The sequence below is a fragment of the Phaethon aethereus genome (assembly GCF_964289735.1).
Source record: "Phaethon aethereus genome assembly, chromosome: 1".
In the NCBI taxonomy this organism is placed as follows: Eukaryota; Metazoa; Chordata; class Aves; order Phaethontiformes; family Phaethontidae; genus Phaethon; species Phaethon aethereus.
The window spans coordinates 21,497,033-21,785,390 of NC_138575.1; the positions used below are offsets into that span (position 1 = coordinate 21,497,033).

General features: G+C 40.7%; 1 protein-coding gene across 1 annotated transcript; it reads right to left on the reverse strand.

Moving 5' to 3' along the window:
• Window positions 1-274,710: 274,710 nt before the first annotated feature.
• PIM3 (Pim-3 proto-oncogene, serine/threonine kinase) lies at window positions 274,711-278,548 on the reverse strand. The gene is made up of 6 exons (XM_082014300.1): window positions 278,331-278,548; window positions 277,894-278,003; window positions 277,691-277,741; window positions 277,026-277,389; window positions 275,581-275,757; window positions 274,711-275,434 (listed from the first exon to the last, which is right to left on the reverse strand). The coding sequence occupies exons 1-6, from the start codon at window positions 278,413-278,415 to the stop codon at window positions 275,250-275,252; spliced, it is 972 nt and encodes a 323-aa protein (XP_081870426.1). The 5' UTR covers window positions 278,416-278,548; the 3' UTR covers window positions 274,711-275,249.
• Between the last annotated feature and the right edge of the window lie 9,810 nt (window positions 278,549-288,358).

Here is a 288,358-nt window from a genome sequence, read left to right on the forward strand (position 1 = left end):
TGGGGAGACTTCCAAAGCCACTGATAGGCTGAGTGACTGCTACTCAGCACTAACCACCAGGGTATCCTGAGGATGGGAGCATGTCTAAATCTAGATCCTTGTTCTCCTTTTCTAGAAATTCACACAAAACTGCTCTGGAGATGCACACTTTTCTTTCTACACATGCCTAGAAGAGGAGGCACAGCAACGATTTTTGCAGCACTCCATTGCTTACAGCAGAAGTCCAGGGAGTTGAAGACTTTAGTTGTAAAGCAGCAGTAGTTTGTGACGGTTTGAACTTCCAGTTCTCTAGTGGACGGCTTTTCTGTAGCTTACTGTCTGCTCTATCAGGAAACGCTTTGCATTGAACCCAGTGATAGGTCTGGTCTGAGAAAGCTTGATGTTAGAGGAGGTGGGTGGGATTCCCTTTGGGGAATACCCTTTGGGAGTGGGTATTACTGACATCAAGACAATTAAATTCCACCTACACCTATCTTAAGTGACATGGTAGGTACTCAGAATACCCTCTGAGTCTTAGAGCGTAGTAGACCTTCCCGAGCTCACAGACTCTGAGACAACTGGGTCTTGCTGATATCATAGAAGTGCCATAATTTAGCAATACCCAGAAAACAACAGCAAAAAATCCAATCACAGGCCACACGGCAAGAGTAGTTTTATATCAGTGATAGGGTCCATACTACCCTTACTTCAGCATACTTTAGCAGGCCTTGTGGGTCGATGTCTCAGCAGTTCTTTCATAGGAAGCATCTGTAGTCTTTATATAACTATTTGGTTAATGCCTCTTGTTTTTCACACTCATTGGTAAAGTTTAATAATAGTATGCTGCAGCAGAGTGCATAGAAAATCCGATGACTGAAGTTTCCTACCCAAGCAAATTTTAGCTTTTAAAAAATAATTGTCTTTTCAGGGCTCTGACACATAAATATTTCTTTCCTTTTCAAAGTGAGGGTCATATTATTACCTAGGAAAATTAGAAAGGGAGACAAAAAGTTATGCAACTGAAAAATGAGATTGAATAGCATCTCTAGGAAAACACAATCCTTTCCTGTTTTTCTGTGTTGTGATTAGACAAGAAGGCTGGCAGGCAGGTATATTTTCAGCAGGGAGGTATATTTGCAGCATAGTCTCTGTGATTCTCATATTAACAATCACAGAGTCATTAAAGAGAGTACTGTTCTTAAAGCATCTGTGAACAAGGGTAAGAAGCCTGAGTACAGGTAAGAGCAAACAGCTGAATAAGGGAGAAAAAAAGGAAAATGAAAGAACACAGAAATAAAGATGTAGAAAGTTTATTTGGTGTAAATTTAGTGTGTCAGTGCAAATCACTGGGAGTATAAGGACATTGACAAACCTTCTAAATGATGAAGAAGGGTAATTAAGACACTTTTTCTAATTCTTTCCATCAGTACTAAAGAGATACTAAAGTGATATTGCTCTGAAATGGAAGTTGCCTTGACTGCTAAATTTGGATACTTTTAAAAGGAATATTATTTTACTGGAAACTTGTTAAAAGTATTTCTGCTATTTAGTTGTGTATTGTTAATCACAACTGAAACAGTCAACCTTTTAAAAAACATGAGCCAAAATTTATTCTAAATTATGCAAAAACTAATTTTGTCATTTGAGTTAATGTACCAAAAATTGATTTTGAATTTTTGACAGAAGCTCAGAAAGAATTAATTGAGATTTACACACACATTTTCAAGAGTCTTATCTGACATTCATAAACATCAGTGTAAATTTAACTCTTTTGTAGGAAATTGTGTTATATTGTATTCATGTAATATTTTAAAATATGCCAAAGGCATATCTGAGTGGATTTTAAGACTTTTAAGCAATTCTGTCAATCTTACTAAAATAAAATAAAATAAAATAAAATAAAATAAAATAAAATAAAATAAAATAAAATATGGAACCATATTGGAGGCTGTTTTCAATTAAAAAGATTGTTGTCAGCTTGGTTCAGAAGATCATATGGAAAAACATGAGCAATGTTTTTCAAGTGGTTACTGAGTTTGCAGTTTCAGTACCTACTGAGGGTTCTGACTCAGATGCAAACTTCATGGTGCAGAATCAGCTTTGCCATAAATTCAAATACACCAAGGTCCAAGAAGGTTTAGTGCTAAATCCAAATATCAGAATGAAGATCCATCTTTAAGTCTGAGAAATCTCCTGGGGTCTGGTTGACATCTCACAGTGCTGGCAATGGAGAGTAGGTTCATAAAACGCATGAATATAAAAGGTAAACTGAATGAGCTAATGTAAAATCAGTGTAATGGCAAAAGAATTGGGTGGGTCTTTACATGAAGGTTTAAATAATTCATTTTCTTTTTCTTTTTTTGACATCTCAGCCCAGCTTAAGCAAAATTGTGGGCTGAGAAGACAGCTACACTAAGTAGGCAGCCAACTGAAACAAACTTTCATAAAAGAGCAGAATGATTTTTCAGGACAGGCATCATTATTTTGTGAGCACCAATATAACTTCCTAAATGTCTCACAGATGCAGTCTGAAAGAAATTGCATCCCCCTCCCAGTAAAAATATCTTAGCCACCTCAAAGAAGAGACCATCTGGAGACTTACTCACTTTGGAGGATGCTGAGTTATTTGAGTGAAAGTCCAAATAACTCTTTAGGAAAAACATGCTGAGGAATAGCAGTAGATTCTAAAGTGATTTAAAGTAAGGTATCTCCAAATTAATTTGCTTCAGTGTTGCTATTACTTAATCACTTATATTATCACCATACTTGGGAAGGCTAGTCATAGATCAGAGCTCATTTTGAAGGACTACAAAAAGGAATTTGCTGAGTACAGTTATATATATTTACACAAAAAGACAGTCAAAATCCAATAATATTTCAATAATAAACTCAATACAATTAGTTACAATTTGCCCTGGCAACTCAGTTTTCAGACTAGTTTAAGGTAGCTTTCAGGTAGTTTAAGAAAAGTTTAAGCTTGTTCTCAGGTAGTTTAAGAAAAAAATATTCGCAAAGCCTCTGAAATGATCTCTGAATTAAGGCATATGAATCCCATTAAAATCAGCCAAAAGTTTCCAACCAAATTTCTATATGCTTCTTTGAAAACCTGAAGAGTCAGAGTATTACAGATTTTTATCCATGTGATTTTCATTAAATTTAATAGAAGTCATACAGGTCAACAAAATGTTTCTAAGAGGGGCCAGAAGATGAAACGTACATCAGGCCAACTACCGGTCAATCCTGGCGTCAGTATCTTTTAGTCCCTTCATTAAGGATCTAGATGAAAGGACAGGATGTACCCTCAGCAAGTTTGCAGATGTTACAAAACTGGGAGAAGTGGTTAATAGACCAGGTGGGTGTTCTGCCATCCAGAGGGACCTCACCAGGCTAGAGAAACAGGCCAACAGGTACTTAATGAACTTCAAAGAGAGGGAAATGCCAAGTCCTGAACCTGGAAGGAAGAACCCCAAGTACCAGCACAGACTCGGGGCTGACTGACTGGAAAGCAGCTTGGCAGAAAAAAGACTTGGATGTCCTTATAGATACCAAGCTGATCACGAGCCATCTATGTGCCCTTGGAGCAAAGCAGGGCCTGGGCTGCATCAGGCAGAGTGGTGCCAGCAGGTCAAGGGATGATCGCCAGCTTTTCAAGTGAAGAGGCAGCAGGAAAAGGAACGTGCTCACTCTTGTTCAAAGAAGTGACTCCATCTGACTAGAGGAGAGTCTGAGCTGTGATTGAAAGGAGGCAGAAGGCATCCACCCAAGATACTTGGGAATAATATGGGATTACCAACTCTCTGATTCCTAACTTTCCTGGCTGATTTTTCTCCTGGGTTTGGTGATTGCTCTTGGGAACTTCTCTGCCTTTTCAGACCTGTCTACATATTCAGAGCTGCCATTTGTCTGATAAATTTTGAGAGTTTTTGTACTTCAAAGTGGCGATACTGTGTTGAGGGGGTACTGAAATCTTTCAGTTGAGAAATGTCCAGTATCGTTTAGACAATTTACAGGTCACTCCTCAGGCTGCTGTCTCCCGCCTGGAGTCACATCAATGCTGAGCAATTGATGTGTGTGTTTGCAATCTCTGTGCCAAGAACCGACAGTATAGGAGATAGAGGACTGTCTTCAGAAGCCAGTTTTCTGAGTGACTGCTAGTGCAGGATCTATAGCTTAAAATTTCTTCTGCTTGGGTCCTTCTATTGCCACCTTGTCTTTTTCTGTAGTATGAAAGGAGTATGTTTTGCCATGTCACTTACGTATTGCTCTTTTCTTGCCTGAGACTTCTCCTTGCTCTTTGATTCTTTCTTTGCACAGCAATTCTTCTTTCATTGGTTTTACCCTGGATAAGTTGAATTGATCCTGTGCTAATGACTGGAGATTTTTACGTCTCAGACCTTATCCTTATCCTTTAAGCCCTCCCTTCTCCCATTGTTATGGGGGAATTACTTATCTACATCTATTTACTCTTTGACTCTAGTGGAACTGGGATTATTAAAAATTGGGCAGATTGAACCCTTCACAATTCATATGAAATTCATACCAAAATAAATGGTATTTAGGAACCTAAATATATTTGAGGCTCTATGTCTTATTTCTTCTGGGTGATATCCATAACTGGCTTACAAAAACAGTCTTAAAACTATATTATGGTGTCTAATTGTATTAAAAAAAATCAGTTTCATCCTGCAGATTGTAATAACCTAGCAGTTAGCATAAGAATAGGAATTAAGAGAGAAAAGTTCAGTTCTCTTTGCTGTCTGAGAATGCTGAAACTGAGAACAGGCATCAGCTCCTTAATGGTTGCTCTGAGTGGAACTCTGCTCTTTCTCACATTAAAGTTGCTGCAAAGAAAATCAAGAATATTTTTCCCAGTGAGAGAAGACTGACTCTGTAAAATGGATTGAGCAGTCAGAGCTTCCAAATGGAGGAAGAGAGTGCAGAGTGGCCCTAGTAGCGGAAATCCCTTTGTTACTGCATTATTTTCTACAGCAGTCTGAATGCAAAGCAAATTCTGCTCTAGTCTTTCAGATTTTGCAGCCTTCCAGTCTTTCCAGGACTGAAAAAGTTGCTTCTTAACTCGTTTGGCCCATTCAAAAGGGAAAACTGCTCAATTCCAGACACATACGGCTCATTTTGCTTCTCCCTTCCCCATTCCTCAGATAGCTGATTTGTCTTTTTTGTCACCTGAATACTTTCAAGCAAGAACTGTGATGTCTCCTCTGTCTTCTACTCTGCCTAGTATGTTGTCAGTATGGTGAGAAACAAGCAGAATTAACTATACAAGTCAGAGAAAATCAGAGCACAACCCATCTGAGGTCCACAAGTGCAGCCTCCTCTCCCCCAGCCTGGCTTCTTCCATGAACTGGAAAGCGCTGCTGTGTCCACGTGCTCTGCTGAATGGATGCAGTCCTAGTCCATTGTCCAGACTGAAGGACCATTTGGAGCATCTGGGTGCACATGTGGGAGGTTACACCGCAAGGTCTTACCCTGACCTGAAGACCAGAAACAAGGAAGCACTATCCTTCCACCTAAACTCAAAATTTTATTTTAGTGATAGCCCAGTGAAGCCAAAGACCTGTGATGCTTTTCAAGATGTCTGTTCAGGGGCTTTGAATGGCTGCAATTTAAAGGACATATATTTTTCTTTGCATTCACACAAACTATGTAAAACCCATCGCATTAGCCAATAATTTATAGAATGGGGAGGAAAGAAGAAGAAAGGAGGCCATCAAAAAAAACAAGCAAAACCAAATGGTAGAGCAGGAAGAGCTAGAAATGGTAAGAGATGTAGTGACTTAGAAGCAGCAGGTTGGAGTTAAGGAATGAGAGCAATGAGAGTGAAAAGACATGAGAGAAGAAAAATGATATACAGAAGAGCAGGTGGGAATGGAGGAAGGAGGAAATGGGAAGGAGATTCTTGCAAAGAAGTAGAAAGGAAAGACCAGGAGAAGTAGGACATGGAAAGAGACAGAGAGGAACAGTAAGGGAGCTGGGACATCAAAGAAGAGGAGGAAAATGGAGGTGGTCAAAAGGAAAGAAAGGAGAAATGTATGCTGGAGCCAGAACAGAGGAATGAGAGAATCTTGAAGCAAGAGAATTTATGAAGAAAAGTAGGTGTGTAAAATGAGAAAATGAACAATGGAAGCATGAAGAGAGTAAGAAGAATAAGGGTATCTTGAAGCAGGGCCTATATATCAAATGCTGGACTTCCAGATGTCAGAATTAAGGTAGATAAACCTCACTTTACTATGTGAAAAGAACTTTTTTTTTTAAAGTTTAGAGGCTATAGCAGAAATATAAGTATTTTGTAGAAAATACAAAATATCATGATTTTTACAAATGTTGGGCAGTGCTACACATTGCTTTTTAAAAAAATGCCAAAGTAGAACAAAATACATCGAGCTGTTTTGTAGAACTTAGAAGAAGAAAACAGAAACCTGATATTTTATGACACAGGCAGGAAAGAACAGTCTTACGTATGCTATGACTTACAAATCTGTGGAAGCTATTGTGACCTGTGTCCAGCCCTCACTTTATACATTACTCAGTGTAAAGGATTATGTCACAGAAGGATTAGGTCTAATCCTGGATGAGAAAGCCTTGTGATGACTCAACAAGGAGCAGAAAAGAGGGAGCTAAATCAGCTTAAAGTCAAGCTTTGTGGGTTTGTATGGAATCAGCATTCTGGATGTGTGGTCATGCTTTGCACATAACAACACACTCGGTTCCTGATGATACTCTATCACTTACCTATTCCTGCCTCCCATTTCAGCATGCTGCTGGCCCATTCTCTGGTTGCCACTAACACAAAATACGAGACCATGCTCCAGGATCAATACAAGGAAAATATTAATTAACAGCAGAGCTCTTTGCACCACATAAGGTTCACAGTGCAATGATCAGTGCAAAATAGCCAATCACAGAATCACAGAATCATAGAACCATAGAATCATAGAATCATAGAACAGTTTGGGTCAGAAGGGACCCTTAAAGGTCATCTAGTTCAACTCCCCTTCCATGAGCAGGGACATTTTCAACTAGATCAGGTTGCTCAGAGCCCCATCCAACTTGACCTTTGAAGGTTTCCGGGGATGGGGCATCTACCAACTTGTGCCAGTGTTTCATCAACCTCATTGTAAAGTTTCTTCCTTAGATCTAGGAGAAATCTGCCCTCTTTTAGTATAAAACCATTACCCCTTGTCCTATTGCTACAGGCCTTGCTAAAAAATCTGTCCCCATCTTTCTTATAAGCCCCCTTGAAGTGCTGGAAGGTTGCAATGAGGTCTCCCCAGAGTCTTCTCTTCTCCAGGCTGAACAGCCCCAACTCTCTCAGCCTGTCCTCAGAGGAGAGGTGTTCCATCCCTCAGATCATTTTGGTGGCCCTCCTCTGGACCCACTCCAACAGGTCCACATCTTTCCTGTGCTGAGGGCTCCAGAGCTGGATGCAGGACTCCAGGTGGGGTCTCACCAGAGCGGAGCAGAGGGGCAGAATCACCTCCCTTGACCTGCTGTCCATGTTTTTTTGGATGCAGCCGAGGAGACAGCTGGCCTTCTGGGCTATGAGCACACATTGCCGGCTCATGTCCAGCTTTTCATCCACCAGTACCCCCAAGTCCTTCTCGGCAGGGCTGCTCTCAATCCCTTCATCCCCCAGCCTCTATTGGTCCTGAGGGTTGCCCTGACCCAGGTGCAGGACCTTGAACTTGGCCTTGTTGAACCTCATGAGGTTCACATAGACCCATGCCTCGAGCTTGTCTGGGTCCCTCTGGATGACATCCTGTCCCTCAGGCATGTCAGCTGCACCACTCTGCTTGGTTTTATCTGCAAACTTGGTGAGAGTGCCCTTGATCCCACTGTCTATGTCATTGATGAAGATATTAAAGAGTACTGGTCCTAAGACGGACCCCTGAAGGACACCACTCGTCACCGATCTCCATCTGGATATTGAGCTGTTGACCACTACCCTCTGGATGTGACCATCCAACCAATTCCTCATTCACCCAACAGCCTACCCATCAAATCCATATCTCTTCAATTTAGAGAGAAGGATGTTGTGGGGGACTGTGTCAAAGGCCTTACAGAAGTCCAGATAGATGATCAGGGCAGGCCTTCATTTGTCATGTAGTAAAAAATGTGTCTGCTAGATAAACCGACTTTAATTCTCAAGTTGTAAGTGACCAAATTTGCTCACCTGCTGAATGATTGGCATGGATTACCCACCGGTTCTTTCAACCCCAGAGCTCTGCTCAGCCCAGCTGAACGGTGGCAAGAAGTCTTTCTGGAGATGATAGGTCTGCAATTTGTGTAGAAGCTATTGATGAGCCATGGAACATCTTTGCAACAAGCCCTTTACTCAGACCATCACTTATGTGGGAATCAGCTAGACAGTAAGGTGCTCAGGGCACCACTGTGTCAACATTACCTGAATCAGAGGCAAAAGTTGATTTGAGCATTATCTCAAGTGATCACTGCAAAGTGGGCCTATTCTCATGGCTGGTACTGAAGAAATCTTTCTTGTATTGAAATGCAAGCAAAGTATTTGCAGAGATTTATAGAACATTTAATTTAACTTTTATTGGAAAAGCACTGGAATCCTGATTGGGGAGGTAACAAATGGAAAATTACTTTACAGCTCATCATGGCTCTGATAGATTGTCCTGGTTTCAGCCAGGATAGAGCTGGTTTTCCTCACAGAAGCTAGTGTGAGACTGTGTTTTGGATTTGGGATGAGGAACTGTTGATAATGTGCTGATGTTTTGGGTTGTTGCTGAGCCGTCAAGGACAGTCCAGCTTCTTGTGCTGGCCTGCCAGCGAGCAGGCTGGGGGTGCACGGGGAGCTGGGAGGGGACACAGCCGGGACAGCTGACCCAGACTGGCCAAAGAGATATTCCCTACCATACGACGTCATGCCCAGTACATAAACTGGAGTTGGCCGGGGGGGCGGAAATCGCTGCTCGGGGACGGGCTGTCGATCACGGGGTGGTGAGCAATTGCTGTATTGGGCATCACTTGTTCTTATACATTCCTTTGTTGGTATTATCATTATTGTTCCCTTCTTTCTTTCTGTCCTATTAAACCGTGTTTATCTCAACCCACGAGGTTTTTCCTAATTCTCTCCCCCGTCCCGCTGTGGGAGGGAGAGTGAGCGAGCGGCTGCGTGGTGCTTAGTTGCCGGCTGGGGCTAAACCACGACAGTCCTTTTTGGCGCCCAACGTGGGGCACGCGGCTTGAGATAATAACGGTTGCAGGTCACAATATCAGTTTGATTTGCATCATGCTCTCGTCTTTGCTGTACATGTTAAGGATCGGTGTTGGTTTCTGCGGGCTGCTGTACTCTGCAATGATTAGTAATGTCTCGCCTGTGAATTTTGTTTTTAGAGCACTGACCTTGAGCTTAATGTGGTATCATCTGAGCTCTGTACTAAAGCCGTTACTGTATTTTGGCTACAGTCTTGTGGAGACGATTAGCAATTATACTTCTGCCTCTGAAAGGTTTTTTATGGAGGAAATGCAGAATGGTACCTTTGATACCCTCTATCATAACATTTCCTCCTTCATCACAATAATTTTTCAGTATTTTGAACACCCTTGGCTGGTTAAAATACCTCTATTGCTACTTCTGGGGAACATGGTTTCAGTTTTGTCTAAGGTTGGCAAGCAATTTAAGAATATCACCCGGAGATCTGCCCCAAGGCTGGATAGTTATGAATGGCAGGGCGTGTGGAACAGCATGGGCAAATGCCTGGGGCGGTGGGCACCTCCGGTGTTTTGGAGCTTCACTCCCGAACAAGTGCAGAATCCTGATAAACTAGCAGAATATCTGGAAGAAGTATGCTGTCAGCCTGGCAGCTCCAAGGAGACACAAATCATTGCCATGTGCTGGGGCCTGGCCCATGCCTACCGAACCCTATTTAACACTATGCAAAGGGGAGAGGGGCTCTCTGGGTCTGATGGCAATGTGGCAGGCACTGTGACTACTCCAACGTCTGTAGCAGGCACTGTCACTACTCCAACCCCCACAGCGGCCATACCACCCTGAGAACGCCCGTCTCGTCTGATCTCGGAAGCTAAGCAGGGTCGGGCCCGGTTAGTACTTGGATGGGAGACCGCCTGGGAATACCGGGTGCTGTAGGCTTAAGGACTGTCGTGGTTTAGCCCCAGCCGGCAACTAAGCACCACGCAGCTGCTCGCTCACTCTCCCTCCCACAGCGGGACGGGGGAGAGAATTAGGAAAAACCTCGTGGGTTGAGATAAACACGGTTTAATAGGACAGAAAGAAAGAAGGAAACAACAATGATAATACCAACAAAGGAATGTATAAGAACAAGGGATGCCCAATACAGCAATTGCTCACCACCCCGTGATCGACAGCCCGTCCCCGAGCAGCGATTTCCGCCCCCCCGGCCAACTCCAGTTTATGTACTGGGCATGACGTCGTATGGTAGGGAATATCTCTTTGGCCAGTCTGGGTCAGCTGTCCCGGCTGTGTCCCCTCCCAGCTCCCCGTGCACCCCCAGCCTGCTCGCTGGCAGGCCAGCACAAGAAGCTGGACTGTCCTTGACGGCTCAGCAACAACCCAAAACATCAGCACATTATCAACAGTTCCTCATCCCAAATCCAAAACACAGTCTCACACTAGCTTCTGTGAGGAAAACCAGCTCTATCCTGGCTGAAACCAGGACATAGATATTTCCTTATTTATTTATTTTGGAAAGTATTACACGAGCGTAATTGTGACAATTTTTGCACAGATGATTTAGTTTCTGTTTCAGGGAGGTACCATTTAAAAGTTTTCTATAGATTTTAAGCAAATTAAGAAATGGGGACTCTGGTGATATATCCCAGTGTAATGTTTCTTTACTCACACTGTTTTTAGTCTCAAAAACAATTACCGCATTGAAAGGTGCCGTTTAGGCAAAACAGAGTTTTAAAAGACTTGCGTCTTTATTTCAGTTTGTTAGACAGTGTGGGGGCTGCTATAAAAGCTCTGTTTTGCAACTGCCAATTCAAAACTTTAAATAGGAGGGCCAAATCTACCCCAGATGTAAGTCCCCTAACGTGGATGTAACAGTTGGAATGAATTTGGTCCATTATTTTTAGTGCTAGTTACTCAACTTTTAAATGTCTATTGCAAGACTTGGAGGTGTAAGAAAAGAGTACAGGAAGGAGATTCATGCACATGAAATAAAAATAAGAAAAATAATTTTTCCCAGTTAGGAAGTGTGCAATTACATGATATTTCACAGTTAAAACATTGTGTAAACTGGAAGAAATATAGATAGAGAAATCAATGACAATGGTTATCTGACAGCTCTCTGTCACCCTTTGCTTAACAGCTTTGACATCCCAATCACTTCCCAGTGGACAGTTGTCAATCCAACAGTCAAACCCACATCCCAACTGGAATAGTTTTACATAGATGTCTTGGCCTGAGGACATGAGGGGATCCCAGCACCCTGGGCACATGGAGAGGAAGTAACACTGTCCTCACATGTTCCTTAGGTGGAGGATAATAGATGGTGTCAGTCCAGTGACTGGTGTTCCTTTCCTTGCTATGGAAAAGTATTCTGGCAGGGGGGTCTCCCTTGTCTCTATCCAGTTGCAGAGTTTTTTCTTGCTTCATCATGAGTTTCTGACTTGTGGGAGGAGACAGCATGAATATTCCTTAGGGCTGATACATTGCTGTGACAGCATCTCAGTCCCTCCTATAAAGCCTTTTTAGGTTATTGAACCACTCTCTCATGTCCAAGTATGAAGGACAAAAGGGGAAAAATAGTTCAGCATCATGAGTTTCTGAGAATGATCTGGAAGAGATTTTGGAGCACTGATAGTAAAAAAAAATAATTAAAAATATCAAAACAAGGGCAGATCCACAATAAGACTTGGGGTTGATCCAATAAAGAGTTGAGGAAGTTCTGGAGAAACTTGGGTGCAGCTGAGTATAATATGATCCCCAAACCCCCTGCTCAGCTGCAGCTAACCCAATATAGATACCTAAACTCACCAGGGGCCTCTTTGTTTGATGTTAAACATTACGATTATGAGAATTCAGTTCTGTGCAGCCCATCTCAGATTGCCCCAGTATGAGAATCTCAGCAGCTGGTTCAACACTTGATCAGGTTTCAGAAAAAGGAATTTTTCCCTTAAGTCGCTCTTCAACCTCTAAAATAGTCTCAGAACATTCCTAGCAAACATGGAGAATGGTGTGCTGCTTGAAAAACATGCTTATGCATGTTTTTTAAAGGAACCAGACAGAAATTTTTTAATTTCTTCATCATATGGCAAGACAGCATTTCTAATACTTGCAAAAATTGTGAAATTTAGTCTCTAAGGCCTTCCTTGGATAGAATGAGAAAGTTCAAATCTTTCAGAGCATCAGAACTTTTCGGATGAAGGTTGTTCTGTGGTTCTTATTGCAGCTTCTTGAGTTCAAACTGGAATATGTCACAGGAAAAAAAAAAGACTAACAAAATGAAAAAGAGGGCACAATAGGGGGCTCAATCATGAAAATTAGGGGCTATAAAATAACCATCACAGGGAGGAGCAAGATTTCTTGGTTCTGGCTACCATTTCCAGGAATGTTTGTTCACTTTATCCAGAGACTGCTTAACATCAAAACAGGAGGAGAAATGGGTTTAAATTCCCACTGGCTGAAGAGGAAAATGAAACTTGATGCTCATATGTCTTGGATAAATACCTTTGTGCTGGGTTTGCGTGGCAACATTTTGCCAGCAGGGTGGCTACAGGGGCGGCGTCTGTGAGAAGTTGCTAGAAGCTTCGCCCATGTCCGACAGAGCCAAAGCCAGCTGGCTGCAAGATGGGCCCGCCAATGGCCAAGGCCGAGCCCATCAGCAATGGTGGCAGCACCTCTGGGAGAGCAGAGTTAAGGGGAAAAAAGGATCGTCTGGGGAAGACCAGCCAGAGGAGAGGACTGAGACTATGTGAAACAGCCCTGCAGCCCCCAGGTCAGAGCAGCAGGAGGGGCAGGAGGGGCTCAAGGCACCAGAGCAGAGCTTCCCCAGCAGCCCCTGGGGAAGCCCACGGGGAGGCCGGCTGTGCCCCTGCAGCCATGGAGCTCCACGGGGGAGCAGATCTCCACCTGCACCCGGGGAGGGCCCCACGCCGCAGCAGGGGGATGCCCGAAGGAGGCCGTGACCCCGTGGGAGGCCCACGTTGGAGCCAGCTCCTGGCAGGGCCTGTGGCCCCGTGGGGAGAGAGAGGAGCCCCGGCTGGAGCAGGGTTGCTGGCAGGACTTGTGACCCCACAGGGGGGACCCAGGCTGGAGCAGCCTGTTCCTGAAGGACGGCACCTGTGGGGGGACCCAGGCCGGAGCTGTTCATGAAGAACTGCAGCCTGTGGGAAGGACTCACGTTGGAGAAGTTCATGGAGGATGGTGTCCCATGGGAGGGACCCCAGGCTGGAGCAGGGGAGGAGTGTGAGGAGTCCTGCCCCTGAGGAGGAAGGAGTGGCAGAGACCAGGTGTGATGAACTGACCACAACCCCCATTCCCCGTCCCCCTGCGCCGCTCAGCGGGGAGGAGGGAGAGAATTCATGAGTGAAGTTGAGCCCTGGAAAAGGGATAGGTGGGGGGAAGGTGTTTTAAGATTTGGTTTTATTTCTCATTATCCTACTCTGATTTGATTGGTCATAAATTAAATCCATTTTCCCCATGTTGAGTCTGTTTTGCCCATGATGGTAATTTGTGACTGATCTCTCCCTGTCCTTATTTCAACCCATGAGCTTCTCATTTTTTTTTCTCCCCACTGTCCTGCAGAAGAAAGGGAAAGATAGAGTGATTTTGGTGGGCACCTGGCATCCAGCCACGGTCAGCTCACCACAACCTTAAAATCCAGGCTTGGACATTCCAATATTTTTTTCCTGAAAGGCCATTCAGTAGGTTGTGGAAAGGGGGATACAACACAATCCGTTAGCAATAAAGTGCCTTCATAGCCATTAGCACATTATAATGTGCTCTATCTTACATAACCAAAATCAGACGTAGGAGAATTCATGTTTTAGAGTGACTTTACTACTTATCACATGAGACAATCTGGATACAAAAGCTTTTGCCCTTGGATTGACTGAGTCAAAGCAATTAAAATGTATATCTCTATTTTTTATTCCATTAGCCTCTCCTTGCTCATGGCATGAGATTGGGATCCCGGTTCAACTGGTGCCAGATTAAGCTGTTCCAGAAACACATCACAGGAAAGACCAAAGGGTCAGGTTTAATTTCTAATGATTCTGTTCCAGGAGGTCTCCTTCCACTCCCAAAAGCTCTCTGATCACCTGCCATTTCATACAGTCTGCCTCTTACTTCACTTTTGCCTTAACATTCATTGCTAGATCTCTCAAGTAAAATGCTTAGATGCTCTGAGATTTTCTTTCTGATATCCTGCATCGCAGTTATCCTCATGGTGCCCCCAGCTTCTTGCTCTCCTTGTTGTAGTGGGCACCCTCGGGGTCCTGGACAGAGGGAACTGCCTACCTCTGCCATTCCCAGCTCACCGGAGGGTTAGGGCTGTAAAATAGGTCATAAAAGGAGAAGCCTGCCCCTTTTGGCAACTCTAGAGAAGATTCTTCAAGTGGTTTCATGCTTCAATGCAAAGCAGTAAGTGTAACATTGTATGTATGCATTTTACATTGTGTGCTCACGCCCACTGGATTGGGCTTCTCAACCGAGAGCGATAGAGAATATGCCCTTTAGGAAACCTGACCATGCTTATAAATTAGATTGACTTTGAATTGCTCGGTTCATGTCAGCTCTAGGGATGCACAAAACTACAGTTTCAGTTGTCCATGGAAACTGGGATGAAAAAAAGGAAGCTATGTCAGGCATTAATGTACACTTCATTCTTGGACTGAAGCATACATGCCTATGAACATCTGTTTCTGAGCTAGTTCCAGTTCCCAGCCAGAAGTCATTGGTTATACAGTTATATGTGACTGAAAACTTCTTAGGTTCAGTTTTGTTTAACATTGGTAAGACAGGAGTTTTGAAATTGCCATGCATTTCTTTCCAATTTTATTTTTCTTTCCTTGGTCAGTAGAATTTAATAAAGAGGTATCCAAAAGCAGAATTTTAGCTGCTCTGTAATTATTCTGACATAATAGTGAGAAACTTTATTTTATTATATGATTTCATTTATAATTACAATATAATTACTCTCACGTACATCAGAAATAAGTACATTTTAATTATAAGTTTTTTTGTGAACTTAAAATGAATCTGTTGGTGCTGAGTGAGGTCTGTACTTAAACACTGGTTCTGAATATTTCAGAACTAAATAGGAATAGATATGTAATTAAACAGTATATGGAAAATGTAAAGGTTTTTTTAGACTCAAGTAACTACATAATAGCAAAAATGCATAGTATTTACTAATTATATTCCGCTTTTCTTAAGGAATAATTAGTGACATTTTGTACTTTGTAAAGCATTTAATTTAATCCTTTTGTTTTCCCTGTCCTTGTATATATTCTTGATGACAGTTTTGTATTGGGGTTTTTTTTTATGTAAAGAAAGTGAATTGAATGAGCTTTCAGGTTATTATTAAAAAAGAATAGCAATGAAAAAACTACAAAAATTAAGTTTCTATATACAATACTTTCATCTAGACTACACATATATTTCTCCACTCTTAGAGTCCTGCCTAGGTTGATTTCTGATGAGTGAAGTCTGCATCCAGGATCTCCAGATAGTTTCTCTGAGGATGCCCTAAGGAAGGGAAAGGCTCAGCTGCAGGCAGAAGTTGATGGGAAGGTAGTACTGACTCATGTTGGTAATAAATGAACAGCACCATTTGGGAGATGGGTACCAGGGTGGGAATACTGAGCTGAGGGTGTGGAGTTCAGAGCCTGCAGGAGAGGAAAGGGGAATTGGGAATGGAGGGGGAACTTAGGGTCTTGGGGAAATACTTGATAAAAGCTTTGGAGAAGAATGGTTGCAGGTGGGAAAGAAGGGTTGGGGTTCAGAAAGCATCAGGAAGGTCTTATTTCTCTACTTTGGAACTTCAGGGATTTTGAGGGCTGGCTCTGGAGGAACAGTGAGATTGTGTTAAAGGCATAGGAAAATAATTGTCAATGATGAAGTAAACCTAAGCAAGGAGAGCTGGGGAGGAAGATGAGTGATTTTGGTATGGGAGGAAGGTGCTTTGGAATGGCAGAGACCTTGGGAAACAACAACGTGGGAGGGAACCCTTGACACAGAAGGTGTTTGGAGGAGTTTTTAGGCAGGAAGGACTGGGGGATTTGAGACCTGGGACAGAAGGGACTGAGGACAGTGGGGTGTGAGGGGTAGGTTAGGGTTACCAGTCTGGGAAATATTTTTTTCTGGGCCCTGATGTTACAGCAGAGGCACACACGCAGAACTGCCTCCCTGTCCCCCTGCAAAGAACAGTCGTTCCTTTTTTCTCTGTTTGTAGCAATTACAATAGCCCTGTTTGGTCTAAACGACCCACAGAATACTCCTAAGTCATGAATGACATGAATTCTGAGTGATCTGGGGAATTATTGTGCCATATGAAAATTCTCTACATGACTGTCTATTTGAGAGACCGAAACTTAGTGTTGCTGAACTTGTTTCACACAGCAAGTGTGCCTAATAAACCCAAGTTTAAAACCAGACTCTCTTCCACACAATGACATACATCACTTTCATCATAGCTGTTTCCTTAAATATTGCTGCTTTGTAGGAAATTGGTCCTAAATCCTTCTGTCAGATCCCAGAACCTTCAGTAGATGGCCAGATAATCCTACTCCCCATATGCTATGAGCACTGAATTTTCCTAAGTTCATGTCAGCACATTGGTGCTCTACTTTAGCTTTAGTCTGCTTTTCTTTTTGGATAGGTCAACACTGAGCTCACTTGAAATCCTGTCCATAATGCATGGCTATTTACAAACCACTTGATACAGAAGTCGCAGCACATATTTGTGTTGGCTGATAATCCCTTGTCAATGATGGATGAAGATCAGGTGTCGTTTCTGATTCTTTTGGATGTGTCAGCTGCCTCCAGTACTGTTGACCATGAACTGACCTGCACTCTGGCAGTCTGGAAGCAAGGACAAACGGGCTGAATTGTGGAGCTCAGAGTTATGTGCAGTTTTTAGCCCTGAAGCAAGTTGGCACTGGGTTTAGTCAGGGGTCTCTTCTATGTTAAAAAAAACCCAGCTGATTCTTCATTTTACAGCATTTTTGTTAATAAGTTTACCAATTAACATTTTGATAATGCAGCTTTAGCACTTATCTAGGTCTCCGCTTGCTTGTCTCATAAATTTTAAAAAATGCTGTAAGCTTATACAAAATGTTTTCTACAAATATTTTCCCACATACTCTTTTGCCTTTAGCTCATACTTTCTCCAAGAGCCTCAAAAAATAAATGAAAAAAAGCTGTACTCCATATAGCATGCTCAGAAACGCCTTCCACCTCCCCCACCAACAAGCAGCCAAACAAGCTAGTCTCTTTTGGAACTGGGGGTGTGGGGCAGGTTTTATAATCAAAGGCAGAGGCAATTCTACTAGATAGCTCCTCTTGTTCTTGTTGGTTCCATTGCCAGTATCTCTGCTGTTCTCAGCTGTGAGATGTTGCAGTATACTAATTTCCCCCATTCAGTCAGAATTTGGGTTATACACAGCTCCAGGCATCTCTTTCATACTATATTCCAGTTGCAATGATGGGGGAGGAGAAAAGGGAAGCCTATACTCTTCTGTCTCCACTTCTCTATTCTGTGTGGGGCAGCAGACACAACCTCAAGTTGCCTCTAAGTTACAGACCCAAAATCAACAGTCTGAAGTCCACTTGGAAACATTTGCCAGCCACTCAGATGTGGGTTCAAGCACTGCCTGTGTGTACAGCTCTTCTCAGGAAGCCTGTGTGAGCCATCAGATGGAGCCCCTAGGTGACACCTAGAGAACTTTGTAACCCAAGGTAAGAAAGGCATGGGTGGCACCGATGGCACAGTCTGAACTTCTTGATCCAGTTCCTATGTTAAAGCAAGCTATGCCATGCCAGTTCAACCGTGGGAAGAGTCCATGTTTAAACTACTAGTCAGGTGCAAATATGAGATAAATAGATAAGCTTCTCCACCTTGTATTTACTGGCCTCCAAGATAGAATTAGTCAGAGAAGTAGGTAATTAGGTGGAGAGACAATTCAATGATTAATAACAAATGCCCGTCAATGCAAAACAGGCATCTTGGGTAAGCGCTATGAGGACAGGAAATTTTGCCTTTTACAAAGGGGTGCACTAGAGGGATTTTCTTTTTCTTGTAAAGATTCAGTTATATGTCAGCATAGCTGTATGATTAGACATGGCCTATGAAATCCTACTTTAGTAAGTCACAGTTAAATCCATGTCTTTTACAAAGAGAAATAAGCCATTCCCTCATGACTTGCATACATTCTGTTAATTTCTCCAGTTCTTTGCTGAAGAGGGAAAAAAGAACAAATAATAAGGTGGTTGATTACACAATCCTGACATTTGTCCACTTGCTGTTGCTTTTTTTGGCCCCTCTTTAGCCAAGAAAGACTTGAGCATTCGGAAGCAGACAGATTTCCCTGAGAGGCTTGAACTAGTGCAGTGCCATAGCCAACAGCTTCAGCCACTTGGACAAAGTGCTATGTTGTGTCTTCCAAAAACTGTTCCCAAGGCTTCATAATATTTGTTGATTAGTCCAGGGTTGTTTACTGTAGGGTGGCAGCTACACTCAGTACAAACTCGTTGCTTTATTATGCGCTGGCTCAATCTGTTTGTGCAACACTTTACATGTGGTGATAAAGTCAGTAAAACATTGGCCAAGGTGTAGTGCTATTTACTAAACTATGAATGTCTCTGTTCTGCTCTTTCCAGAGTACTGAGGATAGATGGATTTCAACTGCCTTGTAGTTTTAAAGAAAGAAAATCATTATGTGTAATTGATTACTGTGAGATTGGTCCTGTAATCCTATAATACTCCACCCTAGCCTTTGTTCCTTGCCACCTGGCCGCCTTCTCCATCAGCTGTCAGTCAGCACCTCTACATTTTTTCTCTAAGACATCTACCCAAGGTGCCAGAGGCAGGTGCTGGAGACAGGCACAGCTGCTCATGATTGTTTTAACATCAATGCCATGTTTTGTGTTTTCCAGTTGTAAAGTATTTCCAAAGTTTGTTTTCCTTAGTGAAATGAAAACAACAAAAAGAGCAAATCTGTTTGTGTTCCCATAAATCAGTACCCAAGTTTTTTAAACCTAACGTTTACTTATGGTTTTCATTGTAAGGCTTCAGTTGACTGGGTTCCTTTAGTTTAGTTTTGTTTTTCATTATTGTATAATCCTCTGTGGCTTGAGACAACAGGGATTGAGTTTCGTTTACGTAGACAAGTTATACAAGGAACATTACCACAGCAACTAAGAACCTGATTTATAAGACAAAATGTAGCTGCCCCCTCTACTCAGACAGGATTTACAGGTATTTTGCTAATCATACATCCACAGTTCCTTTGATTTCCAAGTGAAGTGCTGCCTATATTATTAATAAATAGTGCTGTCACATTCTCTGGTGCAGATTCACCCAACTGTTTTATGTCAGTTGAATGGTTGGCTTTTCAGTTTCAAAGTAAGTTGCCCATTCTCATCCTCCTTTGCCCTGAGCCAAAGCACTATCCTAGAAATGATTACATTAAATTTACTATTTGCAGAAAAGTCCTTAAAATGGCAGAGTCAGTATAACTGTCCCTTTGATTTCTCCTCTGGGTAACAGCTGGGTAGTACTCTTTCCCTGAGAAAGGATTTCATCAATAAGGGTATAAGGATGTTCTGGGATGAGTTTTTATCCTCAGTTTGCCTGGGGGTTTTTTTATTGTCTTGAAGTATGGTATTCCATGGTGCTACCCAGCCAGGCAAGAAAAAATCCCCTCCATGACACAAACATAAGCCTAGGAAGACAGGTTGAATCCCTGCTTAGCTTCAGATTTTGTCGTGCAGGCCAGTCCACACAGTCTCTACCTTAGCTCCTGAACTGCAAAACAGTGATAATACTCCCTACCTTTGTAGACCATTTTCAGGCTATGAAATGTTCAAATAACCTTCCCTAGTCTAACTGTGGTAAGGGTAGGAGTGATATCAGTTCTTGTGCTGGGAGCTTGCATGGATATCCCTATCACAGCAGGAAAATTAGCCCACACTGTGTCTTGATTAAGCTGTGTGCAAATCCAGGAGGTGTTGGACAGTTTGGGTGGTGGTTCTTGTTTAAGCAGTTGTTGCCATATCCTCCAGTGAATAGGTGGTGAGCAGGCTGGTGTAGCATTAGCAATAATATGTCTTGAAGCTTGAAACTCCCCAAGGAACTTAAAAAATCTTCTTGCCTCATAAATGCCAAACAAGTTCTCAAATAAAGACTACATTCTGGCCTTACTTACATACACAAAACCTATTTCTAGTCCTCAAAGTCTTTGCCTTTGCCTTTTTGATGAATGAAATGATGCCTTTTTGGAATGAAAAAATCTAAGAGCTCACTGGAATGAACCTCTCAACTCCAAAGCTTTCTCCTGGTTTGAGGCATTTCCCATTAAAAAAGTAGCAAAAAAGAGTACAAAAGGAAACTCCTCTGTGAAGGTTGGGAAAAAAAAAACCAACATTTGCAAATGAGTTGGATATATTGCATTTGCAAATAAGCAGAACTCAGGTCATAGCAAAAACATGCTATGAAACTGTACCAGCTGAGAGCATGCAGGAGTGCTAGGAGCAGGCAAGAAGGGCTTGGGGGTGAAGGGTCCTTTCTCTTCAACTCACAAAGAACTGCGTTTTCTACATCTATGGGAAAAAGAGATATTGTGTCTTCCATGATCTCTCTTATCATCATAAAAGCACAGTGTCCAGCCTGATTAATGATAGGTTCTATGTTATGAGTATCCTATGTAAAGTGTAGGTGTGAACCACATCAAGTCCAGACTTATCTAATGTGCAGGATGGTGATCATAGGCTTAGCAAATGTGAAGCAAGAGCCAAGCATCTACAGACCTGCAGTGTACACAGGTCAGGGTGCCGTGTCAGCTTGGCCTTGGTCGTACTGGCCATCTGCCTTTGTGCTGGTGCCATGTAATGATTGAGAGCCGATTCCCAGAACAGGAGTCCTGGATCTCCTGTCATGTGGACAATGAGCTTTTCTGGTCCTTGTGTGGCAGTGCCTATCTGCGGTCTGAGCCACAGGTATTTTACAGACACACAGACTGGAGAGTGCACTGGTTTGCTGATGGCCAAGGTAGTCAAAGTGGCTTTCTGGTATGAGAATTGTAACAGATTGATAAAACCTGGGTGAACATTTTCTATGGACCAGTTACAATACCTTTGAAAATAGAGACTGGACCTGTCTTCAAAATACATGAACATGGAGAACACCTTGTTGAGAGTAAAGCTGTTTTTAAACAGCTAGGAGAGGGGTTTTTTTCATGTTTTGGTGCTGTTTGAACTTTTAAAATCCCTGTTGGGTCTTTCTATGCAACAGAAATCTTATAACTGAAACAACATAGCAACAGCAATACAGAGCCTAATAAATTCAATAGAAGGTATGCTTTGGTTTCATTAACTACAGAGAAAGACTGTAAGAAAAGAAAGCACTGAGGTTACCATCAAGGCTAGGAGTATAATTATATAATACAAAAAGTTTTTATTTGCTTGTTCATTTGTTGTTATCTAACACATCTGTAATCCTTTGCTTGGTGATAATTTAGACTACAGTCATGTGAATTCACTTTAAAAACACTGCACTTCAGTTAAAGAACCTCCTAACGTCCAACAACATGGTATTTCCAAGAAGAGATCAGATGAGTGTCTGTGTTAATTTGCTATCTCAGACCACCTGGAATAGGCCGGTCTCTGATTAAACACACACTGAGGACTAATCAATAAAGAGCCATAACTTTGATCTAGTTGGTGCTGCTTCTGATTACATAAAGTAATGCTCTTAATGAAACATGGTTCTGTTGCCTTTCCAGTGTAAAATCCTGTGTTTCAAATGGTTGCTTATTAAAAACATTACGAAATAACAACAAGAAGCTGCTTTTGTTTACTCACTTCAAACACTGCAATAGCAGCTTGCTCATGCTCTTCTTAACTGGTTTAAGGTTTTGCTTAGAGATTTTTACACGTGACCCAGAAGTCACGCTTTGATCTTTCTGTCAATAGCAAATGGCACAATTTCCTGAAGATACAGTTTACATCTATTTTGTAATGTTAAATAGGGAAAGTTGGTGTCCCAGTGTCACAAGATATGATTGCTGAATTCTCTAGGGATGAGTCCTGGCTTTAGCTGATGTAAGAGGCAGCAAAGCAGGACCAGCACTGGGCATCTGTGTGCTGTCAGTCTGCTTTGACCCTACCTCATAGATGTGTATTTTATTTTCTTGCATTGCAATCAATCATACCTGTTCACTAGCTCTGAACATGCTCTGATTTCAGCTGTTTAAATGGCTTTTAAAAATTGCAGGTGACTGCCCCCACCACTGCACCATAGCTGTAAGTGCTCCCTCATTGACAAATATTTTAGTTACCTCTTCACAGTCCTTTGTAAACACCAATTGAAACGAATCCTTCACTGGCTTTAAGCTATCGTCTGCTGTAAAGGATGCTAAGAGTCTCCTGGACAATCCTGCAGAGAGCTGAAATCTCACTTAATTCGAGGATGGAAGTGGACATTCAACCTTCCTTGCCAGGATTAATTTTAGTTTGTGTTGACAGACTTTATACCTTTGCTAATCCTTTCCTTCTGGTGTTCCTGCAGTTTGGGATAGGGCAAACTGTTCTCCATCAAAAATAAAAATTATAAGGTCACTGTCAATGCCTTTCTATACTTCTCACTGCTCTCCTCTCCCGCTTGGCACATGCTGTAGATGTGAACAGATGTTACAGACAGTTTCGCATATGTGTGTCAGCACACAAGGTATGGCTGTACCAAGATTTCTTGTACCCTCCAGATCTAGTCTCTGACTCACCTAGATCAGAGTCCTGGCTGGAGCATACCAAATTCCTTGTTGGCTTGTGTGTCCACCAAAGAAAAATCAACTCTCAGTAGGGACAGGAAGGAGAAAGGGAGAGGAAGAAGTTGGTTCTGGTTCCTGCTTTAACTACAGCCAACAAGTTTTTCCTGGTGACTCTCACCTGTAAAAATTATGCCAGAGGAGTTCTCAGAAAACTTAGAGAAGGTGTTTTCCCCTCTAGTCTCTCCCAGCAGATAGGTAACCTAGCTGTAGCAAGAAAGACATGGGACAGTTTAACAGAGAGTACTCTAAACTGTGCTTACTGGTACTACAGGTACACCCTGCTCTCTGTGGAGGATATGCTCCTGAAAGGTGTAATGGTTAGTCAGTCACGAAAATCACAGAAGTTAAATACAGAGGGGCAGGGTGTGCTACGGGGAGGATAGAGAGGCAGAAGTAAGATCCTTAGGATGATCAATCAGCCGGAAGAGAAGCTGACTTCTCAGCAGCTGAGTTTTTGGCAGCTGAGGATGCTGATTAAAATGCTGATTTGCATTTGAAAACACAGCTCAAGATATGATCTATATACTGGGCTGAGATTTTGATTGGTACCTCACTTTACAAGGTGAGACTGAATCTTGTGGTGTCCTGGTGCCTCTTCCAGTCCTTCTTGGAGTGGGCCACCATTCTGGAAATGTTTATCAATTCACAAAATTGAATGCTTGACACAAATCTTCTAGTGTACGTGTCCTTGGTGCCTTTTTATCAGTTGTTATATTTTCATCCTCATCATCATCAACTATTTTTCATCAAGGCCAATTAAATAATTAAAGGTGAAGGACAGAATAGTGGGCTAATGGCAACAGGTAGGAGAGCAGAGCGGTTAGTAAACACTAAATGCTTTATGGTAAAACTCCAAAATGGTGGGTAAGGAAGCAACAGATTTTTGGTACACAGGAACTGTGTTTTACAGTATAATAACAGAGTGTTACTGTTTTATTACAGAACTTGGGAAACTGTTTGGTCCCCAAACCAAAACACTTCTGGGCATCTACAGGAGCACCTTCTGGGCATAGGTCCACGGGAACTTTGTGTTCTGATTTGAATGTCATAATTGATTTTAGGTTTTTCTGGGATTGTCTGGTGCTCGTGAGTAAGCCTTACAAAACTTAATCATTGGCAATCAGTTAAAATGGAGTTGGGATCTCCAGCCTTCCGCAGCAGGGGCAAATCTTACACCTACCACTTTCTGATTAGTAAATTAACAATCTTCTTTGGTGCCCCTTAAGTTTTACTCTTATGCTTTCATTGACAGGATCTAGCTCATTTCATAATCATTAATGTTGGTTAAATCAGGCTTCCCAAACTACTAAGAACTTAAAGTTACATTTATGTTAAAAAAAAAGCTAGGAAATCCTTTTTTCTTAAATTAGTCTAAATAATAGGAAAGCACAGGGGTATTCTACCCATAAAAAAAAAAAAAGAAAATATACAATAATTGACATATTTATTTCTACAGAGCTGATCATATTATATCAAAATGCTTACAAAGTTAAATGTAATAAAAGTGGCCCATGTTGTCACTGAAAAAATAATTTTACACTGAAATCAAGCAAAAAACCTACAAAGCACTGAGAAGAGTTCAGTAAGGTGACAAGTGCACCCTTCAGTTAGAGCATTTTTGAAGATTGACAGCCAGTACCTCAGGCCCTAGGAACCTACAGTGCTGAAAAGATCAAAATTAACAGCACATTTGTAAGAGCAAATGTACTATAGCACAGTCTCTTTCCTGAGAATGTAATCAGTATTTTTGCAATTATGAAAACTCCTGGTTTCATTCTTATTTTGTGCAGTCTTTTAAAATATTTGCACACTTTTCTTTTTAATTTGTTTGTCTCACCATTTTTGCTGCTGAGAGTTCCATTTATCCCCAAATTAATCCAACAAGTGTCTGCATATGAAGATGGGAGACATTTTAATTCTGACAAGTTTAAGTAATGTCTGTATTTAAATAATTTTCCTAACAAATAGATGCTGGGAAATGAACCTCCATCAAATACAGGAGAATAATCTAGGTGCCCTTTGTGATGTGGACAATACATTTAGCTCCTTGTATCCAAAACAAGTCCCCATAGTAAACAATGATTTACTTGTTTATAAGTCACTACTTGAAGTATCTTTTTGGATATGGAAGCAAAAAGGAAAGGGGACTATGAAAGAGAAGCTGTTAATACTTTGTATTGACAGTGTTTCAAACAGTTTGACTATCTTGATGTCATACTTAATTTTTTTCTTGTTGACCTTGTAAATATCAGGCACTAATACTTATTCTGCAGGTGGATTTTGGTTATATAATACTGACTGTCACATGCTTTTATAGCCCAGCACTTCAGACAAGATAAAAAATCTATGAGCCTTTAAAAACGATATTTAATAAGTGGCAGGCAGAGCTTTCATGGCTACACTGAGATGTTTTCTTCTAGTCGGATGATATTCCTTGTACTTAATATGTCCTACTATTTGCCTATGAACAGTCATTCAACCATAAAAAGAAAGAAGTCAAAAGTAATCTCAAAATTACCCAAGTACTAAGGGAATCAGACTATAAGTGTGTGTGAGACCACTCTCCTGCTGAATGAACTGTTGTCCTGGGTACCGGTCATTTCTGGTGGGTAGAAAGTAAGCCCTTAACAGAGTGATTTTGAAAACATCTTTTCCTGTTAGGATCTGTAGCAAAGTCAATGCACTCTCACTCAAACAAAAAAAAAAATCCCACTGACCTCAGTGAAGCAAAGATTTCATTGCTAATCTTTACTCATTATTAACAAGAGTAAATTTCAGACAGTCTCATTAAAATATCCTGATATTATATTACATAGAAGGGTTCTCCTACCATACGTAATAAATAATGGGCATAGAAGGGCAACAGAAAAGGCAGAAATAATATGAAAGTGAACAGAGATAGGAGCTGACGTAAGTATTAAGAGTTTGTTTTTTTTAAAAAACAAGCGTTTAATATTGGTCCTTTATTTAGTCCTTCTGACCCTTAGTTACATTAATGATCCCCAGCTTCAGAACTCAAAGAACTAATTTTCTATCCTTGCATTCTATTCCACAATTAAGTTCAAATTTCCATGGGAAATATAAAAGAGGTTAAGATTTATCTATATAACAATTTAAAAGGCCTTCATTCAGCAGCAGTTTTCTGTTTTGCTCTCAGATATTCACACAACATCTGAATGCCTTGCAGATGTTAATGAATTTAAGCTATAACCTCCTGGAGAATTAGAGGAGAAAAATTATCTCTATTTTACAGCTGGAGAATGTAGACAGAAAGATTTTTTGATGTGCCTGAGGTCTCTCACTGGATTTTTCAAACTCTGTGTTTAAACCACAAGACTTTCTTAGCCCCTGATTATCTTTGCTTTGGGGATTCTAGCTTATTTAAATTCTGTTCTCTTGAACACTTTTCTCTAGGCCAGATCCATGCAAAAATACTCAACAAGTATCTGGAAAACTACTGGTCCAGAAGAAAGCTAAAGTTTTTATTGCATGTTCACTGACTGCTGTAGCTAGCAAGGCAACAGAAAGCAAGCAGGAAGTAGACCCTGAAGGATGTCAAAACTTCTTTGAAAATATAAGAAGTGCATAGAGATTCAGATTTAATAAATTTTCTCATCCTGATTTTGCCAGGGACAGATGCAGTAGAAGCTGTTCCAACTGAATTTAAGTGATGTTGTTTCCACTATTAAAGTTCTTAGCATTTCACCACTTTTTTTCTGGAGCTCCCTCCTGCATAATTAACCCTGAGTTTTATATGGGCTACTTCTATATATGGCTTTCATTTTATGAGGGCTGGATTTCATTGTCATGATGCCTTTCCCTTTGCACTGAATCTACACACCTCATAAATTCACTTTAATTTAAATACTTAAGAAAAATGCAGCTGGCTGGTTAGTCTATAGTCTATTTTTTAAGAAGGACAGGAACAGTTGTATTTGCTGTGCTACTGAAAGGAGTTAATATCTGGTAAGCTACGTTATGCAGTACTGCATGCTGCTGTTGTAAGACTGCTACCAGCTCCCAGCTGTCTTGCTAAGGGTTATCCATGTGTGCTATACTTACACATAACTATCATTTAGTAACTGTTTTATTTGTTTTGCAATGATTTATATAGGTTAAGTTTTTTTAAACTAGGGATGTGACTATTGCCTAACATCTACCTTGCATAAACCTAGTACAATGCAGTTATGCTAGTGTATAGGTGTTTATACAAAGGTAGTTTATTCCACATAAATAGAACAGACTTATGAGAAAACCTGGGTATCAGGACCTCTGTAATATGGAAACCTGCATCCTGACAGAACCAACACACCTTACCCCTGAATACATTTGGAGCCAACACAGTCATAAAGCGTTCTCCAGGCTTTGCAAGGAGAGGGATGGAGTAAAATGAAGCAAGAGCAATGAAGTTATTGGGAAGTTTCTTCGTTCAGGAAGGAGATCAATACACACTGATGTGGATCCCTTTCTACCACTTTTGGCTTGGAGAACAACACAGAGTGGAAACTTTAGGTGGAGCCTCAGGGAAGGAGGCTGAGAAAAAAAAACATGGAGCAGAAGTCTCCCTTCCATAAAATTGCTGCTGTAAGGATTATCTGGCTTTGATTTTCCTTTTACTTATACCCATTTCACTTTATGGAACTACTCCTGACATTGGATTTATTGCTGACTTCCTCAGGAATAAGGAAAGTTAGAATCGGTTTCATTGTATCTTGGTGTGAAGCTGTCAGCAGCAAGGCCAAAGGACAGTTTAAGGCTTCTAGAATGTATCCTAGGTTTTATCCTAGTTTATTCAATATAAAGGATCTTGGTCATCCAGAAAGTGGAAAATCCCAGACAACACCAACGTTGACTGGTGCTATGCAATATCTGACCCTGAGCAACCTGATCTGTTTTCAAAATAGGCCCTCTGAGCAGGAGACTGCTGATTTTGGCTCGGATAGAGTTAATTTTCCTCATAGAAGCTAGTATGAGGTTATATTTGGATTTGTGCTGAAAACAATGTTGATAATATAGAGAAATTTTCTTTATTGTTGAGCAGTGTTTACACAGAGTTAAGGTCTTTTCTGCTTCTCACACCACCCCACCAGTGAGCAGGCTGGGGGTGCACAAGAAGTTGGGAGGGGACACAGCTGGGACAGCTGACCCAAACTGACCAAAGGGATATTCCATACCATGTGACGTCATGCTCAGCATATAAAACTGGGCGAAGAAGAAGGATGGGGGGGTCGTTCAGAGGTATGATGTTTGTCTTCCTGAGTAACCATTATGCATCCCAGAGATGGCTTCCCTGGAGATGGCTGAACACCTGCCTGCGATGGGAAGTGGTGAATGAATTCCTTGTTTTGTTTTGCTTCTGCGTGTGGCTTTTGCTTTCCCTATTAAACTGTCACCTCAAACCACAAGTTTTCTCACCTTTACTCTACAGATTCTCTCCCCCATCCCACCGTGGGGGAGTGAGCGAGTGGCTGCGTGGTGCTTAATTGCCACTTAGGTTAAACCGCAACAAGAGATTTAGACCAAATGGCTTCCAGAGGTCCCTTCCAAACTGAATTGTTCAGTGACTCAGTGTTCCTACTCACAATAAAGCTATAACTATGGGGAGTCGTGTCCATGGCTTTCCACATGCCCATGTTTCCCAGTGCTTTGAGTTCCACAACTATGTGTAGCACCAGTTTCGAGGTGATGCTGTGTCCTTGTCATGTTCTACACCTGAGTTATGGCACCCTGAGAAACATGGTACTGACACTAACTGTCACCTTCTTTTGCTTCCACCAGCAATCAGAGCTGCTGCCATCACTCACTTTACCACTAAATCCTTGAGGTTTCATACAGAACATAAGTTAGTAAACCCAACCGCACCTGTAGTCACTCAGTCTGTAGACCATTGGTTGTCCGCACTTCGTTTTCTTATGGACTCCCACTTCTGGGAAAGGATTTCAAGGCTGCCTGTCCTTCTTGAAGCCAAATAAAGTCCTGGACAGATTATCAGTTCAGACAGGTCGTCATATCAAAAGCATAACACTAATACCAGACCCAAGACAGTTGAGGAAGCAGCACAGCTGTGTTTTCATGGTGCTGAGTCAGCCAATGCCCACTGCACAGTTAATCTGCCCAAGGATATGACTGTACATCACAAAGAAGTGGAAGTTTCATGTACATGCTGTTCAGTGACATTTGCAGGATTTGCAACTCCAGTGGCAGTCACTGGATGAAAATGAAGCAATTTGGTTTAATAATGCAGATGTCAGAATAGTAAAACATTCAGGACAATTATATTGGGAAACTCGTCATCATCAATATTATTTATTTTTCTTATTGTGGCATTGTTTGAACAGTATATTTCCCACCGTTGAGAAAGATGATAAACAGAGGAACTGAGCTAAATCACTCATAAATCCATCTTTCAGCAAGGTGATATGTCATTAATTCAGACACTGGAACAAGTAACATCATTAAATATTATAGAATCATAGAATCATTTAGGTTGGAAAAGACCTTTAGGATCCAATCATTAGCCTAGCACTGCCAAGTCCTCTGCTAAACCATGTCCTCAGCACCACATCTACATGTCTTTGAAATACCTCCAGGGGTGGTGACTCAACCACCTCCCTGGGCAGCCTGTTCCAGTGCTTGACAACCCTTTCAGTGAAGAATTTTTCATATCCAGTCTCAACCTCCCCTGGCACACCTTGGGGCTGTTTCTTCTCATCCTATCACTTGCTACTTGGGAGAAGAGGCCAACATCCTTGTCGCCACAACCCCCTTTCAGGTAGTTGTAGAGAGCGATAAGGTCTCCCCTCAGCCTCTTCTCCAGACTAAAGAATCCCAGTTCCCTCAGCCACTTCTCATAAGACTTGTGCTCCAGACCCCTCACCAGCTTCACTGCCTTCCTCTGGACACGCTCCAGCACCTCAACATCCTTCTTGTAGTGAGGGGCCCAAAACTGAACACAGGATTCGAGGTGTGGCCTCATCAGTGCGGAGTACAGGGGCACGATCACTTCCCTACTGCTGACCACACTATTTCTAATGCAAAACTTATGATACACTTCCTCCAATTCCCCCACAAAATAATTTTCTCAATACTATGTTTGTAAAGGAAATTAGTATCAATCAACCAAACATGGACATGTACCATTCTAATTATGTATTTTGCCAATATCATAAACCCAGGATGTTTGGTGCCTTAGCAAATACGTGCACAAAGTATAACAAAAATATTTTATCTTCCTTACCTGAGGATAATATGGCCTGTTTCTTTCATATATGGCTCAGAGGACCCATTGCCCTAAAAGAGATGAAGAAATCTGGGTAAAATAGGCTGAGAGGTGGAGAGTTAACCAAGGGAAGCAGATGATGTCATCCCACTGAGAGCTGGACCTGGGTGCAACCACTTCTGGAGTTTCTTACCAGGCAGTGAAGTTCCACATCACCACAGTATCACTGGAGAATTGACACTGATCTGAAATTATTTTGATCTGATGTTAATGAAGATGTGCAGAGCTACAATTCTAGATAGCATTTCATTAAACACATACACAATCCTGGCAGGTTCTTGAACTTGGTGGAGAGTAGAACTAGGGAATAAATAATAGTGTAAGAGGAGACAGAAAATTCTACAGAATTCTTTATAAAAAATTTAGGATCCTTTCCTAGAAATTGTTTTAGTGTCATATTTTTATGACAGATCAATGTTTTAGATGTTGATTACTCCTTATGATACTATTACTAAAGCTGAAGGGAAGACATATTTTTCTTTGAACTGTAGACAACCCAGGTGTTTCTAATGAGGATTGTGCTTTATTTCATTATTAATTATTTGAAAAGTGTGTGAACATATTTCTTTATCCACTTATCTACTAGTTGGCCTATTCATTGCTCTACCTAACTTCCCCCTTACTGTTTGAGAAATTGTGGGAACTATCCTAAACTAAATAAACCCTTTAACTGAGTAAACTTTCACATGCTTTTGTGAAGATTTAATTTATGGGATCTCTCCTAGGTGAAAATGAATGTTTTCTGTAACCACTGAGGGAGTTAGGCTATGACTTAGCAGTAATCCAGTTAAGGCACAGATTTGATCTGGTCTACAATTATCCATACGGTTTAACTGTTAATACTAGAAGTAAATAAGCCCCATGGCAGAGTTTTGGTTCACTTTGCACTACCTGGGATAATACCCAGGAGCCGTATGTGGGATAGCGTAGGCCAGAGAGCATTCCCCACGTGGGTGAGGCCACATAGTTTAGGAGGGGTAAGGGATCCTAGCCATATGCCATGAGCCTGCTCTATTTGCTTTCAGCCTGGCAATGCAGAGTGCATGCCTGGGCAATGCACTGGCTCACAACCATGCTGTTGAAGAAGAAGGTCCGACTGGAAGCTGCAAGGGTTAAACAGCAAGGTTTGCTCAGCCACGCCTGAGGGTGAGTCAGGCAGGAGATGTCAGCAATAAAGAAGAGCAAATGGGCTTGATCGCAGTCAACCTCATATGCTTCTGAATCAGTTGGGCACTCTCCTGTGCCAGCTCAGGGATTGCAATAAGTATGATGGGCATGGGGTGGGATTGCATGAGCAAGCAATCCTCGTTCCAGGCATACAGACAATTCTTAGTAGCTTGAAAGACAGCTAGGAAGAGTCCTTAGTTTGTGAAAGGGCTGGTAGCTCTTAATAGTCTTGCTTTTGGTAGGTTTTCCAAGACAACAGCTCTCTGGCACCTCCTTTTATTTCCCAGGCAAAGCAGCCATCTACCACTCCCCTGCCTCAGCCCAAGATCAACAGCAATCTTGTATTTTCTCTCCATCCTGCCCAAAATGGCTTTTAAGTTAAGGGGCCCTTTTTGTTACCACATGTAAATCTACAAAGGGTCCATAAGAATCAATGTAGGTTTTTCATGTAAATATGGGGTCTGCACGTAGCAAAAGAGAGAGAAGCAGAAGAAAAGAGGAAAAGAAGGAAAGCAAGCAGGACATTCATTCCACTCAGTGCAAAACTTAAGAATAATTCTCCTCACTTTACTCATATGAGAAAATTAAGTGCTCTCTCACACGCCCCACACCTTCTCTCAGTCTTTCTTTCTCTTTTCCTAAGGCTGTCAGAAACTTCTGCCTTTAGTCAGTCATCCTTGCTGTAAGTTTCTTTAAATTGTAATTGGTTAATTTTCCAGATTCTGGGGGACCCCTTTGCCAGAGGAGCTCCTGGGGACTCTTTGAAACTGAGGGCTGCTAAATTAACAATGGGCTGACCACAGATATGGTTCTCTGTTCATAGCAGAAATTCTGTTTTACCAGCAACTATTTTCAAGGAACCATATTACAAAATATGTATAGTTGTACATTCATGTTCCTCTATTTTATTTTTGTCAAAAAAGACTCCAAGTTTAAGAACATTGTGATCTCTCTGTGCGTGTTACGTTGGGAATTCGGACCTGAGCCTGCTCACCTGCTACCCTCCTTCTTAGGGATCCCAAACATATAGCTACTATTTGAACCAATTTCCCTAAATGGATTTCATTTTCCACTCTCCCTCTGTGTACGTGGCTCTTAGTCACATGCAGAAGCCCCACACGTACCAGCCTGAAAGGACGGGTCAAGGCCTGTTTTATTGACAAGTAGAGATGGCCTCAGTCACTCAGCTCCTGCTGGCAGCCTGCGTCAGCTGTGGCGTGCCAGACAGCTGGACAGCCCTCAGGAGCCCTTTAACTTACGAGCAAGTATAGAGATGAGGCAGGGTTGAGAAGATTAAGAGACGGGACCTACCAGTTTTGGGGAGGAGAGAAGCTGCCTAGAAGGACTATCATCTGTCCTTTGGATAGTAGCGGTGCTTGTATCTAAAGTGTGTTTGGTTCTGTAACCTACTCCCCAAATCAAGGCACAGCAAGGGGAGGACTCCAGGGTCTTGCTGTGAGTGACGAGAGAAGCAGTGCTACCCCAGAGTGGTCATGGCCAAATTCAACCACCCGCTTCATTGAGGTGGCCCAGGCAGGACAGTGAGATTTACACCTGTGGACAGGGCTAACTTCATCCTCTGCATGTCCCAGTTATGGATTGGAAAACTGGTTTTGAGCTTTTCTTCTCCTCTGGTGGGGTAACATGGTCACTCGGTAACATCTGATCTCTGTGGTATCGTGACCTTCTATCTTGGGGTAAGTTCTGGCCTCTGGGTTGACAAATCATGACGGTTTTTTGAACTCTGTTTTATTACAGTAAAGTTACATCAGCTCACCTACACTGGCTTCTTGCACCGTGCTAGAAAAAAGTTCAGCAAGAGCTGGAACTATCTCTCCAGCCTAGGTTTGAACCTGATTTTAAACACAAATATCTCTCCTTTCCAGCATAGTCAGGAAAGACAGGGTCATCTTTATACCTGATATCTCAAGCAAAGCAGTGGGTAAATATCAAAGATGTTAAGGCAAAGCAAACATATCCCTTTTATGTTTGTGGGCAGCACTAATGACACAGGGTGAAATTTATCCTCTTATCAAAGGTCAACACAAACCTAGGCACTACTTCAAAGGTGCATTGATCCTACAACTGGCTCCTGGCACTGAGCTGGATTTCACGAAAGTCCCAAACTTATAAGAACTCATAGATTTTATATATCTGTGTAAAAAATAATAGTGTTCAGATACAGACACACATAGCAATCTGCACCAGCTATCTTGATTTTGCTGGGACAAAATATTGTTTTTTATCTTGTCTTCCTAGCCAACGGTCCTTCCCTCCCACTTAATCAGTCAAAATATCCAGGTTCTTCGCAACTGCATAATATTTACTCAAGCTTTGTGTTTACCAGGAATAAGCTTACAGTCCAGCAACTGCGTAGCGTAGATACTGCTTGGTTCGAAGTGGAAAGCAAGAGTGAAGGCACTGTCAAAGCCAGTCTTTCAGGTCTTAGTGAGTAATAATGACAACTATCTAACGTTTCCTACTACATTTGGCCAATGTTCCAATATACCAAAAAGGTCTTGCAGATGGGGAAAATGTGAAAGGCAGAGGAGAGGGCAGCAAAGCCAATGCGAGAGCAAGTTAAAAACTGGTGTCTTTTTGTTAGTGGCCACACGCACTAGTGTGTCACTGCAGAGGCATGGGATTTTTAAAATGGAAGTGTGGTCACGCTGGGTGGGAACATATACATGGCAAATACTGTAGGAGAAGATATGGCATCTGCAGTTGGTGTTTTTGTCTTTCTTTTGTATTTTCTTTCTGTGGTTGTATTTGAGCAGGGTGTGCCAATATTTGCAGTCTGAGGAACAGCATCAGAACGTCTAGTATTCCCGTCTACTAGCAAAAATAATGAAAACACTTCCGCTAATTCACTGTACCTTCATGTGCATTAGTCACTGGTCCCTGAGCGCTCTAATTATAGACTTCCTTGATGTTACAACTGCAGGGCATGAAGCAAAGACTTTAAAAATGTTGTCTTTTTTTCTTGCTAGGCTAACGGAGAAGCTGCTTTAAATACAGACCCGTTCTTGAAGCTGTCCTGTTCTTGGAATGTGATTGTGGCATTTAAGATTATTGGGGTGGTATCAGCTGAGATGGATTAGGAGGTGCTTTGCTCAGGATAGGTAAAACTACCTGATAGTGTGTTCTTCATTTAGGCCTGAGAAAATCAGATATTTTTTTTTTATGATCCACAAGAGTAAGACATAAAGAATCTTTACATAACTGAGCTGTATTTTTTAACCCAAGTTCCTCTCAATATATAACCATGTGCTATGGCTCACTGTACAAGTTATAATTTAGTAAACTGTTATATTCACAAGATTAAGTCAGAATTCTTCTACAGTCATGTGCATGATTGCTTTGGGGGCTCCAATAGGTCAAAATCTGACAGTGTCAGGCATAATTATCTCCTGAATATATTCACACCCCCTGCAAAAGCCAATGTTTGTTTGGTTTTGCCTTATTTAAGAGTGTATTCATTAGTTTACAATGTTTTGTGAGGCTTTCTAGGCTTCAACTGAATGACTAAAATCTGTAAGAAACACAGATTCCCTGAAGATGTTATTATGACATAAAACACATTGAAGGAAAATTTTGTATTTCCATAAAAAATTCAAGACATAATGTTTATTTTTGCACACTGATGCAGCTATCTGTATGTGTTGGGGCCCATGGTAGTAAACACACAGTATTGCACATTAACTTGTTTTTCTAAGTTAGTGGTTTTATACATATATGATAAATTTATAATCCCCCATATTTCATTTGGGGCTTTTAAAATGTGACAGCTGCTGATGTTCTCCACCAGTGGACTGGAGTGGTTGGTTCAGATGTAGCGGTACTATTCAGGTGGAAGGTTTGCATAGTGCAGACGTGCAGTATCAATAGCATAACTGAAGAATTAATAGTAGAAGGAGTGAGACAGCTGGAAACACTGTGTTAATAAGCTGAAGGCCAGGGCACACAGCTGAACACAGCTGAGTTGTGGTAACCTAACAACTTGTCACCTAACCAACTGATCTTGTGTCTGCACCAGCTTTGGAGAAAAACACTAATGTAAAACTCTTTGACTGACTTCTTGTCTGCCAATTGAAGAAATACTGTTTTTCTCCCAAATTTTATTAATTCATTCCCTGCTATCACAGTAAGCATGTATTAATAGCTAAAGAAATAACGTCTTTGTGCTGAAACAGTTACTTGATCTAATAGCTTGATTCTGGAAGCTTGTCATGTTTGTTCCTTTCATTGACAGGAAATCACATCCACTCTGAGGGAAGGCATCTTTTGAGCTCATGCTCCAGTTGATACTACACAAAATGTTATTTCTGAAAAACCGCAGCAACATCACCTTACTTATTTTCAGCCAAACCTGTTGCATCAGTTCTGCTCAGTGTTCCTCTCATTGCTAATTCTTTTACAAAAAGATGATTTTAAAAATAAGATATATTACTCAAAACAAAAAGTCTGACAGCTGAAGACCAGACAAGAAACTACGTTCACATATATCTTAATAAAATAAAATTTTTAAAAAGCAAACAAAAACCTGAATATAAAAAAATTGCATAGAAATTTTCAGTAGAATAAAAATCTAGCACTATATGAAACACTGAAATGACACTGGTATATGAAGAAAAGTCAGTTACAAAAGTCATATAAATCTATTTATTTTAGAATGCTACTAAACCACAGACTCATTTCTGACTTCCACCTAACTACTGACATTCACTAAGAGAACAAAAAGTAAAAAGGGAGTAAGAACCCCTTCCCTGTCAGTAAAGGCTAGTGACATCTGTGAAACACAGAGATGTCTATGAAATATCACTAGAATTAGGGCATGGGAGGACTGGGCCAAGGCCAGGGTGGGGGCAGCGAGTAGGGAAGGATCGGGTCCTTCTGCAGGTAGAAATGAGCGGGGTGGGCTGAGCAGGGAGGATGGAGAGCAGCCCCCTGCGTGGGTTTCTGAGAGAGCTGGTGGGAGCAGGGAGGAGCTGGTCTTACCAAACCATGCAAACCTTCCTCTAGTGAATCCCCGCATAAACATATGAGGTATGTTTGGCACATGGTCAGAAATCTGAGTAGTCATAACTAGATCTGTTTGGAAAATAGAAATCCGTTTGGCTTAACAAAATAATTTGGAAAATATTTGCCTTCTGAGTTGGGGTAAAAAGGAAAATGAACAACCCTCCCTCCCTCCTCCTGCTCCCAACATTACATGTGGTTTTTGGTTTACTTCAGCAGAAAGAGATTTCTCAGGAAAAAAAAGTTATTTGCAGAGAGTTTTGGCTTGCTAGTTGTCTGCCTGCCCAGAAAGTACTGCTCAGTGTCCTCTTCCTTTCCATAAATGAAATTATTAGTCTTCAGATGGGATTACTAGCAGCTAAATGTGAAGTTTTGTTGTCCTTCTGTACCTCTTTGCTGATGTCCATTCAGGGAGTTTTGTCAGCTTTCCGGCTTTCCCCAGAGGCTGAAATACAAGGGGCTATAACATGGGTAGTTGTAGCTCTCCTCAGTAACAGAACAGAAAACTGGAAATAGCCACTGGAAAATTCAATTTTATGGAGTAGACAATTTCTGTTTTAATGAAAATAATCTTGATGAAAAATTGCTGGCTAGCTCAGCCCTCAAGTCTTCTCCAAATATGTCAGACATTCCATTTAGATAATTACTTCTGATATCATATGCCGCAGCAGGATAGAAGCTGACTCTCTGCAAAGTTTAGCTTTTACATTAAATTATGTATTTTAATGCTACAATGCCCCTTGACTCACTGGTATAGTGGTGATTCAAGAGCAGCAAATTATCATGAAGGTAATGTAGTAACGTTTTGTGACATTTGCCAGTTTATCTTTGGTTACATCAGGAAGGGACAAGATGCCTATGTTCTTCTTCTGAGTAATTATTTTTGAATTGCATCTGATGCTTCATTCATTAAGCTCTGAGCTTCCTGAGATGACAAATCAAGAAGTTTTTATGTTTTGTTTGGAATTTAAATATACTAGATATTCAGATGGTGTATAGACACCCACTCACACATGTATGTGATTGTGTGTCTGTACTTCCATATAAAAGAACAGCAAATCTTTCCACAGAGATTCCAGTCAATGAAATTCTTATCAAACATTTGACCTTCTTCCATTTTTCAAAACATTCTTTCTAGAAATGCTGGAGTTAGGATTTCAGAATAGTTTCCTTTTAAATCCTGTTTTCATATATTCATACTCACATTTTCATTCACAGTAACATGTATTATTATAATACTATTCAGAGATACACCAGATATTTTCCTGAAAAAATAGAGGAAAAGACAATAGGAGCTCATCTAAAAAAGAGTTTATGGGTTAGACTTCAGGTATGAGATGACCAGTTGATCATCAACATTGTCCATTTAATGTCAATATTGGAGAAGACCATCACAGCATGTGAAATAGCTCTTCTCACTGTTAGAGGGCTGGCCACTATCTTACCCCATCTTCTTGTCATATATAAAGCTTTTCCAAAAGACATTACTTGGATTAGCATAAGGAATTTTCCCCTAAAACTGTCAAATAATGGGTTGTGTATTTTCCTCTTCTCTCTGTATCCTCTCTCTCCCCTCTCTCTCTCTAATTCTTTACTGAGTTTAGCAATTCAATTTTAATAGGGAAAATTTTCAGTCAAACACTGTAGTCTGTTCTAGTCACTTTTTTTAGAGATAATGTTCTTAAGGACAGAAGTCAGTAACAGACGTTACAGAAGCCAGGAGAGAAAATGGGCTGAAATGGAGATGGGAAAAGAGTCAGGAAAACAATTATCAGCTAAGAAGGGCCACTGCATGAAAGGATGGTAGAGGTTCACTCCCCTTTAGGAGAAGGGAGAGCCAGAAGAGAAAAACATGAACACGAACAGGCCCATAGGAACCCATAAAGTAATTTGTGGTTAAAAGAGGCTGTGGCTCACAGCTCAAGCATCCAAAGGCTAAAATTAGTAATAGAGCAGAAGCATGACTGTGAGCGTGGTGCCAGTGATGAACTACAGTGAGAAGAGCAACTGAGCCTCAGAAGCACTGGAGAAGTGTTTTGCTTGAGTTTTTCTGTTTTGTCCTGGAGTGACAGAGCTTTCCTTGCTTTGAGCGAAAGAATCATCACAATGAATCATCAGCATATACCGAATCAACCGTGTGAGAGAGATGGGAAACCAAGAGACAGGCAACTCGATACTGAGATGATAATACTCTTATTCCAGTAAACTTTCACGGTCTTTATCCTCATAGCAGACTAGCTTCATTAGTTCTGTACTTCTGAGGATGCAGTGGTGATATTTTAGCCTTCAATTCAATGTTACTTCATGTATATATTACAAATCTGGGGAACAACAGATCAATATTGTCAATGTCTTATCTTCCCCGTTAGAAACTACTTTTGTCAGGAAGGTGATGGTGCAATTAAAGGAACATATTCATCAAATCACAAACATGTATGTTTTAGTTAAAGGGAGAGGAAGGTATTTTTTTCTTACAAAAAAAAGCACATCTGGTTACGTACTGTGACTGGGCAAATGCACGTGTCATCCTATGTTTTTGAAGATAGCAATAGAGATTTATGATCTAGTCCTTAAATCTATGTCAGACTGCTATAAATTTAGGAATCATTTGCTTTGATAACTAACTGGAAAATTAACATCATTCCTAACAAGATGGAGCATGTTTATTACAGAAACGTGCTGTGATAAAATGTCCTAAGAACTAAATATCCTGGAAAGAATTTTAATTCTTATAAAGATAAGTAATTGAAGGAATGTTAATGTTTTGTTTACTAGGAATGACTAGGAACGACTGTGCGCCACAGCTACATACCAAATGTCTTGAAGAATCTGATAATATTTTTACAGGAAATCTTATGAATCTTTTCTTTTTCAGATGTGTTAATACACTTTGGTAAGCAACGAAAATGAACATTACATTGTGAAACATGCCCCCAACATTTTGTAAAGAACTGTTATGAATAAAACATTGGAACATGCCTAGCAGTGCTGGAGTCGTTGCAGTCAAACGTTAGGCAGGCGAAGAACTCAGCAAGAAGAAAAGGATGTCAATAATTTTGTGGTCAATAAATATTTCCAGAATTACAAATAGAAACGTTTCAGTCTACAGTAATGATTTTTAAAAAGCAATAAAAATGAAGCATTACTGAAGGATATAAACCAGTTGCACACTAATGATGTAGGAAAACCATTCTCTGCATTTCAGATAATTCCAGAAGTTCATAACAAGTAACTGGGTGAATGAAAGGTAAAACAAAACAGCTGCTGAGTAACTTAACCTATCTTTTTTGTCTTGCATTAAAGAAGAGACCAAAACACAGGAGCTGTTAGTCTGATATCTGTGAAAAAAAGAAAATAGTAGCAGTTGGAAAACAGGAAAAGACTGTAGGGTTAGATGACATTTCCAGGTATACACCCCGTAGATGATAATTTTGTCAGTTGTTTTTATACACAGCAGTGGTCACTTTCATGGCATTAGACACAATATTTCTTAATTTTCAAATAATATCACTGTTTTGATAAAAACGTAGTTTGACATAAAAACAAATAGTTCAAACATGATTGTTTGAAATATTATTTCAGTACATATATTTAGTAAATATATTTCAGTAAATATATATACTGAAATATGATTTCAGTAAATTTAGAGTTTCATTTCAGGGACTATCTTGTTTTGTTTGAATGATAGATTTTCAAGTTTCAAAAGTTGATTTTATTTTCCCGTTCACTGTTCCAGTAATGTACACTATCAGACATAATTGTATGTATTTTATTTCATCAGAAGCTTTCATTTTTGGGGGAATTTCCTAGAAATATGACACTCGTTTTTTTTACAGAAATACAGGAAAAAAAACAGTATTCTATGAATCTGATACGAACTTCTGGGAATTTAAATATGACAGAATTCTTCCAAGTAATCTTGACCATTAAGGGAACATACAATCTTCATGAAAGTTTTGTATTCTGTGTCATGAAAGTTGTTTTCCGTGTTCATTTTCCTGACAAACCAGAAGAGGGACATGTACCACTTCACTCATCCAGCACAAAATTATGGTATTAGCCACATCACTCAGTTGAGAGCAATTTGGTCTGACAGTCTGTCCTGAGGAGCATTCGGGGCATTTTGAACTCACATAGTCCATGGGCTGTGACATCCCAGAAGACTGCAGCATATTCCACCTGCTAACCTGGCCACAGTGAGGTAGGACAGACCTGGGGCAGTGAAGACCCCACGTGATTTGTTAGCCCTGCCCTTCTTGCTCTTGGGGTAGTGATCAGGAACTGTGAAAGGGAAACGTGCTGAAAAGAACCCCAGTGTTTGCTTCAGTGTAAGGCTCTGAACGTGCTGTTTGTATGGTCGGGTGTAAGGGTGGAGCTACCTGACAGGGTGAGATTGCAGGAGGGAAAGTGGATATGTAAGTGATAATTTAGAATATTGCTGTCCAACTAGTCCATGACTTCCCATCCTCAGCGACCCACCAGAACCAGTGGGAGGGAACTGGAGACAACTCTTGATATACAGCCAGACTGGGGGAGAACTAGTTAGTGCAACAGAGAAAAACATTCACTTTGGCAAAATAACCCCAGCTCCAAGTCTAGTAGGTTAAGTCAAAAGGCTGTCCCTCTTGGCTGAGGGCAATCAAACACCTTATGTGCAGAGGTCCCAGCATTTTCAAGAGCAGATGGTGCCTTTCTGCATGAAACATTTAATGATGTGTGTTAACGAAGCTGGCGTTTACACTGTTTTGGGACATAGGGGCCTTTGCAGGCTCCAGGTATACTCTGTGTTCTTTTATCTGGTGGAGCTCAGTGAATGAAAAGAAATAAAAGAACTGTTACTTTGCTTGAAGGGAAATTCACTGCAGCCAGGGTGCCAAATGTCTATGTATGTGTTAATCAACTCCAAATGTATCTGCAGAAAGAAAATTGTTTAAATGAACTGCACAGTTCAACATACCGCCCCAAAACTTCCTTAAGATTTCCTTCACTTTACAGTCCTTTACTATAGGAATGCGTTATTTTATCCCCAAGTGCTCAATAATCACATCTGCCGCTGACCTCTTTTGCAGCAAGAGGTCCTTGTGAAGCCCTTTCCAGGGCAGCTTCCCACACGCCTGCTTGTAGACCTTCAGACAGTGAGTGGGACATGGGTGACAATCTTTTCCAACGCTTTATATTAAAACAACTTGTGCAGAATCATGTAAGAAAGCGAGAACAGACCAGAGCTCTTCTCTATAGCAATATATGCAGGAGCCACAAAAGTGACAACCTTCTTCCTGAAGAATCCTTCCAGTCTTCTGTAAGAAACATGTCAGGGAAATATTCAGTCACTAGCTATGGTCATCATGCCCTCAGCCATCCTCCTTTGCACTGTCCCACCTGTGCAGCAAAAGGACGGAGACTCCTGAAAAACACCGTGCTATGTCATGAAGAAATGTCTCACTTATATGTGCAGGAGGACTGAAGTAAGATGAGTTGCTTGATACTAATTTTGCCCTTTTTTAACTGATGAATTTCTGATTTTGCAATCAGAGTAATAGTTTTATTTTGATGTTGTTAGATACATGGCCTATGTTCCTCACACAATTCTCTTGCAAGTATGTGTGGCAACATTACGATCAAATGTTATCAGTTATCAAGCCCTGAGAATCTAAGGTTAGCTTGAACTCAGAGTAACTACTGCAGCTGGCAGGAGGAAGAGTTTAGGGAGGGAACGTATACTAGGGCCTCGTACTGCCTTTATGAAATTGTTGGAGAAACCTGCTTTGAACCTCTGCTTACATTGAGATGGTGGAAAAACACTTTGTTTGTGTGGTTCCTTCAGAACTGAGGATAAGCCCTTGAAGCCACGCAACACATCTGAGGGAGAAAGCCTGCAAGGGAGGGAAGGTGGCTTATCTCCCTCCCTGCTCCCTTGTCAGCAAGGTTTTCTGCCCAGAGCTCCTGCTATAGCAGGTGTTACCGGTTATTTAGTTGTGGTGTCCGAGCATTTGTGTTCAGCTGTTATTCTGGCGTGCTGCCACGGCTTTGCTGACAGATGAGAATGACACCACACCTGTACCTGGGACGTAGACAAATGGAATTTCATGGGAGACACTACAGATGATATTTATCTCCCAGAGCTTTCTTCTTACTGAATTTCAAAGGCCTGCTGTAAGCAACGAAAACATGGGAACATTAAGCTGAAGGTCAAAATAAGATTTTTTTTTGTCTGATGAGAAATACTTGGCAAAGCATATTTCCCTCACTAAAAATATATAGGCATGTATATATGTGGTTTTAGTTACAGAAGTCTTTTTTAGCTGTTCAGTAAACTAACGTTTTTATAGACTCATAGAATCTTTGGGTTGGCAGGGACCTTTAAAGGTCACCTAGTCCAACACCCCTGCAACGGGCAGGGACATCTGCAACTCGATCAGGCTGCTCGGTTTTTACAGCATCTTTTACTGTTCTCGGTGAACACCATACTGCAGAACCAGACTTTGTCCACGACATGGAGTATGATGGCACTGAAAGGCTCCTCTCCTCATGAATAAGGACAGTCACAACTTGATAGGCTGGAAATATGAAACAGATGGATGAATTTCTGGTTTAGATTTAAAATTGCTATCTCTTTCTCAAAAGTTTTCTTTGCTGCACATGGATCTGAGCGTGATTTCACATGCTAGAAAACACATGGGGAATTTTATGTTTGCATCAGCTCCCACTGGGATTTTACGTATGCACAGATAATCAAATTATTCACGTTTTTTGAACTAGGGGTAGAAATGCAACCCTCCATGGAGTTAATGCAGGGAGTTTAGAATATATCTCAGGCTTTTCTGCAGGTTTTCGCCCAGTGTTGCAATGCACTGGGGAAGCCATGGATTCACCTCAGCACACTTTTTCGGAACCCTGAAGCTGGAGAATTGTATTTAAACCAAAAAATTCTTAGGACTGTTTATTTCTGTGAGCACTTCCTTTTAAAGCAAAAAGTGTACAGACAAGCCATCCAAAGTAAATAATTTGTAAAAGACATATTAAAGTAATCTTTCAAGTGGCATAAGTAGTAGATTTCTGTTCAATCACACAAAATACAGAAGGGACCACAAGGGTAGTAGAAAAATGATTAAAGCACTTCTTAAAGGAGCTACTATGCCTGTTAAATATGGGGTTGGGGTATCAAGTTTATAATCTCCACCAGATAACTAATACCTGCTCAGGAGCCAACTAAACATGTAAATTGTTGCCCCTGGAGTCAGTGGGTCTCTTTCCACTGACTCATTGCTGCGTAGAAATGTACCTATTCCATTCCCTCAGCTGGCTTTAAAAATATTTTGAACAGCTTGTCAGATTAAAATGATACAAGTAGGCAATTTACACTGAGGTAAACCCCTTCTGTTAAATGATTTATGAGGATATTATGAGACCTTTTTCCTGGTTCTGTTTCAGGAAGAAAAAGGAAAAGAAAAAGAAGAGAAAGAAGAAAAAGAAGGAAAAGAAGAAAAAGAAGAAAAGAAGAAGAAGAAGAAGAAAGCAAGGCAAAAGAAAAAAACTTCCAAACCACAGAAAGAGACTAACGCTGACACTACATTTCAAGAATACGTCTTAAAAATGACGCCCAAAAATTTATCAAATAAAGAACACAGGCTATTTCTTTAATTTCTGGATCAGTGCTATTTTTCAATATAAATTTATGTTTTACAGTCAAAGTATTACCTTCCCCATCAAGACTTCTTCTTCAGCAAAAATTTGCGTGGGAATTTTTTAACAGCTGTATATTGAGTGATTCCTGTTACAATTTATTTAAAAAAAAAATTATGTAGTAAGACATAGTATTAATGGGAAGAAACAAAACCAAACAAAACCTATTTACTAATTGGATCACACTGGATGCCATGAGGAATAATTGTTAATTAATAAAAATAAAATATGATTTATTAGACACATAAGCGCGGTGGGAAGTGCTGACATCACTTTTTCTGTGAGTTTGTAACTAGATGATATGTAGATGTGAGAGTTTCAAGGGGATCAGCCCAGACTTGCAGAGCAGAAACCATTGTTTCTCATTTGATGGAGGGTCTCAGACCTCTCAAAGAATTTATGCTGGCTTGAAAACTCGCAGCATTGCTGGTTAGAGCAAGCCTTGGTAGATGTTGTGTTGGACAGGGGCTGACCAGCTGTGGGAAACAGGATGACAAATACGAAATGACCATTTCTTGCAGGGATAGCAAACCCCTCTGTGCTTGAGGAAAGACCAACCCACTGAAAGAGGTAAAGAGCCACCTCCTCATTACATGGGAAAGTGGGGCTGCGCTGTCTGGGATAATGGAAACATTTGCTTCCCATGGGGAAGACCCAAGAGAAGCAAAAGTGCAGCAACGGCCTGCCTAAGGCCAGTGTGGCCCACTAGCTGGATGCTCATGGTGCTCTGGGTGCACCAGGTCCCGGGGGGCTCATTTGGGAAGCACTACACCATGCTCGCCGTTGCCTCAGAAGGGCTTGCTGGGGCACCTCCTTTCATCTATCTCACTGCTACTGAGGCTCGCACACAGACTGAACACAGGCTCTGTGGCCTGGGATCATACCCTTCCACCCTTCCACCCCATGTCCATGGCACCAGTCGCTTCTTTTCAATAACTAATAGCAGTTTGCATACTCTGGGCTGGGAGCCACCCTATGGACAGGTCGGGGGAAGTCAATATTTCCTCCATCACTTTTCACTGAGAATCAAGCCTTATAAGCAAAGTTACCAACTCATATTACTAAAAAAAACCCATGAGGTGACAACTTCAACCCAAGTTTACCAAAGTGCTCAGGAGCCCTGGGCTCCCACACTGTCCTTCCTCTCATGTTTCTCCCAAGAGCGATGAAGTTCCCCTAAGCACTCTCCCAAATGGAAGGTAAAACGTGTCCACTTCAGTCTCCTCCTCTTTATGAAAAGGGGTAGTAATCAAGAGAAGAAAGATCTACATTTACTGGATCATGTTATTAATGCAGGAGCTGAGAAGTTCTACTGGTTGTGAAAAATCCTTGTCTCGGGTTTCATGTCCACCATCACATCCGTACAGCACCTAACACAACAGGATACAAGACTAGCTGGGGTCACTGGGTGATACCACAGTATACAATTTAATCACAAACCTATTGCAAATTTGATTTTGAAAAGATTTTTTCAGAAGCATCACTGACAACAGAAAAACAATATAGCAGCCTGAAACCCTCTGTGAGGAGGAAGGAGCAGATGTTTAGCTCTCTGCAAATTTCTAAAGGCTTTCTCAATTATGAGCAGGAATCAATTTAACAGAATGAAGACGGGTAGAAGCATGAGTAACTGGATGGAGTTAAGTAAGGGCAAATGTTAACTCTCTGGATAACCTCTGTGACAGCAAAATCTACAAATCTGTGGAGAATTTTCCCAAAGGAAAGAGTGAAATCCTCTCTGGTTGACACACATAGACCAGGTTAGGCAAAACAACATATAATAGACAAAAATCATGCTTTTATGCAGAGGGATAGAATATTCTAATGGTTTTCTCCAGCTGTGATTTACAGTATAGAAACAATATCCCAAAATAGAAAGATTTTTTTTTTACCTCATAATTTACTGTTCTATGATTTTCTTTTCCTTTGGACAATAACTAAAATACTGGAGTATGCAAATAAAATATATAAGCCAAATATTTCATTGAAGTTATACTGGCTGGTTATTGCACCTTCTCATGAACTCCAGAGAGAACCATAAACTATGTCCTGTCCCTCTTATGCTGCATTCTGAATAATAGTGTAGAGACTACCTTAATTGCAACTTGTTTTTTTAACCTGGTGATATAGCAAAATTAAGATCTTGATCAGTTTACAGATCAGATTCATATTCTATTCAGTCATATGAGAGTCATAATTAGGGTATTTAGCTGAGAATATTGTTGTTACCTCAAAGTTCAGGTTATTCCACATGAAAATTCTGTTTACAAGTAGGTGCTTCTTGCCAGTTAAATATTTTGCAATGTTATGCAGTGGTCCAGTATGTTTTTGTAGAAGGTGACCTCCGTAATGTGAAATTGTAGGTTTAATATTTTGCTTCTTTTTAGGCAGATGACTAAGGTCTCAGATGGGATATTTTCAGGAGCCAGTGCAAGAGAGAGGTTAATTAAAATGAAGAATATTTTGTCAGTTGTAAAAGTCTGTAATTATGTAGAACCTTTTTCTATTTTTAAGCTACTCTCAGACATACTGATTTTTGTTTATAGTCTGAAGAACAAGATGACCTGACACTTCCTGCACTTGCAGACATTCTAGAGCTCACGGGCTGGCATCATTCTTCAGTAAAAGTTGGAGAATCTGATTTAAACATACTGTCTACAATGATATTTTAGAAATGGATAACTACAGATCCCAAAAAACATCATCTTTCTGATGGGGTTGTTCACTGTAATCCAAGTCACATCTACATCTGGTTTCACCTCCAGGAAAAACAAAAACTATACGTCTCATGACGGACTTTACATTATTATAGGAGAAGGCAAAAAAGTATTATTTTTCCCCTACTCTATGCATGTTTTTAAATATGACTCTACCCCTTTAATTCCACTCTGATGCACTGATCTTTCAGCTATTCAGGCATATGCTTGGGGGAAACAGTGAGTCCAATTTCAATAATGGCAAGAGCTCTATAAAAATCACCGGGGCAATTGTATTAAGCTCAAGCTGCTGCTTTCTCATAGTAATGGTCTGGAAGTAAAATAAAACCAAACAAACCTAGACACAGCCATTTCTTATGGTACAGCCTACTGTAGCTGTCTACTTCAACACAGCAGGTCAGCCATTTATTTTATGAAGCCAGTTCTTGCACCCCTTTTTTTAAAAAAAAAAAAGAAAAAATATTCTGTATAAGGAGAGAGTAGAAAAATAACACCACATTCTTCATAATATAATTTATTAGCAAGTAAATTTCTACCTGCAACAGAAAGACCTGTCTGATATTAAGGATTATTGAAATTCTACCTTGCAACCCCCTCTTCATGCTGATACTTCCGGTGAAGTCAATAGCACTAAACAGTTGTGTGATATTCATCACCATGGAAAAGTTTTAAAGTTTTTTTCGAAGACCAGGAAATTTCCAGGCTCAGAACAACATGAACAACACACCTCAGAGGTCTAGAACCTGACATTGTAATCCACACATCTTTCAGTCTGAAACCTTCGCTGGTGAACTAGTTTGAGTTCAGCTGAATCATAATTTCAGTTTTCCTTGCACTGTATATCCCTTATAAACTGGCAGATCGCTATTCTATAGAAAACAGATAATGTCCTTGTTCACATTTGTATTGGTTAAGTAACATTGCCATATTTATATACTTTTGCTTTTAAAAAAATATTTCTTTTGACTATCTATCTGCTATTGACGGATATAATTACATTATCAGTTTTATTACTATGGTAGGCATGATGTAAATCAAAAGATATAAAAACTGTTTTTACAGGACATTTAAACAGCTTGAAACCCTAGTGAGACTGAGCTATAAATATAAAATTATGTTGGGTTTATGATTTTAAAATACTACTTGCTGAGAATCAAACATGTTCCTTTATATTAGGAAGTTAAACATCCACTGAATGTGGATGAAAAGGCATAGGAAATCCAGACTCTCTCATGAGGGCTGGGAAAAATGCTGTTTTGGGCAAACTCAGATTGTGCAGGCAGGAAAAAAGCCATATTTACTTCATTAATCTTATAAAGACATTTCATTTCTTTGAGATAAAATGATGGGTTTACAGGAGGAAAGACCTCCTCACCATAGTTTTTGTGGGTTGACAGCCTTGACACTTTTAATGAGATATTTCTGAGGTGTGGCCAACTGTGTCTGATCAGTTTTTTCCACACACCTGAGATTCATTGATACACGGCTGGCTGTGGGTGGGTGGCTCCGCCTCAGCAATTCCAGATCTCTCAACCTTTCCTCATATGGAGGCTGCTCCACCACCCTCTGGGCCAGGCTGTTCAGCCAGTTTTCAGTAGACCTCATTGTCTGCTCATCCAGCCCATATTTCATCTTCTTTTCTTTGAAGAACCTATGGAACACAGCGTTGAAAGCCTTACTGTAGTCCGAGTAGGCAACATCCACTGTTGTAGTCTAGGCAGACAGTATCCACGGCTGAGGGGAGCCGCACCTACCAAGCCAGTCAGTTCATTGTAGAAGGTTATCAGGTTGGTCAAGCATGACTTCCCCTTTGTGAATCCATTCTGACTACTCCTGGTGACCTCCTTTTCCTTCATGTGCCTGGAACTGGTTTCCAGGATTAGCTGCTGCATCACCTTCGAGTGATCAAGGGGAGGCTATCTGGCCTACAGATCTCTGGGAGGTGCAGCAGAAGAAATTATTTTCAATTAAGTCAGGTAGTCCAGAAGACACAATGAGTATCACAATAATGAAACTAAGAGTTAGTAAGCAATCAGTGAGACGACATTCAAATTCTCAGAAGGACAGAGGTGTAATACAGTAAAACAAGGCAAAAGAACTGCTACTGGAAAAATCAGTCAATGTAGGTGATGGCAAGCAGAGACAAAGTTTAGAGAACTACTGAAATCACTGTGTTCAGAAGGAAGAAGGAACCACAAAAATAGGAAGTAATTCTTCACTACAGCTACTGGACGTACACATTTAAGTGCAACAAAATGCAACCTTATATGTCCTTAAACTGTGTTCTACTGCTGCTGCTAAACCAAGTTTGTGCTTTCACTGCTGCTTGTGGTGTGCAGCAAGCATGGTCTGCAGTGGCAGGACATTCATGTGAAAAAATGGGCAAGAATAGGAACTGAAAAAAACATGATCAATTTAAATAAAACAAACCCTAGATTGTTGGTTCTGTGAACGTATGGATGTGAAATTTGTGAAAGTACCTTTTTTAAATTCTGTCGGGAAAAATACATTGTGATGTCCTCCGGAGGGGCTGGTTTCGTTGCAGTTTAGTGTGCTGGTGCTTCAATAGGTTGTCCAATCATTTGATTGACAGAAGTGATGTGCTGTCTGGATGAGCTGAAGTGTTGTAATGCTGCGGTCACTAAAAGTCACATGACAACTGATACAGGAGTGAGGTGCGACTGTACAATAAAAAGGTTATATCTGGGTTGCTTAACTCGCTTAGCCAGCTGAAGTACAGATGAATATGTGCTGTATGTTAATGGTAACTTTTTACAAGACTCAATCAGATGTTAAACTATGATACGTAATGTGATTTTTTAGTAAAAATATATTATGGTTAATTGCATAAAAACTTGAAATAAACCACTACACTTTAATTTTATTCCATAAAAATGCTGGTTTCTGATTCTATCAACCAGACACAAAAGCTGCATGCAGTCACAGTATGTAAAAACTTACTTTGTGCAACATGGTGCATAAAAGATCTCAGAGAAAGCTGACCTCAATGCACCCTTAGGCATGGTTACAAACGATAGTTAAATGAACATTTCTAGCAAAAATCACAAGCAGCAGATTTAGGACAAAAATTGCCATGTGATAACACCTAATTCTCCAAGCACAAACTGGGCAATAACGTTTGTTTTGTAGTCCTTTCCTTTGTACAAATCAGGTGAACTTCTGGCTTTATACTCAGTCTTGTTTTGAAATTAAATATGGTTTCAACAGAGCAATGTACACAAGAACCTCAGAAAAGAAGTTAACTGGAACCAGATGTTGAGCAAGATGCCACACATGGAGAAACCCGCTTTAAACAACCACCTTACTGTAGTTACTTGAGTCAGCTCAGTTTATGGCAAACAGAAAGGAGCTTTTCTTAGTTGCTATAAACTGGTGCACATACTTCATCACGTGAAATCAACACCCCCTTAAAAGACACAGTGATTGGCTGTAGGATTTAGAGTTTTATAATTTTGTATCCCTGGTGACCAACTCTGGATGATACAAAAGCAAAAGCCTGGACAATTTACCAGCTCCACATGACAAGAATTGTGGTTTTGTTTTTCTTTAATCTGAATCTGAAAGATTATACCTTAGTTGTGTACATTCCAAATCAAAGTCTCTGATACTGCTAGGGAAGAAAAATAAATGGGAGAGATACTGCCAGCTTCAAAGCCACACTTCAGCCTGAATTTTTATCTTCTACTACTACATGCAAGTATATTATCTGAAAGAGGTTTCAGGAGGAAAATATTTTTCCCGTTGCCTTTACCTTGTTTTTTTTCTCTTTTTTACCAAGTACCTGAGTTTCTGAAAAAAGGTTGAATCCAATCCTATGTCTGCCTAGCTTTTGGCTGGATGTGCTTTGGACAATCCATCAGCTGTTGCCTTCGGAGGGGGAAGCAGGAAAAACCTAAAGAAAGCCTGAAGTGCAGAACGGGCAGGTCAGGCGGTTGGAAAGGTTGAACAGAAAGAAGGGCAGAAAGACCCGTCACGGTTCGCCGGATGCCCTCTGTGCACCCAGCTGGGGAATGCCCAATGAAGGGCGCAGGAGTGTCCTCCCTCAGGCCCCAGGTTTCCAGCCGTGGGAGTTCTGGGCCAAGCTCCCAGCACCGGTATAAGCTCCGGTGGGAAACGGTCTGTGTCATCCTTGTGTTGGACTTCCCCTTGCATCTTAGACGGGAGGGCGTTTCTGCTGCTCCCATGAACCCTTTCTTTTATACCCATGCAAACCTCAACTATGGACATTGGTTCCTGACCTGAGATATGGTCATTAGTTTGTTCTGGAGAGTTCAATGAGGCCACAGACCCAGACATCTGAGAGTGAAGTTATTCCATCAGATTGACGGCCTTCATTGCACCTTCCTTCTCCAGCTTCTCCTCTGCAGCCTGCAAGTCCAGCCACTGATCATCCGTGGGGTGGCAAAACCACCGTACGCTTAGCTATTTGAGGAAACACGATTTCTCCAGAGTCTTTTAGGAACAGACGAGATACAGGCATTTTCATACCACAGGACTGCAGGAATGATGAGAACATGAAAGACAGTGCAGGAGTTTTTACATTCTCTTCAGCTCCTGGAAGAGAGGGACTCATAGTTCCCCACAATCAGACATTTCCAAGCCAGGCTGTCGTGACCATCCTGACCAAACATTTGAATTCACAGTCTTTAAGGATTTTCTGCAGAAACCAAATGAAATCCATAAAAACGGTTAACCTTAAAGCGACCACTTCAAGACATGGTGAGACCACCCCTTGCCATAATGAACTGGTTACAGGTTTAATTAAAAGCCATTTTGTTTGTGTGTGATTTTTTAGGCATATGATTCAGATTATTCTTTTACAGTGACTGGCCTCCCTAATTATTTACTACCCTGTCAAATGTTATGTTTTCTAGGTAGGCCAGAAAAGGCAATTTATGTGTGTCACTGACGGAAGTGCACAGTACCAAAAAATAATATCTGAGGGATTTTGCTAGGAAAAGTCCTACTCACCAATGACTTCACATTGACTGTGTTTTAAGATTTCCAGTTAGCCAACGTTTTTAGTCTCTCAAACATATGCCTTGCTAGGGCCATTTACTAAAGATGTTTTTTTTTAAATCAAATGTCCAGGCAATGATTCAATTAATTCAGAAAAACCCAAGGATGCAATATCAACACAGTTACATTTTCTATCTAGATTTATAATTTTTCCAGAAAATATAACAAGATTGTTGGATCAAACACACCTTCTGCATGTAAACATACTAGCTGTTCTTGCTTATAACTTTAAATTCTTTGCTGAGTCTCAAATTACCATTTCATAATTCCATGTAGAATCAATCCACAGCTAATAAATGCCCCCTATTCTTTTTCAATAATGGAAGAACACTAGTGAAGTTTTCCTGAATTTGTTTAGGTAGTTTGTAGTGCTTCTCAGCCAAGCTTCCTGTTCCACTGAGATGGTACTTTTGTCTGAATTCTTCTTATTTCATGGTGGAAACAGCCTTTCTACCTTTTTTAAAATTTATTTCATTCAGTTTCACTATGTATATTTAACAATGTACTTAAATTATTGGCTAGGGGCTTTGTTTTGTTATAATTTGTTTATAAAATACCTTCTTATTTTTACTGACTTCACAATGATAAGTAGTAGTCCTTCCTTTTTTCCGTTCTTACATATAAATTTTTGCTGATGTTTCAACATTACTCTCATGTCTCTGTAAGATGTCTTTTGTCTTATGTTGCATTTATTCCTACTAGTATAATTAAGGATTTTGGATGGCCAATTGTCTTTCCGCATTTGATAGTCTTTTTAATACAAATCAGTCTAAGTTTGTAGTTCCCTCACTAATTCCTTTAAACTTTGGAAATTGATACTGTTAAAGGCCCTGTACACAGGTATCACTGACTACTGCAATATTCAGTAGAATATTGGACTTCTGTCACTAAAAGATAGCCACCTGTGCTTGAGCAGCCACAGATTCTTAGGTTAATGACCAACTCTCCTTTATCCAATAAAATGAGATCCAATGTTGCATTATTACCTGCTACAGAACTTAGGACTCTTAGAAAATTTATTGTCTCCTGTTTTCAGAAGTAGTAAAGATGTTTTTTATCACTGGCCATGTGAACTTTCAAGAAGTATCCATCGTACTACAGTTAATCATAATAACTTTTTGTTATTATGAGTTATAGATGGGTATTTGATGAAGCATTCATACCACTTTCCTGAGATTTAGGCAGTCTGTTCAACACCACAGTGTAACAGTGATCTGTTACCCCATGGGAGCTGACACCTGAAGCTTTGCTCTGTGGTTCTTGGATTGGCTCTATACTCCTGCAACACCTTCCTCATGAAGTGTGCTAGTTTAAAGGAGGGATTTAGAGCAAGAGCCAGTATGGCAGATATTAGCTTAAAGAAAACTTGGGCCACAGAGAAAAACATGTACAAATAGTCAACAAAAATTTTGCATGGCAGTTAGGGGTGGACATCAAATAATGTGGCTGCAGCTTTTTTTATTGACCCTAGGACTCTCTTTCTTCTACAGTAGTTGCAGAAGAAAGAGAAGGAAATAATGAAAAAAGACCTGTTGGACTATAAAGTGCAATTCTTTCTAATCCCATTCATAGTAGAGCATTTGTGTGTAAGATCCACAGAAATACATGGTGATCTATACTAAATTTTGAGATTTTTAATAATTTATGCAGTGTCTGAAGAAAATTAACAAATCTATAACCCTAACATTTAAAGCTGTGTGAAGTTTCAGACAGGCAGAAACTGTTTACAGAATGTACTTCTCATTTTGAATTAATTTATTCTGTATTTTGCTTGAATAATACTTGACATTCCTGATTTTAAGGATTACTGGCAGCATTGCCCTAAGAATGACATGAAAAAGGTACCTCTGTTCTTGCAGATTTCAGTATCACATGCTTGCTCATGTGTACAATTGTCATAGTAATTTTAAATCTATAATCTACGTAATTCTGAGTGATAGATTAAGAAACTGTGTTTAACCCATCACTTTTAAAGGACGTATGAAATAGGAAGAATTGCTTACGTATCAAAGGGTGACAGTCAGAACAAAAGTAGTTTGCTTAGTAGGATGAAACTGTCTCTTATATTAGTTTCTCTGTTTTCCAAAATCAGCACTCATCACCTACCATCTGTGCTTGCTTTCTGTGCAGATCTTCTTGATTTGATTGACAGTCTTCCCAATGGCAGAACTTTCAGTGCATGTTAAGTTACACAAGAGAACCAATTCAAGCATCTCTTGTGTATAAATTAGCTAGAGAGTCTTAGAGATATACTGCTTATCTGATGGTATAATTGAGCTCAAAGCTCTATCGTTGATCTTTCACAACTTGGCTGTCAAAAAAAAAGAAAGATGAGAGAGGGAAATCTCTTCATCAGAATTGTAACTTTCTCAGCTTCTCATAGAACTGCATTTCTTTTGCAGAGAAACTAAGAGAAGTTAAAATGTAACAGTAAAGCTCGTGGTGTGTTTCTGACAGAAACGATGTGCCAGTGCAGTAAATGATAGGAAACTCTGTATTTGAAAAGGATAGTGTGTTACCCATACTTATAAAATTTCATTAGTAATTTTTTTCAATATTTTTGGTTATGTAAACTTTTGACAAAAAATTCTGACAAAACTGACTATTACTCCAAGCTGCTAACTAACGAGTTATCAGTACACTCTTAAGTCTGTTCTTAGGCAAAAGAATAATGAAATTCCTCAGTTTTGAAACAAGATTTGAAATGCAACCACAGTAACACTTGACTGTATTACAAGAATATGAGACTGGCAATGTACCTGAAACAAAATAAATTACTGATCATACTCCTTTCCCCACATCCCCTCACATAATTCAATATTTCTGAATGCCTCACTGTGTCTGTTGTAAATGGTTTGCCCTCCGTATGTTTCCATAACTTAAAACTGATACAGTTGTCAGGATCCCTGACAATACTGTAGTTTTTTATACTCTTTCCAATGAACTGAATCAGAGGATAATCCAATAACAGATCTGCCATAAAACCGGTATGACCTAAGTTGCTTCTGAACGTGAAGTGTATACATAAATATAAATAAGCTGTCCACAGCACAGAGTCTTTACCCAAAGAACAGGCTGGATAACAAGGGTATGACCCTTTTCTAGTAAGTTAAAAAAATAAGTGATGAGACACTGGTGCTGCCATTCTGCAAATGAGGCTCATCCCACATGGTAGTAATGGGGACCCTGCATTTTCTGTGGGGTTTGAAATCGTTGTGGTACCCACAGCTATGTTACCACTCGCTCTGCTTACAAGCTGATCTCAAATTAACATTAAAAAGTAGACACACACAGAGAAAAACACACACACGAGGGCACTGAAACTTTACAAATACAAGTATTTTGAAACTGTAAAATACAGCAGAAAATGAGAGGATAGAAAATTTAAGACAAAGGTGTAAGGTACATTGGCACTGTTTTCTAATACCATGTATATCAGAATGGTATTTACCAGCCAAATTCCAGCATTTGATTCCCCTCTCTACCTATCCTACCCTTTAGATCTGAGTTTTCCCAGCACTCTATAAGAAAATGGTGGGATTCCAGAAGTGGCTGACTAAGGGGTAATAAAATAAAATAAGACATAATATATAGAACATATCTTGAGGGAATAACCTTTACAAATCACTGTAGAATTTATATTTAGTGAATTATGGTGTCATTGCCCTTATGAATGTCATATTTTAAGTAAATCTAACATCCTATTTTATCTTCTTTCAGTGCATCCTCTTCATTCTATTACAGCAGAAAAAAAAAATCTAAGAGCTATATATTCTAGCTGTGGCTGGAATAGATGGACAAAGACATCTCTGAATGCTGGCTGGGTGCACCTACTGTTTTCAGCCATTGCAATATGGGAATCAATGCAGGAGGTATCACCTACACAGCAGATGAACTCTGCTGCATGGGGTAGCATGCAGTAGGATAAAAAGAAAGGGACCACATGCTCTCAGCAGCTTTATACACTTACCTCCACATTCCTTCTCAATAATTTTACCTAAATTGCCTCTTTTGGTGAATTTATGATTTACTGACGTTGTGCTTAATTCCCTGTGTAAAAGGAATGACGTGTTTTAACCTTTTTGCTGGGGTAGTTCCTCATTTTTGCAAGGTTTTTTTTACTAATTATTGTTTGTTATTTATTATGTTGCATCCAAAAACTCTGCACTGTTTATTTTGAACTAAATCCCCTAATTAATTTCAGATAGTAACAAATATTGCCAACCAGTGTTTAAATAATCCTGACACCAGAGAATGAATAACTTTTTTTATGTTCAAACTGATCACCTTGGCAGCCAGCCCCTTCAAATGTGTTTTTCAAAATATGTGATAATATCACTTTGTTTTTGCACAGGGTCCCATGTTCACCATGCATTGCAGAGCAGTGCAGAATGACTTCCATCTACAGATCTGAACAGCTCAGACTGGGTTTTCATTTAGGTCCCTTCTCACTTCTACCGCCTGTAACAAGACAGATCTGATTTCACTTTAAGAAATTAAATGGCTTAAGTTGCATGTTACTAGAAAAAGATATTTCTGGGCAGCACAACTGGGACAGCTTACACAGCATAAAGGCTGAGACTAGGCTTGCTCAGAGGAGGGAATTTCAGAAAATGATGCACTTGCAGAGGACAGCAAACAGCCTGAGTTCCAGCTACGTGCTATGCTGGCAGCCTGACCTCGAAATCTCCATTGACTCACACTGGTCTTAGGAGGTGCAGGTTTTGGAAGCCAAGAGGTGGTGATAGGAAATAAGGGTGGCTGTCCTCTCCACAGGCAGTAAGCCCTACATTTGGTATTGCCCTGACAGCAGTCTTTTTGTCTTTTCCAATCCCAGCCACAGCCTGTGGCTCTTGAAATGGCAGAGTACTAATTTCTCGAGACGCTGATAAACCTAGAGCTGGCCCTGCACCAATCCTGGGAAGAATTTATATGTAATCTGTAAATTTGTTGGCATTATTAATTATAGGCAGGTAAGGTCCCATCTCACAGAAGAATCTTTTGACAGAAGTTACTACTGTTCCCAGCTTCCCTTCAATCTCTTTGTCAGGCATTCCTTCAATGAGCTCCCGTCTCTGCATTTCTCTGGCTTTGCCAGTCTGAGGTCAACTGTTACTCCCCTTGAAGACAGCAGTAAAATCCTGTGCTCTCTATTGACATTCATAACACTAAACACGGCCAGATTTGTAGTGTGTCCTTGTACAATTTTGGAAGAAAAAGGATTGTTCAGAAACCTTCATCTTCCATCATTCTTTAAAGAGTGCTGATAGCTGCATTCACTCCCCGTCCGCTCTTGGACATATTTGGAAGTGGGGAAGAACGAAGAGGCTGTAGCAGATCCAGCCAGATATGGAGTGGGATGGGAGAATGTGCTGCACCCATATGAAGTATGTTATGTGAGTTTCCAAGAGGCCTTGGAAGAGTTCATCACTGCCCCTCCTGGAAAAACTAGCTTTTGTACATCCCTTTGCACCAGAGAGCCTGGACAGACTAACTTTCACAAACAGCCATTCCCAGCTTAGACCATTTGATGTGCATGATGCTACTAGCCAACAAATCTTTTAACATAGCTGAATCTCCAGGTAAATTGTGAGAAAGGAATTGACTATCTGGAAGGATCCCACTCATGGGAAGTCTCAGCTAAGGCTTATCTCCTCAGTGAACCTCCATACCTTGAACACCCTCCCTTAAAAACTTGATGTGCTCTTGTTTGCACAAATGTAGCTCTGTTGAAGTTACCTGTGTGACAATCTGATGAAGCAAGAATCAAGTCCATGTAATTTGGACATTGGGCCCAGGTATACCTCACCTAGAGCTAGGTACAGTATGGGACATCAAAGTTAGAAACCGAGTCACCTAGGCTCCCTCAACAGCCGGTGGGGAGAGAGGCACACAACTCCAAAGGAAAGTGTTTGCTCATTTATATCACCTGGCTCTCCACTGACTCATCTATTAAAGTAGGTAAGGTGAATCCAGGCATAAATGGGTTAATTTTCAAAGCAGGTAGTTGACAACAGATAGATATGCTGTAAGGTATCTGTCTAGGTAGTTGATCATAAATGATACAGGTCTGAACACAGAATCATGATCAACCATAAGCTTTTTGGGGCAGGGACTTTTGTATCGCGTATTCATACAGGATTTTTAATAAAAGACTCTAAACTTGCCTGTCTCAGTTTAATCCTTCTGTTTGAAAAGAAGATATTTTGGTGATGGAACGTATTTAAGAAACTAGGAAAAACGGGTAAAGTGAGCTGGATGGAGAGGTAAACCTGAAACACATATGCTCTCCTGGGCTCACAGAACAAGCTGGTTGCAGACCAGCAATTATGGTCTTTTAATTATGGTCTTTTCTACATGATGTTTTTCTACCTTCATATTTGTCTTGAAAAAAGGAAACATTTTCTTTGTATACTGTTAGCTAAGAAAACCCTCCCTGGGAACAGCTATCCTTGCTGCCTCCCAGCATCTTTAACCGTAAGTTACCATAGGGTTTCCACACTGTAATGTGACATAGACAGAGCAGTGCCTCAGGACTCTGGAGTCACGGGAATCTGCTTTTGCCACTGATGCTGCCAGATGCGTTTCCTTGGGACATCGCTTCTCCTGGCTGTGCTCCACTGCTTCCAGGTGTAACAAGGCTCAATTTCCTGAGGAGATTATTCTGAGCTGAATGGAAGTAGAAGTCCTGTGTCACAGCAGATTTGTATTTACCACTCGTTGGCAATAGAATTATGCCTATTATGCAAATTCATTGTAAAAAGAGAGACGTTTCCCTTACAGGTTTGAAAAGTAATCCATATGACTCTTTCACTAAGTGGTCCTGTGTCCTCTGTCCTTGTAAACAGAGGAAGACTAACATTATGTGTTTACCTGATAAAAAACAACATGCTCTTCCCAGCAACTAGCAAGGACCTGCTCCTACAGCAGCAGCATTATTGTGAATGACCTCATTCACTTACAGGCCTGATCCTATTCTGACAACAAATCCCATCTGCGTGTGTTTGTTTTCTAAAGAAAAGCATTAGCCCAGTATGCGGTGTTTGGATTGAAGCACCTCACCGATATCCACCGGTGTTATATTTACGGGACTGAAATTGTAGTACTTGATGACTCTATTGTTTGTTAGCTGGAGAGTGAGTTCATTACCTTCAGGATCCCAAGTGTTTACAACTAGTTGCTACTAGAAACTGTTTTGCTTCTGTATTGGAAACCACAGTCACGTAGACAACCGTTAAGTCAGCTGCCCAGGGAGACCTGGACTTTCTGCTTCTCCCTTGTAATCCCGCTATTCACTCTGCTTCAGGCTGTGAGGGACGGGACTGTTTACTACTTTAGTACTTCAAACCCTCCTTATTTTCTGCCCACATCGTGCAAAGGAGGTCAAGAAGTACTAATCATTGCCGGAACCGAGGGATTTTTTTCTCATATTGGGAGCTACTTTACAGGGGACAAGGTGGATTCCTTCAGCCTGGTTTGCTGCTCTATGGGAGCGAGGCTTTCATCCATTGTTTCTTCTGCTTCTGGACAGCCGTCATCCTGGTCACTTGTAGAGCACGTAGGAATGCATGGAATCACTTGTGTATGTTACTACCTATAATCTATTTATCTTGGAGCTACTAGAGCTGTTATAAATTGCTGTAAACCTGGTGGTCTGAAGCCGTGAAAAAGGATGAGCTTACTCTTAATACCCGACATTGAAGTAGGAGAAAAGCAGCCCAGAATGCCTGGAGAGGGAAGGAGGCTCCTGCCAAGCCGGTGAATGCTCTGCCTGCATCTGTTTTTGAAAAAAAAGAATTAACTGGATGGGCCAGGCCTCTGTTGCATGTCAGTTATTTAACAGTTTATAAATTTTCTGCTTAAAAATAAGGTGTGAAGTTTTACTGTTGAAATGAATATAATGTTGGCATTCATGTTTGAAAGCAAACAGGCAAACATGCCCAGGGTGGGGGAGTGCCCCTGCCTGCTGCAGATGGCTTCTGGGAAAAGCCAGAAGAAAATGAAAAGAAGATAAAAATGAGGAAAAAAATTACATTTTACTAAGGAAGTGTTTCTCTTTTAAGCAGAGGGCTTACTAAAGGGCCTTTAATTCTACTCTGTACAACATCTGAAACCTTGGAGGGGTGGCTGGGAGATGTGTCCAGCAGTTCAGGGTCTGAGCAATGACCTGTGGACGAAAGCAGCAACAGTCCAGAGCAGAGCGGCTGCAGTGCAGCCGTTGTACCAGCGTGTACCACTGAATTTGGTTCACTTCAGCTGAAAACACCCATGGAGCCCAGCAAAATTGTTCATACCATGGGGGATCCTGCCAAGCTGGGCAATGAACTAAGTGTGAGGGCAACGACAAGGGGAAGATAGCAGTTAGCTACCTTGTCTGTGGGGAGATGACTGGGAAATAGGGACAGAAAATGGTAATCCTGCATGCTGTCATCTAGTTCTTCTTCCCCTGAGCTGCTCTGTTATTGTGTTTTCCTTTTGTTCCCAATAAACCGTGTTCGTTTAAACCACATTGGTCTCACTGTTTAAACACCGGTAAATGTCAATTGCTGAATTACTGGTACGAGACAGTTATTCAAGTTTTTAACTAGGAGTTCACAAGAGCACTGTTTAAATGTCTGTAGAAACCCTTACAAATAGAATGCACCACCATGGCACAAAGTCTGCACCAGCATTTCCATTTAGAATGACTCAGTCCCATTCCTTTTTTTTTTATTCAGGAGAGGGTGGCACTGCAGGCCTGAAGCTCACTCACTTTGAATGGTGTTTTTCTCCCTGACAAATTTTGGGATGACAAAAATTATTTAAAAAAAAAGAAAGAGGTGAAAAAAAGGAGTTTACCTAGAAGGTAGAAGTACCACAAGCCATTAGCCACGTCTTGAATACTGATTTCCCAACGAAAGGTTCCTTTTGATGTTTCTAAGCAACATGATCACCCCAATTATCAAAGGAATTTCTATGCAATCACTTTATGAACAGCACAACCACCATACACACCCTCCCCTTGGTCATGCCAGTGAAGTCTGCCGTGTCAGCTCTGACCTCTCATCTGAACAGCAGTGCAACTTGTTCTGCAAAATAATGGTTCTACAGCCTGTTAGGGGAGGCCTGGCTGGCAGCTGCTTCTTCCACTAACTTCTCTTCTCCCCACACTGGGAGAGGTATAACAGATTTCCCTTTGTTAATAAAGATTCCTTGAAGGAGGATACGGATGCAGCCAAAAAAAAAAGTCGGTTTTCAGACAATATTCTGGAAAAAAGCCTTTTCCTAGAACTTTCTTAGAACATAAACCAACTAGAAGGAAAATTATTGTTATCTTTGCCTTGTAATTTTTCTGTTATAGGCAATTCTAATGTGAGTGAGTGCATATTCATTACTCTCCATCGATCTTGTGACCTATATCAATCGTTTAATTCCCAGGCTGAACTGTATGTTGTATCTGAACTTGCTATTGTTCCTGCTGGTGTTGAAATACAAGTCTGTTAGCTAAAGGTTTCCAAGGTTAAATATGTCCATTTGGGGCCCAAATCCAATATAAGATGTAGCTCACACAAATCCCTGTTTGAAACTTGGAAAGGCCAGAGGAATTATATTTTGCCATTGTAAGTGAAATAAATATATTTTCTCTCACATTCTGTCTTTGATCCTCAAAATATGTGTGTCCATAGGAAGAACCTGCAGGGTATACTATTAAAAAATGTAGAGCTGGATTACTCTCTCTCATGGAAAAATATGGTGGAGGAAAGAGACTTGTGTGTCAGACAGATTCCCAATATTTTCACACAGAGTGGAGTTTCCATATTTTCATGGGAAATGAGTTTGTACACTCCCTGCCCCGGAACAAACCTTGTGATCCAACCCACACGGAGCAGGTCTCCATCTGGAGGGAGCTGAGACCTGACACTCCTCACTGGGTTTCTCAGTACACTGGCTTAGTTGTAATCCCATTAATAAGGACACCAGAATTAGAGAAGGAAAGTGGGAGGCAAACTCAGTCTGCCTGTGTGAATGCTTGTTATGTTGTTTCTGGTTTTTAACAGCCAGTTTGTCTTTTTTGAAGCTGTTAATTGCTGGTCCTCCATTTCTGTCTGACAGTTTGTTGCTTTGTCCCATTTGCTTGGATTTGCCATAATTTTCCTATTCCTTTTTCGGCTCTTATGCGTCCCATCTCCTCCAAGTCTCACTTCTCAGCTGAATCCTCCTTTCCCACTGAAACACAGTATAAGCAAAGCATCCTGAACTTTAAAAAGGCTCCGTTGCCTAAATACTTGTTTACTTCTGAATCCTCCCTCTCCTTCCACGCGTGCCATTGGTTAACACCGAGGATGGCCGATGCCAATGCCACACTGAGTCATCCCAGCAGAGGACAGGAGAAGTGAAGGTCTGCTCAGGTTATGTGAGGTCAGTACTGCCATTCCTGCTCTTGATGTCCCCTGCCCCTGCTTGCTGCATGTTCCCATTCGGTTGTGCCGTTCAAAAGTCGCACCTGGCAGTGTGTAGATGTTGTCTCAGATGGGACATGGGCTCGGTTTGGATCCTCTACAGCAGTTGGTAATGGTGAGAAAAACCACAGATAGGATGGAGCCCAATGTACCTGTACCCACAAGGCTCATCCACATGGCAGCAGCTGTAGGCTGTGAACCTCTTCCATTCCTTAGAGAGGAAAGTTGCATACGCTTTCCCAAGGTGATATACAACATAGAAATGGAATACATGTGTCTGTCCTTCCTGTTCTTTAAACCTCCTGCTTCAGTTAAGCCCTTTGAGATAAGTCATTTCACTCTTGTCATTCTTGGATTGTAGCTCTTGTAGAACAAGACCTTGTTCATGTGTTTGTGTAGGGCATAATATAGTGGGATTCTCTAGCCCCAGCTAGAATACTATAGATGCTATTACAATGCTCCTCCTACTAATACCTTCAAAAGATTACCAGTTTTGGGGGGTAGGTAGGAAGCTGCTAAAGCTAGTGCTTCGAGGCATGTGGGAGACATTCATGTGGGAGAAGAAGAATGTGTATTGACTCGATAAGGTTTTCTAAGCAGGTTTTTCTGCCTCTTGATTCAGTGTCTGGAAGAATGCCCGCTCCGGAAAGTAAGGATAAAACTGAAGCTTTTCCAAATGTTTTTTGGTACTGGCACACACTTTAGATAGAGCTTTTAACTTAATTAAATCAACCATTTAACCCTCTTCCTTAATTATACGCTTTGCAGAATTTAGAAGAAAAATTACGCTAAGCAGAATGTTAAAATGAACATCAGACAAATACCGCCCCAAACAGGAAATCATGTGAATACCCTGGTGTACACCTACTCTCTCCCATTTCAGAACAAAATACTGAGGCTATGCACTGTCTGCCATGAAAACACCGAGGACATTTTGTTCAGCTGCCTGGGATTTGAGCACAATGATACTTTCTAAAGTAGAAGTATTCATCTGGGACATCTTTGCACATAAGAGCAGGCATTCATTTAGGCCACTGTAGTTACAGTTGCAAAACAGTTTCCACTATAACCTCCTGCTTTCTCGTGCTCATAGCTTTCCAAAGCAAGAGAAATTTGGACTGATTTTTGCTATGATCAATCCTTTCTGGAACAGAGTTTTTCTTAAGTAAGGCAACAAAATTAGACAACTTAGGTTCACAAAGCCAAAAAAATACATTTTTTTTCCCATGATGAAACTGTGTAAATATAGTTCTTGCTTCTCTTGTCAATACATTATTAAATTTATGCAATTAAAATCACAGGACATCAGAAAACAGTAATTTCAATCATCACGTTGGACATGCAACCTTTTCTATTCTGGTTATGAATACCTTTTAGCTATTTATCTGGAGACCTTTTTCCTTTCTCTGTATGTCTCCAGAATGCTATATTTATTATACTTAGAAGTAATTCCTTTATCATTGAAGGCCAGTCTCAAAAGAAATAATTTGAGCACACGTGTCAGTGTCTCCCCAGTCCTGATTAGGTCAGTATATTTTATTGCTTCATATTCTTGTATGAAAATACCATTGTCTGTTAATTGCAGTGGGTTGACCTTGACTGGTGGCCAGACATGCACAAAGTCACTCTCTTACTCCTGCTCTGCAGCAGGAGAAGAGGAAAAAATAAGAATAAAAGCTTGTGCATCAAGTTAATGACGAGAAGAGCAGTTGCCAATTGCTATCATGGGCAAAACAAACTCAACCTGGGGAAGATTAATTTATTCCCAGTTAAAATAGGTTTGGATAGTCAGAAACAAAGACAAAGTAAAGCAACACTTTCCTCCCACCCTCCATGTTCTTCCAGGCTTAGCTTTGCTCCTTCATTCTTGACTCCTCTTAGAAGACAAATCTATTCTTGTCTGTGGTGGGTTGACCCTGGATAGTTTCCAGGCGCCCACCAAAACCACTGTGTCACTCCCCTTCCTCTGCAGGACAGGGGAGAGAAAATATAACAAGAACCTTATGGGTCGAGACAAGGACAGGGAGAGATGACTCAGAAATTACCGTCACAGGTAAAACAGACTCAACTTGGGCAAAATTTAATATAATTTATTATGAATCAAACCAGAGTAGGATAATGAGAAATAAAATAAAATCTTAAAACACCTTCCTCCCATCCCTCCCTTCTTCCCAGGCTCAACTTTAGTCCTGATTTTCTCTCCCTCCTCCCCCCGAGTGGTGCAGGGGGACAGGGAATGGGGGTTGTGGTCATCACACCTGGTCTCTGCCGCTCCTTCCTCCTCACTCTCCTCCCCTGCTCCCGCGTGGGGTCCCTCCCACAGGAGACAGTCCTCCATGAACTTCTCCAATGTGAGTCCTTCCCACAGGCTGCAGTTCTTCATGAACTGCTCCAGCCTGGGTCCCCCCATGGGTGCCGTGCTTCAGGAACAGGCTGCTCCAGCCTGGGTCCCCCACGGGGTCACAAGTCCTGCCAGCAACCCTGCTCCAGCCAGGGCTCCTCTCTCTCCCCACGGGGCCACAGGTCCTGCCAGGAGCCAACTCCAGTGTGGGCCTCCCACGGGGTCACGGCCTCCTTCGGGCATCCCCCTGCTGCGGCGTGGGGCCCTCCCCGGCTGCGGGTGCAGATCTGCTCCCCCGTGGAGCTCCATGGCTGCAGGGGCACAGCCGGCCTCCCCGTGGGCTTCCCCAGGGGCTGCCGGGGAACCTCTGCTCTGGCGCCTGGAGCCCCTCCTGCCTCTCCTGCTGCTCTGACCTGGGGGCTGCAGAGCTCTTCCTCTCACATAGTCTTACTCCTGTCCTCCAGCTGGTCTTCCCCAGACGTTCCTTTTTTCCCCTTAACTCTGCTCTCCCAGAGGCACTGCCACCACTGCTGATGATTTCGTCCTTGGCCAGCGGTGGGTCCATCTTGGAGCCGGCTGGTATTGGCTCTATCAGACATGGGGGAAGCTTCTAGCAACTTCTCACAGAAGCCACCTTTGTTACACCTCCACTACCAAAATCTTGCCATGCAAACCCAATAAATTGTTTCATCTCTTCTTGTGTCTTGTCAGCTGTAGACAATCCAAGAGAGAGAAGGATCTTAATTTGTTATGATAGACATGATGTTCTCGAGTCTCATTTGGATTTCCATCAGAGATATCCTTTGCACAGTCTTTTCTTTTGGTGAATATGTTCCTTCTCATAAATCTAGACTTTTTTCCAAATTTAGAAACAGAGAAGTATGTCAACTTTCAGCTACAGATGACAGAAAAACTACAAACAAGGCTAACACTGAAGATAAGCATCTTCTTGGATATGACATGTGAGTGAATATTCCATATTCTAATGCTTGAGACAGTTACTAAGAACAGCCATGCTAGTATTTTCTAATTCTGAATCATTTTCAAACAAATACATTTTTAATTTTCCTTCAAAATTGTTCATAAAAATGTTGTATACATTTATCCTTAATTATTTTATTTTTATTTTAATTTTCTCATTCATTGATCTTTCTTAATCAGAAGTGTTACTTTATTCCTTTACTAGGTTTCTCAAGCTGTAAAACTTATTTCCCATTTCAGTAAAAACTTTATTATTAACTAAAGAACTAATCTTAGTTTCAGTGTCCTCAGCATCTGCTTTTTCTGACAGTATGCTTAAAAAGCTTTCAGGTATACAAATTTTTTTTAAAAAAGTATAATGTTAGATAGGTAAATAAATGGAACTGTGATTGAGAATTTTCTCAGATCTAGTTAAATACTATGACAATAAACATAGTGTAAAAAATCTAGTCATTATTCCCTTGAATAAACAGAAACACCTGTTCTTATACTCAAAGAAAATCAAGCTATTTTTAGCAGTCACATTTATTTCTTTTTTACTATTGGACTGTGCCACATCATAGAATTTGAGCCTCGCAATCATATTCTATGTATGTCTTTTTTTAAGGGTCTTCGTTCTTTCATGTTCAAGTTTCATAAAAATTCTGTCCAGGAATGCATTTTGATGCTTCAGGTGTTCTTTCCAAAGATATTATAAAGCCACAGAAGAGGAATAATTGAAAAAAGCCAACCAAAATAAACAACAAACAAACAAATGCCCAAACCCCAACAGTTATTTGGGAGAATATTTATTTCTGAGTTGTACCCACTATGGGGGGGTATCTCAAAGTTAAGGTGACATCCATGATGAAAGTGAAAGTTGTAATGTGTAACATATTTTATGTGTCCCAGTGCTCTATCTTGATAAGGAATAGATTATTAAAAATGTTGCTTTTGAAGAGAGTTTTTCTCCAGGCTTTTTCTGTTACCACTAGCCAAACTGCATAATCTCTTATTTCTAGTCTAAAGAACATTTGATACTTCAGACTTTGCATTTTGTGAAAACAACCTGACAAAACAAAGTACTAAGGAGCCCTTATCCTATGACCAACACTCCATATTCACAGTGGATCTTTTTTTGAAAGGTTTTAAGCTCCTCTTTGTCCCTGGTGCTACCTGGCAGCACCATTCTCGTCTGAGAGGAAAAGGGACATAAGTTGTGGAGCAAACCTGAGATGCACAAGGTGAAGCAACACTATCCATAAGCCCATGAAAGTATGTAATAGTCACAGAAAAATGTAAATTGACAAGAACCTCTGGAGGTTGCCTGGTCTAACCTTGAAAGACAGAAAAAGGGTTAATGTCAAAACTAGACCAGATTGCATGGGGCACTGTCCCACCGGTTCCTTCAACTTCTCCTTGTACACCATGCTCTGTCCCCATAATTGTTTTGATAAACCTCTACTGTGCTCTTTTCAGTTTGCCCACATCTCTCTTCTACTAATAAGATTCTTTTAAGAAGTTATCAAGTAAAATGTCATACACAGCATATGTAATTCCCCCTATTCCAAAAACATATACATTTCTTTTTGCTTTTCAGTTATTCTTCATGCACTGCTCTCTCAGATGTAAGCAATTCTGGCTCAAGGTAATCATGTAAAATTACCTTTCAAATTTTATATGAGACGATGTGTTTACTTTGTGCCCTGCATTTTGTGCCCTTCAGGTGTTGTATAATTTGACATTCACACAGATACAAACATTGTTAGATTTTCACAGGCAAGGTCTTGGTGGGAAGGTAGGTCAGGAAGACAGGATATATCCCCCAGTATGTGGAAGACAGTCAATTTCAACGTGATGATGCAGCAGTGGCTGCTATTCTTGTACATGGATTAGTATTCACAGTGTTTGTGTATCACAGAATCATTAAGGTTGGAAAAGACCTTTAAGTTCATCGAGTCCAACCATCAACCCAACACCACCATGCCCATTAAACCATGTCCTGAAGCGCCACGTCTACAAATGTTTTGAACACTTCCAGTGATGGTGACTCCACCACCTCCCTGGGCAGCCTGTGCCAATGCTTGACCACTCTCTCTGTAAAGAAATTTTTCCCAATATCCAGCCTAAACCACCCCTGGTGCAACTTGAGGCCATTTCCTCTCATTCTATCGCTAGTTACTTGGGAGAAGAGAACAACACCCACCTCACCTACAACCACCTTTCAGGTAGTTGTGGAGAGCAATAAGGTCTCCCCTCAACCTCCTCTTCTCCAGACTGAACAACCTCAGTTCCCTCAGCCGACTTCTCATAAGACTAGTGCTCCAGACCCCTCACAAGCTTCATTGCCCTTCTTTGGACACTCTTCAGAAACTCAATGTTCTTCCTGTAGTGAGGGGCCCAAAACTGAACACAGGATTCAAGGTGTGGCCTCACCAGTGCCAAGTACAGGGGCACGATCACTTCCCTACTCCTGCTGGCCACACTATTCCTGATACAGGCCAGGATGCTGTTGGCCTTCTTGGTTACACTGTCGGCTCATGTTCAGCCGGCTGTCAACCAGCACCCCCAGGTCCTTTTCTCCAGTCACTCCTCCCCAAGCCTGTAGCGTTGCATGGGGTTGTTGTGGCCAAAGTGCAGGACCCTGCACTTGGCCTTATTAAACCTCATACAGTTGACCTCTGCCCATCAATCCAGCCTGTCCAGATCCCTCTGCAGAGCCCTCCTACCCTCCAGCAGATCAACACTCCCACCCAACTTGGTGTCATCTGCAAACTTACTGAGGGAGCACTCGATCTCCTCATCCAGATCATTGATAAAGATCTTAAACAAGACCAGCCCCAAAACCAAGCCCTGGAGAACACCGCTTGTGACCAGCCACTAACTGTATTAACACCATTCACCACAACTCTCTGGGCGCCAGTTTTTTACCCAGTGAAGAGTAAACCTGTCTAAGCCACGAGCCGCCAGTTTCTCCAGGAGTACTGTGGATAATCTACTTGGGTGTTTTGGTCTTAAAGTTTGGGTATTCATGCTTCCATGAATCCTCAACAAATACTATCTGTTCTTATTCTGCATAGCAAATGACTTAGTTTCTTTAGCCTACACAGGAAAACACCATTTCTCATGTCTCATTCCTCTGGAGGCTGAAGGAACACTCATAGGGATTGATTTAGGTTTTTGCACTGAGCTGAATTATCTCTCTGCTACATGTCCCCAAATCAACCTTTAAACAAATCTTTTTTGTACTGCAATAGATGAGAAATATCCAGAAAGTCTTACTAAAGAACCAGCAAGATATTAAATTGAAGCCAAACCATGGCAGTAACAGTGCATTTCTGCCATGTTGTATTCAGTCTCCTACTTCATGAAGACACTTTGCCCAAGCTCCAGCTGTCTGTCGAACGGCAGTGTTTTAATCCACTGGGCTGTCAGAGGGTGGCAATGTAAGAACACAAAATAAGCATACGGCCAATTAACTAGAGCTTCTCCAGGCTGGGAGCAGGCGGCTTTCCTGACACAGCCACAGCCTTCCCTTTGTTTACTACCGTCACCCTCAGGTTTCCGTGAACACCGTGCAAAACAAGACAGGGTGGTCCTGAAGAAACACCATGCTTCATGCGGAACTGTCTCATACACGGAAAACCTTCCAGACAGAGACAAACACACTCCTCTTATTTACAGCTCAGCCATGTTATCCCAGGCTGAATTTCTTCCAGGTCTGCCAGAGGAAATAGAGCAGGCAGCCTCGTGATGTGCTGCCGGGAGCTGCTTCCCTGCCATGCCTTTCTGCACCCCGCAGACCCTTGTCTGCGTTAGTAGCCTCTTGGTGGGTCTACACAGAGTTGCAGGACTTGCAAGGCAGATGTTTATTACAGCAAAACAGACAGAAACTGTCTAAGAGCGCTGATGACTCCTCTTGATGTCACCTTGTCTTCCTCTGCTCGTATCTAAAATCCTCTCTCTCTCCTTTAATTAACTGTGCAGCCATGTATGATCGCGGTACTCCCAGCCTCCGGATGTTCCCAGGCAGTGGCTTCCTCCTGACCCTCACGGTGACAGTGGTTAGGTTCCTTCTTTTTAATAAAACGTTCCCATGGTGAGCTGTGTGACGGCTCAGGTGACAAACACTGAAATACTTTGCTTTGTACTAATTCGGCTTGAAGGATTAAAGTAAATCTGACTTTACCATGACAAGCAACACCTAGGAAAATAAGCGCTTTCTGTTGTCCATATATAACAGGTGTACAAGGTACTGACAGTGTACAGGTAGGACAGCCAAAACTGCTGTTTTTCCCAGTAAATAGTTTTTAGGTTTGCCTTTCAAGGTAAAAATTATCTTTTCTTGTCCTGATTCCTGCTGGTAAGAGTTTGTACCAGTAGATGGTGCAGAGGTACTTGGGTGGCTGAGGGGAGCATACACAGGGAGCACCTCCAGAGCTGGAATAGCTTTTCTGTCAGATCCCTGTGCCCTGGTGCAGAGTGGAGGGAGGATGCTCTTTTGCAGACTGAAGCAAGAGAAATGTTCGCTTCTGTTTTTGGAGTACCTGTAATTTTGTAAAAATATTTGCTTCACACATGGGAGCATTAGGACTGTAACGTTTCTCCCACTAGGGTTGGGATTAAGGCTGCAGTTCAGTGCCTGCTGAGATGAGTCATTATTCATTTTAATATCTCTTTTGGTGGCTAAGTATAAATTTTGTATTCAAAATGCTACAGTATCTTCTTCAGAACAAGTGCTGTCCTCTCTGCACTTACAGAAGGGGTGAGCTTGCAAGAGGAACGGGTCTAGCCCCATTTTGAGCATAGTACCTTATCTTTTAGGTTTGAGTTGTACATCTTGGACAAACAAGATATGAACATGAAGGGAATTTGTCACAAAATCTTTCAATGAATTCATATATTAAAATATATTCCTTCCCCCGTCATTTTACTGTCATCATTCCATGTGCCACATCTAATTTATACGGTGAGATCTCTTGGAACAGTGACTCATCTTTTCCTTATAAAGCACCATGCACGCAAAACTGTATTAATAAAGGAATAATAATGGGATCCACTTGTCTCTTAGAGACTGGGGCAGAGATAACTGATTCTGTTGCAGATGCTAGTAAGGATGTAGTATAGTTTGTGTCTGTCTTGGTTAAGGCTGGGGTCTGGTAATACAAGAAGTGTAAAATACAGAGGCCCATGGATGAAAACTAAAAGCAATCGGATCTTAAAATAGAAATCAAGGGTCAGGACCCCAAAGCAAATGTACCATCGATTCAAACAGTTTGTATTATTGCCAAATGAGATTCTCAATAACACTGGCAAGCAACCGTGATCCAAACCACAGTAGATCTCACGAGATAATGCAATAGTGCTATTCCACTGAAAAAGAAGAGCACAGAGAAACAGTTATTTGTCAAAGAAAATAATTTCATTTCTGAATATGGAAATAATCTTATTTATTTGCTACAGAGTAATCATTCCACATGAATAGTTAACCCTGGATAAAATGTGGGAAGTTTGCAATTCTTATTTCCTGATCCTTCTGCTGATTATCTGAGGCTAGAAGTTATAAAGTTTATTGATGAGAGTGTGGGAAAGACACAGAGTTTGGTGCTTCTCAACAATAAAACAGAAATTAAATACTGAACTGTAAGCTGCTTAAACCACAGTCTCTGCCCACTGTAGTGTATACACCACTACAGTATAGTATGGGCATAGTATGTCTGTACTTAATATTTGAAAGAATAAATACAGAGTGTTTTTAAATAATCGATATGAACAGATTCCAGACAAAGTAATTCACACATTTTAATTCTCAAACAATATAATCCTTAGCAGATGCCCATTATTAGGGATATAGATGTAAAAATACACTAAAAGAACATGCAGGGAGTTTGCTTACATTCACTCTCAGATCTACCATATTAACATAATTATATGCTTAGCTTAGGGTGAGCTGGACGAACTTCTTCATTTCTTCAGTTAATACCAGATATTTATAGCTTAAGCAAAGTAGAAAAAGACAGGAAAGTGGACAAGCTGTTTATATGAGCTAAAGAAATAATTATCAGATTATTCATGGCACTGTAAAGAGTAGGAATGATAAGCAGCCCTGCTATTGTAATGTGATTAGCTGATGTTAGCTAAGCATTGTGAAAATAGAAAGAACTCTACAAAGGTTAAGCATTATTATTATCACTGTTAATTCAGAGTGATGGAATGCAGAGTGAAACCTCTTACCATGTGCAGTGTGAAGCTTGCAGAAACTGAAATTTAGAACTGAGAGATTTACAGACGGGATAAAGAGCATTACGAGCTGGTGAGCTCTTTCTCCTTGTTCCTTGCTGAGGTCTGAGTAGCTGGTCGTTTGAAAAGGTACCTCATAGATAGCGGCAGAGATACAGAATATATCGCAGTGGGAGGGACCGATGCGGGTCAAGCTGTGCAGCAGGCTGCCTCCCTGCAGCTGCCCTGTGGGTCCTCGAGTCCTGTACAAGGAACAGCAACCCTGAGAGCTGCAGGTTGCCACTTGCAGCACTCTGTGGGCCTGGCAGGCCTTTGAACGTAATCCACACGGTCATAATCATCCTGGAAACGTTACCTTTCTTTGGCTGCAGCCTTGTATTTCTGGGCGTTTAGGTATTTATGCCATGGATTGTCGCAAAATTTCTTGTATGTACTGCATAAAACACGAGGTTCTTCCCTAGGATGGTTGTTCCACCAATGTATTGTTATGTGCAACTAGTTGAAAATATGCATTTTTAATTCTAAAGGAAATTCTGGTGTTTTAAAAACATTATTGTTCCAGTCTGGAAACAAAATGAGCCACAACCTCTTGTTATACTAAATACTAATTCTAATTCTAATTTTCATACTACTAATGAATCATTTCATAATATTGATTTTTTCAGTATGAAAAAAACTATTAAATTCAATAAATTTATTTGAAATATATGACCGTTGAGAAAATGCGTATTTTTATTAAAGTGTATTCTGTCAACTATTTCATCTAGCTCTTCCATGCTAAGTGTCTCTCTTTTGTACAGCATTGGACAAACACCCAGTCTTCCAGAAAAAAAACTAGCAAGTCAAGGCTGGTGAATGAAGACACAGTTAGGAATCAGAGCAGATCTTAAAACATGGGTTCAAATTCAGGTGTCAATGCTGCGTGACCAAGGGCCTCAGTTTCTTTTCAATGGTAAACTTTCATATTTTACAGTTTCAGGGAAGTATTTTCGAAGAACAGGATGACACCTGCTCCAGCTGGAGTGGGATGCTATCTTCACTTTTCAGACTTACTGTCGATATCTGTGCTAGACCGGGCATCAATAGTATTTTGCAGACTCATTAACCAGAGAAATTCCCCATCCCAAAGTCTTATGAATCTGCCATGCTGGGCAGGACAAGCAAAGAGGCAAAGTCACAAAGGGAGGAGGAAACAATAAAAAGAGGAGTGCTGGAAAGCTGATTTACCACGTGACGCTCGGAGCTCTTTCCAGCTGCTGGTGAGTCTTACCACTGACTTCAGACCTTTCAGTTCATTGAGAGCTGACATTCAGAATAACAGTATTATAATGGCTCTTAAAAGAGCTCTGAGAGAAAATCTGAAGCGATTCAGAGGATGATTCACTCATATTGATAGCAAAATATCAGCAATAGCTAAACATGACAGATACAGTGTGTACAGAGACAGCCAAGCCAAGTCTAAATTGGAGTTTTTGAGAATGCATTTGTGATTTAGTCATCTGGATACAGGCTATGGGCTGTGAGAAACCACAATTAACTGAAGACCACTGCATTATCTCCAGTATGAGTATTCCCAAAGGTACGAAATGTTTGTCCTCTTAAAATTGGCTGTTGTCAGTTTTGGGGTGTGATTCAGACTAATAATTTAAAATTTGATCTCTGTCATTATTTTCCAGATAATTTGTATTCTGAGAACTGAATTTAATGTAACTCAAGCTTCCTCTGCGTTACAGAATTTGGCACCCGTACTCCTGCTGATTCATCATCTGTGATGAAAAAATTGAGTTGCAACAGCACCACAGGTCAAAGCTTCTGCATGTACCAGCACTGCATGTCACTTCTGTTGGTAAAAGACTAGGTCTTTCGGCACCTTTTGATGCAATACACTATGGGATGTGGAAGTAATACATCACAGGAAAAGCCGTTCACACCAACGGCACAGTGGGTGGAGTTTTCTACTTGTAACACAAATGAGGAATTTAGAACATAAAACAAGGGGAAAATTGTGGGAAATGGACAATCTCCTTCCCACTGTGTCATTCTGACCATTCCCTTATCTCTGCCTCACCTGGGGGTCTGAGTGCCTCCAATCTCTGGTGGTACCTGTGTCAATGTGCATGCCACTAGCTTGGATTTCAAAGGGCCACCCAGTAAAACAACATCCTTCCTAGTGGTGAACCATGCCATCAATCTTCAGTCATGTCCTGGGCCTGCAGGAATGAGACGCTATGATGAAAACGATGGATGAAGAATTGCCTGGCAAGGAAAATGAAAGGGTGTTGCAACAAAGGTCTAGGACTTGAAGGCATTTGTGAAGCTATTAATTTGCCACCTGAATATTATTAAATGATTTTGCTCATTTGAGGAAGGTTGCATGTATTTGTGGGTCTAAGGTAAACAACAGAGTTTGCAAAACTTTCATGTATGAAAGGCAACTTGTCTAAGTACAGACAAGAATTTAAGAAGAACACTGCCAGTGAGCCACCAGGTGTATTCCCCTTGCGGAGCCCGTGACTTTGGACAGTAGTTGAAATGGTGGTGGTGGGAGGGAGGAAGTGTGAGACCAGCAGGTTCCTAAACAGCAGTGGTACAGTGGGAGGTGGTACAATTGCCCACCAGCTTTGGGAAGCTCAACACAGGACCAAAAACAGAGTTTACTGTGATGTTGGAGGGTGGTGGAATGCATTCCAGTAAAGTATCGAGAACATTATTCTTGAAACTGGACACAGGGGACCCTGGTATGGTGGGATGTCGAGGTTAAGTTGCTTGCATATTTGGATAGACATGACTGTTTGGGTAATTCTACTGGAAGCCATTTATTTCTTAATTGGAAATTACATGGAAGTGTGCAAGAGTACCATGAATGTTGAGACTCTGGACAAACAGAACAGTCACATGGAACGAAAGAGGGCAAAGTGGGATATTAAAGACAGTCTCCAATCTGTTAATAACATAGACTGGCCACTCACTGACAGTACATTAGCCTTTCTTTACAGCAGCATCCCTCTATCCCAGTATGCAAATAGATCTTTGGATGATCTCTTTCACTGAAAGTTTTGCAAGGCCACCCTCACAGGGGACAAGAGAGACAATCAGTGAGAGCACATATTTCTGATTTACCTTGCATTTTTTATTAATAGTATTAAATTGCTATTGAAAATGAGGCAAAGGCCAGCCTGCTTATCAGAGGAACTTGTTAGTGATATCTCCTGTACCATTGCCATGGCATGTTAAACAAGCCTGCTTCCTCCTAACAACAAAGAATGGGATTTGGGGAGGGAGTAAGAACCCACAAAAGATCTGTGGAAGGAAAGACTACAAGTCTACCAGTAAAATGATAAATTCTAGTGGTGTTCTTAGGCTCTGCAACCAACATCGCTCACAGCTGTAGCAGTAAACAGAATAGGGTGGCCCCATCCAAACTTCCTACTTGGAAAGGCCCCTCTCATGCCAGGAGACCCTCCTGTTTGGCAGACGTCCCATCCCAGGGACCATCCTGGCAACATAGCAGGATGCAGAGAAGCAATTTCCAGTGCTTGGAATATTCTCTGACACTGTTTACTATACTGGAGAGATACAACCGAAGAGTACAGAAACCTCTGCGGGTTTTTTCCTCTGCTGTTTCCTCAGTGTAGCTACAGCAGGATGACTGTAGCTATAAGTTTGGTTCCAAACACTTGGTCTGCCTATCTTTATTGTTCTGTAAGGTTAGGCCAAGTTGCCCTTCCCACATAAAGCCTTTTTCTTGAATCCTTTTCTCTTCTATGGTCTTTCTCTTTGTTGTACTGTATCCTCAACAAAAAGAACCTCTCTACTACAAAAGAAAGCTTCTCTGTTCTTTGGTTTGGGGATTTTCCTTTTTTGTGTCTGTGTACTTCCCCAGAGATAAACACGTTTTCCATTGGGTATTCTCTTTAGTTCAACCACTGTTCATCTACTCGTTAATGACATTTTTGTTTGTGCTGTAACTTTTTCCAAAAGGTGGGGACAGGTGCTGGAAAATTTGATGGCTAGCTATACATTGAAGTGTTTAACAGCACAGCAATTTCATAACAAGAGGCAGAATTATTTAAATTACCTCATAGACAAATTCCCCAAAACACCAGGTTACACTTCACGTGGCCTAATCATGGCTTAGAGAGCAGCTCTTCATTTTCTGTTCCCCAAAACAATCTTTCATTGTTTCATCTGACAATTTTAGCTATCTTGTTTTAAACAAACATGTTCAGGTGGCATTTCATCTGGGAAATATTGAGCCAGTAACATGAAGAATTCCAGCAGAATCACTTTCACCAACTAAGAGGGAGTTTCTAGGAACATCAAAGATTTGTCTTCTTTGGTATGAAATAAGAAATCTCTTGTGTAAATTGGTTTCCCACAAATGAAGATCTTAATGCTGATACATGACTCTGATGTGTAATCAGATAAATAAACATTTTCATTTAGTACAGACATGGTGTTATATCATTTGAATAATGGTCTTAATGAACAGGCATGTATAGTTTTGCAAAAAAAGAAGTGATGAAAAGTCTCAAAAGTCACATCAAGCTACCATAAATCTAAATTTTATAATGAAATCCTGGATCTTTATCTTCTGTGAATAAATATGAGTGGTTCAGATTAGAAATGCAAGTTAAAATACAGAATTTGGATTCTTGGGTGGGATTAAAATGAATGTGAACACAGATCCTATGTCTCTTTCCATGCTGCTAACACTCAAACATATATCACTAGTCTCATGAGACCTGAGGTCCCCTTGAAAAGTCCAGTTTGTATACTTAGATTTTCCTTATGGCCTTGTGACTACAATGAACCCTGAAAACATGAGGAAATCTTATTCATTTTGTTCCAAATTCAGAAAAATTCAGAAAACAAATTGAAAAGTCATGTAAAGAAATCACTATTTTTCCCCACCAATATTGAGCGAATTCCAGACTGCTCTTCAGCTCTCTTTACATTTTCTTTAGCTCAAAAGTGCTTTTGCAGCAGCAGGATACAACTCTGATCCTCCATGAGGCTGTGTGAGCTAGAGCCACTGCTGTGCAGTATTACAGGTGCAGTGAACTACCAGCATGGGGTCTACAGACTCCAAAGCAAAGGCATATATGGAACTCCGTGTATTGCTTACATATATTATATGTCAGATTAATGTTGAATTAGTTTTCTTTAAACACAGCATGTTGTTTAAAGCCCTGAGTTAGTGGTTTTTTTCCCTCCTTAGATCTTTATTTTTAAAACCACTAGTTTATATTCAGTTTAAAAAAATGCAATGGAAAGCAAAAGTCACAATCTCTTTTCCACATAGCATCTTAACAGGATTTTTCGCTCAGTGGAAGGAAAATAGTCTGACTGATCATTTCCAGGAAGAAGGTGGATAATCTTTTGTCTCTTTACTTCGAGCCGAATCTGCATTTCTTCTGTGCAAACTATGATATATGGTAAATAACAAAGGGTAGCAGGTTGAGACATGTTTTTGCCTCTCTCCAGGAGAAGGGTCAATGATTAATGCAAAGTATTTTAAAATGGTGCTGAGTGTCCTGCAACAGTAAACATCATAGTACTTCACAATTTTTTCTCATTTATCAAAAAAAAAAAGCTTACAAAACTTCAGAAGGTCAAATCCTTAGCATGCGGTTAGTGGATCTATACTCATGTAAGCTATCAAAGAATCTAGTTCAGTCATAAATCTGATTGAATTCACAAGGCACATTGTGATGTATGTTTTCAGCCTAGACAGCTGAGGGACAGGTAACATAATTATATATTACACAAGGATTTTATAGGATTGAAGATTAAATCAATAGAAGGTAAGATAACTGAAGAGCTGTATCAGTAAGGTAATGGACTATAATGCTTAACATTTATAGTTTTTCATTATTAAGAAATGTTATATGGTCTTGTGCATTTCTGCATTTCTTAATTCCAAAGTAACTCCCAAAGGATCCATATTTAAAACTTCTTACGAGCAATTATAATAAGAACGCTAAAATTAAGGTTGAGACAATACAGGAAAAATATTGCAAAGGTGACAGTTATTAAGATGCTTCACAGACTCATGTAATCTTCAGATCATTTTCTCCCGCACCTCAGAGAAGTAAACCAGAAGCCAAAAAAGAGTGACAAAGAACAAATAACAGTAAGATGGTCTTTTGGTACTTGCAGATCTGTTCTACGATAGATCATCTCCAGGTTTAAATCTATGCCATAAAATGGGAAATAAGAAAAATAAATAGCATGTAACTTTATGTGCAAAATTACAGCATCTGGGCACGGGCCTGTATGGGTTTGTAGCTCCCTTTGAGAGCCTGAGCACTCTGCCTCCTGCAACCTCCTCCCATTCAGGTTGCAGGAGCCTTCGGGAGGAAATACTCCTCTCCCTCACGCGGTCTGGCCCACAGCTGAGAGTCCCTGCAGCTGTATCAAACAGCAACCTGTGGGTAGCAGGTTGTGCCAGGTGCTCCTTCTCTGATGGATATAAATGGTTTTTGAAAAGATTACTGTTTCCTTGTGGGGATTGAAATATCCCAGAGAACAGAACTTACACTGTTTGTTATAAAGCTTTTAGGGAAAACAGAGAGAGTCTTGAAAAGCTTATCAAGGCTCTAGTGGCACAAATTCAAACAATTTTACTGGAATTCAAGTAGTAAGACCTCTGTTCTTTGCTTTGAAACTGTACTGGAAGTACAGATAAATTTCTATCTGCAATGTCTGAGAATCTATGATGTTAAACACGACTTCACTTCCTGTTTTTTTTCACATATTATTTTCCTCATTGATATGATGGCAGCTTAAGTGGGGAGCTTTCATAGTCTGTATGTCAGTTAGTGCTGAAAATACACCATAATTTACATTGAGGTGCTACGACGAACTCATACACCATGAGAAGGAGCATGGTCAGGGTAGAGTACTCTTGTACGCCCATTCCCCGTGTGAAAAGCCTGACTCCCAAGGCATTCCACTGCGAGCAGCAATCACTGTGCTCAGAAAAATGATCAAGACTTGTAAGAACTTTAAAAGCTGCTGAAAAAAAATCTAGTTTTGTAATCGGTTGTCTCTTAAACTGTGGGTGGCAGCAGTGTCCAGGCAGAGAGAATTTTTGGAAGCCTCCCCCAGGGCCCCGACCTCCACTGAACGTTTCTGGAGGAGGCAGCACTAATTGCTGCCCCGAGACTGGGAGGCCGAGCTCACAATAGGGAAACGCATTAGTTTGTAAATGAAGGATTAAGTCAGGAAACCTTGTTAATAACCTAGTTCAGTAGCTCCATAATCACCGCAGTATGATGGTGAGTAATTTGCAGTGTTTGTAAGCGTGAGTTCAGTGGCCCTCTAATTGACTCAGTTTCCTATTCTGGATAGTTGCGCTGATACTTGGAATGATTCTGTAAGATGATCTTTAAATAATGCTCCATGTGTCACGGCACATGTGGCATTCCTGACTTCCACTTCTAGCTTTCCTCATTTGGACGATTTATGGGCTTGTGTAAATCAGTCTCGAACATAAGTGGGTGCCTGTTCTTTTGCTGATTCATACTCCCTCCATTGTAAGCAATGTTATGCCCTCAGACGGTCTCCATTATTCACAGGCTTTGCCTGCCTTGAATCTGAATTTGCAGGAAAGAGCGCAGCTTTGCAGACATTTCCAGCTCTAACTGATTCGTTTATCTTTTGTCTGCCTGAAAAGTGAGCTGAATATTTTCTGAATAAACAGGTGTACAAAGCATGACTTCTGGGCCAGAATCAGGACGGTAAATAATTACGACAACTGCGGAAAGTAGAAATGAGCTGAAAGTGAAGATGTCCCTGAATTGCCCACTCCAACACAATATATGCAAAAAGACTTGAGGGTCACCTTTAAAAATTCACGTTCTGTTTAACTATGCTTTCACACGCTGGTTTCTAATAATGATTAAAACACATTGACAATGACATTTTTGCAAGGGCACTATGAAAGGACAAGGCAGTATATGAAACAAGTATTTCATAGCGAACACCAAATTCCTGCACTTGTAATGAACACAGCATGCAATGAACGACCCACAAGGTACGCTCTGCTTTTCAGATATAAAATGTAAATAGATTTTTAAAAAGTGTTTGAGATTTTCAAACCCAGTGAGGGGATTTCCCTCATTAGCTTTGGAAATCTCAATTGATGTGTTTGAATCAGGTAGTCTAATACAAACAGTCGTGCTTCGTAAAGTTTCTCCCGAGACTTACAGTGGAGCTGGCTGTGATACAGGAGGATGAGATGGTTTAGTCATGGTTTTTCATTGATTCAGCTCCTCTTCTTTGTTGGAACTTTGACCTTTTACTTCTAAGACTTGCTGAAATCACCAGACCTCACAACGTTCTCAGAAGAGCACAAGAATGAATAATAGTGTAAAATCAGCTTAATGAACTTGAGTAACAGGGCTAGTTTGCAAAAGCACTATTACTTAAAAATGAGAAACCTAAAGTCAACGGCAAACTAGATTATGAAAGTTTCTTTCCTCCCCTGCTGAAAGCAGTTAAAGTGATCAGAACAGGGAAAAGGAACAAACTAAACTGGACTTACTACTCCTGATGCATGGAGGGCTGGAATTCAGAAGTGCACTATATGACTCAGACTCTTTTCACACAGAGTTCAATGTAAAATGACCATTGACAACAGTGGGAACAGTGTGAAATTCTACCCAACAATTTATTGATATGATCTCCCTGCAAAGAACAGAACAAAGACCCAGTTCCCATGCCAGACAATTCACAGCCTCGACAGAGCAAATGGAGGCTGAGAGTTGCAAAGGAGAATCATAAAATCATAGAATCTTTGAGTTGGAAGGGACCTTTAAAAGTCATCTAGTCCAACTCCCCTTCCATGAGCGGGGACATCTTCAGCTACATCAGGTTGCTCAGAGCCCCGTCCAACCTGACCTTGAATGTTTCCAGTGATGGGGCATCTACCACCTCTCTGGGCAACCTGTGCCAGTGTTTCACCACCCTCATTGTGAAACATTTCTTTCTTAGATCTAGTCTAAATTTGCCCTCTTTTAGTTTAAAATCAATACCCCTTGTCCTATCACTACAGGCCCTGATAAAAAGTCTGTCCCCATCTTTCTTATAAGCCCCCTGTAAGTACTGGAAGGCTTCTCCAGGCTGAACAACCCCAACTCTCTCAGCCTGTCCTCATACGAGAGGTGTCCCTCTGATCATTTTTGTGTCCCTCCTCTGGACCCGCTCCAACAGGTCCATGTCTTTCCTGTGCTGAGGGCTCCAGAGCTGGACATAGGACTCCAGGTGGGGTCTCACCAGAGAGGAACAGAGGGGCAGAATCACCTCCCTTGACTTGCTGGCCACACTCCTTTGAGTGCAGCCCAGGAGACAGTTGGCCTTCTGGGCAGCAAGTGCATATTGCTGGCTCCCGTCCAGCTTTTTATCCACCAGGACCCCCAAGTCCTTCTCGGCAGGGCTGCTCTCAATCCCTTCATCTCCCAGCCTGTACTGATCCTGGGGGTTGCCCCGACCCAGGTGCAGGACCCTGCCCTTGGCCTTGTTGAACCTCATGAGGTTCACACGGGCCCATTCCTTGAGCTTGTCCAGGTCCCTCTGGATGGCGTCCAGCCCCTCAGGCATGTCAACCACACCACTCAGCTTGGTGTTGTCTGCAAACTTGCTGAGGGTGCCCTCGATCCCACTATGTCATTGATGAAGATATTAAAGAACACTGGTCCCAATACGGACCCCTGAGGGACACCACTTGTCACCAATCTCCATCTGGATATTGAGCTGTTGACCACTACCCTCTGGATGTGACCATCCAACCAATTCCTCATCCACCCAACAGTCCACCTATCAAATCCTTATGTCTCCAATGTAGAGAGAAGGATGTTGCAGGGGACTGTGTCAAAGGCCTTACAGAATTCCAGATAGACATCAGTAGCTCTTCCCTTGTCCACTGATGTGGTCACTCCATCATAGAAGGAGAATGACGAGAGGCAATGCAAAGACTTAGTAATAAAATATTTTAGTGTCTCACTTGTGACATTGTCACATCTTGTGAGGTTTTCAAGTGTTTTGATTTTAGTTTCATTTTACTTGTTTGCCCTGATCAGTGTATGGGTACAGTTGTGCATCACTATTTTGAGATGATCTATACATTTTACACAGTGAAATAATCTCAATTAATATTTGATCAATGGGAAATTCAGTGCTGGATTGACAGCAGGTCTCAAGTCCCACATCCCTCCTCTAAGCACATCCTATGGGTGAGTGAATTTCAAACATGTGTATCTACACTCCATAACTTATCCAGAAGTTCTGGCTAAAGACTTGCAAAACAAAAGTGAATCATGTAATATCTATTATCAGAGAGAAATAATGTAAAGGAAACCTAATAAAAGGTTTAAAACTGTCAAAGAACACAAAAATATTTTAGATCTCCTCCCATTTATATTGAGCACTAGAATTTTAAAGGAGGCACTGGGAAGCGTCTATCAGGAACATTGTAGGAGGGTATGAGGTAAATGTCTTGCTACTTGGGAGTCAGTCAGTGAGCATAAAACACATCTGAAAAGCAGATGCTGTAATTCAGGACATCCGATCCAATCCTAGCGTAGCCTGACCTAGCCTAGCCAGGCCAGGCCATATGCCACTTTAAGGTAGGATGTGGACTGCTCTTTGAACATGCAGAACTGTCTGTGAACATCTGTTTTAGCTCATTTACAAGTGATTTAGTTTAGATCTTCAGCTGTGCTCTGTAAGGGACAAATGTTTAATTGTGCATAGGGAGTTACCTTCATTCATTTTGATGAAGTTAAGGTGACTTGCATTAACTGAGAACTGGCCCTGACCATAGTGCTCCAAACTAACACTTAATTCCTTGGGATGGTAGGTGGTAGTAAAAGTCTTACAAGAAAATGCTTAACAGCAATGCTATTGTCCCGTCTATTAACGATAGCAGGTTTATGTTTGTCATGGAGACATAACTTAAGTCTTGACAATAGAGACCCTACAGTAAACAGACTCTGATGGTTTACAATACCACTTTGTTCCTAGCTTCCTTTGAGGACAGCTGTTTTCACCTATATCCAGAAAAATCTGATAAATAGCAAGTTAAGCTGGCTTTTTCCAACAGTTATGAAGACCCATGCATTAGTCTTAACCAACCCACCTCAAAACTTTGAAACGTATGATGGAAAAACTATGCAATTCTTTTTGCTTTCTTTAAGAGCGTTTTAACATCTATGGTGATAGAAGGTCAGAGAAGAAAAGGCTGTTTATTTGATAGTTCTGTCTATGGGATGGTTAACACACTAGCCGGTGATCCAGATGTGAGATAACTGGAAGAAAAACAATTTTGAAAAGTATTTCTGCCTTTTTGATTTGTTTCTGAAATGTCAAATAAAGAAAATAATTTCTCCCTCTATTTCTCTCTCCCTCTATCTTTTTTTCCTCATCACATTTACTCGTGTTATGGGTAATTCTTGTGGGCAGCTTAAGCAAACCTGCAGTTGTCTTATTTCATGTGCCTACATAAAGAGTGTAACATGAAAAATGCATATTTATTATGTGGTGCCTTTGGCATGTTAAGGGTTACATGTCTAGGAGTGGAATGCTTAAAGGGCTTGACAACATCTCATCATTCCCAATTAGTCAGAAAATTTGGCATAACTGTGGCTTAATTAAATTTATGAACCAAAGAAACTTCCTCATGCCTTTGACTATGTTCTTTGTGGAACCAAAGTGCCCTTTTAAGAACAGCACGTAAAAGATAGCTGTAAAAAGTGTTTTTTTATTTTCTATTTTGCATTTGTTTTTTCATCTTTAAGTTAATCTCTAAACATAAACATTGAGAAATGTGGAAGAAGCCATGCCCAGCAGACTGCACTTTTACCTAGAATCACCTGATACTTGTCATGGGGACCTGCCCACTTGATGGAGCAGATGACGGCTGACTCAGTGTGCCCAAGGAAGACAATAAAAATATTTAGATCTCTTCCATTATGTTGGGGGGAGGTGGGGAAGAATGCCTTCCAGACCACAGATTTGGCAACAAGTTCACTTTGTACATGTGAGTAAAGAATTGCTATATTTACAAGCAACTCGTTTATACCCCAAGGTACTCTTTGTATCCTGGTAATTTTCCATTCCCATTTTCCCATTTTTATTTAATTTTAGTGATTCAATCCATTTACTTCTATGGGCAGAGCATTTGAAGCCTTCACCTAGTCTCTAAGGACTTAATATCCTCAAGCACTCAGACGGTAGTAGTTGCACCACAGGTTGAACTTGGGTCACCTGAGCACAGCCATTTAAAAAGGACACCTTGTCACAAACTCAAATTATTGTCACTGGAGAAAGTCTAAGAAAGATAAATACAGATGAATCCAAAGGGAAACTCACTCCTTTCTAAGGCTGTCATCAAGGGAAAATAGATTTTAGGAGAGATGTAACAACTTGCCCCCTCGAGATACCAGTGTCTCACTTCTGGCTGTATTGCAATTACTTATTCAGACGAGATGCTTAATTTTCTGATGGCGAATGTTGGCTGGATGAGTCCCGTCCTTTTTCTTATCTCCTTAGTGCTGGTGGAGTCAGTGCACCTAATCAGAGTGACTGACGATCCAACCTGACTGAACAATGAGTTAGCATATTTACTCATTCACACTACACAGAAATTATTAAACATTCGAATGCCAGTCTATGGAAAATGGGGCCCAATATTCAGAAGGCACAGCAGCTGATTCAAAGATAAAACCGATCTCTGAATGAAGTAAATCCTGCTCCTTGGCTACACTAGTGTAAACCCAGAAAAATTCCATTAACACTAATGTGAACCAGAAAGGACTTTGGACAATGTACTTTGCTGGTATTGTTTACATTGCCAGGAGTGACCATATTTTGCTGTTCTTTTTCTGTTTGTTTGTCTTACAATAAAAATCATTTTACCTCCATCTATTTGTGTTTTCTGATTTATCTAAGGGAATGAGAGAACTATGTCTATTTGGATGGATTTTAAGAAAAAAATTATGGGAAAAAAGTCATCATTAGGAATACAAACCAAGAAACAGGGTGTATTTCCCATTAAAGTTTTAAAATATACTTTCAGTAAGAAAGTGGGAGTGTTTACTTCTATCTACTAATTTATAGTTAATTGCACATGTTAAAATGCTATCTACATTAATGAAACATAAAGTTATGATTTTTTGTCACTAAGTAAACTTCATTTCTTGTGTGTATTGTTTTTGATGGGACTCACTGTGTTCTAAGGAAATTACGTGCTAAGCTGTTTACCTTCCAGAAAAAAGATAATTAAAAGTACCATCAACGTAAGAAAATTCTTCCACCCTCATTTAAGCAGACTTAAATTGTGTTGCTGATGGTATTTACAAAATATTTGCAGCAAGTACAGTGTGTCTGTGCTAAAGTCAATGAAGCATACAATGAACAGGACATAGTCACATGAGGCTTGAATTCATTCCAGTTTGTACTCTGGAAATTTTTTTTTTTAAACTCAGATGATTGCAGTGACCAACATGTGATTCAGAGCAAGGCTCGCTCGGGTCAGCCCTGCGGAAGCTAGTGGCAGAATGCCTGAAAGCAGTTCAGACCAGGAATGTCTGTGTGTGGCAGTTCAGAGAGCGTCACGTGCAGTTAGATATAATTTTTGAGAGAGTGCCAGTGCAGCTGGGGCTGTTTCACGCTGACATGCTAACAAGGTGTTCTGTTGAATGGTAACCACTCCTGAGAGAATGCCTGAAATCTGGATACCCCTTGCCACCGAAGGGGTATCAAGATTCCAGCCGCTCTCAGTTGCTTCCAGAGGTAACTTCCCAGGTGTGGGTGCCTCTTGTGCACCTCTGAGGGCAGAGCTCAGTTTTGCAGACGTTGACCAGTCAACCTGCAGAGAATTTCCTTGTACTACTTAAATACATTATGTACACACATACATTATACTAATGTCCATAACTATTTAAATAAACAACATATTTTAAAATAACATCACAATGATGTAGCAATTATGGAAACAGGTCGTTAGGAGCCCTGCTCTTGGTCAGTGTGCATGTGCTAGATGGTAGCTGAGTCTAAGTCGAGTTCCGTGTGCCTGTGAATCGCATGCTACCCTCACCTAGGTTTTGTGCACCACCGCTAATCCGCTGCTCTCTTATTCCCTGTGTTGCAGAGATCACTGTAGCCTTAACACAGCTTTGCAGGGAAGAGTGCTGAAGCGTTTGTCAGAGGGAAGCCACCAGTCGTGTCCCCAGACACACAGCAATTGCAGAAACAGGGATACAGTGATGTGGGAACAGTTTTGGCGTTTGGATGCCCCCAGCTGAATTGGCAATAGAGATGTCTTAAACCGCTTCTGTCTTTCTGACTCATCCAAACTATTCTGGGTGCTTCCTGAAAATAGCAGTTGAAAGCCATTGAAACCCTTTCTCTAGCAACAGTGGCTTTTTTCTTTTCAGAGGCAAACTCTGATGTCCCATCAAATGTCAAGGGTGAAAAATCCTCACCCAAATATATGGTAGAAAGAGCACTCAAGTCTAGCATTTAATATAATTATTTAATAGCTCCCCCACATTAGTCAGACATTGGATTTAGGAAGTTTGTTAGTATTTAAAATTCAGTTGCATCATCCTTGTCATTAATTTGTCCGCCTGAAGGAAGCCACGCTGTAGGTATGGAACACATAAATAAACACATTTTACGCTGGAATATTTAGGGAAGTGGAACTATAGCACAGATGTACCAACGCCTTCACCTTTCTGACAAATACCCGTGAAAAAGAAATAGTCATAGGCAAAAACCATGACGATATGAAGGTAACGACAGACCCTCGAGCCATGCAACAGTGTTAAGTACAGTAAGGCTGCATGCAGGACGGCAAGCAGGCAGATGTCCTGTGGGATGGGTTGCCTGCTCCTGCTGAGGCATCTGAGAAGACAGAGCCGTGACACCAATAAGTAGCAGTATAAGCAGATGAAGACTGGCTCCTGCTACTCATATGGGACTAAATTTACAGAAAACTAAAATCATTAGGAAAGTAATTACAGAGGCTGGCAGCCTGCCTTTGTGTGAGGCTGTGACAGACGTGTCTCACACAGCACACCCTACTTAAGTTATTGCTTATAATGAACCTTACTGACATTGCTATTCCTTCTCCTTCTCTTAACTCATTTAGGTAACTCATGTGCTGGGATGGTCTTGTGACTAAAAGCAAAGTACTCTCATTTACTGGTTAGTTCATCTTTGGAAGTCTGGCAGCAGTTTTTTTCTCCAGTATCACGCTGCATCTTGTCTCTCCCTACCTTCTCTTTCAACTCATACAAAGGAAGAGGGATGACCTGCATGAGGTGCACTCAGATTCCATGGAAACATCAAGGGTTTAGATGCCTCGCCTTAAAGCGCAAAATGGGAAAGATGTATTTTGTTTTAGTAGAAATTCCCTGTCACCGTTTCCTGTTGTTATCTTGTTAAGCAGAGCATGTTTGATGAAGAAACAAGAACAACTCTAATTTTTCATTAAACCCTGAGGAGAGTAAGACTTGAAACAAGCTAAAGAAAAAAAAGTAAAAAGAAAAAATTATGGTTATACTCAGCAGTGTGGCATAGCAGCTCTATGACGCTATTGCTGGACTCTTCGCGTTTGGCAGGAGTGAAGAAGTGAATTGACAGTATACTACTGTAACCATGTCTGTATTACATTCACAGGGTTATGTTCACTCTAGTGGCTGGTTTACTAGAACAGCTGATTTTTATGAAGAATCTGGGGCAACTCATCAGTCATAGCTGTTGAGCCAAACTTTTCCACTACTTTGTGGTCACAAAAAACTAAAACAGGGCAGACATGGGACAACATGAGGAGATACTGAGTGTTTGGATATGGGTAACATAAGTCTTTTTGTCACTGATTTGAAAAACTGGTTTTCTAGGCTTTAATAAGCATGAAGTTCTAACTGATAGGAGTTGTTGTTGCAGCATTTTATTCAATACTGTGGGTAGTCAATAACTAAAATCTGCTGCCTTGTGTCAGTGTATTTTTGTAAGACATTCATCAATAGCATCTGGCATACAGAACTTAAAGAAAATTTAATTTTAAAATATCTGAGATTCATATTCACTCCACTTTGCTAGTTATATTTACCTGCACATTTATCATGGTTTTGCAAACAAGTTAGATAACTCCACATGGGAATGAGGTCTTCACTGAATTGTACACATATTTGTCTGGCTTATACTGACAACTGCTGCTTTTACACATGCATTTTGATAGCAAGAGCAAGACCTTGTTTGAAAGCAGTGATGAAATTAAGGTTGTTCCTGAAGTTTTTTTATTACTAGTTCTGGGATAGATGTTGATGCTGCTCATTTAACACTACACATTATTGTCTTCAATTAAACTACAATACTACCATTGTGGATAATGATATCTAGTCCTTCACAGAGTATTATTTTCATTTTGACTTATATGTTTAGTTTTCTTTACAGCAATCCATGAATCTGCAAAATCATTTAACAGAAAGCTGGGAAAAAATTGCTATCAGCCATGGCAAACAAGTACATACATCTGATTTAGCCAGCCGCCTGACAACTTCTGGAGGCCTTTGGCAGACACCGCTGGAGACACAAGTCTACGGATACCAGTCCAGTGCCAGAGTGCTCCAGGGTAAATGGAAATAACATTACTCCAAGACCAAAATTTTATCTGATGATGCTCTTATTTTGATAGATGTCTAGGCAGGTGTGCATCAAGTTATTATGTTGCAACAAATGGGTCTGGGAATAGAATTCTAGGCTGGGTTCTGGCAAGTTGAAATGGAGATTTTATGACTATTATTTCATGTGACACCTTGGCTGTGATTAAATACAAGACTTTAAACACTTGCAGTGTAGAGGGCTATATTTAAACTACACACCTGGACTCCCTTCAGTAGCAATAAGTCTGCAGTTCCAGAGTCCTATTAAACTCATCCCAAATTAGATGTCTAAAACACATCAAATCAGTCATGGTATAGAAATGTCACTTAGAGTCCATTTGGTACAACAGAGTCCATGATATCCATTGATCTAATAGAAGATGTTACCTCTTCCCAGAACCTGGTGTCACCAGAACTGCTGTCAAACTGAGATGTTTCTTCAGTTTCCAAGACATGAACACTCAGGAGGACAAACTGGATACTCTATCTGGTTGAGCATTTTGCTAACTATCTATTGGTGGAAATTAAACTACAGGGAGAATATGCACCTACCATGATTTGTCCCTGAAATGGCACAAAGAGCCAACAACTGGGCCATGACGCAGCCAATGCAACTCTTTCCAACAAGAGCAGTGTGTTAATGGCATACCTGAAGGGTTTTCAAAGTACTTTCTAAAAATCCATTAACTGAACCACTCACCACTTAATGTGATTAGGTTATACCGGGATCATTTCTTCAATACTGAAATATAACTGCCATGGTGATAGCATGGGGGAAATGCATGGGGCCTTAATCCTGTCTCAGTGATGACGATGGGAATTTGCAATTGTGTTCACCTGGAAATGGTTCAGACATAGGGACTGCCTGCAACCTTCCGAAACGCCTCAGCTCTTGGAGACTGCTCTCAGCTGTAGGAAAAGAGGATAAGGCTTACTGAGTTGGCACTTTTCCAGAAATGACGATCGGTTTTTGGGAAAAAAAAGTGCCTAGACATTGACTCCAACTGGTCACAGTCTCCACTTTATACTCCCTTCAAAAATCAACATTTCTGTGTCTCCTACAAACACAAAGCCTGTAAAGCTGGTGCTGGAAACTGCTACCAGTGAATTCCTCCTTGGGAAGTGCCCAGAAAGCATTGGCCTAATCAGAGCTTATCTGCAAGAACTGATAGGATAACAACAGTAGTTGCCATATTTGCAGGTTTACAATCATACAATAAGTAAAATCTTGGTATCATAAGCCATCCAGATCTTTTTGTCCTGAATAAGAGTAAAAAAGATATACAGAAAAAACGGTTGTAATTTTCTGAAGGTCAGGGGAGACTTACTAAAATGTTGCTTTTGCTGTGCAAGCTGATCAACAGCAAAGTTCTGGTCAAAATGCCTAACTGCCAGTTCTGATATGTATTATCCCGAAGGCAAAGCAGGGCTGGGCAAAGTTTTCCTCCAGGAAGAGAGTTGTCTCATTTGGTTGATTTCAATTAACAACTTCCTTGAAACACTGTTGACCTTTCTGGCATAGTACACTTTCAAGTAAAACGCAGGATGCCAGTCTAATCCACTCAGCTCCAGAACAGTTTAACCAATACCCGTAGGGCACACATCCTGTGACTTGATTTAATCTTATGATCAGGGGAGTGTCACTTGATGTGTTAGGTGCTGAAGACTTAGGAGGCCCTTGACCTTTTTCACAACTTCCTTGTTCTCAGAAGAAAAAGAGTGATGATGAAAAGTGACTTTTTTTGGCATTTTTTTTCATTTAATAAACACAAAGCAGATGAGAAGGATTACACTTGTAGAAAAACATATTTTAAAATTAAGGATTTTAAGAAGTCTCTTTTGAAAAGGAATTTGATGATGTTCCAGAAGCAGTTATTGATTACTGCTGCAATTCATTCAAGTAACCATAGCTGTATAGTAAACGGAGCATTTCCACAACTGGTATAGAGAATTGTTGCTCCTTGTCACAATTTCTGCGATTCAAAGTGTCTAACTGCTTTCCAGGAGTAATATTTAATAATGCAAATTGTAATATTTATAAGGAAATAATATTGCCTTTTTATTTCATTCAGCCAATGTAACTGGTGAATTTCTTGCAAATTTCTAAGCCTTTCATTTGAGATATCTGGTAACATAAAAATAATGTGACCCTTGTAGTGATTAAGTAGACATCTCTCACCATCTGTGTGATTCTGAAGAGCATTGTGTTAAGCAAATTTCTCTGCACAGGTACCTCCACATAAATTAAATGTTTCAGCCGTCGTTCAGAAATTGAGCCTCAATCCAGGAACTCTCTATGCCATTGGGTTCCCTCAATGTAACACTTGCTCTGTCATCTGGAAATTTTAGAGCTATTGGGATAAACATACAAACAAACAAAATTAAAAATGCCACCTTCTTGTGTGTCTTGGTTTCTTACTCTAAAATTCAAAGTAGGTGTCCCAACAAGCACTGTAATATGGACCATCCCTGAAGTCAATGAGCAGTTTGTCTTGGGAAATGTAGACCTTTTCCTGGGTTCCGGAATGGCCGCAACACAAAGACCTCTACCCTCTGAGCATCAGGGAGATTGAGGATTAGGGCCCGTCTCTCCCTCAAACCATTGTAAAGACTGGGAATGTATGTGTATGTATGCATCTTCAGTCTGTTTCAGTTGCCATGAGTGGTGGATATTTAGCCTAAGAAATTAGGTTTATGGTATTATACCATTAATGAGCCTATCGACCACTTTCAACTAATTTCAAGACTCGGGTCATGTCTCAAAGACCTTAATTGCTATTACAGGCTTGAGCAATGTATGACCCACAGCAAAGGTACAGACAGAACAAAGCCTGAGAAACCCACCCAGAACAGTTGAGTTGCACAATATTGGTATGGTAAAGCAAGAGCTACAACACGAATTACCTATTTTACTTTAACGTAGGGACTTTTAACTAGAAAGCTGACATCTTCAAATAGCTTATCTGTCAAACATTTAATTTTGATGAAATATTTTCAAATACTTTTTAAGGGTCAAGTTTTTGGGTTTTTTTTCTCACATTTATTTACAGACACTATTTCACTGCTGATAAAAACACATAGTGAACTGACTTTGCTAATTAATCTTAAACATAAAAATGAACATTAATGGAAAAAGCTTCCTGTAAAAGATTGTCTGTACAGCTGCTTTTTCACTTTAATGGTAATCAGGTACATAAGGAGTCTCAGACTGTTTCCAGGCTTCGTTATAACATTGAGTCTGTTCATAATAGACCTTGTAATGATTTACTCATTCACTCATTCATTCATTCATTCATTCATCCATTCATCTTCTGAGACGACAGTAGTCATGTGGATTGGACCGTACTTGTTCAGCAGCAGCATATAATGTAACTGATTAAAGAAAGTTATTCAGCTTTCTTAGGGACCTTTTGGGAAGTCTTGCAGTTTCTATATTATTTTGAGATCTATATCTGCAGTCTGGACTCCCAGTGATGTTAGGAAGCATTTAGAATTCTGAAAGAGATTATATTATAGACTGTGTTTTGGTTTTTTTTTTTTTATTTATCCTCAAAAGGTCCAAACCTATTTCTCCCAAGGCCAATTTAAAATTTTGCATGATTTGACCTAGGAAATAATGATCTTTTCTGTATACATAAGGAGGATTTCTTACATTTGAGAGGCCAAGTTATAGCTGTATCCTGCACTGATATGTTTACCTTTGTCTGCGAATACAAGTATCATACTTCAGTTTTGATGTTATTTTTGGCTATGTCTAGCTATGTCTGGCCAGCACTGTGTAGAGACTTGACACAAGAGTGAATCCCAGAAGAGCTGCATTGGCATAATTTTATGGTCAGCACAGCATTTGTACTGGTATAGCTATGTGGCTTCCAATTTGAGACCTAGTTTGTGTGGCACTATCTGGGGTATCTTATGTCCCAGCATAGTGTAATGTAAATATAACCCTTTCACTTCTGATATATCTGTACTTAGGCTCAGCACAAAAACATTAAATAAACAATCTTAATTATAACATTATTAAAAGTGTCACATTCAGAAAACAGACATTAAGATATAATAACATGTCAGAATTTAACTCACTCATGCAATCCTTTGGCAAGTGTGAATGATGCTCTGTATTTCATTAAGCAATCACCATCATTTCATAAGGTCTTTGCCCCACTCGTTTTCTGACAAATAGACACCTGGGGAATTTGAGGGGACAGAGAGTGTTCATTGCAATCAAAATCTTCAGAGAATTCTGCTGTTAGATTTCAAGACTCCATTTAATGGAGATTTTGTAATTACACAGTACAGAGTAGATAGGGTTGTCAGTTTACTGTATGGGAAGAAATACCCTCTTGCAAACGTGACCATACCATGCTTAGGACTCTGCTCAGAAGTATGGCCTTTCAGTAAAGGGATTTAAACAATTTTTAAAGATAAGCAGACATTTTTGCATTTTTCTCTATTTTTGTGGTTTTGAAATAGTTTAACTATAATAGCTGAAATTAAAAAAAAAGTCTGAGGAGAAAAGTTTTCCTAGTAATGTTGGGAAAACTATAAAAAATAAAACCGTGAAAGCTTAGTGTATAAACTTTTGGGCAATCTTACTACGTAAAACAACAATGTGATGAAATTGTGACTATTTGATTATCTACAGGTAGAATTCTTGTTTTCTAAAAAGGCTACCATAGTGGTTTAACTATCCTGTTCAAAAATATGCAAGTTATATGTGGGGTTGTGAAGAAATCTTCCCAGTTTCTTACATTTTCTGGTATGTTTTGTGTAATAATACTTCTTGTTCCATTAATAGTTTTACAGGAACAAGGTTTTTTATATGGTGGTTTCTTAGTGGTTTCCTCAAGTGTTAGGCACATCGCCCTTCTGACTCTCCCCACTGAGTTTCTGCTTGCTGGTATTGCAGGATTGCAACAAAGCCGGGTTGCAACAACGGGAATTTGACCTTTAACACACAGCTGCCCATTTGCTTTGAGACACACATTTAATAATATTTTTTTCTCTTTCTTTTTTTTTTTTCTTTTTTTCTTCCTTCTCTGAGGAAGGCATTTTTTTTTTTCCTGGTGGAAACTGCATTTGACCTTTAGAGTAGGAACTCAAAAACCTGTGCTGGCCAGAGGCCAGAGCTCTTGGTCTAGCATGGAGGGCAGCTGCCAGGCTGCGGGTGGAAAGGAAACGACATGATCACGCTGCCACCTCTTTCCAAGGAGCTCCGCTGGCGGCCGGCTTGCTCTTTTGCCAGGTCACCTTGCTGTAGCGGGGCCAAATCATGCTGGGTGCTGAGCTCACTGGCTTTCCAGCACCCTGGGTGCCTTGGGCAGAGCCTGCGGTGGGCTGGCCAAACGATTGACACTGGCTGTAGGAAGTATGATGCAATCTGTTAAGAATAGTAACTTGGAAATATCAGGAACTGTTTTTTACTACTTTCGTATGTAGATGTCAGTGATGACAAAGGGAAAGAGGTCAGTGATGTTAAGGAGAATGCCAAGTAGTTGTCCTAAACCACAGACCAATTTCAACAAGCTGCATACAGGTTTTGCTCATACAACAAAAATTTTTAAGACCAGGATTTATTGCACGAGTTCAAAACAACTCCGTATCATGAGTGCACGGAAATGAAACTCCCAGTACAGGTGATGTGCAGTTTCTACATGTGTGTCTGATGCATCTGACTAGCTGATCAGGAATCCAGTAGATACATTAGGCTTAATTTGTCAGACCAACAACACTTCCTACAAGCATCTTTCCATGAGGCTGGGAACAAACTCTGGCTTTTGTGTCCATCTCTTGTGATAGCTTTATCAGAAAACCAGCTGACGAAGAAAGAATGGGCCCTGATCAGTGGTTTTCATATTAAAACTGTCCTGCTAACAGAAAGCAGAAAAAATCCTCTTTGAGGGGCTTTGAGAAAGTTGGTATTCTGGAGCTAAGTTTGCTCAGAAGCAGGTGCATCTAGAGCTGCATAGATCAAGGTAAAAGTAATGTAAGAGGAGGAAAAGATGAGCTGTGCAGTCGTTCTCCTACTTCCTAACTTGGACCACTCATTGTACCACACAGTTCCAAAGGGGAAAAGTCTGCAGGTTTTGAGGTAAATCTGCCCTTGGTCGCATCTACATTGGGAGCATGAGGAATTCCCCAAAGCGCTGCGCTGACGCTGCAGCAACGTGCAGTGCTGGTGGGGTGCAGCTGGTGGAACAGAAGAGCTGCAGCTGTGGTGCCGGCTGCACTTCACACCTTTTCTAACCCTGAGTGATGCTCAGCTCTCCAGATTCTTCTTGCAATGGAAGTAGCTGGTCTTGTTTGCTATATACAGTTACGGACACTTTTGCTCCACTTTTGCTGCTACTGTTTGCCCAGATCCTTGTAGCTCTGCAAAAACAGAAGAGCTCCCCAAAACTGTCAGATATAAGGCCACTTGACTTGAAGGGTTCCCCTCAAATGAAATATTCCATACTAAAGCAGAATGAAGTCACGTTGCTTGCACATTGCTGGCTTACACCTCCACAACATACACACATACGCACTTCTTGACTCAGCAACCATGCTGAAAACTATCCATTACCTGTGCAGCTCTAGAGCTTAGACGGAGACCCACAAAGGACTCGGGGTACATCCGCGCGTGCACCGCAGGCAGACACAAGCAACCTCTGCCCACACTCTAAGCTCACAAAAAGCCCACGTGACTACAGTTTAGTGAGTCACTGAACCTCAGCTAACATGCTCTGCTGAGGCGAGCAAACACGTATCCTAACTGCAGGGCAAAACGTTTAAAAACGTGTTTACTGCTGTCACATTTCTTGGTATCCAAACAAGTATTTATTAGTACCATTTTGTGCAGCATCTAGAAGCCCCTGGCTCCTGCTGTGTTAAGGAGAAATCAAAAATGTGTGAGAAAGACATAGTCCCTACCCTTCACAGTCTGTGATCTAGCAAAAGGTGGATACAGCCAGCAAGTAGAAGGGACAAAATAAGCTGTTGTGTTTCACCAAGGTCACCTCTGGTTTGAGCAGAGTGGTGCCTGCCTGTCCCGTCATCCTCCTGCATTTTCTTTGGGGTGATGCAAATAGAAGCCTTTTCAGGGTTTAAGCTCACATGTAAAACATTGATGTGGCTAGGCAAAACATAAAGTACAACACTCCCTTTTTGGCCTTGGTAATTAAAACTTATGCATACTCATTTTAACATAGCCTTAGTGGAACTGGAAAGTAAAATCTGATGTGTATGTCCACTCCCAAGACAGCAGAGCAGGTTGTAGAAACTGCATCATCAAAGCTTTTCTGAAGCAGAGCTGGCCTTTCCCCTTTACCTCTTAGTCTCTTGTTACACATACGTTATGTTACACATTAACTGGGGCTGCAGGTGATTATGGAAAGCCGCTATCCTCTGGGTCAAAAGAGTAGCTGTTTGTGGGAGATGACGCCTGAAGCTACTCACAGTAGGCATTACTGCCCACTAAGAGTAATTTGGTTTTTCAAACCTATGGGTATTCTTATGCTTACAAGCTAAATCCTCCCCGCAAATAAAGTGAACAGTATTTTTGAATGTATAACTCTCAACAGCTGAAAGGGCTGGGTAATTCCAAATGGACAGTGCTCAGTACTTTCTCGAAATGGGCCTGTCCGTGAGATCCGTGAAAAGCCACAGACAATCAAATCACAAGTTAATTTAAAAAAACTCCACCTAACTGAATATACATTTTATTACATCCTTTAAAATAAAGGCAGCAGTAAATGAACATATGCTCCGAAGGTGTTTGGATATTACAGGGATAAGCTCCTGCATACTTATCACCAACACTTACTTCTCCAGTGCCCCTAACCCTGAGCAGACATCGGCTTTGTTGCTCTCCTCTTAGAGCTCGTGGCAGCACAGAACAACCCCTCCGCCTGCCTTCCAGGCAGCTTGGGACTAGCTGTCTTGGGACGTTGTCACTGGGGGAAGCGTTCCTGAGTAATGACTTCAGGACTGAGACCAAGGTAAATCCTTGCTGAGAAGTAAATCTGAGATAGTCTTCAATTCTTTACCTAATTCTATCTACAAATCTTGCTATTTATCCCTTGATAGATATCAAGTATTACATTCCTTTTAGCTGCTTCAAGATTAAATTGTGTAGATTTTCAGGAGTGCAAAATAGAGCTGGTTTGAAATGAAAGTTTTGTTTTGCTTTTGTTTTGTGGAGGTGGCCAGTGAAGGAGCTTTTTTCTTCTTCTTTTCTTATACTTCTAATTATTTTAAAACAGAAATTTCACAATAAGAGTCACGCACTGGAACATGTTGTCCAGAAAGGCTGTACAATCTCCATCCTCGGGATTTTTTTTTTTAAATCCAGTGGATGTAACTCTGAACAACGTGTTTAAAGCTTTCGAAATTAGCTTTGCTTTGAGCGGGGCTGTGACTAGATGACCTCCAGAGGTCTCTTCCAAAAAAATGTATTCAGTGATCCTGTGGTACTATCATTTGGCCCATGAACTTTTTGCAAACCTTCAGGCATGTTTGCACATTGCTGTGGATACGGAGCACAGATCTAAAACTAAAACTAAAGCGGACCTTGGCCAGTAAATCTACATGGCACAGAACATCACCTCACAGACATACCGGCTCCAGTCCCAAAGCTCTGGAGGCATTGCTTATGATCCAATCCGGTCACTCAAGGCTCCTTGAGAGCTTATTCTACAGCTTATTGTTTAAGGCATGATGCTCTATAGAACAACTCTAGGCCTCCACGAACCAAGAAGAAGCTGTTGCATTGGACACAGCCCAAGTTGTCTTTTCTTCTGCACCTATTGCCCAGTGGTGCAAATGCCACCCACTGTGCTCAATCTTCCCTCCGTTCAGGCAGTTTGCGTTGTGACATTTGACTTGAGCATTACTCAGTCTCAGTAAAGAAAATCTCCAATTTGAAACATGAAACTCTCAGAGTAGCTGAGGAGCTTGAGGACAGTCACCTGGTATCAGTACTAACAGAAGACACTTGTTAGCAGAGTTACAAACAGCGATCAAAAGTGCAGGTTTGGGTTTTAACTTACAGTGAATGGCACTGTATTTAATCCAGAAGTTTTGTGCTAATAGTATTCAGTATCATAGCAGGAGTAATATAGGATGTTATAAAGCTACTGGCCAAAGCATGAAGTGGCATTTGGAGAGATAAAAGCTTTGTCCTGACAGTTCTTCCCAACCTCTAAAGAATCAAGCACCCTCCTACAATTTCCAGTCAATTCTCATGTAGGCACATCCTGGGTGAAGATGCAGGACAGGATCCTTGAGAGCTGGTCTTGGGGGACTCCGAGTCCCATGAATATTCTGTCACACTCTGTGTAAGCCAACAGGAACTGAAGGCACTCAACACTTTGCTTTTTGATACCTCACAGTGTTGGGCCTTGTGTTACATCACGTATTACATTACCTCTCTGTCAAGAAGCACTTAAATTCCTGATGATTTCAAGGCGTATATATTCATAACCAGTAAACAGAGATAAACAAAGGATTTGAATAAGCTGTTTAATTTTCCCACAGCCAAGAAAACATCTCAAAATACGGATTTGTGAAGAATCCTGTCTACTCACCACGTGGATTTACTACTGCTATTTGAAGACTATTTTACACATAACTTATGAAGAGCTTTTGCTTACTGGATTTTTATAGGAATCAAGCAATGTCAGCCGGATGCCTAATACTGGTTTTAGCTGGGATCACAGAGGCTATGGCTCTAGCAGTTGACTAGCATGAGAAACAGAGTTCATCCCACCTAACTTTTGTCATCCAGAAGTTGGGCATCTCACCTGTGTTACTCACCAAGGTCTCCTTGGCAGTCTGTGCAAAGAAGGCATCTGAACTAGGCAGAATAAATATTTGTCTGCAAGTACCTGATTCTCGCCATTGACTACAGAGAAAGAGTTGATTGTCTGAGCCCAATATCTGATGTTTAATTCAGTGGAAAATGACTTAAGTTTGTGTGTGCATTATCTGAATGTGCTCAGATGAAAAAATATACAAAATAAGCTAAAGAAGATTTGGATATATAAAAGGATTTATTTTTCAGTTTATTAAAATATTGAACTCCTTACATTAATCTGAGTTGAATGGCACACAGTGGAAAATAGCACTGCAGTTTCTAGAGTCGTTGCTATTTTAGGAGACAGCGAGAGCTGAGTGTCCTCAATAACTCTCAAGATAAGCCCTTTAAAGTAGTTATTTAAGACATAAGGTTCAGGAGGTTTCTATGGAGATAGCTCTTTTTGTGTAAGTGTATCAAAATAAGAATTTGCATCAAAGCGCAGTTCTGGAAAACGGTTGTTACAAATCCTGTTTTTCAATCCATAGCTTGTCATATGGTCTAATATAATATCCCTGATCTAAATATTGAAGCCAAAAGGAGTAGCAGGATTTCACCACCTATGCAAATCAGATCATGCAGATTAAATCCGATGCTATGAAATCCTGTCTTAAACAGAAATACCTTCACTCTGTTTACATCCCAGATGACAACGCACAGCATGACTGCTGCTGGCCCCTCTCTGCACTGACGTTAGGTCCTTTCTTCCCGCTTTCTGCAGCTTCCCTTGGTGGGTACCGTGCTGCACTCAAGCTTGCTCAGATCCGCACCGCTTGGTGAGACAGGCGCTCACGTCCTGTCCAAACGTTGTGAAAATTTTGGTAAATTCCATAAATCCCGCCTAACCTGGAAAACCTCCCAGTGTCGCCAGGGCTTTGCGACCAAGCCAAGCATCTGGCAGTGCCCTCCACGCCTGTGCGGCGGGGTGCGAGCAGGGACGCCCCTCGGCATCCCCCGCAGCGTCGGACCTGCAGCACCCATTTTCCTGATATAAGCCCCGGTTATGAACATGCGGGGCGGCCTGCTTGGGCAGATGTCCCATCTTGCTGATGAGGAGGTGAGGACAACTGGCAAGGCGAACTGCCTGACAGGGGTGCAAGTGCCCGGTGGCCATGTGTCCTCCAGCACCAGGTACGGGCGGGGAGGGAGCTCTGAGGGACACCCTCGTCTCCCATTAACAGTGAGTTCGGATGTTTCTTCCTCCCTGTCAGCTGCAGAGATCCTCCGTGCTTTTTCTGGCTGGATCTTTGGCTTTTTTTGCCTCGCTCCTCAAAGATCCTCTGCTCCTTTGCCCACTTTGGAGCTCACATCTTTGCAAAAGTGCAATTAAAACATCCCCTCTGTCTCTGCCTGCCTGCAAAAGTCTTTGTCTGGGGGGTGTGACACAGGTGGGGGCACATTTGGGACTGAGGTATCTACCGGTTAAGCTCTCTGAGTCTTTGCAGAAACTTAAATATTTGAACAACTATCTTAACGAAGGGTAAGGGGTGACACCCCTTTGTTTTTCAGAAAAGAAAATGTTTTCAGGCTGCAATGTTTTTCTAAACCCTATTAACCATACTTCCTAGTGAAGTTATATAGCCTGCAGATTAAAGTTCAAGAAAGTGTATTTGCTGAACCCATGAATATATGAACATACCCTAAGATATTGATTTGCTGTCATCAGTGACTGAAAACCAGAAAAGCATTTTACTTTAAAAAACCAGGGGTTTAATAACTTGCTATACCTTCAGACCTCCTCCCCAAGTTAAAAATTAACCATTGTAGTTAACAAATATTTATCAGTTAGCGGCAAGTTCGCTTTGCTGATTCTCCAAATATTCAAGTAGAACTGACATCTGATCCACAGCAATTTCAGCTCACGTGATTACAGACACCTACCTGATCAGATAGGTTCAGCTTTTACTGTTCATTGCCACTAGGCTAAGGTTTACCCTTGACCCACATTTTTCAGCAGCTCACATAAAAAAGAAATGGGTAGATTACAGTAAAAATTCAAAACAGGGCTACATACCTACGGTATAATGCATACAAAAGACTCTGTGAAGTCTTTGTGCAGTGAAAAAGGGTAGAAAATCTATATATCAAGATCAACATATGAAGACTTTAAAGGAAAGCTCTAAATATTTTACATACACACAGATGCCATAGTAAACATACTCCAAAGAGCACTAAGTGAGCTAGTTAATGAAATGTTCAATAAGAACATCTTGTACATTTTACTGGGAGAACATTACATTGTCTGGAAGAACAATTTGAAGGAATGATTAATACTATCACTGGCTTCTGTGAAGAATAATTGCAGGAGTCTAATTTTATCAACCTAAAATGGCATACACTTTATCTAGACTGTATGAAGGATTATATAAAGAAAAGAATGTTGCATCTATGCAAAAAGAAGGGATAATTAATTACAAGTCAAAATATATATTATAATGGATAAGGAGCACTTGAAATGTATCAAAATTTTTTGATAAGGGTTTTCTGGATTTTACAGTAATCATTAGGTGAGGTTACACAGAAATATATTAAATACCTGTTTCTTTCATATACCAACTCAGAGTCGCAGAGATTACTGCAATAACTATAACGTGTTTTCCAGTGTGAAATAAATAAGCCTTAAGAGTCCCATTATTTCATCTCTCCGTGTGGGGATTTGTGCACGCCCTTCGCAGCACCATTAACAGAGATAAGACTTATGCATGCAAATCCAAAGATAGCACGTGGAGAACAGGCCAGTAAATTTTACAGAATAGCTATTAGCCTGCAATTATAGGAAAAACACAAGAAAGAACTCTCGTAAGAAATTAGGTATTCTGGGCTTGATCTTTATGCCCAGAGCACAGCAGATGGAAAAAGGTATAAATTGTAAGATTATGGTATAAAATAGTACGACAATGTTTCTCCCTGTGTTCCTGTCATGGGCAGGCAGTGCCAGAGTGCCTTGCGAATACGAACTGAAAGCATGTTAATCTGGAGGTGCGCGAAGAGTGGGAACAAAGGGCTGCATTCAGATGATGTGCCACTGGTACCCGGTTTGGGAGCTGGAACTGCTATGCCATGGAAGGTCGGGGGGTGAGGAGGGAACCAAGCTCAGGTGCCCAGGGCTGGCATACCCTGGTTTTCTGCAGAAGCGATGGGGAGGCACAAGTATGCTAGCATTAGGTAGCCCAGTTCCTCCTTATATACTGCAGGATATAGTTTCAGTCTATGGAAAGCAGGGTTACAAAAAAATCTTAGAGAAATGAGATGAATGTTGTTAAGCACCCCCGTTTTTGTGGAGCCTATTACTCAGAGCAGTTCATGAAGTTCAGGACTCGCAGTATCACCCCAGGTTTGGGGCACGCGTTGCTCTGCTCGTGCAATTTCTACCGCTGCTCAGCTTTGCCGTTCCCGATTTATGGGTAACCAGTTAGCAAAGCTCTTCTAGACTTTTTTTTTTTTTTTTCCTTCTGGGGTTGAACATTGACTGACACCCTTTACCTTATTTTTACTTTTAGGGTAGCTTTACAGTCAAGATCTCACCTTGCCTGTGACTCAGACTGTGCATGCTGTATCTTTTGTGGGTGCCTTAGATATATTCCAATAGAAGATGCGACATTATTTATTCACCTGCCACTGTACACAAATCTGGGTAGATACTGCATGTGTCTTTCTGGACGACAAGATCGTAGCTGATGCCAGAGAGCACCTCTGCCACCTTCTCCTTTATTAATTATGGTTTTATGGAATAAACATACATGATGTCAATTTTGTACTTCCTGTAGTTACAGTACATTGTTAATCATACCATCTGGAGATATATTGAGTATGAAAAACATATGGTGACTTTGTTTTCCTGATCAACCAAATAATTTTAAACAATATATAATGTTTAGATAACCTGTGATTTAGGGAGGGTGGGAATGTTGTTGGGGCCTAGTTAGTTTCATTGAAGTCCCTATTCTGTTGTGAAAATTAAACCCGAGAAAACACAATAGCCTTACTTGCTTTTCTATCATTGTATCAATAAAAAAATCAGTCTTGTAATAGACTATAGGGGCCCATCTACAGGTACTGGAGTGCAGTTGTACTGGGAATGGTACAAAAAAATGGCAAAAGGAAAGTCCTTTCTCTGGAAAACCTAAATAAATTTTCTGATATGTAACACAGCTAGCTAAGCGGAGCAGTTAATAGTTCTAGCAACTCTTCGTCACTCTAGTATATAACATCAATTAATACTTAGTTTAAAAATAATAATTTTATTTGGCAAGTGACAATGGCCTTTTCAGTTTTCCTTTAGCAAGAGTAATTTCCAAGTTAAGGTAATATCTGCTTCCCTGACGCTTGTGCTAATGGAGAATGCTCCTTCTGTCATTTTGAGCTATGAAATTTAATTGCCCAGAGTGGCTGATACTTATTTTCAACAGCTGCTGAACAAACTCTTTCAAATGCTATAATTGCATATACAAGAACCCTTAATTTAATGTACGCCTTGTGGCATTAAAAATGTAAGTGTATGCGAGGGAGATAAAAAGCTCACGGGCCTTCTGAAGCACCTTCATTTGGGGAGGGGCACAACTTGTGCTTTGTTTTGCTCTCATTTGTATTTCTTATAGACAGGAGTAAAGTACTTTATTTACATGGACTTTTCCTCATTTGCACAGGTAGCAGTGAAAGACATTTTCAACTCTTCCTTTCATGGACTGCTTTTTCAATGAACCTGGACACCTGAATGCCACACGCTCATCTTTGGTATTTACCGTGTAGTGTTTGTGTGACAAGCAAAATATACTTTCTCCTTAGAAATATTTTAATCTCATAATTTGTCATTCAATATACAAATGAACATTTTTCTCTGGAAGGGAAAAGTCTTTGGGTACAGTCTGCTATCACAGATTTACTCAACATCCTGTCATATGTAGTACAGGTGATGTATTTGAACAGGTTTTTGGCTATAGCAAACAAATACTATGACAAAATCTTTACAAGAAAGCATTCAGAAATTATCTACTGTAGTAGATAATGCATTGATTTTTGGGTAGTGACCAGGGACTACAGGACTGACTTACTCTCCTTCATGCTCCCTGGAGGGCTCCCATAGTTGATGGCTCCCACCAGTCTGGTTGAGGCTCACTAAAAGCTAAAGAAAAATCCAGCAAAGCCCAACATCAAGTAATTGTGAGCAGAAAATAGTACAGCACAGTAACAAACAGAGCTTTTAGCCGTTTGTCTATTAGGTAAATCAATCCAAACATTTATATTACAGTTAGCAATCTGGGATAGAAAGCAGTTTGTACTATCAGGAGCTGACAACTGAGACATGCCTTGTTGTACTCCATGGACCAAAAAATGGAGAACTTCTGCCCTGGAGGGGTAGACATATGAAAGAAAAGTAGTTATCTGATATCAAAGAATACTGAAGTGTTAAAGCATTTAAAAGACCCCACATTTGGCCTACTCTGCGTGGGCGTGCCTTTTCCATTATACAGGTCACAGAGTAATAGTTTAGCTACCTAGGCATTTCCTCTTCCCAGTCATAGAGTCACTGACTTTGCCTAACCTAGGTCATATAAATGCTTCCAGGGGATCTATTAAGTGCACAGTGTAATTCCCAACATTTCCATAGAATAATGGGGTTTTTCCTTAGCTGTATGTTTGCTTTCAATGAACTCCCGCATTGAGGGACTTCCAGGATAACAGCTCTAAAATTAACTCACAGGTTCAACAGAGAGCCAAGTAAAGATTTCTTGCTTAGTAAAGTTCTCAAAATAGAAGGAGACGTCTTAAGCAGGCTGTTTTCACCGATCAGCAACTACACATTTCCTGTTCCCTTCCGTTTTGAAAAGAAATCTTCCTGAAGAACTTGTGGAAAAAAAAAAAGCAAACTCAGCAATAAGAATTAACTTGGAAGAAGTTTTTCTCCTCCACTCTTAATAAAAAGCCCTAGGTATTTGCATAATTCACTCTCTGACTCTTGGGACTCAGCAAGTCATCTGGTTTTAGGATGTGCTGGAATGGTACGAACAAGAGAAGTGGTGCAGAGGGGCAGAGGGTACATATATATGTCATTGTCACTTCTGAGCTGCTCTCTGGGGACTGAGCTTGCAGAGCAAGCAGCATTTTCCCTGAAACAGTATGGAAGCATTATGGGATTAATATGGAAATGTAGGTTAAAAATGATCTCTGTCATTGGGAATGTACAGGAATTACTGAGCTGCTACCAAGGGATTGCGAATGAGTTTCAGGGCAATTGAACACTGAATTTCCTAGTGTATCACAATTACAGAAACAAATGTACTGTGAGTGGGAGAGCTTTTAAAATCTTATTAATTACTTCATCAAAGGTTTAATACTACTATTTGCAAGGATGATGCCTTTCCTCCCGCTTTTCCAGCAACCATCATTACGTTTTCTTTACCCTTTCAGCTCATGTATTTGGCTGTTTATTGTACTTTTCTTCCAAGCTTGGGGTTATAAAATACATTCTGGAGTGAGGAGGGAAATGAAAGAAGATAAGTAAATATAGAGTTAAAGATGGTCTTTATTACATAATGCTCCAGTTAAAAAAATTTTACTGAGCTGGAAATCAGACATTTCAATTCCCAGATCTCCCATTGCCACCTACAAATATATTTGTGTCCTTCACAACCACTTCTGCTTAATTGAGATCTCTTATCCTACATGAAGAAAAAGATTATTATACACCCATGTTTTAAGTAAGATAAGTGAGAATTTGCAAAAAGCACTCCGTCAAAACTGGGAAGAGATCCATCAGCACCAGTTTGCTTTGCAGTGGACTGAGGAGCGTGCACACATTCAGCTGGCTCAGCTCCACTTGAAAGTGGGGAAGGTATCTCCTCAAAACACGGTAACCAGGTTACTTGTGGTCATGCAAGTATTCTTTCACAAAGGTCCTGGACTTCAGTAAATTTGTTAGATTTGAGTGCTGTTTAAAAGAATTGGCCTAGAGGAAAGTATCAAGGGTTGCTGAATTATCTGAAGGAATACAGAAAACATTTGTGTCAGCATCTGATAACTCTGTTCCTCTAAGCAACTAGGATCTCAAGTGCTTCTACTCACCCTGGGAACAAACACATTTCCACTATAATTTGGCATCTTCTCAGAGCATCTTGTATTATTCTGTAGACATCCCTAGAAAGCTCTTTTCCTTAATTAGAAAAGGAAACAGCATTTCAGGGCTACTGAACACACTCAACTTATACCCACTTGTGGTAGAGAAACTATTACAGAACGCTTTTTATGGTTTAAACTTGGACCAATTTTCATGCAATTCTTTCTTCCAATTTTACAGATTTTGGATGGGTTTCTAAGACTTTTTTTTTCCTTTAATTCTCCCTACTCTTTATTAACTGCTGGTTAATCATAATTGCCCTAACCTCAACCGTGAAAGACCAAGGTACATTTCAGATGGATATTACAGTAATCGAGTGATTAAGAATGGATAAGAACTGGAATATAGTTGAACCAAAATACTACATAGGATATAAAACTTCATAGACTTTGTCAACTTGAAATTCAAATACAGTTCCAGGTCATATTTAGTATATCACCTCTAAGGGTGCCAAAGGGCCCTTGGGGGTGAAGGGGCCAAGCCAACCTCTACTTTTTGCAGGAAATCTTCCAGGTAAAAGGGAATCTCCTTTCTTCCGTCCTGGAACCAGCAGCTCCATTTGTCTCCACCGGTCGAGGCAAATCACTCTGAAAGCACAAATGTGTTGTTAATTCCTACAGTGTAACAAAAGCCAACCCCCTTTGTTTTATTCGTTGCCTGCATGACAGCTGAGGGAGTGAGAAAGGAGAGAGGGAAGGTGCAACACAAGCTGCATGTGAGTATCAGGAGTCTGCGGGCAGCAGTGTCCAGGCTGCGAGGATAGCTCAGCCACCATGACCATTAAATTGCTGATATCCCCTGCTCTGCATGCTATGGTTCTTGAAAGGGATCTGGTTTTTGTGGTGGCAGTTAAGCGCCTTGTAGGAGTTCCAGCTGCCCGCAGGCAGCTTGCTGTGCACGGCTTCCCCTGCAGCCGTCGGGTGGCAGTAGCTCTCAGGTGTCTCTCCTGGTCTAGTTCGTATTCCGAACACTGGGCAAGAAGAGAGGTTAAAGACAGCAGAGCCCTTCAGCTCCTAACATAAATCCAGGTTTGCAATAAAACTAAGACCACAGCATACAAGATAAGTTGGAGTTATTTAAGTTGTAGGGTGTGAGCCTGAGGTCTCCTCTAGGGGCTCGTTCTACGCTGAGAGCTCTGGGCAGCTGGTTTTGTTGTATAACTCTGTCATCATCAGCTGAGTTCTGGTATTTTGTTTTCCAGAACTACTAGTGCAATAATAATAAGCCCAGTAGTAATCTTTGCAAAATCCCTTCCCATTGCCTACTATATTGAAGTAGAATGAAAACAAATTGGCAGCAGGCATCTAGAAAATTAGATATTAACTTTCAAAAGTGCATGCTAGTTTGCCCTGTAATAGCTGGGAAGCAAGAACATTATGTTTCAGCACTGAACCTTTTTGTGGAATCAAAATATTCTCTCCCTATAGCCTGGTTCGCATCTGCTGTGGGCTTTAATGTTGTTAACAATACTGGTGATTGCAGTAATAGAAATGTAGTCAGAGAAGAGAAAGGGAAAAGCCCTCTTATTTGTATTCAGAACTCTAATTCTAACAATGCAGTTAATCCTACTGCAATTACTGGGAAAAAAAGAAAGGAACAAATCTGAGAAAAGAAAATTAATGTGAAAAAACTTCTCCTCTGCATTTAACTAATGTTAAGGATGTGAAATAAACCCACATAAGCAGAGCATGACTGTGACAGAAAATTTGGATCCAAATCGGGATCTTGATAAAGACTGTTATTATAGAAATAACGTAGTTGACCATAAAGAAAGCCAAAGGAAAAAAATACTCCTTTTGACTATAAGGAGATTTAGGGCAAATCAGATAGCTGAAGCTGTGATTAAGGTGACCATGGGTTCCAGGCTAGAGGCAGCAGCATTACTGGAAGGGAAGTTGCATAATATCAGAGTTACTACTGTGCTCTGTGCCTGTGAGTTCACGTATTTAACCAGGCACTGCTGATGGGGCAGAGGTGCTCCGGCCTCTTTGTTTTCTCCCGCTTAATAAGCCTGACAGAAGAGTGCAAATCATTTCCCTGCAAGAAGTAAAAGAGAAGGTCTGCCCACTCCCCCTGGTTTCAGCAAAGGGCTGCCTTTCCATTTTATCCCGTGTTTTCCAATTCCCATTTTTCTTTGAGCATGTTGATAGGCTCCTCATTTCCTTTCTTTCACTGCTGCCTGACAAGAAGCTTTATTGGCCATTTTCTGCTTTTGCCATCTGTGGCTTCAGCTCCTGTCCGTTAGGCTCTCAGGAACCTCAACATGAAGTTTCTTTCCTGGATTTGCTCCTTCCTGTAACTTGTCACATGAAGAGCTATCCATCCTACTTTCTATAGTCTCTTATTACTCATGACGTCCGTTTGTTTTTTTTTTTTCCCCAGCTACTAGTGTCACCAGCCTTCCTGAATGGGTTTCATCTCCCTTAAGTTATTTACACATTAGATGCCTCACCTGAGCTGCTCACCCAGGCTCCCTTTGGCAGATATTCACAGGAATACACACTTGTACTGTGACTCATCAGACTTGTTTTAGATCTCTTCATCGGGCTGAGGTGCATTCTGGAAATGCCCGTATATCTTACTGAAAATAACAGGGAGTTACACAAATAGGTCGGGTGAAGTTGTTGACATTGTAGCTGTGTGAAATGAAGTGAGATGAATGTCTTTGGTACGTTTATTCAGAAGGTGGGATAGAGAAAACATATAGCCATAATTTAGTCAAGGCTTCTTATAACTAAATCTTAAGTCACTTTCTGAGAATGATTAAAGAACCCAAATAAACTTTACACAGTACCTGATTTTTATTACAAACATAAGCACACTATTTTCAGACTATTATAATGCTAAGAATGATTCAGAAGCATCTGTTTTCCGTATATGTTGGTTTGTTTCCTGTAGCCCGTAAAATACGTACTTTTAATCTCAATGACTGATAAATTTGTGATTTATCAGAAACTTTATTGTATATTGCTAAAATAAGGCAAAAGAATATGTAGATGTAGGAACTTAAACCACATATAATTAAACTATCTCCAGTCCTGTGCAATAGGATATTGAAATTATGAGCTGTCTAAATACTACCTTAGGGTGTTCTTTTTGATATATATGAGAATGTTACAACACATCTTTTTGATTGTTAAATTACATTCTTTTATAATAAAACAGTTTTGGTTTTTAAGCTAGTCCCCTAAATCAGATATGTCAAACCATTGGGTTATGTCATTGCTCACCACGCATCACGACATACAATAAGGGATTTTACATGACATAATAATATTTTACAATTTCCCAAATCACATGCAATATAACACTGTTTACTTCATAGTTACGCTGGTCTTCTGAGTATTGGCTGGTTCTGCAAACACTAAGGTGGACGGTTAATATATTATAAATGCATTTTCCTGCGTCTTACAGCGAACCACCGCTGTGGGCTCTTCAGCCCTCTTCACTAGTGAGGCCGGTGCTGAGATCTTCTGCTTTACCCCAGTTCACCTCGCTGAAAAGATCATTGTGGTCTGTCTGGCTTATCCATTTGACTCAACTCCCTTTTATTTCTCTCAGCAGCTTATGCTTCACTGGTGCATCTAATCAGTGCCTTGCCTTGAGGTCTCCACAGAGTTCATCCTTTTCCTATGTGACCACTCTTTTCTTCTGCTCGGTCGTTCTTATCCCTGTTGCTGCACCAGTGATTCTGTACTCAGTTTTTTCTTCATTAATTTTTCTGCTTTCTGTTTTCATTGTCTTCTAAGCAAATCACCTGGGCTTCCTCTCCTGATGCGGCCCATAGCTGCCACCTCCTGCAAATTGCTTCTCAATACAAACTTTTGCCAATATGGCTACAAAATGCAGCCAATTAAAAATTACTTTATAGAATTGCAGGTAAAGGTATGTCATAAATTCACAGTATGAAACAAAACAAAACAAAATATGAAATATAATTCATGTATATTTTTGCCTTTGTTCCCATTCTTAGTATGTTTATTTTTCTATAACAATAAATATTTACACGGTGTATTTATAAAACCTAACACAACTTGCATGTTACTGAAATATTGAAGATTAGCGGAGATGTAGAGGTACAATCTGTAAGTATTAATGCTGATTATGGTACCATATTCAGTACAGCACCATATGCATCAACCAGATGTTTTTGAAAGGTTTCATCCTTTTATCCTGAGTGCTTCTATGAACTCTGTTATTGTATCTCTCAATTATACCTCATAATTTATAGTACATTTGTCTTCCTAATACCAATGCAGTACAAATATGTGCTATTCTTCCCATTTAACAGATGGAGAACTAAAGAACGGTGAAAGCAAGAAGCAATAAAGAACACTGACATCCAAGGCAGAGCGCAACTGAGCTGCCTAGATTATTCAAAACAAATGCAAAGCCACATTTGATAAACTTTACTCATTATAAACATCATTGTAACTGACTGCACACTGCAATTCTCAGTCAAAAAACCTCAGAACAAGCATTATTTCTAGATTTATATCTCAGTATTTAATGTACAGTATCTGATTAAATATAACAGTTACGTAAGAGACACCACGCAACAGTGGACACAGAATACTCAAATTCCATATCCTTGTAAGTGTGAAAAAACTCACAATAACAGCAGTGAACAAACATATCAAAAAAGTCTTATCACACCCATGTAATATTTGCAACTAAAGAATAAAAGTGCATTAAAATGAGAAAACTAGTTAAAACTACCTAATAGGGTAAAATTATTATATTTTTGCACCACCTTAGAAGCTCAGAGAATATGCACTACTCATCAAAAACACTTGTAAAAGGACAGTGCTCTTCAATTTTTCTTCCCTAAACTGGTGATTGAACAACAGAAGACAAGGAATTATTAGAAGAAAAAAAATTATCCCTCAGAAATGGAATAAGGCTCCTCCCTTCCCCCCCAAAAAGGGGGCAAAAGTATTTCAAACATTTTGGAAGAAAAGAAGTCTGCTAAAGGCAGGGTTCACTGATGAATAGTAGTAAACAAAGAATCCAGTACAAGCCTATGGATGAAATATTAATTTTTTTTTTAACATTAGTGGTTATTGTAGGAAAGATCCAGGAGCTACCTATACTACAGTTTTTCTATATAGGTAAAAAACCCAAGGACTGTATCAGTGTGAACTGCTAATGGAAAACACTAATACTTAAGAATTTGATACCAAAATAATGGAAAATGGCAAATAGGCAATGAGCTGTTAAAAAGGGCTCTTCCTTGTTCCAGCAGTTCAGTAAATCTGATGTGCTTACCAGGAAAACTGTTAGAAATTATAATAATTAATAACTAGTAGACAAAAGGGTAAAGGTGATATACTGGGCAAGAATCAAAACAACTTTTGTAGAAGAAAGACGTACTTTCACAGACTCATAGACTCATAGACTCATAGACTCATAGACTAGTTTGGGTTGGAAGGGATCTTTAAAGGTCATCTAATCCACCCTGCCCCCGCAATGAGCAAAACTTTGCAAAACAATGACAATTCTCTGAAGAAGCCAAGGATTATTTGGATAATGTTGATTCAAACTTATGAACTTGAATTTTCAAAAAGACATAAACAATGTTAATGAAACGGAATTGTCATGGGGTAGAACAGTAAACCCTCTCCCGGATTACTTGGTGAAAGACGGGAAACAAAGGGTAGGGTGAATAATCATTTTTCACAGCAAGGAACGATCAGCACTCCAGGGATCTGGATTCATAAATGCTGTGGAAAGGTGGTGAGCTGAGAGGTGATTTTTTGTGTAATGGTACAGAATTAATCAGGATAGTAAAAGCATAAGCTGGATGTGAGGAGTGACAGAACAGTCTCATGATATTGAGCAATGAAATGACAGGTGAAATCAATGTCAATAAATGGAAAGTCATGCACAGAAAAAATAACCTTCACTGTTCATACACAGTGATGGACTCTAAATTAGCTATTCCTACTCTTGAAAGCAACTTTAAACTCCCTGAAAACGTCAGTGAAATGTTTGATTGCTGTGTCTTCTGCAAGAAAAAAGAAACAATTAAAATATGAATTATTTGGAAAAGAATGAGGAATTAAAAAATGCAAGTGGATGTGTAAATCCATTGTACACCCATATCTGAACAATAAATGTGGTTCTGGGTAATCTGTTTCTAATAGGCTGCAGTGGAACTAGAGAACACAGAGAAGGGTGACAAGAATGAACTGTGCTATAGAACAATTTCTATACAAGCAGTGATTAAATAGATAGGACTGGAAAAGATGATTGGGGGGAAATGATAAAGCCTGTAAAAATAAAAAAAAACTTTGGAAAAATGTGTAAAAAATAATTATTCAGTGTTTCTTTTAGTGTAAGAATTAAGAGGGCAACCAATGCATTTATTAGGTACTAGACTTGAAGCAAATGAAAGGAAGCACATTTTCACACAATAAAGCTGAAAAAGACATGGAGGGGAGTTCATCTTCATTTATTAAATTGTGGCTACAGCTTCTGGCTCAGGAAGTCCCAAGGGTGTTGAACTGCAGTGGCTGGGATGCTATATCAGGAAAAGGATCATTTGACTTGATCTATTTCCTATATTCTTTCCTTAACAACCTCTTAGGCTACATTTGTTCTAGGAAACTAGGTAGAGCCAGAGCAGAGACCCAAGTCCAGAGAATTCAGCTGTCCTCACAGAAGTTGTGCTGTGCCATTTGCCTACAAGGCCAAAACCGCATGCCTTGGCTTCTTTTATTCACTGTTAGAGGCATGGCCTCAGTGGCCACAGAGAGAGGGGCAGGCAAGGCAGGTCTTCGGCCCCAGTAAGGCAATTATTCGCTTCTAACTTTCGTCTCCCTTTCTTTGCCTTGTGCAATTTTTTTAAATGTCTTGGGGTTAGTTAAATCCTTTACCTCTTTTAAATCTGATACCTCTTTTCAACTGCATCATGCATAAGCGCTTTGTTCAAAGTATGAGATCATTTTTCCTTCTGCAGATTTTCATTCTAGCTGTAAAAGATGTGCCTAGTAAATTCTCTGTCTGCTTATTTTTCTGGATTATGGTTACACATCTCAATCTTGTACACACGAGGGATGCGTTCTGGTGTAAAGGAACTGAGATTTGTTCACATATAGGTGATAATTTGTTTGGTTCAAATCCAAACTACCATAATTTGAACTCATGTCGGCCCAGAAACAAAACCACCTGTGGATCTCTCACATGGGTTTTGTTCTATTCCCACCCAAGCACTAGGGTAGTTCTAGGAATAGAAAGAAAAAAATGTTTGTTCCCACGCTGTTGTTACAATAAAACAAAAGCTTCCAATCTTTGGAGGAATTTTGGAAAGCTATAACATTTCTTGTTTTATATGCTTGCTACAGATGAAAAAATGTTCTTCTGAAGAAGCTTTTTGTATTCTTATGACAGTCATTTTCACTTGTTGGACCAATCTTCATAATTTCTCGTGGGCCAGTGTGTACATCTACTATCATACGTCTAATCAACCTGTTTGTAAATTTTGCTGCTTAACACTGCTCCATAGGCTCTTTCAAAAAACATCATGGTTTCAGACCATGGCTTGAGAACTAATGACATATTGGATAACTTACTTTTAATTTTCCTGCTGATGCCTTTACTTCAAGCTAATCCCAGGAGCACTGTACTGAGTTAACCACCATTCAAGAGTCTCAATATTTAAGGTGATCACAGAACTGTGTTTATTGTACACAGAGCTGGCAGATCACTTAGTGATCACTTAGACAGTAAATCATATCTTAGAGCTTGGTTTAGGTGCAAGGTCAGCGTGGGCTGAGGAGCCGTGTGCCTGCAGACATACAACATGCCTGGATTCATGTGTGTCTCTCTGGACGACACTCACTGGAGGCTATTTTCTCTCCAGTCTTCCTTATCATTGCCCAAATGTCACCTACCTATACTTGCTATTTCCCCAGTAAGAATTATTTTTTACCACAAGTACATTTCTCTGATAGTGGTGTTGATTATGACATTATCCTGAGGCATGTAAAAAGTAAATTTTTTTTTCTTCCATATATGTGTCTCTGACTAAAACACCTGCAGGGCCTGACAAACATATATATTTTTAAATACAGATTAGTCATATCTCTAACTGAAATCAGACGATTTCACAGATGCTTAATAGTTCTGAAAAAACAGGACAAGAAGTAAAGCTTTCACTTTTAACTATATGCTTCTTTGAAGTGCATTTGTTTTCTGAAAAACAAGAACATTGTAAAGATGCTGTTGATGCAAGTGATTTTGTCAGGAACTGTTCCTATGCTTTCAGAGAACAATGGTGAAGATATAGCAATGATAGGAAATGAAATGGGTTTCAGAAGTGAGACTATAATCATGGATATTTTGCCGATTGTGTAACAATATATGACTGAATTAATTCTGAAAGCAGTCATCTGAGTACACGCTGAACCGAACAAGAACACTCCCTTTACGAAATTATTAAGAGGCTTTAACTATAACATAAATAACAATGTGGTAAAAAGTGTTTGGATATGCCTTCAACAGAGAGGAGATAAGCTGAGATAAGAAAGGAATTGGAAGAATTTTGTCTAAGGACAAGAAGTATCATTCTTAGACCCTGATGTTATACATGTGATTAGGGCTGCATTGTTAGAATAACATGAAGTTTTTTGGTAAGTCTATATTCTGGTATTGCTGTTACATAAATTATAGCCGTTGCTTCAGGTAAATCTAGGAATTTGACCTTGACACGTAATACAATTCTGATCCGTTGATCTAATTAATACTTCTAATGAAGCAAATGTGTTTGTAGCTAAAGATTGCATCCAATTCCATGCTCACAAAGATTCATCTTTTAGGCAGGAAACCTGGTGTGATTCTCACATGCACTAGTGTGGCTCTGACACACAGGTGGGCATTTTCCTGAGACTTACTCCAGCCCCGAGAGTATGGGGCATACCTTCCTGGAGTAGGATGGAAGTGATATGTCCCGAATGTGTACATTGGTCAAATAAAAAAAAAAGTTAAGAAGTACCTTTGCTTGTTTTTAAACTTTTTGCCATTCCTTTGAATTGGGGATTCATTTACTGTGAATAGTCCATATCTGAGTTATCTTGCTTGGGCCAGCTCAGGCTTATACACCACATAATAACACTTGTGGTTTGATGTTGTGTGAGGTGTTTTCAGAACAAAGAATCGTGGTCACTTTACTGTTCCTTTTCCACAAATGGACAGAAACGGGATCATTTCCAGTGACTGTAAGGTGGCCTCAGAACAGCTGTGAACATGGCTGAAGAAAATTCTTTTTAAAAAAAATCAAGTAGAGAGTCTGCACGGTTGTGTAACTGTTCAGCACCACTGAATGGTCCTAGTGTAGACAGGACAGGCACTGTATGGTCATGGCCAAGTGAGCTTTAAAACTGGTGATCTGGGAGGACAGCAGATGTAATAGTGTGGGCTACTTACTATGAAACTTCCCTGAGAATCTGTGTAAGTGCTCAGCTGGCTGGTCTCAGCTATGTCCTCTGTGGCAGCTATCACTCTCCCACACAGGTCATTTAAATTCCTTTAGCTGACAAAACTACAGACACCTCAGTGACAGTGCATCATAAGTGTTATAAATTCCAGCTGGAAATTTTTGACAAGTGCTCACTAGCTCCCCTCTGCTTATCTTACTGAAAACCAAAGGAAATATATACATGACATGTTGCCAAAGAGAACCCTTAAGGGCATGTCTACACCAAGCTCTATCTGAAACCAGAAACAGTGTGAGAACAATGGGAGGAAGGTGAGAGGAAGGTGGAAATGATGACCAGGTTATTGACTAAAAGAGCCTGACATAGAAGGAAAAGTTGAAGCAGCTGGTGATGCTTACTCTGGGAAAAATGGTGGGAGATAGTAATCTTCAAGTATATAAAAAAATTCCTGTAGAAAATCAAGGAATAAACTGGAAAATAGATATTGCCAAGTCTGCCATTTCTATGACTAGAAATAATAGGCCTAAATTGAAGCACTGTTTAGGATATTAGGAACAGTTAAATGGTGTAGTAGATTGCTCAAGGAAGTTATGGGATGTCCATCACTGGAGGCTTTTAGGAACAGACTAGAAAATATACATCAGGAATTATTTGGACAGAACTAATCCTGCCTATGGGCAGTGAGATGACCTGGAAGACCTCTTGAGATCCTTTCTGGTCTATTTTCCATGATTTTATGACAACGGCAGTCTGCCCAGACTGACTCATTTGGGTGCAAGGTTTTTCTAACATGGCCGTGCTGCATTTCAAGGCTGAAATATTCCCTTCACTGAGTTAATGAACCCACTTAGTGGTAGCTTGGGGGTCCCTGTACCAGACTCCAATATGGCCTGCAGATCCACCGTTCATCATCAAGTAACCTCCTTAGACATTCAAAAGAGACACTCTGAAAAGCAGCCTGGGTACAGCATCTATTGAGAACACCTCTGTGCTCAGGGGTCAGCTAGGGAGACAGCTCTGTCAACCACTGTCAAACACCATCTGTGAGGGAGTCAGACGAAGTGACACTTCTTCATCCCAGGCATCACACATTCTTTCCACGGTCCAGTGCACGTGACCGCCTGGCTTGGTCCACGAGAGCCAGCATTGCAGGGGGGTGCAAGCAGCTGCACTAGGCTGTCCTCAGACTCTCTGTTTAGCTCCTTCTGTTAGGGCTTGTGCTTTAGGGGTTGTACACCTACGTGTTGAGTGCTGGTGACATATGGCGCTCTGCTTGCAGGCCACAATCTGCCGTTCTCTATTCTAGGGACCGGCCTTCCAACCTTGACACTTTTCCTTTGATAAGCAGCTAGCGTTGCCGTGCTATTTCTGGTCTACAGGGAATTCCTAGGGAATACTGCAAATACCGTGGCGTTATTGCCTAGTGTCAGCTGAAGTGTGTGAGAGGGTGCAATGTACGTCTTTGCCGGGGAGAGAAAATTGGGTCATACTAAGTCTAGTAGGTACGTCATCCATTCTTCCTTCGGCCATTGATCTCTGTTACGGAAGAGAAGACTGAAGCATAGGCTACATGCACAGCTAGTGTGAAAGCTGGTAGTCCAGGGTTCAGGGGCTGCCTGAGGTGCTCAAACCATGAGGCTGGGGAACAGACAGGGTTATGGAGCTTTCTCAAATTCCCGCTACAAAAGTGTCCTTTGGCTTCGCACTGCACACCAGCTCTGGCTAGCGACAGTCATCTGTGAGGCATAGTGGCTGGATCATAAGTGTCCCACTGGCTCTTGAACTACATACTTGTGAGCATTTCAGCTGCAGTTTCTATGCCCAGGAAGGCGGACCAGCCAGCGGAGCAGCTGTCCTTGCCCAAGGACAGTTAGATTATCTAAATCCACAATTGTTATAAGGAAGAAGTCAGCAAAGTCTTCTACTGCAGCAAAGTTTTCTTGAAATCTGGCAGAAGAACAAGTGGTGCCCAACCCTGCTCTGCAGTACACAGGCCTTGACAAGAATTTAGGAGAAATATTCTTGATTTATGTTATTATGGTAACTTTTCTAACTTATCCCAAGAGGAACTCTGGGCCAGAGAGAAATTCAGCACGGGGATTTCAAAGCGCTTCGTGATGCAGAGCCTGTGTGGACCTAGAGAATGTTCCTGCAAGGAGAGGGAATAAGAGTAATGCTGGTGTTCATCTGATAAGGGACCTTGAATCATGAGACATCCTGAATCTCTTAGGAAAGAAAAGGAGACCCAAGTATGAGTCTCCTCAGCCTTTCAACAGAGACCTAATAGTGTGCAAGGGAAATGACATTCAGATGTTATGACAAATTTCACAAGACAAAACTTTTGTCTTCTGTCTGTAGTTCATTTAACGTTACTGAATTGTGATTTATATGGGGACTGGCTTTTTGTACTGTTAAAGGGACTAAAAGCGACACATGAGCTTCTTCCTACTGGGATTGAATTAACGTGAGTGCAGGATTTTAAGATCACATGTTCTCATTCTGGTTCTGAAGTTATTTTTGTTTTCAAAACAGCTCCCTAAATAATGCTGGCAAATGCCAATTCGGGTTTTCATGGCATAGCATATGCTGCTACTTTCTCTAATTAACAGAGTTTCCAAAGTTTCTTACAGATCCTCATATACATGCATGCATGCATGCACACAAACACAAGCCTGCATACGTGCCTGTGTGAAACAGTTTAAAGAAATCAAATGAAAAATACAAAATGGCATGAAATCTGAAAAGCAAAAATAGATTAATCTGTTCTTAAAATGTGATTTTGCTCCAAAATGTACTGACAGAAATACTCACTTTGTGAGAATATTATGGTTAAAAGCTCATTTTTTCATAAAAAAATCAGGAGTATGAATTTGTCACTGTACAATAACTTTAACCTTGGAACACTTTTCAAAGATAAATAAAATTATTATCATAATGTAAATATCTCTCAGCTCACAGTGCTGGGGATGGAAAGACACAGAAGTTGCATTCTCCTCAGAAGAGGGGATGGGCACACTGCTGTTTCCCTGCTCCTTTCCTTGGTTATTGTGATTTAAAATGAAACTACAACACTTTTTCACCCTGCTTGTCTAGAATGACAGAAACTTTATTGTAGTTCTGTGACTGGCCACAAACTGTTGCTGTGCAGTCCCAAGCTCATCAATTCCGTTCACAGTTACAAGGAGAAGGATTTCAAACTGCTGCTACTCCTTGGCCAGGGCACAGTCAAATACTTGTAATGGCCTTGTCAAAGTTAGAAGATGAATTATTTGTGATTTAAAATCATTTTTAGGTTCTTCCTTCAGTTAACTAAACCACTTTGCTCAAAAACATATTACTATACTCCTGGTTACTGTTTTTCCAGGCTGCTCAGTTGGCCTATCTTAATGATGATGAGTTGGATTGACAGTAATCTCTGGCTGGTTTCAACCCGATAGCGAGTCTGCATATCAGTGCGCTTTCATAGATGGTTGCAGTGATCTCTAGAGGGACTTTGTATATGTGATTCTAGCTGTTACTGAGTAATATATTGGTCACAATGAAATATGCTCCCTCTCCAAGTAAATTGTTTTTCTTTGAGGTTTTAACAAGACATTTATACTCTCTTCTATTAACAAATTATTATCTTCACAGAATAAATTCTATCTAATACCAGTTGCAAAACTGATAATCTTTTGATCTTTAATGAAAACGAACATGATTTCTTTATGTTTAGTCTTTTAAAGCTCATCTACTGCATCAGAGGATCACGTGTTATGTTGACTTCTTTTTTATTTCCCTGTGCGAGCTTTATTGCAAGATACACATTGTTTTGCTTATAGACAAGCAGGCTGACTAGCCTTGTATCTGTGCAGGTACACTGCTGAAAAGTACAGTCAATAAACACAGAAACATTTTGCTCTGTCTCGTATTTAGACAATATAGTGGTCACAACAGACAGCGCCTACGTAGAACGTCAACAAGCTCCAAGTCCATGTGATCAGGTTTTGGGTTTGTCTTTGGTCAAACTTTGATTTAAGGGAAAACAAAAACTCAGGCTAAATCCCCACCTGGTATAAACTGACATAGCTCCATTGAATTTGGTTTACACCAGCTGAGAATGTCATCTTGTGTTTGTTGACTGGAAGTTGGCTCAAATATCTTATCCAGGCTAAGTGTGGTTAAAATGATTGCATCTATTCTGACCCGAACAGCTGAAGGTGTCACTTTCGGCTACAGAAGGTTTTGTCTAAATAGAGTATGAGGCAAGGTCTGTCCCAGAGGTCCCAGTTCACACCTGGGGGTGCTGTGGCATGGCTGCAACTTGTTCATCACTGTATTAGCAACTGGTCTAAAACTTGGGATGTTTGCAGTATTATTTGGGAAGCTCTGTTTCTGTTGTTTGAAAGTAAGTTGGATGAACCTGGTGTAACTTCTTCATTTGATTACCCTGATACTTAAGTTTGAATCTCCTCTAACTGAAAACCGGTTTCTGTAGCATAATTAAGGAGTACACATTAAAAAGAAGACCAAACTGTGCCTGATTTGAAGGCTGCCTGCTATGTTCATAGGATCTGAATACTGGAAAATATAAAAACTCCCTCAAAATTACAGTATTAGAAAGCTTTATATGGAAATAAAAGATAGAAGAGAGAATTAGTCTGAAACAGTTTTAAAAATAAAAGAAAAAAAATTCTTTCTGTTTTCATTATATTTTCAGTTTTATCAGTCCAGTCTCAATAGAATTGCTGTAAGTTACACATACCAACTGTAACAGACTTGGAAGTGAGCTTGAATGTAGTAGCAATTAGAGCAGTCCCTGAATATCCCCCGTGGCATTAACTTCCAAAGCTACTTACTAGTTTTATTAAATCTATCTGATTGGTAATTGGAATCAGCATTTTCCCTGAACATCATAATTTTCTTACACATATCCAGAATTGAGTTACATACGAGAAAGTTTTTCTGCTACTTTACAACCTGATGTCATTGCCCTTTCTGGCTGGACGCAGGATTCTTCCCAAGTGAATCTGTCTTTTGTTGGAGCATCTGGGTGGAGAGCAAGGTAAAGGAAAGTTGACAACATGATTAAGGGGTGGTCATCCTACTTTCACGGAGGGCAGCCAGAGGCTCTCTTTAGACTCTAGACTCTGTAGGAAAACTTGCAATGGGTGTCCGCACCACAAAGGCTTGAATATCTCTGAATAGCTTTAATTAATTATTGTTACATTTAGATAATCAGCATACGGTCCCTTCTAGCCAACGAAGAAATAAAGGTCTTGCCACCTATATTACCAGTACCTGCCATATTACAAATCACACTGAATGTAAGTTCTTACTAATTTAAAACAATTTTCATCAGCAGAAGAGCTGGCATTAGATATTGTTTCTTGTTCTGTTATTTTCTTAAAGGCTTCTTGTATGTCCTTGATAAAGTGGAGGCAGCCTTTAAAAGAGATTTGATGGATACCCATGTGATCTTCATACAAAGTGAAAATCGGCTTTGTGACAATTTTTTACACTGAAGTCTATGAATGGCTTGGGAAATGGATGGTTGCTTGGCTATGCATTTATTGCTGCTCTTTACTATTAAGAAAAAAAGTTAACATTGTTAAAGAAGAGGCAAAACATTGCATGTTTAAAGATTTGTTAGGTCAGATTAAGAGCTTCTTTGTATTTGGCATGGTAAAAAGTAAGAGACCAAAATGAAAAGTTTTATGATAAAATTGTAGGAAAATAAACATCTGTGATACCCCAGGTTGCACAAAACCCATAATATTATTGGTTGTTTTGTGAGAGCACATACATTTACCATTACTAAATTGCAGCTTACTAAACCATTTTCCATTTTGCTTTCATAATGTAACATTTTTCCGAGCAGCTCTACTCCACCGGGCATCCCTGCTTTGGATTATTTGTCCGTTAGGTAACTTACGGACTTCTGCCAGCCCACTGGTTCCCTGGAACCAGTCGTGTTTGCAAACCCTCGGCCTTTGGTTGTTTACAACCCCTTTAGCTTTGTATTGTTTGGAAATTCAGCATGAACTGACCTCGTATTCTAAATCAACTAAGCAAACAGGAATAAATTTGACACTTCCCTTAAAAAGAGATAACAACAAAACCAAAAGCCACCTATTAGATACTACACTGTTATGTAATATGTAACAATTATGTATATACGTATGAACCTCAAAACTTGGTATTTCTATTACTTTATAGTGCATATAAACCCATTCATCATATTAGGATCATGCTGGGACACGGGGTGTTCAGCAGAAACAGTGATATAAAAGCTCAGTCATATTGCTAGCTGCCAAAACAAGATTGAATAATTTTTTTTGAAAACTTCAAGAATCTAGCATTCTATTTGCTTTATGTTTAATAGTCACACACATGGAAAAAACAATTCAAATTCTCAGTGGGTATGTTGTTATTCTGCAACAGGGCAGAATGTAAAGAAACCTGGGCTGACAGAGACATGCCTGAAAAAGGATCCGCTAGGGTTGCCTCAACTCCTTACTGAGCCAGAACTAGAAAATCACCCTCAGGGAAGGCTCTTTAGCAAAGGTATGTGGTTTCATCAATACACGTCACATGTTTCCAAGCTACACCACATTACATTGCAGAGCACCAGCAACAGTGTTATATTAAATTTTAAATAAACTTCATAAGCTACAGACCTTCCCCAGATAATTTGCTGTCCATAATAATAATAAATACAGTAGAAAGCACTTAATTCTCACATTTTAGTAATACATAAGTTCTTCTAGAGATTTTTGGACTCTAGGATGTCTGTTCCACCCAAATTTCCCTTTACTCTTCTCTTTTTCCTTTTATGTGAAAAACACTGCCCTTGCCTTTCCCCAGACCATGCGTTGACCACAACATTCATCTTGCCTCTCTCTGCCACAGTTCCCACTGCCTACATTGCTCATTCCTAATTTGTTCTTAATCTTGGTGCCCTCATTTCTTGCCTTGCTTCTGCCTGGCAACAGACCCCCACCTTTACCACTGTTGATCTAATTACTTCTTCTAGATTGGCATTTAGCAGAAATATTCATGTCTTTAGCAGGATCGATTAACAGCACACCTCAGAGAGCAGTGTTACTGCTTAAGGGGAGAATAATTAGTAGCTTATATAAATGGACAACTTCTGAAGTGATTAAAGTGCTCTGTAAAACTGTCACACTAAGTGAATGCTCTAAAAGGCCTTTGTTCCTCCAAAAAAACAAAGCCACAAAAGAAAGTACTGTAGTTAGCAAAACTGATATTGAAATTCAAGAACTGGGCAGATTTCCTATGCTGTAGTGACCATGCATTGCTTAATTCTTCTCTTTTGGCTTGATCCTTATTTATAATATCAAAGGAGTAGAATGTCCTTTTTATGATGACTTGGAGTGGGACAATTCAGAGGAAATCCCCAAATGAAACAATGATTCATCGATGGTGACTCAGGATTTGTCCTCTGAAGTCAGCATTAGCCCAATGTTGGGCAGATGACAAGGCTGCTGGTCTGTGTGGTAAAAAGACAAGTTGCGGTCCCAAATATTTCAAGCAATTAAGGAAGCCAAAGCAACTTTTGTAAAAGCAAAGATTTTGCTATGCTCCAGTCATGTTTTGTCATTTTCATGCTTTAATGTTTTTCCAGGATTTTCAATTCAATAAATCATAGTACTTGGTAAAGGACAAAATTATTAACAGGTTTTTAAATTGTGGTTTGGTCTAAACTGGATGCAAGCAGCTGAAAAGTGTGGTGAAAGTTGGTGGCTGAGCTAAATATCTAGGATTCTCATTTGGGCTCTGGTTCCACTGACTATAGGAGACATCCATGGATGAAATAGCAGCAATCCAGTACATTAGGGAGGATCTGCCTATAGAGACTGTACCAGCAAAATATGTCAGTCCCTGTGACAGAAATCGCATTGAGAAGATGAGGCATTTGTATGGAGAAAATAGGCCATTGCAATGTATTTTGATAAAAAAAACTCATAGTTTCTAGAACAAAGTCTACACATAGTTTCCAGTGAGTTCAGAAGAAATGGAGGACCTTCTTCCTCCATTAACCTAGAAAACCCAGTTTGGTATTCACAGAGAGAGGCTGTCTCTAGGAGGAAAACTCATTGTTCAGAGGCAAAATATGTTTATTTCTTGTGTGCCAACTCATCACAGATAATTTTAGGCTTGCTTCAAGACCACAAGAGACAAAATTTTTTAGTATCTTGTGCCTAATGATGAATTTAATTTTTTGGATCTGGTGCTCTGTGATAGGAAAGCAGTCATACATATGACATGTGAAGAAGTCATATTCAGACCAGTGGGCATATAATTAAACAGCGTCAATAACCTCTGTCCTGTCTTTTATCTCTTTAAGTTTAGGTGGCTTTTCCTTCTTTGGGAAAATATTTTGAATGCACATGTGTATAGCCAAGAAGAAATTTAAGCCAGAAACTTGTAGGTGAATTGTGAAGCTATGCTCTACCTCTATTAAAAATAGTGAAAGATGTGTATGAAGTCTTGTCCAGACCTTGCAAAATCTTTACCACACTGCTAAACCATGGGACTTTCACACACCAGGTTATACTTTCTGCAGTTGCTAGTACCTCGGACAAAACTGGAATGAGATAGCAGGAGTTACGAGATACCAGTAAATGTCAATGGTTACCCAGTGAGCCAGCTACTTCTAGCTTGAGCCAGTGCTTGTTCAAGCACAGTCAGCTGATTGCCAGGTATTCGTGGTAGGAACAGCGAGTTCTTTTGAGGAAGAGATAGCTGGAATAGGCAACCTTTGTATGCAGATGGTTGGGTAAACATTTAGGCTGGGGAACAGTGAGACATATTTTCAAATCCCTTTGTAGGAACTGTGCTTTCATCTGACAATTTCAGAGAAAATAAACTCTTAGCAATATGAAGAAGAGCATCCCTCAGAAGAACAATAAATTCCTACTGCTCTTGGCAAATTATGCCAAGAATCAAATTTATGGAATAAATTTTATTAAAAAAAATGGTTAAGAATTCTTTTTCCGTGGACACAGGGGTCCAGATTCTGTATCCAAGTGCCCTGTTAAATGTTGATCAAGACATTTCTTCCAAAGGTCCTTTGTCATTCCCCCCCAATTGTCATGCTGCTCCCAGCTCCACTCTCTGGGCACCACAGCCTGGTGCCACTCTGATTTATTCTGGAGGACTTGAAGTGGGTGAATGTTCTGTAAGAGCACTGAAGTCGCTTGAAACTACTCGTGAGCACTTGACTGGCTCCATAGCAGCCCTCATACGGGTGCAGTTATCCGCAGGCTAATTGCAGTCGCCTTGGGGCTGTGAAGTGCTGGCCTAACTTCACTTATATACACCTGTTTAACCATATGTTGGACTGAGATCCTGGCCCACAAAACAGAGAGTTGTTATTGTGTTGTTATCTTGTCTTGTTTGTCCCTCTGTGTGCCTGGTGCATGTGGTTGCAAATCAAGATTTCAACCTTTATGGGATAAGAATTTTAGTTCTATTTTGTGGTCATAAGAAACCTACTGTGGAAACTCTGTTCCTTATATGACATTACATAATAGTACGATATATGCTCTCAAATATTTGGAGTAATTTGATTCCTCTTCTGAGAATCAGGTCAAGCCTGTGTCATTACAATTTCCATTTTCAAAATTTCTTATAATAGTGTTTTATTTCTTGCTAGAGTGCAGTTTATAAAAATATAAAGGATTTTCTGAATTGGTTAGAAGAAAGATAGACAGGTGGAGAAAAGAAAGCAAAATTCATGGATTGTTGCTTACCTTTATATTCTAATACTTGTTGTTTTTCCAGGAGTGTTTTCTGTGAAATCATGGATAAAATAGTTATATGTTTAAAGTGAAATATGCAACAATTTTTAATTTAAATATTGAAGACCAATATTGGAGGCTTACTACAAAAAAACCTGCAGTCCCAAGTCTGATACATTTCCCAGTTCCAAACCCAGCTATTTCCCCACACAATATTTTTCTGCTGATTACAGTATATTACAGTAGTGTTGTTATGTACCACAGGATACAACCAGAGCCTGAGAAGCTTTCTGTAACTGTAGCTAAAAGCTACACTCAATGTATGTATAAATGCTACAGACCAACATCAACAGCCCCTCAAAAAACAAAGGTTAGAAGGCAAAAAACCCGCACAGAAGTGATATACACAATATCACTGATTTCAACTCGTTAACGAAGTCAAGCACTAAATCCAGGAATCCTGAATATTACACCTGCAGCCTGTGTATGCAGGAAGGGCGTTTAATGATACCCAGGAGTGATTGCTCAAGGATGTTTTATGAATGGAATTTGAGATAGGTACCCCAAGGTATAGCTTTAGTTCTTGTGCACTGAAAGGAAATACAAGTTATTCAGCTGCTGAACTGACACAGCATGACTGGAGAAAGTTTGTAGTTAAAGATCAGGATCCAAAGTTACATCTCGGCCTCTTAAAGATTTATTGGGTTATCTTGACAGGTTGCAGTTGTGTGGCTCCGCTTGTTCAGATGCAAGCACGCACACAGAGCATTTCCGAAATGCATGACGGTGTCTGTGGAACGCAGCTGTGATGCCAGCAGTCTCCACATACTTTCCCAGAGCAGATGTATATCTGCACCTGTTTGCCTTCCCTGCTCGTTCCCATCACTGCTTCAAAGGATCTTGTGCTTCCCAAGCGGTTGCCCGTTTGCCGTGCAGCCTGTGTCCTCCTGCACCTTCCCGTGAGTGCCGCGGCAGAGGACTACTGGCTGCTGCCTCGCACGTGGCCGGACGGGCTTGCGGTGCAAAGGCAGGGTGTGTCCTTACAGAGCCATGGGCACTGCCACGTGGGGATGGGTTTCACCATGATAGGGAGCTTAACTCTCATGGTAACTCATCACTCTTATCAGCAGACTTTGTGACATTATTGTCTTCTCTCTTTTTTTGCTCACTTCTTTCACAGGTGAGCTACCTTCTTCTTGCGTATCTTAACTTGGTTCTCGCAAATAGGATGAGCACATGTACCCTACGCAGCACATGCCTCTAGGATGAGCACATGCACCTATGCAGCACAAATCCTGGGATGTTCCTTGCTTGACAAGTAGCCTGATACTTCAGGAGGGAGAGAGCAAGTAAAAGTGTTAGCAGAGACCGAGCTCCAAGGAAATGAAAACACAAGCTGTTAGGACCACATGATATGAGATAAAGTTGATCACGTGAACTGACGACATATTGGCTGGTTCCTGGCAAAGTGGTATGCCACCCGAAAACCAACATGCAGCTTCCAGGCAGGAATCTGAGCATCTCCTTGTAAGTATAGCGGCAATTTATAATCTTCGGTATAGACATGGCTTTTACTTCCTGAGTTTAACAATAATGGTTTTCATAAGAAATGCCTTTTTAAGGCAACTAACAGTTTTTTGTTAAAACATGTCAATGTTGATGAAATTTGATTTTGAAAAAAAATCATAAAAAAGAATTTTTTGAAAGTCTATGTCCCTTTAAACTTTTTCACTTATTGATTGATATTTTAATCTTAAAAGGTAGAAAACTTTACCTACAAAAGAGTTAAATTAAGCAAAATGCTTTTGATTTATGCTAAGGTCAAATGACCCATAATGAAATATTTTCAAAATTTCATTCTGTGAATTAGTTCTAAATGACGGCTTTCCAGTCCCCATTTTGATTTTTTAGCTGTCAATATTTCTTTTTAAGGAAATCCATTTCTACGATGAACTTTACTATTAATTAATTACTTTTTTATCATTTTGGGTCCAAGGAGTAGATGTTATGTGGCTGAGGCAACACCCACTTAATTTGCTTCTTTACCTGGATTTTGAGTACTAAGTGATTTTTCTACTATTCCTGCACTACACGACAAAGTAAAACCAGCCAAACAAACTAAAGAAAGTTCTCATGCATCAAGCTTTCATCAACATTCCTTACATTAATGTTTTGTGTCATTTGTTGCTACTTTAGTAGGACAAAGCAGGCAGGGAACTGGGGAGAGCTGCCAATCACCTCTTCTGTTCATCTGTGCCAAGCCAACAACCCTCAAACTCCTTCCCTTGTGCTCCTTCCCCATATTGCCACCCCAGCAAACTCCTGGCCTCTGCTCCCATAAGGTGCTATGAGAAGGGACTGCCAAGGGTGAACCAGGCACTATGGTGAGGAGGAGGAGGATGGTACCCCAAGAAAAAAGTATAAAGCATTCTCCAGCTTGAATTTATGATGGTGGGCAGGGGAAACCTATGTCTCCCACAGCCTCCTAGTCAACTCCTGCCAGTCATACCCCTACCTCCACTCCCAAGAATTTTGTGTCCATGCACTTCCTCTAAAAAATCCCTGAATTTTCTTTAAGGCTTGTTCCAAAGGTCATGGACTGCTGCCCTGAGCTGTGAGAAGATGATGAGAAAGGGGGTTTCCACAAGTGGTTAACATGTAGGTGACTGAGGGGTGGGAGAATGGAAATTTTGCAAGATGTGTATTGCTGAAATTGAAAACAACTGTTCATAAAGACATGTTCCATTTAAAAAAAATGTATGCCATGAAAGAATACAGGAGTAGGCATAAATGCTGTATCATAGCCTATATTCAAGGTATACTTGCTAGCATACACACACATATGCACAGAGTGTGTATATATGCATATATGTGCATATCATCAGAAGCTACTTCTCAGTTGTGCCTATCAAAATGGTGTCTGTGGTGGAAGCAAACCATCTGCTTCACAGCACTTCTATTTTTAAGATCTGCAGTATGGCAGTTTAACACATGCAATGTCACTTCAAACCTTCCTCCCCCAGATGAACTCCAATATGTCACTGGGTCATCCCATCAGCTCTACGTTGTCTCTGTAAACAGAAACCCTACCTCCCTACAGTCTGAGTCAGCAGCTGTACTGGAGCAGGACCTATCTTTAAGACTCACAGAATGTGTAATTTGATGTCAAAAAAACCACAGGAAGGTATTTGCCACCTGACTCTGGAATGGACAATGGCCCCTTAATAGGAGTTTCTACAAGTCTGTCTTGACATGCATAGATGAAACTTCTGTGGCATTTGCTTGACTTTTCCTAAGCTGTAGGAAACCCCTCCACTTTAAATATTTTTCTGGGAGTTCTGACTCTGAACTTCTTACCTGCCTGCATGCCATTTTAGGACTGATGTGCAACGTGCTGATCCGTCTTGCATATCAGATATGCAATGTGCATATCGTATTTACTTTCAGTTTTGGGATTTAGACCTAAATCCTCTTCAGGTATCGAGGGAATAGCAATTCAACCCCGACTGAAAAGCTTCTGTGTTGTAAAAAAAAACCTCACAGGAGCACAAGCAAACCTAAAGAAGCATTCTGAAACAGCATGTTGACATACAACTGCTTGCGTTCTGCATCCCGTTAGAACTTCTGTACACATTTTAGTGCCCTCTCGCCAGCACAGCTTATATGAATTCCTCTCTAGCATTATCATTATATGTACTCAAGAAAAAGCCCACAGATAATGATTCTTGTTGACACTATGGGAGGGCAAAGAGGTTTGTGCTAGAAACTGCTACGAGTGTTTTCCAGTTGTGGGACACGTAATGAACATACCTGGGCGGATAGATTCCTTTTTCCTGTTGCATTTTGATGGAAAAGATGAGTTTCATGCCAGCTTTCACGACAAACCTTGATGGAATAGAAATATAGTTAATGAGATCACACAAATTTTCTGTGGCTGGTGATATGGCATCACTGACACTGCTCTCTCCTTTACTCATAAGAAGGCAGCGCAGGTTTATCAGTATTTTTTGTCTTTCCTTGCTTGAAGGGTTAAAGTCGCTTATACCAACAAGTGACTTCTCCAGAAAAAAAACCAACACAATACTTTGTCACAAGTTATGTTGTGTGGGAGACTAGATGAAATGGAATTAGCAATGTTCTCCACATCAACAGCGCACAGCATGATCTTGTTAAAGAATTATACAGCCTCATAATCCTCAAACAAATAACATTATGCTATAATGGATTGTTTTTTACTTCCTAAGCAGAAGATGGTAGGTTTGTTTTTCCTATTAAACCTAATTTCAGGCACAAGGTAAATGATACACTGATGTATTTACTTCTTGAAGTTTACAGCTAGGAAGAGGAAACTTACTTTGTGAATCTGTTGGTGTAAACAAAGCGTACTCTCCTGATCTATAATTTATGATTTTTTTTCTTTTCTGCTGCTTTGAATCTGAGTTTGATGGAAGAAACTATTGGTTAATCAAATGCACTTGCCATTCTTGGTAGCAAACAAGACTGAGTTGTTAAATAGACCATTTATTTAATCTTGCTTTCACAAATAGGAAAAAAAAACTTCCTAAGTCAAAATAATCAAGACTAAAAACTCCACACTTCTTGTTTTTCTCTGCGGTAGCCCACTGGCAACAACATTGACTGGGAAAGGACATCCTGATCGAAGCTTAGTCTCTTACTCTGCAGAACTTCTCCTTCATGTATAAATAATAATAACAACGTGAGCATGGTTTCAGGTCAATTAAAATTTTTGTGTAATTTTTTTTAATTCTTCTTGTTTAGTGCTTCAATATCTAATTGAAACATTTCCAAATAAAATAGAAATGTATCATTCAAAAAATATTGATAATAAATAAAGCATTCTAGCTTTAAAGAAAAGGAACATTTTTTAAGCCAAAATTATTTAACAGGTGTTAACACATATTTCTAAATAATGTTGAACTATTTGACAATATATTACTTAGATGTAAAATTAAAAGTCTGAAAAACATTATGCCAAGTATTTAAAAATCTTTAGACACTTTTGGCCCCTGGCTATTAGCTACTAATAACCACTTTTCTGAATTGGATTGAGAAGGAAGTAATCTCTCTGTAAATTAAAAAGCCTTAAAGGCAAATACAAACACATAAGAGCTCATTCTATTCCTGAATTTCCTGGCCTTATCCCATCTTGTTGCAACATTCCTGTTTCTTTTTGCCATGACATTATTTTCTGCCAAATTGAAAAGAAATTAATAATTGTGCAGTAGCAAGCATCTTGTCATGTTCATTTTTCTTTTTGTGGTCATGCTTTCTTTATGGTAGCTCAGTAAAATATGATGTCCCCAAACACTGCCATCAGCAGCTCATTTGGTACACAGCTCAGTCTCAAAAAACATTAAACATAACAAAAAAACCTGGTATGTCCACAAAATTTGAAAGATGGCTATATCTTCCATGATGGATCCCACTTTGACATTTTTAGTGAATTACAATGTGTTCCAAGGGCATGTCACACAGTTTCCTGTTGCTTTTATCTTTCCACCCAGTGTCAAGGTAGTATAGTCCATTACAATAGACTATACTATTCTTTCCTGAGAAGTGATGAAGACAATGACCCTTTGAGAACATGAAAGACCATTGTAATTTCAAAGAACAACAAGATATTGGTGAATTTAGCTCTTCCTTTTAGAGTCCTCTGCTGAAGACTATAAATTTTGCAAGACATTAAAGTATATAACTATGGATGTTTTTCAGAAGGTGCGGATGACCATGAAGACAGAAGAGCTTGTGTTTACACCTGCTCATCAACAAATACCTGGTAAAAAAGGCCAGAATCTGAATTTGACTGTATTCCATCTTTTCCTCAAAAAAAGAATCTCCCTCAAGCTTTCACATGGATCAGGCAAATGATGACTCTGAGTACGCTGGATTAATCCACTAGTTTGTAGCCTCAACTCTCCTTGAGTAAGCAGTGTGTAGAGCCTCCTTCTCACTCCTGTATCTCCAGCATACCTGTTTCATGGCTGAGCAGGCCTGGCAACATGGTGGAGACAAAACTGCCCCATATGATACTGCCATAATCCAGTACTAACATACCAAGAGGAGGTGGGACGATACATGCAAAATAGGGACATGCCTTATGGGAATTCTGCAATGTATTTACATAAACACCCTAAACATTTCCCAAACACTGGGATGGTATATATAGATCAGTAACAAACTATCAAGAGGAACAATATCTTTGCAACAAAAGTAGTAGAAGTAAAGGAGATAAGGGAATGTCCTGGTTTCAGCCAGGGTAGAGTTAATTTTCTTCATAGAAGCTAGCGTGAGGCTATGTTTTGGATTTGGGATGAGAAAATGTTGATAAGGTGCTGATGTTTTGAGTTGTTGCTAAGTAGTCAAGGACAGTCCAGCTTCTCATGCTGGCCTGCAGCGAGCAGGCTGGGGGTGCATGGGAAGCTGGGAGGGGACACAGCTGGGACAGCTGACCCAGGCTGGCCAAAGAGATATTCCATACCATATAACGTCATGCTCGGTATATAAAGCTGGAACAAAGAAGAAGGAAGGGGTGGAGGGACGTTCGGAGTTATGGCGTCTGTCTTCCCAAGAAACCATTACGCGTGACGGAGCCCTGCTTCCCTGGAGATGGCTGAACACCTGCCTGCCCATGGGGAGTGGTGAACAAATTCCTTGTTTTGCTTTGCTTGCGCGCACGGCTTTTGCTTTACTTATTAAACTGTCTTTATCTCAAACCATGAGTTTCCTCACTTTTACTCTTCCGATTCTCTCCCCCGTCCCACCGTGGGGGAGTGAGCGAGCGGCTGCGTGGTGCGTAGTTGCCGGCTGGGGCTAAACCACGACAGTCCTTTTTGGCACCCAACGTGGGGCTCGAAGTGTTTGAGATAATGACAAGTTTGATTGGAACGTGCTAGATGATAAAATTTATAGCTGTTATTGCTGTTTAGCCATTAATTGCCAGGCCCCTGTGCTTGCCATGGGTTTGCCTTCCCTGCATATATTAGAGTCCAGTGCTCGTTAATGGCTGCTTTTTGCTTTTGCTGCTGCTGTACTGCTGATCGTCTGACTCTGATGTGCCTGGGAAGATTCTGATAACAGCAATGGCCTTGGGCCTGGGCTGGCAGATGGCCGGGGTATTGCTGTTTTTTTTTTTTCCTGTGTTGCTGTACTGAATAGGCTGGAACTCCACTGTGAACTCGAGTCGAAGGGACTGTGACCTGTGGGTGAGTCCATGTGGGAGCAGGACACCCCGAAGCGTCTGTGGCTGTGCATAAGCCCATGACAGAAGCAGGTATATCTCGAAGCATCTGTGGCCATGGTTATGTCTGTGCCGCAGCAGGTATACCTCTGATGGGATTGTGGCACAAGGATAAGTCCACGCTGGAGAAGGTACATCTCGAAGCGTCTGTGGCTGTGGATAAGTCTATGTTGCAGCAGGTGCACCTTGAAGCATTATTGGTTGTGCATGAGGTCATGCTTGGAGCACCTCAAAGTGTGTGGCCATGGAGAAGCCCTGGAGGAACTGGAACTATGGGTAAGGCCACGTTGGAGCAGATTTATCTCTGGAGGTAGTGTGGCCTGTGGAGACGGCCGTTTTGGAGCAGGTGCACCTCGAAGTGACTGCAACTATGGATAAATCTATGCCGCAGCAGATATACCCCTGGAGACTGTGGCTCATGGAAGGGACTGCAGTCTGTGGATAAGTCCAAGCTGGAGCAGGGGCAAGGGGAGGAGTTCATTGCAGTGTTAAACCCTATGGTCCAGTACAAAGGGCCCAGGGGTGGAGACTGTAATGGAAATACCTTTAAACTGTTGTAACCCATGATTTGAGTTGCATGTTATAGGAACTACTATAGCAGGAACCACCTGAATGAATGGAGGACAAGCCTTACAAGAAGCAGTGCCAGTGCAGCAGTGACCTGACCTGAGCTGGCTTTGGTACCCAGTAACTCCACGCAACACCCCACCTTGCCTGTCCTGAGTGACCACCATAAGGGATGGAGCCCAAAGTCATGGACTAAATGAACTCAGCAGACTTTTCACGGACATTTTGGAGGGAAGTCTATGGACTAAGGGGATGATAATCTGTGTATTATATTAAAGGATGGGAAGGGGGGTGGTGGTTGATGAGGTTATATTGGATAGTGTGGTACCTGAGCATAACATAAATGGTATGGAATAAGGGGTGGATAATGTCCTGGTTTCAGCCAGGGTAGAGTTAATTTTCTTCATAGAAGCTAGCGTGAGGCTATGTTTTGGATTTGGGATGAGAAAATGTTGATAAGGTGCTGATGTTTTGAGTTGTTGCTAAGTAGTCAAGGACAGTCCAGCTTCTCATGCTGGCCTGCAGCGAGCAGGCTGGGGGTGCATGGGAAGCTGGGAGGGGACACAGCTGGGACAGCTGACCCAGGCTGGCCAAAGAGATATTCCATACCATATAACGTCATGCTCGGTATATAAAGCTGGAACAAAGAAGAAGGAAGGGGTGGAGGGACGTTCGGAGTTATGGCGTCTGTCTTCCCAAGAAACCATTACGCGTGACGGAGCCCTGCTTCCCTGGAGATGGCTGAACACCTGCCTGCCCATGGGGAGTGGTGAACAAATTCCTTGTTTTGCTTTGCTTGCGCGCACAGCTTTTGCTTTACTTATTAAACTGTCTTTATCTCAAACCATGAATTTCCTCACTTTTACTCTTCCGATTCTCTCCCCCGTCCCACCGTGGGGGAGTGAGCGAGCGGCTGCGTGGTGCGTAGTTGCCAGCTGGGGCTAAACCACGACAGGGAAAAACATCAAAAAAAGAAACCAACAAAAGCCCCAAATAAAATGAAGGGGATATTTGCAGAGGAGAACTAATAAACACTCACTACAAGAGACCAAACAAAATCACTCTGGCTGCTCACAGGACCTGGAAAAATGCAGTCATTGTGAAGTTGTGGATTTCCCTGCTGAAGGGGAAACCAGTTAGGAGAGATATAGCTTACCAACCTATATGTTCCATCTCCTACCCCCTGGGGTTTTGGCCTGCAGGTGGGAGGAATCCACTCATTATCTTCTGTCAGGCTGCCACGTGTATACTCACTTCTAAGTGGCTACTGGGTGTCAGCAATGCTTAGAACAGCATGAAGACTGGTGAAACCAAAGCCAGTGTAGAGCTGCATTACTGTCCTGGTGTTTCTTCCTGATGCACACCATTTCCTAGTGTTCTCTGCAAGGTTAGACCAAATGAAAGACCTGATTGCATTGACCTTGGACACTAAGGCACTAAAATACTAAAAACCCAGACCTTAACCTGGTCTGGGTCACCTTCTCAGCCTGACTACTAAAATACTAAAAACTGGTATTTTAGTAGTCAGGTTGAGAAGGTGACCCAGACCAGGTTAAGGGCACCGAGGTTCTGGATTGAATACAGAAGTCATGGTAGGAACCTCAGAATAAAGTTCACACTAAGGTGGAATTTGCTCACAGTTAGCAAACAGAGAAAAGCTGATCCCTCCTCAAAACCGAGCTCCTCATTTGGAGATGCAGGAAGTCATGACTGTTTCTTCCTATCACATCTTTTCCAGAGAGTCGGCACAAGGACAGCTGTTCTTTCAAAGAACCAGGCAAGAATTGTTCTTATAAAGAGATATAGCTGATGAACACAGTGCTCTTTCTCAAGTAATGGTTTCAGGCTGGGAGCACTCATTCAGGACTGGGAGACATCAACCAGGCCTAGACCACAAAGCAAAGCAGGGTATAGGACAGTTATCTCTCTCTGAGACCAGCTTGCGCAGACTGATCGTGTCCACATAACATACCACTTGGCTCTGCATCTCTCTTTGGCGAACAACAGTATTCCTGAAGCCCTACATGGAATCTTTTCTTCTGAAGTTTATTTTTTCCCACTGGAAGTGCCTGAATAAATAGGTGAGTAGTGATGCAACCCATCAGAGCAGTGTCTTTATAGCATGAGACTGAGGATGTGGACAAATGTGTTCTTGCCTAAACTGCATAGAAGGTGAGCCAGGCTATGATAACAGGCAAGTAGTGCGGATGACTAGCAATGCCATGCCTGAGTTTGTTTTGTGCGACAGTATGAGCCCAGCTTGGTGTTCTAGATCTTCTTCCATTTCCTTTCTCCTGGGACAATCTCAACCATAAACAAAAGCTGAGGGAGGATAGTCTCCACCTCAGAGGTGGGAGTGCAGGACGTAGTGAGAGTGAAGAGTTAGCAAGGCTAACTAGGTCTAAATATCTACCATGGAGGAATGGTGCCTGGGATCCCTATCCCTCCCCACGGGCTCACGTATCTTACAGTGAACTGCCCCAGGTAAAATGCAGAACTGCATGACTAGCTCCCTGCCTGCCTGAGGAAAGAATGGGGCTTAGATCTGTTGTTGAACCTCCAATCACTTGGCAGACTTTTAGACAAGAGAAATAGGGACCTTGTCCGTGTGTGCATGTGTATGAGCATCTGTGTGCATTGGGGGGCTGTCCCAACACCCACTCTTTCAAAGAGATGTTGCTTATGGATGCATTTTCTGAAGGAGTTTAATTCTGTCAATATGGGTATGTTTGAAGCCCATTTACTGGGTTGAGGCACCCCAAATCCCCTGAAAATTTAGGCAAACTGCTGACTAGTAGTTATATTCCAGCAATGCTTCAGGGAGCATTAGTGACAGAGCTGCTCTGGTTGGGGCAGTCTGTACATGCACAGAGAAGAGCCCTTGGTTCCCAAGGAGTTTAAAAGTCGAACACAGAGGCTTGCACAGAGCAAAAAATTTCTAGGGTGAGAAGGTGAATGATTTTTTTCTTATTATTTTTGCCCTCAGTTTTATCTCTGATCCGTTCCATGTCTTTTACTAGATATATTTCTGACTTGCCATGGTTTCTGCATGTTGGTGCTGAAACAGGGTAGCCTTGGGTCTAAAAGCCATGAAAGAGGAAAATTACTTTCCTCACTGAGCAGGTATAGAACCTGGAACTGATTTTTCAGTTCTCTGCTTTAATTAATACCTACTGCGCCCTTTCTGGGAGCAGTGTGGTTTAGGATTATTAGAAGACTGACCTTTGAATATGGACCCCTCTGACTCCTTCCCTCTGCAGATTAACTCTGTTATGTCAATATTTATGTTATAATCCTGGGAATCTCTGTATTTATGTTTGGGCACTTATCCAGAGTTTGATTGTCTGGGAGAAAATAGTCTGTTTTGTGTACGTAAAAGCTTTTTCAGGTCAGGCAGAAAAGAAGTAGGTCAAATTATATATCCTCAAATTTTGACCTGAGGGATGGGAAAACAAAAATACAAAGGCATCACATGAATTAATGTTTATGCTTTGAGACTCTTTTCCTACTAAAGTTACTCTGAGGACACTCACACAAATCTGTATACAGAGATAGCAGGGCAGTGGCTAATAAACAAGCTCAGTTATGTTAAATGGGGCACATCAAGTTCATTAACAGCTATATGAGCCAGGTACTCATTTACTTCCACTTCCCTTTGTTTGCCTTGGAAATGAAGTACTGGTGGGGACACTAAAAGGCAGAAGAATAAGTTTGTCATATATTCAGCTGATGCTCTGTGGAGCTGCTATCTACACACAGAAGAATATACTCTATTCACCTCATTACTATGTCTTATCAGACCTAGGACAAGCAGCCATTTAAAAAAAAATAGTCAATTATAGTTTTAATTAAATTAACTTTGAAGCTTTAATGACAAATTGTGTAGCCAAAGCCTTTCAGATCCTTTTTCTGAGTGCCAGCTTCTGAAATAGAATTGTGCAGTGACGCCATTTCTAGGTAAGTTTTTTAACAGCAGCAGCAGAGGTAATAACATCCTGGACCTTTAAATGCCAGGTGTCCATAAATTAGCTCTTCTCTGGGGAGCTGAAAAGAATGCGAAGGGAAGCGTTGACTGGCTTGGCGGGCAGCCTAACCTGCAGTGGCTTCGCCTGTACTGTGGGAAAGCTTACTGCAGTGTCACAGCCCTGTTACTATCAATTAGTGTCAATATGCACAAAGAACACCAGATATAAGGCCAATGTTCTGGAAATATAACAAGCAAAATGGTGTTTTGCAGCAAAGCTGAACTTCTGCTTTGTATGTGAAAGAGGATCCAAGAAAGGGAAAACAAAAGCAGATCAGTCATACATCTAAATTTAGGGGTTTTTCCATATAAGCTACTGTTTCAGATAGGTCATGGAAACTAATGAAGTCAGTGTTATGAGATGAAAGGAATCCCATGGTGACCTGATATGAACTCATGGAAGGCTGATAGGAGGATTTGGCAGGGAATGTGGAGGACCTTTTTTTATCATCCAATGGCTCCTTTTAACATCAATTCCTATCAAGTTGTCAGCTGAGCAAATAAATTGGCCCACTTCTCAGGCTCCCCTCCAGTATGTTCTAATATCAGAGAGCTGACTTGATTTTCTGACTCTGCTTGAAGACTGTTCATGATTCTCCCCAGAGGAAAAGGGGATCTGTTGACCAGGAGAAGTGCTGCCCCACAGACAGCATACAGACCTCCTTCTCAAAGAAGTGAAGGATAGGACATGGCACACAAGACACCTGCTTGCAGAGCAGGCATCCTGCTCTTTGCTGGTCACTGTGGACAAAGCTTGGAATTAAGGATGGTTATTCATTTATCTCTGTAACCTTTTCTCTGTATTTCTCTGTGCTGTGCAATTCTGCACTGGTGCAGTAAAAGAAGTAAATGTAACAGCCTATAGAAACTGAACCTCATGACATGCAACTATTCTAATTGGCATGTTTGACACTGCTAACTGCCTCCCATGGGCAACAGGGACAACACTGACATATCCTTATTGTCCGTGTGTACTCGCCAAGACCAGAACAGAGCTTGCAAATTGGTGCACAGTTTGGTTAATATTGTTAATAGCCATTGCAAACAATTTTCTAGCATCTAAATGCATCAACATGACCCTAATGGCTGAAGCCTGGCTTAAAATCCATCCCAGGCTATCCATACTTGTGGGTCTCTTGCCCTGGTATACTGATATATTTTTTTGCTTACATTTCTTTAATTCATTTATTTATGTGGAAATGACCTTGCTATGTGATTTTAATGGTTTTTGGAAATGAATTTTTGCCTTCTCTAAAAACATATTTCTCAGGTGTTCAGTGTGTGCAAATCAGAATCAGTCTATTATTAATCATAATTTTGTAGGTCTGCTTGGAAAATACTAGTGTGGATAGTGAATTATATTATTATTTTCCTGTGAGTTGTTCTAGATTATACACATTTCAGAGAACACATGCTGTGCTCTCTCCCTCTTAGAAAAGGGTAACAGGCATGACTCCTTGCTTCTGGTAGAAATAACGCAGTATTGTGTACACTTACCTGAGCCAACTCTATACAATCCATCTTGGGTATTGGGAGCAACCCAAGTTAGTACATAGTTCTGATTGGGTCAAAATTATGGCTAGCCAGAGCTGCTGGCACCTGAGTGAATTCATTTAGACCCATCATCAACATCTCCATATGACACTACATTTCACCATCTACACAAATTTTGAGACCCCCAGACTTCAGTCATTGGCGGGCAGCAAACAGAGGGGTTTTGAGAACTTAGTGTTTGACGTTAGCTCTTTGGCTAAGTGTCCAAAACCAGTGTGATACTCCCTGATGAATAGGTCGTGTAAACTGGTGAGGATCCTTTCCAAGGGTGATGAAGCTATTGGTTTTGATACATCTACGCTGGAAAGCAATAAAAGAAACCCTGGATCACTCAGTCAGAATTCCTTCTGATACACCAGTTGCAATACAGTTCCCTTTGCAACCCTCAGTCTCTTCAGTTTACTTGCATCTTTGGCAGAAAACGTACCCTTGAACAGTGATTATGCAAGAGCAAGACTGAAAGATCAGTTCAGAAAAGTCACCTTCTAGTAAGACCTAAATATCTTTTTTTAGAAGTATTCTCCTAATCTTAATATGGCCATAGTAATTGCCTATAAACCAGCAACGCCTTTTCTTTCAGGTATTCTGCTACGTGAAAATAGATATAATAATGTGGGAAAGTTTGTTTACTCAAGATAGCCATACCATCTTGCGTAAAGTAATAAATTATTTCAAGGAACAAAAATAGAGGCACTGACCTACTCAAACTTGTGTCTTCATGATTCCTCTACATGGTAAAATGCCTTCATACCTTCATGGTATTTTAAAGTAGTGTCTGGTCTTCAATTCCCAGCTTTTAGCATCTAAGATGTAGACAAAAATTCTTGCTTGTCTGTCTGCTTTCATAGTCTTCAACATATTTTTTTTTCCTAGAAAGAGGACCTGAACTTCTCTAGATTTTATCAGTTCTCCTTCTGATATGCCATTACGTTTCACAAAAAAGCAATACAAAGCTACTACCTCAAATGTAAAACGGTATCCTGTGTACTCAAAGGTTTGTGCATGTCCATGGATGGCCTATCTTGTGGATTAAACTCTGTCCATGCTTCTGGGCAGAGAGCTTAATTTGTGCAAAATAAGATCCTCTTAATCTTGTAAGCCAGTACACATTTGAACTCTAATGTGTATCTCTTCCTGATGTGGCTTTTTGTTTTTAAGAAGTTGAGAGAATTCCAGCACCATTATTTCCCTGTCCTGGTTTCAGTCAGGATAGAGTTGGTTTTCTTCATAGAAGCTAGCGTGAGGCTATGTTTTGGATTTGGGATGAGAAACTGTTGAAAACGTGCTGATGTTTTGGGTTGTTGCTAAGTAGTCAAGGACAGTCCAGCTTCTTGTGCTGGCCTGCCAGCAAGGAGGCTGGGGGTGCACGGGGAGCTGGGAGGGGACACAGCCAGGACAGCTGACCCAGGCTGGCCAAAGGGATATTCCAGACCACACAACGTCATGCCCAGGACATAAACTGGAGTTGGCCGGGGGGGCGGGAATCGCTGCTCAGGGACGGGTTATCTATCGCCGGGTGGTGAGCAATTGCAGTATTGGGCACCACTTGTTCTTGTACATTCCTTTGTCGGTATTATTATTGTTGTTATCATTGTTGTTTCCTTCTCTCTCGCTGTCCTATGGAACTGCTTTTATCTCAACCCACAAGTTTTTTCCCAATTGTCTCCCCCATCCCACTAGGGGAGGGGAAAGTGAGCAAGCGGCTGCCTGGTGCTTAGTTGCTGGCTGGGGCTAAACCACGACATTCCCTTACCATGGAGATAGGGGAAAAGTAGTAATTCTCTTTCCAATAAATAATAAATTAGATACATTTCTTTGGTAAGGTAAGTTTTAGTTTTTATGGAACTTCAGGCTTGTCAGCATTAAGGTGAATGAACAGTCCTCATACATGGTCTTCTGTCCATATATGTCCATTGTGTTAGAGTTCAGCATATGGGTTGGCTTTTTAATTTAAAAAAGAAATAATGTAAGCACAAGAGTTTTACTGTAGGCAAAACAATAATAGTTAATATGCAATGGAGTACTTCACAGATGTAACATTTAAACAGATTGGTAATCATGTTATATTCCTTACTGCAGTGGGTTTACATCAGGCAAACGTATTCTGCTTTTATGTGTTCTATTGTTAAATAATTATGTAAAATATAAAAAAAATATTTTTAAGAGTGGTATTTAAACTTGTTTACTGATTAAGGTACCCTCCTGCCAGACTGGAAGTCTCAATATCCTGTTTTGCATAGCTCTTTTGCCTATTTCACACTGGTACATGGAACATGACTGGACAACAAGATGTAGATGAAGCCTTGAATTCAGCAGCACAAAAGCCTACATAACCAGGCCAGAATAGTTCTAGACATAACTGACACCACTGAAAAAACCAAAACCTCAAAAGATCACTCAGTGTGTCTCCCTGCCCAAGAGAGTATCAGCTCTACCCATGGTACTCCTGACAGTTTGTCTATCTAATTTATTCTGAAAGACCTTCAAAACTGGTGCTTTCATGATCATCCCACACAATCTATTTCAGTATTTCACTACTTTTATTGTTAGGAAGCTCTTCTTGACATCTTAAATGAAGTTCCCTTGTCAAAATTTAAAACCATTAGATTTGGTTGTAACAGCATGCATGTGGAACATGTCTGGGCAGGGAGACTTCAAATTATTTGAAGACTACCAATAAGATTTTCCTCTCTCTTCGCTTATCTAGTGCTAAATAGCAGTAGTTCTTTCCATTTTTCCTCCTAAGCCATGTTTTCTAACCACTTATTCATTCTTATTGCTCTCCTCCTAATGGCCTTCAGTTGTTCCATCCTCTCTTGAAGTGCTTTGTCCAGTCCTGGACAGAGGACTCCAGACAAGACCTTGCCAGTGCTAATCTTCCTCATCTTAGAGGTCACACTCCTGTTTGTCTGATTTTGTTTTCCTACAGCATGACTGCTGATTCAAGTTCAGGTGGTAACACAATTTCTACCAGCTCTCGTAAAGAACAACTTATTTACCCCTTCCTGCCTTATCTAGATTATTCCTTCCAACAGCACAACTTTGGTCTTCTTCTTACAGGGATGCCACTTTTTTCTCAAGGTCATTTCATCAAATAATCAAAATTACTTTGAATTCTGGTCCTATCCTCAAAAGTGCTTTCAGGCCTTTCCGATCTGATTTTGTCTGAAGATCTAATAAACATACTTTATTTTCTATCATTCAGGATTTTTTAGTGAAAATATCAAATATTATCAGGCCTAAGACACACATCCAATAAGCTTTGCTAAATACATCCTTACATTTAAAGGTGAACATGAAGGAGAGAGAACAATCTGATAATTTATAAATTAAGGCAATTTACTTCTCTCCAGCCTGAAACAAGAGGACAACCAGTGATCAGTGATAACTTCCTGACACAGCTGGTGACAATCAGTGATAACTTCCTGACACAGCTCGTGAGAGAGCCCACCAGGGGAGGTGCCTTGCTGGACCTGCTGTTTACAAACAGAGGAGGACTGGTGAGAGATGTGGTGGTCGGAGGCTGTCTTGGACTTAGCGACCATGACATGATAGAATTCTCAGTTGTGAGCGAAGGAGAGGGGTCAGCAAAACTGCTACCATGGACTTCCGGAGGGCAGACTTTGGCCTGGTCAGGTCACTGGTTGAGAGAGTCCCTTGGGAGACAGTCCTGAAGGACAAAGGGGTCTAGGAAGGCTGGACAGTCTTCAAGAAAGAAATCTTAAAGGCACAGGAGCAGGTGGTCCCCATGTGCCGTAAGAAGAGCTGCTGGGGAAGGCGACTGGCCTGGCTGAACAGGGAGATTTTGCTGGGACTCAGGGAAAAGAGGAGAGTTTATCACCTCTGGAAGAAGGGGAGGGCAACTCAAGAAAAGTACAAGGATCTCGTTAAGTCAAGCAGGGACAAAATTAGAAGGATAAAAACCCAGCTAGAGCTCAATCTGGACACAGTCATAAAGGATAACAAAAAATGCTTCTACAAATATATTAACAACAAAAAGAGAGGCAAGGAGAATCTCCATCCCCTACTGGATATGGTGGGGAACATTGTCTCCAAGGATGAGGACAAGGCTGAGGTACTTAATGCCTTCTTTTCCTCAGTCTTTAATAGCCAGAGACCAGGTATCCGCAGGGTATTCAGCCCCCTGAGCTGGAAGACGGGGATGGAGAGCACAATATACTCCTCATAATCCAGCAGGAAGCAGTTAAGGACATGTTAAGCCACCTGGACGCCCACAAGTCTATGGGGCCTGATGGGATCCACCCGAGAGTACTGAGAGAGCTGGCAGAGGAGCTTGCCAAGCCACTCTCCATCATTTATCAGCAGTCCTGGGTAACAGGGGAGGTCCCAGAAGACTGGAGGCTTGCCAATGTGACGCCCGTCTATAAGAAAGGCCGGAAGAAGGATCCTGGGAACTACAGGCCTGTCACCCTGACCTCTGTACCGGGGAAGATTATGGAGCGGTTGGTCTTGAGAGTGCTCCCAGGGCATCTGCAGGACAACCAAGGGATCAGGCTCAGCCAGCATGGGTTCATGAAAGGCAGGTCCTTCTTGACCAACCTGATCTGCTTCTATGACCAGGTGACCCGCCTAGTGGATGAGGGAAAGGCTGTGGACGTTGTCTACCTGGACTTCAGTAAAGCCTTTGACAGCGTCTCCCACAGCATTCTCCTGGAGAAACTGGCGGCTCGTGGCTTAGACAGGTTTACTCTTCGCTGGGTGAGGATCTGGCTGGATGGCCAAGCCCAGAGAGTTGTGGTGAACGGCGTTAAATCCGGCTGGCGGCCGGTCACAAGCAGTGTTCCCCAGGGCTCGGTTCTGGGGCTGGTCTTGTTCAATATCTTTATTGATGATCTAGATGAGGGGATCGAGTGCTCCCTCAATAAGTTTGCAGATGACACCAAGTTGGGTGGGAGTGTTGATCTGCTGGAGGGTGGGAGGGCTCTGCAGAGGGATCTGGACAGGCTGGATTGATGGGCAGAGGTCAACTGTATGAGGTTTAATAAGGCCAAGTGCTGGGTCCTGCACTTGGGTCACAACCCCATGCAACGCTACAGGCTTGGGGAGGAGTGGATGGAGAGCAGCCCGGCGGAAAGCGACCTGGGGGTGCTGGTTAACAGCCAGCTGAACATGAGCCAGCAGTGTGTCCAGGTGGCCAAGGTGGCCAACAGCGTCCTGGCCTGTATCAGGAATAGTGTGGCCAGCAGGAGTAGGGAAGTGGTCGTGCCCCTGTACTCAGCACTGGTGAGGCCGCAGCTTGAATCCTGTGTTCAGTTTTGGGCCCCTCACTACAAGAAGAGTGCTGAGGTGCTGGACCGTGTCCAGAGAAGGGCAACGAAACTGGTGAGGGGTCTGGAGCACAAGTCTTATGAGGAGCGGCTGAGGGAACTGGGGTTGTTTAGTCTGGAGAAGAGGAGGCTGAGGGGAGACCTTATCGCTCTCTACAACTACCTGAAAGGGGGTTGTGGCGACGAGGGTGTCGGTCTCTTCTCCCAAGTAACCAGTGATAGGACAAGAGGAAATAGCCTCAAGTTGCGCCAGGGGAGGTTTAGATTGGATATTAGGAAAAATTTCTTCACTGAGAGGGTGGTCAGGCATTGGAACAGGCTGCCCAGGGAGGTGGTGGAGTCGCCATCACTGGAAGTGTTCAAAAAATGTGTGGATGTGGCGCTTCAGGACATGGTTTAGGGGACATGGTGGTGCTGGATTAGTGGTTGGACTTGATGATCTTGAAGGTCCTTTCCAACCTAGTGATTCTGTGATTCTGTGATTCTGTGATCAGATTATGATTCAGGTGCAACTTGGCTTTTCATGTTCTTCTGGGGAATTGTGATCAGCTGTTACACTACATGTGGAATGGAGTCCAGTATAAGTCTTCATGGAACAAGAAAACTGTCTGCATTTGGGATATTAAGTAGACCATGTGATATGGTTACTAGAAAGATGAAGAAATCAACACTAGAAAATTAAATGAAAGAACATGAAGGATATTGCAAGGCTCCCTGAGCGTGTGTAAGGGGAAGTTTTCTGAATGAAATTTGGAGCAACCTTGAATACAGACTAGGGTTAAAATAAGAATATATACTGAATGTTGGACAGAGGTCCAACCCTGAATTTTGGACAGAGGACAGAGACATCAGGGAAATCAGAAGGACCAGAAAGTGAGCTGTGAAGAGGATCGTGGTGTTCTCTTCCAGAAGGCAAAAGGAAAGAAGAATTCACTTAGTTTTAGCATAAGGAAGAAAGTGTTTGACAGTGAGGTTATGACTGAGCAATGGAACTTTACAGAAAACTGGACAGAAAAAAATTACAGTTTGATAAGGAGACTGGAGATATGTCTTTAGAGAGATTGGAAAAAATAGCAATGACATATACCAAGGCTCAAGGAGTGATTACCCAGTGAAGTGGTTTACCTGCATAAAATTATTTACTATGTGAATAAAAATGAAAAGAAGAAGTAGTAAGTAGTTGTTTAATCTTTCTGAAACTTGATCCAGACCCACTGAAATCAATGGAAAAGCTACATTGACTTCATGTTGTTTGGAGTAAATCCCTTAGAGTGTGCCACTGAAACATTACAGGATAAATTAATCCTTGGTGTAATTTTATTAAAGTAAATTGAATTTATCCTAAGGGTCTGTTATGTCAAATATACATTCATTCATTCATTTACTTGTTCTTCCTTTCATTCATTCAAATGGGATTGCTATGTGCTGTAAACATTGCGCTTACTGGAAAAAGACAGGAAATGTGCACTGTGAAGAACATTAGCTAACGAGAAATATGGTTTCAAAAAGTATTTGTTCCGGCACATATTTTTAAATACCTTTCATAATTATGAAACTCAGAAAAAAAAAAAAAGCTGCCAAAAATCCCCCATACACCATCAGGGGGACACTCCTCCTATTCCATTAGATTTGTGGTTTCTATCTGATGAAAACAGCACTGAGCTGGAACAAACAATGCGTCAAGGATTATTATGTAACATGGGATGAAGAAATATTTCTCAACCCAGTGCCAGGAAAGCTACAGGCAATTCTGGAAGTCACATGCTTTCTGGTGGGGTTTTTTTGCATTTCTGTTTTTGTATCTTGTACAAAAGGGTAGCCCTATTTCGGAAGTCAAGTTGCAGGAGGAAACAGCCAATAGAGAGGATCTTTTCTGTGTTTGTGAATTCTGGTTGAACCACAATGAGCACATTCTTCCTCCTCTCTTTTGTATGTCTGTTTGGAGTTTTGTTCTTGTAGTAGTGAAAGTTAAACGGAAGAAAGGGATCAATGGGGACATTGTTGAACTGACCTCTGGTGACTATCTGAAAACAAACGAGGACCAGTAGATGGACACTGCCCTAGCTAGCCATATCTGCAGTGTATGATATCTATTTTCAGATGAATTATTGTATGCTGCATTCTATACTGTTATGTTTTGCTCATAGTGTTATTAAACTAAATGCCAGTGGGAGACTAAACACTGTATCCTAAGAAAAGAGCAGATAAATATCTGGGGAAAGAAAAAAACAAAACAAAGCAAAACCAAAACAAACAAAGAATTTTGCATAGTAGCGTATAATATGTCTGAAAAGCAGTCATAAAATGATAATTAGAGCGATGAAAAATTTAAATACAATTCAAAACAGATTGCTGAGAACATTGTGCTAGCTTCAGCTGTCCCAAGCTGCCACCAACACGTCTGCATGTGGACGGCAGGGTCTGAACAAATTCTAAGCCTGGGTGCAAAATTCAACCAGTCCATGGATGGGTTGGTTACACAAGACTGGCAGAACTATCACACTAAACAGTTCTGTCTAACCCCAGAGTCTGGAGCTGGTCCCAAGCTTCAGATATGTAACACGTTGCTGCAATATGGAGCAAAACCTATGAAAATTGCTTTCAGAACTAGGATTTTTTTATACTAGGATGCATCCACTGATTTTTATCTTGATAATTTCAAATTTTGTACAAGTACCACTAACTTCAGTCTGTGAAAGGCTTAATTAATTTGCCTCAAAATATTGTCATATACCATTTGAGACTTCAGCATTTAGATAGTCAGTGACAGCTGGATGTGACATAGGACCTATGAGAGACAATCTTTCACCAGTGGCAAGTGGTGGCCAGACTGGATAGCCTGATGCAAGAGGAATAGCACTGTATGCTCATGGTCGTGTAGCTGAATCCCACCCTAAGGATATAATTCAGATCACAAAGGAAAACACCTGTATATAAATATCTAGACACACAAGATGTTATCTGGACATCTAAGCTTGGTTAGTTACTCTTAAATTTTCATTGACAGTAGTTATCAATTCTCCATTATTTACAAGGAGAGTTTAGACACATATTTAATGCCTGCACAACTTGATTTTGGGGGTCTTGATTTGAGATATAAATCCTACCTCAAGGTCCATATCTGATAGTATTTCTCATGTTAGATTATAGCTTAGCCACCAAAACATCAACTTCCTACAGAAGCAGCTAACTATTGTGCTGAAACCAGAGTTATAGTGAGTGGAAACTTCGGGACAATACTTGAAACAAACCTGTTCTTACCTATTTCTCTCTTGGAAGCTACTCAGATGCTACAAAGCAGACACTAAATATTAAATGTCAGAGAGGTATTTCAAATTTGCACCTTAACCCAGATTCCTTTGCCAAGTAGGTAAATATGATTAATCAGCTGGAGGGTTTTGTTTTGTGTGTGGAACTGGAAAAAATTGTCTAATTGTGAATCACTGGTAGTAACTAGCAAAAGCCTTTACTCATTCCTGTGGGTAAATCAGATGACCAGGAGAGACAAAGACCGTTCAGGGACAGGCAGAGGAGGAGCTTGCCATCTCCTGAATCAGGCATCTACTACGGGTACTATAATGTTTTGTCTCCTTATTTTTCATAATGTGACTTCCTCTTCTCAGAAAAGGAGAGAGCACGACAGGGAGCAACCTCCCCTTCCCCCACCCCCAGGAAAAAAAGAAAAAAAGGGAAAAAATGCGGGGCTATTTTTTAGAGAACCTCTTTCCTTTCATTGTTTTATATTCTGTTCTATGGAATGACCCTGGATAGTGAAAACAAAACACAAAACTAAAATGATCCTTTTATTCTCTTCTATTGAACTCTAAACCAGATGGTGGTTTTGATTCAGGCTATAACCTCTGTGAGGAGTGGTAAGTTTTTTATAAAAAATCCCAGGTTGTTTCCTACCAGTTTTGCTTCTTCCTCTTTTTTTAACTGTCCTTTACTTATCATTGATGAGGAAACTGATATCAAGAGAGATGTATTGTCTTTAAACACTTTAAATTTAAATATGCACAACTGCAGTCTGGCTCCAATCCCACAAACTATCCAAACGATATGATTCAAGTATATTATGTATATTTCTATTTTGCAAACCCCTCAAACAGTTTTTCCATTTTATTTTTTTCTTTCACAGCTGGTGATCCAGTGGCTCCGGGAAGGATGGCCACCACACAGAGAGACTTTCTTAACTTCACAGACATTGCAAACATCTGACAATGCCAACAAAAAGAATATTTGAAAAAAATGCCAGAAGGATGTATTAAACAGTCTTGATGGAGGAAGGGATTAAGCTGGTTTTTAAAATCTAAATCTGAGCATATTCATGTTCTGAGGACTTCAAGGCTACACTGTCTCAAAGTCAGACAAAAAAGGTCAGATTCTTTTCTCAGTTACACTGTTATACAGGACACCTGTATTGAACTCAGTAGATTTGCAGGTAGATGTAAACTGAGACAGAATCTCAGCCATAGAATATTAAAACCCTACATTAAATGTTCTTACCATAGAATCATAGAATTATAGAATCTTTGGGGTGAAAGGGACCTTCAAAGGTCATCTAGTCGAACACCCCTGCAGGGAGCAGGAACATCTTCAACTAGATCAGGTTGCGCAGAACCCCGACCAACCTGACTTGGAATGTTTCCAAGGGATGGGGAAACTACTACCTCTCTGGGCAACCTGTGCCAGTGTTTCACCACCTTCATTGGGAAACATTTCTTCCTCAGAGCTAGTCTAAACCTATCCTCTTTTATATTAAAAATATTACCCCTTGTCCTATTGCAACAGGCCCTGCTAAAAAGTCTGTCCCCATCTTTCTTATAAGCCTCCTGTAAGAGCTGGAAGGCTGCAATAAGGTCTCCCTGGAGCCTTCTCTTCTCCAGGCTGAACAACCCCAGCTCTCTCAGCTTGTCCTCACAGGAGAGCTGTTCTATCCCTCTGATCATTTTTGTGTCCCTCCTCTGGACCCACTCCAACAGGTCCATGTCTTTCCTGTGCGGAGGGCTCCAGAGCTGGATGCAGGACTCCAGGTGTGGTCTTACCAGAGCGGAGCAGAGGGACAGAATCACCTCCCTTGACCTGTTGAACACGCTCCTTTGGGTGCAGCCCAGGAGATGGTTGACCTTCTGGGCTGCAAGCGCACATTGCCAGCTCATGTCCAGATTTTCATCCACCAGGACCCCCAAGTCCTTCTTGGCAGGGCTGCTGTCTATCTCTTCATCCCCCAGCCTGTATTGATATTGGGGGTTGCCCTGCCCCAGATGCAGGACCCTGCCCTTGGCCTCGTTGAACCTCATTCTTAACCTATTTTGAGTGCCTATGCACATTAGCAAATATTTGTTCAATGTTTTCTTTTAACATCCATTTAAAATGTACCATTTGGTACTTGGTATAATAAACTAAGTTTCAGCAATGAAAAGTACTCATACCTCCCTAACAGGCATAATGCCTCTAGAAAATCCTCAAAAAGAATGTTGTCTTTTTGACTCCTGTGGTGGTTTGGCCAGCAATGAACTGCTTTTCTGGGAATTAAAAAGAAAAAAGAGGAAGTATAGCCTAAATTTGTGCCATATATTTGCTACCACTTGGACCTTTCACCCAAAAAGTGATTCAGATCAGCACCATGCTTAAAAGGCATCGCAGTGGGGTGCTGATAGTGTGACTACACTATGCTCTGAGCACAGGTTCTATCCTTACAGTTTCTGTGGGTCAAAGTTAAATGTGATTTTTAGGATTTTTAGTTTTCCTCCTGCTTCATCCCATATTCAGGTCATTTGAAACACTCTAAATAAATATTAGGGTATATTACCCTGTATCTTCATGAAAATCTAATCAGAAGGACCAGCAGATAGTAAACAAAAATATTATTGTTATTTATGTGCTGACATGGAGTACAGTTCAGTCCTGTTCTAGGGATTTTATGTACAATTGGGGAAAAAGTCTTGTTTTCCATTCTCAATAGTTCAGGCTAACCAAAGTGAGAAATCCTCATTTCACAGAGAGGAAACAAAGTATTTGCTGAATAAACTCTGCACTGAAGCAATGATTAAGCTTGGTCCATATATGAGGTAAAAGACCTCAACAAAAATTATCTTTCAACTAGAAAAAATCAGTGTGTTGCCATAGGACACTTCCTGCATAGTGACATTAAGCACGAACTGATGTCTCCTTTGAAGGTAAATATGTGAACTTGTTGCTTACTTTCTTAATGATAGCGATAGGGACTTCCTCTGTAGAAAATGCAGGGTGTGTCAGGTAGAATATTTATATGATTTAGTCTACTGTACCTTTGCCTATGTGTTTCCTTTCTGCATACCAATTTACCTCTCTCAGAGAGAAAGTATTCCAGACTTGCAAGAGATTAACATAGTTCTCCTGTAGTGCTTTTATTTAATGTGTAATATAGCCAAGTGTTTCTTTTTCTGGGCCTAAGTATGGAATTCCCCCAGAACTACCTTGGCCTGAAGCCCAGGATGAACGAAATTCGAATGAAAGTCAATAAACATAATGATTTCATCACTGTATTTTCCTGAGTCTTAGGAATGGCCTATATTTTCTGAAAGGTCACGTAGATTTCAGGATTCAGGGCCGAGTACTCTTCAGTGCTTGTTACCTAGTGGAATTTCCAACCTAGTTTTAGGTTCCCAGGTGAGTGAAGAGAATTCAACACCAGAAAAGCTGGTGGTCTGGAAAGGGTTTTGGTTTTAAGCGTTATTTGAATACTGTGCTTACCTCACTCTGACAGTGGGGAAAACCATTCATCACAACTTTTTATTATCTCTTCCATATGTAGATGAATAAGAAATGTAAAAACATATACAGTGACAAAAGTTACATTGTATGCCTGGAATTCTACTCTAACACCTACTTTTATTTGCTCACAATTCTAAATAAATCAGTGGAAAAGATTATTTTCTATATTATAAGTAAATATACATCTCTAACTTCTTGTGAATTTTAAATTCTACATATTCTCCTCAAGTGATGTACCTTTGGAAGAAGGGGAAGGCAACTCAAGAAAAGTACAAGGATCTCGTCAAGTCAAGCAGAGACAAAATTAGAAGGATAAAAACCCAGCTAGAGCTCAATCTGGACACAGTCATAAAGGATAACAAAAAATGCTTCTACAAATATATTAACAACAAAAAGGGAGGCAAGGAGAATCTCCATCCCTTACTGGATAGGGTGGGGCACATTGTCACCAAGGATGAGGACAAGGCTGAGGTACTTAATGCCTTCTTTGCCTCAGTCTTTAATAGCCAGTCCAGGTATCCACAGGGTATTCAGCCCCCTGAGCTGGAAGACGGGGATGGAGACCACAATATACTCCTCATAATCCAGCAGGAAGCAGTTAAGGACATGTTAGATCACGTGGACGCCCACAAGCCTATGGGGCCTGATGGGATCCACCCGAGAGTACTGAGAGAGCTGGCGGAGGAACTTGCCAAGCCACTCTCCATCATTTATCAGCAGTCCTGGTTAACAGGGGAGGTCCCAGGCGACTGGAGGCTTGCCAATGTGATGCCCATCTACAAGAAAGGCCGGAAGGAGGATGCTGGGAACTACAGGCCTGTCAGCCTGACCTCCGTGCTGGGGAAGATCATGGAGAGGTTCGTCTTGAGAGTGCTCCCAGGGCATCTGCAGGACAACCAAGGGATCAGGCCCAGCCAGCATGGGTTCATGAAAGGCAGGTCCTGCTTGATCAACCTGATTTCCTTCTATGACCAGGTGACCCACCTAGTGGATGAGGGAAAGCCTGTGGACGTTGTCTACCTGGACTTCAGTAAAGCCTTTGACAGCGTCTCCCACAGCATTCTCCTAGAGAAACTGGTGGCTCATGGCTTGGATGGTTTTACTCTTTGCTGGGTAAAGAACTGGCTGGATTGGCTGAGCCCAGAGAGTTGTGGTGAACGGCGTTAAATCCGGCTGGCGGCCGGTCACAAGCGGTGTCCCCCAGGGCTCGGTTCTGGGGCTGGTCTTGTTCTTTATTGTCGTCTTTATTGATGATCTGGATGAGGGGTTCGAGTGTTCCTTCAGTAAATTTGCAGATGACACCAAGTTGGGTGGGAGTGTTGATCTGCTGGAGGGTGGGAGGGCTCTGCAGAGGGATCTGGAAAGGCTGGATTGATGGGCTCAGGTCAACTGTATGAGGTTTAACAAGGCCAAGTGCAGGGTCCTTCACTTCGGTCACAACAACCCCATGCAATGCTACAGGCTTGGGGAGGAGTGGATGGAGAGCTGCTCGGCAGAAAAGGACCTGGGGGTGCTGGTTGACAGCCGGCTGAACATGAGCCAGCAGTGTGCCCAGGTGGCCAAGAAGGCCAACAGCGTCCTGGCCTCTATCAGAAACAGTGTGGCCAGCAGGAGTAGGGAAGTGATCGTGCCCCTGTACTTGGCACTGGTGAGGACGCACCTTGAATCCTGTGTTCAGTTTTGGGCCCCTCACTAGAAGAAGGACGTTGAGGTGCTGAGGCGTGTCCAAAGAAGGGTAATGAAGCTGGTGAGGGGTCTGGAGCACAAGTCTTACAAGGAGTGGCTGAGGGAACTGGGGCTGTTCAGTTTGGAGAAGAGGAGGCTGAGGGGAGATCTTATCGCTCTCTACAACTACCTGAAAGGGGGTTGTGGTGAGACAGATGTTGGTCTCTTCTTCCAAGTAACCAGTGATAGGACAAGAGGAAATGGCCTCAAGTTGCACCAGGGGAGGTTTAGATTGGATATTAAGAAAAATTTCTCCACTGAGAGAGTGGTTGGAACAGACTGCCCAGGGAGGTGGTGGAGTCACCATCTCTGGAAGTGTTCAAAAAATGTGTGGATGTGGTGCTTCAGGACATGGTTTAGAGGGCATGGTGGTGTTGGGTTAATGGTTGGACTTAATGATCTCGAAGGTCCTTTCCAACCTAGTGATTCTGTGATTTTGTGATTCTGTGATACGTTATGTGAAAAAAATTACACTATGATTTTGATTTTTTTGTTTCTTAAACATGCCAATATATCAAAACCAGAGAGATATTAAAAGTCTTTTTTTCTGACTCTTCTACTGATCACCCAGAAGCAGATAAAGTGGAATTCAGACTTCTCCCTAAGGAAGTACAGATGCATTCTCTCACTCCATCTAATAGTTAGTTATGCCAGAATGAAATCAGAAAACTGACTGAATTTATTTGCCTTTTCAAGGACATGTTCCTGCACACATCATGTTCTGTGACCTGTAGTAAATCAAGCATGCATAACTATGAACTAGCATACTACTTTTGCATGCTGTCTCCCTCCAATTAAACAGCTATATGGTTTATCTCAGTAAAGATCGCCCATCAACCAGCAGTTGCTATCCTTCTTTTTCTTTTAACTAGAAACTCACTGCCCCTCCCTGGACAGTAAATTATATTACTGTATTTTCCTAGGTAAAATACTTTTTTGCATTTTTTTATCCTTAGCTATTTCTTTCCTGGTTAATCTTTCTATATTATTGCATTTCTTACAAAACGGAAAGCACATACTTGCCATTGAATGCAGCAGATCTGGAGGCTGGACTGGACGCAATGAGTAAGGAATAATTAGGATAAAACAGGTCTTGATCTGCTTCCATCTTGATTTTGCACCAGCTGGAACTAACACTGAATGCAGGAGGCAGGAATCCAGATGGGGGGCGGGGAGTGAACATGTTATTAAAGAGTGTTTTTATGTTTACATATATGGAGCAAAATTATATTTGTGCAGGTACATGTAGTTTTTCTGCATTTTCTGCTTTTTAAATGCACTACCTTCCAACATGAACATTTGTTTAATGTTGCTTCATTCTCTATAGACTTGAACAATGATACACTGCACTTCAAATCTCAAAGCATGTCACAAACACTATTATGCAACTTCAGAAGAGAATGGGAAAAAAAGAGAAAACTGCATCTAAAAGTTGAAGAGGAGTGGAATTTGTAAAAATAAAGGGAAGATTTATCCAGGAATCTCAACAGATTTAAATGTCAGGCACATTCTTCTCAAGTATTGCTTGCATGTTTGAAGGCCATTACAGTCAAAATAGTACATTCAAATTTTGTTCTTGTTCTTATGGTTGGACTTGATGATCTTGAAGGTCCTTTCCAACCTTAGTGATTCTGTGATTCTGTGATTCTGTGATATAGTACTAGAGTGTATGAAACCTGAATGTATTAGTTCAAAGCCAACAAAGCTCTCAGTGGTTTATGTTTGAATTTGATTTATCTATACAAGAAAAAGATTATTTCTTCTATAAAAACATGTGAGAGGTTTCTCAGAGGGCTTCCTATGGCCAGGGCACTCTAGGCCACCATGGCATCATATGTAAATGCCTGTACTACAAGTATCTGCTTTAGTGACACTCCACAACGTGCACTTTTGCATGATCACTTCTGCAAAAATTAAACATTTGCTCAGGTCCAAAGGAAGCTATAAAAAATTCTTTGAAAAAATTGGAAAAAGACAGTGGAATCTGGTGGATGGATATGAACACACACAATGATAATATGATGAACAATAATAAACAAGGTGGTTTGGATTTCACTCAGTTGAATTTCCTCCTCAATATCTATGAAAAAAAGGACAGCATTTTTTAAAACTTTTAGTAGTCCTGTTGAATGAGACAGGAGATTTGACTTTGGCAGCGTTGGAGCACAAGGCTCCCTTTTTTCTCCATCTGATCTCCCACCGAAACAGTGGCAACAGCAATTCAGAGCTTTGTCAGGCTGCTTCTGTTTTCTGCTCTCCTTCATGCAAGCAACATTAGTAGCTTCCAAGGATCTTGCATGAGAAAGAGATGTGCCAGACTCTCACACTGGTCCAGGGCCCTGAGCTGCCTGTGCGTGTTACTTGGGCTGTGCTTGGTGCTTGAGTAGCTCTTCCCCTTATCCCCCCAGGAGAAGCAGGAGCATCAGATGACTGTTCCTGCAGCTGCGGGTTGCTAGCTGAGCTATGCTAAATAGGGCAAAACTCATCTTAGCGCCAGGAAACATTGCACGTGTAAACAGAGCTGTAAGACTGTAAGACTGCAAAGCAGATACCAGGTGAGGTATTGTGGCAAGCGCTGGAAAATTTTGATTTGTGCCCAGAGAAACGAACCTTAGAGCCTTAGAAAGCTTTGGTAATGTGGAGAAAAGGGGAGAAATGCCTGCTCCTTTTCACTTTCTCCAGCAGTAGAGAGCGAGAGAGAAGTAGGGTCAGGATGAGCTGGTGAAAGGGGAAAAGTTATTCCTTCAAACTCAGCTCTACAACTGGCATCAGGCCCAAAATCTGTGAGAGTCCTTGTTTTTCTAGGTCTCGTCATCTTGCTGGCAGGTGAAGGGCAGTCAGAGCTGCCACGTGTCACAAATAGCACATGGCACCTCAGCATCTGTCATGCCTCCTCACATCCCAGGTAGAAGGTCACCCGCTGTATTCCCAGGGAGCACTATTTGTCTCACAGGAACATGCCGCAGGCCGAAAGTCAAGCAATCACAGGCTCCAGACTCAGTTGACTGTTGTTAATAATTCCTTGTAGTTCACAACCTTTGTAACCAGCCTGGGCTTCATTTCCCTAAGCAACTTGGCAGGCAGCTATTGGGAGATGTGCGAAAACAGAGACAAAATGAATATATTATTAAACAAATAGCCACAGACTTAGCTAATGTAGACCTTTCAAGCTTTAAAGGGTACCTGTTCAGGTTCACGTTGCGATTCGGGACCTCGTGCACGGCTGACTGGCGTGGCAGGAGTACAGAGCATAATGTGCCGGAATCCCTCCAGCCTCACCCAGAGCTCAGTGGCAACCAACTGAGCTCAGAAAAAGCAGTGTATCCAGCACGATTTCTCAGAATAAATGGATCCATGCAAGTGAAGCAATCCTGAGAAGATACCCTCAGCCATCAATAAAACTGAAAATCTAGAAAACCAGGAAAATGCTTACTCTACTAACTTGGGATCCATTGGGAGAGTGAAAGCAGATCAAATCTTTTGGGATTCATCCTAAAAGATACTATGATGCTCTTTTTTTAAGAGGCTATCATCTGCTGTGGGAAAAAAAAACATTAACAACAAAACCCAAGTTGCACCCATTGGGTCACCTTGATTGCTATCTCTGCTCATTCTGTTTTCAGTGAAGTGTGCTGTAGCTCTAGCCACTGAACAATAGAAAAGAATGAATGTATTAATTGCTAAGCTGTATTAAGAGTGTAGGTAAATGATAAGTTTGGAATTTTCTTTAATGGCTTGTTTACTATACTTACAGTAATGTTTTGAACTATGTACTGTACTTTTAGATCTGTCATAAGACTTTTCTTACTTTGCCTGGAGACACATAACATGTCAATCTACTGCCGTGAGCTGTTTTGCTGGGCAGTGTCGGGGATTTATTCACTCTCACTCAAATTGGCACAGAGGGGATTACAGAACAATTTTGTTTTCAGTAAGCAAGAACGAAAGTTTCAGTTAGGAAACAAATTCAGGTTTCCTAGGGTGAGAAGAATTTTACCCTATGAAATCTTCTTAAAGCCAATGAAAGGCTTAATTTTCCTGTGCCTTAAAAAGAACAAGGATGAATGATGAGATTTGCAGTAAGAGTTCCAATAGTACTTGTGAAGTAGCACCTGCGAAGTCATAAGGGCAAGGTGTACAGAAAGCTGATATATTTAGAAAATATGGACAAGCTTTTAGACATTAAAGCACCTGTTCAAGCTGAAGAACTTTCGGGAGTTTTTTATACACAGGAGATACCATACAGAGAAAGTTTTGTGGAAAGTATTGTGGACTGACAAGAATTACATAGGACATGCCATTGTCTCACTGGACTATCCAGTGGGATTTTGACTATGGCAGAGATGGGGCAATGCACATGTGACAGCGTTTTCGAGCTGTAAATATTAGCTTTGCCCCAGTGTAACTTGTATTTTTGCATGATGGTCTATGGCTTTGGGGCTTCGGAAGAGGTTACAGAAGGGCTTTAGTCAAATAGTAATGCAAAGGTGGCACAGCAACTTAAGCAATAACAGTTCATTAACTTGCTGGAGTCACCCTGCTAGTCTGACCTTTCTGGTAACCAAACAACTCTGGACAGTTTGAAAACCTCACTGTACAGCTACACTTACACAGACTAAGTTACCCCAAATGGTGTAATGAAGGTGTGCAAAGTCAAGTTAAACCTTCAGTTCTGTGAGTGGGTATCATACATGATACTGAGCAACTTCAACTTTGTAGTGATAAACATACTAATTCATCCCAAAACACTACCTAATTTAACTTTAAAATTACAGTAACTATAGAAAAGAGAAGTCTCAAAAGAAAAAAACTCAGCAGAAGGGACAGTGTCGTTCCTTTATAAACCCTTATTGCTTCGACAAACTCCAAGTTATTTCATTAAAATAAGGTTTGTTTCATTAAAAAAGACCTGTTGATTAGCTTGGCTAAGAGTTATCTAACTTAACTTTAAACGTCTAAAGGATGGAAATTTCAGTCTGAGCTAGTCATTTTAGCTTTTCCTTATAGTCAGATGCTAGCAACAAGGTGATTCACGTGACCTGTCTTTCAATCACTACCTGAACATGAGACAAATCTGTATCTGCCTGTTTCCCCTTGATGACTACAAAGAGAGTTCAGGGTGAATAGTTCAGCCTTAGATGTTTAATTTTTAGATATGTAAGTTATGGTAGACTAAATCTTATCCTTCCTCTATCTTCCTGCTAATATTATTTCTTTCATTACATTTTCTTCTGTATTCACTCTGCCTCAGCAGTAATGTTTCCTCAACTTATATTAGGAATTGAGTCCACAGCATGGCAGATCAGAAGTCACATAACTTGCCCTGATACTCAGTAATATCAAATTGCTTCCACAGATTATCTCAGAAGCAAATGTCACTGACTTTCCCTGGATCTCTCCTTTTATTTTCTTTCTTTGTTAGTCTCATTTTCTGTATAATTATTGTGTAATTATTGTGTAATAGGATCCATAAAAGTTTAAATTATTAAGTCATGTATATAATGATTGGAAAAATATATAATAGTAACAAAGATTTCAGTAGTGCAATAAATGTAGTAAATAATCTGTGATTTTTCTCACCCTACTCCTTGAGCCTGGCTTTAGTATGTGGGAGCTGGTTCTAGGGGTGAAAGAGGAGCTCAGTTCTCTTGCTTGTTGAATCTTTGAATGTTATATTTGGTTTGAACAAGAAGACGAGGCAGTGGCTGCTTCGGAAGCATTAAAATAGCAGAAAACATGAGCAAGAGAGCATGCATAGCAAATAAAATGGTTTATTTTCACACAATCCACGATGGTCTAGAAAATCATTACTAGTGACATTAGTTGAAAAAATTCTCACTAACAACACCTACCATGCTGCCTGACTTCTGGCCTTATTTTACAAATCAGCACAACACAGAAGAGTATAGAGCAAGCAACCTCATCAAATACATTTTCCTTCTGTTTCCTACTGGTACCTTAATATAAAAGACCAAAATACATATCCAGAAATGTAAACAGCATTCTTCAGATTTACCACATTTGATTTTTGGCAATTATGTTAATTTATTGTGTATGAAACATATTGTATTTATTAGATGTGTGTGTACTGCATAACTTGCCACATTTCTGTACAGCATGTGTAAATGTAAGATTTGTTAATGACCCAGTAATTGTGGGTTTTTTCTGAGTTGGGTTGCCATAACCTGTCTGAGCTCTACAAAAAGACCGGCTAATACAAGCTCCCATTGGAAAAACAAACAGAAAGGAAGACAAAAAAGAAAACCAACTGCAACAATAGAAAATTATGACTATCATTCCAAAATTACTTATAAAACATCAGAAACAATAGAAATCCATGTGAAAATATTGCATTATCTGCAGGGAAATTTTGCTGAATTTTTTGTTCTGTTTCTAGTTTGCTTAGCCCAATTCTCAATAAGAGAACAATGCAAACCTTAAACAGAATCCCACAAAGTTTGTTCTTGGATGTATGAACCTAGAAAGATAATAAAATGGAGGCTCATTTGAAGTCTATAGAAAACCTGCTGGGAAAACTGCAGGTAGATGAGGAATCTGACAAGGACTGCAGTGCTCTGTGGTACGTTCCCAGCTGTCTTCTCTGCTGGACAGATGATGGTTCTGCTTCACAGAAAATTTTGAGGTTTGGAATTTGCAGGGTTGAAACAAAATATTTGGAAGACGGTCTCAAAATATAGTTGTACCAAAACGTAGGTCAAAGGCTTTTTATTCAGAAATCTCATTGAAAGCATCTTCAAAATCTGTTCAGCTCCATTAATGATTCAGCTTAAATAAAACAACATCCTTCAAGAAAAATACATTTTGTCAAAAACTGCCTGACCAACTCTGCCCTGTGTTTAGAGAAGCCATTTAAAAATAGATTTAAAGGCATTTTTAGAATTGCAAATTAGGGGAAATCTATTTACTTGAGAAGTGTAGATCCATAAATAATGCTGAAGTTCTGTCTTCATCTAGCAACAACTGGTATTTCTGACAAGTTGCAATTATTTTTCAAGGACAAAAGCTGCATGTGACTTTTCAGGACAAACCCTTCAATTCCTGATCAGAATTCAGCAACCTTTCTGTTACTGACTTCTGCCAGAGAACTCTCTGCCTTTTTTTTTTTTCAGCTACCTGACCTTTTGCAGAAAAAATAATAATCCTAAGAAACAAGAATGTACTACAAACAGAATAGCATATAGATCTGCCCATAAAGCAGCTGTCTGCTATCAGTTTGTGTCGCTTCTCTTTTTTTGTAGACTCCCTGTTCTCGTCTGCCTACCATCTTCTATGATAATTACTTTGTTGTGTTATATTTCCAGAAAAATTATCCTCCGGAAAATACGCTTGATTTTTATATACCTCAAGACTGTCTTGCTCACAGCAGGAGTATTAATAGTAATAGAGAGGACTTGACATAATCACCAGGATTTCAAACTGGCCTTGCAGAGAAATGGGTCTTGCCTCTGAAGCAAATTCACAAGGAGTAAAAAATGTAAAGATTTCTCAGTTTAGATTCTTCTGTGAGACCTTTGTTCTCAAAAAATGGATTGCAGAGTGAATGAAGAGAGATACACATTTCTGCCTCTGACAGTACTAACCAGGCAGCTCTAGTTTAAAAACAGTGTTAATTAGGTCACTTGAAAAAGACATAACCATAAAAACGTCTACTTGTATCGTAATTTTTTCATACTAAGCCATTCTCTCATAGTTTATGCTAGTTCAGACCAACAAAATTATATTTGGCTTTGCTAAATACAAGTAATCAGGGTATGAAAACACATTACTAAGGAATTCTCTCTAATGTCTTTGGGTCAAAAATGAAGATCATGTAAGACTGATGCTAAATTGTCCACTCTATGAAACATCCATCAAGGTCTGAAACCAGGTTTCTTAGCCACAATTAAATAAGATTGAATACTTCTTTAAGTAAGAAAGTGCACAGTAAGTGCTTGTGAGAGATTGTGAAAAAGGCTGATTTAAGAAATTCATTTTACTGGATTAAATAGCTCCATCTGAAAATATTTGTACTATATTCATACTAACGACAGTTGAGGAAATGATCTTCTCAGCCAGTGTGTGTTTGAATTTAGGAAGCCTAAAGCACTTTTTGACATGTTATTATCAGACCTTAAAGTTATTAAAAGTACAAAAATCCTTCAGATTATTTTTCCCTATTAAATGGCTTCTTGTTCTGAGGTACCTAGAAACAGGCCTGGTTTTCAGCTCATTATCTGCTCAGGCCCCTGTGAAAATCAGGCCGGGGTGGTGTTTTATGTGTTACAGTCTCCTTAGGAGAAACGCGGGCCGTGAGGAAAGCATGACTGACAAATATCTGAAATTCACTTTAGGTATACCCTTGCAAGAACATCGCAGGGGACAGGATCTTCCAGATACACAACATACCAGCCATCAGAGTGCCATGGGATTGCTGGCACTTCAAGCCCGTGGTATGTGAGCTCAAGAAAGAATGATCAATAATCCAGGCAGTGCCAATTTAGAATTGTTGAAAAGTCTCAAATATAAGGTATTTTGAATGTTTTGGATCTGACAGAGCAGAAGTCCCCAAAATTTTGTTTTCTGGTAAATTTTCAAAATATTCTAATTAGAAAAGGTGTACTGCTAGGTGATAACTCAAGAAATACTCAGGGAAGGAGCACAGTGTTTGAACTGGATTGATTAATTCCATTGACAACACAGAAGTAATTTAAAAAAATAATAAATCTACTGTTGACAGACAAGCTCCTACCCTCGAGTCAATTTTATGTGCAGCCTATGCATATGATTTCAGAAAGAAGATTTTTGTGTGCTACCGTAGAATGTAATTCTCTGAAAGAGGTATGCAAATGTAAAAAAAAAAAAATCTGTATTACAGATAAGTGTACATGTCATATTTTTCTTTATGCTAGTCTGAGAATCTTTAAAAGCACTTTAGGGTGGTTAATATTTTGTCTCTACTGACCCGTGTTGAGCTTGCTCAAGATTTATGATCAAATATAGCATTTTTCAGAATCAATAGGTTGCTGGTCAGAAAGGATTTCCTCAGGCATGTACAGCTAAGGAGGCTGCCTGAAGATGCTGAACATTTTACTGCTCTGCAGCAAAGGGCCATGGGGGATTTTCTCATAAGGTCAATTACTTACCGGTGGATGGACTTTTCAGGTCTTTTGCACAATTACCTTGGTCCTCAGTTTCTGTAACCAGGAAGGAGCAGGAAATCAAAATGTCCCAGTAAGCTTATACAACATCGGGGTCAAATTCCTATTATAAATTGTAACTCTGTTTGCTTCAAGAAAATACTGTTGATTTATCTCAGTTGAGTATACACTGGTAGATGGGTTTTCTGTCTCCTTTCTCTCACTTTTCAGATACCATGTTGTAGAAAAACACAGCATTTCATATGACTTTTGGAATTTGTTGAGGGATTTACAATTTCCATTGAAATCTTTACTGCTCGTCTGTACTGCTATTTGCTTATTGTTATTCATTTGACAACTGAGATTCAGTCAATGGCTGGAACAACAGGGTGCCCAGGAGGTCCACGGGTGGCAGAGGGGATCTATACAGCAACAGTGTGAGACCTGTCCTCCAGATGACAATGATGACCAGAAAGAAGCATTGCTGTGATTGCCTTCTCCCACCAATGGACTCAAAGGGGAACCACGGTGAATAATATCTTCTGCCCTCACTCAAATTCTAGTGAGATATTTACTGGGCCATTCACGAACATTAGCACCAGCTATCTAATCTATGCTTTCTGAGATTAATTTTAAAAATTGTCAAGCACTTAATTTCTGTTGAAATCTTGTTGTATGTTAATGCTTTTTATAACATCTCATTCATTCGTGTGAGTAGATACCTCACTGTGGAACGGATATTATCTCCAAAGAATCCAAAGAGAATGTTTTGGGGATGCAGTACGGCTCTCCATGCTGTATCTACTAACACAGCTGTACTGAAGGGATCATGAAATAGCTACCAGAAACAAATAAGCCATTAGGAGAAACAATAAAAGGAATAAGCAATGCATAAATCCAGAGAAAGAGGAGGTAAATTGAAATCCAGGCAATAAGAAAAAAATATCACTTAATCATTCAATTAAATGAGAATTCGATGGGCAAATGAACTTTTTATTGTTTCCTGAGATGGTATAACATACACATTGAGTAGGCTACCTCAGAAGGTAACAAAATGCAGGCTCTGCGTTTATGGACACTAAACATGTTAATAACTGTCTGCTTTCCCAGACTTGGATTTTAATACATTCACAAAGAGAAGCATTTTTCTGGCTCTCATTTTCAAAGTATACCTCTAGATGAAAGCAGTACAAAATTAATGTCCATAAAAGGCATTAACAGAAAATTCAGATGTGGGGGCAAAGATTTAGGATTCTCTGAATAAGCATACTACTGCAATCAAAAACCAGTGAGTTAGATATTCTCTCTCTCCTGCATCAGAAACATCAGAAGCAAGAGAAAGAAAGAAATGTGTTCCTCCGTCAAGCAAGTCTCTGGTTTTGCCCTTATCTTCTCCCATATTTGTACTCTGGCCCTTTTTTCCTCAGAATTCCTGACCTAATGACAACTCTTAACTGATCTGTTCTAAGGCTCAGCTTTATTTCTTTACATGAGATAGTATTGTAGGACCATCCAAATTTAGTAGACAAATTTTTTGTTCTACCTTGACTGTTCTAGATTAGGTGCTGAAGTGTCTTCTACTCATTGCTACTTACAGCTTAGATTTAAATACATACTCAACCTTCACATAATTTTTAGGAACTGACATTAATTTATTACTTTTTTAAATGCTTTCCCACTTGCTATTTTTTCAGTACTCAGCTGGTCATATACCTTCTCCATGAGCTGCTTTGTTAGGTATGAATGTATACTATTGTTGTGTTTTAACCCCAGCCACCAACTCAGCCCCATGCAGCCACTTGCTCACTCCTCCATGGTGGGACAGGGAAGAGAATCGGAAGAGTAAAAGTGAGAAAACTCATGGTTTGAGATAAAGACAGTTTAATAGGGAAAGCAAAAGCCGCACACACAAGCAGAGCAAAACAAGGAATTCATTCACCACTCCCCATGGGCAGGCAGGTGTTCAGCCATCTCCAGGGAAGCAGGGCTGCATCACGCGTAATGGTTTCTTGGGAAGACAGATCTCATCCCTCCACCCCCTCCTTCTTCTTCATCCCAGCTTTATATACTGAGCATGATGTCATATGGTATGGAATATCCCTTTGGCCAGCCTGGGACAGCTGTCCTGGCCGTGTCCCCTCCCAGCTCCCCGTGCATCCCCAGCCTGCTCGCTGGCAGCCCAGCACGAGAAGCTGGACTGACCTTGACTGCTCAGCAACAACCCAAAACATCAGCACATTATCAGCATTTTCTCATCCCAAATCCAAAACACAGCCTCACACTAGCTTCTGTGAAGAAAATTAACTCTATCCTGGCTGAAACCAGGACATCTGCCTTAAACAAAAGAAGGATTTCATCTGTCTGATTTTTAATCATCTCACGTCTTCCCAGTTTTGATTGTCTTGCACACCCTGAATTCTTGCTACAGTCAAATCTGGGGTATAATAGATGAAAGACTGGCCCTTGCTAATTATTTCTCAAATTGGGTCTTGTACAACAAACCACCGAATATTACTGAAATTAACAGTTCTACTCAAGATTAAAATTTACCAGGTAATGAATACTTTGAGTCTTCTCAAGTTTGCCTGTTTCTCTGATTTGCACTTCTATAGATAGGTCTATGATGCTGCATCATTTAACAACTCTCATATTTCTTATTTGTCTGTGGTTTTATTTGTTGTTTACTATGCTAATAAATCTTCCTCAGTACTCGCTTTCAGGGAAAGTCTTAGTATTTACAAAAAGAAGAAGAAAGAGAGATGGAGAGTCTCCTTTCCAGACCTGAGCATTGTTTTCCCTTCAGTGCTCTATTCTGTTTGCGTTGGGGAAGGTCAGTTTTTCCCCTCACCAGATGGTCTTCTGCATCACGTGTCATCTGCATCACATTTACAGGTGCAGGCCGTATGGGCACCAAGCATCCAGGTAGCTGCCAGTTATATATTAAAGCTTTGAGTGTTATTAGCAACTTTAATTAACAGCATGTGAATCATGTACTCGCATGTCATCTAGTTATGACCAGTTAGCTGGAACCTTTAGCTACGTCATGAACTAACAGCACCTGAGAGAACGCACTATGCCAAAGCATTTCTGATTTGTGCAAGAAACAACCCTTACAGAGCTATAATGAAATATTGGTGAGATACATTTCCATCATCAATTAACAACTAGTGAACTGCCCCTTCAACCAAAAAGGTACCGATTTAATGAAACATTTGTACAGTGTGTTTACACGGATGCTGGTCTAGTTCAAACGGGGGAGCTCTTCTAAACTGTTTCATCTGAACAAGCATGAACAACTACTTTCCAGTAATAGAGAGAGCTGAGGCATAATGAGGTTATTTTCCTTAAAGGAAAAACAATTACTGACATCACTGAAACAAATATTTTCTGGAATTTCTGACTGGTAGTGTCTTCTATGTCCTATTGTATTCTCTTATATAGGACTGTTTTCTTCCAAACCTTTACTGAGATTCATAAAATAAATCTGACATTTCTGTGTTACAGAGATTCCCAGAAATCTCTGAATATCCAAATATGTATCAGCTTTTCTCCACTAAATTACTGGGACTGTGATAAAAGCAAATAATAGAGTAATTCAAGAAAACACAGATGATAAGGTAATGGAAATCCCTTTGTTACTTAAAATATCTGATTGAGGAACTAAAATATTCTAGAAAACTTTGGCTGTTCCCTCTGCTGGTACACATGATTAAGTGTCCCTTGATGGTGCATGGAAGTGAGCAGCTGGTGATGTGAGGTCCTACAGGCATATTGTGCCTTTTTCTGGGAAGCTCTGTGCGGAGGGCTGTGGGACCCTGGGGACTTAGGCTCTCTCCAGTTTCTCATGTTGGCTCTCATCAATGGGAAGAGGGGGATCTGTAAGCTGTCGGGTGGAGGATGGCTTCCCCAGGCCCTGCTGACCCGGCTGCTCCCGCGAAGGTTACGCCTGAGTTGCGCAACGGCTTTTCCCTGTGTTTGTCCTGAGATTTCTCCTCTGCCCCAATTCCATACATGTTATCTTTTCTCCAGAGAGCCATTCCTTACTCTTTCTGGGCCTGATCCCAGAAGCACTGGGATGACAAGAAATCACGGAAGAGAGTTGCGCTAATTTTAGTAGGCTTGGGAACAGCTCCTGTGGAAATCGGAGTGCCCAAAAAATATCTAAATAAAAATATGAAAAAGCTATAGATGAAGTCCTAGTTCACACTGAATTGCATAGGAATATTTATTATTACTGTAATTTACTTCAATAGTGTTATAGTTTAACATATATTCAAGAATGCATAACAATTTTATGTATTCTTGAATATTTCTAGCAACCAGTGAAATACTTTAGTAAAGAGAAAACATTTTGATTACTTCACCATAAGATCTTTTCAAATCTTTTATGGACTTATATTTTTGTCTTTATTCTCCTACAAGGAATTCAGCAGAGAAAAAGTCTCTTTAGCACTAGAATGCACTAGGATCCAAGTATTATATGATGTTTGTTTAATGTTTTCCTTCCCTAGTATTTGGGTTTTCATTCTTCCTGGCAGAAATGAATAATTTTGTTCCCTCCATAAGTGTCATGCACTTACTAATAACTCAAAAAGGAAAAATGCATCAAAGCAATCTCTTCACTAAGGTGGCTTGTCTTGCAGTATATATAAATGGGTTTAGGCAACTAAAAAGTAAAAAACACAACACTGCTCTCCCAACCTGTTCTCTCAAATACGCTCATTCACACACAGAGACACACATATATTTATACATATTTATTTTCACATTTGTAGCAAAAGTGGTTTTATGATTAATTAAAATGACTTCTGTGAATGAAGATCTCACTGAAGTTTATTCTTCTTCTTGCTGTGGTTGTTCCTCTCTTGCCCAGGGAAGGTGTGGCCAAACTTTTGCACCCAGCAAGCCACGTACTTAAGCCTTCACCTAGAGGAGAGCTGTACCTTATATTCTGATGAGGCAAAAGATGTCAGTGATTAGTCCACTTCTCTGCTGTGGAGGGCAGGGGGAGTGACCATCAGGATTTTAGGTGGGTTGCCAGTGCCTGCCAAAGCTGATATTCACAAACATGGTTGTGCCTGTACTGCAACACCGCTGCTTTCCTCTGTCCACACACGTGCCATCTGGGGCACTCATAGGTAAGATCTCCTGAAAGTCCCATTGCCCATTGCCCAGCAGGGACTTCTCATATTCCCTGGAGCTCAGGAGTTCCTCATGATGGTGCCCAGTGAACTTGGATCTGGTTCACGGATAAGAAGACTCTGAAATTATTCTTTATTCAGTAGATTTCTGCATAGAGGGCAGAGATAAAGGGTGATCTTTTTACAGTGACATCTGTTGCTGAGCAGATAGGCTGTTGTGTTCTGCACTAGCTGGAGCTGTTCCTGGGTGTGTAGTCTTCATTTCTGTGCTTCAAAGCACTTCTATTATTTTATTTGTCCATTAACTGAAGCTGGAAGAAAAGAAATTACATGTAAATGTTCAGTAAACACTGGGGAGTCTCTCTGTGCCAGACCAATCCATCATGGTGGAATACCTGCCCACCGAGGCTTTGTTCTCCAGCAGTGGCAGATCTTACTTGGCCTTTGCTGATGACACTGATCCCTCTGAAATGGAGTACCTGCCACCATAAACATCAATATTATCTTTCCCCCCCCACCCCGCACTCCACAGTGATCCAGAAATGGGGTTCCAGAAACAAAGAGAAAGGCCTTAGCATTTGCATTTGTCGTTATCTCTCTCCTTCTGACAGAAACGTTTAATCTTATAGTCACAAAGGCGGCTTCAGACATAGGACAGGTTAAGGTGGGAGTGGTAACCAAAAGCAGAGAGGAGTGAGTAAGCGGGTGTGGGCACGTGTACAGAGGAGAGCTGTTCAGAGTCACTTCTGTGGCATTTATCATTTCATGCCCATTAACCAATTTATGCTCACAATACCCCCACAAATTAGGAATTACTTATCTGTGTGTGTGAGAAAAAGGGCAAAAAAATAAAAGAAAGAAAGAGACAGAATTCTTAGGGAACTCCCAAAGGACCAGATATTTGTTGTTCCTTAATCTATGTCATTTCATAGTCACGCATCTCATCAGAGACAGGTCTATCTTATGATGTAGCAGAACTCTACGTTCACTGAGACTAACCCCAACATCAAACCCACAAAGCTATAAACTCATCTGGCCTATAAATCATTATTCCAAAATAAAAGAAGTGTATATTTATTTGCAAAGAAGTAATGAAACTTAATGGGACAGTAAATGCTATTTAAGCTTTGGTATAAAAGGAATAAACTTACTGAAACTGTGAGCTGGTCTACTGCTTCATAAGGTAAAGATCTGCAGGTGAAATAGCAAATATTAGCTCTGTATTCAGAGCCATTTATTAATGAACAGTTGTTGCTTGTAGGTCAGGCTTTATCAAGAAAGTAATATTTAATTAGATGAAGACCTAGAACTTTGAGGGGGAACCCCCCCCCGAACTATTCTGATCCTGCGGTTGGCTTAAATTCTGCTTCAGCGGCTGAACCCTGCTGTGAACTCAATCACATCTGAAAGTGGTGTGGGGAACCAGGTTATCTGAGAGAATAAATCTGTCAAAGAAACAGGATTTTCCCAAATCCAATCACATCACAAGAAAATACAATTTTGGATAAAAAGTGAAGCGGGAGGGGGAAGCTCAGGATAGAGTTTCTGGTCAGACTGGCAAGACCCACTCCAGAACTGTACCTGTTGGTACCTGTCTGGTCAGTAAGAGAGTGAGAAAACACAGGCTTGGCTGTTCATCTTCTGCATCCCAGATAAATACCCTTACCATAAACATACTTCCCGCCTCCCCCGATGAAATCTTTGTCATGTTTTGGTTTCCTAATGACACAAAAATGGAACATTTTTGTAATCTCAAAATATTTCATGGGTCAAACAGTTCATTCCTTGCTTAGCCCTGTTGTGCCTGCGTCTTAATCAAGCTCTGTCCATTGATATAATTCATCCAGAAATAATACATGTAGAAAGAGCCATCAACCACAGTCAGTAAAAAGGTGAACAACCTAACTGCCCTGTGAAGGGATCAGTTTATGCTTATACTGAGCAGTGTATAAATAAACTCCAACTTACCTGTATAACACTTATATACCATCTTTTGTCTTTGATATGTAGCATTTTGTAAGCAGTAAGCTTTAACTCAGGATGCCATTTAAGCACATGCTTAAACTGTTCCAAAAAGGGCTTAAGTGAAACACTTGTTTAAGTGCTTTCCTAATTAGAGACTAATTGATGAAACCTCCTGACTTTCCTGTGAAGTGATATTTTTCAGATGGGAAGATGGAAGCCAGACGAGTTGTCTCGCCAAAGACTGCACAGAGAGTTACAGACAGAGCAAAGATTTGAGTACCTACCACCTCTCTCCAGACAGTACTGTTTTCCTAAGATCCATGCAGTTTTATTTCATGTATTTACACTACGTTCACAGGCTAACTGGTAGAGCTGCATCCAGACTTTAAAGACAGGAAGTGTGGTAGACTACAAGGATACAAGCTGATAACTTCTGAAACATTCTCCAATGTCTCTTTATGGGTCAGGACACAGCAGAATAAATGAGAATCTGGATACTATGTTATTGACACCTTTTCTTTGCAATTTTCAGACCTTGTAAATCACTCAAAAAAATCCCCATTTCTTCACGTCAGACAAAGAGAAAGGGAGAAGCATCTTCTTTGACAGAGAAGGTCAAGGGTGTTTTTCACTTTCATCCACAATTCTGGCAGCCAAGGGAAATCCGAGTCATGAACAAGGAAAATGATTCTTACGGTCGATTAATCTATTGCTTTAATTCCCTGCAGAGTGATTGCTGTGATCCCCAGGTGTTTTTACCCTGAGCAGGGACTGCCTTAGTCTTTGATGACAGCCTGGCAAATTCCTTATGGACAAGTGCTCGCTAATACACATGTTAATGCATCAGTCACACAGCAAAATATTTGTTAGGTTAACTAAAAGCCTGCATATTATCGATGTGTAAGGGCTAATGCCATAGTTCTGTAAATAGAGCTGGCTCATTGTTGTAGCTGTGTATGAAGAAAATCATACCTTAACAAAGTATTTTCTTCAAAATATTTCATTTCAAGCTATACTTCTCTCTTTGACAGCAGCAGCCTTTCTGAATAAAGCAGGGACTTCTGCAATGAATTTATAGGCACAATTATCAAAACCTAGCAACACCACAGGACTAATTTGGGATTCAGCACTTCACCAAATGTGCTAGAAAGTAGCAGCAGGAGATGTTCCCAATTTGTGAATTAATTCATTGCTCATGGAAGTGAATGAGCCAAGAATAGCCTGGGCAGAGGGAGGTGTGTGGTTCCTCACCCAGCTTTCCTTCTTCTCCACAAGACAACTCTTTCTCGAAATTGGACCCATGAATTTTGAGGGTTGGTTTCAGAAAGTATTTCTTTTCTGAGCAAATATATCTTATGTGGAAAGTAGGGTCTGAAACTGTTAGCCTTGAAGGAATATTTGCTTTAATCAAACATATTCGATTCAAGAATATCCAACAGAATATCTATGGCCTAAAGATTCCTGAATCTGCCTTCTTACACAGTTTAGACACCTTCTTTTTGATTTTTTTCTTTTCTCAGTATCAGAGAGATACTAATCCTTTCCACTCACGGCCACAGATTCTGGCTCTGTTCTCTCCCAGGTCCTCACCACACTTTCTACTTCATCTTTGTACTGCTGTAGCTGTTTGTGTTCAGCTTTTTCTTAAATTCCCACATGTCTTCTCCCAAGTCCCCTTCTTTTAAAGGACAACTCTCTCCCGCTGGTTTTATATTTTATCTTAAATCCTCTTTTTAATCTTTCCCTGACTGTTTTTTATATAGATACACTGAACAGTTACAAATAGTAACAACATTAAAAAAACCCAGCTTTTAAAAAGTATATCTCTCATCTGAGATTGGCATGAGAGCTGTTTGAACATATTCTTCAGCAGGGCCAACTAAGGTTTTCTGCTTTTCATTTTTATCTTGTTCTCTTTTTGACCTGTTTGTTTCTTTCTGCACATTCTCACTTCAGCTCCAAAACAGATGAAAACACGTATTTAATCCATACACATAAATTTAAAATAAAAAAGAGGGAGTATTTTTCCTTGAAAATGTCTCCACTTATGCAGATAGGTAGCTGATATTGAACCACCGACAGTAACCACAGGGTGACCACGTGCTTTCCTTCCTTCCCAGGAGTCCTGTTAATCAGATCCTCAGCTTTCATTAACTGACACGGTTCTGTTGACTCAAAGGCAATACGCCGATTTACCACAGCTGAAATACTGACAGATGACGTTACCTTTTTTGGTTGTGTTCCTTGCATTCTCTAGTAGGCATATCACATCAACAAATGCACTAAATGAATTGCCATGCAATAAAGCAGTATGGCAATAGATCTATTTCACACCTGTGAACTGAAGTGTGGTTCTTCTGCACTATAAATGGGGTCAACCGGTTTGTCACTGATACGTAGAGAAAAGCTTTTGTGCTGACAGAGTAGTTACACAAGAGTAACTCAGGGCTAAGAAATCTATCAGGAAAGAGGCACTGAGAAGAAGTTCTGCTCAGCAGCAATGTATGTAAATACACATGTATTTGTGCTGCTGGATCACCACCTCATTTATTTTCCTGAAATTGTACATAGAACATGTTCAAAGCCTTAAGCAAGAATCCAAATTTGTACCTTTAATTTTCCCCACCTTCTCAGCTCTGCTTCCTGGTTTCTTATAAGCAAATACATCAGGGGTTTTACCTCACTTAGCTGTAGCCTTCTAAAAGTTAAGCATCTCTTCTAAGCTAGTTGATCACATCCCCTCCAAGGTTGATGGGAAGGGCTTCATTCAGCCCAAAGGTACTTAGCTCTCCATATACATCTCCACCGTTTACATAGAGAAGCTAGATAAGCTTACACACTGAAACGACAAATAGTTGAAACCGTGTGAAAATAATCCCATCATTTGTGACTGGATCTTATACAGCACAGCAAGGCTGCAGTTGTAGTACAGAGTCAGGTACTTTAAATATAAAAAGGAAACATCACAAAGCAGGGCTAGGATGTTTATGAACTCCAGAGATGTGTAATAACACACTTTTATGGATACAGACCTGTTATTATATACGCACCTAAAAATCACAGGAATTGTTATTAAAATCCATCTATTAACAATTTCATTGAATTATTCTTTTATTTTTTCTGACATGACTTCAGTTTAATGCTTCCACTTTCCCTTCCCAATGAATGGAGGACAGCCTCATCCCAGGCACTTCATGACCCCACTCAAATCCCATCTAAAAACTGAATTTATTTGTAGCTCTATGGGTAGTAGAAAACACAGTCTGAGATCAGTGAGATGAAATTGATTGACATTGGTTGATTTTTTACTCTTTTCTGAATCCAAACTTCAGTATTTCTACTTTTTAGTGCAATGAACTAGATGGAATTTGTTCATTTGTTTCATTTCATACAGTATTTGCAGCACTTTATAAATATGCTAGTCATAGTAACACAGATGCATACTTGCAAAGAAAAAACGTTAAGTCAGGTTTAAATACTCAGTTTATTATATGTACATAGGCTTCATTTCCATTATAGTCTGAAGCTGTTTTTCAACACTCAGCTACGAAAAGGCACATAGTTCCTTATTCCTGTAGATCCAGCCAGGTAGATGCAATACTGGCAGTCCCAACCGCGACTGCCCTGATGTATCCCATCTGTTGGGAGTGCTGAATGGGTCCAATACAGCTGGGTAAGCACAGCAAGGATAACACAACTTGGGACCCCCAGACTCATGTAAAAATCACCTTCACCTTGCAATATGAAGAATATTTTTCTACATTTTTGAATGTCTAGAAACCTGAACTCCTGTATATATGTAAATCTAGGGAGTCCCTATGCAAAATTGTAAGATTACTTACCATGGAAAGAGGCAAAGTGTCACACATAGGAATGAAAAAGAAATATCCGAATGAATAAGGGAACAGGTATCAGTTCATAGAGAAAACTTTTGGAGATACAGGTGAACAGATCTGATTTTAAGTCAGTATTGCCCTATTTTTGCAAAAAGGTGAACCTTATTCTATGTTAGGTAATCAGTAAGTCATATAAAATAATCTTTCTACTCCACTGAACATTTTTAAGGTCTCAGCTGTATTATTGCACATGGGTTTGGGTGCAACAGCTCCGAAACAATGGAAAGTAACTGAGGAAAAGCTACCAAAGGTCTGAAAGCCACAATAAATGATGGAAGAGTTAACACTGTTTATTGTACAGAGCACAGAAAGTGGGATGTGAAAACAGTTTTACAGTTAATTTGCTGCAAAGGGGACCTGCGTTTTACATGCGGTGTCCATTACAGGACAGAAACGGTGGCTTTCATTTCAAAGTATGGAAATCCCAGGGAGAGCTTTAACGGAAAGGACCATGAGGTACAGGTTTGAAAGACATCTCTTACACTGTTCAGCTGTTCTTACAGTTCAGCTGCTCCTGCCTGAGTTGAGGGCTGGCTGATGGGGCCTCTCCAGGCCCCTTCCACAGGGTTTTCTATAAATACGTTGCTGAAGGTGTCATCAAAACAAACAGGGTCAGCACGTATCTCAAACCCTGCTCAACATCAGCCAATGTTCATGCAAAAGAGTCAAAGTCTAATGTCAAAATGAACGTGGAATCAAGACAAAAATACCCTGAAATTTCCCCCCCATTAATCTCTGCTCCTCTGCCCCCAGTGCAGATGAGAGGGCTGGAGCAGTTGGGTCTCTGGTTGCTGCCAGCCTCTGCCACTGCAGACCTTCTCCAACCTCTGCTCTCGTTTCAGCGTCTGCCACACAATACCATGGGCACTGTCTCGTTAAACCCCACTTCTACCTAAACCCCTTTTTGTTCCTGCATGGAGATATAAGCAGCAGACTCTCTTGCACGAGGGGAAGACAGCAGTGCCAACGCTGGCAGGGGATATGCAATGAAATAACTGGCGTTTGCTGATAAGGAAGAATACAGGATGTTTCTGTGGAGTTATTATTATACAAGGTAAACTAGTCTTGCAATTTTTTAGAAGTCATACATAAAAAACCCCAACAAACTATATCTGGCCTCAGTATACACTCTTTATTTTAAAGGCTACAGTTGATAATGTGGCATATATATTTAATTAGAGAGTAGAAGACAAAAAAAGTAAATAAAAAAGCCTGCTCTTCTGGGTTTGTCTTTTTTTCTCATGTGGATATTTGTGTCCCATTTAATCATTCCAGAGGTATGAATAAAGCAATAGCATTTAAGCTGTTTGAAACTTATTTTTCACATGCAGACAACAAAAAATTTTTTCCAAGCTCCTTTAAATGAGACATAATAAAACAAGAGAAATGTAGAAAAATGTAACTTTATTAATAAAATTAATGATCTGACAAATATAATTGCCTACAGAGCAACATAAAATATCTTTGAATCATTTTGAGTAATAGCACAAAAAAATAGTTTTGAGTAAAAGCACAAATTTATTCCTTATGACCTAGTGTTTTGTCCAGAACCAGTAGTAACTAAAACAGTGTTCCTACCTTGTAAGTGATACAAAGTACAGATGAGGGATTTTTGGCTATATGGATGGGCATATACTTTGAGCGAAGCTTTCATTATAGACAATAATTTCATTCATACAGACAATATCATCCTACAGAGACATCACTTATTATCAGAATCTTTGAGCCCTACTTTGTCCTTCCTGAAACTACTGTTGACTTCAGTGAAGGCAAGATGTGGCTCTATATTTTAAAAAACTCAAAGCAGACCTTCTGTCATGGGTGTTTTCCTTGTAGAATAACACATGATAGGAAAAAATTTGCCCTACTTACTCTTCATCTGTGTCTGCGTACCAAGATAAACAGAGTCCTGGCTGAGTGCGAGTGATGAATTTGATGTTAGGATGGATAAGGAAAGTGACTGACAAGTCCTTAAAAAAGATTTGCCACGTTGTATTTTAAGCTTTAAAAAACTTCTATTCAGAAATACAATACATCTTCATTTTTAATGCTATTTTCCCAACAGCAAATGGAAATAAGGAATGTTGTAAAACATAGATGAACACAGAACAAGGACATTGGTTGCTGATTAACTTGACTGGACCTGATGTGATGAACTTGTGAGGATCAGGGCAGTTACTGTTAGTATTTTGAGAAATATCTCAGACCCAGTTCAGGTCATAATAGACTCACTTCTTCAGGCACAAGATGGACATGCTGTCTCTGAGTGCATCTCATTTCATGTGACCCATAAGTCCTTAATTCAAGAGGTTCTTCATTTTCTTTTTCTTTTCTTAGAAAAATGGAAAATGTTACCATGAAGCTAGTGAACTGAAGGACCTAATTGCAATGTATCAGGCATAAATGCATTTAAAGTGCACGTCTCACTGCTGGCTTGATGTGCAGCCCTTAAAGAAAATAGCTGTTCTGCATTTCTCGGTGGAATGTTCTGCCATGCTGCTTCTGCCATACGGGACCCTCAGCATCAGCAGCGTGTGCTGTACTACAGAGAAAGCGGGACAGCTGAAGTTACTGGGAATAAAGGATTCAGCTGCAGAAGCTGAACTGACTTCTGCGCGCTCCTTCAGGAGAGTCACGCTGTGAATAGGCATTAGGACGGTACAACATCGGGCAGCTTGGGGCAGTTTTAGCTTTTGCTGTTTGCGAAGTCTGCCAGGGAGCAGCTGGGGCTGCTTTTCACAGACCCTATAGCCCAACAGTATCTTTTGCATTCGCCCTCCTGCCAGTGTCTTGTATCCCTAAGGCTTGTCTGTGCTTAAAAGGGATAGCTGTACTGCTAGAGCTGTGCAATCCCTCCTCCCTCCAGCGAGGAAGCAGCTTACACAAGAGCAGGAGTTCCTTTGCCAGTGCCATTCTCAGGATAAGCTGCACAGACAAAGGAACTGTTTACTTGTTTAATGGAATCTGTTAGAGTGTTTTTTTAGCATAGTTATGTTGGTTAAAGCTGTGAGATTTCTCTGCTCCTAATAGACTTAGTTATGCCTGCAAAGATTCAAAATATAGGTCTGCCTTGGGTGAGTAATTCAGTGGCTAATTCAGCAACAGCAAGAAATGTTCTGTGGGCTTTTTTTCTTTTGCTTAACACCTAACATTTTTCAATGAAGATACCATATTATATTAACAAGGACTCCCAGAAAAATTCCCAAATGGGTTATTCCTTAATTTTATGCAGCCTGCAGCCACACCTCTGTTTTTCATGTTGTTCTTGAATACTGACGTGGATCACCAAAGGTGTATGAAAGGCTTCCTTGGCCCTCAGGATTGAGACGGCTTCTTTTGCCTGTTCTAGACAGCATAATTATGTTAATTATGTGCACTGTTAGAAACGTTTTACATGACCTTTGAAAAGTCCGGTAGGTTCAGAGCATTGCTTTCAGGGGAAGTCAGATGCAGAATTACTTTTAAGGATCAGTCTCCGCTGTGGTTCCACAAACACCATGAGCTCACAGAAAGCTCCTCTGGTGCATCCTGGACTCCCCCAGCTCAGCGATCTGCTCCTTCCCCCTCCTGCCCACAAGTCCTCTCTTCCCTTTTGCTCATGTAAGAGTTTGTGCATCTGTAGAGTGAACCGGAGCAGGAAAGTCATCAGGATAAAACTAACTTGCCAGAAAAGTGGTTAATTTTAACCTGAATTAACTCATTGACAGAGCTGACCGTGTGGCCGCACAGCACAAGTGTGGCTGTGGCGGGCAGGGAATGAGGCCCGTGAGATGGCTTCTTCTGGCAGCGGTAACTCCAACAGTAAAACAAAAAGGAATCTTCAGAAACGGAGCAGGAATAGATCTACGGGATTTCCACCCTTTCACTCACTTCAGCATTGGAGAGTCACCCTGGCACTGTGTGCATAAACATCTCAGGATCCTCAGCGTATGCAAAGACCTCGGACCTAAATAGGAGAACTCATGTTTTATGCATTCATCGAATTGGTTTGTATAACTCCACTGGCAAAAAAACTGGCTGGGGGTGTTACTTCTCAGAATAATTCACAATTATGCTGAAACATCCTAATATTGATTTTATGAGAAGAAAAACCTGTCTTTTAGAACACTCTCTTTTCAGAGACACCTGAATCTTTGTGAAGCCTAACGTGAAATACCCTTTGGGCAATCGGACAGTCACTGCTTATACATATCAATAAGAGGCTTCTGTAGCTACATTCTGTAAAGTAGATCCTCTAAAACCGATATGGTAAAAAATGCTGCTTTTTTAAAATTTTAATTGATTTTGGAATGGTTCTCAAGAGAAGGTATAAATATGCATTTCAGTTAAACATTGATCAGGTTAATATTGAGATACTAGTAACTTAAATGTGCAATTATTGAAAAATACACTATTTTTATTAGGCACAGAGAGAGCACAGGCTTAAAACCAAAGGACTCAGTGGATCCCTAATTCTCTGGGGCTATCCCATCAGTAATGAACACCAGCTGTTCCACCTTGCTGGTCAAGATCCCAGAGGGTAGGGCATGGTTTGCTTCATGAAGCAATTTGAAAGCAATTTGCTCTTCATTTGAAAGAGCATTTAACAGCAGTTACAAAGTTGCTCAGCTTTTCAGAGATAACAGAATTATTCTTAAAAACTGCTTCATGACAGTCTTTCACAACCAGAGTCAGTCAACAGATAGTCAAATCTTTCTCAAATGCAAATACCCATATAAGGCACATTTCAGTGGTTTATTTTGCCTGAAGATCAAATATGTGAGACTGGCTTTGTTCTTAATAACAGTGAAGGTTATTTGCAGTTTTGGAGAAAGCAGTAGCCATGATATCTGGTCTGATGGGAAATTATAAAGAACTTGGAATATTTCGGTACCTACTGAAACCTTTAAGTTCAGCATTGTATCATAATTGTGCCTCCCTTGTTTAGAGGAAAAAATGGCATGTTTTTTCTAAACATACATCAGATTTTGAGTGAATGGCTAGACAGACTGGGGGAAGCCTCTGTTTCTAAGCACCAAGAAAAGGACTGAAAAAAAATAATGACAGGAAGGAAATTAGGACTACTTTTTATGTAGGTCTAAATTCATGGTCTGTGATGATATTTATTCCTCCCTGATTTCAGTCTATGGTGAGTCAGATTCATAGAAGTATCAGGCCCTCATTTTTTGTAAAATCAAGCACCTGAAGCCATACTAATAGGAATTATAAAAAAGTGTTCCTGTTAAAATACTGTCAGACATCTGCACACTGATGAATTAATTGCACTATAATGCAGACTGCGTATTTTATGAGTAATCTAAGAATCTACTAAAGCACTGGCATGATAACAGAATGGATGTTCACAGATGACCTTTCCATCTCTTTCTTCATTAAAATAATGAAGAAATGCAGCTGTAGGTACATCTGAAACAATCATAGAATCACAGAATCTTTGGATTGAAAAGGACATTTTAAGGCCATCAGGTGCAACGTCCCTGCAATGGGCAGGGACATCTTCAACTAGATCAGGTTGCTCAGAGCCCCATCCAGTCTGACCTTGAAGGTTTCCTCTCTGGGAAACATGTTCCAGTGTTTCACCACCCTCATTGGGAGACATTTTTCCTTATATCTAGTCTAAATCTAACCCTCTTTCAGTTTAAAATGATTACCTCTTGTCCTATCGCTACAGGCCCTGCTAAAACGTCTGTCCCCCATCTTTCTTATAAACCCCTTTAAGTACTGGAAGGTTGCAACACGGTCTCCCTGGAGCCGTCTCTTCTCCACGCTGAACAAACCCAACTCTCTCAGCCTGTCCTCATAGGAGATGTGTTCCATCCCTCTGATCATTTCTGTGTCCCTCCTCTGGACTGGCTCCAACAGGTCCATGTCTTTGCCATGCTGAGGGCTCCAGAGCTGGATGCAGGACTTCAGGTGGGCTCTCACCAGAGTGGAGCAGAGAGGAGGAATAACCTCCCTCGACCTGCTGGTCATGTTTCTTTGGATCAAGCACAGGATACGGTTGGCCTTCTGGGCTGTGAGTGCACATTGCCAGGTCATGGCCAGCTTTTTGTCTATGAGTACCCCCAAGTCCTTCTCGGCAGGGCTGCTCTCCATCCTTTCATCCCCCAGTCTGTATGGGGGGTTGCCCTGACCCAGGTGCAGGACCCTGCACTTGGCCTTGTTGAACTTCATGAGGTTCACACAGGCCTACTCTTCGAGCTTGTCCATGTCCCTCTGGGTAGCATCCTCACCCTCAGGTGTGTCAGCCACACTACTCAGCTTGGTGTCATCTCCAAACTTACTGAGGATGCCCTTGATCCCACTGTCTATGTCATTGATGATGAAGATATTAAAGAGTGCTGGTCCTGATACGGGCCCCTGAGGGACACCACTTGACACTGATCTCCATCTGGAAATTGAGCCATTGACCACTACTGTCTGGATATGACCATCCAATGAATTTCTCATCTACTCAACACTCCACCCATCAAATCCATATCCCTAAAATTCAGGGAGAAGGATGTTGTCAGGGACTGTGTCAAAGACCTTACAGAAGTCCAGACAGACAACATCAGTAGCTTTTCCCTTGTCCACTGATGTGGCCACTCCATCATAGAAGGCCACTAGGTTAGTCAGGCAGTCTTCCATTTTATGTAGTTAGTCAGTAAGGCTTGATTACATGCCAGCTGAAATCATTGAAAAGACTGACACTTAGCTGAAAAAGTTTGGATAAGCCATTTGTGTAGTAGAATTTCACTCCTGATGAAGTCTTTGCCCTCATCTGCAGTGCCTAGAGCTGAATTTTCAAAAAGCCTTGAGAGAGCTGGAAGAAGGAGTAATGTTAAATGATGAAACCCAGAACGAGAAATAGCGAGTGCATTCATCATCTTACACCAGAAGATGCTGAACTGAACCAGGTAGCAGGTTTCCTTTCTGCAGGAAACACAGCCATTTGGGCAAGTTTTGATGCTGAAGAAGTATCTAACGTGTATAAATTTTGTGTCCATGAAGGAACATCTAACTAAATACGTTTGGCTCATGATGTAGTGATGCAGACAAATAAAACAGATCATTATACACCTGCCCATGGTCTTCCTGTCAAATATTCCCTTTTAGATTGTTTCTGCTCTTTTTGTTAAGCCACCTGCAAAGCTGTCAGAAAGAAGACCATCTTCTGAAGAGCTGTGGATATTTCAGAAGTCTCAGTGGTTATGGTGATAGTTCTGAGTTACTAATTCCTTGATACAGTAGTTTGTAAATGTCCAGACTGATTTTCACATGAGTAGTAGTGATCTGTGGAGGTGAAAATATAATATTTATTATAATAATATTTCCATAGTACTTTCATTACTAGTTCTACAGAAATTAAGAATGTGAATACTGTGAGCCTGGAAATCAGCATCTAATCCTATAGTCTTATGTTGCCATTACAGGATATTTAATTCAGAAATTAAAGTAATAGTAAATAGTAAATAGCAGTTTCACTATTTGTGTAACATATATAATACAGCTCCAAAACTCAGGGAAAAGAAAATTTAAGCTTCCTAAAAACCCATTTCCTTTAGTTTGCTACTAACTGCTTCATGACAACTAATGTGTTTTTAATTTATCACCCAAAATTCATTTCAGAATTCAAACGCAACACTGAAGTCACCAGCCGCTGTATTAAGCATACCATGTCATGTTTTATCAGTCCCCAAGTTTGTCCTACTAAGAGTGAATATTACATAGTATTGAAGATCTTTGATAGACATGCTCTGTGCTCATTACCGGAATGGATTCTAGGGTGTTAAATGATGATGCATATTATAGCTTATCTTTCCAGAGACCAGCATCTGGCTGTTTGTTTGCATTTTGATATCTGCTATCTTTTAGTAAATATTTACTTTAATAAATGTTGCATTTCAAATAATCTTTTAAACTGAATTGATTTTTTTAAATAGCTTTTATATCCTTACAAGCAACGTTAATTTGATATGTCTATTTCATTCCAAGTGATAGAATAAAATGGTCATTATAGGACGTCTATGAGAAAATAGACATGACTACTAAAAGCTGAAAATCCTAACTCCTGATCGTTTGATTAGAAAACACTAGTACTTTCTCTCACCAAAACACATATTTGTTCGTAATGGACAATGAGGCTAATTATACAGTATCTCCTTGCATGCTGACTGAAGCCGGTTTGCATGTTAATGTGGAGAAGAAACAGCACTAAGACTGTCAGTGCTGGACATGCTTCAATGTTGCCTTTTAATTAAAAGTTCAAATTTCTGAAAGAATAGCTGGAAAAGAATGTACCGGAATCTTACACAAGAGCTCGACTTACAAAACACAGCAGTCACATGGGTTTGTTTCCTGTCACACACTGTTAGCATCAATGACATTGCTGCTGCCAAGTTCACTTGATCTATGCATAAAAGAGATGCTTACTTTTCAAGAGTTATTTGCCCAGCAATAATGAAAACATCCCAAATTCCTTCATGGTTAACATGCCCCCACCCCCAGCCATTATTAATATGTGGCCATACAGCTCAAGGAAAACAAAGTATTGAATTGCTGACCTCACAACTTTTCCTGTGGGGTGGGGGGTGCTTTGATTTGGGGTGTTTTGCTTTTTCTCATGAGGAGCAGAGTTTTCTTTCTATGAGGGTTGTATGAATGCACATTTTCTGTACTTACTGGCTTATCTGCAGTGTTTTGCATGGATTTCTAGATTGTAGTACCTCTGTCATTAATGGTAATTGAGACAGCTGGCAGTTCTTTCAAGGCTAGATTTATGCCCTGGAAGTACAACAGCCCAAGGAAACTAAAGCCCCAACTTTGTGATTTAAATCATTCATTCCTAGCAGTAACTGAATATCATATTTTCAAAGATAACCTGTCAGAGTTTCCCAGAGATATTCATTACAATGGGTCACATCTGATTATCTGTTGCACTGGGGTAAATAAGAAGTCATTTTCCTTACACAAGTAAGACTTTTCTGTCATCACACAGCTATAAATTGGAGCACAATTGGTGTACCCTTTTGTGATCTTTGGAGTATAATGGCTCAGCTCAGAACAGCAATAGAATAATATTTGCATATTTGGTCCATTTTAGAATCAAATACCATTATTTAAATTATAATTGGATTCCTTTCTTTAGAAAAGGCAGCATAAACAATACAGATATGAATTAATCATCTTCCTTTAGGAACTTTACAGTTCAGTGAGATCATTTAGCCAATGCAGAACAACTACATTAATCAGCCTAATACATCTAAAGTTTCATTAAATAAATGAAGAATATCCTTTTAGTAAGAAGGAGTTTGGCCTTGGTGCAATCTTTTAATATTTTTTTCAACTTAAATTCTACCAGATTGCTTTTAAAGCAATTTTTTAAAGGAAAAAAAAATCAGGTCAGATGAAAGGGCAGTCTAAACCAATGTCCTGTCTCTGACCATGGCTGAAACAGGATGCTTAGGTAAGAATAAGAGAGAGTAGATGTGTATAATATTCACTCAACCTGCCTATTCTAAGAAGTTCTTAAACTTCTTGTGTTCTGTGATTTGACTTTTCCAACAGATATTGAAGGCACATTGAGGCACTTGAGACACCATGCTCCTGTTAGCCTTTTAAAAATTTGCTTCCTCTTACATTTCTTACTTTGAACATAGAGCTGTATGCTTCTTATTTTCTCTTTTTTCAAAAAATTTCAATAATTTTAACCTTTCCCTTCTTTCTGAACTTCAGAACTAGTGTACACATTTCTGTGTGTACATGAATGCCATGAATACATGGCAGTATCGCCCAATCACACAAAAAACAAGCATAAGCCAGTCACCTTTGGCCTGGTGACCTTTCTAAGATATTTTGGGTCTAGATTCCTTTCCAAGAACATTTCTTGCAGAGTATCAAATCCGCTCAGAGGCTAGCTCCTCCTTGTAAAAGAGTCTCCAAATGCCAACATTTTCTGTTGCTTTATTTTTGCTAGGTATCTAAAAGCTGCACTAGTTAGCCAAGCAACAAAGTAGAAGAAAAGAAAGCCTTCACAGCTGTTCAGGCATTGCTTTAAAGCCAGGACACTGCACTTTATGCACCTGTCTCAACCATCTCATCTTGAGGCCTAATTGCCCTAAGTTCTTGATACGTTCAGTTCATGGGGAGAGGCAGCCCATGACTGCAGCTCAGACCTTAGGTGACCCAAATCACTTCCAAGGGGCAAAGCTGTCTGTATCGACTGGTCAGATGAGCTATTCCAGTTGCAGACCCATCTTGTTCAGGTGTCTGAAGTTGGACGATACAACTCCAGGCTATATAATGGGAAGACCAGTAACATTAAACACTGTAACAAATATTCGATCATGAACTTTTTCAAGCCTTTTTGGTAGGTAATATTTACTTTTTTTCAAATTCATTTCCTACAGAAGTTTCAGTAGACTTTAGTTATTGAAATAGGTGTTTATGAAAAGCAAATTTCAAAACTTCATGCCCACAGATCACTAGAACATATTTCACATGTGCACGTGGAAGAGTACTTGCCAGACACGTTCCCATGCCCAGCCAAACACCAGAGAGAAATGATCCCACTTGAGTGATCTGAGTAACCATAACTACAGAACACAGCTTGATTTTCAAATGTGCATGAATGTTAAATGATTCAAAAAAGCCATTACTTAAAAAGTTGGATAATTGATTATTTTTTTGAAACTGGATAGTCTACATAGATATTCTACAAACAATAAAGATGCCAAATTTATCAAATAAAGCTTTTGTTGTGAATTAGTCACTCCACGACAGCTACAAGCACCAAAAGACATAAACACACATCAAGAACTGCTTTGTGAAATTTGTCACAATTGACAGCCTTCTGTTAAGGCCTCTGACAGAATGGAAATGGGGTTTGTATTATTTGAATAATGTAAGAAAGAGGAATATGTCAAGTCTGTTGAATTTATTCAGACTTTATGACTCCAGGGCTTCCAGTTATACTAAAACAGCTGAGAGCTTCCTACAAACATTTTGCCAGTGACAGTATTTTACCATTAGTTAGCAAACAACAGCTAAAAACTTTAAAAATCTTTAAGATAATTTTAACTTTCTTCTATTCTGTTTGGTTTTGAACCTCCAAAATAGAGATAAAAACATACACTTAGACTGTATTCAGAACATAGCAAAGGAAAATTAGCCAAAAAAATCCTCTTTACCCAGCAACAGAAAAATATTTGGCTTTATTTATTTATCTATTTATTCATGTTCTCACGTGTAAAACATGCCAGAGAATTAATAATATATTTTGCAAATAAGTTATGATCTAAGACATCAGTCTGAGAAAGCACATATGCACATGCCTGATCAGGAAAGTACTTAACCATATGCCCAGCTTCAGTAGGACTTAACCATATTGAATGGGATCCTTTCCAAAATTAGGGCCTCGGGCATTGAGAGAGATAGCTCAGGTAATGGAGGAGAATATTAGCACAAAAAGTCATCTGAACTAACTTATCCTGTAGAGTCAAGCTGATGGGTAAAACTACTGAGGTAACCCAAAAATATACTGTTTTTTAAAGGGAACATTTGAACAATTTCATTTACAGCACAAGCCCCAGGGAGCCACGGTGGCACGACTGAGTTAATGATATGCTGTGGGAAAAGGGTGAGTGGTGAAGGAAGATTGGGGCTGGGGCTGATGGATGAGGAGGGAACCACCACCACCAGTATCACCACTTGGTTCGAACCTTACACAAGGCCTTTGAGGCATGGGATGTGGTTAACTGCTCTCCAGAAACTCCAGGTCCAGGCATTGTTTGCCTTGACTTGTTGGGTAATATTTTCTATGTCCGCTATCATTCTTCAGTTTACTGTGATGTAGTTTTAGGTTGTTAGAGATGACTCTCATTCCCACACTTAAAATCTTTATTTTTGTTGATTTAAGGAATTTTACATGCTCATGTTAGTGTTACATTTAGAAGCACCAAACTGTCTTTATTAGACAAATGTTTTATTGCTCTAAACTAAACTTCAAGGTGATCAGTCATAAAAAAGTTTGCTTGAAATTAACTCCTCTCTTTAACGCAATAACATTGATGTGGATTCACCTTTCCTCCCCCTTTTCCTTGTCACCACGGATTTTTCTGAGAGAGCTACTTGTTACAATGGTTGACTCTGAAGCCCATTTTTGAAGCTACTAAGCAAATTGGCCCTGTCACTGATGTGTATTGAAAATAAGCCCAGAAAGCAATAAAATCAGTCGTAGAAAGAAAATTGCAAGATGTTTGAAATCTGAGGGCAAGCTCAGCATCATCCTACAACAGAATGTGTTGCATGGGGAAATAATATTTGGGATTCTTGGCTCATTCCTTCTCTTCTTGACTTGGCATATGCTGAAAACTGAAGCAGCGCATTAACAGCCAGGCACTCACTATCCTCAGGGGTCTCGTTCCTCAAGCATACTTAATACACTTAGGCACCTAATGGAGACTTTTTTTGGTGCTCAGAGGAAAATTCTGTGATTTAGGCATTTGAGAATGTGGTGCTGACAAGTCTGCAAGTAAAACAGGAAAGCTGAGCATACAAAATCCTTGATTCTCTTTGAAATCTATATGTGAATTCTTGTGAACAAGACAAACCTTCCAATTTCTTTGTATTCCCTAGTATTTTTCCACATTGTGAGACGTTCTTTAGTGAAAGTATAAAAGAAAAAGCTACTAAGCTTGTCATTTGACCCATATTTATTTCAGCTATAATACAGCACAAGCAACCCCTACTACTTCATACTTCAGGTTACTCATTCTCACTCTTCCATCACTCCCTCATTTTGTCAGTACAACCATTTGCCGGGCTTTGCAGAGAACTTGATTAGATAAGTGACCTGGGTTAAACATAAATCTTTCTCATTTATTCATTTGCAGAGTTAGTTTTTAGCCAGATCAATTCCTGATCCAGGTGACCACATGAGTCCTAGTCTGATGTGGAAGGGAAGTGGTGGGGGGATCACTTCAGGAGCCTGTCAGTGAAGTTGGCACTGTGACTGGTTTAAACAAACTGTGAAATTACACCGACCCATCTGCTCTGCCTCCGCTCTCCCCATGGTTGTCAAACATAGACCATTTTCTTGCTAGCCTCCAAAAGAGCTACTTCTTTAATCTGGTCAGTTCTTCAGCCTGTCTCATGATGCTGCTGCTGGAGAGGCTGAGATGGGACAGCATGTGTTTGGGGCCGAGTGGTCAGGCACTATCGCATATCATGGGGCCCAGTACACAAGAAGGGTGAGGAAACACCTGGACGAGCAGCACTGCTACAGGTGAAGAAACACCTAGAGATTGTCCACCTCTGGGAGTGAGGATGGAAAGGAGGAGTGATGGATGGGGATAGCCCAGCCTGGCACAGCTGGCAAAGAAATACACATCAACCCATTCTGTCTAATCCCTCTCAATTTTTGAGCTGACCACTCTTTACACAAAAGCCTGAAATCAGGTTAAGGCACATAATTCTGGGTGGAATGTCCACACTGCAGCTTACTGCAATTTAGCTCCCTATCAAATTTAATGGGTTTTAGTTAATTTTGTCTACTTTTCTTGAGAGACGCCATTAAAGAAAACACCAGGAGAAACCATGTGCTTGAGTCTTGTGCACCCCGTGTGACTTCAATACCAGGCTTGTGCTAGCAGCTTTAACTTACACATTGCTGTCCTCCCTTTTGCCAGGCCACTGGCAGCCCTGCTCTGTGGGTTGTGAATTAGCTGCCCACCCAAATGGGTTGAGGAGCAGGAGAGAGACTATGGTCTGCAGGCAGCCCTGGGTTGCATGTTGCCTGCTGGAGGAGGGTATCCAGAGCAGAGCCACTAGAAGGCATGATGCCCTGCTGCAGCCCTAAGACATGGAGGTGACAGCCTGTTCTCCAGGATGTGGACAAGGTACATTCATCATGAGACCCATCACTCATGTGTACACATCTCTGACACTCCATCTCCGGTTTCACAGTGCAAGGTAAAAACACACTAGAAAGAACTTCAGTGCTGTGAGGGGTGCTGGTGGGTGAAGGAATCCAAACAATTAACAATTACCCAGAAAAATATGTTGCTCATATTCGAAGAGAATCGAGCCATGAGCTCGTGAATTTCTATTGGAAATTCTTATAAGATATGACAACCGTGGTTTCAATTTACACTAGTTTCATCGAGGATATTCACTCATCATCCACTGAAGTTGTTTTTTCTCCTAGGGTAGCATTTAGCAGATAAGATTTCTTGGGCTTTCTTCATATTTTTGAGAATTATTTTCATTATTTTCAGTTTAATTCAGTTAAGACTAATTTAATTCAATGAAATATTGAATTCAACTCAATGGAGGCTTAAGAATTTTGAGCAGTTTTTAAATGATCTGCCCATGAACTCGCTTCCTGTATGGGATTTTTAAAACTCTTAAGGTTCTAATTAAATCACACAACCTGTTTGGACATGATCATCATGAGTGTTAAATGAACTTCTTGAGAGCCATTAACTAGAAATGATAATGTCAGGTTTTTTACTTTTTTTTAAGTGACAGAAGAAACTCTGCTGCTCTGAGCTTAAGCTTACAAAAACATTAGACTGAAATAAATTGCTGTTAAGGGTTCGTTTCTTTAACCTTTTGTTCAATAAAAACTCAGAACTGGTTAACTCAGCAACTGAGAACACATTTAATCTTGATTGCTTCATTCCAGCATTACTTAATTTAATTTCTTTTATCTTTATTCCTAGCTTTGAAATCTTACTAGCTCTTTCCAAGCCACTGTGATTGATAGTCATATTACTCTCATGTGAATTTGTAGTGAAGGTGATGTTTCTCTGCTTTGAAAGCAATACCACAAGTGAAATTGAAAACCATACTTTTAAAAGGAGAAAGAGTATTTATGATTTGGATAAAAATATCAACCTTGGGACCAATACAAAAATTGAATTATTAGAGTAGTCTCATTTACTCGTATCCTACATTTAATTTACATTTTATATCAACCCTTAAGTGCCAATTTTAATGCTAAATGAGCTGTTACTTTGGAAATAGATTATCTGGTTTGATGGAGTGGCAGAAGCTCTGACATCTAGCTCAGCACAAGGATAGTTGAAGAAAGCCGTCTTAAATGCAACAGTTTTCAAGGACAATGGGAATGTATATCTCTATTCAGAAAACTCTGTATGCTAGACATGCAGCTTATGGTTTATATGGACTAGAGCAGCGGTACAGCACTCTGCAAACATTTATCCAATGTCTCCATTACTTAGGCACCTCTGAACATTAACTTGCCCTAGCATGTGGATCTTTTAAGCTATTCCAACTAAACTCATTCTGAGATCTATTTTTACTACAATACATTGACAGCAAGAAAATCGAAGCAACTAGGGTTCCACACTACTGTTCAGGTTACAGACTTTGTGTCAAGGCTGGGAATAGGACAGTATTCTGGAGCAGGAGTCTTGGAGAGCAGCCTGTGTTGCTTCCCCAGAAGCACCTGAAATGAATCCACAGTGGAGCTCCAAGTCCTCCCTCTGCCTGCCTGGACACATCCCAGTTTGTACATCTGGACACCTACCTTCTGGCTAAGCAGTTCAGAGCTAGGTAAGGAAGTACCTAAATGTATCCTAACTTCCCTGGGTGATCCACCAGGCATGTTCAGAGAGTGTCTGGTACACTGGACTAGCAAATCTTATTATTTTCATTCAAGAACAATCATTCACCAACCTCACTGAAGCCAACCAGGTTGATCACCACCCTAGAAACTCTCTATCTTGAGGCATGTGAGTCTATAGTTCCTACTGCCAAGGAAATGGGCGTAATCACTTCAATGGACACCAGCCATGGGGCTGCTTTCCACAGCGGCTGGGTTACTTCACAGAGGAGTGAAGGATTCATACTGCCTCAGGGAGAACAAATGAGAAAGGCGCAACTCTGTTCTTCAACACAAAGGGCGATTACCCACAAAGGAAGTCTTAGACTCTGCTTTGCTTCCACAATTGCTTGTAGATTTGTTCAGTGATTGACTTTTGAATGCAAAATTCCTAGATTAAGAGCTGCAAAGATAATTGTACTTATTTACGTAGTTTGTATTACATTAACATCTACAGTCCCTGACAAGGTTGATCTCTATGTTCCAGTCAGGACATTCATTTGTTGAGGGACAGTCCCTGACAGTTTACAATCTAACAAAAAAAACACAGCAGAATCAGGAAAGGATGGAGGTTTTATGATTTATATGAGTTTAGACCATTACGGGTCTTTTACCCCTTGTATGAACTTCCTTAAATTTCTATGTTTTTCCCTGTCCCATTTTTATGGTGAACTGAAGGGCTCTGTACACACAGAAGCATCCAAAATATTTCTAATCATCATGCAGGCATTATTTCTGAGAAGCATTAGAATGACACTTGTGACATAATAAAACTATTCTTTATATCAGACTCAAAAAAACAGACTCAAAATGAGGTGCATAAACCAAGCCATGTTACATTTTACATTTGAAAGATTTACTGGCTACTGAGCACCCAAACAATCCTAAATGTGCAAAGAGCAGTAAAATATCTGCCTCCAGACTGAAAGCACTAATACTTGTGGGAGCTTAAATTTGATAAATTATATCAATTGTTGTAGACTTTTGATACTCAGATTTTGACCTTAAACAGAGCATGAGCTGCTGAAGAACCAGCAGTCATCAGCTGTAATTTACAGCTATGTCTTCTTCTGTTCTATTTAATAGTACTCCAAACTTTGTTAGAATTAGGCCCAGTCACCTTTTTGTACAAGGCTTTGTTACAAGAAGAGCTGATTTTGATAATTCATCAAAATGAAATCAGTGCTGAAGCAATGACCCATTGACCTTGGAAAAAGGGGTCACAGTAGTAAAGATGTGAACTGAAGCCATCCCTGTTCTGTTTCTAGAGGCATAGGGGCATGTTTTCACATGAGTAGACAAGCTAGCTATGCCATGCAAGCTATGCTAGTTTGAATTCACTCAAACTGCATGAACCCAAAGTAGTGTGCTACACTCACTGCCCTCGAGATTCACTTGGAATAAAAAAACCTATACACCAGAGCTCTTCCTTTTTCTCTTCCTTCATTCTTTGTGCAGACTCCAAACACCGTGAAAAAATCTTATGGTAAATAAGCGATCTGTCCCTTTGGTTGTCCCTTTCTGGACCTCACTTAAAATTATCAGTAGAACCAGGTTAAATTATGCTATTAATGATGCAAAGATTCTTTGTATTGTTAGGTTGTCTGAAATACTCAATATATATACTTTTTTTTTTTTTAAAGAAAAGCATGAAGAAACTCACTAGTTCAGCTAAAGATCTTTCTTGGGTGAACTGGAGGAAAGGTGTCATGTCCCCTCTGTGATGGATGCAGGTAAGTGGCAGGCTATATAATTAATCATCAAAAAGAGTACTAGATATACATATCTATATCTATATATATAGATATACAGCATAACTTCATTCATATGTGAGATTGCATGCTGTCGCAATACTGCTCTCTGTGTAATGTTATGCTGTTGATTTTACAGTTAAAACATTCAAAGTACATGAGAACTAATGGAATAGTATGGAATGGAATGGAACGGAATGGAACAGAACAGAACGGAACGGAATGGAATGGAATGGGATGGAATGGGATGGAATGGGATGGAATGGAATGTTTTCAGTAGGAAGGGATTTACAATGATCATGTAGTCCAACTGCCTGACCACTTCAAGGCCGACCAAAAGTTAAAGCATGTTGTTAAGGGCATTGTCCAACTGCCTCTTAAACACTGACAGGCTTGGGGCATCAACCACCTCCGTAGGAAGCCTGTTGCAGTGTTTGACTACCTTCTCAGTAAAGAAATGCTTCCTCATGTCCAGTCTAAATCTCCCCTGGTGCAGCTTTGAACCATTCCCATAAATCCTATCAGTGGATCCCAGGGAGAAGAGATTAGCACCTCCCTCTCCACCTCTCTTCCTCAGGAAGCTGTAGGGAGCAATGAGGTCACCGCTCAGCCTCCTTTTCTCCAAACTAGCCAAGTCCAAAGTCCTTAGCTGCTTCTCATAGGATATTCTTTGCAGTCCTTTCACCACCTTTGTTGTCCTCCGTTTGATGCTTTCATGGACCTTCACATCCTTCTTAAATTGTGGAGCCCAGAACTGCACACAGTACCCAAGATGAGGCCACACCAGTGCTGAATGCAGCGGAATAATCACCTCTTTTGACTGGCTGGTTATGCTGCGTTTCATGCACCCCAGGATGCACGTTTGTCCTCTTGGGTGCCAGGATGCAAATATTGCATAGCTGCATATTGAATATTGCATCTATTTGTACTCAAGCCTTCTAATTCTTCAAATATCCAAGAAAACTGCTATACAGAAGACTGTTGAGTAAAAATTAGATTGGCCCTGAATCGTGTTGGGAAAAGGAATATGTGGTAGGAGATATTAATGTAATCTTTCACAGATACTGACTGGAAGTCCCTGTAAGCACTGGAATTTTCCTGCTTTATTTCACAAGTTTTGTATATCACTGCCATTAAGCCCAGTTTCATGGCTAAACTGAATGTAGCAGAGCACAGGATGGGTTAAGATTTAAAAAATGAAAATGTGAAGGTGAGAAAGACAAAGTTTTAGAGGATTCGCAAATAGTAATATGACGAAAGGGATCCTGAAGAGGCCAGATCCCTGCCTCAGCCCCTGCCTTCACCTCCGCTGCCTGTGCAGGGGTCTGCGGCGAGCCACGGCCACTCCTTTGCTCCTGCTTTGTCTGCACTTCCACACCCCGCTGGGGGGAAGAAGCCCTCTTTCCACTGCTCCATCCACCTCCTCCCTGCCTACACAAATGGCTCTCAAACTAGAGGCAAGGAGAAACGTGCCACGGTTGTTAAAGAAAAGGCCAGGAGAAGGTAAAAAATATTTTGGGCTGGGAAGATCCCATCTTTATAGTTTGCAGACTGATTTAAATCTCGACTGTAACTCCCACGGAGTAAGTGAAATTGCAGTGATCTATGACATAATTGAGGAAAAAAACAGGATCTTGTATGATGATGACCATATACTCCTGTCTGCCAACAAAATTAAGTAGTCACATTTATTTCGTTTTCACTGTAACTATTCATACCACTTTTCTGGTGTTTTGTTTCTAAAAGCTTAAAGAGTCTGAAATAGTACATTACTCTTCTTTTTCCTTATCTAGCCAGATTTTCATACATACTTCAACACTGAATGTACAAAAGGACTGTTTTGACAATTATTTGCTGAAAACTCTGTTATAGTCTCTAGCTGTGAAACTGAACTTACATTACCTCAACTGACCGGACTCGTAGCAGACTCTCAGATGGAATGTATGCATCACTCTTTGCCAATTCAGAGGTTATTTAATACAGTATGTCTGGAACCAGCCTTTTTGTTGAAATTGTTTTGGCTAAGAAACTATCCAGATGAGTCTACTGCAAAACTATGTGCTTTGACTGGGATTTTCAAAGTCGGTCTGGAATCACTCCACTCAAAAATGGGTAGTGTTAGAGATTACTTCTTTTGGAGAATATATCTTAAACTGAACATTTGGTTTTGTTGTGTTAATTTTTGTTTTGTTTACTTTTATATAGGTTCAGTACAACTCACGTATGCATACGTTATTATACACAAAACAACTTTACTGTTCTTTCTCAATTTTTTCACTGTCTGTGTGAAAATTATTCCATAAAACATCAGCAGAGATAGGGTGATAAAGACAGGGAAGAACTGTAATTTAGTCATGTGGATGGGAGCTATCATTTTACAGTATTCTGTTTATCCATGCATCATACTATCCAGAAATGGTTAGTTACTATGTTAATGGGAATAGCTGATGTATTGCAGTAAGTGCTGGCATTTTTCTGCCGTGATGGTTTTCTATTCACACTAACGAGCATTTTTCTTTTAAATTGGTTGCACTGTTTAATTCATTGTTATACTTATTTGACACCCCAGAACACATTCCGCTCTCAATTATACTAGTGTAAATCTAGGATAAGCCATCTGTTGTCATCAGTGTTAGACCTTGATTTGTCCAGTGATTTAAACAAGCCTTTAACCTTAAGCACACTTCCATCATGCACTGATAGTTAAGGAGACTCTGAAGTGTTGGGTTTTTTTCATCCTTATGTTGGTGAAAGGAAGAGAGTTTGAGCTTGTGTAGTTAATTCTACGTTTCATAGCTAAGTATAGCTATGTATAGCACAGGCTGTACTGAGACTGAACCATCCCGGAAACCAGCGATCATGGTGAGTGAAATATTAAGCCCAAATCAATAGGCATTGCTGAGAAAGCAGAGCTTGTTAACCTGGGCATGACAGCCCCACTGCTCCTGCTGCTATTTTGCTTTTGAAAGGTGACTGAAAAGCTGCGGACTCTGGCAGGAAAACTTTGGTGAACTTAGCTGCAGTGAGCTCAGGTGTAACCTCACCCAGATACCTGCCCCACAGTTGGGACTTAGTGAGACCTGGCACCTGTGGAAGGGGCAGAAGAAACAAGTGTGCCAGCTCCTTCCTCAGCCACTGGAGTTCACAGTCTGGTGTATTAATCTGAGCTGCTTTCCTTGGCTGAGAGTTGTCTGGATGGTTTTTCAGGTCCTGCGAGGTAGATTGGATTCAGTTTTTCATCTTACTCATCATTAAGTGGGTAATGGGCAGTTTCAGGCTTGTAATGAAACTAGGTCAAACAGTAGCCTGCTTGTATAAGCTCCAAATGTCTGGTTCACTAGAGTTTGGTATATCTTAAATGACAATAGATGGTATTTTGATGTACCTTACAGAGCAGAAAGGATAGACGTATATTAGCCGTGAATGGATTTTTCTTCTAAAATATGATGGAAATTAATTATATCCCAAGTCCAGCATTTCACTCTTCAGGCCTTTGGGATGTGGTCAGAAATGCAATTTCAATGTCCAAAATTCAATTTATGTAGTTTAAATCCTGGCAGCTGTCACTGCACTAACTCTAATCACCATCTCAGAAAAGATACTTTGAAGTCCAGAATTTAAGTCTATGTGGGAATATAATGCAAAGTAGCATAAAATCTTCATATAGCCCCCCTCCGCACTCATTCAGTGTTGCAGGCACTTTGTCCAGCTTCTGACACAATAGATAATAGACCATGCAATGCTCCTTAGCAAAGCTAATGCAAAAAAAAACCCAAACCAAAATAGTTCACAGTTCCCCATTTTTGAAATTTTAAACAGGTCTGCCATGACTACAGATGAAGATAAACTCAGATTTTTAAAGTTTGCAAATGCACATCTTTGTACAAGCTTTATAACAAAGGAAACAGAGAAAGGAAGAAGTGAATGCTAGACACCAAAATATCAGATTACAAGGCACAGTCTTGGGGTTCTCCTGTGGTCGTTCCTGCTGAGCCCACAGCAAGTCACCAAGCCAGGCTCTCTGCTTTCTCTTCATGCCTTTTCTTTCTTCTGAGCTTCTGTGGGGCAAAAGTGCCTTTTACTCTCTGCTTGTAAGAATTAGATGGTTTAATCAGGAACTAGATTATGAATCTTAAATTATGATAATGGCACCTGGCTACAATAGATAGCATCATAGTCAGTAGACAAAGTGTCAGAACCATGTAAGGCTTCAGAGAGTGAAAACGAAGGCCTGGAAGAGTAGCAGAAACAGAGGTCAGGATTTTTACAAGTTCACAAGGAATTAGAATGTGTAAATTTTTCTGAAAGTGCTGAGTTCCCACCTTCAGGGACCTAGGGTCCTACAACCCTCACTGTGAACCCAAACATACACTACTGAAAACGAAGACATTTTAACTTTCCTGGACTATACCCCCATCACACTCAGTCTTGCTCCAGGGCCGTAAGTCTCTTCAGTAGCTTCAGGGCTACGGCTAGCCTTCGTCTCGGACTATTCCACAGTCTTGCAGTAAGAACATCTTACTGCTGTTTCAAACCTACCATGGGCCAAAAAGAGCCAAAAGCGTAGGTTTCCCATTTGCAAATGTTAGTCTATTCTGTTAGGCTATTGTGTGGAAGTCAGAGCATGACCTGAGCATGTCTAATGGATCGGGCTTCTCTAAGGAGTCAGGGTAGATTTGGCTGCCGCGTGCCTTTTATCAGCTTGCACTGGAGTGTAGACATTTTATCCCCTCAGCCAGCGCATCTCTGAGTAAGTGATATGCCAGTCCTGAGGAACTTTATGCACTGAAATGGAGGAACAAATCGATTTTAAGCACCTCCAAGGCTTAGATGGGACTGGAGTGTCAGCAGGCTGAGAACTGTGGACCTCGTATCAGGGATTTGGGGACTGAGAATGAAACCTAATCCGAGGGGTAGGCAGCTGGTCCCTGAGCTTGGCGTAATAGTTCAAATGAATACCTGCACTAACCACTTTTGTAAGGAAAAAAACCCAATGTATTATTTTGTTCTACCCTGACCCCACTTATTACTTGAGCTGAGTGAATAATTCACAGTATATATCTTCCTGACAAACAGAGCTGCTTTTTCTGCTCTTGGACATGAATCTATGAAACCATCTGCCGGTAGCTATGAATAGATTGCAGTTTCCTCGTGTTTATCTGTCTGCAAAAATGCAATGAAGTTTTCTCCCCCGCCCCAGTTTTATTATCTCTATGGATTGATCATGATCTGATCTCTAAACTGTGTTTTCTGGTCACAGAAATCACCAGGGTGGTATATTTCAGCTACAGGTACAGAGTGAGTACATGGGTTGCTATTTGCTATTGTTTAACCATTTTTTTGTTTTGATGGATGTTCTCAAGATCTATGATGAGCAAGTTTACATATTTTTAATCTATTCAATATAAGAGCTCAGGGAAGATACAAAAACAGGTGCAGCATAAAGTAAAACTGAAAAAGGGTCATAAATAGAATAAGCAGTTTTCTGAGTCATTTCTGGACCCCAGGCTGACACAGAAATTTGAAGTCACATGTGTTCAAAACCTTGCAAATATTACTTTGAAATTAAATTTCTGCTATCTTTTATTGTAGTAACATTCTGTGACAAGCGAATACAGCAGTGGGAGCATGCAGGTTGAAGGAACCATAACAGATATGAATATATTTAAAAATTCACAAGTGTTTTTGGAAGGTTTCATTTGGGGTGTATTTTGCTATAGTCATTCCAGACTTTTTTATGCTTGATTAATCATTGCTAATTTGTGAACTGGCTAAGACAAGGGTTACTTCTCACTGCAAGAATGTGAGTCATCTTGGTGGATCCAAGGCATGTCACTCTCTGTCTGCTATAAAATTATATTTTTCTGTCTTTCTAGAAGTCTGTTTTCTAATTCAGCCTTACAGCTGGATCAACAAAACAGCACTGAGTGAATCATTTGCTGTCATCCCTGTAAGCAAGGTTCTTGCAGTAACTCTGAGTCAGGTCTAGAACTACTGCCAAATTTAAAATATGGCCCCATCTAAGCTATTTCTTTACAAGTGAATATGAGAGGTCTGTAATTATCTTAAAGACGTATTTTTATCCTCTGAAAACAAATCTGGGAAAGGAGATAGGAAAGATAATGCACTGAAGCCATGTGAGTTTCAAACAGAAAGGCTCATAATAACAAATATATATTACAAGTTTTTACATCCTTAACATGCTGGACACCTCATGGTGTACTGACTGCCTTTACTTCACTAACCTCAATGGCAGTTTATAGCATTTTGTATAGCAGGAGGTAATAAACATTTTACAGGATGGAATTTACCAGTGTGGCACCTTATGTGAAAACTGTCGTGTTAATCATGGCATCTTGGGTTTCACATGGAATCTTACTACATATTCAGGCTACTTAAGCCCACCAAACCCTGTCTATCAAGAGGTGGATCAAGGTATTCAGAAGTGGCTATTTAATTTCTCAGATTTACATTTGGCATTTAAGTATGTAATCTGAGTCCTGATTTTCTATTTCCTTGAGTTGGATGTACAGGTATTTTTTTTTAAACATGTTGTTCCTTTTTTAAGAAACTTGTGAAAAACGAAAATTATTTTGATAAAAATTTCAGTAGTGGTTGTTTTCACTACTGAGATGCTCGAAAATATTTCTATTCTTTTCTGTATATCTTTTTTAATTTGGAGCTTTGTTAGCTATAAATAGCCACAAGTTATAGGATGCTTTCTGATTAGCTGACCATACAAAATATGGTCAGGAGGTTTAACAGAAATGGTTTTGATTCATATTCCTTTGGGATATGCCAGCATATTGTGATCACCTCTGAATGAAGGGAAGGTAATCTACCTGCAACCGTGTGGACTGCAGCAAAATTAGGGAGAGCAGCTTGTCATGTTCTGTCTACTGACTGTCTAAGTGTATTTCTGATCCATTCTTATGACAGTTATCCCCACACTGTAGTGCTGTACCTTTCTTCCTGTACAGGAAAAATGGCGTGGGGTCCAAATAGTAATACAGTCTAGACAGATTTACTGCATGACTTATTTTGAACAGCTGAGTTGTCTGTATTCTTTGCTAATATTAAGGTACAATTTCAGTAGTCAGGTTGGCTGGTTTCAGTACTTGTTTGGGTTTTTCCTATGTCTGTTCATGGGAAATCTGGCTTGCAATATGCTCTCACTTCTCCTGTGTCTATGACTGTTAAGATTTGCACAGCTCTTTTGTCTATGCTTCTAATTTTTTTACTGCCTTATATTAGTGCCATGTCAGTAAAGACTCCTTTGTCCTCATATCAGCATAATGTTGGGCCCAATACAGTGGAAAGTCTGACCCAAAACACACATATTCTAAGAATCAGTCATTTTTCAGTATTTGAGTCATTCCTGAACGAGGATCATAACATCTTCATCTTATGTGACGTACCTTGACTCTACAGAGGTGACTCTCAGAATAGTAACTCATGTACCAGCAGTCTCCATCCCCTTTAGCAGGGCTTAACAACACAGGTTGCACACACCACGATTACAGAGCTATGTGTATGTATAACAAGCTTGTTGTATTTTATTGTCAGTTTATGTACTCAATTCCTACTTGACAGCAAGTCAAGGAGAGCCTATACTGACCTTGAAATTTGAAATGATGGGAACCAATACTATAGCTGTTCAGAAGTGACTAAAAAAAGCACCAGCTACTCTAGCAGATGTAATTAAGGAGTCAGTTACCAAATACCAGTGTAAAAGACTGAAGCCAAGACACTTCTGGAAAAGTAGACTTAAGAGTAGAGTGGGAAAAGCTTCACAGGGAGATGAAAACTTTATAGCTAAAAAAGGGTTTCTAAGTAGAGAGCAGCCCAAAGATGCAGGTAGGATTTCTGCAGCTGCCTAATTCAGGGTCTCTGGGGTAGAAGCAGAGGAAATTTCGGGCCTGAATGGCTGGATGTAAATTCCCACTATAATTGCATTTTGTTTGAAATCTTTGTGAGAGGAAACAGCCAAATGGGCTGTAGAGAAGGGATGTGAGGTGACAGAGACAATGTCTAAACTAGATGGACTTTTGATTAATTTTCTGAGTTGAGATGCTTAATTCCCTTGCTTCAGAGAGTTTAGCACCTAAGCTTCCCTGCTTGGAGATTTAATGGCTAATACCTGTCAGCAGAGGAATCTTCCTTTCTTTTCTCACCTAAAAGTCTGCCATGAATATGGTGGCTTATAACTGTGTAGGAACTAACATACTTTTCCCAGAAGGATCTAGTAATTTTTCAGACTTTGACAAACATAGCAATTCATTTGTAATGTGTTTTTTTTTCACAGAATTTTGAAGGCTAATATATACCCAGACTATGAAATGACAGTCCAATTCTACTGTGGCATCAAAGGCACATACCCACCAAATGAAACTAAATGATCATAGGACTTATTTCTTAATGATTTTTCTATACAGGTCCTGAGAGACACTTTGGAGAGGAAAAGTGCTGCTGGTGAGAAATATTTAGCTGGAGAAAGTGGTGTCATTGCTTACAGATGTAGACATCTAGTCATAGTTAAGAGTTAAACTAAATTCAGGGTTATTTATTTATTTATTCAGAGTAGGATTAACTAAATGTCTGGCAAAACTCACAGGTGAACATCCTGTGAGACTAGCCCACACATAGGCATTCAGTACAAAGATTTCAGAGTGTAAAACCAAAAAGTTACTCTGACTTTGCAGGAAATTCTTGGGCAAAACATGCTCAGAAGGACAACCTTGTGCTGTGCTTGGGAAGGCCCCATGGTAATACAGGAGTGGAAAGTCCTGAGGTGCCAGATGAACCACAGCTGTTTGATACAGGACCTACCAACACAGGGGACAGGAATCCAAGTCTTTTTCCTTGCAACCTTTCAACATCCCAAATATGTAAATGTAAGAAAATTACATTAAAATATTCTAACTGAAAAGTAAAGAGTAGAAAGGAGAACTACGTCTGATTAACATATGAAGATTTCCTATTCGGTGCTCTACTAGACTTAGATCACAATAACCTATGTATGAAAGAGCAATGGGGACAAAAACATACACCAAGTATCCTTATAAGCGGATAAAACAATGACCAGCAATTTGTCAAATGCCCCAGTTAGAGTGGGTTGTGTGCAAGTTTATTCTAAATTTGCAAAAGCAGTGCCTTGAGGAATGGACCTTACATTTATGTGTGGAGGTTCCTGTAAATGTTAACAGATAAAAGAACCATTCTACATGTTGCTAGAGTGTGGAAAATTTTTATTTAAAATGCTCTCCTAACGCTTGGTAAGCAAAGAAAGCGATCAACCAAATGAAACAGATGCATCAAAGAGCTGTTCTTTGGGCTTCTGGTAGAACTAAAAAGGATGGCTTTAAAGAGCTTGTGTCAAGAGGCTCTCTCACAGTAATTGCTCCTATATGAGTAGCACCTTTAAGTGAAATATATTTAGTTAATTAGGTGAAAAATATTTTAAAAAAATATAATCAATAGTGTGAACAAGGTTAGGTCAATGGTAGGAACTCCTAAAGAATGATCCTTTAAGCTACCTAATCCCTTCTTCTTGAGAAATTGTCAATATGAGCATCACAGGGAAGATATTTTGGCAATATAATCTTCAGCTGACACTAGGAAAGATATCCTTACCAATTTTAGTGGGATCATCACTTTACAAGTTTAAGAAGTGATGAAAAGTTTAAATTACTTGAACAGAATTTTCACAAAATTTCAATTGTAATAGAAAATACCTGAGAAGACTACAAGGTAAGGTTGGAGTTGTTTTGCATGTCTAGATGAGACAATTATTTTCTACTTATGTTTTAACACTGAAATCACAAGCCTACGCTAAGTTTGGTATTTTTAAACTTTCTTTTGACTTCTAGTTATTTTTTATTCACCTTATTCTTATAGCTGTTTGCTTAAGCTAATTTTTAATACTTGTTTAATTAAGCCTTCATTCAGTTTAATTTTCTATTTTCTGTAAATCTTGTGGTCTCTAACTGGATGACATATTTAAATAAGGACACATACAAAAAAAGAAAATTATATAGCCCTGTGATGTAGGAAGAAATTTTGAGTTTTCGCATAGCACCCCTTGTTTGAATAACAGAGTGGCTGGAGGATTGTTTAGCACATAGTTCTAATGGACTTTAATTAGTTCATGTGTAATTTATGTGCTTACATAATTTCCTTGAAAGAGATACTTGCTAAATTGGAAACCAGGAGACAATGGAATGAGACAGGAAACAAATAAATAGATATTAAGAAACAAACTCTTATATGTCTATGACAGAAATAAACTGCCAAAATACTGCATTAGTCAGTGAGGAAGAAGAATAAAGCATGATGGAAAGTAAATTATCTTTTTGTGGTACTTTTTTTCTCCCACATATTCTGATGACAGTTCAAAGCCAATGACAGATGCAATTCTAATTTGTCTCGTTGTGGGTGAAAAGACTCAAATACCTCACTTTTAAAACCTATACTCTTGTTTCAGCCTCTTGAGGGATTATGAACAGGGGGAATGAGGAAAGTTTTGGGAAGGGTGCTCAAGGTTTAAGGGTTATGAGAATATTTAAGAGATGTTAATAGGTATCTTTTACCTCATGCAGAGGATGATAACTTGTGGAATTGTATTAAAGAAGTTATAATATTTTTTTCACATAGAAATGAAACTTAGCAGTATTGTGAAATACAGTAATGAAGTAAAAACATCTTTTCATCATTTACTTAGGTTTAGATCAGTTACAAGCTTGCATTTTTAAGGGGTTCTCTCATGAGCGATCACATCTCAATTGAAATCTAAGAAGGGAAAGAAAAAGCCCCGTTAGACTACCAGAAGATCCAAAATTAATCTCTAACAAAGCAAGAAGTTCACCAAAGTCCAATCTGCACATCGGTTTATTTTCAACTTAGAGTTCAAAAGAAATAGCAGCTCTGTGGTTAAGCAATGATTGAAGAGGTTAGTAATAGATCAAAGCAAAGGATAGGAGAGAGATGGGTGAGCATCTGGGAGGGAAAATGGATAACATTTTCCTTGGTCTGGTCTGAGAAAAAATGAGAAAGTGGGGGAGAGAAAGGGGAGGAAAAAAAAATCAGACTTCTCATGAGAATACTTTTGCTCAGAATGAATGGTGCAAATTTCCAGAAAAAAAAATTGAAAGATGCTACCACTGTAATTTAATCTTTCAAAATGCTTTCTGTAACTAATTCCTCATTTGAAACCTGTCATTTGTTTCAAAATACATTACACAATTAAAATGCCCCAAAACTCCAAAACTACAAGCCAGGTTTATTCTTTCTCCTTAGTGCTCTGCTGTGTTGCATTATATTACATTTTTTTTTGTTCCTTTTTTTTTCCCCCTGATATTTTTCCTCTGGAAATGAAAACGTCTTCTGTACTAGCTTTATAACATTAAGTCTCTATTTGCATAACATTCCTATGACATAAGGATATATATTTCCCTTTCTTGTTAACAGTTGCAAATACTTTTTCTCTCTTTTGCAACATTTTCAAGTCAGAAGGTAAAATATTCCTTGTAGTTTATGATATAGTCATATAGCATTATTTACTATTAAACCATTTGTGCAAAGAAAATTTCTTAAAATAGTGAAGTTTTATTTCAATGAACAACTAATTGCTATATATACCCCAAGTCTTTGCAAAACATCTTTGGTTTTGGGATTAGTGAATATATATATATATATGTACTACAGTAAACAAGTCTGAAATATTAAAGTCTTACTCTAATTCTACCCTTCCTTTTTTCCTAGTGGACTTTTATTTACAGTTTCTTCTGTTTGATGGTGCTCCTGCCTGCACATGGTGAACATGCGCAACTTTCTTTGGAGGAAATTTATCATCTCTGCTGTGTCTGCTGGTAGGACTGTTTATGGTTTCACAGGCGGAAAATGTTAAGTGTCTTAAACTATTTGCCTGTAAATTACAGATCAGAATCAGACTTAAAGGCAACATTACATGTGTGACTCCTAAAACATGTAAGAAACTTTTGTGTGTATCCTGTCAGCAGGATACAGGCTCTTTATAAAGGCAAATTCTGTGGGTGGAAGAGAGAATATATAATAGATGCATAATTAATGGAAGTAAGCATGTTTCTCCCTATGGTCCAGAGGAATTTCTCAGGCTATTTGATAGGATGGCCACAGTTTTTGTAGGAATATTGTACTTGGGCATTTTTAGGGAATGAAATACTTTTTTCTAGGATGAGAGCTCTAGTCACTGAGCCACAGAATAAAGTAAAACTTCTCCTTTGGGTCAGTTTAAAAAAACCCAACATATCTTCTATTGCATTTTGTACAGAGCCCAATTCCATGGTTATGACTTGGGTCTTGGGAGATAATCTCTCAGTCCGAGCATATGCCCCCCAGTGTTGGCAGCAGTTCAGCAGTGGGTTTTGAAGGACACAATTTTGGATTTAGGCAGAATTTAAGTACTAATTTGTGGGATTTGGAAGCTTTCCCAAGATCAGAAGCTGTGGTGTAGTGGAGAATGAAATCCAGTTGTCTTATGTTGCAACCCATAAGAACTAGGCTCTTGAAAAGACTATGAACTAATTTGGATGTTAAATCACTATCTTAACGGAACAAAAAGGGATGGGTTTTTTAAGTATTTACAGATCCAATCACCTGGTTTTTCTATTTATATACTGACAAGATAGATGATATTTGGACTGTAAATATTTTAAGCTATTGCGGGAACTACTGTGAGGGGCAGGGTTGCTACAGTCTCTGTGACAGGCCTATCAAAGGCCTTTTATGATTATAATTTAAAATTACATTTTGTAACTAAACAGATGAAGGAAAGGAATTTAGAAGAACAATTTCTTAAAGCCAGATTTGTGGTAAAGAGTAACAAGAGTAATTATGTTTTTAGAATTTTATTCTCTGCCACTTGGCTAAGATGACAAAAAGCAAGAATTTATAGAATCATAGAATCATTTAGGTTGGAAAAGACCTTTAAGACCACCAAGTCCAACTGTAAACCTAGCACTGCCAAGTCCACCACTAAACCATGTCCCTAAGCACCACATCTGCACATCTACACATCTAGCTCTTTTAAATACCTCCAGGGGTGGTGACTCAACCACTTCCCTGGGCAGCCTGTTCCAACACTTGACAACCCTTTCAGTGAAGAAATTTTTCCTAATATCCAATCTAAACCTCCCCTGGCGCAACTTGAGGCCATTTCCTCTCGTCCTATCGCTGGTTACTTGGGAGAAGAGACCAACACCCACCTCGCCACAACCCCCTTTCAGGTAGTTGTAGAGAGCGACAAGGTCTCCCCTCAGCCTCCTCTTCTCCAGACTGAACAACCCCTCAGCCGCTCCTCATTAAGTTTGGGAAAGTGGAAAAAATTATACTGAATGGATATTTGCAAAGAAATCCTGCTCAGTGAAAAGAAAGAGCTAGAGCAGGTGGTCTCTGACTTAGGTACCCTAAGTCCTCATGAAAGTGCATTGTTATTGCAGAACGAACTCAAATACTACTGACCCTTGCTACTTAGCCATGACATTCATCATGGTTAAAAATGTGTATATTAGACATTACTTAAAAAATATATGTTGGGGAGGAAAACATGTCTTAAAAATATATGTAAATGTAACTGTAGATCTGAAGGGCTGCAGTGACTGCTTTTCTTTTGATTTAAGGCTCAGACTCATATTTCTTAGTAAATTAGTCTACATTTAAATTAATGTAGGTAAGAGAAAAGACCCTTATATTAACTTCAGTAAGGGAAAAGATAGATTGTTAGATTTTTAGTGACAGGCAGTTATTCAGCAAGGCACTTGTACATGTGTGGAGCCATACTACTGTAAACTCTTTCCTAGAATACCTTTTATTATCTGTAAGGCTGTATAATTAGGCAGCTTGTCAGTCTTTCTAAAGGAGAGAATAATTGCATCTTAAGAAGTCACATAGAGGACACACTACATTTTGATTAAGAACAAACCCTCACTTTTCCCCCAGTGAAGTATTTTCACATGGAAAACACTCAACTAGCCTAAAAACATATTCCACAATCAAGGCAAATTTGAAGAACCTAAATAATCAAGCAACAACAGATTTGAAGCATGCCTGAGACTGCATGAGGGAGCAAGACTACAGTTGTATTTAACAAAGTCTAGTTTAATGACAGCGAGGGGGAAAGGAGATTATTGTACCTCTTCTTTCCTGTTGTTTCTGTATAATGGTTGGCCCTGTGATGATTTATTTCTAAAACAATTTCCCCATTCTGATAAGCACTGGAAAATATTTTTCTAGTGTTATCTGGCTGGAGTTTCAGTTCATCTGGAAGAACAAAGTGTTAACAAAATCTGTCCCATTCAAGTGCTAAAAGCCAAGAGTTTTCACTGCTTTCATTTGTAAGAAGAGCCTGACCGCATTTACTTCTGTTTCACTTTTAAAACTTCCTGGCTTTTCATTCACAAATCACACGTTTGTCTTCTCCCGGAAAAGCTTTGCTTTTGTTTTTGTGACCTACATTTGTAGGGCTCCTAATTAGCAGGCAGCCCTGGGATCTGCTGTCCCTCAATAGCTCTGCTGCTTTGGGATCTGAAGCTAAACAGAAAACATGTTGCTGAAATCTGAATGAAAGTAACTACCTACTACTGCTTGGCTCATTTATGTGAACCATGTAAAACAGAAATGCATCGTAACTGCAGACTATCCCATACATCGCATTCATGTCCTAGTCTGGCAGCTGTTGAAGTAAACATGAGGAGGATCAAGCATAGAGGTGAGGTAAGTTTTTGTTGTCCTTAAAATAAAAATTTACCAGCATTATGTCTGTCAAAATATTCTTCCCTGCATTAGTGTTTGCAATCACTTCCTCAATTTTCTCTTTTTTCCCAAAAATCTTTCCTTAGCCTCTACAGATAGGCTGCTCATTATTTTTACCTTTGTGTTCAAATTATCATTCTGGCTTATGAGAAAGTGGCACAACATCCTACTTAAATAGCATTAGACCACACAAGAACTAAGTCTTTTCTCTGTTCCAGTTGTGAAAGTAAATAGGGGTTTGTCTGGAGCTGGAATGCAGCATTTGGCTTTGCTTTTTGTATTAAAAAACTGTGGTGAATTGATATGAACTCCTGCATTCAAGCACATCAAACAAACAACTCCTCCCATCACAGGATCTTGTTACTTGCTCGATGATGTTTTTAGACTCCTGCTATGCCTATCCTCAACAGTGCCATGTTAGTAGCTGGTCAGCCTAATGCTTTATCCCACAGCAAAAGTAATGTCATTACCATTAGAACAAACGAAGTTTCATTTTCTTGGGATTTCCTTTCTGCTTGGCTGCATGCTCTGAGTTTGCTGTGCTTAAAGGCACCCTCTTTCTCATACAAATTTACTTATGATGAAATCTTTTCCTAAATTTCACTGCCTGCAACATTCCTAAAAATTTATAGGAACTTCAGCTCTGTGGCCACTGTTCCTCAAAATCAAACTAAACTGAAATTGGCCAATATGCTCAAAAGCTGTTGGGAGACACAGATGGTGACTGAGTGACCGCTTTTACCCTAGAAATACATACAGTGTCTCCCACAGTAATGCGTGTGCAATGTAAACCTGGTAATGCAGGCTAGAACCACAAGGGCAGGAGACACCTAACTTCTAAGTAACCTTACGTCTAGAACATGAGATGTTCAATCTTTCCCTGCTCCAGGATTAGCTAATAGTACTGCAGAGAATTTGTCTAGTGGCAAGACTGGCGTGTTTCCAGAAATCGTTTTCCTCAGGGGTTTTCTGCTCCACCCATACTCTGTTTGGCACAAGAGTGAAAAGAATGTGCTGTATTTCAGGTAGCCATTCTGCAGATATGCAATTGTGCTTGCATTTTGTGGGGAGCTGTAGGATTCATTGCATATATATTCTAAATACAGAACTTTCTGCACCTACCAGATCCACTGTACGTATACAAAACTACTGTTCTGTGTCTACCTGCTGACTCCTGATTCTCTTGCATCAGGAGTCACTCTGTTCCCGAATAGTAAATCTGACATACCTACAGGCTGTGTGACATCGCACAGGGTCAGAAACAGCGAGGCTGCTGCATACAGCCCCCTCCCAAGGCTGCGCGAAGAGGGCTGTTTGCAGCCCGGATGCATGCAGGTATGCGGTGACTCATCGCGTCGAAAAAGCCGCACACTGAAGACTGAAGGGAATTGATGCTCATGCTGAGGAGCCTCTACAGTGCCAAGAGAGACTTGGCCTAGATATTACTCCCAAGGGCAAAAGGAGGAAATGTTCCTCTTTTATTCAGTAGTCAGATGGTTTCAAGATGGGGAGATGAAGTTCCATCTTTATGTGAATGGATATTTAAGTGCCTTTGACAATGCAGTAAAATTTCACTAGCAGAAAATTAAGCCCGTTCTCATAAGAAGCAGTTTCTTATTTGGATAGACAGGTCAGCACACGAATACAAGGCTCCCATTCTGTCCTGGTTCCTAACTCTGGGGCTGTTGGCTGTAACAGGATGATTAGATGAATGCTGGCTTCTCCTGCCTTGCATTCTTCAGTACATTAGATGTGCTCCTCCTCACATAGGAAAAGCATCCCCTCGCTTGGCTATGGTTGAATTAGCTGCTTAGAGCTTTCAGACTTTAGACTTTTTGGTGCCCGCTTTCTGGCAGAAACACAGGGCATGCTGATAAATCACAGCGGAGTTAAAGGTCTCCAAACTGACGTGTCTGTACAGCGCAGGGCAGTGCCAGGCAGAAACGTGAAACCGAAGCTCAGTGGAACAGTGCAGCCTTACGCTGGCACTGTGGCCATACCAGCACACCCTTCCAGAAGGAAAGGCTGACTGGTTCAGACCCAGCAATGCTAAAGCCAGTAAACCACTTCAGTTTCTTTAAGAGACTCAGTCACCACCAGCTCAGGGCTTTTTGTGCCGTATTTGATTTATATAAACGTGTGTTTATTTGCAATTTTACAATCACTAAAGGCCCTTGGACTTTACTGATATTCTTCACGAGGCATTTTGCCAGTGCCAGAAAGGTTTTTCAGAAAATGCTGGCTGCTGAAAGAGAATTCTTCTTCTCCAACCTTGCTTGTTCTGTCAGCCCCTGCAGAGCATCTGCGGAACATCTGTACAATGCACATCTTGGGTGTGATTTTGTCTCTGTCTGCAGAACATCTAAGCTCTCACCATAGTCAATGGAGACCTAGTCAGTGGAGTATGGGGAGGTATTTAGCCGACCAGCCCTAGGACTTTGTTTTAGGTGAGCTAAATTTGCTCTCCGTGTAGGATTTTTAATATGTCAATCTGCAAGTTGCCTCCTTGTGGTGTTCCATTCTCTCAGAGCCAAAGTAAGAGGTGTCACAGGAGCAATCCAGATCAACAATTATAAGAATTTCCACTGCATGGGAACGATACCCTGAGGTTGGCCATTTACCCTGAAATTGTCCTTTACCCTGAAATAAACTTTCATTCAATCCACATTATAGCAAGAACAAGCAATATTTATCTGTGAAATCTGAAATAGTAGTTGCAAAGGTTTAGAAAACCTGATATGTGACAGAAATAAAATGATCCTTACTGAACTCCTTCCTTCTATGTGTCCAGCAGATGGATTATGGATGCTCTGATTACCAAACCCCATTTTAGGGTCTTTTGTACATGAATGTTAGCTTGTATTTTCCATTTTTTGCAGATTCACCTCTAGATGTAACTCAAATCCACTCTTTTCCTCTCCCGTGAAATGTTATTGCTCCTTTTTTATAGGAGACAAATATGAACATTTTATTTTTCTTCTGTTTATTGACAATTACCACCTCTTTGGAAATCATAATGTCTCAGTGGACAACCCGGCTTCCCAGTACCCCTCCCATATAGGCCAGGGGGTTTGAAGCTCTTTACTTCCTTCTTCACTTCCCTCCTCCAAGGACATCAAGCAATTCTTATGTGGTTTTTCCAAAGTCTGAATGTTATTTTGACAACCACACAAAATCTAATGCATAAATGGAGTTTTTGGCATGAAGTCTATTAGCGGTTCTTGACTGAGATTAGAGAGAACAGGAAACAGCCATCCTGGAGTAGTAAGAGACTTGGCACAGCTCAACTCCCACCGTACCCACTGCAGATGCCATGGCAGCTTCTTAGATATTCACTGCAGACTTTAAGCCCGGGGGACCTCTAAGTGCCTCCTGAAGGAGGCAGCTGTGCAGCTGCGCCCGCTGCCTGCCATTTCAGCAGTGGGGCTGGGTGCCCAAGCCCACTCCGCAAGTTCTGCGCTTTTGCACTAGGGTGAATTATGTTGGGTGAGAGCAACTGTGGGTGCTGCTGAAATGCATGCGGTGCCTACTTTAGTTCATAGTGAAGCTAATGTCTCTTTCCTCCCACCTTTTTTATGCCATTGTGCACAGCTGATTACCATGCAGTAAAAAAATGCACCCTTTTAAACTCTGAAAATAAAGTTGCTCTCTTCCTGTCATCAAGACAATAGTAGACACATATATTTGCACACTTGAATGCAGTGTTAACTGCAATAACAAGTGGGCAAGTGAAGCCAAACTGTTTAAAAGACTCTCAGACTCAGCAATTTTCAGCTGAGTTGGAACTTGCAGCTTGATTTCTCCTGTACCCTGTAAGTTCCTGACTCAGGAGCTAGTCTTTGTATGCAATGGGACTGAGACAGTCTCTTTCCTAAATCACCTTCTGGGAACAATCAGATTCAGCAAATGCTTCTGTTCCATTCTGTCCTCTAGTTCAGCTCACAGCATCTCTTTGGCAGTGAATGGCAACTCTCCTACAAGACTGACAGAATAATCATAGAAAAATATCTCTATTTTCATTGCTCTTGTTTAAAAAAAAAACATTATGCATTTGGAGGCAATTCTATTTCCCACTTGCTAACAGAAATCTTGTTGATAGCCTTTACTCAAGAGGTTTTCCATAAACCTAGCCGCATGGAAAGCTTAATTGCAGGACAAGAGGTAACATAGTGATATTGGTATTGAGAAATCTACAATAGCTACTGAAACATAGATGTTAATAAACATATCAAGGGTTTTTCCTTGGGTTTTTTTTTTTTGGAAGTGAAAGAATTCTGAGTTGTTCGGAAAACCTAAAATTAAAACCTGCAATTGCTTCATACATACAGCACAGTTAAAGTGCACAGTAAAACTATACTGACAGCAAGTTGTCATGGTTTAGCCCCAGCCAGAAACTAAGCATCACACAACCACCTTCTTGCCTCTGCCTCCTCAGGTAGGAGGAGACAATTGGAAAGAAACATCATGGAATGAGATAAAAACAGTTTGATAGGATGGCAAAGGAAGAGGAAATAATAATAATATTACCGATAAAGGAATACACAAAAACACGTGATGCACAGTGCAACAATTGCTCACCACCCAGTGACTGATAGCCCGTCCCCGAGTAGTGATTCCCATTCCCCAGCCAACTCCAGTTTATGTACTGTGCATGACGTCATATGGTAGGGAATATCTCTTTGGCCAGCCTGGGTCAGCTGTCCCGGCTGTGTCCCCTCCCAGATTCTTGTGCACCTCCTCACTGGCAGAGCATGGGAATCTGAAAAGTCCTTGACTGATCATAAACACTACAGCTACTTAGCCACAACTAAAAACATCAGTGTGTTATCAACATTATTCTCACACTAAATCTAAACCACAGCACTGTAACAGCTAATAGGAAGAAAATTAACTCTATCCCAGCCAAAACCAGGACAGTATCCACCCCTTATTCTATACCATCTATGTCATACCAAAGTCCTACACTTTCCAATACATCCCAATTAATCATCACTTTTCCTGTCTTTTGATATGCACACACACGAATCATTCCCTTAGTCTATGGGCCACTGCTCTAAAATATGTGTTGAGTTCATTTGGCCCATGACTTTGAGCTCCATCTGTCATAACAGTCTCTCAAGGCAGGGGAGGTGGTGTGTGGTGTTGGATTGTTGCATACTACATCTGGAGCTTGCAGCCAGTGTATCTGGTGTGGCCCATGCCCACGGTCTGTGGGTTGAAGATATTGATCTCAAGGAGGTTGCTGAGTGCAAGATGCTGAAGCCAGTTCTGGTTCCATCACTGCTGCACTTTGGTCAGTTTCATTAAAGTCCGTTCCTCATTAATCTGGGTGATTCTTACTGTAATACTGTTGATACAGCATATATCAACCATAGTATTGATGACGTACAGTATTATGTAACAATTAACATCATGCAATTCAAATCATTGGCTATTCTCACCCAAAATCAAATCCTCCTGAGGTACACATCAGACTTCCCCATCCTTCCGCATCACCCACCAAGTGCACCCAGGTCCCTGGGCAAGGGCAATCCCATGAATGGGTTTGCCTTTGCCCAAGGAAGAAGTAACCCACACTGTCTTCCCCAGCATATGTTTTGTGTGCACTACAGGGATTTTACCCCCTTCTACAATATGTAAAAGTTTTGACTGAGCAGGACCAGCTTGATTGGTAGATCCCCTAGTGTTGACTAAGCAGGTGACTTTTGTTAAATATGTATCCCAGTGTTTGAAGGTCCCACCACACATTGCTCTCAGTGTAGTCTTTAACAGTATTGTTCAATTTTCCTGGAAGCTGGTGCATGACAGGGGATGTGATATACCCACTCAATGCCATGCTCTTTGGTGCAGGTGTCTACGAGGTTGTTTCAGAAATGAGTAACTCAATTCTTTCTGGGCTGCCATGTTGCCATAAGACTTGCTTTTCAAGGCCCAGGATAGTGCTCCAGTGGTGACATGGGTCATGGGATATGTTCCCAGCCATCCAGTGGTTGCTTCCACCATTGTAAGCACTTGGCACTTGCCTTGGTGAGGTTCTGGGAGTGTGATATATTCCACCCCTCAATCACGAGCCCATCAATATGTTTCATCTCTTCTTTGATGGCCTGAGGTGTCATGGATCCACTGAGCTATAAATAATTCACCCTTATGTTGCCAGTCTAGATCCACCTGAGCTATTTCAATTCTAGCAGCCTGATCCACCTGCTGGTTGTTTTAATGTTCTTCTGTGGCCAGACTCTTGGGTACATGGGCATCTACATGACATACTTTTACAATCAGGTTCTCTACCCAGGCAGAAATATCATGCCGTAATTCAGCAGCCCAGATGCATTTACCTCTGTGCTGCCAATTAATCTGATTCCATTGCTGTAGCCATCCCCTCAGAGCATTTGCCACCATCCATGAGTCGGTATAGAGATAAAACACTGGTCAACCTTGAGTCTCCCCTGGTGCTTTCTCCCAGAGACTCGGGTAGGGCCATTCTCCCTGGCTGCGGTGTAGAGCACATTTTTAACACCTTGTCCTGCCTCGACCAGCCCAAATGTTACTGCATAAACTATTTCCTGTTTAATCTGTTCGAAGGCTTGTCATTGCTCAGGGCCACATTTAAAATCATTCTTCTTCCGGGTCACTTGATAGAGAGGGCTTACAATCAGATTGTAATTTGGGATATGCATTCTCCAAAAACCCACAACACCTAAGAAAGTTTGTGATTCCTTTTTGCTAGTTGGTGGAGACATAGCTGTTATTTTGTTGATCACATCCATTCAGATCTGACGACATCTATCTTGCCATTTTCTTCCCAAAAACTGGGTCTCCTGTGCAGTGCAGTTTTATGGCAAAACCAACTTTCAGGAGGATTTGGACTGTTTTCTTCCCTTTCTCAAAAAATTTTTCTGCTGTGTTGCCCCACACAATGATGTCATCAATGTATTGCAGGTGTTCCGGATATTCACCCTGTTCCACTACAGTCTACATCAGCCCATGGCAAATGGTAGGACCATGTTTCCATCCCTGGTGCAGTTGATTCCAGATGTACTAGGTGCCCGTCCAAGTGAAAGCAAACCGTCCTGCATTCTGTCGACAAAAGAATTGAGAAAAACGCGTTTAACGCTATCAGTTGTGGCATAGCACTTGGCTGCCTTTGACTCCAGTTCATATTGAAGTTTTAGCATGTCCAGCACAGCAGCACTCAGCGGCAGCGTAACTGGAGCCATTTTACTGCACAAAGATCCCTGTTTTCTTTGGTTTTTTAAATTTAATTTCTAGCCCTCATGGTGGCAAAAAATTTCTCAAAGATTTTTAATGAAATGCTGAGTGAAGTTTCTGGGAGAGAGAGGGTCTAGGAAAATATTGCTTGAGCGGTTACAAGGAGCAGGAAGAAAGAAACAAGTGAAGAGTTATAAGAGTTATAAGGGTTGCTGACTTACTTTTTTAGGTCCAGCTAATAGTCTCCTCACCTGTGAGCTCCATACTGGACAGCTGATGGAGGTGTGTATGTTTGTGTTCTGCTTTACTTAATTCACATTAAATTATGAAGACTTCCATGCATTCAGAAAAGCAGGCCTATAAACTTGGGTGTTTTATATTCCAGGTCAGCTTGCCTTTCATCCAAAATGGATATTTTTATACAATTAGATTTTCATGAGTAATTTAAAAATAATTGGTTTATTCAGCCTCTTCTAATACCGAATGAGATTTGCTTTTGAAATGTAAATGGAATTGCCCTCTGTGGTTTATCTCCTTAGGCAAGGAGGCCTACCTATGGGGATTTTTTAGATTTCAGTATTGTTAATAATATAAAATTGCTTTTTAGACTGTGTAAGTAGTCTGACTGGAAAGAAAACCAAAAAAAGACAGATTTGGCTTTCTGCCTCCTCTTGAATACTTGTCTTACCAGAAGCCTGACACTGAAAGTAACACTCTTCTGTCTATGAAGCTAAGGTGACCAACAGCAGATCTGGGCTGCCAGAGTAATTAAATGCATCTACAAACCACCATCAAACCACTGGAGGGTATCTATTGTGTGACCTGAAGCAGCCGTGTCCTGGTGATGGGGGATGTGTCCCACTGCTCTGACAACAGACCTTTTGCTGTGCAGCCTGAACCTTTCGTGTGGTCTCTGCTGCAGGATCCAGGCTGAAACAGATTCATGGTGACACCCATCTTGATGATGTGTGATGTCTTCCAAGCATGGCGAAGCAGAGGCTGAGGCGTCAAGCCCTGGTATACCTGTATGAAAGGGTTTCTGACCTACCATGGCCAAAAGTATGCTCTACTGTACAAGATCTTCCAGGGTTAAGACTATGATGAAGCATAGAGCCCACAAAGAATTTTTGCCAAAATGTGTGAAGCACTGTGTTTTCAAGCTGCCATATTCATTCTTCTCTTCTGTAAACAGGTTTTATTGTTTAACTTTGTGTATGGGACCAGATGCTCATCTGATGGTTAGATGACCTGGTCTGATTGACAGCAGCTGTGAATCTGATCTGTAGTTGTTTCTGGAGCTGCGCTGAGCAAGTAGCTGGGTTTTGGTCTCCTTATCCCCTTATATGCAGTCTTTGTTTCCACAGTGTTTTGGCTTTGTAAGAGAATGAAAAGGTTTCACTACCTAACAAAGAAAGCTTTGATTGGGGCCTGGTTAACAGAGTCCAAAATTAATGTTCTTAACAATGATGCTTTGTTCTCTGAATCTTTTACTTTTTCAGATAGAAGAAAGTTAAATATAACCTGGATGGGGCTATTCTAAAGAACTATATGCCAACATTTAATTAAAGACATATTTTGCTTGGTTTTCTGTGGAACATGATTTACTCAGTCACTGTCTCTGAAAGCCTGTGCACAGCCTCTTGGCTAATTTCAACCCAGTTTGATGGGGGAAAACATTTAGAGATAACTACCTTTTTATAAGTTTTGTTCAAATAGGCACTTGTGTAAAGGAAATGGGTCCTAAAAGTTTTTGGAGTGAACATAAGATCACAGAATAGTTCAGGCTGGACTGGACCTCATGAAGTCAACTGGCCTAAACCCCTGCTCAGAGCAGGTCTAAACATATCAATTTATGTAGCTGAGCTTTGAATACATCTGAAGATGGAGATGCCATAAAGTTTCTGTATGTTCTGTTCCTGTATTTTACCATCCCAATGGTTAAAAAAATAATCCTGATACGAAGTTGATATTTCCAGTGCTCCAACATGTACCCTTTGCCTCTTGTCCCATTGCTGTGTACCTCTGAGAAGAGTCTGATTCTGTCTTCTCTGTATCATCTGACCAGATATTTGTACAAAATTGCAGTGTCAATTCACACTTTTTCTCATATACAATTCAGTGTTAGTATGTACTGGTTGAGTATGTACTGGTTGAGAAATACAGTAATTTACAAATACCATCTTTCATATAAATAAATTTGGTTAGCAGCCAGTGTTAAAAGTTTTCTGTAGCAAGAGAACCAATAGATTCTTCAGATTAGGGCTCATGCATCCAGAAATTTTAACGAATTTTGACATAAATGCAAAAACATGTATCTGTAGAATATTTGTTATTTGCTGGGTTTTTTTCAGAGGCTTATGATCTGTAAACATTTTAAGATTATCAACTGACAAGTACCAATCATGTACCACAAATGAGAGATGACTGAAATAAACAATTCGCTAGTAACCAAATGTGTGACAGCTAAGTTGTATCTATTAATTGTTGCCAACGTAGAAGGGGTTCAGAATTGATTTTTGAACATACACATTAAAAAAAGATAAACAAAAACAATTAAAAAAACCCCAGATTAAATACTGATCACTGCAAATCCTTCTTGTTCTTTCTGGTGCAACTGATAATGGCTTTCTAAAAGTGTGGCAAGAATTATCTTCTTATTGTCAAACCTTCCAGATTAGCATTTATCCTGGTCCTTGCACATTTTTCAGAACTGAATGAAAAGGTCCAAATGGTGCTGTCACGAAACTTAAACGGACAGATAACACTTAGGAAATGAAGTGGTTGGTAGAGTGGGCAGCTGAGGTAAATTGTCTGGGAAAATCCAAGACATATTTTTTAGGATAAATCTCAAGATTCTTCATGGATCTTGGTTGAGTTCTCTTTGATCTCTGTTAGTATAATACATAAGAATTTGAACCATGTATCTAAAACTCACATTTCAGAGAGTGTTTTAAAATGGGCTAAATAAACAGTATCTCCTATTAAATAGAATTTATTTTCTTGTAGAAGCAATCCTATCAATAATACAATACTTTTTACAGGAGATAAGAAAAGTGGAACAGGAAAGGGAAACAGGTCATTACTCACAATAAAAGCATCATTAGCAAAAACAGCTCAGCAGGCTTTAATCTTCTTGTATTATTATATTGTAACAGAATGCTGTTATTGCTGAAACACAACTGAACAGGTATGATGCAAGTAAGCTCTCAAATATGTGTATCTTCGGGTAGGGGCATGGAGAGGCAAAGGCAGCTTACCAGCAGTTCAACTTCTCTGCTTAGTTTTGTGTTTCTATTTTAGTGATGTTTGCAGCAGAAGCCAACAAATGTCTGCATTGGATATTTTCCTCACCGTGCTTGAACACTGGAAATCCATTCTCATTCATATGATGTGTGATACAGAGATAGTTAAATAATTGACTTTACAAAATAACAGTTGGCATTTTTACTGCAGGTGATATTTTCCTTTCACTGTTTATTCTTTGTTTTATTTACTATTGGCATTCAAGTTATTTGGCTGTGTAATTTTCCTGAAATTACACAGGAAGTTGAATTTAGACTCTCACAGTGGAATCTGACATAATAAGAGTTCATCAGCATACATGAATTTTGCTTGTTTCCTAACTAAATATAATACTTAACACAGTCAATAATGCAAGTATGCTGAATCCCATCAGTGCAGTACAAGGAGCTGTGGTATTTACAAGCTGTACATAATTTAGACAATTATTGCTACACGCTGTCATGTTTAGATGCTCCCCTATGGCTTACAAAATAAGGCTTCACAATAGTGTTATATTTCTCTGCCTTTGATTAGCCAACAAAAGGCAATGAATGAACAGCTAGTGTTTTACTTCGAACCTTATCAAGATTTAGCTTGCCAAACCTGATTCTTCATTGACTTGACTTCCAGTCAGCAGCCCTACTGAACATAATGCAAATCGATATTCTCTGAGCTTTCTTTGTTGTGTTGCTAAGACTGTCTGTGAGAATGAAAAGCTCATAAAACATGTCATAATGAAGGGCATGGAACCTGAAGTCTTCTCACCCTCTGTATTCATTGTACCTCTTTACTTCTACACCTTGCAAAGAGCATAACCATCAAGAGCTCTGCAGGAGCCTTTTCAATCCCTATGATGGCTTTTAACATTGGAATTGGAAACAAATTTTAGAGACAAACCTGAAAATAACCTGACCGCTTTTCTGTAAAATGTTAATGCTATTTTTTAGTAGAAAATGGAGTTTACTTTATATATCAGAGAGACAGAGGATGTTAACTAATGCTTGGACGGATCCCACTCCTGTCCACATAAAGTGCAATTTATCGAAGTCATTACCATACACTATTTAAAGACCAGCCAAGCAAGGAGCTGGAGGCCTTTGAGACTGCACAGAGAAGAACCAAATAAGGAACCTGGTTAATATTTTGTGTTCTGTATAAGGACTGGTTTGAACTATAATTTCTCTCTCTAAGTCAGTTCAAAATAAAGAGCCTGGGATCAAGGGGAGAGAGTGGCAAGCTGAAGTTGAAAAACAATCTCCCTCCTCCTGAAGCATAGTAGCTTTGGAACATTCTAGATGAGTCTCCTTTCGTAGAAAACTTGTCCTACTGGTAATTTTGGGGATGGTATGGAATTTCACTGCTTTAAATTGGTCTGCAAGGTCTAATCTAGTAAATTTTTGCATCATAGAATTCATCATTAAAGGTGGATTTTCTTGGAAACAGGGATCCTACAGAGTGGGTTACCAATCTCGTGCCTTCTGCCTACTACATTCTGCAGTGTCTTTTGCAAACTGCATCATGAATGCAATAAGTTTTTTATCTTCAAAATGCCTTTGGAAAACAGTTACAGAATCTCACTTCTCTCAGAATTAGAAATCTCTAATTTGAAGCCTAAATATAGAATTGGATTAATTGTTTCCAGTTGTTCTTATACACATAGTTTGTTTTAGTATTTTTGACCCACAGGCAGTAAACCTGATAAGTTTATAAAATGAAGCTTCAGCCTTGTTTTTTAAGAAGAAAAGCCCAAAGTGTTTTGGCTGCTCTCATAAGAAAGGCCACTCGTGATAATGCAAGGGGCACTTCTCAATACATCTTTCACTTTGAATTTTTCTTTTCTGACTGGTGAGATTTTTATGCAGTACTCCTTCTCAGCTGGACAAGAGTTCTGATAGTTAAGGGATTGGACTAGATGACCTTTAAAGGTCCCTTCCAACCCAAACTATTCTATGATTCTATGATAGTACCAGCAGTTCCTCTGAACTGTGCTGTGAATTCTTCAGTTTATGGACCCTGATGTCATGTTTTTCAGTTGCACAACTCTAGCAACTTGCAGTAATTCTCTGATCAATGAATATACACAAGTACATTTTTCTTAACATTCATTTCTACATTATGAACTCTTGGATCATAGCAGAAATTCCAAAAGTCCAAATTCAACCTGCCACACAACAAACTAAATTGATGCCAAGCATAGTTTCAAATGACCCTCCATAAACACCTGCCTGCAGAGTGAAGTCAGAAGAACAACTGTCCTCTCTTAAGGTGTTTCAGTTAAGTGCCTAAATTTAGGTGGGATGAATCTAGGTTTAACTGTATAATCTTCTTAAATTAAAAAAAAAAAAAATCATGCATTTTATAATTACCACCACAAAAGGTTTTACAAAAGTGTGAACTTGCATCAAATCTTTTGATATTTAAATGCAGGTTTTCAATAATCAAGCTATTTATTTAAAACATTTCTATGTTTAATCAAAACTAAATGTTTACTTGAGTCATTTTAAAAGATGGATGAAAATGGAAATTTTCTATAAATTATTTATGACAGGAGAAACTTTTTTATCATAATTCAGTCTACTGTCTAGTCTGCTGCACTCCTAGATTTGTTTCTCAATGGGACTGAACATATCTATGATTAGAAATTGTTCTCTTTCTCTTCTTGCTGTATTTCTATTCTGCATATTCTTTTCCTTTGGCTTTTTTACCACAATATCTGAAAGTAAGCAAATTACTAACATGTTTTGAGGTCTTCCTAACGTTATAACATTTTAAACTTCTCGGCTAAATGTCACTAACGTGTATTATATTAATTTGTCTGAAAACTCACTGAATATATTTTATAATGTGTAAAAACTATTTTTTAAATTCTTATCAACATTTCATGTTAATGTCATCATAGATGATGACATTTCAATACCTCTGAACTTCTCGCAGGCTGATGCTGTTGAAAGAGGCTGTGGACTGGGCTGATAGTATTTTTCTTTCAAAGTGGAAAGTTATTTTTTAAACAACTGAGTTCTTACCAGGCAAGAAGCATTTGTATTGTTCTCTATAATAGAGTATACACTTCATTTGTATGAGGAGTGCAAGTATGAGTTGGTTATCATCAATCAAAGGGGTGTATTAGCATGCTTAATACAATGCTGACCTAAACAACTGTGTTTCTGGAGGGAAAAAAAAGGAAAAAAACTAGGATACTTGGAAAAAAGGTGTCCTTTTCACAGTCCCTGTGCCCTGCATATTCTCATCTCTCTTCATATCAAACACAGCTGCAGTCTTGTTACAGATGAAAAAGATGCGTATGATTTTGTAGAAACGTGTTGGAGTCTTCGTAGGAAATCTTGGCTCCCTTGAAGCCAAGGGGAGCCCTGACCTGGGCTGCAGTGGGTCACCTTTCAGCACCAGCCTGCTGTGCTGCCTTCTCCTTGCTGCTTCCCTCCCACTGACGTGATGACTAGCGTAACAAGGAAAGAGAGGAGGGTGCAAAGATATTTTTGAAGTTTTTTTCAAATATTTCAAGGGTGAGACATTGTGAGAATCCATGGTTCTTTTAAGAGAAAGAGCCTGAAAGGAAACTGGGAGCTACTGAAGAAACACTCTGGAATGCCTTTGGAGTTGCGTACGCACTTTCAAGAGAAAAAAAAACAGGCAGTTTAGAGAAAAAAGCTCTGAATGTTGCTGGTCACTGATAAAGACAGTCTTCTGCTTCAGATTTTAAAAATATTGTCATACTTGCCACTGTTCAATAACTCTAATTTGGTCATTAAATTCCCGTCACCTTTGCCCTTTCCTAATGATTGTGACAAAATGCTGTCTGCAATCAGCAAGACTCAACCGTTGTGGGAATAATTTGAATAAATAATCAAGTCTGCAGCTCATCCATCACCTTGACTGATTTCTCTATTCCCTGCTCACCTCTTCATGACATTTGGCAGGTCACTTGATACAAAATATGCAAACAGTGAACTGCAATAGCCCAAGTCTGCTGAAATATGCTGACTGAACCTGTTGTCTTAAAGTAGCTATGCATCTTTGCATGGCAAGCACATATATTTTCTGTAGCCTTTTTTTCCTTGCCAGCTGTACCTTGACTAGGATGCTATTTGCCCCCTTTACATTCACAGACCTTGTACTTACAAACCTACCTCGTGTGAACATGGGGATGTCCTGTTCAACCGCTTGGATAGGTAGCTTCTAAAGCATAAGGAGAAAGGAAGAGTGAGCAGGAAGGCAGTGACAGGGAAATCAAAGGACTGAAGAAAGCTGGTAAAGGAATGTGAGGTGGGAAATGAAATTGATGAAAAAAAATACAGAGTTCATCTTCAGTTTTAATGAAATTAGTGTCAATACCTTTAATAGGGATGAATAGATCTAAAAATGAGTTCTAGTCCGAGTACCTCCAGATGGGATCATCTGAGTATTTCCAAGGCTACTGGGGCACTTCCTGATGCCCTGCTATCCACCTGCTTCTCCCAGACGTACTGCCCTGGTTGTGTACTGGGTAGCAGCCAACACACAGCAGCTCCCCTGCAGCTGGCTGCTGCGGAGCTCAGCCTGGTGTACAGAAACAAAACCAAATTGGGGTCAGTTCAAAGTAGTATGCCGGGCTGCAAATGATGGTGCTGCGATCTGGGCATATGTTCATTTCTGCCAGCTGTGCTATGCATGGCAAGAGGCTCTTCTAGCAGAGAGGCAGGATATCAGCTGGGAATAGCAACCTCCAAAACAGTCAGAGTTCACCTGGAGGCTCCTTAAGACTAGTGTCTCAATACAGGTGAAGTGATCTGAATATCTTCCTAAGAGAACTACATGTAAACTGTTCTTTGGTTTTTTTCACTGCCTTACCTAGATGGTTCTCCTGTATCCTCCTCTTTTCATGGTGTCCATTTTCCTGTGCTAGTATGTTTGTATGCATTTGTGTTTCTTACATGCCTATGAATGAACGAGAGACTGAGTCAGGTTGCGTTAGTATCTAATAAAGCTCAGCATCAAATCACCTTAGGAGATGTTTTCTGTTAGCTTCTGTAGGGAAATCTACATCATTAGGGCCAAATTTACCCTATTGTGGAATCCGGAATGATTCTTGGTCTGCATGTGTGCTAGTGATCACCTGTGAAATACCTGGATGACTGAGGGTTAAGAATCAGAGTCTTAACTGCTCTCCACAAACAGTTCTGATTCCAGAATTTAGGGTTTAAAGTACAAAACCAGACTCGGTTTGGGGAGCTACAAACACTAGTTTACATTTCTGGATGTAGCTCAAAACAACTTTTTCTCTAACAGCACAGCCCAGAACTGACCCTGCTTGCTGATTTCTGCCTGTCCTCTCTGTGTTGGTAGGCTCTGTTTGCAATAGTTGTATTATAAACCAAATCATTTAAACAAAGTCATTCCAAAATAACCCCACCAAAAGAGGGGTGTTCGGAGAGTCTTTTTCAGTGGTCATTACAGTTAGGAACACGGGTTCAGCTATGCCATTAAAGATAATACTGCTGGAGCTGCATCTCCAGCCACAGCGAGAGCGGTTACCCCGGTCTGCCTCAGCAGTGGGGATGCCTCACACAATGTCAGCCTGGCTGCTCACTCCTGGCCTCTTGCTACTACCTGCACTTCAAGGATACAATCAACGAACAGGATATTAAATATTTTCCATCTGAAAAAAAAATATGTTCTCCCCGCCCCTTCTTTCCTAGGACACTTTTTCAGCCAGCCAGATCCAGTATGTCCTGTGGATGCACAATCATCTGCACATAAAGGAGGAATGAACAGGGAAGATTTCTTAAACCAGCTGAAGAAGTACCCTTTCTAAAGAAGTAACAGAGACTGAGAAGTGGGATGAGCTACCCCAACAAATTTTGTGTTGCCATGGCTGTTTTGTTACCAGGAGCCGCTGCAGACAGCTGAGCTGCTTTGTCTATGTCGAGATTATACTGCACTATAGGCACGAACAATGTGTGAATTTGTTTGTTAGGTCAACAAAGAAAGAATATATTCCACTTTTGAATTATTTGACTTTTATTATGTTGGATAACAAATTTGTACAAACTTTCACTATATCAAAAAGATGCAAATACATAAACCAAGAAAATTATTCAATAATTTTATACAAATAGAACTCAATATAACATGATTTAAAGTAAACATGCTTTTCATCTTCAAAGTTTCCATCTCCAGGTATTTCATTATGAATTGTAATAAAACAATAATAAAAAAGAAGAAAAAATCTACTTCTTTTGGGAAGATGTGTTCATAAAAGCAAACTAATAAGCTAGCGAGGTATGATATATATTATGAAACAACTGATACTCACTGGTGGAAATCTTCATAAAAATGACATACACTTTTGTTTGACAAATATTTTATTGCATGTCTCACAGCTATTAAATAATTCCCAGTTTAATTTCCGTTGTGTCCTAAGCAGTCAATTGTAAAGATTGTATTCCCTTGGTCTCTTATATTTTCATCTATACTTACAAAGAAAACTTCCAGATTTTCTATTGTTTTTCATTTTATATGCAGAACACTAACTTTTTAACCCGAGGCTCGGTTCTTAGGACATATGGTGACAAATTTTCAAGAAATCAGACACATATCCTGCATATCCCACCCTCTGTTCCACCCCAAATAACTGGAATACATGAGAATAAGGAAGCTCATGGTGGTACAGTTAAGAGTTCATTTTTTATCTCTTTCCACTTGCCAGTAATGTATGGTGAGCTCCTTAGACTAGTTCTGGTTCTGATCAACATCATCCAGAATTGTATGGCTTCCCTTTAAAGTTACCAAAACATGAAGACTTACCTTAGCATGTCACAGGTGGATTAGTCAGATATCAGACTGGGGTATCAGAGGACCTTTCCTGTGACTGCAAAACGCAAATTGCCTGGGACACCTGCAGAGGTTGTAAGCCGTGTCATTAATACCACTTGACATTGAACTCCTTCTAAGACACTCCTTTGCTATCACAGAATCACAGAATGGTAGGGGTTGGAAGGGACCTCTGAAGATCATCTGGTCCAACCCCCCTGCCAAGGCAGGGTCACCTGGGGCAGGTTGCACAGGAACGCGTTCAGTCAGGTTTTGAAGGTCTCCAGAGAAGGAGACTCACCTACCTCCCTGGGCAGCCTGTTCCAGTGCTCTGTCACCCTCACAGTAAAGAAGTTGTTCCTCATGTTGTGGTGGACCTTCCTGTGCTGCAGTTTGTGCCCATTGCCCCTCGTCCTATCAATGTGACAGGGGAGTACTCCTTCTAGCCAATACTTTAATATTTTGTGAGTTTTGTGTCAGATAACAGACAATCCTGTTGATGTGTCCCTGGTGCCCTCAGATGGGGCAGCCACAACTTCCTCTGGTCAGTGTGTCAGGACTGCTTTGAACTCAGGAGGCCCCAGCTGGGAACCTGTGTGCCGCTCTGCTTCATTTCTGGACCTGGATCAGATGGAGGCAAGAAATAGAAACACAGCAGCTTACTACAGGGTCATCCCAGGCATCTACAAAAGCACTTGGAGAACTTTCAGGTCAAATTGAGATGCCCCTTATTAGGGTAAGTGGCTGAGTAAGGGCTTTCTGGACTACAGTGTTGAATAGGCACCTGACCTCTGCTCTGGCCATATTTTTCAATGTATTAGAGCAGCTTAAACGTATATGACAGAAATAAAAGAAGTCTGCAGAGGCAAAATGCTTGATGCATTGATTCATTCATAGGAATGTTTCTCTTGATTTCAACAGGGATGAAATTAGATCCCAAATAAGTAAATAAATAGCATAAACCTTAGAAGTAACCTTTATCTGCAGTGAATTATAAACAGTGGTAAAATGCAGGTGGCAAGAAACTGACCCTTTTCCATTTAATCTTAATATACCTCTGTAACACCTGACCACCTTTCTCTAGTGTGACATGGTTAAACATCTATAAGATTGTGGTTCCATAATTATTATTACCAGGTTTTTGTATTACTACATCACTTCCTAGTATAACAGTAGTCTAAAATAAGGCTAGCATATGCCAGCCTTGCAGTTAGATTAGGCAAAATATGTAAGGTGTCATTTATACTAAAGAATGAAAAACACCTGATGCAGGACAAAGCCTGACAGAAATTCAGGATGAAGTCTGAACTGCCAGACTGATACACTAAATCAGAGCTGTAGTGTGGCCAGCATGGCTGTAATCTAGTACTAGGATCCCTTAAACCGGATTTACTGTATTGTTGACACCAAGCCTCATTGTCCTCCCTTGAGAGAAATTGATATAGGAATGAAGGATTTTATTTTGTAAGGGGAGCAAAAAAAGTAATGGCAGGAAGCATCACAAGAAAAGTCAATAATATATTTTATAGTTCATTTATTTGAAGTCATTCAACCTCAGCTTGTAGCTCTGTCATCTTTCACTGTAATACATTTTGAAGCTCAGTCAGATGCTTCTGACTTGATACCAGTATCTTTAAATGTTTGCTTTCTTAGACTGTAATGATAACATCTTGAGAAAAGAGAAACTGAAAAGAAGTGTTATAGTTGTCCTAGAAAGTAGATGGTGGTACATACTCAATGTTTGTATATAATTTCAGTTAGATAGTTAATACTAACATTATTTGTGCTGATAAAGTTCTTTCATTAGTCTGTAGCTCTCAATTTCTGTTACAAAACCCCACAACCTTTGCAAATAGCAAAACTGAGAGTCAAAGAAGCTTAAATTACTTGTTTAGACCAACTCAGTGAGTCAGCATTACTGCCAAGCTGGAAAATAAGACCTTTCAAGTTTCCATGGTAGTACATAGCCTACCACAAAACATTAGTACTCTGGTAAATATTGTATAATGTGGTACAATGTCTCATTTGGTCTCTGTTATCCTTTCCAACACCCTGCAACTGAGTCACATTGCAAAGACCTTTCAGTTACATCTTCAACAGACTTGTGTAGTAAAGTACAGAAGTGAACTTCTTCCACCCAACCGACAAATCAAATAATCGATGTACTGAATCTGTCCACCCGCGTACTCACTGATGTTAATGTGCATCTTCCCAGTATTTCAATATACAGGCTGTAGCTGAATATGAAATTTTAAGGTTGGCTTCTGGGAAACAGGAAAAGAAAAAGCGGTATCACCTATAAATTTACTTTCACTGAGGTGATTAGGAAGCTTAAATGCAACACCTGTTTCCTAAAAATAGAAGAAAAACTGCTGTTCTATTGTGTTTCTTATGCTTGCTAATGTTAGTTTATCTTTCTCAGCAAACAGCTGCCCTGGCACCTTGCTCAAATACTGGGTGCAAAACAAAAAACATATTGTTTGCTTCATGATGGAATCACCTGTGGTTACCTCCACACAGATGGGAGAGAGAGACTGAAGAGGAGCTGCTGGGCTCATATTAACAGAAAACCAACCCACCTCAAAAAAAAAACAAACCCAAAAAACAAAACCAAAACAAAACCAACAGCTCTTTCTTGCTTATCTTATATGATTTGTCATAGGCTGAAAACTACTTAGTCCAAAGTCCTTTTCTTTCTAGCAAGGCGAAGGTCTGAAGGTCTATTTGTAATACCATTTGGAAGCCAGCACACCAGACAGAAGGTTAAAGAATGAGTGAACACATAACTTTTACCGACCAGTACAGTGAAATTGTCTTACCAGTATAGCACAGGAATTTGTGTGACCCCAAATCAGTTGTTTTCACTCTTTTACTTGTAATCCAGGATATTTCAGAGCTCGGATTTACAAATCAAGCCCTTCAAATAGTTAGAGCACAATAAAGGTATCAGCAAACTGTGTGATGAAGTTGGTAGCTGTGGCTAAGGACTGTCAGGAGCACAAAATTTTGAATCTAGCTCTGGTACAGATGCCAAAAAAATTCTGCAAACTGTATCCTGAAAGAAATATGTATTGTGATGGGTTCCTCCAGTTCTTTGTTTTATGAGTTACAAAAAATAAATATACTAGTTTCAGAACAGTTAGGTGGTATTTTCTGAAATAAATAATTGAAGTTGTACTACAGAAGACATTGACAGCCCCTCTGAAGCAAAATTAAAGAGATCTTCATCCACTGTAGATATGCAATTTTAGCATGTCCATCCCAGGATTTCTCTTAAAAGTTCACACAAAAAAGGACAAGCAAGAAAAAATAAAGATTACAGAAAAGAATGTGATATTTACTGGTTAGGGGTGAGTTTTATATGTAGGAAAAGTTACAGCAGATCACAAGATATACTCATTGCCAACAAAAGTTCAGTGAAATTTCTGCTACCCTAAATCACCTAGTTGTTAAAAGCTACTGCTGATAAGATTGTCAGCAAGAGGAAATTATTTTACCTCTGTCCAGAAATCAAATCGTTGCAGATGGAAAGTACTATAACCTTGTAGACTGACATATGTTTCTTAAACCAGCAATAAAATTTATTAAAAGTTGGCTTCAGACAGCCTTTTTAAGAGAGTTTTGCATCTGAAGTTGATATGAGTGTTTAAGGTGTAGGCATCATGGACATAGCAGCACCTTGGCTCTGATCATTACAAATGCAAGGAATTAATGTCATTCAGAAATAGAATCTACTAAAGTGTCTAAGCTAAAGACTGGACAGTGCAAACATATAAACATTTCAGTCACTTTAAAAGAATCAGAACAAAACCTGAAAACCTTAGCTTCTGACATCAAAACATTCTTATTTCTTTGACAATAAAAGAAGAATATTGAAAATTAAAAATGGTGCTAAACAAATTGCACAAAATGTATTTAATACAACATTCAAACTAAATTTTACATCAAGTGCTACTAAACTCAGACTCATACTTGTATATCTGAGAAAAAAATTTTCCTAGCTGTCTGTTCATAGTGCCCACTGGTAGGTACACCATTGTTAGAAAAATGAAATTATTAAAAATTAATATATATAATGCATTACATAAATGACAATATTATGCAAAAAATATTTTTAATTGTAATTTATCAACATACTAAAATGTATGACCTTAAATTTATTTCATATATGTCTATATAGAAATATGTAATACATACATAGAAATATTTACTGAAGCTTCTGGTCTGTAATTCCCTGTCAGTGTCAATGCAAACTGCCCATATTTATCCCAGCACATAGTCTGCTTTTTCTATTCTGTTCTTTTATAGAAACTTGGAATGTAAAGAAGCCTCTCTGCATCTCCTGTCATGAGGATTGATGTTCAGTTTCCCCCTGATTTGTTTTGGCTTTCAGCCCCACTTCAGATGTACTCTCCTCATGGAGACAGAGATGTAGAAAGGACTCTCACAGGTCATCTAGTCCAAGGTGGGATCTACTAAACCTACGTCACTGCTGACATTCATAGAAAATAAGGGCAGTTGCACATCCTCCCTGCACAGGACTTAACTGTCCCTGAGATTTACAAGTTTCTTCCCAAGAAGATCTGTATAAGATCTGTACTGCTGCAAACCCATTACCTAAAATTCTCCCCGCACTGAATAAGGAGAACAAATTATTTCCTTTTTCTTTTCAACATGCTTTCATATTTGAAGATCATTATCATATCTCTCCTCAGACTTCTCTTAATTCTGATCAACTCTGTTTCCTTCAGAGTTTCCTGGCAGGCTGTACCTTGTAGTGAACCTTGCTGCTCACCTCTGAACTTGCTACAAATCCATCTCAAGTGCCTTAGACCAGATATATTAATCCAACTAGTCCTAGCCAACGCTGAGCAGGGTGGAAAGACTAATCCATGCTTTGCAGTCTGCACTCCTGTTTGTAAATCCCAGTATGAAATATGAGTTTTTCACAATAGCACACCATTACTGATTTGTGTTCAGTTTATGGTCTACTAACATGGATCTTTCCTTAAAGAATCAGTACTAGACCAGCTGTTCTCTGTGTGTTATTTTGCAGTTAATAATTCTGCTTCAGTTCAGAACCTCATATTAGTGCATACAGAATTGCAATAGCTGAAGATAGCAAACATTTCTGCATGCAGGAGACCCTTCCAAAGGTCCTAATTCAATAAATACATCCTTCCAGTTAGACTGTAGATGAATGGCAACTGCAGCTGTGGTTTTCTAGTATTTTTTGTCACCAGTCTATAGAATTTTCCTCCAGACCTGATTTCCCTAACTTGTTAATGAGAATGCCACATGAGAATCAAAAGCTACATCAGAGTCAAGCTGTGTTACATCTCCTGCTTTCCTTCTGTCCACAAGATCTGTTCCTTTATCATAGAAGAAAACTAGATTGATTTGACACATTTTGTTCTTGACAAATCCCTGTTGGCTGTTGTTGATTTCCCTTGTTATCTTCAAGGTGCTTACAGACAGTTTGATTATTTGTCCCAGTGTTTTTCCAGGAACTTAAGTTGAGCTGGTTGGTCTTTAATTCTGCATTTCTGTCTTTCTCTTGTTCTATCTCCTCTTTCGCTGTCTCTTTCTTTCCTTCTACTCCCTCATTGTCTCCCTATTTATTAAACTAGACATTACATTTACCCTTTCTAGTATTTTGAGAACTCAACCATTTCCCTAAGTTCCCAAAGAGAACAGATAAAAGCTCAGTTTTCTAAGAGTGTTTATATGAATGTGTGTAATGTCTTCAAAACAACTAATACCGGGATGTAAGGACTCAGGGCTACTCTAATACTTTACCTCCGCACCCCAAGTACCTTAGCTAAATTCATATGAAGGTGCATTCACATTAACATGTCAAACCATTAACTGAAGCAGCTGAAACAGCTTTTTTTCTTGTTCTGCTGTTCCTGCTGCAAGGACAGTGAACTGGAACAGAAGACAGGACTGACAAGCAGAGGGGTTGTTTTACACTGTTCCTGTCACGCTCACCGGAGTTCAGTGTTACAAGACCTAAGTATCGTTAAAACCAGTGCTGCACATTAGCAATCTTACTGCAAGCTGGAGCCTCAATGAAGTGGAACAACACAAGACAATTCTCGCCCTTCTGGCAACATCTGTGACTAGAGTTTCATCCCACTTAGTGGTGAATCAGCTCTCCACTGGATTTTCCACATGCTAATAATATATTTACAGATGTTTTCTTTTTCCTCTTCGTAGTCTTTTCTGATTGTACCATATTTCATGGCTTGGCTTTTCTAATTTTGTCCATACATACTTACACTGTTCTTTTATCCTTGTCCCTGATATACTGACCTAGTTTCCAATTTCTTCATGCTTCCTTTTTGTGTTTGAGGTTAATGAAGAGCAGAAGATTTAGCCAAGCTGATCTCTTGCATAAGAATAGTCTGTGATTGTGATCTTAATAGTGTTTCTGTGAGGAACTGCCAAATTTCCTTTTTTCTTTAGCCTTGTTTCTCAGGAGAACTAACCTAATAATTCTCTGAGGGCAGAGCTTTTCTCAAAGCTTTTAACTCCATTTATTCTCCATTACTTGTCTTTAAAACAATCTGTCCTGCTTCAGATGAGACAAATGGGACAAGCTGTCTAAATAAAAACAGTCCGGATCAAGCCCATGAATAAAATTCAGCTGTTGCCTGTGAAATAAGTCTTCAACATAAGTTTGTTCAGGTAGGCTCTGATTTCAAAATGTTGGAATACATTTCAAAAGTAAAATAAGAAATTATGACTCATGATGGCTGGACTTCTCAGTTTCACAAGAAGAATGCACAAATACTAGCTTTCCCTCTCAGCAAGTTTGAAAAAGTCAGTATTATAAGAAAGAATGTGAAAAGTTGTCCTGCTGCAGAAAACAACTAATGCAACTCTGTTGTTTACTTTCTATATTAAGAAATTAATCTACATTTTATTCTCCCTGAAATCTGTTAATTTCTTTGCACTTTTGTGCCTTTACAACAGCTGTAAGGCTCTAAAGGAGATCACTTTTTAACATTAAAACCCATTACGCATCATGTAAGCTTCTTTGATGTAGGATGTAATTTCAAGTATCCATGCACAGACTCATAGCTTGCAGCAGTCAGCACCACCACTTAGAAGTTATTATCATGGGCTTTACATTTTGTAACTTTCTTTTAACCTTTGAAGTCTCTCTAGGGAAGTCAGTCATGTTTCGCAATGAAAAGTTGAAACAGTAACAATCTTCTGAAAGTATTATATAGATAATTTCAGTATTTTTGGTAATATTGATTACTTAGTCGCATTTCAAGTCCTAATATAAGAGTTTCCAAGTTAAGGGAATAGGCTAATGGAGTGCCCATAGCAATGTATAACTAATGTTTTTTATTGCTGTGAAACACTGCTCTGAACCCATCCAACCTATCCTGAGAAGTTAAAACAGGAGAAAAAATCTACTGCTCAGATATAGCCAAGACCCACAGAGTCACTCACAGACGTTTGTGTAGCCTTTCTTGCACTCAGGTGAAGACTTTATTTATTCATCCATCTGCTTTAACAGTTTCTATACTAGGTTACAAATACATATCGTATTAAAATAAAATTTTGGAAATTCATTATAAATTATCTAGGATTAAGAACAGTTTTTAGAGATGAATAAGAGAGAGCATATCTGGCATTATGACGAGTCAGAAAGGAGATGAAGCCGATTTCCTTTGTTCTGTATTCTGTTGGCAAAGTATTGAAAGTATGAACATTCATGGGTGTTCTTGTAATTTTCTTCTAGTGAGATCAAGCCTTGAGCCCTCAAGATGGAAGCATGGACCATGAAGTATTTGACAAAAGTATTATGGGTTAACACTTGAATTAATAAAAAATGTCTCTGTTACAAAGATACTTTATTATATATGAGAGAACTTATCACTTTAAATGAGTATGCATTTCTGTAAGTTGCACACATGTAAATAATAATCAGATACCTACTTTTTGTGAGGTCCTTAAATTCTCTTGACCTGTAAGACAAACTATTGACTAAGGCAAAGCTGAGGTCAATATTTTCTTCAAGGGGCAATAAATCTCTGTGCTCACTGAAATATAGTCAATTAAATGTAAAACCTACCTTAATGTAAAGGTAATATGGCTATCACAGACCCTGGAAGCTGTTTCATGGGGAGTTTTTGCCTTTCAATTGTACTGACTGTTTTACAGATGAGGAAAAAATAATTGTAATGAAAAGAAAAAATAGGGAGAATTTCATTAATGTGGCACTAATGGACTTGCACAATTGTATCTTAAATAATCATTTATAGCATGTTAAACTCATCCTCTATAATGGCAAAGCAGCCACAGCCCTGATATTTATGAAATTTGACCGAAGACAGAGCTCTAACCTTGTATGTCTAATCAAGACCTGGCTTAGTTAGCTCCAGTCCCTGCATGACGCTGCACTCAGTCAGCTTCTGAGGTTCCAAAATAAGCAATGGTTTATCTTTAGTGTCCTGCTAAAAACTGCAGTAATTCAGAAGCAGATCAGTGAGCTGTTTGACATGCAGGCTGCTGGAGTAGAGTATGCCACTCACTGCGGAAACCTCCTGGGATTCCTCAAAGTAAACTGCATATATGTGCTGGCCCAAAGTTGGAGGGAAATTGCTGTTGTGTTATTTTGTCTGCCTTCAGACATGGACTTCATTTTTCTAAAACCTTTTTCACTGAAATGTGTGAGCTTTTTATGAAAGTCCTGAACTCTGATTTTGCTGGTATTCAAGGGGTTTCCAGGTTGCTTCTGCAGCTTCTGAATTCCCATCAGAGCTGAAGTTTCTTGACTGAGCTCTTACCTGTGTCACCTTGAGTTATTGTGATGTACATCCATGCAGACAATAAGTGGCTTTGGTCCCATGAACTCTGTGACAAACACAGAAATATCTCAAATGTTCCCAGACTGACTATATTTAGTCAGTCACTGTTTATGGGTACACGTTGGTTGTGAAAGGATGAAGTCTGACATTTTTGTGGCAGCAAAATAAAAAAAATATATTTCTGTTTCCATCAGGTGGAAGAACTGGTTTCACTTGTTTGCTTGGTGAAATTGAGTGCAGTCTCTAAAACGACTAAGGATATCTTCAAAGGAGCGATGCTGTGATGCTAGTAACAAACTAAACCAGCTTGATTTTCTGTCTTTGAAGGTACAGTAACAAAATTCTCCCTGAGAGTAATACCAGCAAAAGATGAAACACTTGTGAGGGAAGCTGCAACTCAGTGAGTGTAAGCCATGCTAAATGGGAACTACCATTTCATTAAATCAGCGGGGCCATGGTTTTGAGAAAGCTAAAGCAGTGGAGCTGGCACTATAAAGATATTCACAGATGCAATTCTGGCTGTCTGGAACAGGACTTTGCAGACTTTGCAGGAAGCTTTTCCTGGAGCAGCAAATCCTGAACCCTTAGAAATGTACAGTGTCTATGTTTCCCGGGAAATTTGTGTGCCTAAGTAACATGGTTATATCAAATGGCCTCCTCTGGGGAGTCCACTCTAGCTGTTTATAGCTTGTTCTGATAAACACATGCAAAGTATTTGCAACTCTACATAACACATTTGGAGGGGCAGTAAATGAAGAGCAGAAAAGATCATAAGGGACATTGACATGTAGAGATATACTAGGACAAACATTAGGAGTTTCACTAGGCGGAGTTCAGAGTATGGATGGTTGCATGCATTGCTGGGAGCAGGCGTAGGCTTCCTCTGCCTCGCGCCAGCAGCCTGCAAAGCCGAGCATGTGCCTTGGCCTCACAGCCTACCTCCCTCTGCAGGTGTTGTATTTTACTCCGAAGAGGCAGAAAAGTCCAGCCCTGGTCTTGGTGTCGGTCCCACAAGGTTAATTTATTGTTCAATTAACAAGGCTTCAGTAGTCACCTACTAATTCTGTAGCACATTTACCTACTTTCATTTGTATAAGAAAAAAGTCTAAACACATAAATAATTGCTGTGCTAGCTTCTGGCAGTTGGTGGAACTGAGTGCAGTCTCACTCACTGAGTGTATGACTCACTAGGCACTTCTAAAGTCCTTTTTCAGATTAACACTTACTGTGCATGCGCTTTTTTATATGTTCACAAGGGTATTTAAATCTGCAAACATGCATAACCAAACGAAGCCCTTAAAGGTTTAGAATGGGATTATCTCACTCAAATTCAGCTTTTCAAAACTTCAACATGTAGCAGAGATGCCTAGAATTTCTCCCAAGTAATACAGACAGTCATCTTTGGATGATGCCCTGCACATCCCACCCTATTGTAAATGCCTAAAATAATTGAAATTAATTGCCTTCTGAAGACATTTCCGTTTATTGCCTATATGGAGACCCTAAGCAATAGCATAACACCATCAAACTACATGTTGTCTTCAGTAAGAAAACTGGCTTAAGAAGTCCCTGTCCATCACTGTCCACTCCAGACGTGTTTATGTCCATGCGTAATTACCAGAGCCACAGAGAAGAGAACTGCTCTGGGCCTTCAGTGGATGAAGGAAGGTATTTCTAACTCTCTTTTGCAGAGACATTACAGCTACAGTAACAAATACACCAGCAATCCAGAGACAGAGCTAGAGAAAAAGAGTAGGATCTCCTTAAGTCAGACCCACAATCCATTTTAACTAACTCATGTTAGGATGCCTCTTTTACTTGGCTAAAATGAGATGAAATTCACATTACTGAGTGTATAGTGCATATAAATTAATAACCTTCTAAAAGCAAGATTCTGTTTTTAAACTAAAGATTGTAAAGTTAGTAATGCTCAAAAAACTGTTAACAGATGTTTCGGGTTTTTTCTTCCTTCACACCTCTTGTTTTTATGACTTTTCACATACATTGATGCAGGAACTTCACAGTTCTGTAAGATAAAAACTAATATAATCAGCAGGACCAAAAGAAATTAATAGCAGAAGCTTTTCAGTTACAGCTTTCCTTGGGAGAAGTGGACAGGGTTCAAAGTGCAATCATTTTTATTGGATTAGCAAATAAATTATAATACAAAAGCTTTTTAGGACTGACAGTTGAAACAGGAACTGCAGAAGTCTGTAAAGTTATAATTGGTTTGTCAAATTAAATCAGATAGTAAAATATTGGGTGTCACAACCTCTTCTATAGGCTGGCTATTAAACAGCCTTTTTTTATGGGATTCATCTTCTGATGAGATGAAATTCATCTCACCAAACTTTAAATATCTACTTTGTAGCTTACTACGTCTGAGGTAGTATCCTTAACGTCCCTTTATATCAGTGATAAAAAAGGCAATTTAGAATTCAATTCATTTGATTTATTTTGGTTGCCTACTTTGACATGAGATGAACAGCACCCAAGAAGAACATGTTTTTCTCCACAGATTATAAAAAAAGCTATGTGGAAAAAAGGTCAGATATTTATGTCTACATTGTGGAGCTCTGAGTTCGGGTAAGTTCATTTGCATGGTCCACAGAACATAATTTTCATAAACCTTATTTATTTAATTTACTGGAATCACTCATCAGGTGAATAATGGTTTGTTTGAAGGTAAATGGCTTACCTGAAAGAAAAGGGTATAATGGCACAGAGGGGGTTTTGATTGAGTTTGTTGTTTGCTTTTCAAGACAATCTTCTAAGAGCATTTAAAATATTTCTACTCTTATTTAAAATGAACTACAAAAATTTTGTCAGTAAAAATGTATGTATTTTTTCACCAGGTTTCATTGCTTGGATAAGATGAACAGACTCTGTGTATGGGGTAGATCATAGAATCATAGAACAGTTAGAGTTTTGTCCTGGTTTCAGCCAGGATAGAGTTAATTTTCTTCACAGAAGCTAGTGTGAGGCTATGTTTTGGATTTGGGATGGAAAAATGTTGATAACGTGCTGATGTTTTGGATTGTTGCTAAGCAGTCAAGGACACTCCAGCTTCTCATGCTGGGCTGCCAGCAAGAAGGATGGGGGTGCACGGGGAGCTGGGAGGGGACACAGCTGGGACAGCTGACCCAGGCTGGCCAAAGAGATATTCCCTACCATACGACATCATGCTCGATGTATAAAGCTGGGACGAAGAAGAAGGAAGGGAAGGGGGAATATTTGGAATTATGGTGTCTGTCTTCCCAAGAAACCATTACACGTGATGCAGCCCTGCTGCCCTGGAGATGGCTGAACACCTGCCTGCCCATGGGGAGCGGTGAATGAATTCCCTGTTTTGCTTTGCTTGCGTGCGCGGCTTTTGCTTTACCTATTAAACTGCCTTCAGCTCAAACCATGAGTTTTCGCACTTTTACTCTTCTCTCTCCCACCATGGGGGAGTGAGCGAGCGGCTGCAAGGGGCTTAGTTATTGGCTGGGGTTAAACCACAAGTTTCAAAATGCAATGAGAGTTCCAAGAAGCCACACTCATGGGGTAATATCTTTTAAAAGTTCATAGAATAATAAAATCTTTGGATTGGAAGGAACCTTTAAAGGTCATCTAGTACAACCCCCCTGCAATGAGCAGGGACATCTTCAACTAGATCAGGTTGCTCAGAGGCCCGTCCAACCTGACCTTGAATGTTTCCAGGGATGGGGCATCTACCACCTCTCTGGGCAACCTGTGCCAGTGCTTCACCACAGTGTGTTTTCACCACAATGTGTAAAAAATTTCTTTTTTTAGATCTAGTCTAAATCTGCCCTCTTTTAGTTTAAAACCATTACCCCTTGTCCAGTTGCAACAGGCCCTGCTAAAATGTCTGTCCCCATCTTTCTTATAGGTCCCCTTAAAGTACTGAAAGGCTGCAAAAAGGTACCCCTGGAGAGGAGGAGATAATATAGTTGGAAAGAGCAGCCAAGTTTCCAGCACATCATATTTTGATATGACTGCCTTCTTTTTTGTTCGTGTTGTGTCATCTCTGCTAGATGACAAGATCTCTAGTAAGAGCTGGGGACAACTGAGAATGTGAAGGATACCTTTTAATTGCTTACAGAGGGGAGAATATTGTGATCACAGGCCTTGGGCTGGGAAGCAGAACTTTTCTTGTTGAGAGCAATGTTTAGGGCACCACTTCATTTATATATCTGGGTTTTTTGTGTATTTATTAGGTGAGTATTTTGTGCCTTTCGTTTCATGCATTAAGCAGCTGTCTATTCCAGCTTTGGAGTAAAACAGGTTAGTGATTTAACAAACAGAACTGGGATGTCAGACTCACACAGATTTCAAAGCTTCCTCATACAGTATGCTTTCTTAGACCTTGTGGCTCCCTTGGACAGTTTATGTATCCTACTGATATAAATCAGTCCTGTCAGTCTGACCTCCGTACCAAGGAAGATCATGGAGCGGTTCATCTTGTGGATGCTCACGGGGCATATGAAGGACAACCAAGGGATCAGGCCCAGACAGCATGGGTTCAGGAAAGGCAGGTCCTGATTGACCAACCTGATCTCTTGCTATGACCAGGTGACCCGCGTAGGGGATGAGGGAAAGGCTGTGGTTGTTGTCTACCTGGACTTTAGTAAAGCCTTTGACAGCGTCTCCCACAGCATTCTCCTGGAGAAACTGGCGGCTTGTGGCTTATACAGGTGTACTCTTCGCTGGGTGAGGTACTGGCTGGACAGCCAAGCCCAGAGAGTTGTGGTGAATGGCGTTAAATCCGGCTGGTGGCCGGTCACAAGTGGTGTTCCCCAGGGCTCGGTTCTGGGGCTGGTCTTGTTCAATATCTTTACTGATGATCTGGATGAGGGGATCAAGTGCTCCCTCAGTAAGTTTGCAGATGACATCAAGTTGGGTGGGAGTGTTGATCTGCTCGAGGGCAGGAGGGCTCTGCAGAGGGATCTGGACAGGCTGGATCAATGGGCAGAGGTCAACTGTATGGGATTTAATAAGGCCAAGTGCCAGGTCCTGCACTTCGGCCACAACAACCCCATGCAATGCTACAGGCTTGGGGAGGAGTGGCTGGAGAGCTGCCTGGAGTAAAAGGACCTGGGAGTGCTGGTTGACAGCCGGCTGAACATGAGCCAGCAGTGTGCTCAGGTGGCCAAGAAGGCCAACAGCGTCCTGGCCTGCATCAGAAAGAATGTGGCCAGCAGGAGTAGGGAAGTGATTGTGCCCCTGTACTCGGCACTGGTGAGGCCGCACCTCAAATCCTGTGTTCAGTTTTGGGCCCCTCACTACAAGAAGGGTGCTGAGGTGCTGGAGCGTGTCCAGAGAAGGGCAACGAAGCTGGTGAGGGATCTGGAGCACAAGTCTTACAAGGAGCGGCTGAGGGAACTGGGATTGTTCAATCTGGAGAAGAGGAGGTTGAGAGGAGACCTTATCGCTCTCTAAAACTACCTGAAAGGGCGTTGTGGTGAGGTGGGTGTTGGTCTCTTCTCCCAAGTAACAAGTGATAGGACGAGAGGAAATGGCCTCAAGTTCCACCGGGGGAGGTTTAGATTGGATATTAGGAAAAATTTCTCCACTGAGAGAGTGGTCAAGCATTGGAACAGGCTGCCCAGGGAGGTGGTGGAGTCACTATCTCTGGAAGTATTAAAAAAATGTGTGATGTGGTGCTTCAGGACATGGTTTAGGGTGTATGGTGGCATTGGGTTAATGGTTGGACTTGAAGAATCACCTTAGTGATTCTGTGATTCTGTGAAATGTCTATACATCATGACAAAGTGCTCTAGGAATTTTACAGAACCACATTGAGAGTGTAGCATCTACCCTCAGAAAAGAAGAAAGTGGCTGCCATGAGCTATCTGAAGGAAGAGTTGTACTGAGAGTTTCTTCATTTTTATCAAAGGATATTGAGTTTTATCTATATGTTTTCACGTTTCTTCACAAGAGAAGAATCCTGAGGTGGTTTTCCACTGAAACCAATGGGAGTGGCTGCTCATTTGCTGCACAAATTAGTTCTGCACAGACCTTAGCAGTGCCAGAATCAGTCCATGGGGTTTTGGCCCCTTGTGGATAGTCACAGACTGATGTATCTCGTTCCTGCAGCTTCCAGTGACCTGATAGGATTCTGGTCTCCAGATTACCTCATTAAAAAACTGTCTGATGGCTGACTCAGTCCTTCAGTCACCACGTATGTATTCCTATGTGCCATCTTACCCTATCATGCTCAGATTCCCCTTAGGGTGGTCAGGTCTTTCCCTTGCCTAGGGACCTGACTCCACCATCCAGCTTTGAGAGGAAAACTCACGAGAACTCCCTGAGCCAGTGGTAACTCCTGATGAGGACTGCCTTTGTGGTGGTTATTACCTTTGTGCTCATAACTCTGAAATTCTAACTGAATCAGGACATAAACTTGAATGTGGTTCTGCCTTTTTTGTCAAACTTCAGTATTTTTAGGACTGGACATTACTGTTTGCATGAGGTACCAAGGGGTCCTTGTTATTTTTGGTGTGTGGAAAGAAGTCCTGTAGAAATTGTGGCTCTGGATCTACAAAGTTAGGTCATTTCTACATGACATGCATGTCACTAATTTGGCAGAATACATGATAAGATTGTTACAGAAGAGCAATGAGATCACTGGCGTTCGAGCAACATTTGTGAGGTCCACAAGAAACTTTTTTTTTTTAATTTTCTGAGGATACCTGGAGTCCCATCTACACCTTTATCAAGTTCTGTGTAATCGCAAAAGCCTAGTAATCATCCAGAAATAGTTGCTTCAAATGTGATTGTCTATATAAATTATTATAACACAGCTACAATTCTATGTTTTGTGGCAATTATTTTTTTCTCTAAAGGTTTTTCTTCACTGGCACCCTCTCCAGTTTAACAAAGATGAGTCATTTATTAAATTAAGCTTTTAAGCATGACTGTTAATAACCTGTATTAATAAAAGATATCTTTAGGTCCCATTCAACATGGAGTCTAACAGTACATTCTTCTAATTACCAAGTTAATTTTTACCATTTACCATTTGTAGTGAGACAGTGGCTAAAAACCTCATTCACTGATTGGGTGCTTATTGTGCTGGTCATTTTACAAAGACCAAAATAGCAAGCTTGCACAGCTCAACTCTGTAAGTCAGTTTGGAAATAATTCAGCTTAAGGGCATGACATGCATGTCTCCGTCAAGAGATGACTGTTGCACCTTTCCTCCATATGTATTTTACGTCTCAGTTAAAATGTGCTTTTTCTTGAACCGGGTGTAGAACATCCTGAATTTTCTAGAACTCACATTAAAAACTAAGCTGTTAACAATCACAGCAAAGGAAAAACAGCTCTTTTATGCCCGTTATCTAATTAACCAGAAGAAAGTCTAAAGTCCAATCTTCTTCCATGTCTACACAGATGCAGTAGAACATACCTTAACATTTTAGTACATGCAGCATGAGTAAAACCTTCTGTTGACTGCTTCAAGATCTCTAATCACAGTCAAGAAAATATCTGGGAGGCTTTGTTATTTTTTTATACTGAATCTCCAAGTCTGTTAATAGAATTCACTTCCAGTAGCATGGAGCAGAACTCTGTAAAATCGTTTCTTCAATATCGGTGTGTTCTCTGATTAGCATCCAGTAACAATAAAAGGAGTTGCCAATGCAAAGCTAGCAGGTATTCCTCAATCTTTGAGGGTGATGATCCACAGGTGGCAAGAGTGACTGGAATTTTCACAGCTAGCTTGAAAGAAAGGGAATGACTGAAGAACACTTCAGATACACTCAGTCATTTGATGGTAATCAGGACAAAGCAAATATTTATTATCTACTTAGGCGGGGAAAGGGAGAGAAAAAGTGTGCTCTGAACATTGTTTTTCTATACAAAGTTTAAAATACGAACGTGCAAGAAAAAGAAGCAACATTTGTAAGAAAAGCTATTTGAAAAAGTATTTTTCTTTATATTGAAAAATGACATAATTATTAAAGAAAAAGAAACAAATAGGCTAGAAAACACAGGCTTCTCACACATTTCTGAGTCTCAAAGTCACATTTCCACAGTAAAAAGATCATTCAGAAGAAATTTAGGGGAGGGTTCTCGTGAAGCTTAAGTTGAGTAGTATGAGAAATGTCTAGCAACTTTCATCAGGAAAGACAATTCATTCTTTTTGTAGGGCATATAAAATCTTTCTACAAAATAACTCATCTCATATAAAAACAAAAACTGAGTTGTTCATCCTGCAACAAAATTTTGGACCAGGAATATTTAGTCTCCCTTAAACAAGAAAACAAATCAAGTGTTTCATAAAAGTAAATAACATAGCAGTAATGAAAAGATGTCTTTTTCTCTGCAGATCAAATCATACTGGAAAAGTGAAATTAATTAACTGCATTTATTAAACAAAATATAAAACTTCGGGTTACTTCATCTAGTAATTACCATTGAAAACAGAATCATGTATCCAAATATACTCAGCTGTTTGTTTTAGAAATAAGATTTATTATTCAAAGAACATTCTGCTCTCATTCACCAGTGGAAATTTTTCTCCATGCCTATAGCTTGGAGGAGCCATTATGTGATGATATTTACCACAGCTAAGTATTTACTACAATTCCTATCCTTGTAGTGGAAATTATGGTAAATTTTTTATGAGTGTTAAACACCCAGACTGCACCCACTGTTTCTTCCTCTATCCGACTTTCTAGGCTTATGATACAGGCATAGAAAAGAATGACATGAAGAGACTGCTATGGTAGCAGAAGCTATTCTTAGCTAGTCAGCACTATCTGCAGAAACAGACTGATTCACTTTGATTGCCACTCAGCAGGACTGAAGGTAGAAGTCATATGTAAATAGATGGGCTAGAAATGGATGGCTGTATTCATTAATCTTTCATTAGACTCAATCTCAAAATTACCCGAAGGTTTTACAAGGACTTTTCAAACTCTAATTTGGCCCCTGGCCTTTAAACAAAATGAAAGCTATTGATTGGTGTTCTGGCCAGGATGCAAATGAGCCCATCAGTTCCTGAAATAGGCTTTATTGGTTTAGATGCACTTTCTCATATCTGAACAGGAAAGCTACTTGAAAATGAAAATTTTTATGAAGCTTCATAGTAAGGCTAATGCTGTGTTAAATTAACTAATTAAGCCTCAGCAAAAGCAAAGACTTATCCTATTATTTCCAAAAATTTGCTTTACTCTTCTTTAAACTGAGAAAAACTGCAACACATATTTTTAAGACAGATAAATACATATTTGCCTAATTAAATTTTAAATTCCCCAACCCTGAAAAGCACAGATTTCTGGATGTAATAGATCTTACATTTATATTCCTTGTGGAATGATCCATGCTCCTAAAGTAAATATTGTTGTGCCGTCTACTATAAGAGGAGAAAGTGTCTTCAAATTTGGAGCGCAGGTTTACTATTTAGACATTTTCTGTAGTGAAGTGTTAGGATTTTTTTTTTTTTTAAGAGGAGGACTTAGTGTTCTTCTGTCTCTGCCCATTTTAATAGCCTATCAGTAAAAAGGCCCTGGGAAATGAACGTGGATTCTCAGTCCCTGTCAATATGAGAAGGCCTAATTCTCCTTTTCTAGGGACGACCCTGCCACTAGTCTCCAGGATGATGTCATGAGCAAATCAACTACAGTGGAGAGAGGAGTGCAAGAGAAAGCAAGCAAAAGAGAGTTTCAGGTCCAGCTAAGGAAAGTCAAGTTACCTGACATTTATTTGACATTGGTCCAAAAAGTGTCAGGAATGGTCATAAACATAGAGATTACAACCTTCTATAGCTTTTGTCTCCATCTGAATATCTGGGACACCAGAGGAGAGCTAGGCAGCCCTGGGTGGGTGTTTACTGTGACCCTTGGGTCTCTGGCTGCACAGAGACTCAGCCAGGGAAGGAAGGATGGGCTTAGAAGAACTTAGTATCAAAGGTCATCTCTGAAGAATTGTGAGATTCAGTAACCCTGAATTCAGATCTTCACAACTTGGAGGAATATTTTAATACTTAAAATAGTACTAGCAATCAGGACCATAACCACATTTTCAGACCTCTTCCATGACTTACTGCAGGGATTATCCTCCATAAACAGGACACAATACCATCCATTTGCCCAGGGCTGGCATGTCAGGACAACTACAGATAGCACACTCTATTATTTTAGGCAAATCATGGAGATGCTTTGTGAGGTTAGAAGTCAATAAATACAGAAACTGGGTTCTTATCAGGGATAGTTTCAGGATTTTTGTTATAGGCAGATATTATAAAAGCACTAAATTTACTTAAATAGGTCTTGGACCAGATTTAAGCTCTTCTTGTGACTATGAAACCTCATTACTACACAAGTACTTAATGTGGTTGTACTTAAACTTCATAGATGCCCTTGTATGTGACCTTGAGCTTTGCTGGCATGTAAAAAATAGATAAATGTACTTTTTCTTGACATGGCTGAACAACTCAGAACCTATCTTATTATGACTTTCAAAATATGGTGATGCTTCCTTAGTACAAAACAGTTCAATCAGGCTATGGGGAAGCTGCAGGTTGCCTCATCCCTCCAGCTGAGACTGTGTCAATATGCTTTAAGAAAGCAAGAGCAATAATGCCCTGCCTGCTGGAGAGAGCAAGAAGGAGCATGACTTTAGAAGGGAGAAAATATTCTGCAGGGAGAAAGTATTGGCTGCTAGTACCTGTTGTAGGCACTGCCTGTGTTAGATCCAGTGATTTGCTGACATGACACTCTGGAGAAGCCTGGTTCTTGTCAGTATTTACAACACTGGGCAAAGACATGGCCCTTAGCTCCAGTCAATGTTACCATTAAGTCCTGTGAGAGTATAATAAATCCATGAAGAAAAAAAGGCATTGAATAAAACAGCAAAGAGCATAAACCAGTCATTATTCACACTCTGACTTTCTCTTTCTTTTAATGGAATTTGTTGCCTAAAAAGTAGTTGAACCTTATCTGATAAAAAAAAACCAAAACTGTTATTGACCTCAGTACCAAAGGCAAAGTTGAGGGGATCCATAAGGGACATTGTTAAACCACAGACATATCACTGGGTCAACTCTTGGCAGGTCAAATTCTACTGTATTAAGCATCTGTGAAAGTCTAATACAGTCCCTGAAAGTGATATACCTCTGGTCCAAAAAAAGGCACATATACCCTGGCCGAAGTGCATTTTCACATGCCTACCTTACAGAGGGCACACTCACACATGCAGTTGACACTATTCAGCTTGGTCCAGCCTAGAACCCCAAGTCTCTCTTCTGTCCTGTGTTGAGGACAGGTACTGATTATTTATGAGTCATACACAAGACAAGTGAAAATTTCTTACAATTCTACTTAAAGAATGAAGAAGAGTGTGAATTTGAGGAAAGGACCAATAAGTACTATATGAAATTCAACAAAGATAAATTCAAATCCCTGTTCCTGGGAAGTGAGAGCCCCTTGCAATGATACAGGCTGGGGAGTAATGACTGGGGAGCAGCCCTGCAAAAAACAGTCCTGGGGACCCTGCTGGGAAGTGAGTTGAGCATGAGAGAGCAGTGCCCTGGCAGAAAAAAGACCAACAGCATTCCAGGCTATCCTAACAGGAGCAGAGGCACTACACTAAGGGATTATCCTTCCACTCACCACTCTCTAGACCACAGTTATAGTATCATGTGCAGTTTTGGGTCCCCCTGTACAAGACAGATATTTATAAACTGGACCGCATTCAGGGGAAGGCCATGAAGATGTTGGGGTGCTGAAGCATTTGTCCTGTGAAGACATGCTAAGGGAGCTGGGCTTGTCCAGACAGGAGAAGAGATGGCTTTGGGCAGACCAAACAGCAGACCCCAACACCTAACAGAAGGTTACCAGGAATACAGTGTGAGGCACAGTGGGACATGGCAGGAAGACAAGAGACAATGCGCATGAATTGAAGCAAGAGGTGTTCAGAGTGGATGTAAACTTTTTCCTTCCAGCATTGGAAGAAGTTGCCCAGGGAGGCTGGGGAGTCTCTCTCCAGCCTTGGAGGTGTTGAAGACAAACTGGATAAAACCCTGAACTACCTGGGTTTAACCTCAGGCTGACCCTGCTTTGAACAGGAGGTTGGACTGTAGTACTCCTGAGGTCCTGTCCAATCTGACCTATCCTATGATCCTAAAATAGGGGAGAGGAGCATAAGAAAAGAAAATCGATCTTAAAAGTGGTTTTACTTGGTTATAAATGTAGAAGGTACAACCTTGCCTTCAATAATTATAGCACAAGTTGGTGTACTGACCACCCCAAGGCCAGTGGGAGTGTCAGACATTATCCACGATAATATTTTTCCACAATAACATGCAGCTTGGAACATTTAAAGCTGATAAAGGGAAGGAAGAAAAAATGAGAGGGAATGAGAGATATTTAAATTTTTTATCTGAGGGAAAGAAGTTACTAAATTATAACTACATTTTCATGGAGCAATATTATTGATAACTTGCTACACTATCTGTGTACATAAGGTTTTGGTGTGTATCTGATTGATTTGGCTTTATGGTAGGGTCTCATCACTCCAGCTTTCATCATGAGTGATGATATGTTTGCCACAGTAGACTTCAGAAACAGGATATAAAGATCTTTGTATGTGAATGGCCTATTTGGAAGACAACCCCAAACCAGACCAGTGAATAGCGAGCAATATTTATTTTACCTAATATAGTAGTTTACTCACCCCAGATTACTTTGGGTCAATGTTTTTATGTTTTTTTCTGAAAACTAGAATGTTTTATTTTTCAGATGTCAGTTGTTAAATAATAAAGTTAACTGAAACTAGTCAGAGTTTTAAAAGGACTGAATTCATTGAAACTTCAGGTTTCCACTGAAAAACAATCTGACTGCAAATTTCAAGCAACTCTTTTAAACACCTGGATCAGGCTTCGAGTCTTTCAAAAGCTTCAAGAATGTGGTACCTTACATATAGGCAACAAAAACTTCAAAACATTTTAACTTAGCTCTCAGTGAATAACTTTTTTTTAATCTATGCACATTTAGTTCAGTTGAAACTAGTATTTTCAAAACCAACAAAGAAACAAGAGAGGTGTTGTTGATTCAGGACTTCAGATGGATTTTGGCTTGAAATTACTAAGAGTAAACAGTAGAGCTGGAGTAATATAGATTAGAACAACTATTCTTGCTGCGATTCTGAAAGCCAGACTTAGAATCACCATAATTTATTGAAGTCAAATATGTACTAAAGGAATGCATGGGAGCGCAAAATACAATAATTGTTGCCAATATACTGCTGGTGATATTAAGGTGCTTCTAATTTTTTATTTTCAATTGCTGAAAATAAAGGACTTCACAAGGAACAAAAAAACCCTGAAGTTTGTGATATGTTCTGAATACCATTGGACTTAGAGAACTCTATTTCTGTATATTAAAAAAACTAAGTGGAAAATATCCTCATGACATGAAGCATGGGGATTTTTTTCCTAGAGGTATCTGCTGTCCAGGGGTTAGATGTCAATACTTTTGATCTTGGCAGGATCTTATTTAACAGAAAACTTATCTGAAGTCAGATGGATTTGCAAATTTTTGCCACCTGAAATTACTTTTCTTTGCTTGCAAAAAAATTCTGCTGAGCAATTAAAAACATCTGAGCAATGGTATGAGTCTGACCTACTGTAAATACTAATGTGATCCAAACTGCTGCCATGAACTTGGGAGAAAGAAAAAATGTCAACCTTAAACAGACATATACAGTGCTTATGAGATTATTTCCTTATTGCTTAACCCTCAGGTCTTACTATGACAAAAAATCACAGCTATAGAAACTGACTGTTGCTTATCATAGTCATCAGATTTTCTCAGAGAGGGTGGCAGATGCTGGTGGAGTCGGTCCCTGTCCTGTACCTGTCCTGTGGATAGCTTTGGTTTGCAGAGCTGTCAAGTTGGCATCCTTCCACAGTACTCAAAATTCATTTTGGCTCCTGGGTGTGTTTTTCTGTTAATCAGCTGCCAATCCATTGTATAAAGCTTTCCAACCTATTTTATATAAAAGTTTCCAGTCTAGCAAAGCAGGGCTCTATAGGCTATTTCCAGACTTGCTGTCTCAGTTGTGTTGGCAGGATCCCAAGCTGTGGACACCAAGTGGCAGAAAGCCTGCTCATGAAAGGGAGGCAGGGGGGAGAGGAGGGGAAAACTGAAGTGTGAGGTGGCTCTTGCCACTGTAGAAGAAGGACCTAAATTCAATGGAGTTGGCATAACCTTGTAAATGGGTAGGACCACATAGAAACAGGATGCAGCAAAGGAGTTTGGGATAATCAGTAGCCAAGGAAGAAGTTTTTAAGGTGCTAGTCCACCCTTCCTTCCCAGCAGAGTCCAAGGGGGAGGTGGTAATGCCACCATCTCCCTTAGCCCTGGAGGCTAATACTTCCTTGGCAGTCATTTCCAGAGCCACAAGCAAAAGGGAGCAAAGACACCATTGCTTCCAGTGCCGGAAATCTTAGCAATCTGTTGCATAGATTAGGTAAAATGCCTGTGCAGAATACATTGCAGAGACTGAAGCCATAAATTCTTGCTTGAGTTCTCTTAAATAACTCTATGTAACAGTCTGTTATAACTCTGTAAGAATGGCCATCCCAAAAGTCGCAGGTGGCAAACAGCTGCCTTTCACCCTCACATCTTCTGGACTTTCGATTATTAACAGCTTAGAGTGTTTTGTTTGTTTTTTTGTTAAAAACTTCATCTGTTTTAAGGAAACTGATCCCTCTCCTTCCCAGAATCAGAGAGCACACTCTCTCACACATATCTGCACATGCATGTGCACATCTGTTCCTTGGGAATAAGGACTGCATTGATTGCATATACCACAGAACAAGAAACTTAGATGATAAGCTAGGAAAATTCATATTCTGAATGTGTTTTACAGGTGTAAATGTTAATACAATAAGATTTGGGTTCTTTTTCTTGTTCACATAATAAAAGTATTCGTTTCAAAATTTCTGTAAAAAAAGAATTACTTAAAAGCTAGGATAGAACATGCAAAATTTCAGGTTCGAAAAAATCTGCCTGAGGTGTGTGTTGTGTATGTCAGGCAAGGGTAGGTGCAGAAAGGTCAGAGCAGCTAGTTACTTGGGAGAAGAGGCCAACACCCTCGTCGCCACAACCCCCTTTCAGGTAGTTGTAGAGAGCGATAAGGTCTCCTCTCAGCCTCCGCTTCTCCAGGCTAAACAACCCCAGCACCCTCAGACACTCTTCATAAGACTTGTGCTCCAGACCCCTCACCACCTTCGTTGCCCTTCTCTGGACACGCTCCAGCACCTCAACATCCTTCTTGTAGTGAGGGGCCCAAAACTGAACACAGGATTCAAGCTGCGGCCTCACCAGTGCCGAGTACAGGGGCACGATCACTTCCCTACTCCTGCTGGCCACACTAGTGCTGATACAGGCCAGGACGCTGTTGGCCTTCTTGGCCACCTGGGCACACTGCCGGCTCATGTTCAGCCGGCTGTCAACCAGCACCCTCAGGTCCTTTTCTGCCAGGCAGCTCTTCAGCCACTCCTCCCCAAGCCTGTAGCGTTGCATGGGGTTGTTGTGACACAAGTGCGGGACCCTGCATTTGGCCTTATTAAACCTCACAACAATTGACCTCTGCCCATTGATCCAGCCTGTCCAGATCCCTCTGCAGAGCCCTCCTGCCCTCCAGCAGAACAACACTCCCACCCAACTTGGTGTCATCTGCAAACTTACTGAGGGAGCACTCGATCTCCTCATCCAGATCATCAGTAAAGATATTGAACAAGACCAGCCCCAAAACAGCCCTGGGGAACACCGCTTGTGACCAGCCGCCAGCTGGATTTAGCGCCATTCACCACGACTCTCTGAGCTCGTTCGTCCAGCCAGTTCTTTACCCAGCGAAGAGTAAACCTGTCTAAGCCACGAGCCACCAGTTTCTCCAGGAGAATGCTGTGGGAGACGCTGTCAAAGTCCAGGTAGACAACGTCCACAGCTTTTCCCTCATCCACTAGGTGGGTCACCTGGTCATAGCAAGAGATCAGGTTGGTCAATCAGGACCTGCCTTTCCTGAACCCGTGCTGGCTGGGCCTGATCCCTTGGTTGTCCTGCACATGGCCTGTGAGTGCCCTCAGGATGAACCGCTCCATGATCTTCCCGGGTACCGAGGTCAGGGTGACAGGCCTGTAGTTCCTGGGATCCTCCTTCCGGCCTTTCTTGTAGATGGGCGTCACATTGGCAAGCCTCCAGTCATCTGGGATGTCCCCTGTTAACCAGGACTGCTGTTTCTGTTGAACTAACGAGTTCAACAGAACTCAAGATCTTTTTACACCACACACTGAATATCCATGCATCTTTCTGTAACAAATGTTTGAAACGATAATTAATTTACAAATTATTTTGAAGAAGTTTTTGTTATTGTTGTTTTGTTTTCCCCAAGAAAAAAAAAAGTATGCCCTCTGCATTTATCCAAACATTTTCTGGATATTAGTCTCTGAGGTGTTTTTGCCATTCTGTTGTTGGACAATCCAAGCAGAAGTTCTACTCAGCTAATGGAAAATGGGGGCAATTTCCACTGATGGATCTTCCATGTTAGATAAGGTTTATTCTTGTCATCCAGGGGAAAAGAAAAACATTTCCTAGCAGTCACCTTTTATTTTGCCTTGAGAACATTACCAATTTCCTCCCCAGGCATTTGTAACTTCTTGCCATTAGGTACATATACTTTGATTTGCTTGATTCTATTTTTATTGATATAGTGATTGAACATACTGATATTTATATTCAGAGTATTTCTTAGAGTAAGAACTTCTTCCAGAATGTATCAAAATCCCTTTGTTAATATTATCTGTACACAAAAATCAAGTTAGAGTAACTTGAGATGTGCACCTAAATCTACAGCTAAACCAACATAAAATAGAGAACCCATAATTTGAAAACAGAAAATAAAACTTCAGGGCTCGTACTGCCAAAATGAAACCATGTTAGCCAAACGACGCAGAATGCTGCTATGGAATAAATTTGCCCTGGCTGTTCAAATTTGTTTTAAAGTGTTGACAGATTATTGTTGTACTAACAAGCTTTGTGCTGGATCAGGTATCATCTGTCCGTGGCACTTCAGCTCTCTACTGGCTTAGGTTTTCCAAGCATAAAATGCAAAGCCTACACAAACTAAAGTGTTTTTGCTAGTTCAAATTCATATTGTTGAGCAATCTTACATCTAAACTGTATGTTAAGTTTTAATTAAACTGAAAACTACTCTAAGGTATTTTTTCCACTTAATGACTAGTATTGTTGTAAAGAAAGGCATTTAAAAAACCTAATATCCTTATAGAAACACTGTTTAGGTATAGCTCAGTCTAAATACAGTGTGTCTCCTTCTGTGTACTCTTCTAGACAGCAGCGTAGTGTCTGTTTTATTTGACTGATCCTAACACAGCTGATTTTCACCTGCCACACCTGGGTAAATCTCAGAAGCAGTTGCTGTGTTCAGTGAGACAGAGGTGTCAACTGGAAAGTAATCTTTTGATCTGTAACTGAAGTGGAACAAATAATAAAATTTTTAGATAAATTTTTTTTTCTTTTTCAGAGTATTCATAAGGAGATTGAGAAACTTTAGTTTTATTATTTTTAATTATTTGAAAAGTATTCCAAAAACTAATTAATCAGCATTCTGTTGTGAATATCAATATTCCTGTTTCACAATTTCTATGCTGTTGGTTATTTACAAAAGTCACATGCTAATGTCTCTTTCCTGATGGATTGATCTGTATAATCAAGCACCAAAAATCAAGGTGTAAAAATGAATAAAAATAATAAATATATTTCAGCAAACATTTTAGCTTAAATTTATCCTTTTTTTTAAATATGTCATCTTAGAAAGTCTGATCCCTTTAATATTTTTTTAAATTAGCATGAAAGGATGTAAACACAGCTGAAGTGACATTTTCCTGACTCAGTACTCACAGGATACAGAGGAGAACACTCATAGAAGAGCTGATGATGCTGTGGATGACTGCCAGGAAAACACATTTCATTGTCTTCTCAAAAATTGTATGCTCATTTTGACATCAGCAAGACAAGACAGTCCCCTTTACAGTGGGCTGGATTAACAGGACAGAGATGTGCCTTATGAATTCACATTAGCTACGGAAGAATGTTGTTACTTCAACAATGCAAAATAAATATATTAAAAAATCCTGGCTTATAGGACAGGCTGAATTAGACATGAAGGCATGTCTGCAATTTATAAAGCACCCCTAAAAATGATGGCACATTGAGGTGGAAGCAAAATCATTTCATATGCCAGAGAACAGTTCACTAGCTTCATTGCAGCTATGGGGTGTGTAATAGTCCTGTATTGCAGTTTCTTTCAACGTGAGAACAGGTACCACCTTACGAGTTGCTCCCACCTGGAAGTCTAATATACCTAGAACCTTGTGGCTTTGTACGTTACTCAATGGATACACCCCAGGTGAGGCAGGCTTAAGGAAGACTAAATGCTGAGTTAGGTTGTGCTTGTCATAAATTGTATGTCTCTTGAAGATGCCACTCAGAAACTTGCTCACTCACTTTTTGTCACCTGTCCCAAAAAGCTTACAACTTGCATACTGTATTTCTTGCATTATGTTCTGAATTCTTTTACATGGTATTATTTAATGAAGAAATCACTGTCGGTGTGTTGATATACTACTATATATTGCTTGATTAAATTCTGGAGCTGAATCTACTTTGCAGCTCTGTATCACCATTTGAAAATATTTTCTTTTCATTCTCATTTGCACTCTGAGCATGTGGTTACACGGGTTTCCTGTGCTTTTGATGAGTACTGTGTAAGTGTTTTAGCTGCTTCATTTCCTGCCTAACTGTAGGACTGGGAACTACAGACGCAAAATATAAAAGTCTTATTCTGCAGTGGCACCAAGGATCCTGGGCTTGAAAACTCTGTTCTTCACTTTTTCTAAAAGACAATATGCATTTTTCTGTAAAGAACATACAGAGCTTTTAAAAAGTAAGTAGGACCAGAGCCCAAATAAACTGTGTTTCTTTTACTTCAGGATTACAGCCTGCTACCGTGAATTGAAATCTCTGCTGGACATTCAAGACTCTAAAGAATGCAGAGTTTCACATGTCACTGCCTTTGGCTTGCAGTGAAGCTCGGTATTAATTGAAGTCTCTTGTCATGATCCTCCACACAGGGAGAAAAAATATTTTGTGGTAGTTCAATCACAGATGGATGGATCAAAACAGTAATAAATATAGAAAATACAGAAAATATATTTTAAGAAATTACTCTGCTGCCTCAATAAGGAAACACACTTGCTTCCTTCTGTGCTTATTTGAGGCAAGGGGGGTCACTTCTAGATGTCTGAGCTGATCTACTCGCATGGTGCCTGGCTGGTCATTATGCACAAAAATAGAAATGCTGGCTAGACAAAATTTTCTCATCATCTCCCAAAGGAGGATGATTATGATGATATCAAGCAAGCCTTGGCAATGCAGTTACCATTCCCTACCAGTTCTCGGTCTGAGACAAGAGGGAACTTCCAGAACTATAGGAAAAAGATTATGCGTCAGACTGATTATATCCATCAGTGTGTTAAGAATTTTAAGATAAGCAGGTGACCATCATGAAGCTAATTCTGGGTACCCTTATACCTAACAAAGCAAGCAACCACTTGTCACCTGCCATTGACCATAGAAAAGAGGATGGCGACTAAAATGTCTCTGTTAGCAGTTTGTAGCTAGTCTATCTGGATTTGGAAGATCTATAGCTGGATCTGTTTTTTGAGAGTTCGGTGTCATAAAGAATTTTTCACACCATACTACCCACAGATCACACAATTCATAAGTCATTGCTGGCTTTGTACAAATAGGATGATGTGGCACTTATAGGACAATCCACTTGTGCCATGGTTTTTCAGAGCATACATATCCCCATACTGTGCTTAGAGACTTGTGAAGCAATACATCAGGAAGAAAAGATTTTTCTCTGCAATTTTGCATGCCTTGCATACCACCAAGGCCACTTGACTTCCCTCAGATTTAGCTCATCGGGTCAAATATATGACTTGAATTTTCTACAGCTCCTCTGTGGATGCAGAAAGTGAAGCACATGCATTTCTAGCTTTTTACTATGCAGATAAATAGGATGAAGAATAGAATAGAATTGCTATTCTTATCAGGATCTGGTGAACTGCTCATTCCTTTAAGGCTCATGAAGCCAAGTGAGAGAATTATCCATCTACCAGCTGAACATCTACCAGCAGTATGGTGATGGAATGTGTATATGGCTAGCGGTAATCTAACTACCAACTTCTGTGTCATTTATCAAAAATACACACTTTTTCAACCTTATCATATGGTTCTTGTTAGATAGGGTCTGCAAGATCCCATTGCTGCTGTGTGTGAGTATCAGGTGGCAGAAAGATGATACTAAGGCAGTAAGCCTCATTTGGATAGCAAGGTCATGAGGGACATTGTGAAAAGCGAAGTTAAATCTCAGGTGGAGAAATCTCACCTGCATGTTCTCTATCTGCCTTCTCTGCCTGAACACAGTCCAGAGCACCTATCCTTTCCCCAAAAATGTACACATGGATCCGGCTCGAAGCACTGTACTTCCAAGAAAGAGATTTGTGCTTGCTGACATCTTAAAGGACAGAAATGAAAAACACCTTCCAAACTCAATGCGCTTGAAATCTACACCTAAAGTTCAGCAGCTCCTTTAGATAGTGGTTTGTATTTACAGTGGCGGAAGTGAAGGATGTGTGTGAGATTGGGGCCTTGGATTTTGGCCCAGTGATAATTAGGTTGCTAACAAAAACTGCTTACTGAATCTGCTGGAGCTATTGCGTTAGGTAAAATGACATGTATGGACATATGTGGACAAGAAGCTGCGCGGCTCCTAGAAGCCTGAAACCTGGACCAAAGAGGAACAGAAACAAGTTAATAGCAAATGGAGTCAGGTAATGATAATGGAGGTATCATGGTATGGCAGGTATCAACAGACTTAATCTTTGAGCAGTCACACTGTTAGCAAGTAAAAACAGCCATTAGAAAGCATCACTTGTTTATCTATTTCACAGAATCACAGAATCACAGAATCATTAAGGTTGGAAAAGACCTTTAAGATCATCAAGTCCAACTGTTAACCCAACACCACCATGCCCACTAAACCATGTCCCCAAGAGCCATGTCCACAGGTTTTTTGAACACTTCCAGTGATGGTTACTCCACCATCTCCCTGGGCAGCCTGTTCCAATGCTTGACCACCTTCTCAGTGGAGAATTTTTTCCTAATATCCAATCTAAACCTCCCCTGGCGCAACTTGAGGCCATTTCCTCTCATCCTATCGCTAGTTACTTGGGAGAAGAGACCAACACCCACCTCACCACAACTCCCTTTCAGGTAGTTGTAGAGAGTGATGAGGTCTCCCCTCAGCCTCCTCTTCTCCAAACTAAACAATCCCAGTTCCCTCAGCCGCTCCTCATAAGACTTGTTCTCCAGACCCTTCACCAGCTTCATTGCCCTTCTAGGGACACACTCCAGCAACTCAATGTTAATTTACCCATACCCAGCAGAAGTGGGCAAACATTTCACATCAACAGAAACCCAAACTTCAGGGCTTAGAAGGCTGACCTGACCCTGACCTCAATGAAGATGTGAAATAGAGTTTCTGATAGTAATAGATCTGAATTGCTTTCATCTGGCAAGAGTAGAGGATATGACGATGTTCCTCCTGTTTGTATGTGAAGTAGGAGAGCTGGAAGTCTGGTCTGTATGGACAATGAGATTCAACTCTTCATCAACTTAATGCTAGAATGGTCACATTATGTTTTACACAGTTTGAAGAATCTTCATCTTATCCATTAAACCATCCAGGTTGTGGGTATGCCTACCTACCTTCATTCAATACAAGGTTACTTTCACCTGAAAAAAAATAGCTCCAGTTTCAGGTCACAATGGATTTATCATGTTCCATCTTCTCATTTATGGCCTGTTCCTAGCTTTGAATGTTTAATTTTTCATTACACTGGGGTCACAACAATAGTCACAAAAATGGCTGGGAGGCCAAATAGTGAGTGGGGAGCTGGGAGTGTTCAAGAACTTGTCATTCCTAAGAAAATCAGGTAGCAGCAGCTTACACGTCGCTGTCCACTGATAGGTCAAACACCCAGCACCCCTACATAGAGGGATAAAGTAGCATTCTTTTCTAGTTCCTGGAAAAAAACCTAACTATCCATAGAACCATAGAATCATTTAGGTTGGAAAAGACCCTTAAATTCATCAAGTCCAACCATAAACCTAGCATTGCCAAGGCCACCATTAAACCATGTCCTTAAGCACTGCATCTACATGTCTTTTAAATACCTCTAGGGATGGTGACTCAACCACTTCCCTGGGCAGATTGTACCAATGATTGACAATGCTTTCAGTGAAGAAATTATTCCTAATAGCCAGTTTAAACTTCCCCTGGCACAACTTGAGAACATTTCCTCTTGTCCTATTGCTTGTTACTTGGGAGAAGAGACCAACACCCACCTCACCACAACGCCCTTTCAGTTAACTGGTAAGGTCTCCCCTCAGCCCCTTTTTCTCCAGGATAAACAACCCCAGTTCCCTCAGTTGCTCCTCTTGAGACTTGTGTTCTAGACACCTCACCAGCTTCGTTGCCCTTCTCTGGACACGCTCCAGCACCTCAGCACCCTTCTTGTAGCGAGGGGCCCAAAACTGAACACAGGATTCAAGGTGTGGCCTCACCAGTGCCGAGTACAGGGGCACGATCACTTCCCTACTCCTGCTGGCCACACTATTTCTGATACAGGCCAGGACGCTGTTGGCCTTCTTGGCCACCTGGGCACACTGCCGGCTCATGTTCAGCTGGCTGTCGACCAGCACCCTCAGGTCCTTTTCTGCCAGGCAGCTCTCCAGCCACTCCTCCCCAAACCTGTAGCGTTGCATGGGGTTGTTGTGACCCAAGTGCAGGACCCAGTACTTAACCTTGTTGAACCTCAGTTGGCTTCAGCTCATCGATCCAGCCTGTCCAGACTCCTCTGTAGAGCCTTCCTGCCCTTGAGCGGATCATCACTCCTGCACAGCTTGGTGTGGTCTGCAAACTTACTGAGGGAGCACTTGATGCCCTCATCCAGGTCATTGATAAAGATATTAAACAGAACTGGTCCCAGTACTGAGCCCTGGGGAACATCACTTGTGACCGGCTGCTAACTGGATTTAACTCCATTCACCACAACTCTTTGGGCCTGACCATCCAGCCAGTTTTTTACCCAGCAAAGAGTATGCCCATCCAAGCCATGAGCAGCCATTTCTCTAGGAGTATGCTGTGGCAAACAGCCGACTTTCATAAACTCATGCTGACTGGGCCTGATCACCTCATTGTCCTGTACACACTGCATGATGTCACTCAAGGTGATCTGCTCCATAACCCTCCTCAGCACCAAGGTCAGGCTGACAGGCCTGTAGTTCCCCAGATCCTCCTTCTGGCCCCTCTTGTAGATGGGCGTCATATTTGCTAACCTCCAGTCAGCTGGGACCTCCCCGGTTAGACAGGGCTGATGATAAATGACTGAAAGTGGCTTGGTGAGCACTTCTGCCAGCTTCCGCAGTATCCTTTGGTAGATCCTGGCCCCATAGACTTGTGTGTGTCTAAGTGGTACAGCAGGTCACTAACCATTTCCCCTTGGATTGTAGGGGGTTCATTCTGCTCCCCATGCCTGTCTTCCAGCACAGTGGGCTGGGTACCTGGAGCACAACTGGTTCTTCAGCAGAAGAGCATGCAAGCCTCCTGAGAATATAGATAAGAGGAAATATGAAAAATTAGGCACAAAGGTAATAATGAGGAGACTGATATGGTACAAATAGACAGAAGCAAAATACACCAGAAGCAATGGTCACTCTGATTCCATCTTGTTATTACATTGGGTCAAGGAGCCAAATTTATGGTGGCTGCATGGTCTATGTCAAGTACCAGTGACCATTTCTGGATGATTTTATTTGGAAACAGAGTTGTTCTTGTGAACAAAGTAATAGACTACATTTAGAACTATTGATCACATTTTTGAGGAATAGATGCAATTACATCTTTTGTTGCTATATATAATAAAAAGGCAGGTAAGCAGTAACATTAAGCTGTGGGCACTGTTACTTGACAACATCTAAAAAAAGGGAACATTAGTGGCTTGGACTGAAGCTAAATGTGAGTAATAGACCAAGTTCTACTTTTAGAGATAATGGCAAACCTCATATAAGAAGGATTTTATTTCAATTATAAATTAAAAACCCCAAATCAAAGATTTTTAGAAATTTTGACTTTTTTTAAATCACAGGTGTCCATGTAAATTAAACAAGAAGCTAAAGTAACATAATTCTGCAATTCTTGAATGCCCAATAGTTAGTTTGTTATTTGGACAATTTTTCTGCTCTATCTACTGACTATATCAGGTCTGAAACTTCAGCTCTTTTATTGACAAAGGCTTTGCATATACTAGCACTTGCACATACATTTTTATACACTCTCATCTATATGTCTGACTGAAAGATTATTACAGTTATTAAGTCCCAGTATGAAATTCTAGTACAAACAAGTTTGCATATGATATTTTGGATGCAAGAGCAAAAACATACAAAATCTGGGTAAATATTTTATTTCTCCATTTGAGTGACAGTTTAGCAGGTGAGCTTTTCCATTTGTGAAGAAAGGTAAGCTTGATGTGAATGACAGAAAATTTTATCATTGAGTACTATGAGCACAAATATTGGCTAGATGATTGAGCCAATGATGATGCGGGTAATGCTAATTAGTGCACATCTCCTACAGTTTTCATTTCCAATTTCTTTTCCTGCACAGTCCCTAGTTACCCAGGGAAGCTACTCAGGCAACAGAAAAGCAGTTGTCCTCTCCCTTCATGCAGAAATACCAGGGAGGGAGCAGGGCAGTGCTTTGCATCATAGAGCTCCCTCACTAGATGGTGCTTCACTCAAGCCTGAAGATGCAGTAAGAACATAGTAAGCACCATGACTGATAAGACTCTCACAAGTAGCTCATTTTAAAAAAGTAGATATACTTTGAGAATCAGCATAACATCAGTTTCTTCTTACAGAAGACAATAATCTATGTTTTCCATCAAACATTGTGCTTCAGGACAAAAGATTAAGGTGATTCAGTTAAACATAGTGGAAGATGTCCAGCCTTTGAGTATCATCAAGTTCGGAAAGATCACACACACAAAGAACCATGACGATGCTACGGGGAAAGGGAAAGAAAAGTTACAGTGTTTTTCCTAACTTAATTACTTAAAATAAAAGTTACCTCTGTATTACATCAGAGACATATTTCAAAGCAGTATGCTTTATCTGCCCACTGAGCTTAAAGACATTGGGAATAAGAAATGTTTGTTTTCCTAGTGGGTATGTCAAAAAAATTGGTGCATGAAATGTGGTGGTTTGCTGTGGCAATCGCTTTGAAGGCTGGAGTACTGTAGACCGTTAGTCATCACAACCCTGTGAGTACGTGGTACTTGGCAGTTTGACCGAAGAATGAGGTTTATACCTAGAAACTGCAAGGAAGAAATTATCTTTCTCTTGGAGTCTGTCTAAAACTAAATGTGGAATGAAATATTTAAACCATTTTCCACTTTCTCTTCTGATGAAAACATGTAGATATATCATACGTATTGTAGGATATTCTATTTTTATGCTGGTTTTTAAATTACTTTCTTTTGACTTATGTTGTATTCTTTTGTTTATCCTGGACCTGTTAAAAATGGAAATAAAAGCATTTAAGAATCCTCCTATGCACTTCTTGTACATATTAAGTAAGAGGCAAAGACAAGCTTATTTTTAACAATCTCTTGCAAATCACCTTTAACAGCATTTGGCTTTTTTATTTTAAAGTCTTTCCTTTCAGTTGCTCTTATGATAGCCATTGTTATATGTGCATCCAGCAAAATATGTACTAATGGAAGCCATAAATTCTTGCCTTAATGCAGACATGTGGCAAAGCAAACAAAACACTCTCTTTACTCCTGCTTGATAAATGCCACCATAATGTTGCTATTTATTCTCAAGAAAGTTTGCCTCCTGCATGATTTCTCTTTTCCACTCATGGGCCACTTGTGGGTTTCATGGAACATCACAATTTTGGCCTTCCAAGGACTTTGACAATGACCTTAATCATTGAAAATGAAATGAGGAATTTATATTTCTCCCATAAAAACAAATAAAATAAGCTTTCATAGGCCATTTTAATGTGCCTTATCAAGTAACAGTTGATAATATAAATGTATGTTTAATTTGTGTTTTATAGTTCACCTTTATACAGCATCTCTTGTGAAGGTGAAGGGTAATTAAGTTGGGCTCAAGCAAAATCTTTACTAAAGATCAGAATATCTGGGCTGGCACCGTAGGTCAATGGTATTTACATCACAAAATTATGGGGCTAAGTGAGGAAACATGCAGTGTTGAGGAAAAGTATATCATGCACATGCCTTTTTAATATGTACACATTAAAAAGACAATGTTTTAGAAAGGTCATCTGTATTCCTTTAAAACATTTGCCTTACACATATAAAAGGTGGTCTAGTATTAGGTTTGCCAAGTCTTAATGTTGGGAATGTAAGTAATAAGTAGGTTAGATGGCTAACCTACTTAAATGGGTTTTTTTAAATACCTTTTTTCTTGTAAAAAGACTCATTTGGATTCTGCTTCCATCTATCTGTAGTAATTCTACTGTTATATAAATAAAAATAAAGTGTTTGGACTTAATTATATCTCATACTCACTGCTGAAATGAGAAGGATATGTTTTAAATAAAGAGTTTTACACAAGAAGAATGGCATTGTGTGCCATTGTAAATGTGATTTAACTTGCCTTTCAAAATACTATTTGTTGTTTCTGGTATAAATTTCAGCTTGCTCTAGGGCAGAATTATGGATTATTCAAAGTGCATCTCGTCTTGGAGAAAAACCTAAATTAACACCAGGAAAAGCAATTCTGTATAAAGGTACTAACAGCAAAATACATTATTAATTATTTTTTTATTGAGACGCTTCTCTTCAGGAAAAAAAAAAACCCTCACACACCTAAGATTCCGGGAATTCATATATTTTTAATTGTCTTGCAGATCAAAAACATGACTAGACTTAGCTATTGAAGTCTCATTTAGTGCCGAGTGCTTACGCACTGTCACTGTCTAGACAAAGCTCTTGCGGGGAGGTGGGAGTCACCTCCCTGAAGAGAGCTGCGTGTGGCAATGCTGCTGCCGCTCGGGAGCCCCGACCTTGCTTCCTTTCTAAACGCGCTGCGTTCTCTCAGTCTAATTGTACTTGAAGCAGTGAAACTGATGTGTTCCATGTGACATGTGCAGGGAACTAATTGAATTTTTTAAATGAAATTTCTATAAGTACTAAACAGATATGCAGGGATTTACTTTCTTCCTTTCTTTCTATCATTTAATAGCATGTAATCATTGGTCATTTTTCTTGGCTTTGACTATCTAATGATCAAATTCCACTGCGGCTATTTGGCTAACAGCTAAAAAGTCTAAAATAAATGTGTGACCTTGACATTCAGAGATCTACTGCAAATGCAGGTGAAAGGGCTGGAAGAATATATGCTCAACCTTTTTTTTTTAATAATACAGAGAAGATTTCCATTGACTGGGAGTCAGAAAGAGATTACATCTTTCCTTTCCAGGTTTCTGCATTAATTTTGAGTACGTAAAGACAGCAACAGTAGCAGGTATTACAGTAGAAGAGGCCAAAGGACATTGCTTTTCTAATACATTTTAGCTAAAAATGTGGCTTTTGAGACAAAGAAAAATAGGCCAACACGTTACACATCTGATTGAGAAAGACAAAACCTCAAGCCTTGAATGAATGCTTTTATAATAGAAATGGGGAAAATAACGTGTAAAACCATTAATATAAATTTAGGGTCTTAAGTTGATGGCAATTAATATAATTTGGAAACAGTAGTATTAGGATTGCCACAATCAGTGTGGAACCAACGGTAGCCACTGATGTTATTGCTCTTACTCCCATGGCACAACAGTCCCAAGGCACATAGATAATACACCTGTAAATTAGCTTTCAGCCTCTTCAAACACATAGTTTTTCTGTACTTGCTCTTTGCCAGCAGCAGGGGCACATCCTGAGATGCAGTTAGCTGCAAGTACACACCAGATTAAAACACCGAACATTGTAAAATCATCACTTTTTGATGGTGTTTGCTGTGGCCTGACCAATTTTGCAGACACACTAGCAGCCACCAATGGCACTTCAACTACTCTGTAATTTCAGGTAGCCACAGTGGTTAAAATGCTTGTTCACATGACTTCAGCAGTGAAACTGCCTGGTGGTGGTCAACGGGCAGTCTCCGGAAAGACAAAGCATGGTTTGGTCACAGATTATGGAAAAGACTTTCTGACCTTTCTGTTATGAGCTCCTATCTCTAGGAGAAAGGAAGAACACATCATCCCCCTGTCCTTTGCAGTGGCATGCAGCAGATATTTTTTTTTTCTTGCACTGACTGGAACATTTATCCATAAAGCTGCTCCTGAACGAACTGATCGGTCAGCTACGATAGACAATGAAATTACTACTAAAAGAAGATAGCTTAATGACAGTAGCTTAATGAGAACCTACCTAATAAAGCCAGTACCACATATTCATTGAGTGGCTAGGGAAAACATTGCTTTCTTGCTTTTGTAACACTTAAGTAGAATCGTAGAATCATAGAATCATAGAACAGTTTGGGTTGGAAGGGACCTTCAAAGGTCATCTAGTCCAACCCCTCTGCAATGAGCAGGGACATCTTCAACTAGATCAGGTTGCTCAGAGTCTCTTCCAAACTGACCTTGAAGGTTTCCAGGGATGGGGCATCTACCACCTCCCTGGAAAACCTGTGCCAGTGTTTTACCACCCTCATTGGGAAATATTTCTTCTTCAGATCTAGTCTAAACCTACCCTCTTCTAGTTTAAAACCATTACCCCTTGTCCTATCGCTACAGGCCCTGCTAAAAAGTTTGTCCCCATCTTTCTTACAAGCCCCCTTGAGGTACTGGAAGGCTGCAATGAGGTCTCCCCCAACTCACTCCGCCTTTCATCATCAGAGGGGTGTTCCACCCCTCTGCTCATTTTGGTGGCCCTCCTCTGGACCCTCTCCAACAGGTCCATGTCTTTCCTTTGCTGAGGGTTCCAGAGCTGGACACAGGACTCCACATGGGGTCTCACCAGAGCAGAGTACAGGAGCAGAATCACCTCCCTCCACCTGCTGGCCATGTTTCTTTGGATGCAGCCCAGGAGATGGTTGGCCTTGTAGGCTGTGAGTGCACATTGCCAGCTCACGTCCAGCATTTCATCTACCGGGACCCCCAAGTCCTCAGCAGGGATGCTCTCAATCCCCTCATCCCCAAGTCTGTATGGATACTGGGGGTTGCCCCAGCCCAGGTGCAGGACCCTGCACTTGGCCTGGTTGAACCCCATGAGGGTCACACGGGACCATTCCTCAAGCTTGTCCAGGTCCTTCTGGATGGTATCCCATTCCTCAGACATGTCAGCCGCACCACTCAGCTTGGTGTCGTTTGCAAACTTGCTGAGGGTGCCCTTAATCCCACTATGTCATTGATGAAGATATTAAAGAGTACTGGTCCCAGTATGGACCCCTGAGGGGCACCACTTGTCACTGATCTCCATCTGGGCATTGAGCTGTTGACCTCTACTCTCTGGGTGGACTATCCAACCAATTCCTCATTCACCCAACAGTCCACCCATCAAATCCATCTCTCTCCAATCTAGAGAGAAGGCTGTTGTGGAGGACAGTGTCAAAGGCCTTACACAAGTCCAGACAGACGACATCCATAGCTCTTCCCTTGTCTAGTGATGTGGCCACTCCATCATAGAAGGCCACTAAGTTGGTCAGGCAGGACTTGCCCTTGGTGAAGCCATGCTGGCTGTCTCAAATCACCTCCCTGTCCTCCAGGTGCCTTAGCAATGCTTCTAGGAGGATCTGTTCCGTGATCTTCCCTGGCACAGAGGGGAGGCTGACAGGTGTTGGTTTTTCCCAGGGTCCTCCTTGCTACCTTCTTTAAAAATGGGTGCAATGTTTCCCTTTTTCCAGTCACCAGGGACTTCCCCTGACTGCCATGACTTTTCATATATCTTGGAGAATGGCTTGGCAACTACATCAGCCAATTCCCTCTGGACTCTGGCATGCATCTCTTCAGGTCCCATAGACTTGTGCATGTTCAGATTCCTCAGGTGATCTCAATCCCGATCTTCTCTTACAGTGGGAGGGACTTTGCTCCTCCAGTCCCTGTCTTGCAGCCAAGAGGGTGTGGGAAGAGAGACTGCCAGTGAAGACTGAGGCAAAGAAGCTGTTGAGTACCTCAGCCTTCTGCTCATCTGTTGGTATCAGTCTTGCTGGTAGGATGGTAGTCTATGAAGTTGCCATTGACTAAGACCACTCAAGTCATGTCAATGTAATGAGAAGGGGAAAAATTTTGAAAGTATCTTGTTGAAATCACCCCATCCACTGCTAGTATTATGCTTTTTGGTAAACACCGTCACTACTTGCCAACAGTTTACAGACAGTCAAAAAATACAGCTCAAATTGTACTCAAACTACTTTGAAAAATAGAAAAATAACTAGATGTGGATTTATTTGCTGGGATTAGTCAGTGGAGTACAACAGATAGAGGCTGAGAGAGAAAGGATATTTGGGTAGAGTTGTCCCAAATTTTCCCAAGCAGGGAGAGTTCAGGAGGGAAAGAAATGAAACAGGACAAGGGGAGCACGGCATGGAAAACAGAGAAGTGGGACATACCTTCGAGGACAAATGCATGCTAGGAATGAAGTGGGGGCAGGGATATCTGTCCTCCCTCATGAAAACAAGGGCAATAATAGTGTCTGCCTCTCCAACAGTCTCTTGGACTCTCTGCATACTTCCCCAAGGAAAGTGGGATCAGACTTCTTGCATCCCTTTTCTCTTATTGGAAACAAGATCTGATGGATCCCTTTGCCACTGTGGGTATCTAATGTCCTCTCCCTTCTCCATGGACCTCAGAGGGTTCAGTCGCTCTTACTTCTCTCTTCAAGCAGAGGCAGGTGCAGAAGCGGGGAAGGGAGGACTGCACCTTTCCGCTGCCCCTTGGATGTTCTGTGGGGTTGGGAGCTGAGGCTGAGGGAATCTGGTACACTAAAATTGCTTGAGTCCTTCTCTCTGTTACCACGGTAATGACATCTATGACATAGGTATATGATGTAAACAACCACCACACCTCACTGTGCTAGGTGCTAACAATAGGCCTGAGGGGATCACAGACTGTAAGTCCCTGGCCCCAGGCAGAGAGGATGACGACCCACCAAGGAGAATGGAGCTGCTGTTTACATCTCTGAGACCTGCATTGTTTTCTCCCTGTACTCATCTCCAAAGGGGGTTTTCATTCATGAGAAACTCCTGCTGAGAAGATTGGAGCACTTAACACCTACTGGAGAAGTTCTCTTAAAGCGTTGATTTCTTCCAGGCTGGCTAGATGCCCTGCAGTAGCACATAAGTACTTTGATTGCCTTAAAATTGGTATGACTCCTCTCAGTGATGGAGAGAAGAGTGAGTTACCAAAACCTCCTCCCTCTCATTTTCACTTGCTGGAATCTTGCTTATCTTAATGGTCCGGAAAGGCTCAAGATCCAACGATGTAAATTAAATCTATCTTAACAAAATCATTTGCCATTGAGCACTCAAGATAAAGAGACCTTTTACCAATCTTTGGCTTTGATCGTTTAACAGGTAGTGAATCCTTTTGAGGAAAAATTACAGCTTTGTTGTTGGTGATGTTAAGGATGATGAACTTCTTTTCTACGTGTCTTCACATTTGCACCTGAACAGGAGCTTGCTGAATTAATGATATGTTAATGACCCCTATTTCATTAATATCACAAGGAAAAGAAAAAAGAATAAATAAATCGAGGGACTTTACCTAATCTCCCTGAAACCTGCCTAATCTAGGACAAACTGCCCTTGGTCTCCAAGTCTAGACAGAACTTTAGATAGTAACGTGCTATTAGTGCTTAAAATCTTTGCAGTACTGATCCCTAAACCTGTGATGAAAGGACTTTTCCAAGACATCAACTTTGTGCATTGTTGCACCCCGTCAATGTTCCTCACCCTGTAGCATGAGATCATGTGATTCTCACTCACCTTCTGAGCTTTTCTGCTGTTGGTCAGTCTTGCCTTTCCTTTGCAGAACAATGGGAGCTAGATATACAATCTTTCTTCCTAAATGTCGCAGCGCAGAAAGGTTCCAATCAAATCTCAGGTGTCCCCCAGCCCCAACAGCTCATGAAGCCAACACAGCTAAGGCAGATCTATACCTTTGCTTCTGCATCTACCCACTTGCTATTTTTCTAACAGTTCATTTCATAGGCTGTCCCAAGTCCTCTGGAGACAGTCCAAGGCAGGTCTGGCTTATAGGCTTTATAGGCACCTATATATGTGGTAGACTAGAGATTTTGCTACATATGATACTAACGTAATGAAGCAAGGAACATTAAGTTAGGCAGTGAAGGATCTCCTCCAGCAGCTCCATTCTGCCAGGGCAGTCTGTTATGTAGCTTGAAACAAAGGCCCACCTTATACACCCACTTTTATCACTGTTTGCTGTTTCTGTGTGTCTTCTGTTTTAGCAGACCAACTGTGGCTTGTACAGTTTCCTGTTAGAAGTGATACGGTTGCTCTGACTAGATTTTTTTTGGTTGATGAAGGGGAGATGAGATCAGCTACCAACTATGACTAAGCCTCGTAGCTGTCAAGGGATAAAAATAGAGTAATGTGTACATGCCCATCATGTAAAAATAAGGTGCCTGTGTATGTGGCAAAGCTGGGCTGGTTCCAGTGGCTGTTCTTGGCCAAGGTTATCTTAATGTTATAAGCTGATGTAGGTGGTTATTGAACAGATTGGGGCCATGTAGCAACACCAATCCCTCTGTTCACCTAGCAATGTCAGAACAAGGGGGCAGTTGCCTCTAAAAGCCACTTACAGATTAATCCACTCAACTGTTTTCTGCTTGTACATCTGGGGCTGAGGCAGGATCAGACTCTAGCCATGACCTCACATAATCCTCCTTCTGTAGTGACACCCTTGCATAATACAGAAGAGTATTTGTGGTGTAAGGGTCATATGTCACAGCAGCACAGGGAATCACAAGTGCCATGACTGTGTCAAGGAGTTTTTAAACAAGTGTGATTGGCATGGAGCCTTACACATGTCTGTCATATGGCCTTGTGAGAGACAGATTTGGGAAGCCCTAGGCAAGGCTGTTCCCAGATGTAAGGTCACCATCACACAACAATAATGTCCCTGTGAGGTGCTCCAACGGGAAATCATCACATTTGACCATTAGATTATCAGAGTGGATGTTGTAACAACATAGTGTTGAGTCTGAAAGGAAATTGTTTTCATATCTGAGCCAAGAAAAATTTTCCAGTAACAGCAGGAAGATTCAACTTGGATGCCTACAAACTATTGCGAGTTAATAATGGCTAGGCAGAGGGCCAGTGGAAATAGATGGTATTTGTTTTAAAAAATATATTCACCCCTTTCCCCTTACACTTTGCCTGCTGTTTGTCTTCCTGGACTGCAAATGCTTAAGAGCAAAGCTGCGTTTATTGCTTGGGATCAGCCATATTACGTAATCAATGGTCGCTAATGACAAATAGTAATAATATAAACATTAATGCCTTTTTACCCACATCTGCATCTGTCTCTCAGTGAAGTACTGCACTTTTTACTGCTCCGCCTGACCATATGTTCACCTGGGACGTGAAAGCTGTTAGCAAATCCCTGGTGTCAGGGCTGGAGGGAAGAGACAGAAACCAAGACAGCCAAGAGATTCACCAAATTAAAGGGCATGGTGTAAAAATGGCAAAAAGAGTGGTGAAGAGTCAAGAAATCCATGTAGCCGAAGGTGAACCCCAGGCCAAGGAACCATCAGGGACAGAGGAAAACCTTGCAAACTAGATAATTAGTGAGAACCTACAACACACAACAAGCAACAGACATAGTGATGAGATTCCGTTATCGCCCATCGGTCTACCAAGCCAGTTCTTAATCTTGGCTTTGGCCAAATGGCTGACTGCAGCTCAGTCATCTTGATGGATACGGCAGTGTCTATTACACTCTGGCAACAACTTGGGGCCCATATGACATTCTGCCCACCAAAAAAATAATGAGATACACAGCCTCTTGCACGTTGCTACATAATGATGATGCAGCAGGACACTGATATATGTAAGGAGCTATTGGAAACAGGCAGTGTTTTGCAAGTCTTTGCACCTCACTGTAATAATAAACAGTAATCAGTCATTGTCATTTTTCTGCGTTTTTCCTTCTGACTCTTTAGAGGAATGTTACACCAGAGCAATCTTGTTTCATTAGTAGTCACTTCCCTAGAAATGGCAAAATCACACAAAATCACATTTGTTTATGAGTATTGCAATAAAGATTCAAGCAGGAATGATTGTACAAAATTCTACTGCCCGTATCATTCACAAGACCAGGCTACCACAAGGAATCCCAATATACGTGAAGCCATTTTTTTGCCCCCACTATCCTTCATTTTCTAGTTCTAAGCCCATTCAATTTCATTAGTATTCCTCCACTGTGTTGTCAGTCTGCATTATGGTGGGGTTTTGGAAGACCTCCAATAAAAGAATACTTGACTGTGTTACAACCCTCACCCTTTGTACCTCCGTTCAGATCCCAACAGAATGAATTTCTGAATGCCTGCATGTTGCAGGAAACATGAATTCTTAATGAATCTTAGGATACAAGTCCAAACAGATGACAGTACTTTCCAATCTGCTACGAAAACAATATGTTTTAATTAAGTATAAGGTTTAATAAAATTTTCACTCCTTGTACAAAAATGAATGGTGATTAACAGACGGCTGACAAGCCAACTCTAATAATTTCTGATTAAATGCTTTTGTTTAGTGTTTTCAGTCACTCTCTACAGGGAATTAATTACTGGAAATGAAAAAAATGAATGTTCATGCCAGTTAATATCCTTGAGAAAGTGGAAGGTAATCAACTGTATAAATTACAATGGCATATGCAGGCCAGCTTGTGGTCAAAGTTTGTACAACATACCCCGGCCATTTTTTAAGTTGGTTAGATTGAAAAGTGTGAGCGGGGAAAATCTATCGCAGGTAGCTAGTCCACAGTTTTAAGTAAGCAGCGAGCAGCTGTATTCAGAACAAGATGCCATTGTGACTTTTCTTCGGTTTATGATTTTTTTAAATGACATTTACTTATTTACAGTGACCACTACTATTGTAGGTTCAAAGCATATGTTCAAATTATTCTTTCATGCTGCAAATTGCTCTTTAAATAAGCAAACCAGCTTCTAAGGGCAAGTCTACATGGAAATATTCATGAGGAGAACCATCCACCAGTGATTTAACGTGAGGGTCGTGGGTAGATGGGCAGGGAGTGCTGTCACCCTGCTCTGTGGTGTTGCTTGCTGCAGGAGGCACTCATTACCCGCCCAGACCAAGGTTTCATCTAGCCTTGCAGAGGCCATTACAGCTAAATTGGTATAACCGGTACTCCAATAAATGTCCCCAAGCAGGCTTTGTATAAAACTAGTAAAAAAGGAGAAAAGGAACCACTTGTTATTATCCATTGTCCTCAAAGAGGTGCTAGCTTGAAAATTTACCTGGGAAAGTTCACTTGGCAATAAACTTGAGTTGGCAATCCCTTAGCTGAAGTCTGTGAATCTGGACTTTTTGCTCCTCTGAGTTGATTGCCAATTAACCTGAGTTAGTTAACATCTTTGTAAATGTTAGATATTTCATGACCAATTGAACACAAATGTTTGTGTTTTTCTCCAGGTCCAAGCCAACTGGCAATCAATTTAATTGAATTTTAGCAGCCCCAAGTGCAGTACTCTAGAACAAACACATACCCTCTGTGCAAAGCGAAGGCTGATCTTTCCCTGCAGAAAACCAGCACTAAGCCGTTTGATGTCTTGTCACTATGCTATTTGAAGGGTCTTCCGTTCCAGATTGTCTCCAGTGCAGCATAAGCTTTGTACCAGCCATCTGCAAGAGCTGAGAGATAACTTCATGCACACTTCTGATAACCTTGTGTTTGTTCAGGGATTCTTTAAGACTTCCTAATATTGCCATGATAATAACGATTTATGGTGTTTATTTGTCAGTGAGATTCAGCTGAACTAACCTGTTCATTGCAGAAGACTTACTATAGCAGTCTGAAGTAATAGTGAATTATATAGTCATATATATGAAGTTGTGCCACTCAAAATTTCCATTGAAAAAATTCAAAGTTTTCCAGTGGAACTGAAAAACCAGTTAGAAAAAGCAAATTAATTTCAGGTATTTTGGAGTCACTTCCTACAGCCAAAGGTAAGAAAACGTAATTAAGTAATTAATTCATCCATGATGGATATTCATTGGGATCTAAATTTCTGTTCACTTTTTTAACTCTTCTCCAGTAGATTTCACTGGGAGCTGGAACAGCAGAGGCCTAAGAAATATGGATTAGAATAAAGTGCAGAGACTTATTTCCTAGAGTTCTGGTTTTATTTTATATTTTATATTATACAACATATAATAATTAATAATTATAATTAATTATATAATAAAAGTAAGTATAATAAACATATTTATTCTTTTTTAGACTTGTAGAAAATAAAAGGAAGTTTCTTAACTTGGCTAAATGTTCAGTGCTGTCAACTGTATTACTTTGGAATCGAGGAAGCTTTTCTGTAAGTTGGCAGTAAGATGTAGGCAAAGGGCTGCTATCATATGTATATTCACAATCAACCAATGAAGTTTCTAGAGTGCGGTGAAAGCTGTGTGGGTGAAAAAGCCCATTCGCACCAGTGCAGTTTTTGACATTGTGGATGTTAGTTTTTAGAAGGGTATTAATTAATGGGAACGTAACTTAGTAAAAAATATGAAAGCATGTATTATCTGTTCTGCAAGAGTGAGTCACACATGTTCATCTCATCACCTATATCAGTAGGAGTTTATCACAGATCATGAAAGGAGTTGGATGGTGCCCTTGGTTTGTGACATGAAAAGTCTGTTCAGCAGAGGAAGAGGAAAAGAGAGGTATGAATTATTATCAACATTGTTATGAACATTTTCTCACACTAGCAGGTGGTTACATGGGAAAAAAAGACTTCTAGTGAGTAACCGCTCTTTGTGGTATTAACAAAAATACCACCCAGGCCTCAGGTTTTGCGACAATCGTTATGTTCTACTTTGGTTTCAAGTTACCTTGCCCTCGCTTTCCAAATAACTTGTTTGTTGTCTTACAGAGAGATGCAGCTCCGTCTTCTGAAAGACAGAAGGGCTCCCTCCTTTCTCCTCTCTACCGCGATTCAGCTGCAGTAGAGGGTTTTCTCTACACCTTCAGGCTCTCTTATTAATCTTCTCTCTAGGGCAGCCCTTCTTTTGTCACCAGCTAAGAGAAAATCCTGTAGTCATGACAGAAGCAAGATTCTCCTTGAAATGATTGGAATTTTTGGACAAGAATCGCAGAATTGGGTTCTGTGCCACCAAGAGTACTTTGGCTAGGAGTTGTCAGGGAAATGACACTCAGCTGTTAGAGCTACTTGAGTGGATCACCGCAACGAGCACTGGACTGGGTCATGGTGTATCTTTAAAATGCAGTAAAAAATCATGGTTTACATAGGGACTGACAAGATTTCAAAGATCAATTGCTGAAGGTTTCATTTAAGTATATTGGAATACTATATATTAAGTTATAAGTAGAGTTAGAAATATCCTACAGATGACAAGGGAGCTCATGCCTGCTGAAGAGACGAAAGACCACAGTGAAATAGGGAAATCATAGATCTTGAGATAAAACCATAAATGCAGTTATGATCTCTCAACTCATTTGTGTTACTTTTTCTCACTGCAACTTTTTTTTCTTCACACATAGCTGTAAAGTGGCATTATTTATTAGCTATTTTGAAAAGTTTCATGTATTTTCTCATTTGCAAATGTTCCTGTGAAGCTGGTTAAAAGGTAGGGCAGACTGCTGAGATGTGTAAAAATATTCATGAATTAAGTTCTGATCTCTGTAAGATTCCAAGCGATCTGAGTTCTTCCACTTCCCCAGGAGCTGAGGTACTGTATACATTTCAAGCAAGTGCTCAGCACCTGACTTGGAGAAAAAGCCACCTAAAATAATTTGCATGCAAGGGTAAAACCAGCAGGATTTGTCAACATTCCTTGGAAGTTCTTTGTTGCAGAAGTTTTATAAAATAGAAACTGGGGGGTCTGTTTGATGGTGCAGCCGAGAGATAATTAAGCTTGGTATTACACATATCCTTTCTTCAGCGATAACATCTCTTTTCCCCCACACCCCAGTCCCAAGCGGTTGTGCATATTCCCTCACGTAAGCTGGGTCGTTATCAGAGCGAGCAGTTTATTGATTTGAGTATTAGTGCACCAGCAAAAGGAAGGGGTGGTGTGAGGCAGGACGGGCTTAGCTGATGCTGGCTTTGAGAAAAGGTCAGTAGCCCCATAGCCTCACCATCATGAGATGGTCTGTCACTACCTCTATTGATTAGGTCAAATCTGCATTAAAAAGTGTTTTGCCAGTAGCAAAAGGGGCACTGTCAGTAAATTTTATATTGGTTCAACAAGCAAAATGAATATTGTGGACTGAAATCTCTTTTTATTAACTCATGAGCATTAGGCTGATGAAATCCAAAGTAGTTTTAAATCAGCTGTAATTTCTAGACTAGTTATGAAAAATGCCTGTTTCTAAAAAAGATGATTTTATATACTCCACAGACAGTTTACTCTGGTGTTCAGCCATCTTTACAGATATAAAGCTCTTCCTTAACACAACTTAATCTGCCTTCCTGTGGATTAAGTTTGTTATCTATTTACCTCTGCTTGGACAATGGACAAGCTATCTCTGGAAAGCTGAGATTTGTTATGCTTTTCTATGCTGATGTAAATCTGTATATTGTAACGTTTTTGCTATTACACAGGCATATAAAAAACCTTGCATGGAGTCTGAACATGGGAGCATTTCCCCCTGATTAATAGGATGATCTTGAAAGAGACTGTTCCCTTTCATGACACTATTGGGTTTGGAAACTTTTGGCAAAAATAAAACCATCTGGGGAAGCCCCACTCCAACCTTTTATAGCACATGATTCTTAACGTACTTACATATTTTAACTGGAGTAGACTGATGTTTGGTGCTTATGTTTGCCTGTCCTAAAACAAGGGAAGCAGAAAAGTGGCAAGACAAACTTCAACCCTGAAACCAGACCATCCATAATTACCAAAATAGGTGTTGCAAGCAAAACTTTTTTTATTCAACAAAACAGCATTTTTTTTCAGTAGCACATATATACAAAAAATATTCAAACTAGCTATTACACAGACAATGATTCACAAAATTATAAAACATTTTTTCAGAATTCTTTACAGAATGGAGCAAAATACCCTTCAGTTATCAGTATAATTTTCCATAATCTTTCATTACTCCTGATTGGAGAGTTAAAGTGACTGCTGAGTCATTAATAATAAACAAAGAAGCATATTGATCCACAAGATGCTCTGTTGCTTATGACTTAATTGTAATTTAAAGGTTTAACACAGACTTACCTGAGAAAAAGTTCAAGTTAAACTATGCGTCTATAATTCTCTTACTGGACTAGTATAAGCAGCTTTTTACATAATGGTTTGTATAGTCAATTAGCAGAGTATTAGCTATAACAGATAACATTCTTACTAATACCATATTAATTAGAGCTTAAACACAGCTAATCTGAGACCTATACTGAATTTATATTATTATGTAAGCATAATGTTTCCGTAGGCAAGTAATTTCCTTCATGGCATGTTTAAGGAAAAGGAAATCCTAGCATCCGAGATATAAATATGCAAATTTTAACAGCTATTTGGAAAACACGTAACGTTTCTTAAAACTTGAGTGTGTCAGGCCATATTACAAGTGATAGTAAGATTATGAGCCACAAAGGACACAAAAGATCGAATACTTTCTAAATTTATTGGAATAGAAGGAGTGGGATTACCAGCTAAGAAAATCTCTGCAAGAATTTCATGGATTTATGTTACTGTTCTTCATTTTGCTTTGTGTTAGACCCCAGTTCTGGGGTTCTCTAGCGTAACTTGTCTTCAGCAAAAATAAAGCCTGGTGTGTTTCTATGCCCACAGTTTTTATTGATCCACATCAATCCATCAGTTTGGAGACAAGCATCCTCTGAGCTTAATTAGGAATCTTGTCCAAATACGGATTTAAATTTATTTTTAGTTACATGGGTTTGTGGCTTCCCTATCACTTTGTTCAGCAGTTTTGCAATATAAACAAAGCTTAATATGTCTCTGGTATATCAGTCACCTGAAGGAACCCCTTAGGCAAAAACATATTACATTTTTAAATCACAGATAACCATGAAACTAAGCAATTGCAAATTTACAAGCGTAGCAAACTTCAGTACAATACCCAAAAAACTGTGTATTGCAATGAAATTAAAATGCCACCATCTTGACTTCTGCCATCAACAGTAGCATCACTGCTGTTAGTAGGAAAAAATCCACTAATAATAAGCTGATAGGGCCACAATGTTCTGTTCTGTTATGTTATCTAGTTACACCACTGAGAATTATCGCCCATCTGTGTGCCAGAAAACAAGTGCTTCTCATGGTCACGGGAACAAAATGGAAGAATGAGGGCTAATTTGCTCCTAAATGTTCACAGCAAGAGTCATGTAAGTGACTGGGTGACTTCAGGTGCAGAGTGGACAACTTTTGGATTCATACTCCCCTCTCACATCTTTATTGAAAAGCTGTTTTCACATTTGTAATATCTTAATTTTTTTTCTTTTTTTCCCTTCTTTTTGTAATGGCAGCTTTTCAAGCACTGTGGCGTATTTAAGTATTAGCCGTACTCCTCCATGTCTAAAAATTCCAGTCAGCAGTGTTTCAAAATTTCTCTTCCCAATTTACGCATCATTATTTTTGGAACGTATACTTTAATTTCACCAACAGAGGTCAGTAAACCACTGAAAGAGAACCACAAGTGTTTGGCGAGAACACACCCTCGTCAATCTTTCTAACATCCTTCTGATAGTTTTGTTCAAAGGGTTCTTCTTTGGTTGCTTCAGTAAATACGAGCTTAGTTAGCGGGGAAAAAAAAAAAGCAAGTGTATGCTTATGCTCACAGGAGAATGATTTTTGTTAAGGAGGTGAATTACACAAAATACTATATTGTTAAAGATCTTTCAGCATTAGACTATATTTGAAATACCTGTCCAGGAGCATACGTACATGCATAGGTATGGTCACAGCTAAATCAATTTGTCAAGCTTAAAACAGGTTGTGATTTAAATGGTAGTGTTCTGAATGATCTGCAGAATTCTACTTTTCAAGCTTTGTGCTGTTGAAAACCAACCTAGTGTGGAAAGAGTATGAAGAGGAGGATCCCAGAGAGGTAACATTTAATGATCTTAAAATAACAGATAGAAGCGCAGGAGAAACCAAGAGCTGTCACCGACTTGCTGACAGTAACACTCAGCTAATGGAACTATATTAACACATCATTTTCGAACTTCCAACTGTAATGAAAAGCTATTTTTACAAATCATTACTTTTGGTATATGGTGTTTCAGCCACGTGGCTTCTATTAGTGTACGGGGGAGTTTCACAACTAAAGCTGCCTGTGCAGTACTGAAAGTGTACCTTTTATGTTGAGCTAATCCCAGAGGGGAGTCAGCACTCGCGCCCGCGTCCTTTTGACCTTTATCCTTTTAATGCATTTTGCCTCAGTAGCAAAAGGTGAAAACCTAGTTTTTATGTTGCAAAACAGACCGCTTCAACAGCGTTTCTCTATGAAGCTAAGGAAAGTAGCACACGCTCCTGTGGAAACGCTGAAAGTCCCTAGTTCAGCAGTCAACAATAGCTTTGCAGGCGTATTTTTAGAGTTTCCCTTTGAAGCTCACCCGTACGGCCTCACCACCACCCCTCTCAACAGCTGCAAGAGCATGTGAAGCTACTGGAGTGGAAGATGTTAATTATCATCAGCTCCTGGAATTTCTCCAGGGACTACTTGTGGTTAGAAACGTGCTTCCCTAAAGAACTGCACTAGGCGCTGGGAGCATCTCTCCCGTAGCTTATCTGAGTCCCTCCCCTTAAGCAAAAAGAGATAATCAATTAAAACTCTCAATCTTCACTTTCAAGTGTTCTCAGGACATGATTGTGTCATTTTCCCAAGTAATCTTAACTGTAAAATCTTGTATTTCTGGGAATAGAGTTCCAACAACAATGTATATTGCAGTTTCTCAGGGACTAGGTTTAGCATACATACAGATTTTGATTAAGAACGGGAGAAACAAGTCAAAGATGAAAAAGGAACAAAACCAGAAAAGAGAAAAAATAATGGACACAAAGGGTCTTGGTTTCTTCCCCTGACAAGAATCATTTGAACTTCCTTTTTATGGCCAGGATAGAGATACACACCTTCCCCCCATGTCATCATAAAACTGCACACACAGAAATGGCCTTTCCCCTTCTGCCTTACCTCCTGCTATTCAGTGGCATTTTGAGTCTGAACTAGTTAGCATCAGGAGCTTGATGTGATGTCAGCAAGTGAGATATTCCCCACAGGGAACCAAAATAATAGTAGATGAGCTGGCAGAAAGATCCCCAGAAAATAAAGTAACACGAAAACAAGAAGGTCCTAATCCTAGCCCTTTACTGTGACTACTACAAAGCACCTTCAGTGACCGAACACATCCTTAAGCGTACCTTATAGACGTGGTCGTTAAGCCTAGTAATCACTACCACCCCCGCACAAAGACCAAGTCAGGTCAGTCTCCAGCTGCAGAGAAACTAGGATGAACTTGGGAATCTGCAGGACCAGACTCCCAACGCACCAAGAAGAACACTGAGAACGTTGCTTTTGTGCCATTCTCCTCCATAGCAAAGGGCATGTTCCCCAGTCCCTTACAAAGTGACACACCAGTCGTTTTTCATAATCTAAGGGAGCTGAAGGAAAACAGCCGCCCCGCTCCCCAAGAATGCCATCCCTTTCCTGTGAGGGCAGAGGAAATCCCCTTCCGGCCCCAGGAGGAAGGGGTAAGCGGGGAGGCAGGAAACCGAATGTAATGGAAAGTAAACATGTCAACTGCGAAAACAGAAAGCACCAGCGACTACAAAAACCCTCCTTGCTTAAGGACAATGAGTACAGTCGGATTTCAGTTATCCAGTGTTTAGAGAGTTAAAACCCGCACAATTACTGGCCCCTTCCCTTCGATGCAGGCAGTTGGTGCTGTTGTATTGTATACCTTCTCCAGTTCCACATGAAATACCCGATTGAGAAGTAGATACAGTCAAGATGAGGGATTGCTTAGTTCTTCCAAAACAGTCACTGCTTAATAGCATAGACCTATTAACTCCAGGTCAGCTGCTGTAGGCCTTTACAAGCTAGAGAAAGTGAAGTAGCAGAATATGTGTTCCCCAGCTGGCACTGAGAATAACGGTGAAGATAGAAGTGAGCACACAAACACGGAACTGTTATATACAAAAAAAGTTTAATTGAAATACCTGTATAAAAAATATGATCTCCATACATTTCACACTGTTAAACAGAAGAAAAATCCAAATCCAAGCTGCATAAATGCAACCAGATCACAGAAACACAGCTATTAAAATAAATTAAGGTTTATGACTCTGCCACCCTACCTTCCAGAGCCAATGCACGGAGACTGTACAATGTCAATAATTTAAAACCCTTCCAAATAGCATTACTTTACATTTCTGGTACAATAATACCAGACAAAAGGCATACTGACTAACTTTAAAAAGCCATTCTATTTCCCTTAAATTAGACTTTGTACAACAATTTTCCATCTTCCAACAAAAACTGATAAGGTCAGAAAATTCTTTTTTTTTTGTCTTTTTTTTTTAAAAAAACAAAAGTTGACAGGAATGCAGAAAAAAAGTGCCATGGGCAAATCACTAGAATTCCCATGGGGAGAAAAAGGGGAAAGCACAGTGTTGAATAACTCTAACCAAATAAATTAACCAAATAAATAGCCACAGCTGAAATCTGTGGGAGGTCTTCTAAACTCCAAACAATAAATAACTGTATAGTACATGGGAAAAACCAAGTTTACATAAACACATTATACAGGTATGGAAAAAAAAAAGTAAAGTCCTTGAATATTGCATTGATTGTGCATTCGACATGCCCATACGTACTTTTAAGACTCGCAGGGTGACAAAAGGCCGGGGGGAGTTGAGAAAGGGGCTTCTCATGCCCAGTGGTAGAGATGATAAAAGGAAACATGAATAAATGTTTCTGATAAAAAAGCTGATATACCTGTTCATATTTCTGTGCAGGCTATAGGAAATATTTTGAGCAGCAGAGGTGGGTTGGGTTCGGAAAGGGCCAGGGGCAGGAGTGAAATGTCTGTGTTCAAGTATTCCATCACCAGTGGATGGGACTACTTCATTCAATCACCGAACATGTTCTCCAATGCATCATAGGAGCTGCTTCCTCCAGCACTGAGTCTAAAGGGAGCAAATTCCTATAATGAACTGGATCTTCTTTGGACATACACAGCTCAAAAAAGAAAGTCCCACTGAAGCAGCTTTCAAAAAGGCACTCAAAAGCAAATAAAATCTAGTCCAGGCTCTATGAGAGCAAAAAAGTTTACCATGTATTCAAGAGGTCACTGCTTTCTTAATAAGGTCAGTCTTTGACTAAGTACTGGCCTGCAACTCCCAAACATCAGCGTTTCCAAAGGAAATCTCTCATTCCAAAGCAGAAACCAGCAAAGGGGGAAAATAAAATCAAGTCCCTCAGACAAAGATTCAACTACAGAATAATGAATGCATTTTTCTAGCCCCTCCTACGTATTGGCAGCAGCACTGTGGTCTTTCTGCTTGTAGCTCCCCTCCCAGTGCGAGGTCCTTTAATTCACAGACTCTCATTACTTGAGCTTGTGCTAGATACATCAGTATCAAGGGTCCGTAGCCTTATGTCACAGTCCTCAGACTTCACTACTTCAGATTTGTGCATCCATTGATGGTCAAAAATTTGCTCAAGTGTTGGTCTGTCTGAAGGCCTCAGTGAAAGGCACCATTTGATCAACTGTTGACATTCTGTAACGAACAAAAAAAAAAAAAGCCATTTTAGACTAGGAAAGTAAAAAGGCAACCTTGAATAAGAAAACCCCTACCTGTGCAAACTCAAACGTACAGGATTATTAAAAAAAAAAAGGCCCCCACTTGATCCCTGTACAACTCACCAGGTGAAATTCTTCTCCTGAAGTATAATCGTCCCCTCAAGATTTCTTCATCTTGCTCAAAAGGGATGTCTCCACAAACCATATCATACAGCAGAACTCCCAGAGACCATACTGTTGCTGACCTCCCATGGTATCTGTGGTATCTGATCCACTCTGGAGGGCTGTATACTCTCGTTCCTAAAAGCGGGGGGGGAAATTATTTTTTTTTTTTAAATTGTTCAGCTCCTTCTAGTACAGCTAAACTAAATTCACAAACCTGTTATTTAGGAGTGAAAACAAAAAAACCAAACCAAACCAACTCCCCAAAAACCTCACTTCAAATTTCTTAGGGACCAAAGCTATTAGCGGTGTAATTTCAGGTCATCTGTGGGGTTACACCATCCACAGACTTGGCCCATCCGGCTGTGCTATTGCAAGGAACAACACAGCCCCATCAGCTGACTGTTTACTGAGGCAAGCTCCCTTTCACTGACCACGTGGCGTCTGCAGCATCACACCAAAAATAGACACAAAAGGACAAAGGGGGCTGGCGGGGAGGAGGCGAGAGGGCGGCAAGAAGGTGAAACTCGGGTCTACCCGTATTACGCCGGGCTAATCCGCTGTATCCAGTTCCGCAAGGCGGTAAACAAAATAGGGGCCGCTTACACGATCTCGACGTTTTCAAGGCTCGCCCCCCTCCCCTTCCCCGCCCCCGGTGCTTCTCTGCGGCAGCTTTTCCCAACCCGCCCCGGGTGCCCGCGGGCTCCTCGGATGCCGAACAAAAGCGGGAATTTGTGATGCCCAGGGTCACGTGCGGCGGGGCTTCGGGTTTCACAACAAACAGATGTGAGTGCGGCAGCTGGCAGGGGGGTGGGGGGAAAGAGTCCCCCGTTACATCAGTCACACTCCAAGGACGGGAGAAAATACTCCCTTCTGTCACACACGGGATTATTTTCACCTTTCCCACCTCCAAAGCGCCGAGCCCGGCCCTGAAGCTGGCACCAAGCCGTTTCCAGGGAGCGTATTTATCCCCATCGCTTTAAAATCTGCAATGCGGGATTTCCAGGACATCGGCGGAAGGGGGCGGGGGGGGGAGCTGCCGCTTCGAGTTAAAAAAAGCGCCGCATATAAAAACTGCGTATCCACCCATGGAAACACCCGACGCTGGCGAAGCCTCCATGTAAACAGATCGCCCTCTAGGAAAAAAAAAAAACACCCCACACCACCCGCTTTTTCCAAGACGGGGAAATATAAACTGCTGCGTCACTGCCTGGAATCGCTCCTTTCCTACGCAACTGAACACCCCTAAGCCGCTTCGGGTCCAAAGGTTTCCGTTACCGATAGACCCGATATGAACCCCTGCGTCAGAGGCGCGGCTCGCTGCTGCTGCCAGAACCGGGCTAAACGGCATCACTCCGGGAGGGCCGCGAAGCGCTGCCCAAACCCGGCGCGGGCAGGGCACGTACCGTCGAAATCGGTATAGACCGTGTCCTTGAGAAGGGCCCCCGAGCCGAAGTCGATCAGCTTCAGCTCGCCTGTCCGGAGGTCAACCAGCAGGTTCTCGTCCTTGATGTCCCGGTGCACCACGCCGCAGCCGTAGCAGTGCCGCACGGCCTCCAGCACCTGCCGGAAGAACCCGCGGGCCGTCTCCTCGTCCAGGGCGCCCTTCTCCGTGATGAAGTCGAAGAGGTCCTTCACCAGCTCCGGCCGCTCCATGATGATCAGGTAGCCGTCGGGCCGCTCGTACCAGTCCAGCAGCTTGATGACCCCTCTGAAGCCGGAGCCCACCTTCTTCAGCAGGACGATCTCCAGGGGCACCATGACACCGCTCTGGGCAGAGGTGGGGGGGGGGGGTGTCAGCCCGGATGGGTAAGGGCACGGCGGGGAGGATGAAGGGGGGAGGGGAGGAGGGCGCGGCCGCCGGGCCCCCTCCGCCGCTGCCGCAGTCCGAGGGGCGGGCGCGGCGCTGCGGCGGCGAACCCCCGCCAAATTCCACCCCCCCCCCCCGCCGCAGAGGCCGCGCCAGCGGGGCGGGCCCCGCCGCCCACACAATAGCCCCGCCGCGGCGGAGCCCCGCGGCCGCGCAGCGCCCCCGGAGCCGCCCCCCCCGCCATCCACGCCCGGTACTTACAATCGTGCCCCACTCGGTCACCCTCTCCTTCACCACATGCTTCACGGCGACCTGCGGAGCGGGGAGGAAAGGCGGCGCCGTGAGCGGCGGGGCGGGCAGAGGCTGCGCCCCGCCGCCGAGGGCCGGGTCGGGCCGCGCCCGCAGCCCGCCGCGCCGCTCTCCCGCCCGCCGCCCCCGCCCGGTGCCACCGTCCCGCGCCTCACCGGCAAGCCGTCGGCGATCCTGCTCCCCGCGTAGACGGTGCCAAAGCCCCCGCTGCCCAGCACGGAGCCCACCTGGTAGACTTTATCGAACGGCTCCTTCTCCACTTTCACTGGGGAAACGGGAGGGAAACACACCGCGTTAGTGTCCGCAGCCGCGCTGCGCTTCACCAAAAATTAGAAACAAAAAAAAAAAAAAAAAAATGATAAAAGCCCCAACGCTCCGCCCGGTGGATGCGTATTACGTGCGCTGCCCTAATTCTGCCCAAGGCTTTTTTTTTTTAATAAATCGTCCTCTTCAATTAACAAAAAAAAAAAAGGCAAAAAGGGCACCCCGAAGCTTCGGGGGTTGCGAGGCGCCGGCCCCAGCACCCCGGGCAGCGGGGGCCGGCCCGCGCCCGGCGCGGCGTAAGGAGGGGGACACGCCGGCCCCGCCGTACCTGGCTGGAGGATCTTCACCGGCAAGTGGTCCATGCTGGTGGGGCTGCAGATGTGAGCCAACGAGCCGAACTTGGAGAGCAACATCTTCCGGGGGGGGGGTACGGCAAGTTCCCCGCGGCGGCACCGCCGGCGTCCTCCCGGCGCAGCGCTCTGCGCCGCGGCGCGGCTCGCCTCCCTCCGGGGCCGGCTGGCGGCGGCGAGCCGCCGAGACCTTCTCCGCCGCTCCTTCCTCGGCCGGGAGCGGGCACCGACGGAGTCCTCGGGGGTCCCCGCCGGCACAGATCCACGCGACGGTCGCACCAAGTCCTCGGACGAAAGGCAGTCGGCGAAGGCGCCGCTCCCGTTCTCCCTCTTGTAACCGGCGAGAGCCGCTCGGAGCGCCGCGACGCGCAGGAAGAACCGGAGCCGTCCGCGGAGGCAGGCGGGTCCGGGGGCTGCGGGGCCGCGCGTGAAATCCGCCCCTGCGGGGGCCGCCGCGGCGGGGAGCCGGCTGGGCGCCGCAGTGGAGCCGTGGCGGGCGCAGGAGCCGCGCCGCCGCCGTGCCTGCCCGCGCGCTTCTGAGCCGGCGGCGCCGCCGAGCCGCCTCTTAACTCCCAATATTTTGGTGCGGGCAGAGCGCGGCGAGCGCGCCGAGGATATCCCTCCGCGGGGGAGGGGGAAACACCTCTCCCCGCCGACCCAGCGGCCCCCTCCTCTCCGCGCCGGGGCGCCCGCGGTGCGGCAGCCGGGACTGCGGCCTCCCGCCCCGCCCCGTCGTGCGGACGGGCGGGGGGAGGGCGAGGGGCTGGGAACTACTTATTTGTAGTAACCGGCGCGCAGAGTTACAGACTGTCTCAGGAACGCATCACACAGAGGCGAAAAAAAAAAAGCGGGGGGGGGGAGATTCTCCTATTTGCGTTAACGTTTCCGCGCGCCCAATCGAGGGGCGCCTTTTCAAAGGGCTACCGGCGCGGCCAATGAGGAGGGGCCTCATTTGCATGCGGCAGAGCGGGGCCAGGCGCAGGGCGGGAATGCCGCGGCGCGCGGGGCCGGCCCCGCCCTCCGGCTGCGGGCAGGTCGCTCCGCGCCGGCCGAGGCGCTGCGTCTGGGGCCGCGCGGGGGCGGGGCGCCGGCATGGCCGGGGCACGCCGGGCCGCGGCTTCGGCGGACCCGGCTTGCGGTGCGGGCAGCCCCCGGCGCGGCGTGTCGGAGCCCGCTTACTCGCAAAGCCGGTGCTCGCCCAAGTAACGCGTGGCGCGCGCCCCCCGCCCTCCGCGCCGATTCCTCTTTCTCCCCGCCGCTGCCCCCCCTCCAGCGCCTCGCCTCGGCGCAGCCCGGCGACGTGCCAGCGCGAGGGGACGCCGGGCGCCTGCCCTCCGCGCCTGCTTCTGTCAGTCAGCGCCCCGGTGCGGGAGCCCCGCGGGCCCGATTCGGCGCGACGGCGGGCGCCGGTGCTGCGCCTCCGAGGAGCTGAGGGCTTCCCTCCCCTCCCCCGCCCCGCTCAGGCGCCGCGCCGGGAAAGGACGCGGGGCCGTTCCGCTTCCCCGGCCCCGCCGCTGCTCGGGCCCGCGGCGCCTCGGCCGCCCAGTAGAGCCGCCCGCCCCGCCCCGCCCCGCAGGGGGCGCTGCATCAACAGGAATCGGGGCGCGGCGCGGGCCGGCTGCCGGGGGGCGGCATCCCCCACCCCCGGCCGACTGCAAGGCAGTTTTTACGTGTCGTCTTCCGACGAGGGGTTCGCGGCTTCCCGGGAGGCAGCCTTTTCCATGAGGCTGCTCCCTCCGCGCCCGGACAGGTCCCGGGGAGGCCGTTAACGGCTCTTGGGGCGCTGCCGCCGTGGGGGCACCGGCCTCGCCTGAGGGGAGACGGAGGCAGCTGGGAGGGTCCTCGGACAGCCCGAGGGCCTCCAGGGGATCTTGCCCAGTGTCTGTCCGGCAAAAGCTGTGCGCCACTGATGCCGAAATTAATTAGTGCTGTGCTGGGTGGGTGACAATATCTTAATAACCCTTCCAGCCGCTACGCAGAGTGTAGCCAGATGCATGCCAGTGGCGAGGTGGCGTGCAGACGCGCCAGGCTGGAGCTCGGCCGGGGAAACACCGCGGCGTTCGCAGAGAGCTGAAGCGGACAGCACTGCCGCGCCGCCGGCGCCGCCACCGCTCGTCCACCGCCGCAGTCCCGGGAGCGGCTCCCAGACCCGCTGTTGAAAATAGCGAAGGTGGAGACAGCAGTACTGCACGGGGATCCCTAACGTGAGGGTATTTTCGGCCAATGGCTCGAAGAGCTGGCAGCCCTTCCCACCCTGGGCACGGGCAGAGCCTTGCAGTTGGCATTGTCTGATAATAGTAGTGCTGTAATCTCAGGCAGGCATGCCCACAAACAAAGCAAGGGCTTCTAGGGAGAAGTAATGTCTTTTATTAGATTAGACCAGCTGATGTAAAGGTCAAGTTTTCAGGCGCAGTTTCAACCCTTCACGTCTCAGAATGTGTTTTTTGAAGTTAGATCAGCTGGGCTACAAAAGTTAGTACCCCTTGTACAGACCGTAGTATTTGCAGAGGAACCAAACGAAACCATTCAGTTTATTGAGCAGCTGAATGATTCAGGAGGTTTCTGGTTTACGGATTTATTTTTTTTTTCTTAAAGCTAGTGATTTGGGTTTATAGGTACAGCAATATGAAAGCTATTTTTTTATTTTTTGGGGGGGGAGATGGGTGTTAGATATCCTGTCTTTTAGCTATCTCTAATCACACAAAATAAGTTTTTAGCAAGTTTCTCCAGATAATGGCAAATGCATGCTATACTTATGTTTATTGCTGCTGAAATGTAAACAAGTACAAACAGTAGGAAGATTTCATGATCTCACAATACGTGCTCCAGGTTTATTTTAAAGAATTTAGCTGTATCTGCCTTTTGCTATAATCCTTGTCAGTGGCTTGTTACGAATATTGTTTTAAATGGTGAGGAAGTGTTTCACACTTCCAAAATGAGATCTCTGGTTATTGAAATACCAGACATTTTTAAGGGGACGTAACTGGCATTAAATATTAATATGCATAACTGCTAATTATTTAGGGAATTAACATTGCAAGTAGTTACTAATTCCTGGGTTTTTTATATGGCTAATCATGAAAAATCATGACAAAGCATGAAAAAAAAAGCTACCAACATAAAAACATCAGGCCTTTTCATTCCAACAGCATTTACAATTTCTTAAATCTATCTTTGTGTTGTCAATCTATGGTAAATCAGTGATATACTTGCCTTGAACCCATTCAAGAAAATAATACAGAGTTTCCTCAAAATCCTGTTGAGTTTAAGCTACATCTTCAGGTGTATCAGCTGTCATACTCTGAGTCAAAAGAATATAGCATACTTTTACACATCTACGTCTGAAGCAAAATGGTAACCTAAAAAAGACCATGATCAATGTCTGGTATTGGTATAACTCTCAAACTGATTTGAGTTTTCACAACAGTGTAAAAGGAAGGATATTTTATATTTAACATTAAAGAAAACAAAGTAGTTACTGCAGAAAAAGTGATAAGGGAGTATTTGTTCTTCGTTCACTTAATTTTGGCAGACAGACATTTAATTTGTATACAGCTACAAGGACTCTTGGTTTGACAGAATTACAGATGGATCCCAGACATGGAATTTACCCTGTCTTTACACATAAGCCTTTCATGGGTTTGTGGTGCTCCTTTTGATCTGGCTTGGAACATGCAGTTCAGTGGTCCTAAACAATTATAGCTGCAGAAATATTTTATAAACTAGTTTTGGCCTCTTTAGCAGTGGCTTTGCAACTATAAATGGAAAATCATTCATGGGTAGGATGCCAGTTTGTTCTTTGATGTACAAATCATTTTTCTGTGCAGCAGTCCCTGAGCAGGCTTTAGTTTGTTAGGCACAGAAATACCTAAAATCAATGGGAATTTCTGCTTACAGCACAGGGAGAGTACCACCTTCAGGCTACCTTTTAATGTCTGTATGGAACCCAGTTCAAAGTTTGCTGTGGCACATCATCAGGTACTACACTGGTGGCATTAATGTGCTCTAATGTATGCCTATAGTCGTTGTAGATCTTCTGGATGGGACTACCAAAACGCATCTGTTTGCATAATGTGACCACAAGGGATGCTGCTAAGAATTCTCTAGCAGTAAAAGTGCAGTAAAGTTGATAAGAATATTAGTGTTCTCAGGTCCCTCAACCTCTCCTTGTGTGTCAAAGCTCCTAGCCATTTTAATGACCCTTTACTTGGTGCTCTTCAGTCTCTCTTTCACTTGGTGAGAGAGCAAAATGAATGCAGTGCTCCAGATGTGGCTTCATATGCATTGAATAGAGGGCAATAATCATGTCCCTCAACTTGCTGCCTCTGGTCTTGCTAATGCCGTCCAAGATGTGGTTAGTCTTCATTATCACAAGGACACACTGCTGATTTTGTTCAGTTTGTGGTCCACTGAGTCGCCTCCTGTAGAACCGTTAGTCCCAGCCTGCAGTACTCCTCTTGTAAGCATATGCTGTCCCAGATGCAGAACCTTGTCTTTAACTTTTTGGAACTTCTTGTAAAACAGATCTATGTGTTACACACTCGTTCAGCTTGTTGAGGTCTCCCTGAATGGCAGTTATACCCTCCGGTATACCAACAGCCCCCCTTGATTTGGTGTCACCCTGTACTTCCTAAGGTTCTCATCAGGCAGGTCATGAACAAAAACGTTAGATAATATCAGCCACTGTATTGATCCCAGGGAATACCCCTTGGAATCACCTGCTAACTGGACTTCAAACATTTTTAGCTGCGCTTTGAGGCCAATGGTCTGGCCAGTTTTTAACACGCCTTGGAGTCCACCTATATCTCTGTAGTTTGGCTGCAAGGACACTAGGAAACTGTATCAAAGACCTTGCTAAAGACAAGGGAGGACAACATCTACTACTCTGACCTCACCCAGAGAGCCTGTAATGTAGTTGTAGAAGGCAATCAGAGTAGCTGAACACAGTTTGCCCTTGGGAAATTCAAGATGGCTGTTCTCAGTAACGTTCAGTCATTGTCTGAATGGAAGTGGTTTCCATGAGTATTTGCTCCATAATTTTACCAGCAACTGAAAGAAGGTTGGTCAGCCTATCATCACCCAGATCCTCCTCCTTCCAATTTTCTAAGACAGACATAACATTTTTATAGTTGTAAGAAACCTCCTCTGATCACTGTGACCTTTCACAAGGGACAGAGAGTGCCCTTCCAGTGACATTCGCTGGCAGTCTTAGTACTCTCAGACATATCCTGTCCAACCCCATGGAATTGTATTGAGTTTCCAGCTTGTTTAAATGGACCCGAACTTGATCCTTGCTACTTGACATGATGCTCTGGGAGGCCTGAGAGCAGACCTTGCCAGTAGAAACTGAGACAAAGAAGACAGGGTGTACCTGTGTGCTGTATCACAAGGTCACCTGCTGTATCCAGCAGCAGGCCTAGATTTTACTCAGTCTCCCATTTTGCAGCAAAAGTGTCTTCACCCTTGACATCCTTCATCAATTTTAACTGCATGCAAGCACTGGCGCTCTAATTCCATCCCTGCATGCCTGGGCAGTGCTCCTGTATTCCTCCTCGTCATGTCCCCACTCCCACCTCCCATATGCTTCCTTTTTGTTGTTGAGCTCAGTCATGTATTCACTGTGCCGCTAAGACACCTGCCTGTTTACTTGCAAATTAGGATGGATAACAGATAAGTCTGGCTCTGACAGGTCTTGCAGACAGGTTGTTAGGGCACTTTTTCAGCAATTTTACTGCTTTTCTTTTGACCAGTGTGTCTTATGGAGCCACGACCTCTCTCTATTTCTTTGCACTTAAAGAACATGTTGTTAGAATTATGAGTGATTAGAGAAAAATGTTGACAACTCCATCAGTAATAGACCTTACACTTCCAGATATGGCACATTCTTTCTCCTTTAGCACTCAAACTACTGAGTGAATTCAGTCAAAGATGACTCCTACCACCAAGAGATTAAACTTCTGTTGTAGTTCTTGTTTCTTTAATAAACAGGATTTTTCTTGCATCCTGTCTAGATAGTGTATACCTTTTGTTCAGTCTCCTACTTCCCCTCCTAGACACACAGATGCACAGTTTTGATTGTACTTATATGTTATCATTGATGATACATACGGATCGGCAGAGATTTTCTATTTACCAACTGCCATTGGGAAGGTTTCTGGAAGTTTAATCTGTCTAATATAACTACAGTTACTGTTTTTCAGATCAGGCTATATACAATATATACAGATAGATGTTGTCAGTAGTCTGATTAACTGTTTGGAACAAGGACTTTATGAAAATAACTGTTGTTACAGAAGCAATGCTCCTTTGAGACAATCAGGACTTAGGGCTTGGCAGTAATAAGTGATGAATAAATCAGTGACCAAGATATGGCCAGGCTTTAAAAGATAATGCATATTTTAGTACTCTCTGGATCTTTGAGAAATATCTTAAACTTCTGTTACTAGTGAGTTGATAGGATGTATTTCAGCATTAATGGAGAATGGCAGATGAAATCGCAAACATACAGTTAATGGGTTGTATTTAATGTCAAAATTAATCTGCCCATCCATATACTTTCTTCTTGGTGAAATGTGTTCAGCCCAAGCTAGAGTGGTGGAAGAAGAGGAGAGCAATCCAAAGATACCTCTGAGTTAAAGACCATCTTTTTATTCAATGTGTAGAACTCTAGAAGTATCTGATCTGTGATGGAGGCTTTTCCATGGTAAAAGTAACATAAATAATAGAAATGAGAAATAGCCTTTGCATATGAAAGATTATGGAAGAATGTGGTAACTATGGACAGGGCTACGGGACACTTGTAGAAATAACCACCCATCAGGTGAAGACACTTGTAAGCTAAGGGGGTGAACATTGACTTTTTATCAGGGGAGTATTAATTTAAGAATAGGCAAAGAATGTAACCCCTTTGATAGGGCATTAGTGAGACCAACACTGGGGGACTATTAAAAGAAGGTTGAAAAACTGGAAAGGCTTTCAAGGAGGATACAAGGTCTAGGACTGGTGTCTTAAAACATGAAACTTTAATAGTTCAATCTGTTTTGTTTATTTGGGGGAAGGTTAAGAGGTAACCTCTTACCATCACCGTCTAGAAGTATCTACAATTTTTTTTTCCCCACCTGGTATTTGATAGCTCTTTAAATCTCAAACAGGAAGAGTTTCCCAGCCTGGGAACTGAAAGAAAACAACAAACTATAGAAGTAAAGAACAGGTGGGTAACAGAGGATAGCTGTGGTTGTAGTCCTCTGTTAATTGAAGACATACTGAAACTGGATTTAAAATAAGGCAAGATATGCCCATGTGTAAAAAGAATTTACAGATTTGATGCAGAATTTGCATTAGATACCATGATGTTGTGTCAAGGGAAGCCAGACTGGAAAGTGTCTGCAGCATTAATATTTATGACTGAAAGCGCATGGCTCTCCACAGAACTGAGTTCTCAGGACCTCATCTTCCACTGTTATGCAGGTGGCACATTGTGTTCAGTCGAGAGATTGCACAATTTCAGCAGCTGTTTTCCCCATTTCAAAAAATGTATTGGAGAACTAAAGTGGCATCAAGGAAGGGTCATGAGAATGACGGAGGATATGAACCCCCCCACTTTTGAAAGATTAGGCCTTTTTTTCACTTTAGAGACAAGATTAGGAAAGGGGGATGCAGTAAAATAATGGTCTAGGTACAATAGATTAGATGACCGTGTTCTCTGTCATCTAACATGAGCTCAGGAACATCAAGGATAATTAGAAGGTAACATTCAAAACTGATAAAAAAACCCCCAACCTATAATTATCTCTACTTATAAAAGTTGTAATTAGACCATGGAACTCACTGCCAAATCACAAAGGCCAAGAATGTAACAAGATTAAAGAGAGTTGTATTTTTAGGGATAACAAGAATATTCAGAGTTATAATTGGAGGATAAAAATAATCTAGGTGCTATTAAGTCTCAAGTTTCAAGGTGGAAACCAACTTTCTGTTTTGTAGAATGATTTGATGCTGACATTGACAAATCAATGAATAAGGAATGTAAGGAGGAGGTGGTCCACCTCTGCCTGGTCTGGGGTCTTTGTATAGATGACCCAAAGTGCTGGAATAGTTTGTGTAACAAGGCAATTCTTAATAAAGTCCTGCATTTGACTGGTTTAATTCTGTTTGTTTCAGTAGCGTTATAGTTAAACTGCTGCATTGATTTAAAAAATTGATCCTTGTCTTTTGTTCAAGGGGATAGACTAGATGAGTATTTTTCAACATATAATCTATGTGCCAGTGGAAGTAGTAAGACATCACAAAGTGTTCTATGGATTTTATGTTTGCCCACATGTACCAAACAAAATTTGGGGGAGAGGGGGAAGAGAAGTAATAAAAAAAGTAAAAAATAACAAGTTGCAAAAGTAAATCAATACATAATCCTTCAGTTAAAATTAGAGAAACATTGGAACAGGTGATCTCTTAAGATTTTGTGTCAAAATCATGAATTTTGAGGGAAATCTGCTGGATGGGATGAGGCAAAAAAAACATTGTTTTTGTGCCTGTGTTTGAATTTTAAAGACACCTTAGAATACATATTGAACTGGATTCTGTTCTACCTGTCCTTTTCAAAATTCTAGTATGAAAATTTTGACATGTGAAGGATAAATACATAAAAGCCTTATCTGAGTTGTGACCATCATAGCTATAAAATTTAGATCATTCCACTGGATCTTTGACTTGATCCAAAAGACACATCACTGTGCTTCCAGTAAAATAATTTATAAATTTGTTAATCATAAATTCATTCCAAACGTCAGTGGCACTACTAATGTGTCTTTCTATACTTGAGAACAGATAGAAGAATTTAGTTGTTTTTCTAATTATGATGATAATAATAATAACAATTATGATAATAAAAATAATAAAATCACTGAAGACTTGCAAAAAGAGACTTAATATACAAAGCTGTCAGCTCTTCATTTGATCCATCTCGAATCTTGAATCTTGACACTAACTTTAAAACCAAACAATACCAACATTGTGAAGCAAAATGTTGTATGTTTATACGGTCTACAGAGAGGTATTTTTCTAATTTTAAAAGCAAAAGGAGTAATTTAAAAAAGACTGGAAAGAGAGTTAGTGGTGGAGTTAAATCAAGAATTGCTATAATAATATAGTAGTTGTAATACGGACATGATGGAATAAGTTCACATTTTTAAGTGCAATATGAGGATGCTCTTTGGAACAACAGTTTAAGTTTTCAACCAGTTTTATGGCTATGTAAGCTCCTAGTTAAGGCTTCAGGAGCCAAAATTGAACAGTGGAAAAACATTCAAACCTTTCCGGCTACGTTACCATCACTTCCTGTGTGCCTCCATCTCCACTTTCTCCACTTCGGCTTCTCAACCACTCTCTAATGAGAAAACTACTGTAAAGATATCATAATCACAGAAATAAGATCTGTCCTTTGAACCACATACAGGAGGAAACCACCAGATTACTGATGGGTGTGCCCCAGCTTTCTGATTGACAAACTGTTGGTGTTCCTGATCTTTGCTAAGCTAAAAGAATGTAATTATTAACCAATGAAAACTTAGTCCTGCACGTGCATCCCACATGGCATCTCCTGCAGAACTGTCACTAGTCACCGCTGCTTTCGTTAGTATCGGATGCAGACAGTATCATTAGCAAGCTGAATTGGTGTGCGTATGCCTTTGTACAAAGGATCCTCAGTACTGTGCTAATGTATGTAATTGACAACAGAAGCTCACGTGGAGGAGAAGGTTATGTATTGAGTACATTTTTCTGTAAGTATAATTACTCTTGTCAGCATAGGCCGCACTTTTTATTCTTTGAAGTCAGATCAAGTCCATGAGGAGAACTATTCTGTTTAGCATATACAGAAAGTCGATACCTGGTTTGTTAATGTACTATTAAAATAAAAAAAAAAAAAAAAGAGGGGAAGGAATGAGTATCATTAAATGATCAAGGCTCAGCTGAATGCATTCCAACATTTATACTATAATTAAACATGTAG

Bases quoted from the DNA above. Each gene is read 5' to 3' on its own strand.
- PIM3 (XM_082014300.1), bottom strand. From the start codon at position 278,415: ATGTTGCTCTCCAAGTTCGGCTCGTTGGCTCACATCTGCAGCCCCACC. The intron at 278,004-278,330 runs GTACGGCGGGGC...CCGTTTCCCCAG, and splicing joins GGTGAAGATCCTCCAGCCAG to TGAAAGTGGAGAAGGAGCCG. The intron at 277,742-277,893 runs GTGAGGCGCGGG...CCCGCTCCGCAG, and splicing joins GGATCGCCGACGGCTTGCCG to GTCGCCGTGAAGCATGTGGT.